Raw genomic sequence first — 288,358 nt, forward strand, 5'->3', positions numbered from 1 at the left:
CTCACACGCATGGTCCATGGACACGCACAGGAAATACTTACCCATCAGCAGAAGCGTAGGTTTGGTCATCTGGAATTTGGAACATTTCATGACAGGAACATGGGAGTTCTCTGCTTCAGCTCCCACTGTGCCAATAACCTGCCAGCCTTGTGCCATTTTCACCTGCACAGAACAGACCCTGGTCATCAGCTAGTGAGTACTATCAAATAGCATCAACCCCCTAACAGTTGACGTTTACAGGTAACTTCCAAAATAAAGGAAACACCAACATAGTGTCTCTATAGAGCGTTAGGCCACCACTAGCATCCAGAACAGTATCAATGGGCCTTGGCATAGAGTTTCAGACACTTGTAGAATCTATTGGAGGGATGCAACACCATTCAACCACGAGAAATTATAATTTGGTGTTTTATTGATGGAAAACACTTTCTTCGGCACCGCTCCAGAATCTCCCATAAATGTTCAATTGCGTTGAGTTCTGGTGACACACACCCTTTAAACCCCCTATGCTCCTTTGAGACCCCTCTTTCAAAGTCACAGATCTCTTCTTCTACCCACAGTAGCCTAAATAATGGGCAACTGGACAATTTTATACATGACCCTGTTAAATGTTTAACTTAGGATTCACATCTGCTTTCAATGTACAGTGCCTTCAGAAAGTATTCATACCCCTTGACTTATTCCACATTTTGTTGTGTACAGCCTGAATTCAAAATGGATTACATTTTAGTTTTTTCCTCACCCATCTACACACAATACCCCATAATGACAAAATGAAAACATGTTTTTGAAAATGTATTGAAAATGAAATACAGAGATATCATTTATGTAAGTATTCACACCCCTGAGCCAATACATGTTAGAATCACCTTTGGCAGCGCTTACAGCTGTGAGTCTTTCTGGGTAAGTCTCTAAGAGCTTTGGACACATGGATTGTAAAATATTTGTCCATGATTCTTTTAAAAATCAGCTCTGTCAAAGTGGTTGTTGATCATTACTACACCCATTTTCAAGGCTTGCCATAGATTTTTAAGCAGATTTAACTCAGGATCATTCATTGACTTCTTGGTAAGCAACTCCACTGTAGATTTGGTCTTGTGTATTAGGTTATTGTCTTTCTGAAAGGTGAATTCATCTCCCATTGTCAGGTGGAAAGCAGACTGAACCAGGTTTTCCTGTAGGATTTTGCCTGTGCTTAGCTCCATTCCATTTCTTTCTTCTCCTGAAAAACTCCCCAGTCCTTCAAAATTGCAAACAAACCCATACAATTATGCAGCCACCACTATGCTTGACAATATGGAGAGTGGTACTGAGTAATGAGTTATATTTGCCCCAAACAAAACACTTTGTACTCAGGACAAAAAGTTAATTGCTTTGCCACATTTTTAGCAGTATTACTTTAGTGCCTTGTTGCAAACAGGATGCATATTCTGTACAGGCTTCCTTCTTTCTTTTCACTCAGTCAATTAGGTTAGTATAATGGAGTAACTTGTGGAGTAAGTACAAAGTTTTCTATCACAGCCATTAAAACTGTTTTAAAGTCACCATTGTGAAATCTCTGAGCGGTTTCCTTCCTCTCCAGCAACTGAGTTAGGAAGGACACCTGTGTCTTTGTAGGTACTGGGTGTATCAATACACCATCCAAACTGCCCAACTCAGATACCTTCCATGCAACGTATGTGATTTGTTAAGCACATTCTTACTTCTGAACCAATTTAGACTTGCCAGAACAAAAGGGGTTTAAATAACATAATTCCACTTTGACATTATGGGGTATTGTGTGTAGGCCAGTGACAAAAAAATGCAACAAAAAAAGTCAAGGAGTATGAATACTTTCTGAAGTCACTGTACTTTCATCCCTCATTTACTCATTTATCCCTCATTTACTCAAGTGTTTCCTTTGTTTTGGCAGTTACCTGTAGGTCAAAACAGCTAACAGTAAAGACAAAGGTAAAAACACATTCAGAAAATACTCAAGCCAAATAGTGATATTCTGAAAGTATGCTGACCAGTGCATGGCCAGGCTAAAATGCATTAGGACAGGTACAGTACCTTCAGCATATCCGCGAGGCTGTCATAGCCATACACTCTCATGACCTCCATTACACCCGAGCTGGCCTTACTCACAACTGGTGTCAACGGACAGCTAGAAGCAAAGAGACACCACATATTACAGCCATAAACTCAATAAATTATTTCTTAGTCTTACAAAACAAAGTTAGATCTTGAATATTGGGTTTGGCTACCTGTTACGAAGACTGCTAGCAACTCCGTCCACCCCAAGAAAATATGCAGAACGCAGGATGGCACCAAGGTTCATTGGGTCCTGCACTCCATCTAGGACTAGCCAGATGGGGATGTGACTGCTGTCCCCAGGGGGCTTGGAGGTCTTGTCCTCTTTGAGGAAACCCAAACAACTGGCCTGTAGGCATAAGCCCTGGTGAACCCCTCCTGAGCACATCTTGTTCAAGTCCTTCTTACTAACCCTCTGGATCGGCACACCCTGTCTATGGGCCTCCTCACACACCTGTCGTACAGAGGCCCTACGAGAGGCCTCACCCTCCTTCACAAACAACCTGTGTGCATTCCTTCTGCCCTGGGTGAGAGCCAGGAGACAGGGAGACACACCAAACAATGTCTCATAATTCCTGTGTTCTTCTTTGGACAGTCTTTCTCTCGAGTCCTTCACTAGCCTCTCACACTCCTCTGGAAAGTCATCCAGGCTGAGCTTCCGGAGCTCAGATGACATTCTGCTGTCTGTATTTGCTTTCCTCTCCCGTTGGATTGGGGCACCTCTCTGGAACTCAGATGATACTCTGCTGTCTGCATTGGGCTTCCTCTCCCGGGATACTGAGGTCTCTTTCCTCCAGACATTTCTGGAGGCTGGAGTCTCTGGGTCATCCTTTATGTCTTCAGACTGACCTTCGGCTTTGTACTTTACTACTTCAGACACAGCAGGCATGTGTCGCATTCCAGAGCTGGTTATAGCACTGCGTCGCCACCTCTCTGCTGGTTTGGCTCTGCTGTCCTTAGGCCAGAGGAGAGCACTAGCGCAATGGTAGGACGCAAAGTGACAACCCACTCTCATGTCTGACTCTGATACCAAATTCAACAGTCTACTGTTGACGAACATCCTGGAACACTGACAAGCCAAATTCCAAGTCCCCATGTTCTTAAGATGAAAATACATAAATGTCTCTATAGTTACTGTGACTGGATGGTCAACTTTGAGGAAACTGGATTATGGCAATTAAATAAACGAGCGCCTACCAGCATCAGTCACGCAGATGTCCTTCGGCAAAGCATGGCAAGCTAGCTAACGTAGCTAACTTAGTCAACTTGTTAAAACGTATGCAGACTGGACACCACGTCGTAAAAACAAAACTTTAACATATAATATTGCCTGAATTAAAACTACATATTACGCTAATTCGTTTCAGTTTATGCTTTTCTAAAAATCCAGACCAATATCATTCAACATCTACTCCAGGTGCTACCCAGCGTGATTTCAAGACTCCGCCTCCTCCAGGAAGTAAACTATATATTTTCTTCATCCTTCAGAGGGTGAACATACCTAGTACCATAATCAACACTACCCTCTAACGTTCATTTATGATATTGCATGTCCACACGTTATGTCATGAAACAGACTTTAAAATTGTAGTTTTTTTTCTTCAGTTGTATTATTATACTTTGGGGTAAGTGTGCCTCACGGAATAATCTTATTTTACCTTTCCATCTAATGATTGAGAGTGAATATTATCTAACAAGATCACAGCTCACCCATTCACACAGACAAAGGCAGGCCCTAGCTGTTGCAGCAGGTGCAACCACATTGTTGAGTAGTTTTTAAGTTATGAGAGCCCCCCTGAGACTAAGCAAAAGTTCAGGGCCCAGTTTACCAAAAGCTTCTTAAGGCAAAATTCATAATTAGAACCTTCGTAGAAGCATCATTAAATCTCAGAGCTGTTTCACCAAACCATCGTTATTAACTTTGCACTTAAACGCTATTTTTTAAATTATTTTATTTAAAATTTTTAAATTTAACTAGGCAGGTCTGATGGCTGCCCCAAACCACTCATAGAACAGTTAAGTGCATCATTGCATGTTTTTTTTTTGCCGTCCCGTGTCACTTTATACACAGAAGATCTCCGCTAAGCATTGAATCACATGGTTTACCTGTCTCTCTGTGACCACTGATAACTTCAGAACAAAGTTGACTAGAAATAAAAAGTTGCCAATGTCTTCGCAAATGGAACAAACAAGTGATGTATAAAAATATGCTTCAAATGAAAACCGAGATGACTGCATTAAAATCCCCTAGAGTCGATTTCCTCGCCCCACCCTGGAAATCTAATTAGTAGAGTTTATGACCCCTCTACGGAAATATGAACAAAATGGTGCTCTCTGTTTTGCTCTATGACCTCCCACAAGCGTCTTGGGACTCGTCTGTAGTTGGTACAGCCAACCTCCAACTTCTGTCAGTAGCATCCAAACAGTTTGGGGTACACACTTTTCTGTGGAAAGGTGAAACTCTCACAAACATGTCGGTTGCTGTGCTCTAGTTCTCCCATAGGCCTAAAAATACTAAATTCTCTGGCAACAGCTCTGGTGGACATTCTTGCAGTCAGCATGCCAACTGCCTGCTCCCTCAAAACTTGAGACATCTGTGGCATTGTGTTGTGACACAAAACTCCACATTTTAGTGTGGCATTTTATTGTTCCCAGCACAAGGTGCACCTGTGTAATGATCATGTTTAATCAGCTTCTTGATACGCCACACCTGTCAGTTGAATGGATTATCTTGACAAAGGACAAATGCTCACTAACAGGGATGTAAACAAATGTGGCACTCCTGTATTTGGGGAGTTTCTCCCATTATTTTCTGCAGATCCTATCAAGCTCTGCCAGGTTGGATGGGGAGTGTCGCTGCACAGCTATTTTCAGGTCTTTCCAGAGATGTTCGATCAGGTTCAAGTCCGAGCTCTGGCTGGGCCACTTAAGGACATTCCGAGACTTGTCCTGAAGCCACTCCTGCGTTGTCTTGGCTGTGTGCTTAGGGTCGTTGTCATGTTGGAAGGTGAACCTTCGCCCCAGTCTGAGGTCCTGAGCGCTCTGGAGCAGGTTTTCATCAAGGATCTCTCTGTACTTTGCTCCGTTCATCTTTCCCTCGATCCTGATTAGTCTCCTAGTCCTTGCCGCTGAAAAACATCTGCCACCACCACCATGCTTCACCGTAGGGATGGTGCCTGGTTTCCTCCAGACATGAAGCTTGACATTCAGGCCAAAGAGTTCAATCTTGGTTTAATTAGACCTTTTACTGAGGAGTGGCTTCCGTCTGGCCATTCTACCATAAAGGTTTGATTGGCGGAGTGCTGCAGAGATGGTTGTCCTTCTGGAAGGTTCTCCCATCTCCACAGAGAAACTCTGGAGCTCTGTCAGAGTGACCATCGGGGTCTTGGTCACCTCCCTAACCAAGGCCCTTCTCCCCTGATTTCTCAGTTTGGCTGGGCGGCAAACTCTAGTAAGAGTCTTGGTGGTTCCAAACTTCTTCCATTTAAAACCTCTTAGGGCTAGGGGGCAGTGTTCGGAAGTTTGGATGAATGACTTGCCCAAAGTAAACTGCCTGTTACTCAGGCCCAGAAGAGAGGATATGCATATAATTGGTAGCATTGGATAGAAAACACTCTGAAGTTTCTACAACTGTTAAAATAATGTCTGTGAGTATAACAGAACTGATATGGCAGGTGAAAACCCGAGGAAAATCCATCCGGAAAATGTTTTTTTGAGATCACAGTCCATTTCAATGCTTGTCTATGGGATATACAAATAAATAGCTCCCAGATTAAAGTTCCTATAGCTTCCACTAGATGTCAACAGTCTTTAGCAAGGGTTTCAGGCTTGTTTTTTGAAAAATGGCAGAGTAGTTGTAGTTTTTCCAAGGTGTCTCTCATTAGAAATGTAGTCTTGTTGAGCGTGTGAATGACGTGCACGCTCTTCGTTATTTATCTTCCCTATTGAACATACTATTCTCTGTCTTAAATTTGATCATTCATTTAGATATTAGAGTACCTGAGGATTAATTAGAAACATCGTTTGACATGTTTGGATGAACTTTACTGGTAACTTTTTGGATTCGTTTGTATGCATGTTGAACAAGTGGATTACAGAATCAAGCACACCAACTAAACTGACATTTTTGGGATATAAAGAAGTCTTTATTGAACAAAACGACCATTTGTTGTGGAGCTGGAACCCTTGGGATTGCAAACAGAGGAAGATCTTCAAAGATAAGTGATTTATTTTATCGCTATTTGTTACTTTTGTGACGCTTGTGCTGGTTTGGAAAAGTATTTTTGTGTGGGCGCTGTTCTCAGATAATCACATGGTATGCTTTCGCAGTAAAGCCTTTTTGAAATCTGTTGGATTAACAAGAAGTTCAACTTTTAAATGATGTAAGACACTTGTATGTTCATGAATGTTTAATATTACAATGTTGTAATTTGAATATGGGGCGCTCCAGCTTCACCGGATGTTGTCAATTTTGATCCCTTTAGCGGGTTCTGTGTGCTAAGAGGTTGAATGATGGAGGCCACTGTGTTCTTGGGGACTTTAAATGCTGCAGAAATGTTTTGGTACCCTTCCCCAGATCTGTGCCCTTACACAATCCTGACTCGGAGCTCTACGGACAAGTTCTTATATAGACAGACCTTACGGATCTTATATAGACAGGTGTGTACCTTTCCAAATCATGTCCAATCAATTGATTTAACCACAGGTGGACTCCAATCAAGATGTAGAAACATCTCAAGGATGATAAATGGAAACAGGATGCACCTGAGCTCAATTGCGAGTCTCATAGCAAAGGGTCTGAATACTTATGTAAACGGTATGTTTTTTTTATTTGTAATAAATTTGCAAACATTTCTAAAAACCTGTTTTTGCTTTGCCATTATGGGGTACTGTGTGTAGATCGATGAGGAAGAAAAATATTGAATCCATTTTAGAATAAGGCTGTAAAGTAACAACATGTGGAAAAAGTCAAGAGGTCTGAATACTTTCCAAATGCACTGTATACAAGGTAATCTGTTCGAGTATGCAGTCTAATTACACTACATGCAAATGCCCATTACATTCACTAGTGTGCATTGTTGGAGAGAAGTGAACTACATGTAATTCAACTAGCTCTCTCTAATTCTCTCTCTCTCTCTCTCTCTCTCTCTCTCTCTCTCTCTCTCTCTCTCTCTCTCTCTCTCTCTCTCTCTCTCTCTCTCTCTCTCTCTCAATTCAATTCAATTCAATTCAAGGGGCTTTATTGGCATGGGAAACATGTGTTAACATTGCCAAAGCAAGTGAGGTAGATATTATACAAAAGTGAAATAAACAATACAAATTAACAGTAAACATTACACATACAGAAGTTTCAAAACAATAAAGACATTACAAATGTTATATTATATATATACAGTGTTGTAACAATGTACAAATGGTTAAAGCACACAAGTTAAAATAAATAAGCATAAATATGGGTTGTATTTACAATGGTGTTTGTTCTTCACTGGTTGCCCTTTTCTTGTGGCAACAGGTCACAAATCTTGCTGCTGTGATGGCACACTGTGGAATTTCTCCCAGTAGATATGGGAGTTTATCAAAATTGAATTTGTTTTCAAATTCTTTGTGGATCTGTGTAATCTGAGGGAAATATGTCTCTCTAATATGGTCATACATTGGGCAGGAGGTTAGGAAGTGCAGCTCAGTTTCCACCTCATTTTGTGGGCAGTGTGCACATAGCCTGTCTTCTCTTGAGAGCCATGTCTGCCTACGGCGGCCTTTCTCAATAGCAAGGCTATGCTCACTGAGTCTGTACATAGTCAAAGCTTTCCTTAAGTTTGGGTCAGTCACAGTGGTCAGGTATTCTGCCACTGTGTACTCTCTGTTTAGGGCCAAATAGCATTCTAGTTTGCTCTGTTTTTTTGTTAATTCTTTCCAATGTGTCAAGTAATTATCTTTTTGTTTTCTCATGATTTGGTTGGGTCTAATTGTGCTGTTGTCCTGGGGCTCTGTGGGGTGTGTTTGTGTTTGTGAACAGAGCCCTAGGACCAGCTTGCTTAGGGGACTCTTCTCCAGGTTCATCTCTCTGTAGGTGATGGCTTTGTTATGGAAGGTTTGGGAATCGCTTCCTTTTAGGTGGTTGTAGAATTTAACGGCTCTTTTCTGGATTTTGATAATTAGTGGGTATCGGCCTAATTCTGCTCTGCATGCATTATTTGGTGTTCTACGTTGTACACGGAGGATATTTTTGCAGAATTCTGCATGCAGAGTCTCAATTTGGTGTTTGTCCCATTTTGTGAAATCTTGGTTGGTGAGCGGACCCCAGACCTCACAACCATAAAGGGCAATGGGCTCTATGACTGATTCAAGTATTTTTAGCCAGATCCTAATTGGTATGTTGAAATTTATGTTCCTTTTGATGGCATAGAAGGCCCTTCTTGCCTTGTCTCTCAGATCGTTCACAGCTTTGTGGAAGTTACCTGTGGTGCTGATGTTTAGGCCGAGGTATGTATAGTTTTTTGTGTGCTCTAGGGCAACGGTGTCTAGATGGAATTTGTGGTCCTGGTGACTGGACCTTTTTTGGAACACCATTATTTTGGTCTTACTGAGATTTACTGTCAGGGCCCAGGTCTAACAGAATCTGTGCAGAAGATCTAGGTGCTGCTGTAGGCCCTCCTTGGTTGGTGACAGAAGCACCAGATCATCAGCAAACAGTAGACATTTGACTTCGGATTCTAGTAGGGTGAGACCGGGTGCTGCAGACTGTTCTAGTGCCCTCGCCAATTCGTTGATATATATGTTGAAGAGGGTGGGGCTTAAGCTGCATCCCTGTCTCACCCCACGACCCTGTGTGAAGAAATGTGTGTGTTTTTTGCCAATTTTAACCGCACACTTGTTGTTTGTGTACATTGATTTTATAATGTCGTATGTTTTACCCCCAACACCACTTTCCATCAATTTGTATAGCAGACCCTCATGCCAAATTGAGTCGAAGGCTTTTTTGAAATCAACAAAGCATGAGAAGACTTTGCCTTTGTTTTGGTTTGTTTGGTTGTCAATTAGGGTGTGTAGGGTGAATACATGGTCTGTTGTACGGTAATTTGGTAAAAAGCCAATTTGACATTTGCTCAGTACATTGTTTTCATTGAGGAAATGTACGAGTCTGCTGTTAATGATAATGCAGAGGATTTTCCCAAGGTTACTGTTGACGCATATTCCACGGTAGTTATTGGGGTCAAATTTGTCTCCACTTTTGTGGATTGGGGTGATCAGTCCTTGGTTCCAAATATTGGGGAAGATGCCAGAGCTAAGGACGATGTTAAAGAGTTTTAGTATAGCCAATTGGAATTTGTTGTCTGTATATTTGATCATTTCATTAAGGATACCATCAACACCACAGGCCTTTTTGGGTTGGAGGGTTTTTATTTTGTCCTGTAACTCATTCAAGGTAATTGGAGAATCCAGTGGGTTCTGGTAGTCTTTAATAGTTGATTCTAGGATTTGTATTTGATCATGTATATGTTTTTGCTCTTTATTCTTTGTTATAGAGCCAAAAAGATTGGAGAAGTGGTTTACCCATACATCTCCATTTTGGATAGATAATTCTTCGTGTTGTTGTTTGTTTAGTTTTTTCCAATTTTCCCAGAATTGGTTAGAGTCTATGGAGTCTTCAATTACATTGAGCTGATTTCTGACGTGCTGTTCCTTCTTTTTCCGTAGTGTATTTCTGTATTGTTTTAGTGATTCACCATAGTGAAGGCGTAGACTCAGGTTTTCCGGGTCTCTATGTTTTTGGTTGGACAGGTTTCTCAATTTATTTCTTAGATTTTTGCATTCTTTATCAAACCATTTGTCATTGTTGTTCATTTTCTTCGGTTTTCTATTTGAGATTTTTAGATTTGATAGGGAAGCTGAGAGGTCAAATATACTGTTAAGATTTTCTACTGCCAAGTTTACACCTTCACTATTGGAGTGGAACATTTTACCCAGGAAGTTGTCTAAAAGGGATTGAATTTGCTGTTGCCTAATTGTTTTTTGGTAGGTTTCCAAACTGCATTCCTTCCATCTATAGCATTTCTTAATGTTACTCAGTTCCTTTGGCTTTGATGCCTCATGATTGAGTATTGCTCTGTTCAAGTAGACTGTGATTTTGCTGTGGTCTGATAGGGGTGTCAGTGGGCTGACTGTGAACGCTCTGAGAGACTCTGGGTTGAGGTCAGTGATAAAGTAGTCTACAGTGCTACTGCCAAGAGATGAGCTATAGGTGTACCTACCATAGGAGTCCCCTCGAAGCCTACCATTGACTATGTACATACCCAGCGTGCGACAAAGCTGCAGGAGTTGTGACCCGTTTTTGTTGGTTATGTTGTCATAGTTGTGCCTAGGGGGGCATATGGGGGAGGGAATGCTGTCACCTGCAGGCAGGTGTTTGTCCCCCTGTGTGCTGAGGGTGTCAGGTTCTTGTCCAGTTCTGGCATTTAGGTCGCCACAGACTAATACATGTCCCTGGGCCTGGAAATGATTGATTTCCCCCTCCAGGATGGAGAAGCTGTCTTTATTAAAGTATGGGGATTCTAGTGGGGGGATATAGGTAGCACACAGGAGGACATTTTTCTCTGTTAAGATAATTTCCTTTTGAATTTCTAGCCAAATGTAAAATGTTCCTGTTTTGATTAATTTAATGGAGTGAGTTAGGTCTGCTCTATACCAAATTAGCATTCCCCCTGAGTCCCTTCCCTGTTTCACACCTGGTAGTTTGGTGGATGGGACTACCAGCTCTCTGTAACCTAGAGGGCAACCAGTGGGTCCGTCTCCGCTATACCATGTTTCTTGCAGGATGAGAATGTCTGCATTACCGATTTCTTTGGTGAAGTCCGGGTTCCTGCTCTTTAGGCCAAAGGCAGATGACCTCAGGCCTTGGATATTCCAGGATGATATAGTGAAGGCTTTTTGTTCCATAAAGTGTCCAATGTTGTTGGCCGTGTGGTTTGGCCTCAGGCCAGTAAGTGTGAGCAGAGCCTGCTGAGCATCTGGTACTTGGGCTAGTGTAAGAGTGGGGGTTGGGCCTGTTTGCCCGCTCACTACCTGGGCGTATGTGTGACTTCCATGTTGATGCCCTCTTTGCGGGGGTGGGGTGCATGGGGTGGGCAGGAGTGGCATAGGTCTGATCTGAGGGGGCCTAAATGGGGTGTGGGCATGGTTGATGTGGGGGGGTGTTGATTGGTTGGGGTGGGGGTGTGGATGTGTCTGGGGGTGCTGTGGTCTGGATGTAAGTCCTCTTGGCGTGGGTCCTCTATGTGTAGGTCCACGGGGGGGTCCTGCAGGTCTTGGAGGGTGTCTCGCTGGTCTGGGTGGGGTGTCTATTGATCTGTTGCTCCTGTGTGAAGTGTTGGGGCTGCGTTTGAGAGCGATGTCCTTTAGAGTCCGGGCAAAGGTGGGCACTGCTGCCTTATAGAGGTGGACCTGGTCATAGAGGCTGTTCAAGTCCAGGGTGGAGTGGTGGGCCAGGAAAACATTTGGTTTTGAGGCACAGTCACGGGAAATGCTTGCGTTTACCCGCTGTATTGTAGCAGGGTGGAAGTCTTTTCGTGGTAGCAGGGTGGAGATAACCACTTGTGCATTGTGGAAAGTAGAAGAAGCTTTTTCAATCACTCCCTTCAGTGCTGTGGCCACCCTTTCCTGCTGTGCTCTCAGGTCGTTTGTGCCTGTGTGTATTATTATGTGGCTAGGTGAGCCTAGTTTGTCCTCAGACAGAAGGTCTAGGGCGCACTGGGTGTTTGGACACCAGAGTTTAGACACACTGTGTTTGGGAAAAAGTTTTTTTTCTTCTATATATTTCCCATTTGAGTCCATAAGGAGAACAATCTGTGTCTTGTGTTTGTTCTCAGTGGGTGTGGGGGGGTTGTCAGGAGGGCTATCAGGGTGGCTGACAGGGGGGGGGTGCTCAGGGGGGGTGAGAGCTGCTGGGCTTGGGGTTTTTCTTTTGTCTGTTCTGCTGTGATGTTGACTCTATGGTCAGGGTCTGGTGTGGACTGTTCTGCTGTGGTGTCGAGACTTTTGTCCGGTGCTGAGGTGGGCTGTTCTGCTGGCGTCTCTGTGGGGATGGCCACCTCCCTAGTGGGTTGTTCTCTGTCACATGCCATCCCCCTCAACCTCTCCTCCAGCAGTCTGATCCTCTCCTCCATCCCCCTCTCCCTCTCCTCCAGCAGTCTGATCCTCTCCTCTAGTGCTTTGTTCTGCTCCTGCTTCTGCTCTTTCTCCTGTTGAAGTTGTCTCACCACTGTCCAGAGTGCAGATATGTCTCTCTCCACCTCCAGCTCTCCTGGTCTGGTTAAGGGGTTGTTGTGCTGGACTGTTGTCTGGGTCTGTGCTGACTGGAGTGTAATCACCTGCTGTTCCAGCTCCACCTGCCTTACCTCCAGCTGGGTGAATTTATCCTTCATTTCAATGAGGGAGAAGTGCTCTGTACTGGGAGGTTGACTGTCTGCTGAGGGTTGCTCGTCTGTGGGGTTATATGATGAAGAGGTCTGGTCTGACCCGCTTCGGGTGGGGGTATCTTTATCAAGGGAGAGCTTCTCCTGCTGGGCTAATTCTTTGATTAGGTGAAAGTCCAGCTGAAACTGTTTGGGGTTGCCCTGTACCAATACTGTTCCAGACTTATATAGATTTATGTTAGCTGACTCAGAGTCCTCGTTGTCAAGTATCCTGAGTTTCCACCCCTCGTTAACCCCCCCTCTCTTAACAGAGGGGTAGTGTGCTAATATAGCACTGTGCCATGCCAGGGGATGGTTTGTGTGGAAGATAAGGTTGCTGATGTTCCCATTTTTGTAATAGTCAGCAAAAAGTGTCTCTTGATTTTCCATAAGGAGCTTCATTTTGTGCTCTTTTCTTGCCTTATCATTCTTTACACTCACAGGGTACTGTATTTTAATTACCTCTGAACAGCAGGAGGGAGCTTCTAAGGCCTCTCCATTTGGTTGGGGTAGACTATTCGACTCTCCTGCCATTGTTGGGCTAATGGTCTTTGACACCTCTCACTTGACACGTCAGTGCTAGTTGAAGCTGTATCAAGTCAGTTACAGTTGAATACAGTTGAAGCTGTATCTCTCTCAGTTCCACAAAAAGTCCAAGTTTAACTAACTCTAAATCTATCTTTTTTAAAGAAAATGCTGAAAAATGCAGGAGCTCATCTGATCATCTGATCATGACCTCTCTCTCTCTCTCTCTCTCCTTGTTAGCTAGCTAGCTAGCTTCTTTCAGGAGAGTCTCTCTCTCTCTCTCTCTCTCTCTCTCTCTCTCTCTCTCTCTCTCTCTCTCTCTCTCTCTCTCTCTCTCTCTCTCTCTCTCTCTCTCTCTCTCTCTCTCTCTCTCTCTCTCTCTCTCTCAGTTTCAACTGTTCTGCCTCCGGCTATGGAACCCTGACCTGTTCACCGGACGTGTTACCTGTCCCAGACCTGTTGTTTTCAACTCTCTAGAGACACCAGGAGTGGTAGAGATGCTCTGAATGATCGGCTATTAAAAGCCAACTGACATTTCTCCTGAGGTGCTGACCTGACCCTCTACAAACACTGTGATTATTATTATTTGACTCTGCTGGTCATCTATGAACATCTTGGCCATGTTATGTTATAATCTCCACCCGGCACAGCCAGCAGAGGACTGGCCACCCCTCATAGCCTGGTTCCTCTCTAGGTTTCTTCCTAGGTTCTGGCCTTTCCAGGGAGTTTTTCCTAGCCACCGTGCTTCTACACCTGCATTGCTTGCTGTTTGGGGTTTTAGGCTGGGTTTCTGTACAGCACTTTGTGACATCAGCTGATGTAAGAAGGGCTTTATAAATACATTTGATTAAACTAGTAATTGAATTACATTTTGCAGTAACTTGTTTAACTAAATTCAAATATTAGTAGTGATTTCAGTTGTTAATTACTTTTTTGCCATGTAATGGCATAGATAGCTACTGGAACTAAACACTACTACTTTTGCTAAAATAAAATAGGTGAAATAGGCAGGAATGTCCTTTCTTTTCAGCATCAGATCTCCCTAATTCTCACTTTGTGTTCAGTAGGCTAAATCACACATTCTGTTAACATCTGACTACAGCGATCTGTTCTTGCAATTTGTAGTCTACGACATTTCAGATGTATTTCCACAAAGCATTGAAAAAAAATTCTAAGAAACTTTAGTTAAGTAAACTATATATTTCTTAAGGGTAGCTTTAGTGTAGCTTAACTTCTTCCAGTGTGAAATAATTGGTAGCTTGGTAAACTATATATTTTCAGAGTAGCTTCCAACACTGCTTGTGTGGTAGGTAACATGCTGGAATTAGTCACTGTGTTATATCAGATAGAGCCCTATTCTATTTGAATTTACAGTGATGACAATAAGGTAACGCCAATCAATCACGTGTATCATTTTTATTATAATATGCCAAACCATTTCTACTAGAGCTACATACATTTTTACCTGTCCTAGGTACACTTACTCATCATCGTCAATACAAGACACGCCACAACCATCAATGGTTAGGTATGAGCAGTTTCTTCTTGTCACATTAATCACATTAATCAATTGAGTCATACAAGGTGCATTTTCCCCAAGATCTGTAAACCACCAACTATTGTTCATTTCTTTCTCAGCACTGACTGAACAATACCAAAAGCCTCAAATCGTAATTGTATGAAATGGCACCATAATACAACAGAATTTTAAAAAGGCAATACATTTTGGTTTAGTTTTATTATACGCAACTTAATGTTTTTCCTTTCCTTTTATAATGTGTCTGGGGGGACAAAAATAGGGAAAATTAACAATTCAATGTTATGTATTACATTTTCTGTGAAGGGCAAACTGCTAAAATTAATTGTCCATAAGTGAGTGGTTGAATCTTGTACCATTGTGTAAAAGTGTCTTCTTCACCTTAAAACAGGCCACTCAGCCACCTTAAAACAGGCCACTTTCATTAACTTCCCATAACTTCTTAGCGACAGCGTAGTTTTTGCCTTTGGCAACCACGTCCTGCGGCGCACAGCAGAAGAAGTAACGTCCGCTCAGGGGCTCGATGCCATCCTGGAGGGCACAGTGGAGTGTAGTCTGGGCACCGGATTCTGGATCCAGGAACAACAGTCTGGCTATTGGCTTGATGATGAATTTCTGCCCCAAGCTGCAGTTTCGGGGTAGCTCCATTTTCACTACTCCTACATGGGCCAAACATAATAGAGATATGAGTTAATTGAAAGAACACAGTTGAACTGATAACTATCCAACACAGGATAATGCACACCCTTAGCCTGTAACCCATGACTTGTAGAGTGTATTTATTAACTTTAATTTAACCAGGGGAACCTATTGAGACCAGGGTCTCATTTCCAAAGGTGCCCTGAGAACAACAGTTCAAACAATGTGAGCAACAATTCAAGCACGATCACTACAAAATTACAGTTACAACATTTCAAATAAATTATGTTACATTCAAAAGGGCAGTATAAACTAATATGTACTATCAATAAAAAACAAGTGCAGTTTCCATTGGTTACATTTTTGATTAAATTCACCTCTTGGGACCAAATAATTAAGTCTTAGAGTGACCTATAGGCCATTCCAGGACTGAGGGGCATAGTAACTGAAAGCAGTCTTCCCTAACTCAAAGGAGACCTGTGGAACCTCTAATGGAAGTGAGAGTGAGTTTTCTAGTTACTAGATTTCTAATTTAGAGGTGAGGCAAGGTAGTACGGGAAGGACTCGTTGTTGTTCATTGTGACAGACATACCATTTAATCATTTTGAAGGAAATGACCAACCTGGGTGAACACCGTAGCAAGTGACATTGGTCCCCTTCAGCCTCTTGGCCAGCTTGTGGTTGAAGAGAACATTGCACAGTTTGCTTTAGCAGTAAGAGTGGAAGAACTGCCAGCTGTACCTCCCGGTGCCCAGGTGTTTATTAGTGACAAGGGCATCAAAGTCAATGTTTCCCCAGCAATATGCCATGGAGCCCAGTGTGAATACATGGCCCTCAGTCCCCTCCTTCAGGTGGTCCAGCAAAAGACAGGTCAGCAGGAAGTGGCCGAGGTGGTTGACCCCAAACTCAATAGCAAAGCAATCAGCAGTGCGCCCATCCGCCACCAGACCTGGAGAGTAATCAGAGATGGTGCAATACAGTCCAATAGCCCTTTTCCACTCATGTCTTCTTTTTATTACAATATGACCACTGTTAATGAGCAGACCCCGTCTAGCCTCTGTCTTCAGGAAGGTCTCAGTGAAAGAATGCACTGCCTGGACGCTCCCCAGGTCTAACTGCATTATAGCAAGTTCAGCTTTCTTTTGGATGTGGCATGTCAGGATTACTCTTGCAACCCTCCAGGCAAGCTCCATAGCAGTGGCTTTTCCAATGCCAGTGTTCACACCTATAGAGTGAACAAGACATGGACAGTTCCATAAGTGCAAAGCAAACCTGATTGAAACTTGATTCAAGCCCTGAGGTACAGTAGCATCGCCTACTAAAGGCTGCATGAGACAGCAACAAAGATGACACCACATTTGTACATTTAGCAGACACTCTTATCCAGAGGGACTTACAGGAGCAATTAGGGTTAAGTGCCTTGCTCAAGGGCACAATGATTTTTTACTTATAGTCCTCTCAGGGATTTGATTCAGCTGCCTTTTGGTTACTGGCACACCGCTCTGAACCGCTAGGCTACCTGGCGCAATTTAAAACAGTTCAAGGGTTATTTGATTAAAGGGGCATTCAGCAGTTGCTACATTCATTTTTGGACTTATAATTAATGATACACTACATGGACAAAAGTAGGAGGACACCTGCTCATCTCATTCCAAAATCATGGGCATTAATATGGAGTTGGTCCCCACATTGCTCCAATAACAGCCTCCACTCTTCAGGGAAGGTTTTCCACTAGATGTTGGAAAATTTCTGTGGGGACTTGCTTCCATTCTGCTACAAGAGCATTAGTGAGGTCAGGGATTAGGCCTATCCCACCAGGATTTACATGCTAAAATCACCACTGATGATAAGATATTGAGCTCTCACAATGACAATGTCATGGCAAGACTGACATTCGGATCAGTCTCTGAGAATATTGGCCTTCAAAGCAGTCAAACATTTTTAAGGACAAAATATTTTCTAACTTACCTGTTATTATTACAGACTTCCCTGCCATCGCTGGATTTGCTTTACATTTTGAGCTTTTGAAAATAGTTTCAACAAAGAGAATGTACAATGCAACTACACCAGCTGCAACTAATAAAGGTAGCATGATGGTTTTGCACGGTCGTGTGACACATCTCTATCTAACCTTGTAGAAGTGAATATAACGTGGTTAGTTGTAATGCATGTTTTTTGTTACCTGTGAGACCTAGGCTACCTATCCCACTGGTTCCACGCAGGTACAATATTCTGAACAAACCTGTCCGGATTTACTATTCAATTGCTTCGTAGTGTGCTTGACTCAAAGGAGGCCGCATCTACATTTGTGTGACTTCTGCTCAGAATACCATGGTCGCATTAAAAAGACAGGTCTAGACCACTGACGCTGTGTCAACACTTGACACTTACATGTGACTTCTGCTATCAAAATATGAAGGTAATAATGCATTTAGATTATAGTTTATTTAAATGCATGAATACACTGCACCAAAAGCTTTATTTTATGGCTGTTTTAAAACTAACATCCTGCAACTCTACGTATTAATGATTCATGTTCACTACTTGGTCAATTGATTTATTGATTAAATCTATGCAAATAAATTATATGAATTGATAGTTCACCCCTCTGTTTTCTTTTATTCTGTAATAGGGTGTATTGTAACCATGTGTTCAAGCTGATCAAATCAAAGTTTATTTAGCGCTGTCCTTTCAGAACCATGAAGGGCACTCCAATCATTTACAATAACACTACTCATCCTTTATTAGTATTACAAATAGAAGATGATCACTTCTCACAATGGTGCTCGTTTAGTAAAGTAAGATCAAAGCTGAATCAATGTCTTGCAAGATCACATAACAATGAATTCGCATTTTACATAACAAAACCAAATTAGTATAGCATAGTATGCATATAGGCTAATGTTACTGTTTCACCAAAAACACCTCCTCATTTCTAATGAGATTTTATGATGGTTAGTTGAAGCTAAATAGTCAAAAATAAATCTTATGCATCAAAACTCAACAGAGCCAGCAGGCAGAATATATGCTTTGATTTAAACAAAATACAAGAAAGGCTACTACTTTGTTAACATCCTCTGCACTAATTCGCTCATGAAACAGTAGTTCAAGAAGATCAAAATGTATAGGCTATTCCTATGAAACTGATTGAGATCAATCAAATGATTGGCATGCAGATGCAGTTTCACTGGTAAAACGTGAATAATTATCATTCAGATTGACAGTGATGACGGCCTATTTTGAAATTAGGCATGCCTAACTTGGTGTTTGAGGGAATTAAAAATATACAATTTCCTTGACATAATATGTGTGGGCATAGGCAGACGTTGCAATTGGAGGTTGCATTTTATGCATATTTTATAACAGGGCTCTCCAACCCTGTTCCTGGAGATCTACCATCCTGTAGAGCCCTGTAATGATAGGCTATTCAATAGGCTACATCTGTCAGTACAAACTTTGATCGAGGAAATCATGACTAGTAAAGGCCCAGTTCACTACTTTTGTGAAAAAAAAGTTTTTCCCAACTACAGATGGCTATATTGGTCCTCTAATACAGGATGAGTAAAGGCCCAGTGCACTACTTTTGTTATTATTATTTTTTTAATGTTTTTTTATTCAGAATATTTTTTTATTACGATTCTTCAGGGGGTGCTGAAGGTGCTGCAGCACCCCCTGAAAAATCGTAATAAAAAAATATTCGGAATAAAAAAACACTACTTCCCGCGGCTATGGTCTAGATGCACAAAAGTAGCATTGTGATCAGATTGTATTCTGATCTGGCTGACCACTTCAGGAGGTGGTCAAGGACCCATTGTGTACGGATTTCTCCTCAGTCTGGATGCAATCAGGCAACCAAAAGTGCATACAGTGGGCGATGTCATCAGCACATCAGCACTGTCTCCAGAAAACGTGTTTCAGGAGCGAGAGGCATCTTTTTTCATTAAAGTGTTTTCTGGCTTCATAAATGCTAGCCAGCATTACTAGGAAAACAATTTATTGTTTGGCAAGAGTTATGCTATCCTGTTTGCAATCCCTTCAGCTTTGCTAGCTAGCTGGCTTGTCAGAGGTTAGTTGGCTAGTTAGCTACAGTAGTTGGCTACTGCCATCAAGTTGTTGTGTTATTATCAGATTTAGCCTGTTCCATCATTTGCAGAATGCATACAGACATTTCAATATAGCGCGGGAAAAGGGAATCTAGACACAACATGGACACGGTAGACACATTTCAATGTAGGTGTAGACGCATGACGTGTTCGAAATTCCGTGATCAGAACTCAATGATCAAAATACAAAGCTGCATAAACTGTCAAGCGTAGACATGGCCTCAGATCTGGATGCACATCTTGCACATTAATGTCAGCGTTTAGACAGGCAACACAATTCTGATATTATTTCCACTAATTGGCAGTGGTGTAAAGTACCCTTGTGTGGTGTTCATGTTTTTGTTATTCACCCAATGTTCACAGGTCTGATGGACCCACAAAATTATTGTTTTTTTAATTAAAATAATACAGATATAACAATTTATGTTAAAACACTTAATAGTTAGATGTTGATATATCAATTACAAGCAATATAGACAGCATACATGGTTGATATTTGCCATTAAAATTTTTTCAAATAAAATTATAATCAAGACATGGGTGGAATAAATCATGTTTATCTTGAGCAAATATAAATGAAACAAGGTTTTCTCTCCACTATTGATGTTTATTGCTTTGGACTGAACACATTGGAAGGATTAATTTTACATACAGTATTTTATGAAAATGATAAATGAGCCCCAATGAACACAAATTAAGGCCGGTCTACACACCACATGAGGGACAGAGTTTTACTCTGTATGTGTTGCAAATGTATTTATTGCACTTGATGCATGTGTACTGTGTATTTTTGTCCTTCTTGGGTCCACACACATCGCAGCGCTTCTTCTTGTTGCTACCGGCTGCAATCTAGAATGATGAAATAATTTAGTTCAGGAATTTTACTAACATCTCACTCACTCACATATATAGCTAAAGCAGGCCAAGGTAGGAGAATCAGACACACACACATGCAACAACATCACTCACACTAACTTCTTGTATTTGAGTTGTTGGTTCTGTGGGTCGGGTGGAATCCTTCCTTCTGTCATAACTCTCCTGTGACGATCTGAAGGATCAGGTAAGAGTGGATCCGCTCTACAGCGTGCTCTCTCTCATAGAGGAGGAGAGCGGGAAGTCGGCTGTTTTATGGTCGGTCATAAAATACACTGCCCCTATGCTCTGTAGTGTTCGAGATTGGAAAGTAAACTGTGGAACACAGAGAGACCCTTGGGCATCAAAAGTTTGAATAATTAAACAATATTTATATTTTTGAGAATGAGGGAGTGGTCCATGGACACTTAAGGTACAGTCATGTGTTTCATTTGGTGATCACATGAGGGACAGGAAACCCACATTACTGTATCTCTGTTTGTGTACACTTTTCAATTATCAGATTTACATCTAGATATTGGATAAAATGAATGAGTAAATATGAAACTATTTGTGAGAAGATGTAATGTGATGTTGGCTTTCTGAACAAGATCCTTGTTAAGATTTAAAGTTTTAACTAGTCAGTGGCCACGCCCCCGTGAGGCCAGACATTACATCAGGCATCATGGAATCGCCCCTTTTTCCACAGAGTATAAAACCACTTCCCCCAAAATGTACATTAAGTCAGAGAACGCCGGGACGGAGTCCCCACGTTGGAATGGATACAATTCTATAGATCATTAGACTAGAAAACATGCAGCTGACGCTACATGTTGAAATGGTTGGCACTACAACTCTATCAAAGGACAAGACCATACAGCGTGGAGCATTGGCTACACAGCTGGAAATGGTTCAACTCTGAGACTTTCGATTCACTACAGAAGTAAGAAATCCTAGGCCGTCGAACTACCAGTCTGCAGCCGGAAATGTACAAAGCCTAGGGCAAGAATACAGACAACCGCCGAAACATCTATTCTATGCGACAACCATGGGTACACCTGACGTATCCATTATGAACACAACCAGAGACTTTCTGTCGATTGACTCTCCAGCAGATGGACCAGCAACCACAGAGAGAGACAACAAGACATGCACTCGTAAATATGTAAATAGCAATTTATTTTCAAATGAGCGGTCGTTCTTGTAAGGTATTAGTAACTTCTATGAGTGTAGTTATCAGCTATAAGTTTCCCGCTCTTGAGCGGTCCACACCACCTTTCCTTTGTCTACCAAGCCGTCATATCAGTTTTATCCGCTAGGGACTTTTTCTTTGTATCATGTAATACATGAAACTAATTGTGTGTGTTTTCATGTATTTCTGTGATTTGATTAGTTAGTTAGTAAATAAATATTTAAGCTAATTTGTATATCACTGATTCATAATTTATGCTAGGGTTCGTGCAGATATCCAAGGGTTTGCGACATTCAGATATGAGACTGATGAGGTAATAATACATTGACTAATCGATAAGTTATGAAAATATCTGAAATAGACACTCTATAAACAATTTTTTTTCATTGTGCCCCGGCTTCCTAGTTAATTAAAGTCACATGATTAGTTTAATCAAGTAATAATTACACCGAGAATTGATTTGATAATACAACAGTCTTCACATTAATGAATAGTCGCAGACACAACATTCCTCGCGATGGCTGCAGAAGCTGGGGTCCTTGGGATATGTTGCCTCCTCTGGATTTGAGGTCTAACCAATGCCTTGCCCAGCTCCTTGAGAAAGAGCCATCTCCTCTGTAGCTTCCCCCTGTTCCAATCTGGGTTCCACGCCATACAGATAACAAACGCGTTGTACACCGAGATGTCCAAGATGTTGAAGAGTATCACAAGTGGCCAGGGTAGGGTTCTTCTTTTGCAGCTGTAGCCAGTCACCAGCTTGTCTAAATTGTTCACTCCTCCTTTTGTGGCATTGTACTCCATTATGATTTCTGGTTTTTGATATTCCTGGCCACAGATTCTCACATCCCTATGCAGTGTACTCATGAGTACCACATTTTTGCCTTTCTTTGGCACGTAGAACCCTAGGGACGTGTCGGCCATGAACACAAACTTAGAGGAACTAATAGGCTTGTTCCGTGTATTCAACAGCTGAGTTGGGAGCTCTGGCTTGTTTTTTTGTATTGTTCCTACCATCGTCAGCTTCCTCTTGAGGAGCTCCTGTCCCAGCTTGTGCAAAGTAAAAAAGTTATTGCATTTGATGTAGTGGCCACAGAGTCCCTGTGTCATGTCCAGGACAACCCGCATTCCTTGGTACTTCTCAGGGTCTCCTCCATCTGGTTTCCCCGTATACACTTGCAAGTTCCATGCATATGTTGAAGCAGCATCACAGGCAGCCCAGATCTCGATTCCATATTTTGCGGGTTTAGACAGTATGTACTGCCTGAAGGGGCAGCAGCCCCTAAATGGCATAAGCTGCTCATCAACAGTAAAGTTGGGCCCAGGGTTGTAAAACAGGGGAAGGCGGTCCACCCACTTGTCCCACACTGACCTGATTGCAGCTAGCTTGTCTCTATGCCGCTGAGCTGGTCTGGTGCCTCGGTTATCAAAGCGGATAATCCTGGAAATAATGTGGAAGTTTTCCAGAGACATTGTTGCACGGAAAAGTTCTCTGCCAGTTTCTGCATCCCACAGGGATTCTGTGGATTCCCCATTGGATCTGAAAACACCAGCAAGGTGTAACCCCAAAGTATGCATGTAAATGAGTTTGGTCCATCTCCTTCCATCTCTCTCCAAAAAACACTGTCCCTCCAAATTAGTGCAGTCCAGAATGATTTTCTGGATGGTGTCTGGGATGAACAGTTCAAATGAAGACTTGAGTAACTGCCATCCGCGTCGGCCCTGGTTGTATCCTTATCACATTGGCAGCCATGCGGGGTGGCTCATTCCTTGGGCAAGAAGACCATTCAATTTCACAATTTTTTGACATCCATATTTCTCCTCCTGCAAGCTGCTGATGAGCTGGTTGCTGATGGCCTGGTCCTGGGGCTGGCTGAGGGTCAATCTCATCCTCTTCTTCCAACTCACTGTCAGACTCCAACTTGATCCTAATACTTGGAAAATTCTTCATCTTCCAAAGTAGAAGACATTCCTTCCACACCAGCTTCTCTCTCTTCAAAAATGATTTCTAAGGCCCTCTGAGCAGAGATTATTTTTGCCATACTGATTGTGGTAAGGATCCACACATGCAAAGCTGTTTATTTGTTGTGTCCCTCCCCCAATTTGCAGCTGGCAAGGGTAGAGTGTGGGAATATACAGAATTCTTTACAATGTATCGAAATAATGTATTGTAATACCATTGTGCAGGTTCCCGCAAGACATTTTGTAGTTTCACACACAACAAAGGGTAAAGAGTGCGAGAAAAGTGGGAGACAGACAGACAGTCAGGGAGACAGACAGGTTATTGGTGCTATGTTAAAACAGCAGGCCCAGGGAGGAGGAAGACAGAGTGAAGGCACACAGCAAACCATTTTGTTTCATTTGCCAGTGACTGGAACGAATTGCAAAAATCGCTGAAGTTGGAGACTTTTATTTCCCTCACCAACTTTAAACATCAACTATCTGAGCAGCTAACCGATCGCTGCAGCTGTACATAGTCCATCTGTAAATAGCCCACCCAATCTACGTACCTCATCCCCATACTGTTTTAATTTTATTTACTTTTCTGCTCTTTTGCACACCAGTATCTCTACTTGCACATCATCATCTGCTCATTTATCACTCCAGTGTTATCTGCTAAATTGTAATTATTCGCTCCTATGGGCTATTTATTGCCTACCTCCTCGTGCCTTTTGCACACACTGTATATAGACTTTCTTTTTTCTACTGTGTCATTGACTTGTTTATTGTTTTATTGGCTTGTTTATTGTTTACTCCATGTGTAACTCTGTTGTTGTCTGTGTCACACTGCTTTGCTTTATCTTGGCCAGGTCGCAGTTGCAAATGAGAACTTGTTCTCAGCTAGCCTACCTGGTTAAATAAAGGTGAAATAAAAAATAAAAAAAATAATTTGTACTTGTTTTCACCTACACACACACTTCCCCACACTTTTATTACCCTCGGGTCCAGTGGACCCAACTGTAACCCCACATATGTAATATAAATGTGTAGGGGGGTGTGTACACAGTGTGTACTCAATGAAAATTGGTTATTTTACATGTTCTTCACAGAAAATGAGGCAAGGCAAATGAGTCTCAGGTTGAAAAAATAATTCATTGTATTATTTTTCTTTTAGTAAACATTGAAAATGGGTCCCACAGACCCGAACACCACACAAGGGTTAGGCAGAATAACTTTAAAGTACTACTTAAGTAGTTTTTTGAGGTATTTTTACTATTTACATTTTTGACAACTTTTACTTCACTACATTCCTAAAGAATGTACTTTTTACCCCACACATTTTCCTTAACACCCAAAAGTACTCGTTACATTATTAATGCTTAGCAGGACTATGAAATTCAGACACTTATCAAGAGAACATCTCAGGTCAACTCTACACCCTCTGATCTGGCAAACTCACTAAGCATCTGCTTCGTTTGTAAATTATGTCTGAGTGTTGGAGTGTGCCTCTGGCTACCCGTAAATGAAAAATAAAAAATAAAATGGTGCCGGCTGGTTTGCTTAATATAAGGATTTAAAAAATAATAATTATACTTTGACTCTTGATACTTAAGTATATTTAAAACCAAATACTTAAAGACTTTAACTAAAGTAGTATTTTACTGGTTGACTTTCACTTGAGTCATTTTTTATAAAGGTATCTTTACTTTTACTCAAGTATGACAAATGAGTACTTTTTCCACCACTAAAATTAGTCTTTTGACCAATCACATCAGATATTTTCACATCAGATCTTTTCAGAGCTGATGTGATTGATCAAAAGGCAAATTAGTGAAAAATAATAATAATAATTGGTCTCCCTGTGTAAACGTAGCAATTCTGACCCAGGAGGTGGTCAGAGACGCATTGTGTGGATTTCTCTGGAGTCTACATGCATTAGCAAAAAATGATAAATTAAGTTGTCCTTGGTTTTGTAATCTAATCGAACTCAGATAGGTATTATGTATCTCACCTAGTGTTTAGATAATTAATGGTCATCCTAGAGTGTGCTGTGTGAAATCTTGTATAGCTTTTTCATCATACTCAGGCCTACACTTTAGGCTACTAGTGTACCTGCCAAAGCATCTCTAAACTGCTAATCTTCCCAAGGTAACTTTATTACTTTATTTTAGTAACAGTTGGCCTATGTCTGATTGCATGAAACAGTGTATAGCCTATAAGAAATGTTGTGTAGACAATACAATAAGAGGCAAAGATGGTATGGTGTGTATTTTAATTCCCTTTATTACCAGTGGCTCTGCCTATTGAACTTGACTGTGGTGGGACAGAGACACTTCCCCAGAGACATATCACCTAGGCCTAGGGTTTTTCTGGAATAGTTAAGTAGCAGTCTTGACACAAGGGGAGAGGATATGCCAAGCTTTTTAAAAAATTCAATATTCAATCAATCGATTCAATCTTTTCAGTATAACTTTGACTTTCACCCACTGCCACACTTAAGAGTAACGGAATGGAACAGATTTCCAGCATTCAATTGGACTTGAATACATCTCTGTAAAAAATTATCAGGAAAAGCAACACGTTTTCAGGATTGTCCCACCAGGGTTTTGGCCCTGATTAATACAGTGAAAAGCAGGGTCTCTGTGTTTGCATTAAGACATGCCACAAAGTGTCTCACTGACTTCCCACAATTTTTTGGCCACAGCTTCATCTTTGGCGTTGGCATTCACCTTCTGTACTGCACGCACAGCAGGAGAAGTAGCATCCACTTAGAGGCTCTATACCCTCGTGGAGGGCACAGTAGAGTGTAGTCTGGGCCCCAGATTCTGCGTCCATATAGATGAGCGAAAGGATAGGTGCCGACATCATACACCACAAGAAGCTTGAATAGCAGCCTATTTCTGTCTTGACTGCTCCTGTGACAGAAAATAAACAGAACTAGTAAGCATACTGTATATTTCTGCACAGTTACAGTACATACCATCCGGCCTTGCTTACATGCTATAAAGTGTTGAAGCACTGACCTGGACACAAGCTGTAGCAGGTGACATTTGTTCCCTCCAGTCTTTTGGCAAGCTCGTGTGTGAAGAGCATATTACACAGCTTGCCATGACTATACTTCTTAAACAAAGTCCAGTCAGATTCTCCAACAGCCAGGTCTTTGTGGGTACTCAGGCAGTTAAAATCGATTTTGCCATACTCATGAGCTTTGGAGGCGACAGTCACCACTCGACTCGGACCGCATTCCTTCAGACGGTCCAGCAGCAGCACAGTTAACAGGAAGTGGCCGAGGTGATTAACGCCAAAGCTCATTCCCACGCCATCCTTTGTCTTGCCACCATTCATAAGCCCTGCATAAAGAGGACCAATGTTTTCAAAAGAAATACACTTTCACTGCTTTGTTAATGCAGGTTTGCTGTATATTCTTTTATGTCCTACACCTGCATTACTTGCTGTTTGGGGTTTTAGGCTGGGTTTCTGTACAGCACTTTGATATATCAACTGATGTAAGAAGGGCTATATAAATAAATTTGATATTAAGAAACAGACTTCAGGAATGTCTCACACAAAAGATCGCACAGACTGTAGGCTTCCAAGGTCCAGCTCCATGAACACAACCTCATTGTTCCCAGTCTCCTGAGAAAGTAAGAATGACCAGTCAGATGCTCTGTGTCCCTCACTTTATAGAGACTAATAAACCAACCCGTCAACAAATTAATCAGCTAAAGTGACCAGAGCACAACTACCTGTAAAATGTGAATGAGGGACAGTGTGTGAGGAGGAGTAAACCTGACTGAGGGGAACTACAGTAATATCGTCCATGTATGATCCACTGGCACCCCCTCAGTCAAAGACATGTAACTACAGCAAGGTTCGACTGTTTACCAGACATCTGGAGTGAGACATGGATTCTGATACCTCTCTTACCTTCTTGATGTCACTGATGGCAGCTTCTGCCCTTTGCTTATCTCGGCAGGCCATTATAACCCTGGCACCTCTTCTGGACAGATCTATTGCTGTTGTTTTCCCAATGCCCGTGTTAGATCCTGGAGACACCATTGGGACACACCCACATAGACGTCTAGTTTATGTCCAACGCCAAATGTTTTAAATACAATTCTACAATTGAGCAAAGAAATGCGGAATCAGTCCCATATGAGCACCAATAATAACGGTACATAACATTAGATAACGGTCACTTACTGACTGTACAAGACGATGAATAATTGCCCACCATTAGTGTCACATTGTTTTACAATGCACGAACTCACCAGTGACGATTAGTTTCCCCATGCAACTTGGCATTGCTTTTGCATCTTGGTCGTTTGAGATACCAATTACGAAGTACATAAAGTGCGATGAGTCCAGCGCTAACAAGAAGCAGTGTGAACATCTTCGTACAGTACTTTTTCTCTGACTGGACATAAGTATGAACTACAGCGGCATGGGAATTGATGTAGCTGTTGCGCTAGGCAATGAACGCGCCCTTTGTCCTGGCACTCACTCTTTATACAAGTTATGCAACAAGTAGATTATGGTTCAAGAATTTGGCAAAAGGTCATTTTCGTGCCACCTAGTGGTTATAAACACTGTCTTCCTCGTACAATAACAAACATCCTAGTTGACCTCAAACCTACACTACATAGTTCAAAGCTACACCGGAACAAACATAGCTAAGCGCAACGTTAATACACTGTAACAAACATTGAGTTACAAGCTACTCACAGACCATGGTAAAACGTTAAACAATGCGGCCAAAAATGAGTGTATTTACTGGGGCATGTTTACTGCATGTATTGTAGCAAACAGAGACAGTGCAAAACGCCTTTCGGTTCTTGAACCCGTCTTGGCAAACGAGTTTACCTAAACAAAGGTCGCTACATTATCTCCTCAGTTTGGGAGTGTCCCCCCACTCTTAATTTTATGAAGTCCCTCACATGTACACAACTCTCCAATGGCCTAACAGGCGTCATCCCACTCCTGACACCATTGTAGCAAACGATGACATGGAATGTCCCTTTGTGGGTCTCCCAGGCAAGCTTGCTAACCACTGCTCCAATAAGGTTAACCCATTTAGGGGAGATTGGCACTAGCTTACCTAGGAAAGGATCGCTACAGTATGTACTATGTAGCCTACATCTACAATTGGTTGTTAGCAACAAATGAAATGACAGAAGCCAAAGTGCTCACGGATGCTTGTTCTTAAAAACCTTTAGGTATTTACATTATGACAGACAAGAAACAAAGTCAAAGTTGATTTGTATTTACAGAGTACATAAACATTTGATGAGTTATTTCTAAAAACAGACCATTTACTATGTTGACATAGTATTGAAAAAAACTGGACTAACACATTTGAAAACTACTGCACAAAATTCACATGAAGCACTGTACAGATTTAAGCCAAAATGGCCATAATTTGAGTTTGCATACAGAATCCTATGCTTCCCTTGTTCTGTTGAAAAAGAATTCTTGATCATGTACATTTGTGTGTGGATATTTAAACACACACACCCATGTATGTATAAGCATGGATGTGTACACATACGTTTGAATATATAGCTGCTACATGTAGTGCAATAGTAGCAAAACAAACATCTGAACTACATTTTCAAATACAGTACACAAACTAAAATGATAAAGAGCAAATAAAAGTAGCATTTGCAGAGAAAGAAGTATCATTACTGGCACAAAATACAACTAGTTGGGTACTTTACAAGTGACGTTGCTTGTTTTTTTGCATGTCTACGATAAACCATCCCTTTTTTCAATGCCAAAGTTCTCCATTTACAAAAAATATAAATTCTATGTGCAACTTGCCCACAAAATATGAGCCTTAAAAATACTTAATTTCATGCAAATGTATGAACATAAAATAAGAAAGCTTTCCCTTTTTTATACAGTATACAAGTACAGCTGCTGAGCCTGGTTCTGTTGACGTGGGAACATAGAGCTAGGGGACAGGGTTAGGTTGTGTCACTGGCACTTGGTGGAGCTGGGAGGTGTGCTTGTCAGAGGGTTCTGTTTCTTCCTGGCTCTGGGAGGTGGCAGTGGAGGTGGTGTTTGGGGAAGTCAGAGTTTCCTCTTTAGGCTGCTTGCAGGCAAACTCTGTAATACTGAAGACAAACTGCATGCAGCCCAGCTTGACGAAGCTGCCGTGGTGGAGCAGGGCAGTGCCCTCCCAGCCTGCCCCACTGCCCCCAATCAGACTGGAGCTGCTGGCCTTGCAGTCACAGCAGGATCTGGAAGAAGTCCCTTGACACTGGCTCATCACACCCTCCTCTAGCACCATGGGCTCCCCCGCACCTTCCACTTCCTGTTTCCTCCTCTTGCAGCGCTCTGTGGGTAAAAGACATTACAAACAATCAGACCGTGTTAAAGCAAGGTCCGTCTCTGTTAAAGCAGATCCGTCTCTGTTTTAACAACATTAGGAAACATGCCATCATGGTCATTACTAAAAGGTGAACTAATTCCTTCCTGTTTCTATAGGAAGCGATGACAGAGGAGCTCCACTCACTGATAATGTTCTGCACTTTGGAGACCAGGCTGCTGGAGGGGCTGGGGCCAGTCTTCTCAGAGAAGTCACAGGAGTACAGCACATTGTCCACCATGGTCCCGTGTTCACTGTAGTTGAGAAGCTCATACTGCTTGGTGTTCTGATCGAGGCAATAGAAATTACAAAATAAAATATTCAATTTACAGAGCAGCTAATAAAATAATCCCTCAAGCAAGAAAATAAAAATCTGAAACATATTTATACTTTATTTCTGTACAAGTCACAACTTATTGTAAAATTGTTTCCAATAGCAAGAACATGTTTGAATGTGAAATAAATGAGCCACCCACCTCATCATAGAAGATGCATGCATGTTTGCCTGACACATAATTACAATGACCATAGTTTGTAAGGCACACGTCCATGTCAGCACCTGCAAACAACAAGACACAGCCTCAAGTCAGCTAAATCTGCCAGGGATGGAAGACACCATTACATGAAAAGGAGTTCCTGCTATTGGGTCATGTTGGGTTATCTGGGACTGAGAGTGAATCTTACCAGTTCCTATGTACAGGCTTCTGTAGCACATACTACAAGCTCCTCCTTTCCCAGTCAAAGGATAAAACACAGCCCTGGCCTGGATATCCTTGTTTTGTGCTGAGAAAATAAATAACACATTAACTTCCTCAAAATTATGCTTTATACAGAACAATCAAAGTTAACAATATAGGACAAACTAATTCAAATGAGGGATGAAATTACAAACATGACGATGAAAGGGGGATAGAAGCAACGGACGTCAATAGAAATGGAAAGAATGATTGGCGTGAAGACGGCGAGGTAGGGTTAGTGAGGGAATGGCCAGTGAGTCAGAGTGAGGTAGCGATATAGGGAACACTGGGTGGTGGTGGTCTTGATAATGAACAAGGGTTTCTTACCTTCCGTAGGCTGGGGTTGTGGCACAGGAGGTAGGCTGATACAGCTGCTCTGTGGAGGGGAAGGAGCTTTAGGGCCAAACAACTGCTGGATCCTCTGCCAGGCCAGGAGTTCAATAAACTTCTCATCTAGACTACTCATCTGAATCTCTGGAAAATAATCAAAGTTAGAGATATAGTGAATTAAGTTAGTGTGGATCTAACTTTTCCTCACCAATTATTCACATGTGAAACCAATCAAAATGTCAATCTTATTACGTCAGGTGAGACTTACCACCGTGGCAGTCTGCCACAGCCTTCAGACAGCTGGACAGGTCTCCCATAGAGAAAGAGCTGGGGAGCAGAGAACCACTCCTGGGGGTCACAGCATCAAGACTGACTTTTCCACCTGCTGGTGGGGCAGTGGAGCCCAGCTTGGTCGTGCCCTTGATCTGGTATGGTGTTCCAGGTAGGGTGAGGGCACGGGTCGCTGCGGTGCTGCTGCTAGTGGTCCGAGCAGGGCCCTCAGTGCCTTGGGAGGGTCTGTGAGGTGGAGAGGGACCTCTGGGTTCTGGTTTGAAGGGACTGGTGCATGGGGATGCTGTCACTGCACAGGGTCTTAACAGGGTTTTCTCAGTCTTGACCACAGCTCTTCCAGTGTGGTTGGGTAACTCCGGGCCAGGGGCTGCTGGTGTCTGAGGAACAGGCCTATCAGGACCCGAGGGCTCTCTCAGTTTGTGGAGGTCGTCCTGTCTGCAGGCCTCTGAACTCCCATTGGTCCGAGCCAGCTGCTCCAGAGGACTGTTAACATTACTGGGCCCACAGTAATGACAAGGCTTCTCTGTACACATGCTACACTTGCCTTCTTTGAGTGCAGGCGCCCCCTGGGGGCAAAATGCTGCACTGTCAGCCTTAGGCTTGGAGGCTGGCGACTCTGTCCTGTTAGAAGTGCACACTGCACCGTCCTCCTCTGCTGTTCCACAAGGTTTGATGTCGGCCTTGTTCATTTGCTCAGAGTCCCACTCAGATGATGGCTTCTCCTTCTGCTTGGCCGATAGATGTCTCACTATGCTGCACTGGAGTGTGATGACGTCGCGTAGCCACTGGGAGACAATACAGGAAAACAAAACACATTAAATCAGTATTAAAGACATTGGATTTGTTTATTATCATGAGACATTGTATATCACTGCTGCGTAACACTCCAGTGTGTCCTACCTCCTGTTGCTCGTCCTCGCTCGTTAAGTGCTGAGAAGGTGTAAGATGCTGGTGGGAGGATTCTGGACAGCCGTTACAGATCAGCTCCCCGTTGCGGATCCCAGCAGGGGCCATCATGGCCGGGGGACACTTGTATTGGGACTTTATAGCATCAGGGACCTGTCAAGACACACACGATAGATTGAGTTACAGGATGTGACAATGGTGAACACAGAGGTGGTGTGTTATATTTCACAGTGACTAATAGGCTGACCTTGAGGGTTTTCTTCAGGTGTGTGTGGGCTCCTCGGCGAACGGGGGGGTTGAGACGATGCACCCGCTGCAGGAAATCCACCTTGATGGCGTGTTGGGACATCCTGTCTTGAAACTGGTCAAACAGCTGGCAGCGGCCGCTCAACGTCAGGCTCCTCTGCTTCAGCTGGGAGAGAGGGGCACAAAAACCAGGTCAATACCATTAAAACTTCATGTTTCAACACGTGGATGTGTGTGACTATGAGCTTACTTGCACAACCGCACTTAATAAAGGTGAAATAAAATACAAAAATGACTTACCACCATGTGCTCTATGTGATTGGGGCACATCCACTTTCCCACGGGCATGGCAGTAAGAGGGGGGTCCAGACAGTCCATGTGGAACAAAAGGGGGCAATAGTCACACTGGATTAATGGTGCCAACCTGCAGCTCCTACAACAGAAACAGAGGAGATTGACAAAAACATGATGTGTTAGATATACGACTGATGTCAAACAAGTAGACTGCAAAATATCCTCAAAATAGAGCTAGGGTTAGTTTGTCCTAATAGTTTAGTGAAAGAAGGGATCACTTGAGGACAAGAGATGAATGATTTTGAACACTGTCTGGAATCCTGGCAGTGTATCTGTGGTAGAGACCCCAAGCCAAGCCCCAAGGCTCATCATTCCAGAATATATAAAATGCTCAGTGAGATAGTTTGAATTCCCCCTTCTCTCTGGCCAGTCATGTGGTTCTGAATTCTGTGGTATTCCTGACATAGCCATGGCTCTGATGCCAGCCCATAGAGGCGCTCTAGAGGGTCAGAAATAACACATAGCAACATTGTGGTGCCTCCGAAAACATGTCAAGACAAACTCTACAACTCTTCTAACTTTTTTTTATTTTTTTATATAAATAAAAAAAATGGGGTAGCCGGTCAGTCAGGCAACTGTTGAAAACATCTCCCCCGGCCACCATGATCAAATAACTAACTAGCTTTAAGATTCTCAGCCGCACAACCCAATACAAGGAAAATATTAGAAAAGAGAAAAAAGAAACTAGGCAAATATTACTTTTTATCATGATTCTAGTAGACTGCTGTAAAAACAAAACAAACAAAACAAATAAGACAAAACACAAACTCTGTTTGGCATTCAGGAATGCCTTCAAACAAAAACGTCTGCTGAACAGATGTGTACTGCTATTGAATCCAAAACCCTGTTCCAATGGGGTGCCTGCCTCTCATTTAAGACCAAGCCATGCGTTCGGAACGATGATAGTCTGCATACTGTTATGTCTCCTTCTGTCGTTTCCTTTCCCTCTCCACTGTGAGACTGTACCATTTTCCTAGTAATTACAGCTCCTCTTTCCACAGGCAGTTGAGAGTCCTATAATGGTGCACTGTTTGCTCTTTTGAATGCTTTACTTAGCCCAGACAGAGAAGATGGCGCTGCATTCAATATAATCAATGGCATATTGTATATTTTCATAGTAAACAGCTGAAATCGTGTGTGATCTGCATATAATTGGACAAGATATCTTTCCAGATTCGTTCTCCAAGCTTAGTAAGAATGCAACATCTGGTGCCCAAAAAATCCCAGTTAGCCTACACAAAAATTAAGTTCAATAGAAGGCACTGATATTTTGTCATTAAAACACTGGCCTTGCTGTTGTCCATACCTTCCACAGAGATAGCAGACCTTCACTGGCAGTGGGACCAGCCCATTGTGGTCCAGCTCGTGCTGCGGTCGCTTCACATTCTTTCCTGTCATCTCATCTCTCCTCCTCTTTTTACTGGTTCCTGGAAGTGCAGTTGTGCAGGTGAGCTCATTGGGGAGCTGGAACTGTGTGGGGTTCCTCTCCATGGCAGCAGCTATCAGAAGGTCAAAGGGCCTCTTGAGGTGTGGGGTGGAGCTCTCGGGCTCCGAGCCCTGGGCGTCGTCCTCCACGTCTAGCATGTCGTCATCCATGTAATTCTGCTCCGATGGCGTGGGGGTGTCTGTGGAGGCAGTGGAGGTGGGGGTGTTGGGTCTGCTGCTGGGCCTCCTCTCCAGGAGACGGACCTGGGCAACTGCTGTAGCCCTCAGCCCTGTGGTGCCTCCTACTGCTGCCGTGGGGTCCAGCCTCAGGGTGCCTGAGGCAAGCTCTAACTCTGCTGCAGGGGAGGAAGACTGCTTAGACAGCTGGCGCTCCAGCAGACCATTAATCTGCTCCTTCTTCAGCTCCCGCTTCTATGACACAAGAAAAACATGTAAACAGTCTGAAAAGCACTGGTTATACTAGCCTCACCAACCTATCCAGATGAATGAAGCACTCAAGATAACACTTAACAAACAAAAAGGTTATTTCTCCCCATGTTTCATCCGAGACTTAACTCACCTTCCTGCGCACCATGCAGCGATGACACATCCAGTCTCCAGGGGGCAGCATCTCCTTACTCAGGGGTGGGTTGCTGCAGGTTCAACACAAGTTAAGCATTAGCAAAACAGCTGGCAAGGAAGTTCAATGCAAATCAGCAATTCATAACATCCAATGCCCTCACAATGTAGCCTAGTTTACAATTTCCAGAGGTATGGCATTTTCCAAGGCCATTTTTCTCAATTGAAATGACTGAAAATGCTAGAGACCTGTAGCCGATGAAAGCCAGGTGAGAGGGAATGAATTCAATAGGCTCTTTTTAGGCAGAGTTCCAAGGCCCCTGGGGACACAGTCTCGTGATTCAGTGGCAAAAGTATGTGCTGAATCTATTGAAAAGGCTGCTGGTCCAAAACTAACATGGATTCATTCAAGCTTTCCAAGAAAGACAAAGACTGCAGTGATGAGCACCACAAGAAAAAGGAGGACCACAAGATTAAATAAACAATCCACTTTCCTCAGCAAAAACCTTTCATGATCGATGAAACCGTTGTGGCAACAGCTGAACGGCACTGATAACACTTTCCTAGAAGAAGTCTTAACAATGAGCAAAAAAATACATAAAAATAACCCTGCAGAACTCATAGGCAAAAATTATATACTGTAGTGCAGGCTATGAGGATAAAGGCCTCTGCTCTGGTAGGTGCCTCATGCCACCAGCTCTGGTCTGCTTAGCTCCCAGCAGCACATGCCATGGTTAATGATTATTCATATCGTCAGTGAGGCTGCACTGCCAGGTTCCCAGAGCTCCTCACTGCTTCAGCAGAAATACTTGACTAAACCTCACCAACATCCGCAAGCTCATTACATACTGGAAATGGCTGTTAGGAGACGAGTAAGTGGCGTAGACAATGCATGCAAAAAAGATGTCATCCTTGACTGAAGAGAAGCAAGGCTAAATAACTAAGTGCAGAATTGAGTGCAGACATGTCTACAGAAAAATGGCCAACAACACAAGTCATAGTAGTTATGTACAAAAGCTAAAGAGTTTTAACATGTACAAAGCTACAGAGTTTTAACATGTACAAAGCTACGGAGTGTTAACATGTACAAAGCTACGGAGTGTTAACATGTACAAAGCTACGGAGTTTTAACATGTAGGTCTAAATAATAAGGTGGCAGAATATTTTTGAAAAACAGTCTACAGCGCCACAATTTGGCAAAGAATGTGCATTAGATTAGCCAACAAGAGCTACTAGGAGCTTGTCTGTCAGTAGTCAGCTACCCACAGAGTTGTTAGACAACCACACATGTAGCCAAGCTCCTCAACTACTTCAAGGATATGAGTGCAGACTAGTTTTTAATTTTTTATTTAACTGACTCATTACTTCAAAAAGTGTAAATTCTTGTACCTGTTGGTCCTCTGTTGTTGCATGCTTTTTTGTTTGCTGAAATCCATACTTCGTATTTGATTAACGTTTTATTCAAAACTATGGATTTCAACAAAGTTTCGCAAAAGAGGACGAACATAGGTACATGGTAAGGGTTTAAGAATGTAAATTTTTTAAGTATTGAAGGCTCATTTAAAAACACGATTGTCTGTGCTCAACTCCATGGAGTCGTTTGGGTACTTGGCAACCACAAAAAGTACCCAAACAACCACCTTCCTTGCAAGTTGGTAGCAACACCGGGAAGTCATTACTGTAAATTGAAAGATATAAGCATACCAGCACTGTAAATGAAAGGCGGCGGGACAATGATCACAACAGAGGAGGTCGCCTCCCTCTCTGCAACTGTCACAAGTGTCGTGATTCGTGGCTCTCCCTGCTCTCCGGGCATTTTTATCTGGTTTCCGACTTCTTTTTTCTCCATCTTCAGACTTGGGAGGCGCAAGCAATGCTTGTATTTGCTAAAATATCAGGGAAATAGTGCAGTGATAGATCTGGTTAGCTACCTACATTGTTGCACCGTATTTACTGTAGTGGCAAGTCTGCCATACAACAACAAACCACATTTAAATGAGCTACAATGTACCAATTTCAGTCAATGGTTTGAATTGATACGGTTTGGTAACATGACTTCTGGCAGAGGTTAGCTAGAAAGAGCAATGGCGTCCAGCAGTTAGCTAACGACGTTAGAGAGCTTAGCTAGCTAGTAGTAACGTTAGTTAGCTACAAACATTGCACTGCCACTTCGTCCTATATACCAGCTAGTGAGTTAGCTAAATACTACTAGATAAACAACAAACATGTTATAACCATTTGTCATCGTGATAGTAACAGTAAAGGCTTTACCTGCATAAGACCACCAGAGGTGTCAAGATCATAGACAATCGCTGGGGTCTCCATTTTATCCCACATTCAAACAGCCGAAGTGAGCAAACAATCAGAGCTCCGTTTATAACGAATCCTTCAAGCAGATTATTTCCTAAAACGACAACAGTCTTGGGGAAATAAACAATTTCCTATTAGTTAACTAGTTAATGGTTTTTGGAAAACATTATTTGTTGTTTCCGAGGTAGATTCAATACAATGCCTCCCTTTACAGTTCAAAGACGAAGAGTCGTTTCTTCATGAAATCCTTAGCTTGGTCAGCCTTGAATTGTTGATCTTCCACGTTGTCCCAACCGTGTAATGCAAAAAGACAAAGTACTCCTCTTGTTTCCAAATTGGATAAAAGATATTCGGCGTTTGGCCTTAGTCCTTACTGAGGCCTAGCTTTGTACTGTACATGGTGGTTGTGCTTGTCCCTACGCCTGTGGTTGAAGCTAACGTTAGCTATAATGCTGTTTACAGAGGCATATTTGATCCCTTCCATAATAAAATAATATAATCTTACACCTATAGCTCACATACCTGACATATAATTGCAAATAGATGAAGTATTATCCTTGTATATCGGGGGAAACAGCGCAGAAACTGTAGCTGGTATTGTTGTTATGAATAAATGCTAGCAAAGCATCAGCCCTGACAGTGCTAGCTTCATCCTCACCATGGAGTTGGCGCAAATTTGCGTAGAACGACGCTTTGAGCATGCGCTCTACCAATGCTTCCTCTCATCTTAGTAGAGGCAAAAATGGGCGTTTCGAATAAAGCTTGAGCTTTGGATACGATAGAAAATAACATTGTAATCCGTGGAAAATAGTTGTCATACATCGTATCAGGAATGTGGTTGTTCTGCTAGGGTGATCACCGATTGCAAGTTTGTTTATTGCTTTTACTAAACTGACAAGAAAACAAACTTCTCCTCGCTGCCTCGTTCCCTACATTTTCAATAGTACATCCTCCTACTTGTCCTCGACCACGAGTAGCCTAGGCCTAGTAGAAATTCCAGTCAATCGTCCTGACTATTCATAGGAATTATCAAGGAAAAGGAAAATCATAATTTAAAATGTGTAAATTGACCAATTACATTCATGGAAATGTATTTTAAATTTGTTAAAAATATATATAATTTCCAAAAATGCCCGAGGCCTCATTTATCAATCATGCATAGGGAAAAATCTGCGTAAACCATGCGTGGGATAATGTCCACGCAAAGTGAGATTTATCAAAATGAACGTTGACTTGAGAGTGTGTAAATTGACAGTGCCAAATTGTGGAATAAGGGAACTGCTTGTCAAACATAGACTACTGTACCTAATCCAATGGTTCCCAACCCGGGGTACTAGGACCTCTAGGGGTACTTGAGAAGAGGCATACAACTATAGGCATACTGGTAAAATGCACATGAGGGGTACTCCGGGCAGAGCAAAATTCAGTTGGTGGTACAGTAACCAAAAAAGGTTGGGAACCACTGGCCTAGTCCATGGGGAAAATATATGTTGAAAATTTATGAAATTGTGAGAGTAATAATCATTGTTCAATTTCATTGTGAATTCATGCAACATATCTTGACAGGCTAAAATGTGACCACAGAAATGCATTTGTTACGGTAATATTCCAAATAAAGTACAGTAATTTGTTAAATTAGAGGCACGTGTGAAAGTGAAACCATTCTTGAAATACTATAAAAGACTGAGATAATGAGAAATCAAATGAGAGATGGCTGATCTTGCTCTGTTGGAAGATTTGACACACGCTGCATTTAGCAGAGAACACGTTTTTAGAGACAGATGGGTCTTTTGAGCAGAATGTACAGATTGGCTCATCAGATATCGTTTCCCAAAACCAATCTTCTATGATTTTTGCAAGAATTTAAGACTTACTTTAGAAAGCCAAACATGTGCCAATAATGCCATTTCGGTGCACATCCAAGTGCTTCGGTTTTTGGCAAAGGGCAATTTTCAGGGGCAGCTTGTCGATCAGCATCTCACAGCCCTTGATGAGCCAATGTTTTGGATGCAATCATCAGCAAAACAAACATACCATTTCCATACACCATCGCACAACAGGTTGAAGTCAAGAGGGGTTTGTTTGTTATAAATACGAATGGAGCAATAGACGGCAACTACATCGCTATAAAAGCACTATCCCAAAACTAGTTAAACTATGTGAACAGAAAAGGCTTCCACTCAATGTGCAGGTGATAAGTTATGTGATGCGCAAAAGACCCTACTGAATGTGGTGGCAATGTGGAACGCATGACTCATTCAGCATTGTTGGCCTATAAGCCAGCAGGGAGCTATTGAGGATGAATGGCTTATTGGTATGTGTTGCCTACTCATATGAAGTATATTTGTCATTGCTAAAGCAACTTGAATTGTCATAATGGTATTTTCTTTGTAGCTATGTCTTTATTTTTATTGGTCAAGCCACAACTGAGTGAGCCAAATAAAACCATTTGTTTGTACTCAACCAACCTGATACTAGCATCTCTATTTCAGTCTCAGAAAAGTTTATTTTTCTTAGCTGTTTTTGGTTGCGCCTTTGTATTTCATGGTACAGGGTGGTATATTCCCTATACAGAATTCGCTCCGCCATTTCCTGGTTGCAAATATTCTAATAGTTTGCCTCATTTCAGTTTATGTGAATGGAAGGTCTATCCAGATGGGGGTGGGAAAGTCACTATCAGGCAGCTACCTGGTGGATAATGGTACACCACAGGGGAGTGTGATTAGTCCTCTGTTTTTCTGTATCATGATCAATGACGTTTACTCTCAGGTACAGCCGGATATTGGGAGGTTGTTATTTGCAGATGATGGGGCCTTATGGAAGAGGGGAAGAAATGTGCCATACATAATCAGAAAGATACAGGAAGCAATTGATGAGGTAGAGCGGTGGGCATTAATGTGGGGATTCAGGTTCCCTATAGAGAAAACTCAGACAGTGTTCTTTACCAGGAGGAACGTGGGAGATGAGGTATGCTTGAGGTTATATGGGAGAAACTTGGAGAGGGTGGGTGCCTTCAGGTTCCTTGGGGTATACTTTGACATTAGACTGACCTGGGCAGAACACATTGAGAAAGTGTAAAAAGGTGCTAAATGTGATGCGCTGTCTGACGGGGAAGGAGTGGGGGCTGGGCGTTCCTCATTGAGGACCATGTATGTTGCATTGATCCGATCTGTAATAGACTATGGCAGTATACTGTATGGTTCATCATCATTGGAAAGGCTAGATGTCATACAGGGACAAGGACTCAGAATATGTAGTGGGGCGTTTTGGACGTCTGCAGTGGCTGCACTACAGGTGGAGATAGGGGATATGCCATTGCAGATTAGAAGACAGCAGCTGGCAATTAATTATTGGGTCAACATACAGGGACATGGGGTGTCTCATCCTGCAAAAGGGATTTTACAGGCATGCTGGGAACATGAGCGAAGACAGAACACAAGCTTTGGGTGGGTGAGTAATACCCAGACAAAGGAGATGGGACTGTATGGAAGGGAGTTTAGTCCAACGGTAGCTATTCCTGTAAATCCACCATGGCTACTTCCGCCTCCAGTAGTTGATCTATAAGTGTTGGAGAGACTACAGAAATATAGGGAGGGTGATGATCCATCTGATTTCTTTAAGAGACGTCTGGATACTGTGTATCAGGATTTTGTGGCCATTTACACAGGATGTACTGGTTCAGCATTTGTAGTGCAGAAATGTGGGTTGTAAATCAGGAAACTTATTACAGATAATCTGGCTGTATATACGGTGGAGCTGATGGTCAAGCCAGCCAGAGTAGTTATTTGCTGTGATGCATGTGCAGTGTTAATGAGTCTCCAGTCCTTTAGGTCACGTAGCAGACAAGACCTGCTTTATGAGGTTCTACAAACCCATGGCAGGATTAGACAGATGGGTATACAGATAAGATTTACTTGGGTCCCAGCCCATGTGGGGTTGGAGGGGAATGAGGCAGTTGGGGATGTTGATGTTGTAGTTTCAATGAGTAAGACAAAGGCAAAAAGCCTGATATGGACAGTGATGGTGCAGAGATGGCAGGAGCAGTGGAATAGAGATACTAAGGGCGGGCATTTATTTCCAGTACAGAGGAAAGTCAGGGAGGGGAGGACGTCAGGAAGGGACAGAAGAGAGGAGGCTATTTTTAGAAGATTAAGGGTGGGACACAGCCGGTTGAATAAGTCCTTAAATGTGATAGGAAAGCATCCAACAGGAAAGTGTGATTATTGCCAGGAAACAGAGACCGTGGAGTATGTATTGCTACGGTGTGGGCAGTATCAGAGGGAAAGAGAGAGGCTGAGATCTAGTATGAGGGAGAAGGGGATACAGGAAATTAGTTTAAAGAGTATATTGAGTAGAACGTCATTAGATATAGTCTCAAATATTTTGTTATCTTTTTTAAGAGCAAAGGGGCTGGCAGGTAGGATTTCATTTCTCCCGGTTTCTGGCCCACACTCCAGTACAGTAGGTGGCGGTAATGGACCATAACGTTGGATGCCAACCGCCGAAGAAGAAGAAGTTTACGTGACAAAACTAGCAAGTATAGTGTAGAGCAGGGGTACTCAACTCTTACCCTATGACACAGGTGTCAAACTCATTCCACGGGGGGCCGAGTGTCTGCGGGTTTTCGCTCCTCCCTTGTACTTGATTGATGAATTAACATCACTAATTAGTTAGGAACTCCCCACACCTGGTTGTCTAGGGCTTTATTGAAAGGAAAAACCAAAAACCTGCAGACACTAGGCCCTCCGTGGAATGAGTTTGACACCCCTGCATGAGGTCCGGAGCCTGCTGGTTTTCTGTTCTACCTGATAATTAATTGCACACACCTGGTGTCCCAGGTCTAAATCCCTAATTACAGGCGATCAATGAAAAAATGCAGTGGAACTGGCTTTGGGGTCCAGCGTTGAGTTTGAGGGGTGTAGAGAATCATTGTAAACCGCTGGGAAATATATTTTCCATAACTCCCCCCCCCCAATTTTTTTTCAGCTGTTTGAAGCTGGTGTACAAAACCTAAAGTAAAAGACACAAAAATGAAACTTAAGAACGGGAAGCATAGAAATAGCACATAGAATAGATATACCGCTTCTTAGACTTGCTTTCAATGAGAATGACAGATATATAACACATTTATAAGATAATTTGGTAGGGTTACCCAAAAAGGTATATATTGCAGATTTAAAGGTACGATTTTGACCATATATGTGTAACAGTATAACTTTAAACCGTACCCTCGCCCCGACACGGGCGCGAACCAGGGACCCTCTGCACACATCAACAACTGACACCCACGAAGCGTCGTTACCCATCGCTCCACAAAAGCCGCGGCCCTTGCAGAGCAAGGGGCAACACTACTTGTAGGTTTCAGAGCAAGTGACGTAACTGATTGAAACGCTAGTAGCGCGTACCCGCTAACTAGCTAGCCATTTCACATCCGTTACATATGGTTAATTACGGGAGTTTTGAAACGCAAATAGCCAAGGCTGTGCATGAGCACTGAGGCTGCAAACAATTGGTATTCATCAATCAGTGGGGACTGGTGGGAGGAGCTATAGGAGAATGGGCTCATTGTAATGTCTAGAATGGAATTTGTTTGAGTGCATAAATATAATTGTAAAAACTGGAAACTATGATAACATTTAAAATGGAAACACCCTCAAAGGCAAACTTGTGGCACCCACAAGAATCTGCTTTATTTATTCCTGTTTAGAAATGGCTGTGTCAGAGTGAAAAACTGTGGATAACTTTGTTATGAAATTGATTTAATATTTCAGTTCATGGTGTCAATCACAGCTAATTCACAAGAAATGAAAGACAAACACATAGGTAAATAGATATCTTGCAAACTTTATTTAATGTTGCATTTAATTTAATCTTCTCTTTTCCGCCCCCAAAGAAAACACATGAAAAAATTGCTATAGTATACTATGGTGTAAATACTATAGTATTCACTGTAGTGTTTTTGCGGACTCAAATCTATAGTGAATACTGTAGTATTTACTGTAATATACTGTAGTATTTACAGTATACTGTAGTATTTATTATAGTGTAGTATTTATTATTGTGTATTTGTTTCATTATCTTTCACTTAGAAGCTGAAACTTTCTCCTTGAGTGAATCTGCTGGATAAATATTAAAATAGCAAATTTTCCACAACCTGTAGGTAGGTAGGTAGGTAGGTAGGACTGGGGTCTTAACAGATAGTTCAGATCCTCTGCTCTTTTCTATAATATGTAGGGAACACAATATATGGTCTATACTTGTTATGTACATTTCTCACTTATCAGTGGCACAAATTGGGATAGGGGGAGGCGAATGGGCAGGTAATATGGAAATTAAATACTGTAGTATTTACTATATTTAAATAAGTGTGGTGATTTTGCAGACTGTAGTGTTTTTGTGGACATTACTGTAGTATTTCCTAGAGTGATTTTTTTGCGAATAATGCTGTAGTATTTACGATATTCTACAGTATACTACAACATTCTATAGTAAGTACTACACGTGTTAGAGGGATACTACAGTGTGTAGTATAGAATTCTACAGTATACTCCAGTTTACTACAGAATTCTATAGTAAGTAATGTAGTATTCTATAGTAAACTGTAATATTTTTTTATGTGGAAATTTTATGATTTACAAATTTTAAGGTGCATTTCACATTTGTTTTGGATAATCAATGCACATTTCAGCAGGATATGACAGTTCTGTCAGATAAAGGTGGTCAATTTCTTGCAATCCTTTTTTACACAGAGTCTAACTCTCGGGGGAATTTTTCACAGTTAATGCAGTTCTTTTTATTCAGATTTTGAGTAATAAAATATACACCTGCCTTACAACTTACTCTGAATGTACTATTGCTGGGCAATCATCAGTTTGCACTATATATTCAAAGTTTATGACGAAAGACACATAATGATACCAAAGTGAGTCAATTTAACATTTATAGAGACAACAATTAAGATAAACAGTCAAAATAAAACCTGTTGTGACTTGCAAACTCAGATTGGACTGGATGGATTGTTTATTTTACAAAGAGAAGAAAAGTACACATAGTTTGAATATCTGACATGCTCTTTGACGTCAACAAATGTTGTGGATGCAGTTCAATACTTTAAGCAGTCAATTTCTTGTGTGGAGAGACAGAAACTAATGAGAGCATTAGACAAGGGGTGGTAGACAGTGGCCCATGAGCATTCTTATGTACATGACGTTTGTGTACTTTACAGAACAGCACTTTGTAGAAGATGGGATTTTAGATGGCCTCCTTTTCATTAAATTGATGCATACTCTCAAGAGAAAGCTGTTGGGATTTGACATTAGTTTAACCAAGGAGATAGTGTAGTATTTACCTACTCTATATCGGCCATGAAGGGGAGCTTAACACTGTGGTCTATACATTTCTCTGATGTATTTTATAGTTGTTTTAGCACAGGACATGTCTCTCAACAAAACTGTGAGTCAAACTTGAACAAAACACTAATTTGGTTCGTCAAGTCTCAGAAACCTCATATTAGACAGGCAGTTTATTTACAAAGTGATAAAAAAAACATAGCTATAGACATGGTTGGTGGAATTATAGTAGCAAAATTGAAAATAAAAATATTCACTTAAGGTAAATGTGAAATTTGGACAATGTTCAGTCAACTGTGGGTCATAATGTATTTTTCATGTATAGTGTATATTTCAAAATCTTTGCCAACTCATTATCGGTGCATTCATTCTTCAGATTTCTCATGTAAAACTTAAAAACCAATTAAACTTAATGTATCCCTATCCCCCCATAATGTAACCAGTCCTGGGCTTATGAAATATACAATGTACAAACTCTAAAGAAAGGCCATCTGTGTTGAAGCTCTACAAAAATAACACCATGTTGAACCACCACCTTTGCAGCTCTGGTAGAAGTCCTCTGGAAAGACGGATATTTACAAAAGCCCACAAAAAGGAGGGAATGAAGAGGAAGAAGAGTGAGGAATAGGAGCTGAAGTCATCGCAGAAAAGTTGAGAGGTCCCCAAAAGCAACGGTTGAATTCCTCTCGCTGTAAGGTCTCTAAATGGTTACCTCATAATCTCTTTTTTCCTGTAAAGACCAGACAAACACACTCATCAAAGGTTCTTACTGGCCAAACGGTTTACTCTGGGTCATAATACTTCAGTTCATCAGCCACTGCCACCCCATACTTTACTTTCATTATCAACTGTGAGATGTTATGTAAAGGTATTTTCATTCCCAATATGAAGTTAATAGTAACTATTTGAGAGAGAGAGAAAGAGAAAAAGAGAGAGTGATGAAGTTAGTGAGGGTCAAGGAGCTCAGTGTGAGGAACCCATTAACCCCACAAAGTGCTGACTGAAGTGTTGACACCAGTTTGGTACAGTGGTGCAGTGACAGGTGATACAGTGGGTGAGGTGGATATGAGGTGTGCTCTTTAAGATGGACAGTCGTCATCAGAAGAAGGCCTCACCTCATTGTTCTTTTGCAGGCAGCCAAGGAGGGACAGACAGACAGACAATTAATAATCACAGAACACCTGCCGGGCTGATGGGAGGAAGAGGTGAAAAACGAGGAGAATGAGGAGATTATGGCCCAGTCAAAACGGAGACCAGATTATGGAAGTAACGAATGAGAGAAGCACAGCATCCGCTCACGTCACACAGCCGTCTGAATACCTGCTTAACTAATAGGACATTCCTGCAACACAATATTTTGAATCAAGGGAGATGGTTTTTTAGAGCATGAGTGTTACATTTGTAATAGAGTTGATGAATAGTTTAACAAAACACATTGACATACGGTACCAGTCAAAAGTGTGGACACACCTACTCATTCAAGGGTTTTTCTTTATTTTTACTATTTTCTACATTATAGAATAACAGTGAAGACATCATAACTATGAAATAACACATGGAATCATATAGTAACCAAAAAAGTGTGAAACAAATCAAAATATATTTTATATTTGAGATTCTTCAAAGTAGCCACCCTTTGCCTTAATGACAGCTTTGCACACTCTTGGCATTCTCTTAACCAGCTTCATGAGGTAGTCACCTGGAATGCATTTCAATTAACAGGTGTGCCTTGTTAAAAGTCAATTAATGCGTTTGAGCCAGTCAGTTGTGTTGTGACAAGGTAGGGGTGGTATACAGAAGATAGCCCTATTTGGTAAAATACTAAGTTCATATTATTGCAAGAACAGCTCAAATAAGCAAAGAGAAACGACAGTCCATCATTACTTTACTTTAAGACATAAAGGTCATTCAATAGAACTTTGAAAGTTTCTTCAAATGCAGTTGCAAAAAAAATCAAGCACTATGATGAAACTGGTTCTCCTGAGGACCGCCACAGGAACGGTAGACCCAGAGTTACCTCTGCAGTCTCTTCTCAACATAAACTGTTCAGAAGAGACTACGTGAATCAGGACTTCATGGTTGAATTGCTGTAAAGAAACCGCTACTAAAGGACACCAAAAAGAAGAAGAGACTTGCTTGGGCCAAGAAATACAAGCAATGGACATTAGACACAATGAACATTGGCAATGGACATTAGCACACTTGATGATTGAGTCGGAGGTGTGCATGGCCACGCAGTCATGGGTGAACAGGGAGTACAGGAGGGGGCTGAGCACGCACCCTTGTGGGGCCCCAGTGTTGAGGATCAGTGAAGTGGAGGTGTTTCCTACCTTCACCACCTGGGGGCGGCCCATCAGGAACTCCAGGACCCAGTTGTACAGGGCGGGGTTCAGACCCAGGGTCCCGAGCTTGATGATGAGCTTGGAGGGTACTATGGTGTTGAAGGCAAGGCTGTAGTCAATGAACAGCATTCTTACATAGGTATTCTTGTCCAGATGGGATAGGGCAGTGCGATGGCGATTGCATCGGTCTGTGGATCTACTGGGGCGGTAAGCAAATTGAAGTGGGTCTAGGGTGACAGGTAAGGTAGAGGTGATATGATCCTTGAATAGTCTCTCAAAGCACTTCATGATGACAGAAGTGAGTGCTACGGAGCGATAGTCATTTAGTTGGAGACTTATATTTCCCTCACTAACTTTAAACATCAGCTAACCAATCGCTGCAGCTGTACATAGCCCATCTGTAAATAGCCCATACAATCTACCTACCTCATCCCCATATTGTTTTTATTTACTTTTATGCTCTTTTGCACACAGGTATTTCTACTTGCACATCATCTGTACATCTCACTCCAGTGTTAATTTGCTAAATTGTAATTACTTCGCTACTATGGCCTATTTATTGCCTTACCTCCTCATGCCATTTGCACACACTGTATATAGACTTTCTTTTTTTTCTATTGTGTTATTGACTGTACGCTTGTTTATTCCATGTGTAACTCTGTTTGTGTCACTTTGCTTTATCTTGGCCAGGTCGCAGTTGTAAATGAGAACTTGTTCTCAACTAGCCTACCTGGTTAAATAAAGGTGAAATACATGAAAAAAAAAATGTGTTCAGTTACCTTTGCTTTCTTGTACAGGAACAATAGTGGCCATCTTGAAGCATGTGGGGACAGTAGACTGGGATAGGGAGAGATTGAATATGTCCGTAAACACACCAGCCAGCTGGTCTGCACATGCTCAGAGGACGCGGCTAGGGATGCGGTCTGGGCCGGCAACCTTGCGAGGATTAATATGCTTAAATGTCTTACTCACATCGGCCACAGAGAAGGAGAGCCCACAGTCCTTGGTAGCGGGCCACGTCGGTGGCACTGTGTTATCCTCAGCACTTAACCAGCATGGCTACCACAGCATTCTGCAGCGATACACAATCCCATCTGCTTTGCGCTTAGTGGGACTATCATTTGTTTTTCCACAGTCCAATGACCCAACACACCTCCAGGTTGTGTAAGGGCTATTTGACCAAGAAGCAGAGTGATGGAGTGCTGCATCAGATGACTTGGACTCCACAATCACTTGACCTCAACCCAATTGGGATGAGTTGGACCGCAGAGTGAAGGAAATGCACCCAACAAGTGCTCAGCATATGTGGGAACTCCTTCAAGACTTTTGGAAAAGCATTCCAGGTGAAGCTGGTTGAGAGAATGTCAAGTGTGCAAGTCTTTCATCATGGCAAAGGGTGGCTACTTTGAAGAATCTCAAATAAAACATATCTTGATTTGTTTAACACTTTTTTTGGTTACATGATTCCATGTGTTATTTCATAGTTTTGATGTCTTCACTATTTTTCTACAATGTAGAAAATAGTAAAAAAATAAAGAAAAACCCTTGAATGAGTAGGTGTGTCCAAACTTTTGACTGGTACTGTACATGGTGGAATCATGTTTATCGTACATTGTGCCTTTGACATTTCACAACAAATCCAACACTCACATTAAATAAAACACATATTTGTACACTAAATGATGCAGATATGAAGGACTCATGGACAAAGGAATGTGTAAACCAAATACAATAATTGAGACTCAATGTCAAATCTAAGTGCTCTGATAATGTTCTAAAGTGCAGCACATAAAACTAATGTAAATAGTAAGTGTAAATATAAATACTCTATTGCACAGATTTTTTTGTTATAGCCCATGTGATTTAATAACCATAATTCATAAAAGGGTCCATATGTGTATACATTTCAAAAGCAATTCAAACTACACTGAACAAAAATATAAATGCAACATGTAAAGTGTTGGTCCCATGTTTCATGAGCTGAAATAAGATCCCAGAAATGTTCCATATGCACAAAAAGCAGATTTCTCTAAAATGTGCACAAAAAGCAGATTTCTCTAAAATGTGAACGGGTGAGGACAGATGGCGTTAAGTGGGCGAGTGGTTTTCTGATGTCAACTTTGTGAACAGAGTGCCCCATGGGGGCGGTGGGGTTATGGTATAGGCAGACATAAGCTACAGACAACGAGCACAATTGCATTTTATTGATGGCAATTTGAATGCACAGAGATACCGTGACTAGATCCTGAGGCCCATTGTCGTGCCATTCATCCACCGCCATCACCTCATGTTTTAGCATGAAAATGCATGGCCCCATGTCGCAAGGATCTGTACACAATTCCTGGAAGCTGAAAATCTCCCAGTTCTTCAATGGCCTGCATAACAGACATGTCACCCATTTAGCATGTTTGGGATGCTCTGGATCAACATGTACAACAGCATGTTTCAGTTCCCGGCAATATCCAGCAGCTTCGCACAGCCATTGAAAAGGGGTGGGACAACATTCCACAGGCCATAATCAACAGCCTGGTCAGCTCTATGAGAATGAGATGTGTCGCGCTGCATGAGGCAAATGGTGGTCACAGCAGATACTGACTGGTTTTCTGATCCACGCGTCTACTTTATTTTTAAAAGGTATCTGTGACCAACAGATGCATATCTCTATTCCCAGTCATGGGAAACCAATAATTTAGGGCTTAATGAATTTATTTAAATTGACTGATTTCCTTATATGAACTGTAACTAAGTAAAGTCTTTGAAATTGTTGCATGTTGCGTTTATATTTTTGTTCAGTGTAATTAATGGATGAGACTCAATGACTGCACAACTCAATCACATGTGAATGACATGATAATGACACAATGATGGATGAGCTTTAAAGTGTCTTTGAAGCTGACACTGATATTAAGTATTACAAAAATATATTTTTCACCTCCTTCATACAATACTACATTCATCATCTCTCCAGGAACGTAGTTGTCATGCTCAAATTTCTAATGTAAACACATCTGTGCACTACATGTCCCCTATCCACTGATGGAGTGCTTGTGCGGTCCTATTTATCTACTGAAAATAGATGTGATACTCATACAAAAACACATTGAGCTTTAAAGCTAAGTAGACTGTAGTGCTTTAAAAATGTAAAGCTAAGTAGACTGTAGAGCTTCCAAACTTCAAAGCTAAGTAATAGACCTCTAGAGCCAGAATTGGTTGGCAATAGTCCTTGTCTGCATTCATCACAAGACCACAAATTGAGAGGCTCAGCTCAGAGCTCTGGTAGCTGGGGTGGGAGATGGTGCCCTCTGCTGGTAAGATATGAGATGACAGTCAGGCAGATGGCAATGAGATGGATCAGGACTGGACAATGGTATTCTTGGAGTCCACGTCTCGGAGATTCATGTGCATGACATCCGTACTTACTCCTGTATCATAGATTGGGTTGTTGAAGGCTGACTCCTCTGTCATGTTGTCATACGGCGGCAGGGATGATGTTGGCATTCTGATGGTCTTCCCCTGAAGTCTAAGAGGGACAGAGACACACAAGCACACTTGAACAGAGTCTCAACTGCTCTGAAGCATATAACTGAATTAGCAATTGATGAGTGTTATGTAGTTACTTCCCAATCTCTCATTCTCATACTCACTTTGCAAAGTAGAGGTAAATCCCCAGGATGACTACCAATACAACCGCAGCAGGAATCAGAACGGCGATGGCAATGTTGGTTCCCTCCATACCGTACTCAGGACTAGCAACTGAAAATAAACATGAAACATGCATAACTAGAAATTACCTGAAACATGTACAGCATAAGTATACTATATATACAAAAGTATGTGGATACGGCTATTTCAGCCACACCCATTGCTGACAGGCATATAACATCGAGCACAGCAGTAGAATGGCCATACTGATGAGTTCAGCGACTTTCAACATGGCACCGTCATAGGATGCCTCCATTCCAACAAGTCAGTTTGTCAAATATCTGGCCTGCTAGAGCTGCCCTGGTCAACTGCAAGTGCTGTTCTTGTGAAGTGGAAATGTCTAGGAGCAACAACGGCTCAGCCGCAAAGTGGTAGGCCACACAAGCTCACAAAACGGGACTGCTGAGTGCTGAAGTACGTAGCGCATAAAAATCGCATGTCCTCGGTTGCAACACTCACTACCGAGTTCCAAACTGCCTCTAGAAGCAACGTCAGCACAAGAACTGTTCATTGGGAGCATCATAAAATGGGCTTCCATGGCTGAACAGCCGCACACAAGCCTAAGATCACCATGCGCAATGCCAAGCATCGTCTGGAGTGGTGTAAAGCTTGCCACCATTGGACTCTGGAGCAGTGGAAATGCGTTCTCTGGAGTGATGAGAAACACAGAGCCCTGACCTCAACCCCATCGATCACCTTCGGGATGAATTGGAATGCCGACTGCGAGCCAGGCCTAATCGCCTAACATCGGTGTCCGACCTCACTAATGCTCTTGTGGCTGAATGGAAGCAAGTCCCCGCAGTAATGTTCCAACCTCTAGTGAAAAGCCTTCCCAGAAGAGGGGAGGCTGTTATAGCGGCAAAGGGGGAGGGGGGGGGGCAACTCCATATGAATGCCAATGATTTTGGAATGAAAAGTTCGACGAGCAGGTGTCCACATACTTTTGTTAATGTAGTGCATATCTCCTCTATGGCATCATAATACTTCACACTGTGGTTACAACTAGCTGATATACTGTACTTACCATCCAACTTTCGCTCATTCAAATACTGCAAAGAGGATGCTGGATAAAAAGAAAAGCAATTTGAGTACCCAGATCATTTTACACATCATGGAACTGGGCATCATAAGTTATTAGAAGTTGATACATGTGTGCAGACAGTGTACCTCTACAGGCGGGTGGTATGCCGCTCCACTGTGACGGGTGTCCAGGGACACAGCGGATGGTGGGCTCCCCCTGCAGCTCATAGCCGGTACGGCAGGAGAAGCTCAGTGTCTCCCCTGCCTGGTAGAAGGCTTTCTCTAAACTCTGCAGGCTGGTGGAGGGGGCACCAGGGTTCCTGCAGGGCTCGTACTTCTCAGCTGCCAGGACACACACAGACAGACACACATCATGGCTGTCACTATCTATATTTCTTAGACAGCAGAGTACCCTTATTACATGTATAATTTCTAACATCAGTACAGTAAAGCCTGCCACCACTTACTTACACAAGGCAGCTACAGGTCTGCCAAATTAAAGGAAACACCTCAGTAAATGAGGGATATATAGTATGTTGAAAGCAGGTCAATCCACCCTTCCGCATCTGCAGTGGAAAGTGGCAGAGCTAGAGCGGTGTTTGTCACACCAGGAGACATCCTGAAAATCGGTCTTCTCACAAAAACATATGTTTTGCCTACTAACTAATATGACCACTCTATGGAAAGATGAGACTCTCATGAACACGATGATGTTCCCCGTTTTGCTCTACGACCCACCACACGTGTCACAGGACTTGTCTGAAGGTAACCCATACAAATCAATGTATATGGAGGTAGTTTTGTGAAAACTAATTTAAGGGGTTAAATATGTGTAAATTATATATATATATATATATATATTTCATGAGCTTTCTTATATCTCCTAGATATAGGACAAACACTTCAAAACCTTATTCCTTATGATTTATTTTTTGACTATCTTGTTTGCCATTTATAAATGGGTTATTCAATGTGTTTCTATGTGCTATATAGGAGTAAAGGCCAAATTCAATATGTTATCAAATATTTGTTCTGTATTTTTTTTGATACCTAAAGGAGTCCAAAATTCAAAATCAAATAGCTAAATGAACCATGGTATGACCATCTTAAAATAATTCCATATGTTAGTTTAACGGCTTAGACTTTTAGAGGTTTAGCAGTTAACATCCCATCATTCTTAGGGTCATGTATAAAAATGCCCAGTTAGCCATTATTTTGGCTACCATGGCTATAAGAAGAGATCTCAGTGACTATAAAAGTGGGGGTCTCAAAGGAGCATAGGGGGTTTAAAGGGTGTGTGTGTGTGAGAGTCACCAGAGCTCAACCCAGTTGAACACTTATGGGAGATTCTGGAGTGGCGCCTGAGACAGTGTTTTCCACCACCGTCAACAAAAAACACCAAATCATGGAATTTCCCACGGAAGAATGGTGTCACATCCCTCCAATAGAGTTCCAGACACTTGTAGAATCTATTCCAAAGGCACATTGAAGCAGGTCTCGAGGCTAGAGGTGGCCCAACGCCAACAGAGACTTTCAATCTCCATCATTTAAATGTTATGCTTGTTGTTTTTCTTTTTATGCGCTTTGAGCTTTTTTGAAATGCACTATACAAGTTCAAACATTTATTCATTATTATTATATTTGTAACCTAAGTATGCATAGTAGGTGTCACGCCCTGATCTGTTTCACCTGTCTTTGTGCTTGTCTCCACCCCCCTCCATGTGTCGCCCATCTTCCCCATTATCCCCTGTGTATTTATATCTGTGTTCTCTGTTTGTTTGTTGGCAATTTGTTTTTGTTCGTAGAACCTATCAGCGGTTTTCCCCTTGCTCCTGTCTTGTCTAAGTTCCTGTTTGTAGTTTTTCCCGGCTTTGACCCTTCTACCTGTCCTGACCCTGAGCCTGCCTGCCGTCCTGTACCTTTACCCCACTACTCTGGATTACCGACCTCTGCCTGACCTGACCCTGACCCTGAGCCTGCCATCCTGTACCTTTACCCCACTACTCTGGATTACCGACCTCTGCCTGACCTGACCCTGAGCCTGCCTGCCGTCCTGTACCTTTGCCCCACTACTCTGGATTACCGACCTCTGCCTGACCTGACTCTGAGCCTGCCTGCAGTCCTGTACCTTTACCCCTGTTGTTGTAATAAACATTGTTACTTTGACACAGTCTGCATCTGGGTCTTACATTAAACGTGATAGTAGGTTAGGTCTACTGTCTAGCCTAGGCTTACTATGTTATGCTTGTAAATTCTTTGAGACATTTATTTAAGAGGACCACAATGGCCATTTTCTAACTTTTTTTGTAATTCTTAATGATTTTAAATGCATAATCCACGTGTGCTTGTATTGTGTTGTAAATGATCAAATAAATCTAAATGCCCTATTAAGACACTTTATGTTGGTGTTTCCTTCATTTTGGCAGTTAGCTATACCTCGCTTTGTTTTGTGCTATGCAAAAGTAATGATGTTTGACACTGATAGATGCAGCTATGAAAAGGCGCTATCACCACAGAAATAGAATGAGTAGAACATGCTTGGAAGCTCTAACCCTGGCAGTTTGACTGGTAAACTCATGGGTAGACTCGCAATGGCTGCCTGGTATTGTGATGCGATCATTTCCATGGTAATGTGGAATGTTCTATCAACTGATGCTGGATTACCATGGTAATGCATAATGTTAATTCAAATTATGCTAACTGATGCCGCTCATGCAATGGAATCTATTTTTTGTAATGTCAGTTGAGTTGACTCAACAAATCACAGCACAAATTGAACAATACACTTACTGGCACAGAGTTCTCTGAGATATCTAAAGTAATACTGCAGACTTTTAGAAAAACAGTGCTGATTGTTAGAGAGGAGGACGACTATCCTGCTTGAATAAAATAAAAAACACTGTGTGTTTGTGTGTGCGTGCGTGCATGTGTGTGTATTTGACCAGATATAGTTTCCCGACTTACGGTTACACTTGGGCAGCCTCTCGCTCCACTTGGGGTTGGCTGAGTCTCTGTTGTAGCAGGTGAGCAGTGTGCTTCCAGACAGGGAGTAGCCCTTATTGCACACATACTGCACCGTCGATCCCACCATGAAGCGGGATCCCGTCACCATCCTCCGGCTGTGCTCCACATTCCCCGGGTCAGGACACGTCATCACTGATTACACAGACACAACCAGGCAGAAAACACAGGCAAATGGATAACCACTCCAATACATAACCACTACAGTACAATACATTCACAATCATCATTATCAGTTACACCACAGGTGATCAACAGTGGTTCCCTCAATAAAGCGCCAGTCTCATACAATAACCCAGTAGATGACACAGAGCCTTCTAATTAAATATCAGACATCTATCTTCTTGGTCATTAAAAATGAACATGGCTGGATATTGAAGCCTAAGGGACATCCCCGACATAAAAAATTATTACAGTTTACTATAGAATACTAGGGTACTTACTATAGAATTCTGTAGTAAACTGTAGTATACTATGTAATACCATACTTCACACTGTAGATCATGTGTAATAATTTTGTAGTATACTGTAGAATATTATAGTAAATCCCCCCAAAAACAAATACTGTAAATACTATAGAAATGTCTGCAAAATCACTACAGTCCACACAAACACTACACTTATTTAAATATAGTAAATACTGCAGTATTTCATTTCCATATACCCTGCCCATTCCCCTCATCCCTATTTTTTCCCACCTGAGTGAGAAAGCTATATGCCAAGTATAGACCATATATTGTGTTGCCTACAGGTTATTTCTACAGTAGGTTTCCTGAAGGAGAACATCCCACACTATGTCAAGGATAAAATAAAAACACTTTAGTAAATACTACAGTAATGTCACCAAAAACACTACAGTAAATACTACAGTATACAACAGTTCGCAAAAACTACAGTAGATACTACAGTATACTACAGTCAGCAAAACCACTACAGTAAATACTATGGTATATACACTACAAAAGTATGTGTGCATTTGCTTGTCAAATATTTCATTCCAAAATCATTGGCATAAATATGGAGTTGGTCCACCCTTTGCTACTATAACAGCCTCCACTCTTCTGGGAAGGCTTTCCACTAGATGTTGGAACATTGCTGGGTGGACTTGCTTCCATTCAGCCACAAGATCATTAGTGAGGTCGGGCACTGATGTTTCGGGCGATTAGGCCTGGCTTGCAGTCGGCGTTCCAATTCATCCCAAAGGTGCTCCATGGAGTTGTGCCTTCCCGGGCTTGAAAAAACATTTCTGTATGGACCTCGCTTTGTTCACGGGGCCATTGTCATGCCGAAACAGGAAAGGGCCTTCCCCAAACTGTTGCCACAAAGTTGTAAACACAGAATTGTCTAGAATGTCATTGTGTATGCTGTAGCGTTAAGTTTTCCCTTCACTGGAACTAAGGGGCTTAGCCCCGAACCAGAGCAGTATTCCTCCTCCACCAAACTTTACAGGCATCCGCTAAACCCAGATTTGTACATCGGACTGCCAGATGGTGAAGTGTGATTCATCACTCCAGAGAATGTGTTTCCACTGCTCCAGAGTCCAATGGCGGTGACCTTTACACCACTCCAGCCGACGCTTGGCAATGCGCATGGTGATCTGAGGCTTGTGTGCGGGTGCTCAGCCATGGAAACCCATTTCATGAAGCTCCCAACGAACAGTTCTTGTGCTGATGTTGCTTCTAGAGGCAGTTTGGAAGTGAGTGTTGCAACTGAGGACAATTTTTACGCACTACGCGCTTCAGCACTCTGCGGTCTCATTCTGTGAGCTTGTGTGGCCTACCACTTCACGGCTGAGCTGTTGTTGCTGTAAGATGTTTACACTTCACAAGAACAGCACTTACAGTTGACCGGGGTAGCTCTATTAGGGCAGAAATTAGACAAACTGACTTGTTGTAAAGGTGGCATCCAATGACGGTGTCATGTTGAAAAGCATTAAGCTCTTCAGTTTGGCCATTCTACTGCAAATGTTTGTCTATGGAGATTGCATGGCTGTGTACTTGATTTTACACACCTGTCTGCAACGCGTGTGGTTGAAATAGCCGAATCCACTCATTTGAAGGGGTGTCCACATACTTTTGTATATAGTGTACTACTCTTTTTCTTGCTACAGTATTTATACCATAGTAAACTGTAAATACTACTTAATACTACAGTAAATACTACAGTATTCACTCTGGATACATTCAATAGCGACATATAAAGTGTTGGTCCCATGTTTCATGAGCTGAAATAAAAGGTCCCAGACATTTTCCATATGCACAAAAAGCTTATTTCTCTACATTTTTGGGCACAAATTTGTTGACATCCCTGTTAGTGAGCATTTCTCCTTTCCCAAGATAATCAATCCACCTTACGACAGATGTGGCATATCAATAAGCTGATTAAATAGCATGACCATTACACAGGTGTGTTGGGGAAAATAAAAGGCCACTCTAAAATGTGCAGTTTTGTCACGCAACACAATGCTACATATGTCTCAAGTTTTGAGGGAGCGTGCAATTGGCATGCTAACTGCAGGAATGTCCACCAGAGCTGTTGCCAGATAATTGAATGTTAATTTCTCAACCATAAGCTGCTTCCAACTTCATTTTTTAGAATTTGGCAGTATGTCCAACCGGCCTCACAGGCAAACCCTGTGTAACCATGCCAGCCCAGGACGTCCACATCCGGCTTCTTGACCTGCAGGATCGTCTGAGACCAGCCACCCGGACAACTGATGAAACTCTGGGTTTGCACAACCGAGGAATTTCTGCACAAACTGTCAGAAACCATCTCAGAGAAGCTGATCTGCATGCTCGTCGTCCTCACCAGGGTCTTGACCTGACTGCAGTTCGGCCTCGTAACCGACTTAGGTTGGAAAATGCTCACCTTCGATGGCCACTGGCATCCGTGAATTGTGCTCTTCGCAGTTTCATCTGTACCGGGCAATGTTGTGAACAGAGTGGTGGTGGGGTTATTGTATGGGCAGGCATAAGCTACGGACAATGAACACAATTGCATTTTATCGATGTCAATTTGAATGCACAGAGATACCGCAACGAGATCCTGAGGCCCATTGTCGTGCCATTCATTTGCCGCCATCACCTCATGTTTCATCATGATAAAGCACAACCCCATGTTGCAAGGATTCCTGGAATTTGAAAATGTTCCAGTCCTTCCATGGCCTGCATACTCACCAGACATGTCAGCCATTGAGCATGTGTGGGATGCTTTGGATCGACATGCACGTTCCCACCAATATCCAACTTCACACAGCCATTGAAGAGGAGTGGGACAACATTCCACAGGCCACAATCAACAGCCTCATCAACTCTATGCAAAGGAGATGTGTCGCCTGCCTGAGGCAAATAGTGGTCACACCAGATACTGACTGGTTTTCTGAGCCACGCCCCTACCTTTTTTTAAGGTTATCTGTGACCAACAGATGCGTATGTATCTGTATTCCCAGTCATGTAAAACCCATAGATTAGGGCCTAATGCATTTATTTCAATTGACTTATTTCCTGGTATGAACTAAGTAAAATCTTTGAAATTGCGTTATATTTTTGTTCAGTGTAAAAGTTGCTTTTTTGTGCTCTCCTAGCTGTGCCATTGAGGAACTAGAGCAAGCACACTTATGGTTGTTTTGTTTGGAACCCAACCCTGCATCCCCGCCCTCACACAATTACTGTTGTTGTTGTCGACGCAATTCAAAAACATCCCAGTATAAATGGCAGTCCAGGTCAGGTGGGCATCATTTGAAAGCCTGTTCTAATGCCAACATGACTAGCTAAGTTATTAAATATGATATTCCAGTGTTAGGCCTTAACAATGCAATTGAGTGAAACAGATCATAATTTTGATGCGCGTAGAAAGGAATCATGAGTGCCTTCAGGTGTGTGTGCAACAGCTAATTGTCTTCACAATAGACAAACATAGGCTCATTCTGTTTAGAACAGCCAAGCATACGCCATTTGTCATCTTGTAACTGTATTTTTTATATTAATACTTTAAAAAAAAATGGTGATTTATAAGGGGGTGCAGCAGCAGCCTCAGCACCCCTACTTCCCGCGGCTATGTCAAGATGGTATTTATTATAATCCTCAATGTCTCGTCTTTCAAAATACATAGAATCCTCTTAATTTACAGCATTTCCCCCACTCAGACAATAAAACATTTGCAAAAGTTGCCCAATTAGCAGGAGGGATGAGGCAACTTCTTGTCGCTCGAGGTGCTCAAATTCAGTTCAGTCTGTCAGTCAAAATCCATACAGCGCTGTGAAGTGCAGAGCCAGAGAGCAGTTATGTCATGTATAGCAGTTACTGTGTTCCAATTTATTAGTGCTGAAATCTGCCATTTTCAACCCGTATACAGTTACGAGTGTAAAGGGCTACAGCTTTTTCATCAAACTTTCCTCTTTTCTTTTTATGTCAGATGGTCCAGCACCATCCTCAGACAATTGCTTTCATTTTTGGTATAATTCTAATTTCTGGAAAAGGCTTTAAATAAAGGTTTAAATCCAGGTCAAGTGACATGATCAAACAAAACACAGTGCCCTACCATAAGGCTTGTTGAGGTGTATGCAACATGTTCTCTCACCTGTAGGTGGCAGTTAAAACAGTTTGAGTTGTATGTTTCTCAGTAGACCCCTGAAGCAACAGATTTCAGACAGCAATTACGTTCACACTAGTGGTTTATGAATGCCATTAATTAAATAATGTTCTCACTTAAAACGTCTGGTTAAATTTGGCATGACTATTGCTTTGGTGTAGCAGTGGCTGTAAAACCAAGTGGTACTAAAAATGAGTATCCTGACATTGCATTTTCCTCTGGATTTGATAACACAGGTTATCATCTGTAGGAAGTGTTGATATCTAACCTGGAGATTATCCAGGCAATGAGGGAGCTATTTTATGCAAATATGGGTTTACATGTATTACTGCGTTTCTATACAATGACCGCAGGTAGGCTTCTTTAACACAGCAAACTGATACAACATGACAATGACATGTCAGCTGGTCCATGGACAAGTAACAAGTAACAGAGGGGTGAATGAGGGATTGAATGGGTGAAATAATTATACACATTAATTTCTGGAGTCTGAAGTATATTGAAGTCTGGCAACTTTATGGTTTTTAATTGTATTGTTTTTTAAATTTATCACTACAATTTAATTGCTTTGAATGTTAAAGTTATTTTCAAATGTTAATAGTATATTTTTTACGTACAGGTGTGCCTTGTTGAAATAAATAAATTTAGTTCCTACTGTACATACAGTACCAGTCAAAAGTTTGGACACACCTACTCATTCAAGGGTTTTTCTTTATTTTTACTATTTTCTACATTGTAGAATAATGCTGAAGACATTAACACTATTAAATAACACATATGGAATCATGTAGAAACCTAAAAGTGTTCAAAATATATTTTCTATTTGAGATTCTTCAAAGTAGCCACCCTTGATGACAGCTTTGCACACTCTTGGAATTCTCTCAACCACCGATGCGGCCAGCTACCAAGGACTGTTGGCTCTCCTTCTCCGTGGGCTACGTGAGTAAGACATTTAAGTATGTTAACCCTTCCAAGGCTGCCTGCCCAGACGGAATCCCTAGCCGCATCCTCAGAGCATGTTCAGACAAGCTGAACTAAACTGAACTAAATGACTGAGTAGCACTCACTTCTGTCATCATGAAGTGCTCTGAGAGACTAGTCAAGAATCATATCACCTCTACCTTACCTGACACCCTAGACCCGCTTCAATTTGCTTACCACCCCAAAAGATCCACATCGTACTGCACACTGCCCTTTCCCATCTGGACAAGAGGAATACCTATCTAAGAATGCTGTTCGTTGACTATAGCTCAGCATTCAACACCATATTACCCTTCAAGCTCATCATTAAGCTCTGGGCCCTGGGTCTGAACACCGCCCTGTGCAACTGGGTGCTGAAGTTCCTGACGGGCTGCCCCCAGGTGGTGAAGGTAGGAAACAACACCCTTCAACACAGGGTCCCCACAAGGGTGCGTGCTCAGCCCCCTCCTGTACTCCCTGTTCACCCATGTGTGCGTAGTCACACATGCCTACAACTCAATCATCAAGTTTGCAGACGACACAACGGTAATAATCCTGATTACCAGAGACAGCCTACATTGAGGAGGTGAGGGCCCTGGGAGTGTGGGGCCAGGAAAATAACCTCTACTCAACGTCAAAGGAGCTGATTGCTGAGCTGATTGTAGGATTAAATGTCAGGAATTGTGAAAAACTGAGTTTAAATGTATTTGGATAAGGTGTATGTAAACTTCCGACTTCAACTGTATGCACTTTTAAATGTAACCTCAACTGCAATCCAGGTCATTGGGTTGTGCTATGAGATGAAGCACAGTGATAACACATAAAGTTGTTGTATAAATATAAAATATCTGACATTCTATTTCAATTTGAACTCTGTTCTGCTTTTAAATGGTTGACAGCATAGTGATAACACATTGGGATGGGTGAATAAATGTTGACATTTCATTGATCAACGTCTCAACCAAATATTACTAAAATGTCCATGTTGAAATGAAATGGTGGGCCCAGTGGGTTGTTATTTCCTAGCTTACCTTTCTCACAGCTAGGCACGTCTCCGCTCCACGTCAGGTCCCACTGGCACATGAGGATCTCAGAGCCCTGCACCTCGTAACCTGGGTAACACTGGTAGGTGACCACTGTCCCGTGGATCAAGTCCGGGTGGGAGGTGCTCTTCCAGCCATTGGTGATCTCTGGCAGGTCAGAGCATGTGTCGTTCCTGGGGACCTCTGTGGGTAGCGAGCCAGGCGGGGGCAGGATGGAGGGAGTTGGAGGTAGGAGAGATATTGGAGGTAGGAGAGATATTAAGAGAAACAGAGATAGAATGAGCAGGGGATGTTGAGATGTTATCTTTGTCAAAAATGTCCCTCATCTGCACATGGGTTATCCATTAATCTGAAAAATAAATTAATTTTAAATTGAAATTGATTGCTCTAATGATATAGACTAATCAAATCTACAAATAGGTTGATTTACACACAGCAAGTAAAGCCCAAATGCTATGACTGTACTGATGTGTGTGGTTGATAAAACAGATAAATGAGAATTGAGTCCAGCAGCAGAGCAGTGACAGGCACAGGGACTCCGGTGGTGCGTTCTGCATGTGAATTTGGTTCTGGCGTGTGAAGAGCATGCCATCAATCTGCAGTGATTGCACACTGCACTGTGTGCCAGCCAGAGGGAGGGCAGTGGGTGGTTTGGCACTACCCATTCTGCCCTTCTCTTCTTTCACTATGGCACACAAGGCTGGGGGTGCAACACGCAGCAAATACAGCTGATGTAGACAAAGCGCGTCACATAATTGTGTTTTTGTGTTTGATGTCCCATAATCCTATGCACCGGTGGCCGTTCAGAGGGAGAAGACAGCAGATAAAGCCCTGCTTTTCATCTTGTATCCTGCCGTTCTCTCTTCGCGGTATTACTTTCTATTTAGTAATAATCTACCTCTCTAACTGGTTGCTAACAGCAGCCTCTTTTTGGAGTCTCTCTTTTCAGCCAAGGAAACTTTATTATCATTTTGTTGCCTGTGATAGTAAAAAAAAATAACTACAACACTGTATTCTGTGTACTGTATGGACAATTTTGCCATAGGAGAATAGAGGTTTTATTTTTTATCTTCCAATAATTCTTCCATTAATGTATTTCCCAGAAAACTGTGTGCAGGTACAACTAAACAGTATCTGAGTAATGTCTCACCAAAGAAGTGGACCACAAAGCCGTTGCCATAGCCATAGATGTTGGTAGCAGGGTCCGACTGGAACTGGATGGTGACATCAGCCATGGAAGTGTAGAGCTTGAAGCGAGACCTGGTGCCACTGTACTGACCCAAGATGTTAGCTGTTAGGTCATCACCGTCGTAAAAGGTCAACAGGTCATTCTTACCCACATTGAGCCTGCAAGGAGAGGGAGAAGCAGCAGTCAGTCAACACATCAGAAAAACTGAGGGTCTAATTTATATCTGCATATATAAGAAAAAAGAGTGACAGAGCAGAGGAATGCTTCATTTTCTCCAAAAAGTGACTCCTGAAAAATTATACCAATTCATTTTTCATGTTTCTATCAAAATACGACTGCAGAGAACTGTCAGGGAGGGTGAGAGGCGTCTTGCAGGGAAATGTCAAAGCTTTGTGGGAAATCTAAATTCTGTTTACATTGGATGGATCTGATGTGAAATAAACACTAAATAATTCAGCATTAATTTGCCTCTGTTTGACTCCTCTCCACAGAGCTCTCTCTCTTCCATGAATATGTACTGGAAGATGTATTTGCTGAAGTGAACGTATAATGAGAACTCACAATTCCTCATTGCCATTCACTCAGGGGGAACTGCATAGTTTACCCCATGGACAAATGAGATTGCTGAATAATGCCTATACTGGTTAACTGTTGAGTGGTATTGATAGATGGTAGGTAGAGGGAAAGAGCCTCAAACTGGAGAGGTCCTAGAAAGGGTCACATGGTTGAGAGAATAAGATACATGAGTAACCTATTAATCATACTAAGAAAAATAAAACTGCATCATAAGAAGAAAATAAAGTAAACAATGGAAGAAGACCAAATGCTGAAGGAGGATGGACTCCATCTGAGCAGGTCATTGTATAGATAAATACTGTCATTATATCAATGTCAGGAATAGGCCCTGTTTTCCATCATCATTGCTGCAACGTATCTCCATGATGACACACACATAAAACCTGTCACAGCTTGACTTGGGGGCTCAGCTGCCTCGGCCTAACTTCTGAATTCATTAACCTTTCCAGAGGACTTAGACTCATTGCCCTCTCTCTTTCTGGAGCAAGAGCAAAGCTTGACCTTTATTCAAAGAAGAAAGAGGAGAAAGAATGGAAAAATAAGCAGTGAAAAACTCTAGTCCCCCATAGATGATTTCAGCAGAGAAAGCTCCAGTGTTCAGTGTGCACCTTGGAGCAGGTGTCAGAATAGCTTTGCAGATGTCTGTGCGGCCCACGGAGGAGCCATGGTAATATTCACAGCCTATGTGTAGGAGATCACTTAAAGGACAAATCCACCCAAAACCACTCATTCCTATAATTTAAATAACACTAATATGTGAGAACATTATGTTTCATTTTGTCATTATAAGGTTGGTTGCAAAATTTGAATATCATTATGGAAATCTGTTGCAGTTCAAGTCGACTACAAAACCCACAATGCAATCTCTCTGTACAGATGCCATAGCTGTAATTTGATCATCCTGTTGGCGGAATTTTCCTGCCCTGAAAGTAATGCAAACTTGTATAGTATTCAAGATTTAAAAAGGCTTTTAAAGTTTGTAATTTCGACTTTACATTTTCAGACTTGCCCTAACAAAAAATGTATCTACCCCTGTAATTTTTTTTGTTTTGCTCTAGGATGCCAACAGGCATCACAAGACTCATCTGAAGGTCCCCAGGTACCAGTTTAAAAAATGAATGGAAGTGTACAGTATATGGAGACAGTTCAGTGCAAAAAATAAGGGGTTAAATTCATGTCAAAAAAACAAAAACAAACGATAATAATAATAATAAATGTTTCCTGATTATTCTTATATCTCTCAGATATAGGACAGACACTTCGGAACAAACTTCCCTTTAGATTTTTTGGGGGGACTGTCTGTTGCTCCCCCCGGGTTAGATAGGGCTTAGATTGTTTCGTACCAAAAATAAGAGGTTAAATACATGTGCTTAGACTCTTATGTGTTAAATGACACATTTCTTGAGCTAGGAATATGGAGAAAAAAAATATCATCAATGGCTCATTCGTGAGAAGACAACCTCCCACGTTACGACATCGGCCAGCTTCGCAATCTAAAGCTGTTTTCCTATTCACTTCCAGTGTAGTGAGAGTGGCTTTATCACAATGCTATGTCATACCGGCCAAAGTTCTGCCTGCTTGAACGACAATAGCTCAGATACACATGTGAACATGAAATGAACCCGGGAATCGATAGAACATCGCTCAGAGATGCACAAAAAACAATATAACATTCAAAATGGGGGAATCTTTCCTTTAAGAGCGATAAAGGAGGGTGGCTCCGTTCTCCAGACAGCCATGGGTAAGAGCAATCTTCTTGTACCTTTCAATCACCTGTCTCCTGCATCTGCTACAATACCTGGATGCAGAATCAATGTGTGTATGCACACGTACGTCTGTCTGTGAGTGTCTCTGTGTTGATGGATTGTGGCAGACCATTTCAATACATTCCTTATTAAACAGGGCGATGCCCACAGGGCATCTTAGCAAGGAGGTAGGCCACCGTGTGCCTACCCAGTCTGCCTGCGGACAGATTTGGGCTTAACTAACTCGCCTTCAACTCCAGAATACAAATCAGGGATGGCAAAGACGGAGATCCAAACAAGGTGAAGCCTGACAAAGTACTCCCTCTAGTCTGCAGGACAGGCACAAAATCAAATTAGATCTCCATTTTACCATTTAAACCCTGGGTCGAGGCACTCCAACAGCAAACGCCTGTAGGATGGATGAGAATGAGAGGTTATGGAATTGACAGGTTTGACATGGATCGGCTGCCTTATTAAGCCAGTGTTTAAGTCCACTGATCCAAATGATCATGGGCAAACAACACCATGCACCAGCATGAAGACCAATAACGTTACACATGCACCTTGAAATAGTACTTTATGGTGTTATTTGCCTATGTATGTAAAAGGCATTGGACCAGAAGCTGACAGACCCTTTACTGCCCTGTCAGATACACAAGCAAAGGTAGATTCATGAGGATGGACAGCGACAGAGTGATGGGATGCGATGCTATGTCAAAAACAACAAATGAGCCTTGGGCAAATGTGGAGTAAGCCTGTGGGAAGCTCTGTTGCCGCACCTCCCCAGAAATGTTGGAAATTCCCCCCCCCCCCCCCCCCCCCCTCTACACACACACACACACACACACACACACACACACACACACACACACACACACACACACACACACACACACACACACACACACACACACACACACACACACACACACACACACACTTTTGTTGCTTCCACACAAGTGTACAGGTACTTGAGATTGAGATTGCTCTCAGGGATCCAGCTGCTGTAAAAGCAGTTTTCCTCTGCAGAAATAGAAGCATGCAAAACAGCTGGTCAGAATGAAGAGCATTGTGTAGTATCTTCATTTCCCTGTCTCCATGAGAGGAAAAAGCTTGAGGCAGGCAGAAGCTGAGCAGAAAGTCATTACTAACACCTCAATCTCAGAGGTGTTGGACAGCTCAAATTTAACTTGGATTGGGCATTCTCTAGAAGTGTATCTGTGGACCCATGGAGCAGCTCTCTCAGTGGATGTGTCCAGTCATGAGAGACTGTGGAAGGCTGTGTGCTGCCCTGGTCCAGTGGCATGCTGGCTCTGGTGGGCTGGGCTGAGAGGGTGGGACACTTTCTAAGCAGAGAACCACCAAACACCCGTTCCATTGTTTGAATTCCTCTCCTAGATTTAATGTAAAAACAGTCATGGCTGACAGAGCCTCCCTGGCTGTTCCAGACACAGTGAACACCTCTTAGATGGTAAGTAAACACAGCTCTTCCCTCTCAACCCCGGCTTTATCTGGACTTTAGTTATTTTTAAACAATTAAATGGAATGAGGTTTTCCCGTTCGTTTAGCTTTCTCTTTTTAATTAGAAAGTTAAATATTGTTTTTTAAAGGCCAGGGCTTTGGTGCATGTGCCAGGGAGCGTATGAAAAATGACTTATTAATGACAATCCTGCCAAATCCCTGTGCCCCCGGGGGCATCACTCACACCATGCTGCCCTGCGTACAGGCACCCTGCCAGCTGGAGAGGAAGAGGAGAGGGAAGAGGGGAGGGGAGGAGACATTCCAAAGTACAGAGGACCACCATCAGTCTAGATCCATCTCTTTATGATGACTATAACCTATAGCACTGACAGTTGCAAAACAGATGCATGAGCCAGTTATCATAGTCAGGAATTCACATGCAATTCCCGGAGCCTCCACTAGAGGGTTTATTTAGACATAGTGACCAATACAGTGTAAAATATTTGGATGACATTTTACATTTTTAATGACTCATTCTCCTCAAAATAATTGTAAATAATTATAGTAGTATGGAAATATTCTAAGATCCCTTTGTAGGTTTAAAATTACTTATATGTTATTAAATATTCAATAAAATACCTTTTCCAGAATGCATCAAACACTATAGAATGGAAGGGATCAATCTAGTCTCCTGACAAAAAATAAATACAAAATACTGTGTGACATGTTTGAGTTTTAATCTGGATATGTGGAATCGTATCGGTATTCTTTGCAGTAATACGTGGCAAATGCTTTCATTTTTTCTTTCCTTTAATTCAAATCCAATTCAAATTCTGCTTTCCGTGGTGTGTATCCAATTCAAATTCTGCTTTCCGTGGTGTGTATCCAATTCAAATTCTGCTTTCCGTGGGGTGTTTCCAATTCAAATTCTGCTTTCATGGTTGAATTTAATTAAATTCTGAAATTCCCGAATTGACCCTGGTAGCTAGCTGCAGTATGTATGGAGGTTGTTATTGGTGAAACGACACTTACATCTTCACCTGGCCTCTACCGTAGACAAGCCATCCTGTACCCGGCGGTGTGAGTCACAGGCACGTGTGCATGACTGCCACCTGTGCTGCTGCCTGCCTGTCCATGCCCCAAGTGTGCTGTTTTAATGAGCAGTGAGCCAGCCCTCCTAGTTTGGCCTAAATTAATTAATCAGTCCTCATTATGCACACTGTTCCTCAGTAATTGCGAGCACAGACACAGTGATGAATGATAATAGAGGAGAGAAAGGATTCTCATTAACAGGGAAAAGTGTGTGCCCACCCTTATAATGAACCCGGTCCCACCCATCAGAAGTCTTTCCCTTCCTGCTACTCACACATACACAGGTAGCCGCACTCACTTACACCTCTCTCTCTCTCTCGCTCTTTCTCGCTCTGGGACAGTGAGCACACTGGGGACTCCCCACCCGAGACAAGACCAGCGGACTCACTTCAGATAAATGGCCAACAGTGTGACGGTGGGGTATTGCAGGGTCAAGGAAGAAGTGTGTTTCTGCCATGTATGCATGCCTGACCAGGTTGGAGCTTAGCTGGAGTTGGGTAGAGCAGGATCAATTTAATGGAAGCTTATGTGGCTAAGAATGATACCAAAATTCAAGGACCAGGGAACTTAGTCAGTCAGTGAACTCTCTAAAGATTTTCACAGCCTTATACAAACAAATTAGTGAATTTTCTTTAAGCTAAAATAAAATAAAAAATAAGATATTGTATTGTCACATATACCATATAGGTGCAGTGAAAAGGGTTGTTTTTACAGGGTCATCCATAAACAGTATCTTAGCTAGACTAATGTTTTCAGATGCAGCAGTTGCTATTGTACTGATTGAGATGCTCTCGAGCAACATGACCCCTAACCAAAGTGTCTGAAATGTTATTTAAACCCCAAGCCCATCAAATAAACCCCACTTGGCTTTATTTCCCCTCTTACTAGCTCTGACTTAGCTGATATCTACTTTATTGAGGAACAATGTACTGACTATGACTGTGATATGTGGTTGTCCCACTTATCTTAAGATGAATGCACTAACTGTAAGTGGCTCTGGATAAGAGCTCCTGCTAAATGACTAAAATGTAACATGTGTATGATTAGGGATGTGTGTGTCACTGGCACACCTTGTCGCTATCATTCCCTTCCATCTGTGGCTCTCATTTGATGTGCCTCACTTATAATAATCCATATGCCAGTGGACAAATCAGAGAGTTTGGGTCCTGTGAGGGGCTGTGAGGGGCTGTATGGGGGGTGGGGGTCTCCCCCATAGAATTAGGAATTCGAATACTAGAATGGACATGAACCTTCTTATGTTGAGATAAAGGTCAGCCATGTTGGTCAGGGAGTTGGTTAACCATGGTTTGCCAGTGCTGTGATAAGATATTGTGTAAAATAATTAATTTAATGAATGTATCTGCAGTGTATGTTTGTTAGGTAGCTAGCTAGACAGTTTTAGAGGAATGGTTCCATACATTTTTCAAATTAACTGCCAATATTCCAACATGTCCATTCAGACGATGCAGTCAATCCACAGCCATACACTGGCTGAAATCAGTAGATGATAGGACTTAGACAAGTTGTAAATGCAACAATTACTGATATTGTATCATATAACAGCACTCTCAGCTTTTTTTTTACATTTACAATCTCTTTACATATATTTTAGATGCTATTTATACAGAAAATGTGTATAAAACCCATATAAACTGTATTCATGATTATATGACAATATTTTAGGTTGACAATCATTTTATTACACCATTTCTGATATATCACATGCCTTTGTTTTATTCTCCTGTATAAGTAAAATAAGGATTATGCCTCTACTGCCATTTATTCCAATTAGATGGTTTGCATTTCTCCCTGACCAATATGGCTGCCATTTTTACCCCATTCTGGAACTTGGAGGGTTTATGGCATCTCCCCTCTAGTAATTTAATAGGATCTGTGCACATTTTTCTCTCTGCCCCATGGCAATATGTGTAGAAACACAAGAAAATTGCTTTAAAACAGAAAACTTTTTTCTAAGTCTCATGGAAAAATGTGTAGAATAGCATGAGATTAGCTATAAAACTGCAATTTTTTCTCTTTGCCCCATGTGTAGAATTGTAGGAAGTTAGCGGTTTCGGGTTGGGGGGGGGGGGGGGGGGGGGGCCTCTGCGGTGCACCACTGTGTGAGCTTCACTCTGCCCAGCAGGGAGAATGCTGGTTAAGACTGACCATGAGAGGAGGAGGCCAAGGTCCCTTCCATCTGTTTCTCCTCTCTATCAGTCTCTCTTTCTCTCTCTCTCTCTCTCTCTCTCTCTCTCTCTCTCTCTCTCTCTGTGTCTCTCTCTTTGTCTCCTTGATGTCCTGGCTGCTGAGCTGTGAGGAAACTTAAAGGACCAGTGCTCTTTTCACAAATTTTCAACAACTTTCAAGACAATTTTCACTCACTACATAAGATTATAAGCAATGTACATGCTGATGAAAAGTAGCAGATAATGAGGGTATGTTTGTCTGCCAGCCTACATGTTGTAGCATCTCAGACGTTATTACGTCAACAGTTTAATCAGCCAGCATTGGCAGTGACATCTATTTCCCTAATGAAATAACATAATGATGGAACAATGGATTGGCAGATGATAACAAATGAGCAGATATTAATCATGACAGCAAATGACTGTATGTCTACATGACTAATGTACTGACAGCAGGCAAGCAGACACTGCAGCAGCCCCTCAATCAATGGTAGTGAGAGGAAGCCCAGTGGCCGGCAGTGTAGGAAGATAGATTCTGCAAATTTTGTCACTGATGAAACATTTGATCTCAATACAGTTTTCTGTTTCCAAAAATAAAATATGTTATGGACAGAGTGGACTAAGTTTTGTTGACTTTACCCTTTGCCAAAGTTTTAAAAATTGCGTTGTTTAGGAGTGCAAAGGCGAATTGAGTAGGCGTTCCCTAATGGAAATATGTAGATGATGCTAGAATGGGCCAATAGGATCTGGCTAGCTGGTGCTTCGCTCTGCCCACTTCCTTGCTTGTTCTGCCCACTATGACTAATTTGGTCCTATTGTAAGCGACAGGCTCTGGTCTGTCTTGGTTAAGTTATAAAAATATTTGATGTATTCCTGCATGCTTAATGTTCCCACGTGATAGTGTATACTATGGTAGGAGATTGAATACTATAGTATTCTCTGTAGTGTTTTTAGAGGACTTTTGAGGACTGAAATCTACAAAACACTAGAGTGAATACTGTAGTATTTACTGTAGTATACTGTACAAATTACTGTAGTTTTTTGCAGACTGTAGAATATTGCAGTATTTACTGTAGTGTTTTTGCAGAATGTAGTATACTGTCATATTTACTGTAGTGTTTTTGCAGACTGTAGTATACTGTCATATTTACTGTAGTGTTTTTAGGGACATTAATGTGGTATTTACTAAAGTGTTTAATTATCTTTGACATAGAAGTGAGGGGGATTCTCCTTGAGGAAACCTAATGGAGAAATGCTAAAAGTGCACATTCCCCATAACCTGTAGACAGGTCTGGGTTAACTTCTACTCTCTTCAATAACCTGTAGGAAACACAATTTATCATCTATACTTTGCATGTAGGTTTCTCACTTATGGGTGGCACAAATTGTGATATGGGGGAGGGGAATGGGAAGGATAAATGCAAATGAGATAATCTTTTAATCTTGTTTTTGTGGACTGTAGTGTTTTTGCAGACATTTCTGTAGTATTCACTACAGTTTTTGTTGTTGATAATACTGTAGTATTTACTATAGTATTCTAGCATATGCAAAATACACATGATCGAGGGATGCTATAGTGTGTAGTATAGTATTCTACAGTATACTACAGTTTACTACAGAATTCTATAGTAAGTACTGTGGTATTCTATAGTAAACTGTAGCATTCTATAGTAAACTGTAGTATTTTTTAAAAATGTATTTTTTATTTAACCTTTATTTAAGTAGGCAAGCCAGTTAAGAACAAATTCTTATTTACAATGACGGCCTACCCCGGCCAAACCCTAATGACGCTGGGCCAATTGTGCGCAGCCCAATGGGACTCCCAGTCACGGTCGGTTGTGATAGAGCCTGGAATCGAACCAGGGTCTGTAGTGACGTCTCTATCACTGAGATGCAGTGCCTTAGACCTTTCAATGCTCCTGTGCTACTGCTTCAGGCAAAAACATGATTCACATATGATGAGAAGAAATATGTACCTTATACAATCTCATGGGAGTTAAGCTGCTATATTCTCTGTGGACAGCATGCAGCTAGTGTATGAAACCCATATGTACTTGTTTGACTGCCAAAGAGTAAACATTACATATGCATGTGCACACACGCACACATGCACACACACACACACAGTGTGAAACTTTGTGAAACTTTAAAGAGACTTCACTCAGGAAGATAAGGGAGGCAGGCAGGCTCTCTGATCATGTCCAACTAAACTCGCCCATTCTCTTGGCAGAGTGCTCTGAAGAGACAGCAGAGGATCAGCAGAGCACAAAAAAACTATTGGAGGGGCCGAGGCCTACTGAAAGTGCTGCAGGAGTGTTTGTGTGTGTTTAAGTGGTGAATTAACGTTGTTGAGAGAGCTGGATAAGTGGCTCGGAGTGGTCTCACTGCCAGAGCATATTCTGAAAGCCAACTCTGAGACACACACCAGGGAAAGGGAGAGCATGGAGGCTTACTGGCTAATCTGGTCAGAGAGTGTGCTGGAAGCTGTGCTGAATATTCAATGGACTGGATAAAAACATAGATTTAATTTCTGACTACAACATCAGTAGCACTGCTTTCCCTTTAGGATAGTTCTACATTCTGAGATTTTGCCTCCTGAACTTGCAGTATTCTTTTGCCTATGTTTGAGAGTGTGTATGTGCAAGGGTATGTGAGTGTTTGTGTATGTAGTGAAAATGTCTCTTACCCTATGCAGCATAACTTGAAATAGATCTATCTACTCTTTAAAATGTTAATGAAGAAGAAAAGCAGGCTATGACCTTAAATGATATGAGGTTGATTTGAACTGCAGTGTGACCTCTGCTGCTATTGAAGCGGAGAGCTGGCACTTACACTTGGATGTCTAGCATGATCCTCTTGTCCTCTTCCACGTGGATGCCCCAGATGCAGTCCTGGCCCTTGTCGTAGGCCTCGGGCCAGTTTGGAGAGAGAACCACCCCGGCTGAATCTGTGATCTCACCACTACACACAGCTGGGCCACACACATAAGCACAGTCAAGTCCAAATACTGAGAAACACATTAATACATGGCCAACACTCCCAAAAAGTAAACAAAGACAAACACCTACATACAAACGGACACAGTGTACGCCCAGTACTCACAGCATAGCCATCTTCAAATAGGAAAAACAAGTGATCAGTGATTGAAAATTAACTGTCAGTGCCAGCTGAGCTGATGATATTTTAATAATCTCTGGTTTTGATGTTGGTCTGGGGACTGTGGAACATCTTTTAAAAGCCATGTGAATTCACAGGGGTAAATAAAAGACGGTCATGAAAGAGTATCACTGCTGAACAGAATACCATTCATAATGACTTTCCATGCTCCTTGACAGAGCCTAAGAGAGTTGGTCTAAAACTGTTACAAACTGCTAACGCTGAAAAATACAGTTCTCTAGGCCTGAACAGCAGAAATGAAATCCTTTCATTTCTACCTTTGCCGAAGAGCTGTAAAATCACGGGTAGTGTGGTGTGGGACAGCGCGGGGGAAAAGTGGATAAAACAAGGGTTAGAGGTCAGTGTGTGTGTCTATGGGGGAGAGAGAGGTATCCCTAGGTCTTTATTGTGGCTGGGGTTCCTAGATCGTACTCCAGTTGCTGATAGAGAGAGAGAGAGAGAGAGAGAGAGAGAGAGAGAGAGAGAGAGAGAGAGAGAGAGAGAGAGAGAGAGAGAAAGAGAGAGAGAGAGAGAGAGAGAGAGAGAGAGAGAGAGAGAAAGAAAGAAAGAAAGAAAGAAAGAAAGAAAGAAAGAAAGAAAGAAAGAAAGAAAGAAAGAAAGAAAGAAAGAAAGAAAGAAAGAAAGAAAGAAAGAAAGAAAGAAAGAAAGAAAGAAAGAAAGAAAGAGAGAGAGAGAGAAAGATAAAGGACAAGGATGGTGAAAGAGAGAGATAAGCAGGGAGAGAATTAATAAAACTGGGCGTTGGCTTCTAAAGCTGTGCACTGGCTCCTAACTCAGGTCTTGGGAGACTGGGGTAGCTGGCTTTATTCTGGCTGGGGTTCCTAGATTGTACTCAATTTGCTGATAGAGAATTAGCCAAACTTGAGCTGATGAAATCCTGTGGACTGGGTTTGTAATGGAATGAGGACTCACCCCTGCAGGCTGGCTCTGTCTCGTTCCACTGGGGGTTTTCTGCATCCACACACTCGATGATGACTGAGCCCTGCTCCAGAGTGTAGCCCAGGTCACAGGCAAATTCCACCACCGCACCCACACCACAAGCCGTGTTACTGCTAGTGAAGTTGCCATATTTCACAAAGGGCCCATAGCATGTGCCCTTCGCAAAAGCTGCGGGATACAAATCCCACAGGTGGATTCTTTGTTATATTAAGTCAACATCAATCCTCAATTTGACCTTCCTTAGGAAAAGGTAAAGACGTATCAGTGTTGATTCTTTGAAGCATGTTTTCTAGTGCAATTCTATTAAGTTAATGTAATCAACACACACACATACGAGACACACTCACACACATCGCATCAGTACCTTCATATCTGATGGCTACTCCTGTGGAAGTGACAGTCCCGTCTGTGGTGAACTCTACAAAAAGGTGACGTCCTGTGCTCACCACGCCCTCATTGGGCAGGTACTCCACCTCATAGGAGTCATACACCAGAGGCGAGTCAATGTTGTTCCCATTCTTTATTAGGAGTCTAAAAAACAGTCAAAAACATTGCATAATAAAAAGGGTGAAGGGAAAATGGGACACATTGACTAGTCATCGAGGACTGAGAGAAACATCAAAAGGGAGTGGTGAGTGGTTCTGAAGTGGCGCTCAGTGTTTCATCATTGGCTGTAATAAACCTGTGATAACATTCTCATCAACTCAGCAGCCAGCGGCTTCATTAAATGTCCATTTGTTACATAGCCTTGAGACAGTAGTTATGGTACAAAAATGTAATTAAATCTCGGCTCCCCGCGTCTGACTCGCCTGTGTAGTCCCTCAATTAATTTGCATGAGGGAATACAGTTAATGATTTGAAATGACATAAAGCCGTATCAATTCCATCCAAGTCACTCACATATGGGATTTAGTCGCCTAGCCTAAGCAAACATGTCCTTGAGCAATATATGGAGTAAAGTTCCTATTTTGTTGCATTACAACCTGCAATTTAAATAGATTTTTATTTGGATTTCATGTAATGGACATACACAATATAGTCCAAATTGGTGAAGTAAAACGGAAAAAAATAACTTGTTTAAAAAAATAATAAAAAATTAAAAACGTAACAGTGGTGTGTGCATATGTATTCACCCCCTTTCATATGAAGCCCCTAAATAAGATCTGGTGCAACCAATTACCTTCAGAACTCACATAATTATTTAAGTAAAGTCCACCTGTGTGCAATCTAAGTGTCACATGATCTGTCACATGATCTCAGTATATATACACCTGCTCTGAAAGGCCCCAGAGTCTGCAACATCACTAAGCAAGGGGCACCACCAAGCAAGCGGCACCATGAAGACTAAGGAGCTCTCCAAACAGGTCAGGGACTAAGTTGTGGAGAAGTACAGATCAGGGTTGGGTTATAAAAAATATCAGAAACTTTGAACATCCCATTGACCACCATTAAATCCATTATTAAAAAATGGAAAGAATATGGCACCACAACAAACCTGCCAAGAGAGGGCCACCCACCAAAACTCACGGACCAGGCAAGGAGGGCATTAATCAGAGAGGCAACAAAGAGACCAAAGATAACCCTGAATGAGCTGCAAAGCTCCACAGCGGAGATTGGAGTATCTGTTCATAGGACCACTTTAAGATGTACACTCCACAGAGCTGGGCTTTACGGAAGAGTGGCCAGAAAAAAAGCCATTGTCTAAAGAAGAAAATAAGCAAAACATGTTTGGTGTTCGCCAAAAGGCATGTGGGAGACTCCCCAAACATATGGAAGAAGGTACTCTGGTCAGATGAGACTAAAATTTAGTTTTTTGGCCATCAAGGAAAACACTATGTCTGGCACAAACCCAACACCTCTCAACACCCCGAGAACACCATCCCCACAGTGAAGAATGGTGGTGGCAGCATCATGCCGTGGGGATGTTTTTCATCGGCAGGGAATTGAAGGAATAATGAATGGAGCTAAATACAGGGAAATTCTTGAGGGAAACCTGTTTCAGTCTCCCAGAGATTTGAGACTGGGACGGAGGTTCATCTTCCAGCAGGACAATGACCCTAAGCATACTGCTATTGCAACACTCGAGTGGTTTAAGGGTAAACATTTAAGTGTCTTGGAATGGCCTAGTTAAAGCCCAGACCTCAATCCAATTGAGAATCTGTGGTATGACTTAAAGTTTGCCGTACACCAGTGGAACCCATCCAACTTGAAGGAGCTGGAGCAGTTTTGCCTTGAAGAATGGGCAAAAATCCCAGTGGCTAGATGTGCCAAGCTTATAGAGACATACCCCAAGAGACTTGCAGCTGTAATTGCTGCAAAAGGTGGCTCTACACAGTATTGACATTGGGGGAGTGAATAGTTATGCACGCTAAAGTTTTGTCCTATTTCTTGTTTGTTTTACAATAAAAAAATATTTTGCATCTTCAAAGTGGAAGGCATGTTGTGTAAATAAAATGATACAAACCTCACAAAAATATTTTTTAATTCCAGGTTGTAAGGCAACAAAATAGGAAAAATGCCAAGTGGGGTGAATACTTTCGGAAGGCACTGCATCTAGTCCAACTGGCAACTAATTAGCAACAAATGAAAGCGTCCCACCATTGAGCACGCCCCCCCACACACACACACTTTTCCCCGATGCCTTGAGATGGATGAAATCATACCTTGAAGGCAGTTCTCAGCGTGTCAGAGTGAGCAATGAGCTGTCACCCATTCTCAGCTATGATGTGGGTGTGCCCCAAGGGAAATACTGGGGCCCCTCCTGTTCAGCCTGTACATGAATGATCTGCCTTCTGTTTGTACTGGGTCTGAAGTTCAAATGTATGCAGATGATATAGTGATATATGTGCATGCAAAGAGCAAACAACAAGCTGCACAAGAACTCACTACTGTAATGGTCCAGGTTACAAATTGGCTCAGGGACTCATGTTTGCATCTCAAAGTGAAAAAAACAGTCTGCATGTTCTTCACAAAGAGGGCAATTGATGCAACTGAGCCAGATGTCTATGTGTCAGGGGAGAAGATCCAGGTGGTATCCGATTTTAAGTACCTTGGCATCATATTTGATTCCAACCTCTCTTTTAAAAGCAGGTGAAAAAGGTAACTCTAATAACCAACTTCAACCTGTTGTCTGAAGCTTGTGGTGTGGAAACACTAGTTGCTTTTATATATTTTGTTTTGTTGCTTTTTATGTTATGTTGCTCTGTCTGCATGCTACGTGTTGCTTGTCCTATGTTGTTCTGCATGTGCTCACTGCTCATTGTTTTCCTGTATTGTTATTGTAATTGTTTTGAATAACCTGTCCAGGAACTGCAGTTGAAAATTAGCCGACTGGCTAAACTGGCACTTTTACTGAAACGTTGATTAATGTGCATTGTCCCTGTAAAAATACAAATAAATTCACACACACACACACACACACACACACACACACACACACACACACACACACACACACACACACACACACACACACACACACACACACACACACACACACACACACACACACACACACACACACACACTCGCAATCTGCTTCCATCCAGCTGTCTGTGTACTCTACCTGTCATCATCCTCAGCCAAAGCCACTTTCTCAAAGTGAACATGAAGCCGATGGCCTTCAGGAGCCTCCAGGACCCAATGGCAAGTCAAGTTGTTGCTGTAGTTGCCAGGGAAACCAGGAGAGATGATACGGCCCAACGTGGCATTTTTTATCATCCCACCACAGGAAGCTGCATTGAAAATGGATTGGATAAGAGCGAGAAGGAGATCGACAGAGATGGAGGGAAAGGGTAAAACTCAGAGAGAAAAAGATAGACATTAAACAGCTTAAATGTCCCTTAATTTCAAAAACAATATTTGTTTTCTGCTCTCTCTTTGCTGAGTAATATCATAGTACATGGGGTTTGGAGGAAGAACATTTCCATCCCTGTGCTGAAAGAGAGTGAGAATGTTTGGACCTGTGCAGTGGTCTGGCGAATAGGTCTCACCAGGGACTGACCATAGAGATAGTTAAAGGACCAACATTGTATCTGTCACATTATGGTGCTTGTGAGAGCATGGGCAACGCAACTGAGGCCATCTACATTTTGAAGTAGTCAATTTTCTTCTTCTACTATTTTGGTGCATACTGCCACCTGGAGTGTGTTGTTTGAACAGATATAAAGCCTAAGTTGCCGATCTACTGCCACCTGCAGGTATGGAATGTTTGCTCATGAATATAATTAATTGGCTGATCCCTCCTGATGACCTGGATGGAATTATGTGATCCTTCCTTTACCCATAGGAAGTCTCACCCAGTTGACTACTTCAAAATGGTGAAAGTCCTCAATGGTGCTGCCCATGCTAAAATGGGCTTTTGGCCACTGGAGTCCTCTATCTATCTCTATGGGACTGGCTGACTGACTGACTCTATCTGTGTGTGATCAACTAGTGAGGATAGCAGAGCAGCAGAACAGTATCAGTGCAGAACAGCTGTAGGGAGTGAGAGTGAGGCTGGCAGAAGAGACGGTGCTAATTGAGAGTAGGTGAAGGATAGTCATGCAGCCCACTACTAATTAGTGTAGTGTAGCTAGGTCCAAATGGGCTGGTTTAGCCCGGTCTCGTCTCCATAGCACTGCTCCCTCTCCCCATACTGGTAATCAGACACCAACAGACCAGGCCTCTCAGCACAACCAATCAACTTTGGGCCTGAATGAGGATGCTAGACTGACATGTTGTAAAAGTTCACCATAGGCCTAACCCACTGGGCAAAAACTGGTTGAATCAATGTCATTTCAACAAATAAAAATATATGTGATGACGCTGAATCAGAGTGGAAAACTGATTGCGAAAAGTAATCAATGTAAAGGAATTTAATCATCTTTCACCCAGCTTTTAACCTAAATCCAATGGCATGGTGAATTTTGGGGGGATTTCATGTTGAATTCATGTTAATTGACAACTTAACCAAATGTAAATCAAATCTAGATGTTGAACTGACGTCTGTGTCCAGTGGGAAGTAGCTTGTATCATTACTATAAAGGGAGGCATGGGCGTTACATGTTGAGGTAGGACGTCACGCTGAGTGCTATTATTTGCAAAGTGGATATAAATAGTTGCCTTAATTAGGCCCACTTACAAGATTTACAAATTATAAACAGGATGAAGAGCAACATAAGTCAGAACACTAACAACATAAACTATAGGCCTCAATCATTCCTGACAGCAATTTGGTCATAAAGCAGGAAGTATAGCCACACCCTTCCATGTCTGGCTACAACAGGACAATTTTGTTTTAGGTGGGATCCTTGGAATGTCTGGATTTTGCTCATGCGCCTGATATTGTCCAATCGCAATTCAGCATTCAGGGTTGGTTTAAACCAGAGCCATGTATTTAAAGAGTTGGGCCATTGAGGTTTCTGTACTATGATGCATTTACATGACCCTACACAAAGTGGTATTCAAAGTCGGGGTCACTGTGGGGTTGGCATATAAACCAAAACACAAAAACAAAATAATTTGGAACAAAAAATGTAGAGTACAGATTATTTTATAGAAAGGGAAAGGGGGATACCTAGTCAGTTGTCCAACTGAATGTATTCAACTGAAATGTGTCTTCCACATTTAACCCAACCCCTCTGAATCAGAGAGGTGGGGGTGGGGGGGGCTGTATGGTACAACACACAAAACGCTTTTGAGAAAGATTAGACATTTGAAAAGTACAATTTTATTGAGTAAATGTATTGAATTGAAGGTTATTTGTTGATGTGATTATTAAGAAAATGTGGTCCCTGCTTTTTGAATACCACTGCCCTACAACATTCTATGGCAATCATATTAGTGTAATACATGAATGACTAGAATGGGCATCATGATGCATTTACATGACACTTCAAAATTCTATGGCAGCCATGCTAGTATAACAGATGTCAGGCTGCTTTTAGCAAGTACCGCTTCCTCCTGATTCAGCTCACACCGAGGCTCAAACCAGGACTTCTGCTTTCCTAGCACACGTGACCGCCCTCCCAAAGCGTCTTATCAGTTGGCGCCACCAAAAAGTTAGCAATTAGGTGGCGCACGTTTCACACATCCCCATGTGCTACACTCACTCATAAAACTTATTCCACAGCGACCATAGTGTTGAGCTGAGCACAACTGTAGATCCGGGTCACGACACCAGTGAAACCGTGACTGTGCTGCTAACAGTATATCTTCCCTGTCCCTGTCCCCATCCCGGACTGGAACTAACAGTATATCTTCCCTGTCCCTGTCCCCATCCCGGACTGGAACTAACAGTATATCTTCCCTGTCCCTGTCCCCATCCCGGACTGGAACTAACAGTATATCTTCCCTGTCCCTGTCCCCATCCCGGACTGGAACTAACAGTATATCTTCCCTGTCCCTGTCCCCATCCCGGACTGGAACTAACAGTATATCTTCCCTGTCCCTGTCCCCATCCCGGACTGGAACTAACAGTATATCTTCCCTGTCCCTGTCCCCATCCCGGACTGGAACTAACAGTATATCTTCCCTGTCCCTGTCCCCATCCCGGACTGGAACTAACAGTATATCTTCCCTGTCCCTGTCCCCATCCCGGACTGGAACTAACAGTATATCTTCCCTGTCCCTGTCCCCATCCCGGACTGGAACTAACAGTATATCTCCCCTGTCCCTGTCCCCATCCCGGACTGGAACTAACAGTATATCTTCCCTGTCCCTGTCCCCATCCCGGACTGGAACTAACAGTATATCTTCCCTGTCCCTGTCCCCATCCCGGACTGGAACTAACAGTATATCTTCCCTGTCCCTGTCCCCATCCCGGACTGGAACTAACAGTATATCTTCCCTGTCCCTGTCCCCATCCCGGACTGGAACTAACAGTATATCTTCCCTGTCCCTGTCCCCATCCCGGACTGGAACTAACAGTATATCTTCCCTGTCCCTGTCCCCATCCCGGACTGGAACTAACAGTATATCTTCCCTGTCCCTGTCTCCATCCCGGACTGGAACTAACAGTATATCTTCACTGTCCCTGTCCCCATCCCGAACTGGAACTAACAGTATATCTTCCCTGTCCCTGTCCCCATCCCGGACTGGAACTAACAGTATATCTTCCCTTTCCCTGTCCCTGTCCCCATCCCGGACTGGAACTAACAGTATATCTCCCCTGTCCCTGTCCCCATCCTGGACTGGAACTAACAGTATATCTTCACTGTCCCTGTCCCCATCCCGGACTGGAACTAACAGTATATCTTCCCTGTCCCTGTCCCCATCCCGGACTGGAGCTAACAGTATATCTTCCCTGTCCCTGTCCCCATCCCGGACTGGAACTAACAGTATATCTTCCCTGTCCCTGTCCCCATCCCGGACTGGAACTAACAGTATATCTCCCCTGTCCCTGTCCCCATCCTGGACTGGAACTAACAGTATATCTTCACTGTCCCTGTCCCCATCCCGGACTGGAACTAACAGTATATCTTCCCTGTCCCTGTCCCCATCCCGGACTGGAGCTAACAGTATATCTTCCCTGTCCCTGTCCCCATCCCGGACTGGAACTAACAGTATATCTTCCCTGTCCCTGTCCCCATCCCGGACTGGAACTAACAGTATATCTTCACTGTCCCTGTCCCCATCCCGGACTGGAACTAACAGTATATCTTCACTGTCCCTGTCCCCATCCCGGACTGGAACTAACAGTATATCTTCACTGTCCCTGTCCCCATCCCGGACTGGAACTAACAGTATATCTTCCCTGTCCCTGTCCCCATCCCGGACTGGAACTAACAGTATATCTTCACTGTCCCTGTCCCCATCCCGGACTGGAACTAACAGTATATCTTCACTGTCCCTGTCCCCATCCCGGACTGGAACTAACAGTATATCTTCCCTGTCCCTGTCCCCATCCCGGACTGGAACTAACAGTATATCTTCCCTGTCCCTGTCCCCATCCCGGACTGGAACTAACAGTATATCTTCACTGTCCCTGTCCCCATCCCGGACTGGAACTAACAGTATATCTTCCCTGTCCCTGTCCCCATCCCGGACTGGAACTAACAGTATATCTTCCCTGTCCCTGTCCCCATCCCGGACTGGAACTAACAGTATATCTTCACTGTCCCTGTCCCCATCCCGGACTGGAACTAACAGTATATCTTCACTGTCCCTGTCCCCATCCCGGACTGGAACTACTGATCCTCTGCTTGCAGACACACGTGACCACCGTCCTTGACAACGTAACAACCATATGAGCTATCCAAAAATATCAACGTTTAAACCTAGCTGTGGAGTGAGCTTACGTTCTTAACTCCTTTATGTTAGCACCCCATTAACAGTACATGGGTAGTATTTAAATAATGCTATGTGACTGTATGTCTAGAATTAGACAAATACAAAAACATCTAAAAGTTAGCCAACCTCTCTAAATATATGGCTCTGATTAAAATATTGAACTTTCGAACACACCTATGTTTGACACACCTTGCGCCCCCTGGAAAAAATACCCCCTTGGTAGTATACAAGGGAAACAAGGTAAGCATTTACTTTGATTTTAGCTTAATCAAATCGATTTAATTGCTTACCATGATTCATTTTTGTAGTAACATTTAATGAACAAATCCATGAATGGAACAGAGTAATATGTAGTGTGGAGGGAATGAATCGGTGTGCGAGTGCGACCAAAACATTTTCTTTTCTTATGACATGACTTATGACAAAAATGTGTACCACAGGGCACAGGCCTGCTATTCATATATGAACATGTACTATTTCCCCATACTATGCAACTATTGTGGGAAACACTCTTTGTGAAGAAGAGTAGGCTAGACATGTTAGTCGCTGAAGTAACAAGGGCATGTTTGTTTACAACTGCTCTATTGCCCTTAACCCTGGATTTATATTAAACAGCCTGAATAGCAGGGGATGCGGGTTACAGAGAGAGAATTAAAGTCACACAGCAGTAAGCCAGACACCTGATAGGCCTACCAAATAGAGCACACAATAAACCCCAATTAACCTCTGGGCAGTGGGTGCCAAATAACATCCAGTCCATTTAAACTGAGTTTAATTACTTTAATCATTCAGCTGAAATGTTATTTTCCTCAGTTGTCAGTCTCTGTGGTGTTCTCTGAGGGGTTACTATAATTTCCCATTGGTTCTCAGTAAGCAGATGAATGGATCCTGGAAGTTGATGAGCTGAAGTCTGTGTGTGTGTCTGTGCATATGTGTCTGTGTGTATGTGTGTGTGTTTGGCAGGAAGGAAGCAGTGTTGTTGTCTCTTACCCAGGCATTTTGGCTCCTTGCCACTCCAGTAAGGTGTAGTGGCGTTGCGACAGGCGAGCATGGTGGGGCCTTGCAGCTGGTAGCCGGTCAGACACTGAAAGTAGGCCTCTCCCCCAGCATGGAGGTGAGTCACTGATACCTCCCCGTTGGCTGGCTCCTTAGGGAAGGCACAGCTCAGCAAGAAGGCTAGAGGGAGGGAGGGAGGGAGGGAGGGAGGGAGGGAGGGAGGGAGGGAGGGAGGGAGGGAGGGAGGGAGGGAGGGGATTTAATCAGTGATGAACGGTTTGATATTATTTCTCTTTGTGAATTTTTTTACCATGGTTGTTCGAAGTGGAATAAGTTGTTATCTCAGTGCTACCATTTCACTTGAATTATACATACAGTAAATCAATGGACAGTGTAGACACACACACCCACACACAGAGTACATGTTGTGTATGAAGAATGTACTGTAATTGGGTCGAGCAGGGCTGTTTTGATCAGTTTTCTACTTGGGTTATAAATATTCCACTCCAATTAATTGCAGTTTAAAAGTACATCTGCAAATAGATTGTGACATGTCTGCAATCGCTAATGAGTTTCAGTGTGCTGCAAAGTCTACACACACACACAGCTATGGCACGGAGATTTAGGTTTGGTGTACAGGGTAAAAGTAGAGTTGTAGATCAGTTCCATTTCAGAGCTGGTACTTTAATGTGATAGTGTGGAGAAGAATTGTCTCTGTACCAGTTGTCAAAGCGCTGTGAGTCCAGCGCAGCAAGATGAATGGGCTTCAACTTCCTTTGCGTCCCTGTCCCTGTCCTTAAACGGATGGTGCTACATGGGATGTATGGTAGCAATCATTAGTTGGCGTGGATGATGGATTGAGCTAACCATGTCCTTAATGAGCGCTATATAACAGGCCTTTCTGTCTGTCGGAGCGCAGGCCCTCTCTGCTCTGCTCTGCCTCACTGGCGCAGCATGCTCTCTCTCTGAAATTATGTTCTTGAGGTCCAGTGCAGATAACACCAAAACCTTGCATTTATTGAAAATACACCATGGAAGCAAAAATATAATTTTAACAACACTGGACCTAAATTAAAATAATGGTGACAGACAGAGGTGGTGTAAGATAAAGCATTAAAATACTTCACCCAAATCCAGACGGCTGATGTTCTGAAATAGCTGCAAAATCTGGGTCCCTACAAATCAGCTGGGCTAGACAATCTGGACCCTCTCTTCCTGAAATTATCCGCCAGCATTGTTGCAACCCCTATTACTAGTCTGTTCAACCTATCTTTCGTATCATCTGAGATTCCTAAAGATTGGAAAGCGGCCGCGGTCATCCTCCTCTTCAAAGGGAGAGACACTCTAGACCCAAACTGTTACAGACCTATATCCATCCTGCCCTGCCTATCTAAAGTCTTCGAAAGCCAAGTGAACAAACAGATCGCCACCATTTTGAATCCCACATACCTTCTCCGCTATTCAATCTGGTTTCCGAGCTGGTCATGGGTGCACCACAGCCACGCTCAAGGTACTAAACGATATCATAACCGCCATCGATAAAAGACAGTACTGTGCAGCCGTCTTCATCGACCTGGCCAAGGCTTTCGACTCTGTCAATCACCGTATTCTTATCGGCAGACTCAATAGCCTTGGTTTCTCAAATGACTGCCTTGCCTGGTTCACCAACTACTTCTCAGATAGAGTTCAGTGTGTCAAATCGGAGGGCCTGTTGTCCGGACCTCTGGCAGTCTCTATGGGGGTGCCACAGGGTTAAATTCTCAGGCAGAGTCTTTTCTCTGTATATATCAATGATGTCGCTCTTGCTGCGGGTGATTCTCTGATCCACCTCTATGCAGACGACACCATTCTGTATACATCTGGCCCTTCTTTGTACACTGTGTTAACAAACCTCCAAACGAGCTTCAACGCCATACAACACTCCTTCTGTGGCCTCCAACAGCTCTTAAATGCTAGTAAAACTAAATGCATGCTCTTCAACTGTTCGCTGCCCACGCCAGGCCGACTAGCATCACTACTCTGGACGGTTCTGACTTAGAATATGTGGACAACTATAAATACCTAGGTGTCTGGCTAGACTGCAAACTCTCCTTCCAGACTCACATTCAGCATCTCCAATCCAAAGTTAAATCTAGAATCGGCTTCCTATTTCGCAACAAATTCTCCTTCACTCATGCTGCCAAACATACCCTCGTAAAACTGACTATCCTACCGATCCTCGACTTCGGCGATGTCATTTACAAAATAGCTTCCAACACTCTACTCAGCAAATTGGATGCAGTCTATCACAGTGCCATCCGTTTTGTCATCAAAGCCCCATATACTACCCACCACTGCGACCTGTATGCTCTTGTTGGCTGGTCCTCGCTACACATTCGTCGCCAAACCCACTGGCTCCATGTCATCTACAAGTCTTTGCTAGGTAAAGCCCCGCCTTGTCTCAGCTCACTGATCACCATAGCAACACCCACCCGTAGCACGCGCTCCAGCAGGTATATCTCACTGGTCATCCCCAAAGCCAACACTTTCTTTGGCTGCCTTTCCTTGCAGTTCTCTGCTGCCTATGACTGGAACGAATTGCATAAATCACTGAAGTTGGAGACTTATATCTCTCTCACTAATCTTAAGCGTCAGCTGTCAGAGCAGCTTACCGATCGCTGCAGCTGTACACAGCCCATCTGTAAATAGCCCATCCAACCAACTACCTACCTCATCCCCATATTTGTTCTTGTTTTTCTGCTCTTTTGCACACCAGTATTTTTACTTGCACGTCCTCGTCTGCACATATATCACTCCAGTGTAAATTGTTAAATTGTAATTACTTCAACACTATTGGACTATTTATTGCCTTAACTCCTTAATTCATTTGCTCACTCTGTACATAGATTTTTATATTGTGTTATTGACTGAACGTTTGTTTATCCCATGTGTAACTCTGTGTTGTTGTTTTTTGTCGCACTGCTTTGCTTTATCCTCTTTGGGCTGCAGGGGCAGTATTGAGTAGCCTGGATAAAAGGTGCCCATTTCAAACGGCCTCGTACTCAATTCTTGCTCGTACAATATGCATATTATTATTACTATTGGATAGAAAACACTCTCTAGTTTCTAAAACCGTTTGAATTATATCTGTGAGTAAAACAGAACTCATTTTGCAGCAAACTTCCTGACAGGAAGTGGAAAATCTGAAATCGATGCTCTGTTCTAGGGCCTGCCTATAAATGTGCTTGATATTTATTAGTATACATGCACTTCATACGCCTTCCACTAGATGTCAACAGGCAGTGAGAGAAGAAATGGAGTGTATAACATCATCTGAGGTCGAATAAAAGCTCTTGGCATGACGTGACCCCAATTTCCTGTTTTCTGGAACGCGCGAGAAGTGACCTGGTATTGCCTTCTGTAAAGCTGTCGTTATAGACGACTAATATCTCCGGCTTTGATTTTATTTGATACATGTGACAATATCATCGTAAAGTATGTTTTTTCAATATAGTTTTATTAGATTATTGAAATTTTTTCGGGACGTTAGGCGTGTTGCTTTGTCTGCGTATGTTCAGGAAGGAGAGCTTCGCGCCACTTTGCTAGCTTTCCGTGCTAATTGACTGGAGAAGAGGACATTCTAAATCCAAACAACGATTGTTCTGGACAAAGGACCCCTTGTACAACATTCTGATGGAAGATCATCAAAAGTAGGACCCATTTTATGATGCTATTTCATATATCTGTCGAACATGTGAACTAGTAGTTTGCGCCCAGATTTTGGGCACGCTCTCGCCATAACGTAAACTGCATGTCGTAATGAAGTTATTTTTAGAATTCTAACACGGCGATTGCATTAAGAACTAGTGTATCTATCATTTCCTATACAACATGCATTTTTTAGTAATGTTTATGAATAGTTATTTGGTCAGAATATGTGAGTGTCAGAAAAATATCCGGACGTTGTGGGAAAAAGATGCTACGTTAGCACAATGTATAACCACTGATTTCAGCTCTAAATATGCACATTTTCGAACAAAACATAAGTGTATGTATAACCTGATGTTATAGGACTGTCATCTGATGAAGCTTATCAAGGTTAGTCAAAAATTATATATCTTTTGCTGGTTTGTTACGATCGCTAACTTTTGCTGCTGGTAAATGGCTTGTGTTTCTGGCTATTGTGGTAAGCTAATATAATGCTATATTGTGTTTTCGCTGTAAAACACTTAAGAAATCAGAAATATTGGCTGGAATCACAAGATGCCTGTCTTTCATTTGCTGTACACCATGTATTTTTCAGAAATGTTTTATGATGAGTATTTAGGTATTTGACGTTGGTGTCTGTAATTACTCTGGCTGCTTCGGTGCTATTTCTGACGGTAGCTGTGATGGTAGCTGCAATGTAAAACTGATTTATAGCTCAAATATGCAAATTTTTCGAACAAAACATAGATTTATTGAATTACATGTTATAAGACTGTCATCTGATGAAGTTGTTTCTTGGTTAGTTTGGTTGGTTCTTGGTTAGTTAGGTTGGTTTTGTGCATGCTACCTGTGCTGTGAAAAATGTCTGTCCTTTTTTGTATATGGTGGTGAGCTAACATAAATATACGTGGTGTTTTCGCTGTAAAACATTTTAAAAATCGGACATGTTGGCTGGATTCACAAGATGTTTATATTTCATATGCTGTATTGGACTTGTTAATGTGTGAAAGTTAAATATTTCTAAAAAATATATTTTGAATTTCGCGCCCTGCACTTGAAGTGGCTGTTGTCATATTGTGCCCGGCTTCGGGCTTGCAGCCCAAAGAAGTTATCTTGGCCAGGTCGCAGTTGTAAATGAGAACTTGTTCTCAACTGGCCTACCTGGTTAAATAAAGGTGAAAAAATATATAAAAAATAAATAAAAACATATAGTAACAATGCCTGTCTCTTGCCTAACTCATAGAGATCTACTGTACAGATGTAGGGTCTTAATTTGATCACCCTGTTGCAGGGGAACTTTACTGCAATGCATGAAATGTAAAACTTGTAATGTATTTGAGATTTAAAAAGGATTCTGAAGTTTTTCCATATGAAAAATGCATCACCCCCTACAAAAATGTACATGAATTATAATCCACATAATAATTCATATTTCCTGTTGCTGCATGATTATTTTCCTGCTGTAGCAAACTGGCTCAAATTAAGATCCTACATCTGTAGGTGTGATGATACCAAGAATGTGTTTTATCTGATTGTTTCATCTGATTGCTGTTTCTAAATAACAACATTTGTGAATATTTTGAGGATAACAAAGCTGTTAAATAGCCTGTGTCTACAGAGTCTTAAGCACTAGTAGGCTAAGTGTGACAGCCAGCTTCGAAAACAGAGAGCAAAGACAAGGACCCTGTGGAGGATCCCAACTGTTTAGTATGTCTGACTCAATCCTTTACTCATTAATATGATTTGGAGGAACAGTCGGAGTGGAAATAAGCTGTTAGGTTGTGTCAACACGCAGGTGGAAATATTTCAAACAAAGCTCTCAGCTCAGCTCACACTCCTGCTCTCCTGCTGTAGACCAGTCACTACCTCCTCCTCCTTCTGCTCCCCCAGACATGGGAATAAAAGGCACAGTGTAGAATGCTGAACCTGAGACAACCACTTTGGGGGTTGAGTGTGCAGAGACTGAGCACGGGAGCATTACGCTGTCGCAACATAAAACGTTTAAGCATTCCAGAACCCATTCAAATGGTATAATCATTGCTCTTTATTTCCCTTTCTTCTCATGGCTGCATATGAAAATCGACATTAAAGCTAACAGTTTTACAGCCCTCTGCCGCCCGACACGAGGCATTAAGGAAAAGTACACTTTGGAAGGCAATTTAATTTCAACCCCTCTCCCTGCCTGCCAGAAGACATTTGGATATTAGTGCTGAAAGTAGACGATGCTCTCCCCCAGCAATCAAACTCAATAAGACTGACAGAGGCAGGGATTTTAGTGTCTGTCTATTTACTAAGGATTCACTTTAGCTCTCTTCATGTTGTGTACTATACATCATTGTACTTTTTGACACCATTGTGCAGTGTGGCATACTTTGCAGGAAGTCGTTTAGTGTATTTGATGTACCACATGTGGTTTAAAGTCGGTGTTAAAGTGTGCAGCAACTATGATTTATCCCAGGATGCCCTCATAAACCTGTACACAACTCTGTACATAACTCTCCCGGCTGTAATAGTATGTTAAATCATTATCTTACCTGGCTGCCTCAGCACATCAACAACTGCTCAAGGGGGGCAATAGTAAACAATAACATGTGTCACTCAAGACGATCATTTATTGTTTACATTAATGCTACAGGAACAGCACAGAACTGATAAAGAGAAAATGATTTGCTTGCGACACTGCATTCAAGAGCTTATACTCTAGATATATCTCATAGCCTAACAAGACTCTCTGTAAGCGTAGAGAAACAATGGTTTTATAAAGGCTTGTCTCTCGGAATGCGGTTCAGACTTATTAACACCATATTGAAGGCCCAACAAACCAAGTTTTGTCCTCCAGCTGTTGAACCATTATTAATCAAATACCAATGAAATTTCAACACATACAACTTAAATTACAAACCACCTCCTTAAGAAATGCCTTAAGGTTCGGTGTGCTAGCATAGGTTATAATAAAAATAGCACACTGATTTCTCCCACACTAACATTTCCACCATGATGAAGCAGCCAGCCAGCCAGCCAGTCTTCTCTCTCTGGAGTAAATCAATGAGATGCAGAGTTAGAGTCCAGCTGCCCTAGGTCATCCATTGAATTCTTACTTTATCACTGGCTCCACTGAGCCCAGTTATTGCCATTATCATACCACCATTTCATATTTGTTGAGCCTGTACAGTGGGGATGCTGCAGGCAGAGACAATCCCCTAAGAATTAAATTAGATGCAGCCTCCATTCCATTGTACTTCATCGTAGAGGGCCATAAAGCCTGATTGTTTTGCTATTACAAGTAATGGCACCACAGTAAACACAGAGGCAGATTAGCTGATGGTGGGGCCTCAGGCAACAGATGCTGAGGTAATGTCCTTGGTTATTCTGCCCCATAAGAGAGAGAAGATAGGGGGGAAAGAGGAGGGAAACAACTGGAAATGTGGTCCTGATCTCTGCCATCAGTGACAGCTGTAATGGGAGTTTGAATGACATCCTATCTCATCAATGACCATTGCCACTTTATCAGTCAAGGATCAATAGGTATTAACGCACAGAGCCAAAGCGGAAAAAGGATTATCACTAGTGGCAGTGGTGGCTAGGTTTGACCACCACTTTGGCATTAGGGCAGGCCATACTAATCACATGCCTTTGGACTGACATATCACTGAGTAAAATAATGTATTGCTAATAAACTTAGTATTGACTTAACCTCTAACCTATTATGGTAGGCTCAATTTGCAATTTATCATGTATTAAGAATTGTATGACAGTAAATCAATGATATTGATGATGAGGGTTACAACTCATAACTGATTCATGGCAACTAAATCAGCAGTAATGACAGGGTGGAGGGCAGCAGGGCAGCATGGCAGCCTATGGCATCAGTTGTAATTTAATTTGGTGCTCTGGAGAGACTCACTCTACTCATCAGTCTAGAGTAGACTAACCCTCATTGATGGGACCGTGCCGGCTGCAGTCTAAAGTTACTTCTCCTTAATAGCATTTATTGAGCAGTTGACCGTTGGAATTAAATGTTTAACCCAACCACATAAATATCAATACATCACAGCAGAACTGTGGTGGGGCTCTCTCAGATTGAACCTCTCTTCCCAGGGACAAGACTATTGATCTTTGTTTAAGGGTAATGTTTCATCGGAGAACTCGTACAGAGCAAGACTCACATGTACTTAAAATCAGAGTAATTCACCAGACCTTTCACTTAGCCTTCAAGGGCTGTTTCCACTCTGATGCTGATGATGCTGAACCACAATATCCACTGGGCATGGAATCAAACTGTATCGGAATCGATCACAGAGTGTTACCTATGAGACTGTGGTTTAACACACATTTGTAAAGTGTGTAGGCAGTATGTGTATATGTGAGGGCCTTAATGCTCTCAGTTGACATTTGAGTGGATGGCTTTTCTTTGCAATGTGAAATATTCCACGCATACTGACTTGGTGGAGGTGATAACTTGTTTTGGCTGGGGTATCCCTCTGCTCTGCAGCCCTCTCCAACCCTCTCCTAACCAAGTCTATGGAGTCTCAATTTTACATGACCAGATGAAAAATGCATCTCTCCCCTTTGGCCTGAGTATCTGTTATGAAATGCAGAGAGAATTTGTTTAGTGCTCTGCCCATCAGAACACATTGAGGATAATTACATGCAGAGTATATTGGCAGGGTGGGAATATTAGATTGGTAATAAAATTATACTTGCCCCCCTGTAGTAATGACCAACTCTGACCAGAGCAGCAGCCTTGCACCGGTGATGGCTGGCGTCTAGCTACCATTTTCCATTTTGGGGCATCAATGTTTGGCCAGTGTTTGTCACACTGGGAGTCCTCCCTTCCCAGCTGCAGCCCCCAGGGAACCGTGTAGTAGTGGGAAATCAAATGGCTGATTAAGGAGTTAGAGGAGGAAATGTTTCTGCCCTCCTCTCCCTCCCCTCTGGTGTCACACCAACAGATGTCTCCATTACAGCAGATGAGACACACTGAGAGACACATGGCAGAAACCTCTATGAATAAGCTGCTGTTGTCCTCATCAGACAGTCAACGATACAGTTCTCATCCCCCATGCTGAAAGGTGGTAGGATACAGTTGAGTGAATTTGTGTATATGATTACTGTAAGTGAGAGTAGTTTCTACATGTGCCAAGATTAAATGTCTCTGTCCCTCTCTGCCCCCTCTCCATCTCTTTTGTAACAAGCAGACATGTTATTGTCATTCCACTAGGGACCTGTTTTTAAAGTATTAGGTGAGTATGTTTATTCTGTGTTACCATTTAATTAGCTAGTAAATAAATTATTAAACCAATTGGTGTTGTACTGAATCATAAGTAAGGCTCGGGTTTTTGCAGATGCAAGGAGGTTACGAATGTGTCACGATCGTCGTAACTTTGAAGAGGACCAAGGCGCAGCGTGTTAGAACGACATCTTCTTTTTATTATGAAGACGAACAAAAAACAAACAGACGACCGTGAAGCTATTCAAACAAATAGTGCTGACACTAAACACTACACATAGACATAGACAATTACCCACAAAAGCCTACTGCCTATGGCTGCCTTAAATATGGCTCCCAATCAGAGACAATGAATGACAGCTGTCTCTGATTGAGAACCATTCAGGCAACCATAGACTTACCTAGACACCTACACTCAACACAAACCCATACACTCTATCAAAACCCCCTATACCATACAACCACCCCAGACGAGACAACTATACACAAACATCCCCCCTGTCACACCCTGACCTAACCAAAATATTACAGAAAACAAAGATAACTAAGACCAGGGCGTGACAGAATATTCAGAATGATGATATGATATCAGGTTATGATTAATAAATTGACTGTTTATAGAGTTTATTACAGTACCGAACACCTGACCGTATGCAGATGTATTCTAATTCTATTTCAAAGATGTATAGACTTTTTCTCAATCCAATCCAAGAACCAAGTTTCGACCTGTCTACACAGTCATTAAATGTCGACCTCAGTATGAGGGATCAGGGAAGTCATAAAGGAATTGCAAGAGGGCTTAGTTTAAGTTTGCTTTCACCAATATTTCAGCCTGAGTGTCCCCTCTTTCCTGTATGTATTGCACACACACACACAACATTCTCAACCCTCAGGAGAGTTGAAGAAGACTAGATGCAGGCTGTGACACAGACACATCATCACTCCCCAGTGGTAACTGTGCTGCTACTATTACTACTGCAGCATTCATCAGTGTCATCTCAGCCACAGCCAGGGCCTTCTGCAGATATTAATTACCTAGAGATGAGATCTATCTCGCTACAGATCTGTCTCCTTCTCAACGCTTGTCCCATCACATTTTTAACACCCCATTACAATGGACAAGGTGATTGCGCACACCATGAAGATTAACACAAATCTAAATCCTGATAGCCTTTGAAATTTGCTGTCATGCTTGTGGAGTAATGGTTATAAATAGATTAAAGAGTAGCATTCTAATTGCTCCAAATGTCCTTCATGGACAGAATTTGTGGATGTGCATAAAATGAGACCATTAATATAAGGATGATGATATCAAGTGTGACAGAGAGAGAAGCTCTGCAGGTACATATTGAAATTTGTTTAATGTAGACAGCAAAATATTTTCTGAAAAGTACCTTTTTTCTTGAGAGTGATGATTTCAAATAGAAATTTCAAATAGTGTGAAAAGCATTTATCATTCAAATTCAGAGCTGCTGTTCCACAACATTAGCTCTGTAGAACTAATGAAATCCCATATGTTATGATGACTTTATAGGCTCCCATTGTTGCTTTGCCAAGAATAAAAAATGACATGAGCGCAGTGTGAAAGTGTGTCATACTGCCATAGTGTTTGATATCAATTAGAGAGAATTTAATACCCTGGCATCAAAACTTGACATAACACCTACATCACTGAATGATTTAAACATGTGGTTGCCTGCACCCCAACAGATGCACCCCAATGACTCGAGTCTGAAAAGCCCTGCTTTGAGGATTTAGTGAGGGAGTTCTTTACTCAGTGCATGAGGGCAAAGCCCAGATTGTTGGGCTCACAGTTGTCTGAGTATGAGGGGAAATGATGATGTGCTGCTGAAGCCAGAGAGAGCTGTCACGAACCGGCTCAAAGCCCGTAACAAAAGGGAGACAACGTGGAAAAAAGGAATAACAAAATATATTTATTAAATAACGAAACTAGGTAGCACCATGAAACATAACCGAATCTATCAAAATGTCTGCCTGGAGAGAGTTCCCCTCATGAATGGAGAAGTGGTGTATTTATCCTGGGAGAGTGGGCCCAGGTGTTCCCCATGTAGCTGACGACCCTCCCAACTCCGCCCACCGGCATCCTAATAAGGAAACAAGAGCAAAGAGAGAGAGAAAACGGTAGACAGAGTGGGAGGGTCGTCACATTCCCCCCCATAAAACCGGGGACCAACAAGGACCCCGGAACAACATACCGGCCTCTGCGTCCCAAACTGACACAGCACTTGTGTCCCAAATTGATGAGGGGTTACGTGCTCCCACTTCCAAATTTGCCCCAGCCAACCTCCTCTCCAGACCTCAGCAACCTTAGTGCATAGGAAGCAATTTTTAAGAGGAAAGAAGACTCCCCAGACCAGGACGGAATAGACAGGAAAGACAGAACTGAAAGACAGAACTTGACCATACAAACATTCAGGAACAGGGCGCACGAGAGAGCGCATCAGCAATCACGTTATCCGTTCCACGAATGTGCTGCACATCGAGATGGAATGATTGTAAAAATAAACACCATCTCATTATCCTCTGATTAGGACACATCATGGACCTCAAAAAAGTGAGAGGATTATGGTCAGTGTAGACCGTAATAGGTACTACCCCCGACCCGACATAGACCTCAAAGTGTTGCAGCGCCCAGATGAGTGCTAACGCTTCTTTTTCAATGACCGAGTAGTTTAACTGATAATGGTTAAACTTTTTCGAAAAAAAACTGACAGGTCTCTCAACCCCAGACACATCTGCCTGCAGCAAAACTGCCCCTGCCCCCACATGACTAGCATCCACCTGCAAGGTAAATGGCAATTCCACGCGAGGAGCAGCCAGCACCGGAGTTGAGGTAAGCAACCTCTTTGCATCTTCAAAAGCGTGTTGACAACGAGAAGACCAAATGTACACAGCCTTTGCTTTCAGCATATCTGTCAATGGAGCGACCACAGTAGAGAAGTTATTACAAAAACCACGGTAATAACCAATCATGCCCAAGAAACGCATCAGTTCCTTTTTAGTAGTTGGTGGAGGAAACGCATCAATAGCTACCACTTTAGCTCAAACAGGACGCACTTCCCCCTGCCCAACCACCTTTCCAAGGTATGTAACAGTCGCCTGAGCAAACTCACATTTAGCCAGATTGATCGTGAGGTGACCCTCAGCCAGGCGTTCGAATAATGCTTGAATACGGAACAGATGTTCCTCCCATGTATCTGCATATATCACTACATCGTCCAGATAAACAGCACACCCTGTCAAACCGGCGATAACCCTGTTCATAAGTCGCTGAAAAGTGGCAGGTGCATTACGCAGTCCGAAACTCATAACCAAATACGAGTACAGACCAGAGGGTGTAATAAAGGCAGAGATTTCACGTGCCCTACTCGTCAGTGGCACCTGCCAATAGCCCTTTAACAGGTCAAATTTACTCACAAATCTAGCTGCCCCGACTTGATCAACGCAGTCCTCCATCCGAGGAAGAGGAAATGAATCTGGCTTAGTGACACTTGACCTTACGGTAGTCTGTACAAAATCTGTTTGTTCCATCTGGTTTTCTGACCAAGATACAGGGAGAAGCCCAACTGGAGAAAGAAGGCTCTGCTATCTTACTCTCCAGCATGTATTTGACCTCAGCATCCAGACAATGCAGTTTCTCTAAAGAAACTCTATAGAACCGCTGACGAATGGGGTCAGCATCTCCAACGTCAATATCATGTTCTATCAAGTTTGTACGTGTAGGTGTATCTGAAAACAAACCTGGAAATCTCCGAATCAGACCAACCATCTCTTCCCGCCTATCAACGGGTAGATGAGTGAGAATGCTGCCCAACCTATCCAGTGTCTCTGAATTTTTCAATCTACCCTGCAGTATGCAATCGTCGGGACCAGGAACATCTTCCTCCTCATTCGTAGACCTATCCTGAGAAGAATCCAAGGGAATAACGGTTTCAGCCAAAAGAACAGGTTTACCGTCTTCTATAGATTCCCATTGTTCAGTCTCTGAGGAACGTGCATAATAGGGTTTTAACAAATTTACATGGCACAGCTGGTGTGCTTTCCTCCGTTCTGGAGTGGCAACTAGATAATTTTGCTCAGTGTACTTGCGCACCACTGTATATGGACCTTGAAACTTGGCTTCAAAAGGAGAACCAACAATTGGCAGCAGAGCAAGAACCTGGTCCCCTGGACTAAAGTGACGTGGCTCAGTTCGGCGATCAAATATGTTTTTCATCCTCTCCTGTGAAGATGATAGCTTCTCTTTAGCCATTTCGCCAGCGGCATACAAGCGGCGCCGGAAATCACACACATACGATAACAAAGACTGAGGAGGCTCGGGAGACTTCCAGTCATCCTGAAGAACAGATAGAAGTCCACGCACCCTATGTCCAAACACAAGGTCATTTGGACTAAAACCGGTGCTCTCCTGTGAAACCTCCCTAGCGGCTAACAATAACCAAGGCAACCCCTCCTCCCAATCCTTATCCATCTCAGTACAATAACTTCTCAACAAAGACTTAAGTGTTTGATGGAAACGTTCTAGTGCTCCTTGACTTTGCGCGTGATAGGCGCTAGCCAGATTGTGCTTAATATGGAGCTGTTGGAGAACCTGACCAAACAGATTAGAGGTGAAATTAGACCCTTGATCACTCTGAATGACCTTAGTTTCTGTCACTGTTTGGAATACCTGAGTCAAAGCTTTTAACACAGACTTAGTCGTGATAGACCGGAGAGGATAGGCTGCTGGAAACCTTGTGGTCTGACACATCACAGTGAACAGGTAACTACTACCCTTTTTAGAACGAGGCAAAGGACCCACACAGTCAATAATCAGATACTCAAAAGGTTGGCTGAGTACAGGAATAGGAAACAGTGGTACCGGCTTAATAGCTTGATTAGGTTTCCCAGTTAATTGACAGATGTGGCAAGTTTTGATGAAATCAGAAACATCCCTCTTTAATCTAGGCCAAAAGAAATGTCTTAATATGCGATGGTATGTTTTCCCTACACCCATATGTCCAGCAACATCATTGTGAGAAGTTGTCAACACCAACTCACGAAGTTTTACTGGTACCACAACCTGACTAATCGCCTCCCCTAGAAAACAACTACCATGAGACACCCACTTTCTCATCAGGACATCATCCTGGAGAAAATAACCATGGGCGACATCTCCCAACTGTTCCACAGGCACAATTTGGTCACGCAACTCTTCTAATGTGGAGTCAGTCCGTTGCGCATTGATTAGATCTGAGCGGTTAACAGATAACGGAATAACAGGGAAAGCAGTGGCATACTTCTCATTAGTCGGCACAGTGACCAGTTCGCCACGGCTCATAGAACGCGTCACTGCACACGCAGTGAACAACTCTGGGAAGCTCTGTACACTCTCATCAGGAGTCTCAACAACTGACGGCTTTGTGGAAACCACTAGAGATGGAAATGCGACAGGCCATACCCGCTCACCTGCCAAGTTATTCCCAAGAATAACGTCGATACCCTCAATAGGCAACGAAGGACGCACCCCCACAACAACCTCACCTTTCACCAGTCCACAATCTAACATCAGTTTATGCAATGGAACTGAAAGAGTATTCAAACCTATTCCCCTAATTAGAACACTATTCCCTGAATCAGTCTCAGCTGAAAAGGGTAACACAGACTCCAACACAAACGATTCGGAGGCACCTGTGTCTCTCAAGATCTTCACTGGCACTAATTCCTTACTTCCTAACATAGACACAAAACCTTCCGTGATGAAAGGTAAATAGTCTGGATCAATATGTACTTTCACATGCTCCTGGACCTGAGGCAATGAGTCATGAATGAACTGATGTAGAACAGGCGCAGCTAACGCGGTAGGCTTAGGTTTAGCGTAAGCACCCTTTGCTCTGAGAAGTGGACATTCGTTTTTCCAATGACCTGAACCTTGACAGTAGTGACACTCTTGCCCAAAGTCAGCTTTACCACGGGAGTCAGGCTCAACCCGAGTTGAGTTGAACTCTGCCCGTGAACCAAAATATCTTGGTGAGCGAAGCCCAAATCTATCCGAACGCCCCCACTCATTCCGAATACGGGGCTCTGCAAAGACTCTTTTGTGAGTCAACACATACTCATCCGCCAAAACCGCAGCTTCAGCGACATTCTTCACTTTTCGTTCGTTAATATATGTGGCAATATGAGCAGGGATTGTGTCCTTAAATTGCTCTAACATAATCAGATCACACAGCCCTTGGAGAGTCACAACTTCAGAGGCGGAACACCAGCGATTAAACTGTAAAGATAATTGTCGCGCAAACTCAACATGAGTCTGTTTATCATCCTTTTTTAAAGTTCTAAATCGTTGGCGGTAAGCCTCAGGGACCAATTCATAAATTTGTAACACAGCCGTTTTAACCTTATCATAGTTGGCACTGTCGTGTACACTAAGAGCTGAATATGCTTCCTGCGCTTTACCAGTCAGCACACACTGCAACATTAAGGTGCGGTCAGAATCAGGCCAACTCCTAGCGTCAGCAACACGCTCAAACAATGAAAAGAATGTCTCAGGGTCCTTTTCATTAAACTGAGGCAATAACCTTAAGTTCCCAACAATATCAAATGTGTCCGGGGCACGACCAATAGAGGAACGACCCCTAGGTAAATCTGGGTCACCTTCCCAGAACAAACTCTCCCCTGAAATCTTTCCTTCCCTAACCAACTCTATCTGTTCTTGTTGCAACTTGATTTTAGCATGCTCCATATCTAATTCCTTTTCATACTTTACACGATCATACTCTAGCTTCTCACGATCATGCTGCCGATCATACTCTAGCTTCTCACGATCATGCTGCCGATCATACTCTAGCTTCTCACGATCATGCTGCTGCTGTAACAGAAGCAGTTCTTTCTGCTGTTCAAAAAGAAGACTACTAGGACTAACCGATGGAATGGCCATTGTAACATTACGGGGAGATGACTCCTCAGCAGAAGCTGGCCCAGTGGTAACTTCAAGAATACCACTCTCCATCAGATTGGCCTTCAATATCAACCTAATAGAATTCTTTAGACGTTTATCACTAATTTCAATCTTGTAGTATTCAGCGACTTTCAACAGCTGTTCTTTAGTACCTAATTCTAATAGTTCCTCTGATGGAAAGCGAATGAACTCATCTACAAAAGATGCCATAGTTACAACAAAAATTCTCACTCTTCCCCTCTGCTGAGCACACCAGACCACAACTCAAGAAATGACAATCACCCTGAGCACCACAGAAGAGAGATGAGATACGGAGCTTCCCCAAACCTACATTAACTCAACCCTAGTCTTCGTGCGGATTTGCGGTGGGTATTTACGCACTGTAGCCCGCTGGCATGGAAATAAACCCCCCAGCACGCTGGTAGATTCCACCAAGCCACGGATGTGCCCCCGAGACAACTGCTCAGTCCACAGACACCACACAAAAATAACAAACATTAACCATGCCCAACATATTTCAAAAATGAAACAGGTCGCTAAGCCTATCAGGGGTAAAAGGCTATAGCTCCGGGTAGCAAGTTCCACTACCCTACCCAAATCTCCCACTGAGGTACACAGCCGATTACTCACCTCAGACCGATATCCCAACAGAAAGTAGAACAAGAGTTTCCAGGCTGGGCAGGGCCTGGAAACTAACCATTATACTCTCTCCAACGCAACACACAAACCAAACAACAAAGGCCACCAATACTGGGCCTATCAAACTCAAACAAAATACGCAAACCAAACACGTACCTCCACGTTCTCCCAAACCAATACGTTCAAACATCCCGGACGAGCCCCCACTTGTCACGAACCGGCTCAAAGCCCGTAACAAAAGGGAGACAACGTGGAGAAAAGGAATAACAAAATATATTTATTAAATAACGAAACTAGGTAGCACCATGAAACATAACCGAATCTATCAAAATGTCTGCCTGGAGAGAGTTCCCCTCATGAATGGAGAAGTGGTGTATTTATCCTGGGAGAGTGGGCCCAGGTGTTCCCCATGTAGCTGACGACCCTCCCAACTCCGCCCACCGGCATCCTAATAAGGAAACAAGAGCAAAGAGAGAGAGAAAACGGTAGACAGAGTGGGAGGGTCGTCACAGAGCTGATCAACAGGACACCCTGCATTGTCTGCCCTCATGCAGGGGGATTAACTAATGTTATGGGTGAGCGCAAAGTCATTCACTGAGCAAGGATTTTGTTTATTGTTGGGTGGTGCTTTACAAAATCAGTCTGTTTCACCCTCAGCAGGATAATAGGAAAGAAGATGACTTGTACTTAGAGCAAGGTTTATTATTCAAATGTGATGTACTGTTTACTATTCAGTGAGTAGGTGTTAATACAATGCTGTTGTTAGTACAGACCTGTGATATTTCTCTAATATCCAGTAGGTGATGTTTTTTTTGTTACATGATGGATCGCCACTCAGTAGCATGTATTGTACTCTAATTGCTTATGAGGTGGTCTCACTCGTCTCTGACCCAAAGAAAATGTTCTGTTTCTCCAATCCTTTACTTTTGGATCTCCATTCACCTCTCTCTCTCGTGGTCTGTTTGCCTCGAGTCTCCCGGCCACGGCTGCTATTCTCCTATTACTTTGTGAATTATTGAGAGGCTTGAATCTTTAAAGTTCACCCTCTTCCTCAATAAGCAGCATTCTGTGCTGCCAGTCCACTGGAGATCACATGGTCTGTATAGGCACTAACAGTGAAGTCTGAATCTGTGTGGGAGAGTTGTAAAGAATAGAGTTCCACATCACCCACTGCTTGATTATTGGTTACTATTCTAAAGAGGGCTTTCTTCGCACAGGGTTCTTTATAATCAATGGTACAATGGGAATTCAGCGCATTAAAGGCTGTACTTTACAACCTATTTATATATCCAACAATATATTTCCACCTTACGGGGACGGGGGGTCAAATCACACATGGTAAGCAGCAACATTACGGCATTTCCCTTTCCATTGTTGTTTGGGATACACAAAGAGCATGGCTCATTGTGAGTGGTGATGTACAGGACACATTTCACAGGTGGGCTATAACTGATCAATTAGAGGCCTGGTAAAAGCTCTCATCACTCCCCTACTGTGGTCCCTGTCTACCCCCCTCTCACTGCTCTAACACAGTGTAATGTGTGGGTTATTACCCTGCAGTGCCAGCACTCATATCGGCCAAACAAAGACACACAGGACCACTTAGAAACACTGATGAACTATTTCCTAAATGGTAGTTCAGTGGTCACCAACCGGTCGATAGCGATGAACTGGTTGACCTCCAAGGCATTCGTAGTCGATCACCAAACATTTCTGTAAAATACAACAAAAATAAAGCCTTTCTTCCCTGTTAGTGGTATGTACACTTGATTCAGCAGCCCTAGCACCGGAAGGCAAAGTGTTCCCATTTTCAACCATTTCATGTGTCTGAAGGTAGAACTCTGAATATCCGGCAGGCCAAGAGAGCAAATCAAGTGCACCTATAGACTTGCCGTTGGCCAATCAGAATGCTCAGATCATCGTGTCTGCACAGTTTCCTCAAGCCATAGGTTTTAAAAAGAAGCCCTGAGTGCAAAGCAAAGTTGATACTGTGAGATTCAAAACTTTTAAAACCATGACTAGAGAGAGACTCAATGAATACAGCTGAGCTCATGTGTTAATGTGTTACGTTTTTATTCAGCACTGTCAACACTTTGTTACATATTTTTACAAGTCATAAAATGCGCGTTCTCCCTACTTCCACTCACACTACAACCAGCACTGCAGCAGCAATGAATGAGTATAGCAAAGTGTTACGATAGGCTTGTGCTGTTATTATTAGCTGCTTGTGTTTTTTTTATATTCAAGGAATATTTCACTTTCTCTGGTCATAAGAGTAACAACATGAATTGGTGCATGAGACAGAAATAATGCAGTGTGACTTGAGTTTTGTCATCAGCTGGAAGACTGTGTCCCCTTTTCTCGGCGGAGGGAGGGAGAGCGGGGGGACTGTGAGACGTGTGAGAGGCAGCCTCACTTCTGCTCCCTCCCTCTCAGACTGACTATCAGATGCAGGCCATCAGTCCAGTAACATTTAAAAAAACGAATTATTATGCTCACTCAGCTGTGCCTCACAAGTAATAAAACAAATTATATATTACCAGTGTGATCATATACCTAAAATTATTTTGAAATATACAGGGTTGGGTAGGTTACTTTCTAAATGTAATCCATTACATTTAGAAAGTTACTAGTTGCATGTCCAAAATTGTAATCTGTAACGTACATTTTGGATTACCCAAACTCGTAATCTGATTACATTCAATTACTTTTAGATTACTTTCCCCTTAAGAGGCATTAGAAGAATACAAACATGTATGTTACCAATTGAACAACATCTATTGCAGGATAAATCAATGTTAAAGTTTATGTAGCTGGCCATATATGGATGTTAAATGTTACTTTATGGGTTGGTTATGTAGGCTTCTTCTAAACCATTGCTTTAATAATAATATGATTAAATTATATCTTTACATTAAAAACAAAAGTCTATCAGAATTCCAGTCATTCCAATAAATGTTATACCCCTTGATCTTCAAGAATAGGACTTGGAAATATGGAAGTGTAGATTAGCCAATTTGTTTGGATGCAAGGACTGACTCATCCATGATATCCAATTAATTGTTTTAACCATGTTATGAGGCTACACAGTGTTTGTTTACATTTACAATGGATACAAACATTGGAAAAAAAGTAGTTTATATTTTGGGTTCATGAGGCATTTATAAGTTATTTTCTTCAAGAATCAATGGATATATATATAATTTATAAATCCAAAAATGGGTGTAGCAACTACAGACTGGCCCTTTAAGTCTATCAAAAGTGTGCGAGTTTGAACATGTGTCCATTAGGCCTATGGATTTATTTATATTATCAGTATGAATTAGATTGAGCAATTAAAACCCCACATTTATTCCATAGGATAGGATCCGCACTATACAGCTGTTGCAAGAGGGCATTTTTCACTGGCTGTCCACTGGTTTCAAAAACAATGATTGATAACCAGCTTAAACTTCTTCAATTCAACCATTATTGGGTTCAAATACACATTTAGATTTGTGAACAGCCATCCACAACAACCACAATCCGTAAGGCACAAATAGCTAAATGAGAGAGCAGCAGTGTGATTCACATCAATGAGCTATGTAGATATCAATAATAAGCCATATCTGTATCGCCGTAGACTACACCACTGCTGTCATCCTTACCTCCAAGCGTTTATTGAAGTTGCATAATCTTTGAATGCTTACACCAGTCGCACCATTGGAAGACATAGCTGGGACTGTAGCCTACAAAAGCCTATTCCTGCTCTTTTCCGGCGATTGATCAAACACATTTGGTGTGTCATCATAGTGGTCTCTGACTTGTGGTCATCACTCGCTCAGGTGGAACAAATTTAAACTTGAATGTCATTGAGAAACAGTGAAGTGTCAAAGATCTTTTTCCTCAAACATCCTTTCTGAATTTAAAAGTAATCCTCGAAGTAATCATCTAGTTTTTCAAAAGTATCTGTAATCGGATTACATTATTTTAGCTGGTAACGTAATGGATTACAGTTACCAGTTTTTTGTAATCCCTTATATATTACATGTAATCCGTTACTCCCCAACCCAGGAAATGTAATAAAAAATGGTCTGAGAAGAACAACATTGGCTGTGAAATTCAAGCATAGCCAATATGCAGTGATAATGTCTTGGGTCTATAGCCTACTGGACAAACCTCATTGGTACAGAATTGGTTTTAATAGGTTCATGTTGCATAGGCTTTTGAAGTCATGTTTAAGAAAACATTTGAGCAGCAATTTTTGGCTTGCTTTAAAACTCAGAAAGTGCTCTTGACTCAGAAAAGGTTGGTGACCACTGCGGTAATTGAACTGTCTGGATTTGATTGGAATAACTGGTCCTTGGGCTCAGGCAAATAACATCTAGTTAGCTGTTATGTCATATACAGTATGATATACAGTATGAATGATACTCCTGTCTTGATTTGAAAATGGCAGATTCTCTGTCAGGAGTCGTGTCTGTTTACAGTGCTAATGTCACACCCTGATCTGGTTCACCTGTCCTTGTGATTGTCTCCACCCCTTCCAGGTGTCACTTATTATCCCCGGTGTATATATCCCTGTGTTTCCTGTCTCTCTGTGCCAGTTTCTCTTGTTTGCCAAGTCAACCAGTGTTTTTCATTGCTCCTATTTTTCCCCAGTCTCTGTTTGTTTCTAGTCCTCCTGATTTTGACCCTTGCCTGTTCTGACTCTGTACCCGCCTGCCTGACCACTCTGCCTGTTCTGACTACCAGCTTGCCTAACCCCTTGTACTGTTTTTGGACTCGGATCTGGTTTCTGACCCCTGCCTGGCCTGACCTCGAGACTGTCTATCGTCTGGTACTGTTTGGACTCTGACCTGGTTTATGAACTCTCGCCTGTCCCCGACCTGCCTTTGCCTACTCCCTTTGTTATAATACATATCGGAGCTCTACCATCTGCCTCCTGTGTCTGCATTTGGTTCTCGCCTTGTGCCCTTATAACTAAAGTCTTTGAGGTGTGAATTGGGTTGCCAATTTGTTTTAAGGGTTTCATTCCTATTGTAAAGGATATGTACTATAACAGATCATTGCTGTTTACTGTATAAAGAAATCCTCAAGAGGCTATTGATGCACCCGTGCGTCAATCTAAGTAACATAATAAAAAAATCATCATCAAAATCCGTCAGTTTAAGCTAGAAAAATATATTCACCACATACAGTATGCCTACGTTGGCCTTCCGCTTCTGCTGTGGAAGGTGGAGCTACAGCAATGTTTGTCAGACCAATATTCTCATAAAAACGTCTGTAACATCCGAATGGTTTGGCCTACAAACCACTCTATGGAAAGGGAGGACTATCACAGACACAATGTTCTCCGTTTTGCTCTACAACCCCCACAAGTGTCCCAGGACTCGTCTGAAGGTAACCCATACAAACCAAGTGGTTAAATAAAAAAATAAAAAAATATATATAATATTTCCTGAGCTTTCTTATATATCTTTGATATAAGACAAACACTTCAAATGTTTATTCCTTATGATCCATTTTTTGGCTGTTTCTTGTTGTTGTTGCCATTTATGAATGACTTTTTTAAGAGAGAAAGTGAGAGAGACAGAGAGGGAGTTTGAGGGGCAAGGGGTGGCATTATATTCACCAGGCACATCAGAGGCATGTTAAAACGCATTATTATTCTACAAGCCTGTCATAGTTTATTAGCTTACAGAGACAAAAGATTTTGGCTTAATGTTGTGTTGTTTTTTCCCCCTTCTCCTAGTGATGTCACATTAAAGGCTACGGTGTGATGAGGAACAATGGTCCCGACAGCCCTCTGCTATCTGACAGCTCTGTAAATGTCTATTAGCACAATACTTATGCCATGTAATTATACCCCTGAAATGACAGCCCTTGTCATTTTTCAGGCTAACATGAGCAAACTGTGTTTGCTAGTGATGAGAGCTATCAGCATAAAGAACTAGGCGGCTTAACCAAACGCTCTGTACCTCGAACTTTACTACACATTACTGTAGGCTCGGCCCTAATATATGTCCTCTCTGTCACCTGGAGTTGCATGGCAAATTGTCCAGGAACAAAGGACAATGCCAAAGGACTAGTCAGTCCTTCCCCCTCCGAGGGGCCAAAATGTATCTCCCTGTTACAGTATCCAGAGCAATGAATATTGAATATGATTGAATAATACTATAGGATCCATGTTTTGTATCTATCTGAAACTTGTTCACGGAGGATAACTCTGATGCTCTCTATATGGATGTTTTATCTCTGTGGTATTTGTACAGGGTGAACTCTGAATTACTCCATTATGCAAAGGCTTTTTATTGTCCTCTCAGGAATTCTGTCTTATTTAAATATCTACTGCAGCCCTCATCCTCCACGTACAACACCCGTTCTGCCAGTTACATTCTGTTGGTCCCCAAAGCACACACATCCCTGGGTCGCTCCTCTTTTCAGTTCGCTGCAGCTAGCGACTGGAACGAGCTGCAACAAACATTCAAACTGGACAGTTTCATCTCAATCTCTTATTTCAAAGACATAATCATGGACAGTCTTACTGACAGTTGTGGCTGCTTTTCATGATGTATTGTTGTCTCTACCTTCTTGCCCTTTGTGCTGTTGTCTGTGCCCAATAATGTTTGTACCATGTTTTGCGCTGCTACCATGTTGTGTTGCTACCATGCTGTGTTGTCATGTGTTGCAGCCTTGCTATGTTGTTGTCTTAGGTCTCTCTTTATGTAGTGTTGTGTTGTCTCTTGTCGTGATGTGTGTTTTGTCCTATATTTATAAATATATATATATATTATTATTATATATTTTTTTTTCTTTCATCCCAGCCCCCGTCCCGGCAGGAGGCCTTTTGCCTTTTGGTAGGCCGTCATTGTAAATAAGAATTTGTTCTTAACTGACTTGCCTAGTTAAATTAAGGTTAAATAAAATACAATTATTTACATTGGTCTCATCCCCCACACAAGCCTTTAAATGCTGTGACACCCTGTTGAGATGGGGCCTTGGGTGGTCAAGTTACACTGTAAAATTGGTATCGTTTGATTGGTCAAAGGTGGTTGGTCTTGGGTTGATGTCAGATGTTATAAATGGATTGAAATGCCTTTGTTCTCTCTCTTATCCTGTATCCAGTCCATGGAGGAAGGTTGTATGATCAATTCTCATTTCTTAGGCTTCTAGGCCTCTGGCTTAGTAAGCATCTGTTTGTTCATGCTTTGTATTGTAAGTTAACCTTAGGATCTACTGTATATGCTTGAAAGTATGCCTTGCAATGCTTGTTAATGCTCGTAACTTAAGCTTTATGCCTTGTATGTGAATCCATTCATTGTACAATGTTAATTAAACATCTGCCTTTGATATAGATAATTCTCAGACCAATTCTTGCTTGCCAACGTCAATTCATTGCCTAATATTTGTATATTTTAATTATATTTATGGTGTCAGAAACATTTTAATAGACTAATTTCTTAATCTCATTACAAATCAAATGTGATGTATATATAATATACTGTATATTCACATATCAAATATTACTGCCCACTACATTACCACATTATTTTAGATACAATTTTATTGTGCATTGGGTGTATAGCAGGTGTGAAAATGGAGGTATTGATAGGGAGGAGACCTGTGTGAGAGCGTTGAGTCATAGTGTGTGTGGTCGTGTGGTTCTGTGTTGTGACCTTACCTTGATAACGCAGCAGCAACAGGGAGCCAGAGCGAGGCTGCTGGTCACTGCGGTAAAGGATGGAGATTTGATTGCTCCAGCTGCGCACCACCAGACCCCTCATCAGGACGGTCTCATTGGCCAGGATGGACAGCTCTCGTCCCCCCATGTCTTCTACCGTCACCACCTCCCCCTCTGACAGGCTCACGTTCAGCACCTGCAAACACACACAAACACACCACCAGTCAGTCAGATGTTGCATTTGGTCACAATTAGTGATGTTTCCAAACGGCCGATGATGTTGGGAAAAGTGTCTGTTTCGTTGCTTCAGAAGCTACAGCTGTCGACAGTCCACGAGACAAACGAGTTAATGCTCATTACCACACAGCAGAATGGGATGCTGCATGACAGGTTCATGTCCAGCTTGAGATGTAGTGGAGGTTTAATACAATATATCATCAGAAATACTGTCACCTACAGTACCGGACAAAAGTTTGGACACACCTACTCATTCGAGGGTTTTCTACATTGTAGAATAATAGTGAAGACATCAAAACTATGAAATTACACATATGGAATCATGTAGTAACCAAAAAAAGTCTCAAACAAATCAAAATATATTTTATATTCTTCAAAGTAGCCACCCTTTGCCATAATGAAAGATTTGCACACTCTTGGCATTCTCTCAACCAGCTTTTCTCAACCATGCTTTTCCAACAGTCTTGAAGGAGTCCCCACATATCATGCTGAGCACTTGTTGGCTGCTTTTCCTTCACTCTGCTGTCCAACTCACCTCAACCACCTCAATTGGGTTGAGGTCAGGTGATTGTGGAGGCCAGATCATCTGATGCAGCACTCCATCACTCTCCTTGGTCAAATAGTCCTTACACAGCCTGGAGGTGTGTTTTGGTCATTGTCCTGTTGAAAACAAATGATAGTCCGACTAAGCACAAACCAGATGGGATGGCATATCGCTGCAGAATGCTGTGGTAGCCACGCTGGTTAAGTGTGTCTTGAATTCTAAATAAATTACAGACAGTGTTACCAGCAAAGCACCCCCACACCATCACACCTCCTCCATGCTTCACGGTGGGAACCACACATGCGGAGATCATCCGTTCGCCTACTCTGCGTCTCACACACGGCGGTTGGAACCAAAAATCTCACATTTGGACTCATCAGACCAAAGGAAAGATTTCTACCAGTCTAATGTCCATTGCTCGTGTTTCTTGGCCCAAGCAAGTCTCTTCCTATTATTGTTGTCCTTTAGTAGTGGTTTCTTTGCAGCAATTCGACCATGAAGGCCTGATTCACGCAGTCTCCTCTGAACAGTTGATGCTGAGATGTGTCTGTTACTTGAACTCTGTGAAGCATTTATTTGGGCTGCAATTTTTGAGGTTGGTAACTCTAATGAACTTATCCTGTGCAGCAGAGGTAACTCTGGGTCTTCCTTTCCTGTGGCAGTTCTCATGAGTGCCAGTTTCATCACAGCGCTTGATGGTTTTTGCGACTGCAAAAAAGTAGAGATTTTCCGGATTGATTGACCTTCATGTCTTAAAGTATTGATGGACTGTCATTTCTCTTTGCTTATTTGAGCTGTTCCTGCCATAATATGGACTTGGTCTTTTACCAAATAGGGCTAGCCTGTGTATACCACCACTAGCTTGTCACAACACAACTGATTGGCTCAAACGCATTAAGGAAATATATTCCACAAATTAACTTTTAACAAGGCACACCTGTTACTACATGATTCCATATGTGTTATTTCATAGTTTTGATGTAGAAAATAGTAAAAATAAAAATAAAGAAAAACCCTAGAATGAGTAGGTGTCCAAACTTTTGACTGGTACTGTATATTCTCACTGTATATTCTCACCATAATGCTGCGTTAGGACTGAGGGTCTGGCCAATTTGCCACATCATGATCCCCTCTCACTTTGTATGACACAGCAGGCAAATGTGCCCCAGACAACATATCACGACCCTGACAGGCCATTTGTGTGGTCACGGCTCACATCAGAAGGGATTTTAATACAATTGACACCCCCATAATTCCTGTCTCATTTCCAACCAGAGCCAGTCTCTTAATGTTTACCTTAAAAAAATGGGCCACTCGAGATATGCCGCCTCCTGTTCAATTTCCATTAATAAACTGGCAGCAGGATGTATTTTTATCAGGCCAATTTTTTTCTCCTGGACAGAGAATGTGATTTGGAAAGACAGCAGAGTTTGCCTGGATCACATGGTTCATTACGCAGTATGGCTAGTAAAGGTTTACCCCCTTCAGTATTCAGGCCCTGTAACTGTAGTTAAAATCAGTGTGTTTCTTTTCTCCTGTTTTCTGTCAGCCTCTGTGACAGCTGTGTTTTATCTCTTGAACAGGCTGAAACAGCAGCTGCAGCTGAATGTACTGAAAGCCACTCCAGAGGATGCTCTATAGTTTTACCGGTTGAATAAAGTAGCAGTGGCATAATCCACATTTGGGGGAACATCTGCAGTTCCCATAAATGTGATGTGTTATCTAGAGTGTAGCGGTGGGTAACAGATATGAAAAACAACCAGGGATCTGATAATCATCTTGGATAAATGCACCACACTACATTAGATCTACAGGCCATGTATCTTGCGTAAGAACCAGTGGTGTAAAGCACTTAAGTAAAAATACTTTAAAGTACTACTTATTTGGGGTATCTGCACTTTACTTTACTATTCATATTTTGACAACTTTTGCTTTTACTTGACTATATTCCTCAAGACAATAATGTACTTTTAACTCCATACATTTTCCCTGACACCCAAAATCACCTGTTACATTTTGCATGGCTAGCAGGACAGGAAAATGGTCCAAGTCACGCATTTATCAAAAGAACATCCCTGGCCATCCCTCACTAAACACAAATGCTTTGTTTGTAAATCATGTCTGAATGTTGAATTGTTCCCCTACTATCCGTACATTTAAAAAAATTATAGAAAATGGTGCCGTTTGGTTTTTGTTAATATAGGGAATTTGAAATTATTTATACTTTTACTTCAGTATATTTTAGCAATTACATTTACTTTTGATACTCAAGTATATTTCCAACCAAATACTTTTAGACTTTAACTCAAGTAGAATTTTACTGGGTGACTTTTACTTGAGTCATTTTATATTAAGGTATCTTGACTTTTACTCAAGTATGACTATTGGGTACTTTTTCAACCACTAGTAAGAACACAGACAGGATGATCTCCAGACCAGGCCTGGCGTGTGATGTTGTAGTGGGAGCTTGCTGTGGCCTTATGATAGGCTGCTCTCCCAGGGGGAATGAGAGTGTCACTTAGGCAGACTGAGAGAGCCCAGAGTGTGATGCAGAGGAGCACCAGGCAAGACACTGGCACCAGAATGAATTTGGTCACACTGACTACCAGTCACTCGGTTGAGGGGGTGCCAACAATGGGTGTGAGGGGCTCACTCCTGCTCTCAAAGACATAGCTTAAATGTGACTGTTAGTCTGTCTCCCTCAGTGTCACGCCCTGACCGTAGAGAGCGTTTTATGTCTCTATTTTGGTTTGGTCAGGATGTGATTTGGGTGGGCAGTCTATGTTCTATGTTCTATGATTTTCTATTTCTATGTGTTTGGCCGGGTGTGGTTCTCAATCAGAGGCAGCTGTCTATCGTTGTCTCTGATTGAGAACCATACTTAGATAGCCTTTTCCCACCTGTGTTTTGTGGGTAAATATTTTCCATGTGTGTTTGTGTGCACCTCGATTTGCGTGACGTTCTTTGCTGTTTACCTGTTTGTTTTTTGGTTGTTTCGGTTTCACTTTCATTAAAAGATGTGGAACTACATGCACGCTGCGCCTTGGTCGATTTATGACAGGGAGTTTGAGGATAGCGAGCGTGACACTCAGATATCATCCAAGACTGAGGTCAAACTCCCTTTATTCTTACCATAATGCTACACAAAAATAAAGCTTTCCCAGGACATCAGCATTTGTATAAGCCTCATCTAGTTGAAGCCCACAATCTAATACTGCGTACAGTTGAAGTCGGAAGTTTACATACACTTAGGTTGGAGTCATTAAAACTCGTTTTTCAACCACTCCACAAATTTCTTGTTAACAAACTATAGTTTTGGCAAGTCGGACACAAGTAATTTTTCCAACAAATGTTTACAGACAGATTATTTCACTTATAATTCACTGTATCACAATTCCAGTGGGTCAGAAGTTTACATACACTAAGTTGACTGTGCCTTTAAACAGCTTGAAAATTCCAGAAAATTATGTCATGGCTTTAGAAGCTTCTGATAGGCTAATTGACATCATTTGAGTCAATTGGAGGTGTACCTGTGGATGTATTTCAAGGCCTACCTTCAACCTCAGTGCCTCTTTGCTTGACATCATGGGAAAATCAAAAGAAATCAGCCAAGACCTCAGAAAAATAATTGTAGACCTCCAAGTCTGGTTCATCCTTGGGAGCAATTTCCAAATGCCTGAAGGTACCCCGTTCATCTGTACAAACAATAGTACGCAAGTATAAACACCATGGGACCACGCAGCCATCATACAGCTCAGGAAGGAGATGCATTCTGTCTCCTAGAGATGAACGTACTTTGGTGCGAAAAGTGCAAATCAATCCCAGAACAACAGCAAAGGACTTGTGAAGATGCTGGAGGAAACAGGTACAAAAGTATCTATATCCTATGTCGACATAAACTGAAAGGCCGCTCAGCAAGGAAGAAGCCACTGCTCCAAAACCGCCATAAAAAAGCCAGACTACGGTTTGCAACTGCACATGGGGACAAAGATCATACTGTCCACAAAGATTTTGTCCATAATGACCATCGTTATGTTTGGAGGAAAAAGGGGGAAGCTTGCAAGCCGAAGAACACCATTCCAACCGTGAAGCACAAGGGTGGCAGCATCATGTTGTGGGGGTGCTTTGCTGCAGGAGGGACTGGTGCACTTCACAAAATAGATGGCATCATGAGGTAGGAAAATTATGTGGATATATTGAAGCAACATCTCAAGACATCAGTCAGGAAGTTAAAGCTTGGTCACAAATGGGTCTTCCAAATGTACAATGACCCCAAGTATACTTCCAAAGTGTTGGCAAAATGGCTTAAGGACAACAAAGTCAAGGTATTGGAGTGGCCATCACAAAGCCCTGACCTCAATCCTATAGAACATTTGTGGGCAGAACTGAAAAAGCATGTGCGAGCAAGGAGGCCTACAAACCTGACTCAGTTACACCAGCTCTGTCAGGAGGAATGGGCCAAAATTCACCCAACTTATTGTGGGAAGCTTGTGGAAGGCTACCTGAAATGTTTGACCCAAGTTAAACAATTTAAAGGCAATGCTACCAAATACTAATTGAGTGTATGTAAACTTCTGACCCACTGGGAATGTGATGAAAGAAATAAAAGCTGAAATAAATCATTCTCTCTACTATTATTCTGACATTTCACATTCTTAAAATAAAGTGGTGATCCTAAAGGCCCTAAGACAGGGAATTTTTACTAGGATTAAATGTCAGGAATTTAAATGTATTTAAATGTATTAGGCTAAGGTGTATGTAAACTTCCGACTTCAACTGTACGTATACTGACTATTTACGTAACCAAATGAATTTACATTGTGTTGACAATCACGCCTCTGGTATATATCCTTATGATTAACAATAACACCAGACTTGATTAAGCCGTCACTATTCTATCCATTTACCCCCCAGAACAGTTACAATGTGAAAAAGAAATGCCATGTGATCTTCAAGTGTTTATTTCCATTTTCTCTCAAGGGCAATGGCAAGGACAAAGCCTTGGGCCCTGTTCTTTCTCTCTGGGTTTCTATTGAAGGCTGTATGCTCTGCAGAAGATTGAGACAGGAGGCTTGAATTGACATTTATGTATTGCTTGATTGACTTGTTGTGTGAAGTGTTGTTATTTGGTCTGTATTTGTCGGTGCAGAAGGTGCATCTTTCTGAAAGGTTTCATTGTTTTCCAGGGGACAAAGGGACTGTTTTCCATCTATCTGGCAAGCAAGGCGGAATACAAAGTATTTAAGTCTCTCTCTTATATATTTGTTAAATCGATGAAAGATGGTTTACATTCCACCATGCCTCTGCCATGCAAGGTTCATACATATTTCAGTCAGCGTTCGCTCCACAAACATCAGACCGCCACTCAAGCTAAATGGCTTGCATTCTAGAATATTATTCGACAGGACCCAGTGAGACGACAAGATTACTTCACTGTTGGAACCTCTAAAGCTCCATCAATGACAGCTAAGGCATGATGCCTGTCACGATCGTCGTAAGAAGCGGACCAAAGCGCAGCGTGGTTTGAATACATTCTTCTAATTTTAATGAAGAACACTTAAACAAAAAAAACAACAAAACGAATAAGATGAACGTGACCTCTATAATAAACACTGTGCTAACATGCAACCTAACATAGACAATAACCCACAATACAAAACAGGCTACCTAAATATGGTTCCCAATCAGAGACAACGCAAAATACCTGTCTCTGATTGAGAACAAAAGACAAAACAAAGGAACTAAGGTCAGAACGTGACAGTTTCCCCCCCCCCCAAGGTGCGGACTCCGGCCGCAAAACCTGAACCTATAGGGGAGGGTCTGGGTGGGCATCTGTCCGCGGTGGCGGCTCTGGCGCTGGACGTGGCCCCCACTCCACCATAGTCAATACCCGCTTCCGTGGCCTCCTAGGAACGGCGACCCTCCTAAATGGCGCCTCTGGACTGAGGGACAGCTCCGGACTGAGGGGCAACTCCGGACTGAGGGGCAGCTCCGGACCGAGGGGCAGCTCCGGACCGAGGAGTAGCTCGGGACCGAGGGGTAGCTCAGGACTGAAAAGCAGCTCATGACTGAAGGGCAGCTCATGACTGAAGGGCAGCTCATGACTGAAGGGCAGCTCATGACTGAAGGGCAGCTCCGGACTGAAGGGCAGCTCCGGACTGAAGGGCAGCTCCGGACTGAAGGGCAGCTCCGGACTGAGGTACAGCTCCGGACTGAGGGACAGCTCCGGACTGGCGGGCGGCTCTGGCAGCTCCTGACTGGCGGGCGGCTCTGGCGGCTCCTGACTGGCGGACGGCTCTGGCGGCTCCTGACTGGTGGACGGCTCTGGCGGCTCCTGACTGGCGGACGGCTCTGGCGGCTCCTGACTGACAGGCGGCTCTGGCGGCTCCTGACAGACGGGCGGCTCTGGCGGCTCCTGACTGGCGGACGGCTCTGGCGGCTCCTGACTGACGGGCGGCTCTGGCGGCTCCTGACAGACGGGCGGCTCTGACGGCTCAGGACAGACGGGCGGCTCTGACGGCTCAGGACAGACGGGCGGCTCTGACGGCTCAGGACAGACGGGCAGCTCAGGCGGCGCTGGACAGACGGGCAGCTCAGGCGGCGCTGGACAGACGGGCAGCTCAGGCGGCGCAGGACAGACGGAAGACTCTGGCCTGCTGAGGCGCACAGTAGGCCTGGTGCGTGGTGCCGGAACTGGTGGTACCGGGCTGGGAACATGCACCACTGGGCGAGTGCGGGGAGCAGGAACAGGGCGTACAGGGCTCTGGAGACGCACAGGAGGCTTGGTGCGTGGTGCCGGAACTGGTGGTACCAGACTGGGGACACGCACCACTGGGCGAGTGCGGGGAGCAGGAACAGGGCATACTGGACCCTGGAGGCGCACAGGAGGCCTGGTGCATGGTGCCGGAACTGGTGGTACCGGGCTGGAGACATGCACCTCAGGGCTAGTGCGGGGAGAAGGAACAGGATGTACTGGGCTGTGGAGGCGCACTGGAGGTCTGGTGCGTGGTGTTGGCACTGGTGGTACTGGATAGACCGGACCATGAAGACGCACTGGAGGTCTCGAGCTAATGGCCTGCACAACCCGTCCTGGCTGGATGGTAACTCTAGCTCGGCACGTGTGGGGCGCAGGCACAGGACGCACTGGGCTGTGCAGACATACGGGAGACACAGTGCGCAACTCCGGCGCAGGATATCCTGGCCCGAGGAGACCCACTGGCTGTCTGGAGAGCAGGGCTGGCACCATCTTCCCTGGCTGGATCCTCACCCTAGCTCGGCAGATGCGGGGAGCTGGGATGTAACGCACCGGGCTAAGCACGCGTACTGGCGACACCGTGCATTCTACCTTTTAACTCGGTGCCTGACCAGTACGACGCTCTCTCTCTCCATAGTAAGCACGGGGAGTTGGCGCAGGTCTCCTACCTGGCTTCGCCACACTCCCCGTGTGCCCCCCCCCAAGAAATTTTGGGGCTGCCTCTCGGGCTTCCTTCCACGTCGCCGGTATCCCTCCTCACACTGCTCCAGAGAATCCCAGGCGGGCTCCGGCACTCTCCCTGGGTCGACCGCCCACCTGTCTATCTCCTCCCAAGTTGTATAGTCCAGACTGTCCTCCCAAATTCATTTCTCCTGTTGCTGCCCGTTACCACGCTGCTTGGTTCTTTTTTGGTGGGTTGTTCTGTCACGATCGTCGTAAGAAGCGGACCAAAGCGCAGCATGGTTTGAATACATTCTTCTAATTTTAATGAAGAACACTTAATTAAACCAAAAAAACAACAAAAAGAATAAGACGAACGTGACCGCTATAATAAACACTGTGCTAACATGCAACCTAACATAGACAATAACCCACAATACAAAACAGGCTACCTAAATATGGTTCCCAATCAGAGACAACGCAAAACACCTGTCTCTGATTGAGAACCATATCTCTGATTGAGCCAAACACATAGAAATAGACAACATAGAAATACAAACATAGACTGCCCACCCCAACTCACGCCCTGACCATACAAAACAAAAGACAAAACAAAGGAACTAAGGTCAGAACGTGACAATGCCGGTATCACGGTGGAATAAAATGGGAATGTTTTTAGAAGTAATTGACCAAACCCTAAAGTGGTCTGTACAGATACAGACACGTTTATTAATGTTACAGTTGTGCAATGTCCAGTGTCTTACTTCACAATTCATAAATATAATATTTACTACAAAATAAACTAAGTAAATGTTTACACTCTTGAGGTCTGTGAGTGTGGACATGTGTAATGCGACGGAGAACCGGAGACTCCAGGAAAAATCTTGCATTTAAAGATGAGGGCATAAAACATAAGATTTGGGCAACATCCTGCCCTATCAAATAAGCTGCACCATAGGAACCTGAAATAATATCAGGAAAGTCAAATTTAATAATCCCTTTCATCTGCAAGCCAAAGTAAGCCGTTTGTTTTCAGGCAAAGTTTTCTGAGACAGGACACACATGGAAAGTGGTGGTTTAGAATTTTTTTTATAATGAAAAATATTTTGAATATTCTAGAATTGTGTTGATAATCCTCATCTCTTACTTGTTTATTGTGGTTTGATGATGTTCCTGCTATAGCTGTAATTTTGTTTCATTTCCACAAGGATATGGATCTACTATGCACCTTGAGAGACAAAGTGAGGGGAACAAAAAAATGACATTAAATTTGAAGCGCTCTATTTTTCAAAGTGTCCGCCGTCAATTTACAAGGAGCCAGGTCTTCAAACAGGGAGGAAAAGAGTGCTATGGAAGTGTGACAGTTGTGTGCAATTTGTGATGAAATACTGGACAACGTCAATGCTCTGAGGGATAGGTTATGTGATCATGTGTACATACAGTACATATGAAAGGAGCATCCTGAACACATACAGTAATATATACAGTATATAGTAACAGAGGCTGGGATGTATGAGCGTTCACTAGTGATGGCTCTGAGGCTGTTCACATGGAAACAGGGGAGAGACTAGAGCATAGTATCCTGACCTGTGTTATCACTCTGTATACATAAACATGGCATCGTCCTGAGGGACAGGCGAGCAGCCAGCAGGAATTTGCACTGGAAGATAGTATGGGTCTTTGGGGGCCCTGTCATCCATCATCCATCCTGTGACCTGTCACTACAGTTAGGAACTGCTGTCCGGCCTCAATTATGAACCATTGTCCATGTCTGGAGACATCAGACCATGTTATCTCTAGCAGCACTACAGCCAGGGGACCACAGGGAGCAGTTCTGAGATTATACACATACAGTACACTGCTACTACAGGAACATAATGAGACTAGTCATGGCTTATACCCCTGAAGCTTTCAACAAAATGTATCCCATTGGGACAAGAGCCCAGGGTAGCTGGGTTCAAGTAAAGAACAACAGAGGCAGGCTTTTGGGTTTCTGTAGTTTTACACCAAGATGTGTTGTTCTATTTCCATTTTCAGGGTCCTGTGAGAATGGGAGTTGTTGTTTTCTTTGTGTGTACTTAGTGATGGCAGCCCATGCATCTGTGATGGGCAGACAGGAGCTTGCAGGAAAATAAAACGTCAATATAATTCTTCGGAAATGCTAAAATGAGGCATCTGGCCTATTATTGAGAGGAAATAACTATAACTGGAGTCAAATTAGACTTCATTGGAAATAAGTGATGAGTGGGTGGTGGTGTGGAAATTGGCTTGGATGGTTTCCAGATGTGTGTGCGTGCGTGCGTGCGTGCGTGCGTGCGTGCGTGCGTGCGTGCGTGCGTGCGTGCGTGCGTGCGTGCGTGCGTGCGTGAGTGAGTGAGAGAGAGAGAGAAGGGGTAGAGGGGAGGGATGGAGAGAGGGAAAAAAATTGAGGCAGATAGAGGAAAGATAAATAAATAAATAGGGAGGGTGACAGAGAGAGTCTGAAAAAAGGAAAGAAGGATATAGCATAGAATAGTACAATGGAATAAGTGTGGTTACAGAATTCTTGAGCCTCCATTGTTTTGAAACCAAGGTAGGCTTTTCAATAATGTCTACACTCCAGTCCACTCACCCCTAACAATCTACCAGGTGAAGTAGAGAGATCTCCCCTCAAAATACATTCGAAAATCTTGTAAATCTACATACCCACCAATATGTTTCACCAGTGAATTATAAAACAATCTCCATGCTTCCCTGACAGAGGACACACTGATTCTAGAAGCAACCACTTTTTCACGGCACTAAATGGAACACTAGCCTACATAGACATCACAATATTTGAATGACAATTTTGTCATTTTAGCAGACACTCTTATCCAGAGCAACTTACAGTAGTGAGTGCATTCATTTTTTTACTGGTCCCCAGTGGGAATCAAACCCAGAACCCTGCTGTTGGAAGCACCATGCTCTATAAACAGAGCCACACAGGGCCACATGTGTGGGAATGAGTTGGGAACCTATAAACATGACTAGGTCTATGCAGGCTAGTCTCCAAACCAAACAAGAATTCATGGTAACATGTCCATCCTGTTCATCTAGTAAACACAAATGTGTATTATGTTGCAAAACAAAAATGCAGGTAAAATAATTTTTAAAAATGAAGAATGCAATTTAAAGCAGTAACATGCTGAGCATATAATGCAATGTCCTGTCATCTGGGTATGTGCTCTTTCAGTTCCATTTCTTTTCAGTATTCCATTAAAATACTTCTAGAGCCCACATCACATGTATGAGTGAATATGGCTGTGTGGAGGGTCATCTCTCATTGTCTCCTCAATCAAAATATTTTAATGAACAGACCGTGCGGCAAGGATAAAGTAACCCTTAACAGACATTGGACGAATCATAGATTACAAAAACAGCAAAGGCAGGAGATAATGTCTGTTTGAAAAATACAATGTGGATGCAGACAACCAGTTGTGTCCCCATGTGTGTGTTTATTCTTCATGGACGTGAAGTATGTACAGTATGTTGTTATAGAAGAGTAAGTTCAAAGAAAAGAAAACCAGCATACTGTTCTTGCTCAAATCACTTATTTTGTTAAAGCTTATGTATCTGCCTCTTGGCCTTTGTCGAAGCTTCTAGACGTAATATTAGAGTGAAGAAATGTGTTTTCTGACTTTACAGTTTGCACGTATAGCAAGCATGCTCGTATTGCTATGGTGTTATGGGTGGATCTCCGGATACTGGAGGTGTATTTGCATCAGTAAATATCAAATCAAATTTATGAGTCACATACACATATTTAGCAGATGTTATTGTGGATGTAGCGAAATGCTTATGTTCCTAGCTCCAACAGTGCAGTAATATCCTGCAATTCACAACAATACACACACATCTAAAGTAAAATAATGGAGTTAAGAAATATATAAATATTAGTACAAGCAATGTCGTAGTGGCATTGACTAAAATACAGTAGAATAGAATAGAGTATATACATATGAAATGAGTAAAGCTGTAACGGAATTCCTCCTCCTCTTCATACGAAGAGGAGGAGTAGTGATTCGACCAAAATGCAGCGTGGTTATGTGACATAATGATTTATTAAACAAGACGAAGACGAAACGAAATACACTTGATAAACTACAAAACAAATAAACGATGTAGACAGACCTGGACACGAACTTACATATAACGTGAAGAACGCATGAACAGGAAACAGACTACATACAAAACGAACGAACGAACGATACCGAAACAGTCCCGTGTGGCGTAACATACAGACACTGACACAGGAGACAGCCACCCACACCAAACAATGTGACACCACCTACCTTAATATGATTCTCAATCAGAGGAGATGAAAACCACCTGCCTCTAATTGAGAACCATATCAGGTACCCATTAAACCAACATAGAAACACAAAACATAGACTGCCCACCCAAACTCACGTCCTGACCAACTAACACATACAAAACTAACAAAAAACAGGTCAGGAACGTGACAAAAGCAGTATGTAAACATTATAAAAGTGACTAGTGTTCCATTATTAAAGTGACCAGTGATTCCATGTCTATGTATATGGGGCAGCAGCTTCTAAGGTGCAGGGTTGAGTAACCGGGTGGTAGCCTGCTAGTGGTGGCTATTTAACAGTCGGATGGCCTTGAGATATAAGCTATTTTTCCAGTCTCTTGGTCCCAGCTTTGATGCACCTGTACTGACCTCGCCTTCTGGATGGTAACGGGGTGAACAGGCAGTGGCTCGGGTGGTTTATGTCCTTGATGTATAGTATCAATGTGTCCATAGTCTGTGTTCATCACAGTTCTGTATATTACAGTTACCAGGACCAGCCCTATAAAAGTCCAATGTGTGACAGAATGGAAAGAGAGTTTGTTATCACAACGTGCAGACAGATAGGGAGTTGACATGCTGTTGTAACTACGACCAGGAGAACACACTGATCTGCGGTCAGTTCGGCTATCTGACCGCTGCTTCAATAAAGCAGATAAAAGTGTTTTCTTTGATGTATGGATAACAGACTACACATATCAAATAGAAAGAGGTGTTTACATAGCTCTTATCAGTCTACATTTAAATGTCAAGAATATTTCGTTAGAAATGCAATGCGATGCTTTTGACAGGAAAGGCTTAAAGATAGGAGAGCACCATTTGCCGTATGTCTGTAGATAACTCAGCCCAAAATGTGACCGCAAAACATACAAATCAAGGTATAAAAATGACAGCGCTATCATTCATGGTGTATAAATAATTTTACAACCAAGTGAATGCATTATGGCTAAGATAACATTCACAGGAGGCTCTGTCCCTGCTAATTTTACTGTGGAAAACATCTGGTAGTGTGCTGCTATGAACATACAAAATGTATCTGAGGAGCCATTGGCTTGTGCAGGATGGGTTTCTATGTAATCTAAATGGATGAGGCCTGACATCCACATGAATTGCAGGTCTTCAGCTGCAGAAAAAAACTCATTATATTCACCAACAATAGGTTTGTTATCAAAATGCTAAAACTACTTGGTTTCTGCAGATACTGTGTTTCTGCCTGAAGATGACTGCTATATAGTCATAATTTAGTGCATTCTGACAGTCTGGGCTGGGTGGTCTGCTCATTGCAAGGTTTCTAAATGGCAGATTTATATAGTGACTCGGCCCGGTGCCACTCAATCTCTATTATTGTGAGTATCTCAGACAATGCCAAAAAATAGAGGCATAAGTACGAGTGGAGGCTATATTGACACTACCACCCATACAGACAATACAATCAGACTATTATCATTGTCTGCTTTCTTATCTAAGTTGAACATTCACCTCTTTCTTATCAACACTATTTTACCTGCAGTCATAAAAACAGGTCTCAAACATCGGCTGGATGATCAGCAAAACACTGGAAGGCAGATAATTAGACTGTAAAGACCAGAGCCAGTGTTGTGTCTATTAAACACTAGTCTGCATTGCAGTCAATAGCAGAAACCCTGGATGATAGCAAACTTGCCCATTGTTATTGAGTTTACAGGTGGGACATGGAATTGGTGAAGTTCGAAATGGACTAAGTAATGAACCCCAGGATTGGTGAGCTGTTGACAGGGCACTCATTAATGAATTAACTGAATTTACAGTTGATGTCATCCCCAACATTAAGCATCCTCTTAAGGCTATGTTGTCTCCCTGAGGCAGACTTTTTCAGCAGGAATGACTGAGGTTAAAGAAACAACCTCTGCATATCTTAAACACTCTTATGAAATATGGTTATGAGACATATTAGATTTCTGCTATATTAGCAATTGACTTCTGCTTCCTGAGGTGCCGCTCAGGCCCGGACATTTCCGTTTTAATATTTGTGGCGGGGTGCAGTTTTGCATAGATTTGAATACATGCATTGGTGATTTCTCTGCTTATTTCCCTACATGTGCATCTCCTCGCCCCTCTTCATCATGCCTCATGATGTCCTTGCAGAGCTGACAGAGATGGAGAGGACAGAGTATTCTCACAGACACTTTTTCTTTTTTATGACAGCTAGCTAGGTTAGAGGTGAAATTAGTGTCACCAGAAAGCATTCCTCTGGGGAGGGGACAACCTGATGAAAACTCATTTCAGCCCAGGCCTGACACCTTAAAAAGCTCATTAGGACCAGACAACCCTCCTTTATGTCCTGCCACCCTGCCCCCCAGGCTCAAGGCACGGGATGAAAGGTTCTCCTCAACTCATCTCAAGTTCATTAAAGCAACTACGGCTTTCGGGGGCTCCATTAAAGAAGTTGGCCTCGTTCCACGTTTCACAGTCAGTGTAGCCTGCTCTACTGTTCGCTGGGTTGGGGGTGGGGTACTAGGGCTGGAGGAGAGCAACTATCCCCATCGTGGTGAAACGTGTCCATACATTATTCACTACCTCCTTCACTGGTCAGTGCGGCCAACCAAAGAAAGTCCGTAGGCTGTAACTGTGGCTATAGGACTTTGATTTTGTTTACTAAAGAGGTATCGATGTATAATTGCAAACGCAGGAGTTCCTGGATTGTTTGTTTGATAAAAGGCTTAACCCTTTGATACGTACGATCACATATTTGTGATCATTGTTGAGTTGTCCCAGCAGCGTACCATCGCAAGTTTGTGATTGGAACAGTAGCAAAGGTAAGTATGATGCAACATATATGTCTAAACAGCCTTGTCTGAAAACCATCTAAACAATGTTTTGTACTAATGGGAAATAAAGGTCTTCACAACTTTATTCCTCAATTTCACCTTTCATTGAAAAAGATAAATGTGAAAGTCATCATCCAAACATCACACGGAAGACATCCACAGCCAAACTCATTCAATAAACCAGTCTAAATAACAGGCTGCGCTGGCAAAAAACAGAGCATAAGTTAGCGACCTAAACGCTAGACTTGTTTACAATGTACCACATCTCTGGTGAACACAAGGGAGAAATGTAATATTGTTTAGAAAAGAGATGCGTGTCAGCTAAGCTAACAGCAGCTAAATTCTTTATGACGGCAGCCATGTTTGTTTATGTTTGATAAGCGAAAACTCCTTAACCCAAGAATGGCATTCACTATAAGACGCAAATAAACAAAGTCAAAGATGGCTGCACCCATTGTATGAAAAATATGAACTTCGTTTGGCCACTTTTCAGCATATTACAAATCTTCTATGTATTTGTTACAGTGTATACAAGAACCGGAGCACATGACTTCATTGACCGCTTTTGCCAAATCACAAAGCAAATACAATGTTATCACCTCACAGATCATCACCCCAAATACAAGCCTACTGCCTAGCCTAACCGTAGCGCAAAAGCTAAACAGGGATGAAACCATTTTAGAGGGGTTAATTTCATTTGTGGGGGGTTTTAAAGTCCATGGGGGGATATAAATGGCGGAAGGTGTCGTGGGGGGATATGATGCAGGAAATATTACTATGATATATATTTATCAATAAATGGTGGGCAAACACAGGACAAGTTTATATGCTAAATAAATATAAAACCCCTGGTTTTCTGCTATTGGTCTGAGCTGTCAACCCTGAGGTAGCATAGTTACAATTTGATGCACGTTCAAAACAACTAGGAACTCGGAAATCTTAGACTGGCAAAAATCTTTTTGAATGGTCATCCAACTCGGAATTCAAACTCGGGAACTCAGGCTTTTTTATAGAGCTCCGACATTCCGACCTGAATATCACTGACGTCATGATTTGACCTTGTATTTTTCAGAGTTCCCAGTTGTCTTAAAAGCACCATAAGTCACTCGAGTGAACTATTCTTTCACCTCATTTTTTATAACATCTTTGGTCTGACAGACACTTACATGTATGATGTCAACAAACATGGCACCACTCATAGCTGGCAAATAGCTTAGAATTAGCTAACCATAATCAGTACAACATTCAAAAAAGTATTTTACACACGTGTCAATTACAATCTATGCAAGAATCGGAACGCATGATTTGTCACCAAACATGTGAATAAAACAGTAAATACATTATGCTCCATGTACGCTACAGTAGAAACAACAACACGATATACAGAAAATAAGACACTTACTTTGATAGGAAGGCACACATGTACAAAGTTATTATTTGTAAGGAAAACAACAATGAGGGCAATTGGTGCACCAGCCAGAAATGTGCCAGGGGGAAAAAGTTTGTGGGAGTCCTGTTCTGACTAGAGATGTGCAATGTCTTCATACTTGATCGGAGGAAACACTTGGGAAGTGCTTGGGCTATCATTGAGAGAGAAGTTTGTCCAGCTCAGTAAATCCTCAAACATAAATTGTCCGCAACAGTGAAAAGGCTACTTCTTATGTGAATTAATGAGGAAAAGGAACACACCTCAATTCAAACTGTTGTTAGAAATTCAAACTTGTTAGAAAATAATTTGAAATTGACAAATTGAAACATAGCCTATAGATAATTAGCAGGCAGCGTGCCTTGGTTTGAGGGCAGCGCAGGTTAATTGTCCTGTTGCGTAACAATCACATTTTGGAGCAGTGAGTGCATTCTGACATCACGCACATAAAAAAACACACGCTGGGGCGAGCGTTAGAGATATTTGGAACTCATGCGTGAAAAGGATAAACCTCATGATAACTGCAGAACATAGTATTTACCAAGAGAGTTTTCTTCTATATTTTTTTAACTGTCTATTTAACACCACAAATTGATGCTGGCACTAAGACCACGCTCAACAAGATGTATGGAGTCATAAGCCAACAAAAAAATGCACAGCCAGAGGCAGCGCTTCTCGTGGCCGGTGATTTTAAGGGAAACTGAAAGCTCTTTTACCTCATTTTTGCCAGCACCTCACCTGTGCAACTAGAGGCGACAAAACTCTTGATGACCTTTGCTCCACACACAGAAATGCACACAAGGCCCTCCCTTGGCAAATTTGACCATAACGCTACCTTCCTGATTCCTGCTTACAAGAAAAAACTCCAACAGGAAGTACCAGTGACGTGCTCAATTTGGAAGTGCTCAGATGAAACGGATGCTAATCTACAGGACTGTTTCGCTAGCACAGACTGGAATATGTTCCGGGATTCTCATAGGACGTGGCAGTGCTTGCAAACTATCATGGATTACAAAGGGAAACCCAGCCATGAGCTGCCCAGTGATGCAAGCCTACCAGATGAGCAAGCAACACTGCACGAGAGCACCAGCTGTTCTGGAACACTGTGATCTCACTCTCTGTAGCTGATGTGAGTAAGAGCTTTAAACAGGTTAACATTCACAAGGACGCGGGGCCAGAATGGAACAGCTTTCAAGTGCTGATCAGCTTTCAAGGGACTTCACTGACATTTTCTCCCTGACCCTGTCTGTAATACCTACATGTTTTAAGCAGACCACAATAGTCCCTGTGCCCAAGAACGCCAAGATAAACTCTATAAATGACTTTCGCCCATAGCACTCACATTTGTAGCCGTGAAATGCTTTGAAAGGCTGATCATGGCTCACATCAACACCGTCATCCCAGACACCCTGGACCCACGCCAATTCAAATACCGCCACAACAGATGATGCAATCTCTATTGCACTACACATTGCACTACACACACTCTCCCACCTGGAAAAGAGGAGCACCTATGTGAGAATGTTGTTCATTGACTATAGCTCAGCGTTCAACAACATAGTGCCCTCCAAGCTGATCACTAAGCTTAGGATCCTAGGACTGAACAAGTCACTTTGCAACTGGATCCTGGACTTCCTCACGGGCATCCCCCCAGGTGGTGAGGGCAGGCAACAACACATCCACCATGCTGACACTCAACACGGGGGCCCCTCAGGGGTGCGTGCTTTGTCCATTCCTGTTCTTCTACGGCTGTGTGGCCGCACACAACTCCAATACCATCATAAGTTTGCTGACAAGGTAGCCTATAGCAAGGAGGTCAGAGACCTGGCAGTGTGGTGCCAGGATGACAACCTTTCTCTCAATGTCAGCAAGACATGATCAGCATGATCATGGACTACAGGAAAAGGAGGGCCAACCACACCCCCATCCACAACGACAATCGACGGGGCTGTAGTGGAGAGTGTTGAGAGCTTCAAGTTCCTCTGTGTCCACATCACTAAGGAATGAACATGGTCCACACACACCAACACAGTCGTGAAGAAAGCACAACAACACCTCTTCCCCCTCAGCAGGCTGAAAAGATTGGAATGTGCCCTCAGATCTTCAAAAAGTTGTACAGCTGCACCATTGAGAGCATCTTGACTGGCAACTGCTTGGCACCTGACAGCAAGGCGCTACAAAGGGTAGTGCGTACGGCCCAGTACATAAACTGGGACCGAGCTCTATACAGGCGGTGTCAGAATTGTCAAAGACTCCAGCCACCCAAGTCATAGAGTGCTACCGCACGGCAAGCAGTACCGCTGCACCAATTTTGGAACCAACAGGACCATGAACAGCTTCTACCCCCAAGCCATAAGACCGATAAATAGTTAACCAAATAGCTTCCAGAACTATCGGCATAGACTCCCCTTTGCACTAACTCTTTTGACTATTCACATATGCTGCTGCTACTGTTTATTATCAATCCTGTTGCCTAGTTACTGTATCCTTACCTCTACGTACAGTGCCTTCGGCAAGTATTCAGACCCTTTGACTTTTTCCACATTTTGTTACATTACAGCCTTGTTCTAAAATGTATTAAATATTAATTTTTTTGTCAGAAATCTACACACAATATCAAAGTAAAAACTGTTTTTAAAAAATCATTCATTTATAAAAAACACTTATTTACATAAGTATTCAGACCCTTTGCTATGAGACTCGAAATTGAGCTCAGGTGCATCCTGTTTCCATTGATCATCATTGAGATGTTTATACTGGATTGGAGTCCACCTGTGTTAAATTCAATTGATTGGAGATGATTTGGAAAAGCACATGCCTGTCTATATAAGGTCTCAGGATTGGATTGTGTCAAGGCACAGATCTAGGGAAGGGTACCAAAATATGTCTGCAGCATTGAAGGTCCCCAAGAACACAAGGACCTAAAACACACCTCCAGGCTGTGTAAGGGCTATTTGTCCTAGAAGGAGAGTGATGGAGTGCTACATCAGATGACCTGGCTCCCACAATCACCCGACCTCAACCCAATTGAGATGGTTTGGGATGAGTTAGACCGCAGAGTGAAGGAAAAGCAGCCAACAAGTGCTCAGCATAATATGTAGATACTCCTTCAAGACTGTTGGAAAAGCATTCCTCATGAAGCTGGTCGAGAGAATGCCAAGTGTGCAAAGCTGTCATCAAGGCAAAGGGTGGCTACTTTGAAGAATCAAAAATATATTATGATTTGTCTAATAGTTTTTTGGTAACTACATGATTCCATGTGTTATTTCATAGTTTTGATGTATTCACTATTATTCTGCAATGTAGAAAATATAAAAATAAAGAGAAACACATGAAAGAGCTGGTGTGTCCAAAGTTTTGACTGGTACTGTACCCCTGCACATCGACTTGGTACTGGTACACGGTGTATATAGCCAAGCTATCGTTACACATTGTGTATTTATTCTATTTATTACCTTTCTACAATTTGTTTTCTCTCTGCATTGTTGGGAAGGGCCCATAAGAAAACATTTCACTGTTGTTTACAAAGCATGTGACAAATAAAATGTATTTGATTTGATTTGATTTGAATGTCCCTTCAGCTGGAGTCTTGGTGTAATGTATTGCCTGTCTCCACCATTGATTTGTTAGCTGAATAGGGAGGCGTACATCACTGACAAACACATAGAAATGTCCCTCTTCATCTTGCCATAGTTTGTCAGGATCAATGCTAAATGCATTTAGCTTCCTTTGTCAGAAACAGTGGAATTAAAATGAAAGTGCTGGAATCGATAGAGCAATTCTCTCTGCATGGAAAGAAGCTGCGTGTCAGCTGTTGGCGATGTTTATTAACATGACTATTGATCGGAGTCAGAGGATCAGGGTCCCAGAGGCACCATCAAATAGCAATTGTTAACCCTTGAGTCAGTGCGAGTTGTAAACACTTCTCTATGTCGCATCCAACCAATAGATCAACCGATTGTTGGCAGCCATCACATTTTCCAACAAAATAAAGAGAGAAGACTTGACAGTTTAGTCTTAGAAAATATAGATAGCATTGTTTTAATATTCTATATATGCTTAATTAAGCTCCACCAAAGGAAACATTCTGAAGTCAGTATCAGTATGTTATTCAAATAAACAATAAATAAACATATATCCACACTTGATATAAAATAATGCCATTCAGACAACTATTCAGCTTTGAATAGCTCAACCCAATTGTCTCACAGTTGTATCTAGGACCTTCATTTTAATTGGTCCCTGTTTCCCAATAATATATCCCTGCGTGTTCGTCAAATCAGACCAGGAAATTGATTGAAGAGAGCGGGAGAAATAAAGAGAGGAGAAAAATAGGGGAGAGAAAGAGGGGGAATAGAGAGAGGGAGAAAGTGAGAAATATAGAAATAGACAGAAGAAGTAGGAGAGTGAAGAGGAGTGTGAGAAGGAGAAAGAGAGCGGGAGCGAGGGAGGGGTGGAAAGATAGCTGTGCGGTGCTGGAGAGTGGGACTAATCGCAGTGTGATAGCGAGATGATATCAGTGTACCTTGACCTCAGAAGCAGCCGGTGTGACAAATCCCTCTCTACTTTCTGCTTTGAATGATGCTGCCTCCAACCTCATGGAAAATGGAATCCTCTCCAAACCATGCATTGTGGCTCCAGTAGAAATTTACCACATCCAGTTTCCCTGCTGAAAAGCTTCAAGGATTCTCTGCTTCATTCCCCTCGAAAACCTTTATGCTATCTCTCTCTTTCTCTCCTTCACTCTAATCCTCTCTCCGTTCCGTCCATTCGGTCTCTGTATAATCAGAACGGGGGACAGGAGGTGGCCCGTCTGAAGAGAGATTAGAGAGTCTATAGGAGTGTGTAGCAGGAAGGTCCAGATGGTAACCCCTAGAGAAGGGGCCAGGTAGATGAATGGGCATGGAAACAGAATGTATCAGAGAGAGCCAGGTGGCCTGGAGAGAGCTGATAGGCAACAGACAGGCATTATTTGATCGGAAACACTCCTTAACGGACTTGAAATAGTTCAGATGCTCTGGCCAATTCCGGAAACGCTGCACCTGTCCCCTTTATTATGAGGTGACTTGGAGAGGTGGAGAGGATCGAGATTTGGAAGTAATGAGTTTCAGTTTTCCAGACTCAACCTATCTGCAGTTTTATATTTGGATAATGCTGCATCCAACACGGTAACAACATGTACTCAGTTATTGAGAGCTGGCTACTAAAAACTAATCTGTATGGTGAACGGTAGCTCATCTCATAGACAGATTTACAAGAACTCATAATGTATTCACTGTTGTTAGCTGCAGCAGTGAGGTTGAGCGACCAAGATAATTGCAGTCAATTTCCCTGATATGTTTTCCTCCTCGCTTGCCCTCCTTTGCAAGACTGCGAGAGCGTTGAGAGGAGAATTGACCCAACATAGAAAATGTCTCATCTTGATTATGTGTTGCCTCCCTCCCCCAGACATGTTGGTGTGTTGGTATATCAGAGGTGCTACTCAGGGGGCTGAGAGGTCTAAGTGTGCGAGCTCTGTATGTGTTTAGAAACTCTAACAGCTGTGTCGATCGTTAGGGCTTCAGTGTAATTAAAGCTGGGCAACATAAAGAATCGTAATGATAAAAAACTTAACCAGTGCATCTCTCCTCCGTGGCCTTTGACCTTGCCTCTTCTCTCCATCCCCCCTCCATCCAGACCCCTGAAGAGGAGAAAACTTCACAAGGTTTTTCTCCAATTACACTTCAACAGGAGGCTCCCTCCCTCCTGCAACTCCAATAGTAAGTACTGTGGAGCGGCCTGCCTGTGTCCCTACTGTTTCACACAGAGGAGGCGTTCCCTCTGGTTTTACTGTCTATTAGAGGAGAAGAGAGGACGCAGAGAGAGATACAGAAATCAGCCTCTAGACGAGTTATTCATGAAACTTTATAGCTGTGTTAAATACTGAATAAATAGCAGCTCTTATGTCTGTCTAGTGTCTAACACCCTGAATAGAGTGCAACAATCCAATCTTTAACCTCTAACACTACAGTGAAAATGGTTAACTTTGTGAAAGCAAGGCCCTTGAACTCTCGTGTATTTTCTGCACTATGCAATGATATGGGCAGCGACCATGTAACGCTTTTACAACATACAGAAGTGCGCTGGTTATCAAGGGGCAAAGTATTGACAAGTTTTTTTAATTGAGAGACGAGCTTAAAGTTCTCTTTACTGACCATCATTTTCATTTGTCTGACCGCTTGCATGATGACGAGTTTCTCACACGACTGGCCTATCTGGGGGATGTTTTTTCCGCCTGAATGATCTGAATCTAGGATTACAGGGACTCTACGCAACTATATTCAATGTGCAGGACAAAATTGACGCTATGATTAAGAAGTTGGAGCTTTTCTCTGTCTGTATTAAGAAGGACAAGACACAGGTCTTTCCATTATTGTATGATTTTTTGTCTGCAAATGAACTCAAGCTTATGGACAATGTAAAATAGCAAAGCACCTGAGTGAGTTGGGTGTGCAATTACGCAGGTACTACCCCGAAACGGATGACACAAACAACTGCATTCGTTATCCCTTTCATGCCCTGCCTCCAATCCACTTACCGATATCTGAACAAGAAAGCCTCATCGAAATTGCAACAAAAGGTTCTGTGAAAATTGAATTCAATCACTGCCAGAATTCTGGATTGGGCTGCGCTCAGAGTATCCTGCCTTGTTAAATCACACTGTTAAGACACTGATGCCCTTTGCAACCACGTACCTATGTGAAGTCGGCCCTCACTAACATGCAAACTAAATACATGCACTGTCACGCCCGTCGGAAGAAGTGGACCAAGGTGCAGCGTGGTCAGCGTACATTTTCCTTTATTTTTAAATGTCGCCAACAAGAAACAACAAACACGAATGTGAAGCTCCGTAAGGCTATACATGCTTTAACGAAGACAACTACCCACAACTAAGGTGGAAAAACAGGCTGCCTAAGTATGATTCCCAATCAGAGACAACGATAGACAGCTGTCCCTAATTGAGAACCATACCTGGCCAAAACATAGAAACAGAAAACATAGAAATAAAGAAACTAGAATGCCCACCATAGTCACGCCCTGGCCATAGGGAGGCTTTTATTCTCTATTTTGGTTAGGCCAGGGTGTGACTATGGTGGGCATTCTAGTTTTTTTCTTCTATGTTTTCTGTTTCTATGTTTTGGCCGGGTATGGTTCTCAATCAGGGACAGCTGTCTATCGTTGTCTCTGATTGGGAATCATAAAGAAACTAGAATGCCCACCATAGTCACACCCTGGCCTAACCAAAATAGAGAATAAAAGCCTCTCTATGGCCAGGGCGTGACATGCACAGACTGTGTGTGGAAAATGATTTAAGACTGAGACTCTCTCCAATACAACCCAACATTGCAGAGTTATGTGCATCCTTTCAAGCACACCCTTCTTAATAACCTGTGGTGAGTTATTCACAATCTTTGATGAACAAATAAGGTTTTATATTATTATTTTATTATTATTTGTGCCCTGGTCCTATAAGAGCTCTTTGTCACTTCCCAAGAGCCGGGTTGTGACAAAAACACACTCATTCTTATGTTTAATAAATGTATTGTATGGTGTGTGTGGCAGGCTTACAATGATGGCAAAAAACAACATTTGAGAGAGCGCTGACCCTGGTACGCAGCTGGAGGTTGAATGTTTGAAGGGGTACGGGACTATAAAAAGTTTGGGAACCACTGGTCTATGGGATACATCGTATGGATTTATGTCTCACAGTGATCCAGTTCTGTTATCTTGGCTTCTATCGGAGGTGATGAATATGCGCTGCAACATTCGTGCTTGAGTAATTTTATGATCAGCACGATTCAATTAAATTACAACAGTGGCACAATGTCGTATTGGATTACTGATTACAAATTAGACAAGGGTGGTTTAATTTGATAACCACTGTTGTTGTTACCACTGTCGTTCTAATCTAATTGTATACTACTTGGTTATCACGAAACTCAATCTCTATAATCAAATAGAAAACTTGTAGATAACATGAGGGGAATGGGGATGTCTCTGCCCCAGTGGATGCAATGTTTAACTCTGAACTCCAGGAGGAAACACTGAGACACACAAAGCTGATCAGAAAGGCAGTATCACGTCTACTCCCCCTCTCCAGCACTCGATGTCACCGGTCTACTAACCACCGATCCTGGCAACCCATCTTTACACACACCTGCGTCTCGTCATCAGATCACTCCTGGACTCCCAACATCGTGGGGGTCAGCTCCAGTACCTGGTGGTCTGGGAGGGGTACGGTCCAGAGGAGGACTTGGACTTCATTAATCCCTGATTACTTGCCCTCTTTTGTTATCAGTTATCAAGTAGTATTGATTATGTTTCCTTGTCAGACGTTTCTCTTGTTTTGTATCGTTCTGTGTTCATTATTATTAAACTCACTAACTGCACCTGCTTCCTGACAATCTGCGTCGCAATCAATTTACGCAAGCTTCAGCAACAATGTATTTAATCTTTCCTTTATCTCCAACCATGATGAAAAGGAGATTAGTGTCTGAAGAGACTACATAAATGACTCACAAATCTACTTAAAATGAGGGGGCAGAGCAAACGCTGATTTAAATAATGAGTTTTTCTTGTGTTATTAATTGATGTCATCTGAATACATTTGGTTCTGTTTTATGGGTGTAAATGAAGTGATTTGCGGTTTATGGTATGCCTTTTAAAGAAGCTAGGACTTATAGGCCTATGTAACAGGTTCACAGTCCCATACTGTTGTCTGTGTATGCAGAGAGAATGATATACTGTATGGCCCGTGTGAACTCATGTCTTTTTAAGGGTCTAGCATGTAAAGGTTATATTATCACCATCAGCCTCAGAAACACATCTAAACTGTATACACCTTTATAACCCACCCAATCTACCTACCTCATCACCATACTGTTTTTATTTACTTTCTGCTCTTTTGAACACCAGTATCTCTACTTGCACATCATCTGCTCATTTATCACTCGTGTTAATCTGCTAAATTGTAATTACTTCGCTACCATGGACAATTTATTGCCTACCTCCTCACGCCATTTGCACACACTCTATATAGACTTTCTTTTTTTCTATTGTGTTATTGAATGTACACTTGTTTTTTCCATGTGTAACTCTGTGTTAGTGTCACACTGCTTTGCTTTATCTTGGCCAGGTCGCAGTTGTAAATGAGAACTTGTCCTCAACTAGCTTACCTGGCTAAATAAAGGTGAAATAAACATAAATAAATAAAAGAAACTTGCATAGCTATAAATACTGTAGGCACACCTGCCGCAAGAGCAAAGATTCATACCTCGGCTATACTCAGGAACATCAACCAAACATTTAGCAGAATGACTATCTAATTCACCATCAGTTATGATAACATTAATATATTAGCCATTTCTGAGACTCACTTAGATAATTCATTTGATGATACAGCAGTAGCAATACAAGGATATAACATCTATAGAAGAGACAGAAATGCTTATGGGGGAGGTGTTGCTGTATATATTCAGAGCCATATTCCTGTAATGCTTAGAGAAGATCTCATGTCAAGTGTTATTGAAGTGTTGTGGTTGCAGGTTCACTTGGCACAGCTAAAGCATTTTCTTTTGGGGTGTTGGTATAGGCCACCAAGTGCTAACAGTCAGTGTCTAAATAACGTGTGTGAAATGCTTGAAAGTGTATGTGATGTAAACAGAGAGGTCTACTTTCTTGGGGACCTGAATATTGACTGGTTTTCATCAAGCTGTCCACTCAAGAGGAAGCTTCTTACTAGTGCCTGTAATCTGGTTCAGGTTATTATTCAACCTATGTCACGCCCTGACCTTAGAGATCCTTTTATGTCTATATTTTGGTTTGGTCAGGGCGTGAGTTGGGGTGGGCATTCTATGTTTTGTGTTTCTATGATTTTCTATTTCTATGTTTTGGCCAGGTATGGTTCTCAATCAGGGACAGCTGTCTATCGTTGTCTCTGATTGGGAACCATACTTAGGTACCCTTTTTTCCCACCTGTCTTTGTGGGAAGTTGACTTTGTTTAGGGCACATAGCCTTTGAGCTTCATGGTTTGTTTTTGTATGTTTATTGTTTTGTTCGGCGTCATTTTGATTTAATAAATAAAATGTACGCTCACCACGCTGCACCTTGGTCCTCTTCTTTTCACGGCCGTGACAACCTACCAGAGTGTTTACAAACACTACAGGAACAAGATCATCCACATGTATCGATCACATTTTTACTAATACTGCAGAACTTTGTTCTAAAGCTGTATCCGTACCCAGGGGATGCAATGATCACAATATAGTGGCTATATCCAGGAAAGCCAAAATTCCAATAGCTGGGCCGAAAGTAATGTATAAGAGATCATAAAAAATATTTTGCTGTGACTCTAATGTGGATGATGTTAAATATATTTGTTGGTCTGATGTGATTAATGATATTTATGGCCTGTAGGCCTCATTGACCTGAGCTCATACAACTCGTTTTTGAGTTTAAAAAAACCTAATGTATGGATTATTTGGACTATAACAAATACTCAGATGAAACATATTGTGCTATTTTTCAGACTACTTTGTGTCAAAGTTTAACAAGGACTCTCTCCTCCTCACCAGTGTCATGATCAAAGATATGATCAAGAGCCTCACACAGTATATCGTTTGGTCTTGTGCTGCCGCAGAATGACTTGTGAGAAAGCCTCAAAAAAGCTTTATATACCAGAGCTGCGAGAAAAGTTCTATATATTATTGAAACAATGTTGCGATTGTTTGTGAGAATGCCAACGAGTGTGGTTCCCGTGGAGAAAGATTCTATTGGGGAAAGATTCCCGTGGGGGTTGCCATGGAAGCCAAGAACGGGAGTGAGGTGTGTGTGCTCAAACACACATGCATGTGGGGGTTGTGGAGAGGAAGTGTGTCCATCTGATGAATGGGCATGTAATTGTAGTCTCACTAATTACACTAATTGTAGTCTCACCCATTCGTTTCTAATGACCGGTCATTTTTGACTTGGAACGCCACAGGTGTACAAAAGTTAAATAAAACGCCCAAAATGTTATGAAAATCATCCAAATGTATTTTGTGTGTTCAGATGCCCTGTGTGGACAAAGTCATGGAACCTTATGACAATCAGATTAAATTAACTACATTTTTCAGAGAGAAAACTTGTAAATCGGTCCAATTCGACCGGAACACAGCAGGAGGGTTAAGAAACTGACTGTTAGAACTGTTAAGGCTCTATGGATTGATGAGTAATTGAAAAACTGCATGGTTGAAAGAGGCTAATAAGTCTGGCTGCACATCTGGCTGGCTGCAAATTGAGAAATGATGTGACTAAACTCAACAAAAAGAAGAAACCATGTTATGAAGCCAAGATCAATGATATAAAGAATGATGTCAAAAAACTTTGGAGTACTTTAAATTAAATTATGGGCAGAAGGATGTTGCCAAAGTTAGTGTGGGAGAAGTTGGAAAATTATTGTTATCGATCAATAATGACAAACCTCCTGGCATTGACAATTTAGATGGAAAGCTACTGAGGATGGTAGCTGACTCTATAGCCACTCCTATCTGTCATATTTTTAATCTGAGCCTAGAGGAAAGTCTTTGTCCTCAGGCCTGGAGGGAAGCCAAAGTAATTATGCTACACAAGAGTGGTAAAGTGGCCTTTACTGGTTCTAACAGCAGACCTATAAGCTTGCTGCCAGCTCTTAGCAAACTGTTGGACCAAATACAATGCTATTTCTCTGTAAACAAATTAACAACTTTCAGCATGCTTATAGAGAAGGGCAATCAACATGTACTGCACTGACACAAATGACTGATGATTGGTGGAAAGAAATTGATAATAATAAGATTGTGGGAGCGGTACTGTTAGATTTCAGTGCAACCTTTGATATTATTGACCATAACCTGTTGTTGAGAAAACTTATGTGTTATGACTTTTCAACCTCAGCTCTGAATCCACAATATGGCAATCTATCTAGTAGAACTCAAAGGGTTTTCTTTAATGGAAGCTTCTCTAATGTCAAACACGTAAAGTGTGGAGTACCACAGGGCAGCACTCTTGGCCCTCTACTCTTTTCTATTTTTACCAATGACCTGCCACTGGCATTTATCAAAGCATGTGTGTCCATGTATGCTGATGATTCAACCATATACTCATCAGTAACAACAGCTAATGAAGTCACTGAAAACCTTAACAAAGAGTTGCAGTCTGTTTTGTAATCGGTGGCCAGTAATAAACTGGTCCTGAACATCTCTAAAACTAAGAGCATTGTATTTGGTACAAATCATTCCTTAAGAAGTTCTAGACCTCAGCTGAATCTGGTAACAAATTCAAGAAAGCGTACAGTATTATATAGAGTCCTTATTGCATGGAACTTCTTTCCATCTCATATTGCTCAAATAAACAGCAAAAAAAGAAAACCTGGTTAAAAAAAACAGATAAAGCAACACCTCATGGCACAACTCTCCCCTATTTGACCTAGATAGTTTGTATGTATGCATTGATATGTAGGCTACGTGTGCCTCTCTTAAAAATGTATGTAGTTCTGTCCTTGAGCTGTTCTTGTCTGTTGTTGTTCTGTATTGTGTCATGTTTCATGTTCTGTGTGGAGCCCAGGACGAGTAGCTGCTGCTTTTGCAACAGCTAATAGGGATCAGCTAATGGGGATCCTAATAAAATACCAAATACCAAATTTTGATCTCTCTGCCATGCCAGTCCATACCAACAGCTCTAGGGCGAGATATCTATTTTCTAAAGTTTAAACAGTGCTGTTTAGTGCAATTGGACCACTGGGAATTCAAAAGAGCTCAATGGTAATTTGCAAGGACGGGTTAGGGAATATCAAAGCTCATTACTAGTGGAATTCCATTAAGCTGACAGTACACAGATTGATAACCTGCTGGAGAGTCTGTGTGGAGAAGATGGCTAGCTCTTCTGAGAACCATTCGTATAACAACCAGGCAGTATAACAATTAAGGAAATGGTTGAAAAAGCTCTGTAATCTATAGGATCATCACCGGGGGGAAATAAGTAGCCATTGTAACGCAAGTATCTGAATGAACTGGACTGTAACAGTTGGAGATAGTGGAGACTGACTGGGGAAATGTGAGTCACTGAGATTATGATCCTGTGGCACTCTGTGGTGCAGATAGCGTCTCGGCCCACATTTATGGGAAACAGCCACAAGAGCATTACACAGTGAGCCTCAATGATGAGTGACTATCAGCAGGAAGCCTGCATAATGCACACGCCGTCCCTCCTGTCAGGCCTGTCAGCCGCCTGCTCACCACTGCAACTCACTGGGATATGCGAGGGAAGAGGAGGAGGTGGAAGAGGGAGAACATGGGGGGGGGGGGGATTAAAACCACTGCCCATAAAATGATTACCCAAAAGTCCTGTTTCTTAACCCATGTATTTCCTCCTACTTTCCATACTGTATGTCATTCAACATATGACTGTCTGACTGTGACCAGTAACATTGTCAGTCATTGTCTCTTCAAGCTTCATATAGCTGTGGAACGGGGGGACATGTCCAAGGGCTGAGAGGAGAGTCAAAGAGATTTTAATCACAGTATGAGAGAATAGGATACCCTAAAGAAATCTAATTGGTAAAAGCGTCACGTCTCGCGCGTCACTAGTTTGTCCTTCATAGTCTTGTCAGTGTTTCCCATCCAATCAAGTCTGAGGTTGTTATCAGTGTGTGTAGCGGGTGCCTGGAGACCGGCCGGCTGTCTGACTAGATCATGGCCGCTACTGACTTTCACGCTCCCTCCATCCCGCCGTCTAATATACTCTGATTGCCACTGATAAATGAAATCAGCTCACAGGTCTGGCCCTCAAGTTCACAGTCAGATTATACATGAGCTTTTGGGAACTAAACTAATCAAAGTAAAGTGAATTGATGACATCTCTTCTCACAAACATCTCGCAAACATCTCCAACATCATGAAACATTTAAGAAGCCAGGCCTGGTATTTCTAGCGGATTTTGAAAAGGCCTTTGATAAAGCAAGACTGGATTTGATTTCAATTTCGGTGATTCTCTTATAAAATGGGTAAATGTAATGTATAGCAACCCCAGGTGTAAAATAGTAAATAGCGGCTACTTTTCAGATAGTTTAGAATTGTCAAGAGGAGTTAAATAAGGGTGTCCGCTTTCACCATATCTATTTGTTACGGCTATCGAAATGCTAGCTATTAAAATCAGATCAAATAACAACATTAGAGGATTAGAAATCCAAGGGTGTCCATGTATGCAAAGGTGTCCATGTATGCCGATGACTCAAGTTTTATACAAGTCCGCAAGCTAGATCCCTGCAATGTCTCATTGAAGATCTAAATAACTTTTCTGGACTCTCTGGACTAAAATCTAATTATGATCAGTGTACAATATTACGTATTGGATCTTTAAAAAATACAACTTTAACTTTACCCTGCAGTTTACCTATAAAATGGTCTGACAGTGAAGATGACATACTTAGTATTCATATAAATGAGCTTTCCACAATGAATTTCAATAGAAAACTTGTAAAATTAGACAAGATCCTGCAACCATGGCGAGGTAAATACCTGTCTATATATGGAAAAATTGCCCTGATTAACTCCTTAGTCATATCTCAGTTTACTCACTTACTTATGGCGCTGCCTACTCCTGATGATTCTTTATCAAATCATATGAGATAAAAAATATTTAGCTCTATCTGGGACGCTAAACTAGACAAGATAAATCTTGCCTATCTATATAATGAATATGAATTGGGTGGGTTGAGATTATTAAATATAAAAGAACTAAACCTCTCTCTAAAAGATTCACTTATTCAAAAGTTTTACTTGAACCCTAAATGGTTCTCAAGTAGACTACTAAGAAAAGCTCATCCATTGTTTAAAAACTGCCTTTTTGCCTTTGTGCAGATTGCCTTGTCTCATTTTCGATTATTTGAAAATTATACGTTTTTCAAAGTATCTCTCTTTTTTAAACAGGCATTGCAGAGCTGCCTACAATTTAAATTTCATCCCCCTGAAAAGATAGAACAAATATTACAACAAATGTTATGGCTGAACCCAAATGTGCCGGTTAATAAAATACCTGTATTTATGGGAAAGATGTTTGAAAAAGTTATTTTGTTTTAAAATTATATTGTAAATTTGAATGGTAGAGTTATGTCTTTCATGGAGTTATCAGAATTATACGGGAAGGTCTGGTCAATCCAAGATTACAACCAATTGATTACAGCATTACCCCAAAAATGGAGGCAGGTGGCAGCGGGAGGAGGTAGGGAACAGGTCTGTCTGCCTAATATAAATGATCAAAACTGGCAGAGGAATAAAAATAGCATAAATATGAAAGTATACCAGTTTCATTTGAGGACCAGGATGTTGACAGCTGTGCCATACAGATTGCAAAATAGTTGGGAAGAGATTTTTGATGTACCGATTCCGTGCTACGTGCTATAGTATTAGTTGATACATAAAATGAAGCAAGATTCAAGACTTCGTGTTTTTCAGCAAAACTTATTATACAGAATTCTTTCCACCAATAAAATGCAGAATATTTGGGATACATCATACATACAATCATCGAAGCTCTGCAGATTTTTTTGTGAGGATACAGAATCAATAGACCATTTATTTTGGTATTGTCCTCAGGTAGCCTGTTTATGGTCTCAGGTTCAGGAATGCCTGGAAATGTATAACATTTATCTAAAATTTACACTAGAAATAGTACTGTTAGGAGATCTGAAGAGACCGTGTCAGTCAATTGCTAATACTCTTAGTAAAAGTATTTATCTTCAACTCGCAATCTGTGGATTCGATTAGATAGATTGAAATTGTACTTTAAACATCACAGCATAGTTGAAAGATATGTGGTGCGTAGAAATCCGAAGAGGGTGGCCAGCAGAGATAGGTGGGATGGGCTGAGGGAAGCTGAGGGATTGGGATGTGAAATTGGAGACAAGTGAGAGTGGAGTTGTTGGGCGGGGGACAGAATGACGGTCAAAGTTAAAGTTAAAAAAATTAAACATGGCAAAAGTAAGTTTGAATGACACTGAGGGGCAATGTTTTTACAGCTAATGCTGGTTTGCCTGAGGCTGATGCCGTGCAGGTGTTTGTACACATGCATATACACAAACTTTAATTCAAATGCACACGTGCACATAAACGGACACACACACATGTAAATAGTGCAATACATGCACTCAAACATATTCAATTGGCCTTGCTTTTTCATGTCCTTGATGTAATTCGTTTTTTCATTTTTGTTTTCTGTTTTCCTTTGTCTTTGTCTTTTGTTCATTTTGTTGGTTGTTGGTGCATTGGGGGGGGGGGGTCTTGGAGGTGGGGAATGGAATATTTTTTGTATTTTTATTTGTAAAAAATCTGTGGGTGGGGGGGACTGTAGGGGTGGGTCTTGGATGGTTGAGGGGCAGCTCTTGGGGAACTGTGGGGTGGATCTTGGAGGGCTGGTGGCCTGGCGGTTGGGAGCTTGGGCCGGTGGCTGATGGATCGCTGATTCGGGTCCACGTTTTTGACCTTGTGGGAGATCTGTAGACGTGCCCTTGAGCACGGCGTTGACCCTGGTTGCTTCTGTGTGTCGCTCTTGATAATGAGTCTGTAGGATGACTAATGTGATGTAGTTGTTGAGCGGCTTCACTGCAAGTATATTGTATGTTTTAAATATTCAATAAAATAAAAAAAGTCGCAACAGCTATTTACTCAAACAGTGGTAGGGTGTCCTAGCCAAGTCTTTCCTGAGCTTGGTGTTGGTTGGAGATTAAGCTGAAAGCCATAGATGATGCAAAAATTGTCTCTGTACTGTCTGATTGTTGATGATTGTAAGCAAGGGGAGCTCTGAGTATATAAGGATAACATGCTGAGATCACATAACATTGAAAGATATTAATTATCCTTGGATTTTATAAAAGACAAATAGGGCATGAGACTTATGAGGAAGCTCATGAGGCTCTACTGAACAACATTTCCCATTTGACAAATGGTAGGGTATTATCCTTGAGCTATTCTGTAAAACAATCATCCTATTGGCAGTTCCCATCCAACTCTAATGATCTAGTGTTAGTGAATGATCTAGTGTTAGTGAATGGTGCGCGCTTTGATTTTCATACAGTACACCATGATAATGAATGTGTGTGTGTACTGTACATGTGTGTGTTTTACTGATTCATACAACAGGGAGGATAGTAATTACATCCCTCTTTGAGTAGAATCTGCACAGAGTGAGGAAGAAATACGCACATGTGAGGCCCCTCATAACAGAACACTTAATAGAGCAGAGTACTGTGTGAGAGAGAGTGAAAACAAACACATAATATCTGTGATTCTGAAGAAGTGATCCACAAGAGATGCTTCAACCCTGTGTTGCCCCTGGTGGCAGAACCACTATACAATACACATACTGTAGAGAGATACTACTGCATATTTTCTCCTTTTTATACATTTATTCACTGAATAAATAAGTAGTAAGAAGGAATTACAGTGATCTGATCTTGGAGATAAACAGACACTGAATCCTTACATAATTTCACACCTGTTTCTGTTCATGCATGTCCTTGTCAACAGAATCCAGGCAAGGCACCTTATCCACTAGAGCTGCCATTAACATTATGGACAACATGTCACTCTGCAGGGCACTCTCAGGTTTACATTTCCATTTCATTACAGCCTGAGAGCCTGTGCATATTGATCCTGTAACATTCTCCAGACAGTACAGCATTCCTTGAGTGGCAGATGATTTGGTGCGGTGACATACAGTGCATTGGGAAAGTATTCAGACCCCTTCACTTTTTCCACATTTTGTTATGCTACAGCTTTATTCTAAAATGTATTTAATGGTTTTCTCCCCCTCTATGTACACACAATACTCCATAATGACAAAGTAATAACAGGTTTTTATAACTGTTTGCACATTTATAAAAATAAAAAACTGAAATATCATATTTATATAAGTATATAAGAAGTCTATAAGAACCTTTACTCAGTACTTTGTTGAAGCAACTTTGGCAACTATTACAGCCTCAAGTCTTCTTGGGTATGACGCAGTGGTGTAAAGCACTTAAGTAAAAATACTTTAAAGTACTACTTAAGTATTTTTGGGGGTATCTGTATTTTAATTTACTATTTATATTTTTGACAACTTTTACTTTTACTTCACTACATTCCCAAAGAAAATTATGTACTTTTTACTCCATACATTTTCCCTGACACCCAAAAGCACTTGTTTAATTTTGAATGCTTAGCAGGTCAGAAAATTGTCAAATTCGCACACTTATCAAGAGAACATCCCTGGTCATCCCTACTGCCACTGATCTCGCGGACTCACTAAACACAAATGCTTTGTTTGTAAATGATGTCTGAGTGTTGGAGTGGGACACTGGCTATCCGTAAATAAATAATCAAGAACATTTTGCCGTCTGGTTCGCTTAATATAAGGAATTCAATTATTTGTACTTTTACTTTTATACTTAACCTCTACGGGATCGGTGCCCCCCTTGGAACTGTTGAGCTAACATAGCCTAATGCGATTAGCATGAGGTTGTAAGTAACAAGAACATTTCCCAGGACATAGACATATCTGATATGTGCAGAAAGCTTAAATTCTTGTTACTCTAACGGCACTGTCCAATTTACAGTAGCTATTACAGTGAAAGAATACCATGCTATTGTTTGAGGAGAGTGCACAATTATGAACTTGAAAATGTATTAATAAACCAATTAGGCACATTTGGGCAGTCTTGATACAACATTTTGAACAGATATGCAATGGTTCATTGGATCAGTCTTAAACTTTGCACATACACTGCTGCCGTCTAGTGGCCAAAGTCTAAATTGCGCCTGGGCTGGAATAAAACATTACGGCCTTTCTCTTGCATTTCAAAGAAGGTGGTACCCCCCAAAAAATATGCAGGTTTTTTCCTTTGTATTATCTTTTACCAGATCTAATGTGTTAATTTATCCTACATTAATTTCACATTTCCACACACTTCAAAGTGTTTCCTTTCAAATGATACCAAGAATATGAATATCCTTGCTTCAGGTCCTTAGCTACAAGCACTTAGATTTGGGTATGTCATTTTAGGCGAAAATTGAAAAAAATGTCAGATCCTCATTAAGTATATTTTAGCAACTACATTTACTTTTGATACTTAAGAATATTTAAAACAAAATACTTTTAGAATTTTATTGAAATAGTATTTTACTTGGTGACTTTTACTTGGGTCATTTTCTATTAAGATATATTTACTTTTACTCAAGTATGAGAATTGGGTACTTTTTCCACTACTGGTATGCCGCTACAAGCTTGGCACACCTGTATTTGGGGAGTTTCTCACATTCTTCTCTGCAGATCCTCTCAAGCTCTGTCAGGTTGGATGGGGAGTGTCGCTGCACAGCTATTTTCAGGTCTCTCCAGAGATATTCGATTGGGTTCAAGGCCAGGTTCTGTCTGGGCCACTCAAGGACATTCAGAGACTTGTCCCGAAGTCACTTCTGCTTTGTCTTGGCTGTGTGCTTAGAGTCGTTGTCACCACAGTCCGAGGTCCTGAGCGCTCTGGAGCAGGTTTTCATCAAGGATCTTTCTGTATTTTGCTCCATTCATCTTTCCCTCAGCCCTGACTAGTCTCCTAGTCTCTGCCACTGAAAAACATCCCCACAGCATGATGCTGCCACCTCCATGCTTTACCGTAGGGATGGTGCCAGGTTTCCTCTAGATGTGACGCTTGGCATTCAGGCCAAAGAGTTCAATCTTGGTTTCATGAGACCAGAGAATCTTGTTTCTCACGGTCTGAGAGTCCTTTCGGTGCCTTTTGGCAAACTCCAAGCGGGCTGTCATGTGCCTTTTACTGTAGATTGGGTTCTGTCTGGCCACTCTGCCATAAAGGCCAGCTCTAGGGAAAGTCTTAGCGGAGATCTTTGTGGGCTATACTCGGCCTTGTCTCAGGATGGTAAGTTGGTGGTTGAAGATATCCCTCTAGTGGTGTGGGGGCTGTGCTTTGGCAAAGTGGGTGGGGTTATATCCTGCCTGTTTGGCCCTGTCCGGGGGTATCATCGGATGGGGCCACAGTGTCTCCTGACCCCTCCTGTCTCAGCCTCCAGTATTTATGCTGCAGTAGTTTATGTGTCGGGGGGCTAGGGTCAGTCTGTTATATCTGTAGTACTTCTCCTGTCTTATCCGGTGCACTGTGTGAATTTAAGTATGCTCTCTCTAATTCTCTCTTTCTCTCTCTCTTTCTTTCTCTCTCTCGGAGGACCTGAGCCATAGGACCATGCCTCAGGACTACCTGGCATGATGACACCTTGCTGTCCCCAGTCCACCTGGCCATGCTGCGGCTCCAGTTTCAATTGTTCTGCCTGCGGCTATGGAACCCTGACCTGTTCACCGGACGTGCTACATGTCCCAGACCTGCTGTTTTCAATTCTCTAGAGACAGCAGGAGCGGTAAAGATACTCTTAATGATCGGCTATGAAAAGCCAACTGACATTTACTCCTGAGGTGCTGACTTGTTGCACCCTCGACAACTACTGTGATTATTATTATTTGACCATGCTGGTCATTTATGAACATTTGAACATCTTAGCCATGTTCTGCTATAATCTCCACCCGGCACAGCCAGAAGAGGACTGGCCACCCCTCATAGCCTGGTTCCTCTCTAGGTTTCTTCCTAGGTTTTGGCCTTTCTAGGGAGTTTTTCCTAGCCACCGTGCTTCTACACCTGCATTGCTTGCTGTTTGGGGTTTTAGGCTGGGTTTCTGTACAGCACTTTGAGATATCAGCTGATGTAAGAAGGGCTATATAAATACATTTGATTTGATTTGATTTGGTTCCAAACTTCTTCCATTTAAGAACGATGGAGGCCACTGTGTTCTTCAGGACCTTCAACGCTACAAAAATGGTTTGTTACCGTCCACAGATCTGTGCCTCGAAACAATCCTGTCTCGGAGCTCTACGGACATTTCCTTTGACCTAATGGCTTGGTTTTTTCTCTGACATGCACTGACAACTGTAGGACCTTATATAGACAAGTGTGTGCCTTTCCAAATCATGTCCAATCAATTAAATTTACCACAGGTGGACTCCAATCAAGTTGTAGAAGCATCTGAAGGATGATCAATTTCAAGTCTTATAGCAAAGGGTCTGAATACTTATGTAAATAGGGTAATTTCTGTTGTTTATTTTTTATAAATTAGCAACATTTTCTAAAAACTTTTCGCCTTGTCATTATGGGGTATTAGATAGATAGATAGTAGATTGATGAGGAAAAGTTTTATTTAATCCATTTCAGAATAAGGCTGTAACATAACAAAATGTGGAAAAAGTCAAGGAGTCTGAATACTTTCTGAATGCACTGTATACCCTGGCTTCAATCATTCTCTGCTGTCACCCGAGAGGGAGGTGGGAGACTGTCTGTTAGTGCTGAGCGATTCGTGCTGTTTGAGGTAGGTTCAGTTTCGGTTAGATTATTAAAAATGTAATCACAGTTTTTTTTAGATGTTTTTTTTAAACACTAAATGGATGATGAAATAATGACATTAAAATTAATTTAGAGCTTCCTTCAGCCATCACCTGCCTTTTCCCTGACACTGACAATGGGTTGAATGCTGCATCAAAATAAAATAAAACAATTAAAGGTGCAATATGCCGAAATCACTGCATCATTTCCTGGTAGCTAAAATTCTAATGGTTCGCCTAATTTCAGTTTATGTGACAAAAAATGCTAATATAATGTAGAGAATCATTGCAATCTAAACCGCTGTGAAATATATTTTTAATTACCAAAAAAATATTGTATTTCCAGCAATTTGAAGCTGGTGTACGAAACAAAAAGTAAAGATGCAAAAACTAAACTTAAGAACAGGAAGCATAGAAATGGCACACATAGAACAGATCTACAGATTCTTAGACTGCTTTCAATGAGAATGACAGATCTACTGTATAACTCGCAATTCTATGTGAATTTGTTTGGTTCAACTAAAAAGTTACAAATTACAGCTTTAATAAGAGCCCCATGATGGTTGTGAATACCCATTACTGCTTTTCACTTATTAACCATAATTCATTCACATGACTTATTTTATTTTAATAAAATCACTTTTATTATGTATATTACTTTGTTTTTATTGACAGCTTTATTATTTTTAATTCCTTGAAGTCATCTCTGCTCAGGCAGTAGCAGCCAGCCAGCCAGACAACCATCGAACGTTATCTCTGTGCTCCCCATTGAACGAGTCATCCTATTTAGCTTGGCTAGTAGTAGAATTTGTAATAGTTCCTCAAAGTAGATAAGGCATACTTTCAAGACTGTTTATTACCAGCTACTTCAACTATCAATCAGGTAGAGCTACATCATGAACTGTCTCTATCCTTCTCGTCGTTGTGTTGTGTTGTCAATCCTCCCATGTGGTCTCATATGGTCTGTGTGTTTATCCGCCTCTGGTCCATGGCCGGAAAGAACAGGTACAATGGATTATGGTCATTGTTGTTAATTACCATGATTCTGCATTGAATTAGGTTGAATATTTGCCTAATGAAAACTACACCTTCCAATCAGCCCAGTGTCCCACATACCGTAGCTCTTGACTTCATTTATCTAGTGAATGATTACATTTTTTTCCCTAGCGGCTCCTGAGTGGCGCAGTGGTCAAAGGCACTGCTGTTTCAGTGCAAGAGGTGCAACTGTAATCCATGGTTCAAATCCAGGCTGCATCATATCTGGCTGTGATTGGGAGGGTGGTGCAAAATTGGCTTGGGTAGGCTGTTGTTGTAAATAAGAATTTGTTCTTAACTGACTTGCCTAGTTTAATACTGTATATATATTATTTTTTATTAAATACAGAAACGGCTCATTGAGGGCACAAAAAAATACAAACTAAATGGAATTCAAGTAATTGAACCGAAGTTGTCAATTTCTTGTTTAAAAAACATTATTTTCATTAGTCACTCAGCACTACCGTCAATTGAGTTGTTCTATCTCTCTAACCGAACACTAGGCCTAGTATGTGACAGTACAGCTCTTTATCACATTTGTCCCAGGGCCACCGACCATTCATCCACTGCTCTGAGTCTTTGAGTCCCTGCCCACTGGGAACAAACTGGTTAAGTCAACATTGTTTCAATGTAATTTGGCAACATATTGTGATGTTGAATCTACAGCAAAAATACATTGCATTAGAAAAAAGTGATCACTGTTGTTTGAGGGTAAAATTTCATCCACAGGGTTGTTATCATGGTAACCAATCTTCAGCATATCCAAACCTTTCAAAAATATGTTGAATCAGTACCTTTGAAACAACGTGAGATCTTCAAACTAAAAGCCACTATAATAAAAAAAACAATAGGCTGGGCAGCACCTCCTACTGGAGAGTTGATCTATCTACAGCTATCCCTTCAGTCTCCCATTCAGGGTTTTAACCAAGCCCTGCTTGGCTCTGATATTTGCCACTGACTATAACCAATGATTGTTGAGAAATCACCACTTAAGAGATTCACTGTTGCTATCAAAGTCATTCCAAAGGGTAGGTTCAACAGAGCAAATGAAATGTAACCATGCTTTATCAATCATATATCATCAATGATGCAATTTAATAAATGTTGGATTCACATCTAAATCTCAACCAAACATCTATAGAATAGGATTCAATCAAATCAAACTGTGCTTAAAGTGCATTTAAAGTTTGATCTGATTCCGTCCTATACTTTCATTTAGATTTTTAGTTGAAATGGAAACGTGACTCCAACATATCAATTATTAATTTGTAGACAAACTGGAATTAAAGCCAGACACAGTGGCACAGAGGGAGCTATCCAAGCAGCAAAAAAAAACTCTCTTTCAAATATTGATATTTGGTTGCTTTGACAACCAAACACAATTCAATATCACTTTTGCAATACGGTAAATAGCCTATTAATGTTGTCGACAAGTTGAATTCAGGTCTCCATCTCAACCAAAAATATAAACGTAGGAAATAAAATAATAAGATTAAACCAGTGGCTCAGATCTAACTATCCAAGCAGTAAATACATATGCTTTAAATGATCATATTTGGTTGTGTTGTCAACCAAACACAATAAAATGTTAAGACCATTTTACAAACTAATGTAACAGTATTTATTGAACCTTAAACTGAGTAACACATCCATGGCCACTTTGAGGTTACTGTAACAATAAATGTCTTCTTATGGAATTGCAGGTCGGTGGAAATCTTCACAATTGTTATAATAATCTGCACATAATCTCAAACGGCATTGATCAACTGCACCATGTACTTTAATGTAATCTCAACTGCAATCCAGATCATTTGGTTGTGCTATTAGATGAAGCACAGCAATAACACATTGTTGGTGTATAAATAAACAAAACATCTGACATTGATTATCCATTGGAATTTGGTTGTGCTTTTAGATGGTTGAAAGCATAGTGATAACACATTGGGAATTTAACAAACTTTTTGAGTGGGTGAAAATAGGTTGGAATCTCATTGATCAACGTATCTACCAAATATTACCCAATTCTCAGTGGGTGATTCAATCGGTGCGTTTGTTCCAGTTGCATCTCACATGGTCATAGTCCTCCCATCGGGCAGTATGCCTCAGTGATCTGTGTTGATAAAGAGCTCTCCGGCATGCTCTCCAGCACTAGCCTTTCATTCTGTATACTCCACTACACACAGTCGCAGACTTACCATTACACAGAAGAGGCAAACGCCTCAGGCCTCACATCATCAAGGGGCCTCGTGAGATGGGCATTAAAAAAATACACTGCTCAAAAAAATAAAGGGAACACTTAAACAACACAATGTAACTCCAAGTCAATCACACTTCTGTGAAATCAAACTGTCCACTTAGGAAGCAACACTGATTGACAATAAATTTCACATGCTGTTGTGCAAATGGAATAGACAAAAGGTGGAAATTATAGGCAATTAGTAAGACACCCCCAAAAAAGGAATGGTTCTGCAGGTGGTGACCACAGACCACTTCTCAGTTCCTATGCTTCCTGGCTGATGTTTTGGTCACTTTTGAATGCATGGAGGGCAGAGTCTGACATTATCAACGGCGACCTTGGTCCAATTACGGTTAAGTGCCATGCTCAAGGGCACATCGACTGAAGATAGCAGGAGAAAAACAGACAAACAAACAAACACCCTCCATCTAAACTTATCTTAGCCCTCCAGCGCAGGGCTGACAAAGCTCACACATTTTAAAGTCTGAATATTCTATCCTAGTAAATTAGGTGTTGGAGTTTAGTAAATTAGGTGTTAGTTTGGAGTATTAGAAATGCCAGGGAAGGGGTAATGTGGGGATATTTTAGCAGGAAGGGCAAAAGAATAAGCAAGTAAAATAATCCATTACCATTTGTGTCTGTGGTAAGCCTAAAACTAATCATGACCCATTTTCTTAGGCTGATGATTTACATAAGCCCCAAAAAGTTGAGTCAGAAAAACAAATAATGGAATAGCTGGTTTACCTAGACGTAAACAGTAGAATGCAACATCAGATATTCTAAATTTCCAACTATACATCCTGAAGCCCATTCTGACTTCCAATTACTTATACAACTGTGAGCAAGTCTTGGCACCGCCCACCTTTGACTATCATTAAAGGTCCAATGCAGCTGTTTTTATCTCAATATAAAATCATTTCTGGGTAACAATTAAGTACCTTGCTGTGATTGTTTCAATTAAAATGGTCAAAAAGAAACAAAAGTACCTTCTTAGCTAACAGCACTTTCTCAAGCAAGAATTTTGCTAGGACTGTCTGGGACTGGTTTGAGTGAGGAAGGGAAAACAGAAAATTAGCTGTTATTGGCAGAAAGGTTTGGAACTCTTTCTTATTGGTCAATTAACTAATTTACTGCATGATGTCACCATGGAAGCCCAAAACTCCACCCCACCAAAACAGGCTGAAGTTTTTCTTTTCAAACAGCTCTGAGAGGAAAAGGTCCATTCTTTTCCACTGTCTCAGCGCCGAGGGGTTGCGCATCTTCCAAACACTCTGGGAAGCGCACACATGATAAAGCTGTTGACATTTCTGATGGACATTTCACTACGAAACAGTGTGCTTCTGAAGAGACTGCATTTTCAGCAGCAAGCTTGTTACGTGGGTGAGTCAGTAATTCAGTGCGTCTCTGATCTTAAAGTGCTAGCGCAGTCCTGTCTTTAGTTTGGATATCAAAAGCCTTGTTCACATTGGCAATTTGAAATGACTCAAATTGTTTTTTTTGTTATTAAATATTCAATTAGAATCTGTTCTTTTTTCTGCAGTCTGAACAGCACATTGAATCGGATATTTCAAGTCACATTTCAAACCACATTGGTAGGTGGTTTGAAGTCGGATACAAATCTAATTCCTGGCCATGCGACTTACTTGCTCTCAAGTGGTTTTTAGACTTATTTGGCATATCTTGTTGCTTGCTAGCTACTCTGTTGACAGTTTAACAATACCATGTGGTAGTCAGCTACCTTGTTAATTGTTTACAAACAAATTTGTGAATATGCTAGAAAGCTAAACAGCTACCTACTGTTGACTGCTGTGGCTAGCCAAAAATTACTAATTTTAAAAGTTGAAAGGCTGATCTTATCCTTTGAGGCTTTAGAATTGTTCTTACACTATGATTTTGAAGATTAAAAGCAACTGGAAAACCTTCCTGGCATGCATTGCTGTCACCTTAGCTTGCTACATAAGTTCTGCATGTAGGAAACACGAGCACTACCAGCAATCAGCCTACACCACTGTGCACACACCCGCAGTTAGTATGTCAACTAGTGTAGGTATGTCAGCGAATGACTTCTATCTGAACACACACAAATCCAGTTTCGTCACTTGTAACTTGCTGTTTGGACAGTCACTATTCAAAACTGACTTGAAAAACAAAACTGATTTGGTCATTAAGGCCTGCAGTGTGAACCTGACAAGAGATGAAATTATCAGGGCCCAGATAATTGAAAGAATCGCAAGCTCACTTGTTTGGGAGAGGCTTCTCCTTGAAGATGATTATCTGACTTTAGCAAAACCTGTAGTCAAAGCTTCCCAAGTGAAATCAGCAGCTCACTATGCAACTAAGATCTCTGAGGCACAGACACATGATTTCAGTGCTGTTTAAGCTGTGCAGGAGTCTCAGTTTTCAGACTGTAGTTGTCACTCAGATAGTGACATGAGTGACTCAGTGCAGTTAATGAGACCCTAGACACGACAACGGTGTGCCAACTGTGGTTCCAATAGACACAATGGGCTCCGTAGTGGTGCAGCGGTCTAAGGCACTGCATCTCAGTATAAGAGGCATCACTACAGTCCCTGGTTCAAATCCAGGCTGTATCACATCGGGCTGTGATTGGGAGTCCTATGGGCGGCGCACAATTGGCCCGGGTTTGGCCGGGGTAGGCCGTCATTGTAAATAAGAATTTGTTCTTATCTGACTTGCCTAGTTAAATTTAAAAAAATGTGCGTACCCCTTACTGCCCCGCTCATCTGTAGACAATGTCCAGAAACCAAACCATTTTGCAAAGTGGCCTAATTTCTGGGAACGACAGGTTACGACACCCGACTGTGCACATGCTGTACACTCTCTCAAATAACTGCTGATCAACACCATCATGCTGTAAACGCTAGACCCACTCCAATTTGCATACCGCCCCACAGATGACTTAATCTCAATCGCACTCCACACTGATCTTTCTGACCTGTACAAAAGGAACACCTATGTGAGAATGCTGTTCATTGACTACAGCTCAGTGTTCAACACCATAGTGCCCACAAAACCCCTCACTAAGCTAAGGACCCTGGGACTAAACACCTCCCTCTGCAACTGGATCCTGGACTTCCTGATGGGCCGCCCCAGGTGGTAAGGGTAGGCAACAACACATCTGCCACGCTGATCCTCAACGCTGGGGCCCCTCAGGGGTGCGTGCTTAGTCCCCTCCTGTACTCCCTGTTCCCTGTCTAGTGGTTAGGATTCTTCACGCTCATCGCCGCGGCCTGGGTTCGATTCCCAGTCAGGGAACTACTCTTTGGGCTCCCGAGTGGCGCAGCGGTCAAAGGCACTCCATCTAAGTGCAAGAGGCATCACTATAGTCCCTTGTACAGGGATCACATCTGACCATCATTGGGAGTCCCATAGGGCGGTACACAATTGGCCAAGCGTCGTCCGGTAGGGGCGGTACACAATTGGCCCAGCGTCGTCCGGTAGGCCGTCATCGTAAATAATAATAAACTGACTGGCCTAGTTAAATAACTGACTTGCCAAGTATGACTCCAACAGCATCATTAAGTCCTGGTCAGTCCCTGGATGGGAGACCAGATGCTGCTGGAAGTGGTGTTGGAGCGCCAGTAGGAGGCACTCTTTCCTCTGGTCTAAAAAATATCCCAATGCACCAGGGCAGTGATTGGGGACACTGCCCTGTGTAGGGTGCCGTCTTTCGGGTGGGACGTTAAACGGGTGTCCTGACTCTCGGAGGTCATTAAAGATCCCATGGCACTTATCGTAAGAGTAGGGGTGTTAACCCCGGTGTCCTGGCTAAATTCCCAAGCTGTCCCTCATACCATCATGGTCACCTAATCATCCCCAGCTTACGATTGGCTCATTCATCCCCCTCCTCTCCCCTGTAACTATTCCCCAGGTCGTTGCTGTAAATGAGAATGTGTTCTCAGTCAATTTACCTGGTAAAATAAATAAAAATGTTTGCAACGAGTGGTAGGCCTGATTACCAACAACGATGAGACAGCCTATAGGGAGGAGGTCAGAGATCTGGCAGTGTGGTGTCAGGACAACAACCTCTCCCTCAATGTGAGCAAGACAAAGGAGCTGATCGTGAACTATAGGAAAAGGAGGGCCAAACAGGCCCCCCATTAACATCGACGGGGCTGAAGTGGAGCGGGTTGAGAGTTTCAAGTTCCTTGGTGTCCACATCACCAACAAACTATCATGATCCAAACACACCAAGACAGTTGTGAAGAGGGCACGACAACACCTTTTCCCCCTCAGTACACTGAAAAGATTTGGCATGGGTCCCCAGATCCTCAAAAAGTTCTACAGCTGCACCATCAAGAGCATCCTGACCGGTTGCATCACCGCCTGGTATGGCAATTGCTCGGGCATCTGACCATAAGGCGCTACAGAGGGTAGTGCATACAACCCAGTACATCCCTGGGGCCAAGTTTCCTGACATCCAGGACCTATATACTAGGCGGTGCCAGTGGAAGGCCCCAAAAATGGTTAAAGACTCCAGCAACCCAAGTCAGACTGTTCTCTCTGCTATCGCACGGCAAGTGGTACCGGAGCGCTAAGTCTAGGACCAAAAGGCTCCTTCACAGCTTCTACCCCAAGCCATTAGACTGCTGAACAATAATCAAATGGCCACCTGGACTATTTATATTGACACCCCCCCCCCCCCCCCCCCCCCCCCCTTTATTTTTGTTTTACAATGCTGCTCCTCGCTGTTTATTATCTATGCACAGTCACTTTACACATTACCTTGACTTACCTGTACCCCCACACATTGACTGTACCGGTACCCCCTGTATATAGCCTCGTTATTGTTATGTCATTTTCTTGTTACTTTTTATTAAATATTTATTAAATATTTTCTTAACACTATTTCTTGAGCTGCATTGTTGGTTAAAGGCTTGTAAGTAAGCATTTCACAGTAAGGTCTACACCTGTTGAGAGCTCACTTAGTTCAGGTTTTCTCCTTCACCGAATACTTGTCGCATACTCTGCTGCACTACAGAGCTGCTCACCACTCCCCCAACGGAGTCTCTCCTGCCAAGCTGAGGCTAGGACGTGAACGTAAGCTGTCCTTACACAGGCTTCATCCCTCTGTTGGCAACCCGATAGCCTCGAAAGTCAGCACTGATTGTTTCGTGTAGTTATCTGAAGTCATAGTTGATTTGGTTGATCTATTTCCATTGTATGTGAGATGCTAACACTTAGCTCTAAGCAGGGCTCACTTCCTGAATCCTAGCTCGTGTTTGGGCATACACAGGCTAATTGGTTTCCCGCACACTAAGTATACGTTACACAGAAGTTTAGATCCCTAAAGCACTGATCAGATATGATGTCCCAATCCCTTTCCTCAAGATGGAGGATGTCCAATGCACTTAATTCCCGGCAACTAGCTGGAGACTCTCTAATAATAGCTTTGCATTTACAAGGCACTGTGAAATCATTTTGTAAGAAGATAAAAGTCAAAGAGATGTCATCTGTGTGATTGTGAGCATGACACTGGGCCTGGTGAGAGGAGGAGACCTCCTGGGCTCCACATGATAGATCCTTTCTGATCTCTTTCACAAGGAACACTGATGATGAAAAGAGCTGTAGAGGCTGGATTGGTGACTCAATTTTCCAAATGTACATAATTGCATGAGAAACCTTTTCAAGTGGAGATGAGGGGTGTTTTTGAGGGAGAGGACACCCACTCCAGTCTGTGTACCTTTGCAAAAAATAATAAAAAGGTGTGTGTGTGTATATATATATATATATATATACATTTGAAGTCGGAAGTTTACATACACTTAGGTTGGAGTCATTAAAACTAGTTTTTCAACCACTCCACAAATATCTTGTTAACAAACTATAGTTTTGGCAAGTCGGTTAAGACATCTCCTTTGTGCATGACAAGTAATTTTTCCAACAATTGTTTAGACAGATATTTCACTATCACAATTCCAGTGGGTCAGAAGTTTACATACACTAAGTTGACTGCCTTTAAACAGCTTGGAAAATTCCAGAATATGATGTCATGGCTTTAGAAGCTTCTGATAGGCTAATTAACATAATTTCAGTCAATTGGAGGTGTACCTGTGGATGTATTTCAAGGCCTACCTTCAAACTCAGTGGCTCTTTGCTTGACATCATGTCAAAATAAATCAGCCAAGATCTCAGGAAAATAATTGTAGACCTCCACAAGTCTGGTTCATCCTTGGGAGCAATTTCCAAATGCCTGAAGGTACCACGTTCATCTGTACAAACAATAGTACGCAAGTATAAACACCATGGGACCACGCAGCCGCCATACCGCTCAGGAAGGAGATGCGTTCTGTCTCCTAGAAATGAATGTACTTTGATGCGAAAAGTGCAAATCAATCCCAGAACAACAGCAAAGGACCTTGTGAAGATGCTGGAGGAAACGGGTACAAAAGTATCCATATCCACAGTAAAACGAGTCCTATATCAACAACCTGAAAGGCCGCTCAGCAAGGAGGAAGCCACTGCTCCAAAACCGCCATAAAAAAGCCAGACTATGGTTTGCAACTGCACATGGGGACAAAGATCATACTTTTTGGAAAAGTCCTCTGGTCTGATGAAACAAAAATAGAACTGTTTGGCCATAATGACCATCGTTATATTTGGAGGAAAAGGGGGGAGGCTTGCAAGCCGAAGAACACCATCCCAACCGTGAAGCACAGGGGTGGCAGTATCATGTTGTGGGGGTGCTTTGCTGCAGGAGGGACTGGTGCACTTCACAAAGTGTATGTAAACCTCCGACTTCAACTGTGTGTATGAGCTGTGAAGAGGAGATTGTCGACTTCTTGTTTCATCTTCACTCCCCATTCTCTCTCCATTTAATACTAAGCACATGCATGTAAGTGGTTTAGAATAAACGCAAGACTGACAGTAGGAGAGTTGTGATAAAGGATCTCCAGAATAAAGATGGAGGTACAGAGGCAGCACGTGGTGTACAAGGAAGGACTGCATTTCCCTTTATGATTGGTGAGCCATAAGGGCTGTTGTCCCTGAAAGGAAAGAGCCTGCAACCCATCACAATGCATCTGACCATTGTATAAAGGCATATACATAGATGCAATGTAGTGAAATTGGATTTACTCACCAGATCATCTCACTGTGTTCAGGCAACATGCCATGAGCCTTTAACAGTGACCTTTCTAAATGTGGCTGGATTTAATGTGGCTGGATTTAATGTAGGTTATCACTTCATCTCGGAGTCTGCATAGCTGATAGGGTATTGTGACATGAGTGAATTGTGCATAAACTGTAGACATTGAGTGAAAAATGGACCTATCAGTCCTGGTATTCAAAGGGCTCTGAAGGTTAAAAAAAAGTTACTTTTCAATTAGTTTTCACCAAGAGAAACAAGCAGGGTGACTTTCAATCCACATAATTCAAAGGTAGAAAAAGACCAACAGCATGTGGCCCTGGAGACAAGTAGTGGTTAAGCCGTGATCTGAAGGACAAAAATCTAACGTACAGTAGCAATTTTAAGTCCTAATGGACAGCATCCTAGCATACTTCTAGCTAAGTAATTGGTGGTTTGTGACGGGCAATTTTCAGCTGAAGGGGAAAAACATCATTACTCTGTCCATTGCAGGAGACCATTTATTAGGAATGCCACAGACTTTCATTCACCTACAGGGGCAGTGCCACTTTCTCTTTAGAAAAAGCATGTTCTGAAATACTTTGCTAATTGAAAGATTGTTTTTATTGTGTGTGTAATCAAGAGGGGATGATTGCTTTGTGAACAATTTAGACTAAATGTATTTAATGTCAACTCTTTTTTTCTGATTTAGGACTGGATTCAATCCGTATCGTGGAAATATCAGGAATATCTACATTAAAATGCAAAGGAAATTCAGCCGACACATGCAGAGTTTACCATGAATGCAGTCTCCGTGAACGCCGGAACATTGACTTTTAAATGTCAATCTACCTACAGTGGTGGAAAAAGTACCCAATTGTCATACTTGAGTAAAAGTAAAGATACCTTAATAGAAAATGAATCAAGTAAGTCACCCAGCAAAATCCTACTTTAGTAAAAGTCTAAAAGAATTTGGTTTTAAATATACTTGAGCATCAAAAGTAAGAGTAGAAATAATTTCACATTCTTTATATTAAACAAACCAGACTGCACAATTTTCTTGTTTTTTTAAATTTACGGATAGCCAGGGGCAAACTCCAACACTCAGACTTCATTTACAAATGAAGCATTTTGTGATTAGTGAGTCCGCCAGACCAGAGGCAGTAGGGATGACCAGGGATGTTCTCGTGAGAAGTGCTTGAATTGGACTGTTTTCCTGTCATGCTAAGCATTTGAAATGTAACAAGTACTTTTGGATGTCAGGGAGTAAAAAGTACATTATTTTCCTTAGGAATGTAGTTACGTAAAAGTTGTCAAAAATATAAATAGTAAAGTACATATACCCCAAAAAAGTACTTACTTTAATTAAGAAAAAATACTTTAAAGTACTTTACACCACTAGCTATAACATGAATATTCCGCGATACATCTGCGATATGGATTGAATCGAGCCTGAAATCATAGAAAATACACTACTACAGTCATGGCTACTGAACCAGGTACAAGGAACACCACCAGAGACTAAACAATTACTGGAAACTGCAACAGTATGCAACTATAGCTAAAGCAGTTTACTATGAATTAAAATTGGTCCATTTCCATGAGACAAAGTGATATGAATGATATAAAATGCACAGTTTGTATTGCATCATGCAATGTATGATGAATATATTGTGAAATACATGTAACTGCCAAAATAAAGGAAACACCAACATAACACCGCCAGAACAGCTTCAATGCATCTTGGCATAGATTCTACAAGTGTCTGGAACTCTATTGAAGTGATGCGACATCATTCTTCAAAAATAAATTCCATAATTTGGTGTTTTGTTGATGGTGATGGAAAACACTGTCTCAGGCACCACTCCAGAATCTCCCAGAAGTGTTTAAACTGCTAAAATGGGACAAGGACTGTCCATGGTAAGGCGTTGCTATGCTTTCTTGACATCTGCCAACCAGACAGGTCCTACAGGCCTAGGTTTGTCGCACTTGGACTTCTGTCCAGTTGGTGGTCATGTGCGGCAAAGAGGGACATACTGTAGGTCAATTGTAGTTGTTCCAGAACAGAGTAGCACGTATTGCACTTAGATGTATGTCAGTAACATGCATGTCAATCTCTCCTGGCTCAAAGTTGAGGAGAGATTGACTGCATCATTATTGGTCTTTGTGCGAGGTGTTGATGTGTTGAAGGTACTGAACTGTCTGTTCAAGCAGTTGACACACAAGACATGCAATCAGAGGTCTCTTCACAGTCCCCAGGTCCAGAACAGAAGTTGGGAAACGCACAGTATTAAATAGAGACATGGCTGCAAGGAACTCTCTGCCACCCCAGGTATCTCATGCTAGCAATAAAACCAGATTCTAAAATCCAGATAAAAGAACACCTTATGGCACAATGGGGACTGTGAAGAGAAACAGCCATTATATTTTACAATCAATCAATGAAGCTACTTCAATACAGAAATTACCATATGGATATTACAGTGGATGCAATACAGTAGAAGTATATATTTGTTTCTTAAATAATGTCCGGCAAAAGAAATGAATCTAAATGCATTTCGACCCATTCTAATGTAGGCTCCACATACATAAATATAAGTAACTTGTGATTATTTTTGGTGGGGGAAATAGATGCACCACCCCTTCCCTGGAGAAAGTAATGAATGATGCCTGCTTCCATAGATAAACACTGATTGGATGCAGACAAAGACCAGTGAAAGAGATGCATACAAAGTAAGGGCCCTCTGAATGCCTGCTAGCAAATGGAACTCTGGGTTTATCTTTTAACTATGCTTTTGTTAAAAAAAAATTGGCCATTGTGTCTAAATAGATGAATTATGAAATGACATCTGACTAAACATTTCGCTATGCAGTGGTGTCCCTGGTTCCGTCTCTGTATTGATTGTGGTGGGACTGTTGATGTGACAGCACAGGGATGACAAGTTCCACATGAATGGATAGAACGACAACAAGCAAACAAGAGCCCTGCTGAATTTTTTTGTTCCCTTACCATTCCAAGAGAACATTTTCAGGATCGACTATGATTGTTTTATTTTGAAGCTGCTCGGTCACAAGAAAAACACTTACTAAACATGAAGCGCAGTTTATTTTTTAAATTCTATTTTCCTTTGAAGTCATCTGAAGCTCCAGGCTTTGTAATGGCAGAAATTCATAAATGTTGGTATTTGCTTCATGAGCAAGCTGATGTGTTCTGTTAGTTTGAGATTCCAACAGATACATTTGGGCATCTGAAAATAGCATAAAGGTGCAACGCACTTCATCAGAGCCGCTGGCTCTAGCGACAGCCATGATTACTCCGTAGATAATTAGGTTAAATTAAGGTAGGGAAGAAAAAGTGAGAGAGAGGACTGTGGGGCTGAAACAATGTGTCCAGCAACACTAACTCAAGGCCTACTGGCAAACCAGCACATAACAGCCCTCCTATCATTGCCATTAACATTTACACTAAGCAAGCTTTCATTAAAACCTTGAGAAGTGTGAACCCCATAAAAGGGACAACATAGACAGTATCCTGTCTTCACTGACCTGTACTTCAATCCCGTATCCCAGGTAGACGGTCAGCACGTAGGTGCAGTCCGCTCCAGGGTCAGGCGACGAAGCTGAGGAATGCAGCTGTGGAATCTCAATGTGACCCTCTGGGTCAGTGAAATTCACAGTGCAGGGACCTGGCACAGAAGAGAGAGAAATACAAGTGATCCCTCTTCCCAGACGACTGATCCCTTTCTGACAGCCCATCTGTTTCAGTGGCCCTCTAACCCCCTCATTAACTCCCCAAGTTTTCTGCCTCACAGCCAGGGCCCGGCTATCACACGGCCCCTCAGCCATCTAGACCCACTGGACAGGACAGCCAGGCAGCACAGATCAGGTGGAGCCAGCCTTGGCATATTGGTTTGATGCATGATCAGCTTTGTGATCCTGGGTGCCGGATGAATGGGAGAAGTCACCATGGAAGGATGAGCAACACTGACTAGTCCTTTCAGATGCTGTTCCTGCCTCGCTGTACAAAACTCTGACTAAAGTCTGAGTAAACACTGTTAGAGAGAGGCAGTTAGGTTGATAGGTTAAGTGATTTGATGATTCCTGTATCAATGCTGCTTCTCCTAAGCCATCGTCATTACAGAAAAGCTGCATTTGCCAATTAGATGTAACTGGATTTACATACTTCTAGTTTCACTCTATATTCGTATGAGACCAATAGAAATAGAAGGTACCTGGTGTCTGCATGGTGGTAATGGTGGTGGTTGTGATGATGGTTGTGGTGGTGGTTCCCTCATCCACCTCTCCTGTGGATGCTGCGGTCAGTTTGGTGAGCTGGATGCCAGGGCCTGTCCTGTTCTTTACCCCTGGTTCCTCTGACTCCCCTTTCTCCACCCTCACTGAGGTGGTCAGCACAGGGGGTGCCATGGGGGTCTCCATGACAACTGCCCTCTGACTATGGAGGCTTCCATTCGGGGAGGGGGGGACATTGGGTCTGCGGCCACTGACTGTAGGGGCAGTGTTTGCCACTACAGGGGTGGTCAGGGAGTCTGTGGTCACTGTCACCTTCTCTGCCTCCCTGGCCTTGTCCTCGGCTGGCTTGTCCTTCTGAGCCATGCTCACCAGTAGCCCCGGAGTTGTAGGAGCAGAGCTGGTGAGGGGGGCTGTGGCAGCCACCGTGGCAGTAGTGGCTATGTCAGAGAAGGCAGGGGTGTCCTCATGTTGCACGAGGCGAGTCGAAGCGTCTCCCGCCCCAAGAGTGGAAACAGAGCCAGGCATTGTAGGATGTCCTGCCACATCTCCATGGTCTGTGAAGAACTGCTGGTCCCGCTGGAAGTTTTTAGTGAGCAGCTGTTCATGGAGGGCGAATCCTCTGAAGACGGGCCGGTGGTTGGGGACGTTCATGGTGGATGCTGTGGTGAAATGGTTGATCTCACTCGCTGTGTCCTGTGTGGGGGAGTGTGTGTAGGCTCCGCTGTCTGACTCCACTCTCCTCCGGACCACAGCATTGACATTTTCTAGAGAAGACAATGGACAGAAACACACAGACAACATAGAGATATTAGAGCATACCAGAAGACAACAAATACCAGAGAACATTATTCCTAAATACAACATTGCATAGAAAATAGATTTTTTTTACTGCAAAAATCTAAATTGGATACATGATATATGGCTCTGCTGTAATTGCAAAATCTGTTCTTTAGTCTAGGGCTAGGGACTGTCACTTACCAGGATCTAAGGAGCATTATGAATGGATAGGTTAAGTGCTGTGGCTAGTGAGCAAAGTGGAACAATAAAAACCCAGAATAATTAACTACCACTGTAGACATATTGTCATGAGGCCCTTTAGGAAAAACCCCTCATGATAACCCTTTGATGATTCATTTGAATACCTTTATTCCTCCTTCCTCCAATTATCCAAAGTAAAGATTTTGCTCTGAATTTCTCGTGATGATTACCAAATATAATAATGGCTGAGCCGTAGAGAGTAATTATTCCCACCTGCAGCAGTTGAAATGTAATCAGGAAGCCCCGGGGTATGGGTGCTAAATTCAAGAAGGGGAGGGCTGATGATGAAAGCTCCAAATTGCTCTCATACAGTATTTCTATAAGAAGCCAAAACCAGTGTTCAGTGTACTTGCTCTCAAGAATTATAGAGGAAAATTATCGGTGCTTTTGAAAGTGGCTTTATTTTGCCAGAATGACAACTTTAGTGTCAAAAGACACCAGAGGATGTCTCTCAGGGTGAATTATGAGCAACAACATGATTGTCTTTCATCTCTTCTACATTTATCTCCATTAGTATATGGGATGCCTTTAAATAGTTATGTGACAGATTAATAATGACAGTCCTCACTGTGAAGCCTGCAGCATGTCAGCATGAGTGTTCATTATCGAAGACAAGCGCTGCAATCACAGCCAAAAAGAGTCAAGAAAATTGAAATATTCATCTGACTTCTGGGATAAAATATTAAAAGACACAAGTTTTCTAAATGACAGACTCCAGCTGAAGGATAGGATGACTTTCAGGATGTAGATTACCCCTAGTGTGCACACACACACAGACACACTGCTTGATCCACACTCCTTAAAGTGATGCTCCAGTAGTTTTAAAGTAGTATTATTTCAGACAGTAGTTTTGAAACTAGTGATCATGAGCCAAAACAGGCCACCAAATTCTTTTTTTTTGGTGCAATTTGTATGATATGTTACAAATTCCAATTCATACAATACATTACGAATTTGTAAGTTCTTAAACAATATATATTTTTACCTTTATTTAACTAGGCAAGTCAGTTAAGAACAAATTCTTATTTACAATGACGGCCTAGGAACAGAGGGTTAACTGCCTTGTTCAGGGGCAGAACAACAGATTTTGACCTTGTCAGCTCAGGGATTAGATCCAGAAATCTTTTGGTTACTGGCCCAACACTTTAACCACTAGGCTACCTGCAGCCCGTTCTTAAAATCCCGGACTGCATATTTAACCACATGACAGAAAAATAAGTAAAACATGAAAACATACAAGCCTTGTAGTGGTAAACCACTTTGGATATTTATAAATTTGTGTTTTATAGGTACTGTTATTTTCTACAAAAACAGACACAGCTGCCAAAACAACAGGCAGTATACAGGGATTGCTATGGTACAGCAGTGATAATGATGGGTTCTCTTGTTCTTTATCAGAGTAGGACCTCTGTGAATTGAAAATTTAAGGACTTCCTAAAGCTCTCTGATGTTAAACTGCATTATTTGTCCTGGGATTTATTTACAATAATTGTCCTTGACAGTTTCATCACTTATGGTCGTGCTGTGGGGACAAATAGAGATGCAACTATTCAGTAGACTGAATGTAGGCTACAGTTTAAGTGAGTAAGGTTGTTATTATGAAAAAATTGCTAATTACACTCTGTCTAAATGTATCACAAGATGAATGGTGGTTCACCGTTTATAAATAGTAGACTACTAGGCTACATATGTAAGTCTGACATTTATGTCAAACCTCTCAATAAGCACGGTTATAGGCACACAATAAAGCAATTATTGTGGATAGTCAGATTAATATAATAGTTCGTTTAAAATGTTTACATGCTTTGCAAGACGATCGATTTCCCTAATAATCCTGTTTACATGGTCACATCTGAAATCAGGCTACTGATGGTGACTTTGATAAAAGCAGAAAATAGCCAATCCAAATAAGCATTCTACCACAGTGACCATGCTATTTTTGCGAAGACTATTTGATTCGGAGTTCGGACATAAAAAGTTTGCATGTGAAAACTATTTATAAGATGCATACTTTCAGTGTTTCCAAACTCACTTCACTCGTGCATAATAGAGAGAGGCTTGTGCTACCTGGTTCTGGCACATGCCCAGAACAAATACACCACTGGATCACCGATTCAGCTGTTTACATGTCCTAATAATTCTACAGATTGCTCAGAAATCCAGGTGTTTTAATTGGCATATGCTTACTTCGATTACGACCTTACGCCGCTTAAGATAAGCAGAGTACGGTGTTTACATGACTAATGCCATACTCGGTCATAATCAGTTTAATATCGAATTATTTGTGTGCATGTAAACATACTCGGTCACTTTCCTCTCGGAAAATAAAAGAGAAACTCTTCACAGCTCTCACCATTAGATGCGTTTGGAAATAAAATAGTTTGAGGCAAAGCCATGTAAGCGAACACTTACTGAGCCCTCCAGGACTTGATTAGCAATGGTGAATAATCTCACCATAACTAAGGAGAATCCTATTTCTGTCGATAATAGTGATCACAATGTCAGAGTGCAATTACATTTCTAAACAGACCCAAGCTTCCCTTCAGAGACCTAACTGCCTAATAGAATTTGCCTCTTGACACTGATGCTACTACACACTCTTACTACACACTCTTTGCCGCAAAGTACTATGGATCATACTAACGCTCCCTGAGGCTGGATGGTAGTTTTAGGTTTTACAGTGAAGAGTCAATGAGGATGTTTGCACACCTTTTTGTGAGCAGGGCTGTCTGAGTCTGAAGCCTTTCACATGGAGATGTTGAATTACAGTTCTAGATCTTGGCACGATTTCTCACTCCAATCTTTTAGAAATGTATTTGCTTTGAAATTTCTGATGGAAAAAGATAGAGACCCAGGGGATCCAATCATCCTGGTACTGATGAGAAACATAATCTGTAACACCTTCTTTTATTCAGATGGAGTTACCAGCACTGAGACTGACACCAGATGAGGAAGGAAGGAACCAAAAACATGTTTACTCCATGTCAGTAGCACTAGGATAAACCCTTTACACATCCAGTGGGGTGCAATCTTGAAAGTGAGACTTTTACATACCAGCAAAACAGATAAAAACAACACCTCTCACACAATAGTTAAGCCATAAGAAACACAAAGCTCTTCTTGACCCTCTAGATTGCCAATTGAACACAACTGTAACTTATCACTCAGAGAAAACTGCACCCAAGTTGAACTGTTGGCTGTGCTTTAGTTTGTTGCCTCCGCTTGCATTAATTATTGACAGAAATAGATAAGACGCACCATTCATTCATATTGTATGCATTATCCAGTAGTCACAGCAACTGCTGTGTATTTTGGACTACAGCAGACTAAAAAGACATCAAACAAAGTCATTTGCCCTTCATGACTTTGTGATATAGCTCTCCTTGACCTTTGACAAGCATTTCGCTACACCCGCAATAACATCTGCTAAATATGTGTATGTGACCAATAAAATTTATTTAGATTTTATTTAATGTGAGTAAAAAAAATTAACAGGTTAACACTCGCAAGGCCGCTGTGCCAGATGGAATACCAGGGCGTGTTCTCAAAGCATACGCAGACCAACTGGCAAGTGTCTTCACGGACATTTTCAATCTCCCTTTGTCCCAGTCTGAAACATGCAGGTATTACAGACTTGGTCAGGGAGAGGTAGAAAATGTCAGTGAAAGCACCCGCCAGTTGGTCAGCGCATGCTTTGAGTACGCATCCTGGTAATTGGTCTGGCTGTGTGGCCTTGTGAATGATAACCTGTTTAAATGTCCAACTCACATCTGCTATGGAGAGTGAGATCATCCAGAACTGCTGGTGCTCTCATTCATTGTTCATTGTTGCTTGCCTCAAAGCTAGGTATGTAGCTTGTCTTTTAGGCTCGGGTCACTGGGTATGTTGCTTGTCTGGTAGGCTCGGGTCACTGGGCAGCTCACTGGGTTTCCATTTGTAATCTGTGATAGTTTGCAAGCCCTGCCACATCTGACAGGCGTCAGAGCTGGCGTAGTAGAATTCGATCTTAGTCCTATATTGACGCCTTGCCTGTTTGATGGCTCGTCAGAGGTCGTAGCGGAATGTCTTCTAAGTGTCCGGGTCAGTGTTCCACTCCTTGAAAGAAGCAGCTCTTGCCTTTAGTTCAGTTTGAATTTTGCCTGTAATCCATAGCTTTTGGTTGGGATATGTAGATACGGTTACAGTGGGGGGGACGTAGTCGATGCACTTATTAATGAAGCCGGTGACGGATGTGGTAAACTCCTCAATGTTATCAGATGAATACCGGAACATATTCCAGTCTGTGCTAGTGAAGCAGTCCTTTAGTTAATCATCTGTTTCATTGGACAACTTCCGTATTGAGTGCGTCACTGGTACTTCCTGTTTGAGTTTTTGCTTGTAAGCAGGAATCAGGAGGATATAATTATTGTCAGGTGCAGCAAAGAATGACCTAGCAAAGCTGCAGCTTGCTCAAAACCAAGCAGCACGCATTGCCCTTAACTGCACACACAGAACTAACATCAACAACATGCATGATGTCTTTCATGGTTGAGGAGAAATTGACTACTTCTCTTTTAGTATTTTTAAGAAACATTTGTGTGTCAAATGTTTAACCACTTGTATAATCTACTGGCATATACTTCAAAACAGACATGCATGTACATACCCCACCAGACACACCGCTATGGGTTTCTTCATGTTACCCAAACCAAAAACAGATTGATTGCGTCACTCAGATATGTATAGAGCCATAATCATCGTGGAATGCTCTGCCACCAGAGGTTACTTACAATATATATTTTTAAAATCTGTTTTTTATCACAGCGCTCTTCTCCTCTTTCTAAAGATCTGATTTAACTGTACTGTATATATGAATAATGTGTAAATAGTATTTTTGTTGTCTCTTGGTGTCTTTCCAATATACACTGAGTATACAAAACATTAAGAACACCTGCTCTTTCCATGCAAATTAACTGAATCCCCCAAAAACATTTCCACTGCATTTCAACCCTGCCACAAAAGGACCAGCTGACATCATGTCAGTGATTCTCTCCTTAACACAGGTGTGAGTGTTGATGAGGACAAGGCTGGAGATCACTCTGTCATGCTGATTGAGTTTGAATAACAGACTGGAAGCTTCAAAAGGAGGATGGTGCTTGGAATCATTGTTCTTCCTCTGTCAACCATGGTTACCTGCAAGGAAACACGTGCAGTCATCATTGCTTTGCACAAAAAGTGCTTCACAAGCAAGGATATTGTTGCCAGTAAGATTACACCTAAATCAACTATTTATCAGATCATCAAGAACTTCAAGGAGAGCGGATCAATTGTGAACGCTTCAGGGCGCCCAAGAAAGTCCAGCAAGCGCCAGGACCATCTCATAAAGTTGATTCAGCTGCGGGATCGGGGCACCACCAGTACAGAGCTTGCTCAGGAATGGTAGCAGGCATCTGCACACACAGTGAGGCGAAGACTTTTGGAGGATGGCCTGGTGTCAAGAAGGGCAGCAAAGAAGCCACTTCTCTCCAGGAAAAACATCAGGGACAGACTGATATTCTGCAAAAGGTACAGGGATTGGACTGCTGAGGGCAAAATTATTTTCTCTGATGAATCCCCTTTCCGATTGTTTGGGGTATCCGGAAAAAAGCTTGTCCGGAGAAGACAAGGTGAGCGCTACCATCAGTCCTGTGTCATGCCAACAGTAAAGCATCCCGAGACCATTCATGTGTGGGGTTGCTTCTCAGCCAAGGGAGTGGGCTCACTCACAATTTTGCAAAAGAACACAGCCATGAATAAATAATGGTACCAACACATCCTCCGAGAGCAACTTCTCCCAACCATCCAGGAACAGTTTGGTGACGAAGAATGCCTTTTCCAGCATGATGGAGCCCCTTGCCATAATGCAAAAGTGATAACTAAGTGGCTTGGGGAACAAAACATCGATATTTTTGGGTCCATGGCCAGGAAACTCCCCAGACCTTAATCCCATTGAGAACTTGTGGTCAATCCTCAAGAGGCGGGTGGACAAACAAAAACCCACGAATTCTGACAAACTCCAAGCATTATGCAAGAATCAGCTGCCATCAGTCAGGATGTGGCCCAGAAGTTAATTGACAGCATGCCAGGGCGGATTGCAGAGGTCTTGAAAAAGAAGGGTCAACACTGCAAATATTGACTCTTTGCATCAACTTCATGTAATTGTCAATAAAAGCCTTTGACACTTATGAAATACTTGTAATTATACTTCAGTATTCCATAGTAACATCTGACAAAAATATCTAAAGACACTGAGGCAGCAAACTTGTGAAAATTTATATTGGTGTCATTTTCAAAACTTTTGGCCACGACTGTAGATTAAGCCTCGAGACAATTGAGAGATGGATTGTGTATGTGCCTTTCATTCAGAGGGTGAATGGGCAAGACAAAAGATGTAAGTGCATTTGAACGGAGTATGGTATTAGGTGCCTTGCGCACCGGTTTGTGTCAAAAACTGCAACGCTGCTGGGTTTTTCCACGCTCAACCGTTTCCCATGTGTATTAGGAATGGTCCACCACCCAAAGGACATCCAGCCAACTTGATAACTGTGGGAAGCATTGGCATCAACATGGGCTAGCATCCCTGTGGACGCTTTCAACACCTTTCAACACAGAGTGCATGCCCCGATAAATTGAGGCTGTTTGGAGGGCTAAGTAGACATCATGCAAGACTACAAATCCCTGCACTTAGCTAACATTAGATAGTTAATCCAGAAATTCTTACCTTTAACTCAATTCGGCAGTCTCGTCCAGATCACCATGGTATTTGTAGTTCTTTATGATAGCCACATTAGCAGCTAATTAGCGTTACATTTTTATGTGGGAAAATACAGGCGAAATATATATATAAGTCACTTAGTCCTAGAGAGATTTACACGGTTATTAAAACGTCATGCCAGGGTAAGCCTACACGAAACATTTTAAGTGTTTCTAGAATGAGAAAAAAGAAGAAACCCGCACACTGCTGTTGATAGTATCACTGCTCTTTAATAAGCTTTACGTATCAGCCTCACTGCCTTTGTCTAGAAAAAATGAATGGTGGAAAAATCATTGGATCCATTTCCTCGATATGTTTTCCGACTCATACTGTGGTATTCTATTAGGAAGGTGTTCCTAATGTTTTGTATACTCAGTCTATAACTCTTATTTTTATGTAATATCTTATATGGTTCTGTACTTTGTCATGTATTTGCACATTTTATGTGGACCCCAGGAAGAGTAGCTGCTGCAAGTGGAATTGCTAATAGGGATCCTAATAAAAAATGTAATTCTTGTCCACTGTGGGAATTGAACCCACGACCCTGACATTTTAAACTTCATGCTCTACCAACTGAGCCACACCCAATCAAGACCTGTAACTCAGAGCATGAGCCAGCAAATGGTGAAAATGAATCATTTTACCTAGGCAATTTCAACTCACTGAACAAAGCCACTGATAAAATTGCTCTAATGACAGGATCATTGCCTTCAAAGAATTCAAAAAGTGAATTCCATGGAACATATTGAACTGGATAATTTAGCAATCTCCCAATGCTGAATGCTGGCCTGAATTGCTGGTGTATCCATGTGCAAACACACAAGGATCCAGAGAGTGTTTTGACACCTTAATTAGCTTGTGCTCTGTGGGTGACAGTTTGTTTTAACGAGGCGGGAGAGCTGTGAGCACACTTCACATGGGGAGAGATGAAAGAATGGAGTTGACACAGACAGCAAATGAGTTAGATATCCCAGAGCCAGGGCTGCTTTGAAGCCATGGCACCCCACAAGGCAGCAATGTAAGCCACAGAGCTGCATATACTGAAAGAAAGGCAAATCTCTAGTGGAGCGTATTTCAGCCATGCAACCTGGGACCTCGAAAGCATGAATCTGTGATGCAATGATAAATATAATATTGTACACTGTGCAAGTGAAGTACAGCAGATACACCAGCTTCTAACTTGTTTTGAAGATTGGATTTCTTTACAAATGTTTGACAATACTACATTTGACATAGCTGGTCAAATTGAGTAACTTTGTTAAGTCTATAAACAAGTTTTTGATGGGCTCAAAGAAATGAGCTGGACTATAACGCTTGCCTAAAATACAGTATGTCCAAATGGAGTCAAGCATCACTGGAACGATGTAGTGGCAGTGTAGAGTAAACAACCACCAATTCTCTTTTCATCTGTCTGTTTGCTAACTCTCTCTCTGCCCCAAAACATATAGAGTTACAGATGCATTATTAATGCTCCATTAAATTGTTATGCTTGTGTATTCCACAAAAACAATTTTGACAGTATTGATCATGAGGTTCCCAGCTAGCACATTTGGCTTCTAGAAAGTTATTGTAACTTAAGTTTTTGGTTTCCTATTGATTCTGGGAACGAAGCCATACATTTCCAGACCGTTAAAACTGAACATTTTCTAAATGATCTGAAAACAGAAGTGAACATTTTGCCTGTTCTGGGAATGTACATTTTTAGGTTGCAGGGAGGTTCTGAGAACGTTTTTCTATGGTTCGCTGAAAGTTCTCCTGGGAGGTTTTATTAATGTTCTGAGATCAGAAATGATATGTTATTTAAAGGTAATTAAATAACTTTCTGACAACACTGCTAGCCTAGGTTAACTGTTCTGAACTTCAAGCACATTAAATCATGCGAACACATTCCTTTTTTATTATGGCATGACAACAGTGAGATTCAAACGCTGACAGACATTTGTGGCCCGCTGGAGGTCATTTTGCAGGGCTCTGGCAGTGCACCTCCTTGCACAAAGGCGGAGGTAGCGGTCCTGCTGCTGGGTTGTTGCCCCCCTACGGCCTCCTCCACGTCTCCTGATGTACTGGCCTGTCTCCTGCTAGCGCCTCCATGCTCTGGACACTACGCTGACAGACACAGCAAACCTTTTTGCCACAGCTCGCATTGATGTGCCATCCTGGATGAACTGCACTACCTGAGCCACTTGTGTGGGTTGTAGACTCCGTCTCATGCTACCACTAGAGTGAGAGCACCGCCAGCATTCAAAAGTGACCAAAACATCAGCCAGGAAGCATAGGAACTGAGAAGTGGTCTGTGGTCACCACCTGCAGAATCACTCCATTTTTGGGGGTGTCTTGCTAATTGCCTATAATTTCCACCTTTTGTCTATTCCATTTGCACAACAGCATGTGAAATTTATTGTCAATCCGTGTTGCTTCCTAAGTGGACAGTTTGATTTCACAGAAGTGTGATTGACTTGGAGTTACATTGTGTTGTTTAAGTGTTCCCTTTATTTTTTTGAGCAGTGTATATAACGTTAATATAACCGTTACTGAGAATGTCGTTATAGTTAAACTGATCTGTTGGTTAGTTATTTGTGCTTTAAGTCTTGCTGGTTTAGGAGATGGAGAAGAAGCTCATTGGTTGTTAATTGAAAATACAACTTTTGAATGTGAGGAAGTGCATTGTTCATATACTAGTTAGGATGAATGCAACTCAAAGAGTTGCTCAGTTGGTAGAGCATGGCATTTGCAATGCCATGGATGTGGGTTTGATTCCCACTGGGGACCAGTACAAAAATGTATGCACTCACTACTGTAAATTGCTCTGGATGAGAGTCTGTTAAATGACTAAAATGTTATATTTTTTTGGAGGTACTTGTTCTAATCAAATTGATACATGATTACCTGAAAACATTTTGTCAATCTGACATAATAATTTCTAATTATTATTTCTCAATTCAATAGTCTTTCAATAGCACAATTCAATTAAGTAGATCCAAATACATGTTTTGTGTACTTAATTCTTTCTGCCCCGAGGCCAGATGTTCACCCTTGAAATCTAATTTTCTTTCATTTGATCCTGAAATGACTCCCATACCAGGAAACACATTCATACATTGCAAATGAGAAATTGAATCAAAATTAGCTCTGCAAATCAGATTGGTCTCAGCATTTGCAGCAGCACTGCCTCCCCCATCATTCCCAGACAGTAGGCATATATGTCATTGTAGCATTTGCTGAAGCAAAGAGGCAGAGTGCTTTTACCACTGCCATGGTGTGTGCAGTAATAAAAGTTTGATTGCACCATTCAAGAGGCAGAGTAAACAATTTCTTTACAAAGCCTCTATCCGGCTGACAGAGAGCTGACACATAGCGTTACATTTTACCGACAGACTCAACAGTCATTAATCTTCCTGGGTGACAGAAGAAATTCAAAGGCCTTTTGATGTTCCGAGATGGAAGGGGAACATTTCCTTGTAGCCTTATTATGTCACAACAGGAGCAGCCCAAGCTGCTCTTAAAAGCAAACTAAACACATTTGACATCTCACACAAACTAGAGAGGATAAAAGATGTAAAGGAAGATCTCCATAAAGTATCACTGAATACATCAGCGTCCCTCCCTCCTACAACCCAAGTCACATAGTTAGCATAGGTAGTATCTATGGGAAAGGATGAAGCTAAATGAATATTTCTGAAATGATTGCAAGCTGAAACTGAAAACTATGTGAGAGGCATTCGTTATTTTGTTTTTCCATAATCATCTCTCTTTCTGAATTGGAGTGTCATGTAGCTAATGATCAGAGCATTGCAGTAAAAGACTGCACCTTTTCAAATCTCTTCAAATATTTATCTTGCTCTCTTTCTCCTGATCTCTCTCTCTCTTTCTCTCTACCCGGTCTTCCCCACACATCTCTCCCTCTCTATTTCTCACTCTCTGTGTGAACAGAAGGTACATGGAGAGAGGCCAATCACCGTGCAGCCCCTACCCTTCAGTGTTTATATTGAGTGAGAGCGCTGAGGGGAGAGCGCTGAGGGGAGAGTAGGAGTTGAGCCACAGGTTAAACTAATAGGGTTTCTCATGCTCGGATCAATGATCAGGGAAACATTACCCAGTGAGGACAGGCTGGAGACCTCACCATGGTGATTATAGACAAGTGATAGGTGCTTTGCTAACTGATGCTATTCACAAGTGTTAAGATCCTAACAGGATGTTTAAAACAGTTGTTTCATGCCATACATAGCTTACAATGTTCTCAATCCACTATCAACCCAGTATCAGAGCAGAGATACATTGCAAAATGAGCAGCTGTAAAATGACGCACAATACTAAGTAACCTCTCAGTGACTTCTATCTTTGCATATGGTGCGTGTGAGTAGTGATCCATGGTGGTGGTTTTAGTTAAGGAGAGTATGGCTCATTACGTCCATCTTCTATACCCTGTTTAGCATTGTCCTCCAGGTCCAGACTTAGTGATTTGAAGGCCCCAGTGAGAAGCCAGTTTTATGGGTTTTATAGAAAAGACTTGTAATTTAACTGTGAAAAGGTATTACCTTTTAATGTTCAATGAACATGTGGAATGAACACAACCATCTAATATTCCAAAATCTGCATCTTTTCCTACCAGTGGTTTGTTTCCACCAAACGGACTTGTTGCAGATAAAAATCAGTGTGTGATGACAAAATGTGCACACAAAATGTGCTTTTTCACTTATGTTTTCATGTACCGAATAAAAATCTAAAGTTCAATGTGTTACCATTGCATGTTCTACTCTACTGGTAGTTTTGTCAACAATAACTATTCCTTACTCTGGTCTTGGCACGTGTGCGCTAGCCAACAGCTCTCAGGTAGCCTACAGTGCAGGTAGGGTAGTCTACATGATGAGGGTTTATTATGGATAAGCGAGAATATTTGTATTTTTCAAACAGCAGTTAAGCATCGATCATCATGTCACCAGAATAAGACCCTTGATATTTATTGGAAAGGAGCATCAAACTCATCACAGTGCATTTTCACCACCCTGTGAAGTTCATCATAACTTATTGCATCTGTAGCCTAATAAACTGCATGCTTTCTCAAGTCGTAGTGGGAGGACCACACACCATATCCTCGCGTGACTCCAAGTTCACTTCGACATGTTAGTATTATATAAATATTTGCGCATAAATGTGTTTCCACTGCCATTTCTCTCATAATACATTTTACTGACACAAAAATATCCCACAATGTCAAACAAACAAATGATCTATAGGCATTTATAAACTTCCAAGATCCAAGATCTCGCGATACATGACCCCATCCATCCTCCCCTTAATACGGTGCAGTCATCCTGCCCCCTTTGCAGAGAAGCATCCCCAAAGAATGATGTTTCCACCTCCATGCTTCACGGTTGGGATGGTGTTCTTGGGGTTGTACTCATCCTTCTTCTTCCTCCAAACACAGCGAGTGGAGTTTAGACCAAAAAGCTCTATTTTTGTCTCATCAGACCACATGACCTTCTCCCATTCCTCCTCTGGATCATCCAGATGGTCATTGGCAAACTTCAGACGGGCCTGGACATGCGCTGGCTTGAGCAGGGGGACCTTGCGTGCGCTGCAGGATTTTAATCCATGACGGCGTAGTGTGTTACTAATGGTTTTCTTTGAGACTGTGGTCCCAGCTCTCTTCAGGTCATTTACCAGGTCCTGCCGTGTAGTTCTGGGCTGATCCCTCACCTTCCTCATGATCATTGATGCCCCACGAGGTGAGCTCTTGCATGGAGCCCCAGACCGAGGGTGATTGACCGTCATCTTGAACTTCTTCTATTTTCTAATAATTGCGCCAACAGTTGTTGCCTTCTCACCAAGCTGCTTGCCTATTGTCCTGTAGCCCATCCCAGCCTTGTGCAGGTCTACAATTTTTTCCCTGATGTCCTTACACAGTTCTCTGGTCTTGGCCATTGTGGAGAGGTTGGAGTCTGTTTTATTGAGTGTGTGGACAGGTGTCTTTTATACAGGTAACGAGTTCAAACAGGTGCAGTTAATACAGGTAATGAGTGGAGAACAGGAGGGCTTCTTAAAGAAAAACTAACAGGTCTGTGAGAGCCGGAATTCTTACTGGTTGGTAGGTGATCAAATACTTATGTCATGCAATAAAATGCAAATGAATTACTTAAAAATCATACAATGTGATTTTCTGGATTTTTGTTTTTAGATTCCGTCTCTCACAGTTGAAGTGTCCCTATGATAAAAAAATTACAGACCTCTACATGCTTTGTAAGTAGGAAAACCTGCAAAATCGGCAGTGTATCAAATACTTGTTCTCCCCACTGTATGTGGCAGGGTCTACAGATAATCACGGATTACAAAGGCAAAACAAGCACCGTTGCGGACATCAACATCATGCTCCCAGACAAATTAAACAACTTCTTTGAGCGCTTTGAGGACAATACAGTGCCACTGACACGGCCTGCTACCAAAGACATTGAGCTCTCCTTCACCGTGGCCGACGTGAGTAAAACATTTAAACGTGTTAACCCTCGCAAGGCTGCCGGCCCTGATGGCATCTCTAGCCGCGTACTCAGAGCATGCGCAGATCAGCAGGCTGGTGTGTTTACGGACATATTCAATCAATCCCTGTCCCAACATAATTGCAAAAGGGTTTTATAATGATCAATTAGCCTTTTAAAATTATAAACTTGGATTAGCTAAAACAACATGCCATTGGAACACAGGAGTGATGGTTGCTGATAATGGGCCTCTGTACGCCTATGATATTCCATAAAAAATCTGCCGTTTACAGCTACGATAGTCATTTACAACATTAAAAATGTCTACACTGTATTTTTGATCAATTTGATGTTATTTTAATGGACAAAAAATTTGCTTTTCTTTCAAAAACAAGGACATTTCTAAGTGACCACACATTTTTGAACGGTAGTGTATATACTGTATAGTATATACTTTACTATCTCTTCTTTTCTATATGTTGCATCTTAGCCGCTCTGTCACTGCTCATCCATATATTTTATGCTTATATATTCTCATCCCATTCCTTTACTAAATTGTGTGTATTAGGTTTTGTTGTGGAATTTGTTAGATATTACCTGTTAGATACTGCTGCACTTTCGGATCTAGAAGCATAACCATTTTGCTACATTCGCAATAACATCTGCTAACCATGTGTATGTGACCAATAAAATCTGATTTGATTTGATTTCTAGCATCGAAACAATGCACTGTGCACCTGCCAACTTTTCTTCAATTCGCAAGTGGCTGAAACTATCTCACCGGAGAAAGCATCCAAGTGAACGTAAAAGCGCCCAACTGTCTTAGTATATGTAGCCTATGTACCTGATGCTGTCTGACCAAAAATAATATGACATGCCATCCTCTTTTTGACCAGACAGCATCAGATACATGGGCTACACATTAAGTGCCTTCAGAATGTACTCACATCCCTTGATTTCCACATTTTGTTGTGTTACAGCCTGAAAATGAAATGTATTACATTGAGATTGTATGTCACTGGTCTACACACAATACACAATAATGTCAAAGTGGAATTAAGTTTTTGTAATTTATTCAAACCCTTTGTTATGCCAAGCTTAAATAAGTTCAGGACTACACATTTGCTAAACAAGTCAAATAATAAGTTGCATGAACTCACTCTGTGTGCAATAATAGTGTTTAACATGATTTTTGAATGACTACCTCATCTCTGTACACATACAGTGCCTTCAGAAAATATTCACACACCTTGACTTTTTCCAAATTTTGTTGTGTTACAAAACGGGATTAAAATGTATTTAATTCTCTTTTTTTGTCAATGATCTACACAAAATACTTAAAGTGGAAGAAAACTTCTAACATTTGTCAAACATTTATGAAAAATACACAAATGTATCTTGATTAGATAAGTATTCAACCTCCTGAGTCAATACATGTTATAATTACCTTTGGCAGTGATTACAGCTGTGAGTCTTGCTGGGTAAGTCTCTAAGAATATTCCACACCTAGACTGTGCGATATTTGCCCATTATTCTTTTCAAAATCATTCAAGCTCTGTCACATTAGTTGTTGATAATTGGTAGACAACAATTTTCAGGTCTTGCCACAGATTGCCAGCAGATTTAAGTCAAAACTGTAACTCAGACACTCAGGAACATTCACTGTCTCCTTGGTAAGCAACTCCAGTGTAGATTTGGCCTCGTGTTTTAGCTTATTGTCCTGCTGACAGGTGAATGTATCACCCAGTGTGTCACCTGTGCTCCCTCTCCGGCCTCTAGGTCACCAGGCTGCTCGTTAGGGCGCACACATCTCACCAGCGATACGCGCATAATGACACTCACCTGGACTCCATCACCTCCTTGATTACCTGCCCTTTATACACTGCTCAAAAAAATAAAGGGAACACTAAAATAACACATCCTAGATCTGAATGAATGAAATATTCTTATTAAATACTTTTTTCTTTACATAGTTGAATGTGCTGACAACAAAATCACACAAAAATGATCAATGTAAATCAAATTTATCAACCCAGGGAGGTCTGGATTTGGAGTCACACTCAAAATTGAAGTGGAAAACCACACTACAGGCTGATCCAACTTTGATGTAATGTCCTTAAAACAAGTCAAAATGAGGCTCAGTAGTGTGTGTGGCCTCCACGTGCCTGTATGACCTCCCTACAACGCCTGGGCATGCTCCTGATGAGGTGGCGGATGGTCTCCTGAGGGATCTCCTCCCAGACCTGGACTAAAGCATCCGCCAACTCCTGGACAGTCTGTGGTGCAACGTGGCGTTGGTGGATGGAGCGAGACATGATGTCCCAGATGTGCTCAATTGGATTCAGGTCTGGGGAACGGGCGGGCCAGTCCATAGCATCAATGCCTTCCTCTTGCAGGAACTGCTGACATACTCCAGCCACATGAGGTCTAGCATTGTCTTGCATTAGGAAGAACCCAGGGCCAACCGCACCAGCATATGGTCTCACAAGGGGTCTGAGGATCTCATCTCGGTACCTAATGGCAGTCAGGCTACCTCTGGCGAGCACATGGAGGGCTGTGCGGCCCCCCAAAGAAATGCCACCCCACACCATGACTGACCCACCGCCAAACCGGTCATGCTGGAGGATGGTGCAGGCAGCAGAACGTTCTCCACGGCGTCTCCAGACTCTGTCACGTCTGTCACATGTGCGTGTGAACCTGCTTTCATCTGTGAAGAGCACAGGGCGCCAGTGGCGAATTTGCCAATCTTGGTGTTCTCTGGCAAATGCCAAATGTCCTGCACGGTGTTGGGCTGTAAGCACAACCCCCACCTGCTGGACGTCGGGCCCTCATACCACCCTCATGGAGTCTGTTTCTGACTGTTTGAGCAGACATGCACATTTGTGGCCTGCTGGAGGTCATTTTGCAGGGCTCTGGCAGTGCTCCTCCTTGCACAAAGGAGGAGGTAGCGGTCCTGCTGCTGGGTTGTTGCCCTCCTACGGCCTCTCCTAATGTACTGGCCTGTCTCCTGGTAGCGCCTCCATGCTCTGGACACTACGCTGACAGACACAGCAAACCTTCTTGCCACAGCTCGCATTGATGTGCCATCCTGGATGAGCTGCACTACCTGAGCCACTTGTGTGGGTTGTAGACTCCGTCTCATGCTACCACTAGAGTGAAAGCACCGCCAGCATTCAAAAGTGACCAAAACATCAGCCAGGAAGCATAGGAACTGAGAAGTGGTCTGTGGTCACCACCTGCAGAACCTCTCCTTTATTGGGGGTGTCTTGCTAATTGCCTATAATTTCCACCTGTTGTCTATTCCATTTGCACAACAGCATGTGAAATTTATTGTCAATCAGTGTTGCTTCCTAAGTGGACAGTTTGATTTCACAGAAGTGTGATTGACTTGGAGTTACATTGTGTTGTTTAAGTGTTCCCTTTATTTTTTTGAGCAGTGTATGTCACTCCCTTTGGTTTCTTCCCCAGTTGTCATTGTAGCAGTTACATGTCGGTGCTCTGTTTGTGTTTCTTGTTATGTTCATTTATTTATTAAATGTATTCACGCTTTGAACTTGCTTCCCGAATCTCAGCGTACATCGTTACAGTGTCAGGTGGAAGGACGACTGAACCAGATTTTCCTTTAGGATTTTTCCTGTTCTTAGCTCCAATCCAATCATTTTTTATCTCTACAGTCCTTAACGATTACAAGCATTACATGATGCAGCCACCAGTATGCATGAAAATATGGAGAGTGGTACTCAGTAATGTGTTGTATTGGATTTGCCCCAAAAACATACAATAGGTGTAGAGGTTACAATGAAATGCTTACTCACAAGCCCTTAACCAACAATGCAGTTTTAAGAAAAATACATGTTAAGTAAATAACAAATAATGAAAGAGCAGCAGTAAAACAAGAGGAGCGAGGCTATATACAGGGGGTACCGGTACAGTGTCAACGTGCGGGGGCACAGGTTAGTCGAGGTAATTGAGGTAATATGTACATGTACAGTTGAAGTTGGATGTTTACTTAGGTTGGAGTCATTAAAACTCATTTTTCAACCACTCCACAAATTTCTTGTTAAGCTATAGTTTTGGCAAGTCGGTTAGGACATCTACTTTGTACATGACACACGTCATTTTTCCAACAATTGTTTACAGACAGATTATTTCACTTATAATTCACTGTATCACAATTCCAGTGGGTCAGAAGTTTACATACACTAAGTTAACTGTGCCTTTAAACAGCTTGGAAAATTCCAGAAAATGATGTCATGGCTTTAGAAGCTTCTGATAGGCTAATTGACATAATTTGAGTCAATTGGAGGTGTACCTGTGGTTGTATTTCAAGGCCTACCTTCAAACTCAGTGCCTCTTTGATTGACATCATGGGAAAATCAAAAGAAATCAGCCAAGACCTCAGACAAAAAATTGCAGACCTCCCAAGTCTGGTTCATCCTTGGGAGCAATTTCCAAATGCCTGAAGGTACCACGTTCATCTGTACAAACAATGTCATGCAAGTATAAACACCATGGGACCACGCAGCCGTCATACCGCTCAGGAAGGAGACTCGTTCTGTCTCCTAGAGATGAACGTACTTTGGTGCGAAAAGTGCAAATAAATCCCAGAACAACAGCAAAGGACCTTGTGAAGATGCTGGAGGAAACAGGTGCAAAAGTATATAGAATGTCCTCTCACTGTCAATTGCGTTTATTTTCAGAAAACTTAACATGTGTAAATATTTGTATGAACATCACAATATTCAACAACTGAGACATAAACTGAACACAGACATGTGACTAACAGAAATGGAAAAATGTGTCCCTGAACAAAGGGGGGGTCAAAATCAAAAGTAACAATCAGTACCTGGTGTGGCCAACAGCTGCATTAAGTACTGCAGTGCATCTCCTCCTCATTGACTGCACAATATTTGCCAGTTCTTGCTGTGAGATGTTACCCCACTCTTCCACCAAGGCACCTGCAAGTTCCCGGACATTTCTGGGGGGAATGGCCCTAGCCCTCACCCTCCGATCCAACAGGTCCCAGACGTGCTCAATGGGATTGAGATCCGGGCTCTTCTCTGGCCATAGCAGAACACTGACATTCCTGTCTTGCAGGAAATCACGCACAGAACGAGCAGTATGGCTGGTGGCATTGTCATGCTGGGGGGTCATGTCAGGATGAGCCTGCAGGAATAGTACCACATGAGGGAGAAGGATGTCTTCCCTGTAACGCACAGCGTTGAGATGCCTGCAATGACAACAAACTCAGTCCGATGATGCTGTGACACACCGCCCCAGACCATGACGGACCCTCCACCTCCAAATCGATCCCGCTCCAGAGTATAGTCCTCGGTCTAACACTCATTCCTTCGACGATAAACGCGAATCCGACCATCGGTGAGATAAAACCACGACTCGTCATTGAAGAGCACTTTTTGCCAGTCCTGTCTAGTCCAGCGACGGTGGGTGTGTGCCTATAGGCGATGTTGTTGCCGGTGATGTCTGGTGAGGACCTGCCTTACAACAGGCCTACAAGCCCTCAGTCCAGCCTCTCTCAGCCTATTGCGGACAGTCTGAGCACTGATGGAGGGATTGTGCATTCCTGGTGTAACTCGGGCAGTTGTTGTTGTTATCCTGTACCTGTCCTGCAGGTGTGATGTTCGGATGTACCGATCCTGTGCAGGTGTTGTTACACGTGCTTTGCCACTGCGAGGATGATCAGCTGTCCGTCCCGTCTCCCTGTAGCGCTGTCTTAGGCGTCTCACAGTACAGGCAAAGCAATTTATTGTCTTGGCCACATCTGCAGTCCTCATGCCTCCTTGCAGCATACCTAAGGCACATTCACGCAGATGAGCAGGGACCATGGGCATCTTTCGTTCCACAGGTGCATGTTCATTAATTGTTTATGGTTCAATGAACAAGCATGGGAAACAGTGTTTACAATGAAGATCTGTGAAGTTATTTGGATTTTTACGAATTATCTTTGAAAGACAGGGTCCTGAAAAAGAGATGTTTCTTTTTTTTCTGAGTTTATATCCACAGTAAAACGAGTCCTATATCGACATAACCTGAAAGGCCACTCAGCAAGGAAGAAGCCACTGCTCCAAAACCGCCATAAAAAAAAGCCAGACTACGGTTTGCAACTGCACATGGGGACAAAGATCATACTTTTTGGAGAAATGTCCTCTGGTCTGATGGGACAGGTAAAAAAATTGAAAGTACAAAATTAGAACTGTTTGGCCATAATGACCATCCTTATGTTTGGAGGGAAAAGGGGGAGGCTTGCAAGCCGAAGAACACCATCCCAACCGTGAAGCACGGGGGTGGCAGCATCATGTTGTGGAGGAGCTTTGCTGCAGGAGGGATTGGTGCACTTAACAAAATAGATGGCGTCATGAGAAAGGAAAATTATGTGGATATATTGAAGCAACATCTCAAGACATCAGTCAAGAAGTTAAAGCTTGGTCGCAAATGGGTCTTCCAAAAGGACAATGACCCCAAGCATACTTCCAAAGTTGTGGCAAAATGGCTTAAGGACAACAAAGTCAAGGTATTGGAGTGGCCATCACAAAGCCCTGACCTCAATCCTATAGACAATTAGTGGGCAGAACTGAAAAATTGTGTGCGAGCAAGGAGGCCTACAAACTGACTCATTTACACCAGCTCTGTCAGGAGGAATGGGCCAAAATTCACCCAACTTATTGTGGGAAGCTTGTGGAAGGCTACCCAAAACGTTTGACCCAAGTTAAACAATTTAAAGGCATCGCTACCAAATACTAATTGAGTGTATGTAAACTTCTGACCCACTGGGAATGTGATGAAAGAAATAAAAGCTGAAAGAAATAATTCTCTCTACTGTTTGACATTTCACATTCTTAAAATAAAGTGGTGATCGTAACTGACCTAAGACAGGGAGTTTTTACTAGGATTAAATGTCAGGAATTGTGAAAAACTGAGTTTAAATGTATTTGGCTAAGGTGTACAGTATGTAAACTTCCAACTTCAACTGTAGGTAGAGTTAAAGTGACTACGCATAGATCATAAGCAGAGAGTAGCAGCAGCAAAAAAGAGGGGGGTGCAACGCAAATAGTCTGGGTAGCCATTTGATTAGCTGTTCAGGAGTCTTATGGCTTGGGGGTAGAAGCTGTTAAGTAGCCTTTTGGACGTAGACTTACCTCTCCAGTACCACTTGCCGGGCGGTAGCAGAGAGAACAGTCTATGACTAGGGGGGCTGGAGTCTTTGATAATTTTTAGGGCCTTCCTCTGACACCACCTGGTATAGAGGTCCTGGATGGCAGGAAGCTTAGCCCCAGTACTTGGCCGTACGTACTCCCCTTGTAGTGCCTTGCGGTCAGAGGCCGAGCAGTTGCAATACCCGTCAGTGATGCAACCAGTCAGGATGCTCTCGATGGTGCAGCTGTAGAACTATTGAGAATCTGAGGACCTATGCCAAATCTTTTCAGTCTCCTGAGAGGGAATAGACTTTGTCGTGCCCTCTTCACAACTGTCTTGGTGAGTTTAGACCATGGTAGTTTGTTGGTGATGTGGACACCAAGGAATTTGAAGCTCTCAACCTGCTCCACTACAGCCCTGTCGATGAGAATGGGGACGTGCTCTGTCCTCCTTGTCCTGTAGTCCACAATCATCTCCTTTGTCTTGATCACGTTGAGGGAGAGGTTGTTTTCCTGGCACCACACGGCGAGGTCTCTGACTTCCTCCCTATAGGCTGTCTCATCGTTGTTGGTGATCAGGCACTGTTGTGTCTTCGGGAAGCTTAATGATGGTGTTGGAGTTGTGCATGGCCATGCAGTCATGAGTGAACAGGGAGTACAGGAGGGGACTGAGCACTCACCCCTGAGGGGCCCCCATGTTGAGGATCAGCGTGGCAGATGTGTTGTTATCTACCCTTACCATCCGAGGGCGGCCCATCAGGAAGTCCAGGATCCAGTTGCAGAGGGAGGTGTTTAGTCCCAGGGTCCTTAGCTTAGTGAAGTGCTTTGAGGGCACTATGGTGTTGAAAGCTTAGCTGTAATCAATGAATAGCATTCTCACGTAGGTGTTCCTTTTGTCCAGGTGGGCAAGGGCAGTGTGTGGTGCAATATAGATTGCATCATATGTGGATCTGTTGGGGCGGTATGAAAATTAGAGTGGATCTTGGGTTTCTGGGATAATGGTGTTGATGTGAGCCATGACCAGCCTTTCAAAGCGCTTCTGGCTACAGATGTGAGTGCTCCGGGTCGGTAGTCATTTGGGCAGGTTACCTTAGTGTTCTTGGACACAGGGAATATGGTGGTCTTCTTGAAACATGTTGGTATTACAGACTCAGTCAGGGACAGGTTGAAAATGTCAGTGAAGACACTTGCCAGTTGGTCAGCCCATGCCCGGAGTACACGTCCTGGTAATCCGTCTGAATGTTGACCTGTTTAAAGGTCTTACTCACATCGGCTACGGAGAGCGTGATCACACAGTCATACGGAGCAGCTGATGCTCTCATGCATGTTTCAGTGTTGCTTGCCTCGAAGCGAGCATAGAAGTAATTTTGCTCATCTGGTGGCTTGTGTTAATGGGAAGCTTATGTCTGTGCTTCCCTTTGTAGTCTGTAATCGTTTGCAAGATAACACTTTATATTCAGGACAAAAAGTGTGTGTTGGCGGTCAGAGGGGGGATTCTCCGGTCTTCTGGTGTCGTGTGTGAACTTAAGTATTCTCCCTCTAATTCCATGCCTCAGAACTACCTGGCCTGATGACTCCTGGCTGTCCCCAGTCCAGCTGTTCATGCTGCTGATAAGGTTTCTGCTCTTTTTCCTGCAGCTATGGGAACCCTAACTTGTTCCTGGTGAATTTCAAACACAGATTCAACCACAAAGACCAGGGAGGTTTTCCAATGCCTCGAAAAGAAGGGCACGTATTAGTAGATGGATTTAAATGAAAATAAGCAGACATGTATATCCCTTTGAGCATGATGACGTTATTAATTACGCTTTGTATGGTGTATCAATACACCCAGTCACTACAAAGATACAGGCGTCCTTCCTAACTCAGTTTACGTATCCCAAGGAAACAGCCCAGGGATTTCACCATGAGGTCAATGGGGACTTTAAAACAATTCATGGCTTTGATGAGAGAACATTGAGGATGGATCAACAACATTGTAGTTACTCCACAATACTAACCTAAATGACAAGGCCAAATATACACTGGAGTTGCTTACCAAGACAACATTGAATGTTCCTGAGTGACCTAGTTACAGTTTTGATGTAAATCGTCTTGAAAATAGTTGTCCAGCAAAGATCAACCACCAACTTGACAGAGCTTGAAGAATTTAAAAAATAATAATGTGCAAATATTGTACAATCCAGGTGTGCAAAGCTCTTAGAGACTTACCCAGAAAGACTCACAGCTGTAATCGCTATAAAGGTGATTCTAACATGTACTGACTCAGGGGTGTCAATACGTATGTAAATGAGATATTTCTGTATTTCATTTTCAATACATTTGCAAAGAAATTCTAAAGACATGTTTTCACTGTCATAATGGGGTATTGTGTGTAAATGGATGAGGAAATAAATATATTTAATCCATTTAGAATTCAGGCTGTATCACAACAAAGTGGTATGAATACTTTCTGAGGGCACTGCGCATATACTCTGCCTCTGCCTCAATGACGATGCCAGTATTATCAGCAGCACCTGTCTTTTTATTAAAGATATGCGCTAACTTTTATCTGCCGTGCTCTGAAAGCGTCTCATTGCTGCAGCTTAATTTCAATGAAGGTCACATTTGCAATCATATCGAGTGAAATCATGCCCAGGAATAGTCTTTATTATGAACCAGTCCGTGGGTCAGTAATTACTCTTGTTTCTACCATGATGAGAAAAACGCAGATTATATTAATACTGATAAGTTATATGTACATATATGTGTATGAAAATAAATTAGAGGTGTGTTTATTAAAAAACAAACAAATTATGTTGCCCAGCTCATGAGGCCCCTTGATGATGTGAGGCCTGAGGCAATTGCCTCTCCTGCCTAATGGTAAGTCCGCCACTGGTGATATCCGAGGTCACATCCTCTCATTGGGCTCCCGAGTGGTGCAGCGGTCTAAGGCACTGCATCTCAGTGCTAGAGGCGTCACTACAGACACTCTGGTTCGTATCCAGACTGTATCACAACCGGTCGTGATTGGGAGTCTCATAGGTCGGTGCACAATTGGCCCAGCGTCGTCCGGGTTTGGCCGGGGTAGGCCGTCATTGTAAATAAGAATTTGTTCTTAACTGACTTGCCTAGTTAAATAAAGGTTAAATATATATATATATATTTTAATCTGCATAATGATGACCAATGAAAAGGGTTGATACTGTATATGCTGAAGCTCCTGCTCAGAGGAGATAAGACACTTTCCCATTTTGAAGCACCTTCCATCCTTCAGCCTAGTTGTTGGTTAAGCAGGTGGAGTGACATTACAGAAACATACATACTCATATGGTACAGTGAACCTAAACTGTGAAGTTGCTTTGTTGTTGTTTTTCCACATATCTACGAATTCCGTAGAACAAACTGCAAAGACAAATAATGGTCTGGAAAACCTATTAAAAGTTCAGGGAATATTACTTTTGAGAGATACAGTATTCAAGGTCTTTGAGTGGTTGAAGGACTCTACTAATCAGGCTTAAATGAAATATGCTGACTAGTCTACATGTCCCTGAGAGAGATAGGAGACAGGAGTGGGAGGCTAACGGAGTGTGATGCTTCACTGTCAGATAGATGTGATCCTGACAGACATGTCTGTTCTGGCTCAATGCATGGGATTGTGATGAGGGAATGACTGGCTTTACCCATAGACACAGAGAACAGCCAAGACCTACAAGACAATAAGTGATGAGACTGGAGAGGGTGTGAAAAGAGAAGGGATTTCTTTAAATACAGGACTCTGTACAGACAGTGAAGTCTGAAGTCTGTTTCTCCAGCATATAGCCAGGCTGGACATTATGTGGAAGCTAAACTGTAGCTAAGTAAACAAACCCAAATATATCCTGCTCCATAGACTACTCTCTATACTTCCATAAAAATAAGTCAATTTTCAATTTTGGTGAAGTAACCCCATAACAAAGGAGAGAGAGGGAGCACAGCAAAACACTGCAGGTACAGCGCATTCGGAAAGTATTCAGAATCCATGACTTTTTCCACATTTTGTTATGTTACAGCCTTATTCTAAAATAAGAGACTCGAAATTGAGCTCAAATGCATCCTGTTTCTATTGATCATCCTTGAGATGTTTCTACAACTTGATTGGAGTCCACCTGTGGTAAATGCAATTGACTGGACATGATTTGGAAAGGCATACACCTGTCTATATAAGGTCCCACAGTTGACAGTGCATGTCAGAGAAAAAAACTAAGCCATGAGATCGAAGGAATTTTCTGTAGAGCTCCGAGACAGGATTGTGTTGAGGCACAGATCTGGGGAAGGGAACACAGTGGAAGAAGTGGAAGAAGTTTGGAACCACCAAGACTCTTCCTAGAGATGGCCGCCCGGCCAAACTTAGCAATCGGGGGCGAAGGGCCTTGGTCAGAGAGGTTGGACAAGAACCTGATGGTTACTCTGACAGAGCTCAAGAGTCCTCTGTGGAGATGGGAGATCATTCCAGAAGGACAACCATCTCTGCAGCACTCCACTAATCAGGCCTTTATGTTAGAGTGGCCAGACAGAAGCCACTCCTCAGTAAAAGGCACATGACAGCCCGCTTGGAGTTTGCCAAAATGCCTCTAAAAGACTCTCAGACCATGAGAAACAAGATTCTCTGGTCTGATGAAACCAAGATTGAACTCTTTGGCCTGAATGCCAAGCGTCACGTCTGGAGGAAACCTGGCACCATCCCTACGGTGAAGCATGGTGGTGGCAGCATCATGCTGTGAGGATGTTTTTCAGTGGCAGCGACTGGGAGACTAGTCAGGATTGAGGGAAAGAGGAATGGAGTAAAGTACAGAGAGATCCTGCTCCAGAGCGTCCAGGACCTCAGACTGGGGCGAAGTTTCACCTTCCAACAGGACAACGACCCTAAGCACACAGCCAAAACAAAGCAGGATTGGCATTGAGCAAGTCTCTGAATGTCCTTGAGCAGCCCAGCCAGAGCTCTAACTTAAACCCGATCGAACATCTCTGGAGAGACCTGAAAACAGGTGTGCAGCGACGCTCCCCATCAAACCTGACAGAGCTTGAGAGGATCTGCAGAGAAGAATGGGAGAAACTCCCCAAATACAGGTATGCCAAGCTACACAAGAAGACTCGAGGCTGTAATCGCTGGCAAAGGTGCTTCAACAAAGTACTAAGTAAAGGGTCTGAAAAGTTATGTAATTGTGATATTTCCATTTTTTTATTTTGACAAATTAGCCAACCTTTCTAAAAACCTGTCATTATGGGGTATTGTGTGTAGATTGATGAGGATTTTTTTTAAATACATTTTAGAATAAGGCTGTAACGTAACAAAACGTGGATATGGTCAAGGGGTCTGAATACTTTCCGAAAGCACTGTATACCATTTACCAAATTACATCTTTAAGAAAATTATATAAAGCGGAGAAACAAAGTGCATTTAATGGAGTAGCCTTGATTGTGAAATGGGTTTCAATAAGCTACCCAAAAAGCAAATTGTGATGGTGGCCTCTGTTTCTGCTCAGAATGAATGTGTTTCAGCTAAACAGCTTATCGGAGTTCCTCCTCTCTATCACCAAGTAATAGAGTGGGAACATGCTACACTAGGAAGTGTAGATTGCCTGACAGAGAGAGACAAGCGATGAAGGAAATGTCATGCCTCGGAGACCTCATTTAAAATATCTAAGATTGCTGTTCCACAGCAATAGCCTGGATCTATTTGTTAGGATGCGGCAGATAGTCAACCCAATGACAACAGACTTGAAATCCTGACCTGAATAAGATGGCAGAATAGCAGAGCAATTAAGGATTGTATTTGTTCCTCTTAAAAAGCTCTAATCCAGGCATGCTTTTGTTTTATTGGATTCCTCTTGGCTGTGCCAGAACACTGCTCTGCTTAGAGACATTCTGGCATTGACTGCATTTAACTGGCAGAGAGAAAATCACTGACTGTTTCACCATGGACTGGCTACAGGATTAGGGTGCTCTACACACCACATAGCCAGGGCAGGATAGAATGAGCTACACACCACATAGCCAGGGCAGGATAGAATGAGCTACACACCACATAGCCAGGGCAGAATAGAATGAGGCAAAGAAAAATACAATGTCTCACTAGGAAGAGAAATTGTTGAAGAGAGATGGTTAAGGTGGGAGCAAACAATTGATTGAGCCAATCAGAGAAATTGTAGAGCAGTTCTGCAGCATGATACCTGAATTTATGTCTCACTCAATCTGCCACTACTGAGGGCATCTCTTAACTATTCCTTTTCATTCCTTAGCCAAAGTAAATGGTACAGTATTTTATATGATATGCTGATTGGAAGAAACCTCTGCTTAGCACTGTGATCCTGTACAGCAGGGTTTCCCAATTGGTGGCCCACGGGCCAAATCTGCCCCACCAGAAATATTATTTTGCCCCCAAAAGCCTCCCAAATGAATTAGATGCAAAAAGTCCCAAATGCAATGTCCCAAGAAGGAAGTTACCCTACCTAAATAATGCAAAAGTTACATTTAAACTTCATTCATGAAGTCAACTAATAAAGCAGGCAGCGGACCATTTTGTGGTGCTCAAATGTAAAACTGCATCCGCAGCGCAATCAATAGGAGGTAAACAGCGCCTGGTGCTGAAAATATAGCTAGCTTGTTATGCAAGTGGCACACAGCAACAGATGGAGAAAAACTACACCAGTCGATAATCTTCATTTTAATTTGACTTAACAAACAACAAGAGAGCTTAATTGGAGTCTATTTCTTCCGAGCCTAGGCCTATATAAAATAACTTAGCCTACCTCAGCCAGTTATCTTTCACAATAAAAAAATACTGTTATATATCCTAATAGAAGTGATATTATTTGTATTAGTCCTACTTACAATTGCACCTGGCCAAAAATGTAGCATCCTACATGAAACCACATTTTTTTTAAAGCCAATGTCTGTGTCTGAATGTCTGTATCGGGTGCCTCGGGATAGCCTGCTCTTGTAACGACAGAACAAACAGAAAATACTGTCAGCATGAGAACTAAATAGCCCTGGATAAGCACTCATAACAATGTTGGTATTTATAATAATAAATACAGTCATATACAGTGCATTCGGAAAGTATTCAGACCCCTTGACTTTTTCCACATTTTGTTACATTACAGCCTTATTCTAAAATGTATCAAATCGTTGTTTTTCCCTCATCAATCTACTCACAACACCCCATAATGACAAAGCAAAAACAGTTTTTTAGAAATGTTAGCAAATTTGTTTGAAATGTTTACAATTTACATAAGTAATCAGACCCTTTACTCAGTACTTTGTTCAAGCACCTTTGGCAGCGATTTCAGCCTCGAGTCTTCTTGGGTATGACACTAAAAGTTTGGCCCACCTGTATTTGGGGAGTTTATCCTATTTCTCTCTGCAGATCCTCTGTCAGGTTGGATGGGAAGCGTTGCAGCACAGCTATTTTCAGGTCTCTCCAGAGATGTTCGTTCGGGTTCAAGTCCAGGCTCTGGTTGGGCCACACAAGGACATTCAGAGACTTGTCCCGAACCCACTCCTGCGTTGTTTTGCATGTGTGCTTAGGGTCATTGTCTTGTTGCAAGGTGAAAAATCCCCACAGCATGATGCTGCCAGCACCACGCTTCACCGTAGGGATGGTGCCAGGTTTCCTCAAGACGTGACGCTTGGCATTCAGGCCAAAGAGTTCAATCTTAGTTTCATTAGACCCAAGAAACTTGTTTCTCATGATCTGAGACTCTTTAGGTGCCTTTTGGCAAACTCCAAGTGAGCTGTCACGTGTCTTTTACTGAGGAGTGGCTTCTGTCTGGCCACTCTTCTATAAAGGCCTGATTGGTGGAGTGCTTTAGAGATGGTTGTCCTTCTGGAAGGTTCTCCCATCTCCACAGAGGAACTCTGGAGCTCTGTCAGAGTGACCATAGGGTTCTTGGTCACCTCCCTGACCAAGGCCATTCTCCCCCGATTTCTCAGTTTGGCCAGGCGGCCAGCTCTAGGAAGAGTCTTGGTGGTTCCAAACTTCTTCCATTTAAGAACGATGGATGCCACTGTGTTCTTGTGGAACTTCAATGCTGCAGAGATTTTTTGGTACCCTTCCCCAGATCTGTGCCTCGACACAATCCTGTCTCGGGGCTCTACAGAAAATTCCTTCGACCTCATGGCTTAGTTTTTGCTCTGACATGCACTGTCAACTGTGGGACCTTATATAGACAGGTGTGTGCCTTTCCAAATCATGTCCAATCAATTGAATTTACCACAGGTAGACTCCAATCAAGTTGTAGAAACATCTCAAGGATGATCAATGGACACAGGATGCACCTGAGCTCAATTTTGAGTCTCATAGCAAAGGGTCTGAATACTTATGTAAATAATGTACTTCTGTTTTTTCATATAGATTTGCAAAAATGTCAAAGCCTGTTTTCGCTTTGTCATTATGGGGTATTGTGTGTAGATTGCTGGGGATTTTTTTTTTTTTAATCCATTTTAGAATAAGGCTGTAACATAACACCATGTGGAAAAAGTCAAGGGGTCTGAATACGTTCCGAAGGCACTGTAGGCTACTAAATTACTTACTTAATGGGCAAAGTTGCATTTCCCCTGGGACACAAGCTTATGGATGTCGGGTGAGATGGATTTGATTGATGCACAGGCAGTCTTCGATTGCCTTATGTGAATGCCAGTTCCTGTCGTGAGTCTTGATTGCGTTCATTGAGGAAAAGGAGAGCTTGCAGGTGTAAGTTGATCCAAACATTGCTAGCACATACACTATAAAAAAGCATGTGGACACCCCTTCAAATTAGTGGATTCGGCAATTTCAGCCACACCCGTTGCCAGTCGTGGAAAAAGTACCCAATTGTCATACTTGAGTGAAAGTAAAGATACATTAATAGAAAATGACTCAAGTAAAAGTGCAAGTCACCCAGCAAAATACTACTTGAGTAAACGTCTAAAAGTGTTTGGTTTTAAATATACTTTAATATCAAAAGTAAATGTAATTGCTAAAATATACTAAATGTAATTGTTCAAATCATTCAAATAAAGATTATAAAGCAAGCCAGGCAGCACCATTTTCTTGTTTTGTTATTTACGGATAGCCAGGGGCATGCTCCAACACTCAGACATAATTTACAAACAAAGCATGTATTTAATGAGTCCTCCAGATCAGAGGCAGTAGGGATGACCAGCAATGTTCTCTTAATAAGTGTGTGAATTAGACAATTTTTCTGTCCTGCTAAGCATTCAAAATGTAACGAGTACTTTTGGGTGTCAGGGAAAATGTATGGAGTAAAAAGTACTTCCTTTTCTTTACGCACGTCGTTGTGAAGCAGGAGATTATTGTGGGTGGCCAGCTCTGATTCTGTCACAAGACGGTGTTGGGTGCTTGATGTCCCCCTGACAAAGTTGTTCACCATTTGGTCTCACACACAGCACACTCTGATGGATGAGACAATGCAAGCCATTCATTTGGGGAGAGATTCTGCCCACCATAGCAGGAGCCCCATCGGTGACCACAAAGTTTACTTTTTCGAATGACAGGCCATGCTCCATAAACAATTCTTCCAGGTTCGTGAATATGATATCACTGGTGGTGTGTCCTTTGAGGGGAATCAGTGCCAGTAGCTCTTCTTTAAATTAATTCCCATCAAAATAACGGACATATACACACACCTGTGCTACATCGGTGTTGTAGTTAACACTTTTTTCTGCGTAGGTTCTCTGTCTGGGGGGGAAGGCCACTTTGAAAGTATCATGCTTGGATTCATAATGATGTCTGAGATTGAATTCCTTGCAAACAGCGACATTTTCATTGCAAATAAGACACACTGGCTTCACATTCGAGAAATATGGTAAGATGAACACATATCTCTCTGTCCACTCTTCCCTGAAACTTTGATTTTCCTTATCCACCTTTCTTTTGATACTTTTTTTTTACATTTTGTCTTGCTATCAAGATAATTGTTCTGAACGAATGTTGACGTTAAGTAGTGTAGCAGACAGTAAGCTACACAGTAAGCTACAGTAAGCTACAACAACCTCTCCCTCAATGTGAGCAAGACAAAGGAGCTGATCGTGGACTACAGGAAAAGGTGGGCCGAACACGCCCTCATTAACATCGACGGGGCTGTAGTGGAGCGGGTCGAGAGTTTCAAGTTCCTTGGTGTCCACATCGCCAACGAACTATCATGGTCCAAACATACCAAGACAGTTGTGAAGAGGGCACGACAAAACCTTTTCCCCCTCAGGAGACTGAAAAGATTTGGCATGGGTCCCCAGATCCTCAAAGGTTTCTACAGCTGCACCATCGAGAGCATCCTGACCGGTTGCATCACCGCCTGGTATGGCAACTGCTCAGCATCTGATCGTAAGAGGCTACAGAGGGTAGTGCGAACGGCCCAGTACATCACTGGGGCCAAGCTTCCTGCCATCTAGGACCTATATACTAGGTGGTGTCAGAGGAAAGCCCAGAAAATTGTCAGAAACTCCAGTCACCCAAGTTATAGACTGTTTTCTCTGCTACCACATGGCAAGCTGTCACGTTCCTGACCGGTTTTCTGTTATTTTGTATGTGTTTGACGGTCAGGGCGTGAGTTTGGGTGGGTAGTCTATGTTATGTGTTTCTATGTTGGTAAAGGGTGACCTGATATGGTTCTCAATTAGAGGCAGGTGGTTTTCATTTCCTCTGATTGAGAGCCATATTAAGGTAGGTGTTTTCACATTGATTGAGGTGGGTGGTTGTCTCCTGTGTCTGTGTTTGTCGCGCCACACGGGACTGTTTCGGTTTGTTTTGTTTGTTCGGTAGTTCGTTTTGTGTAGTCTGTTTTCCCTGTTCGTACGTTCTTCGTTACATGTAAGTTCTTACGTTCAGGTCAGTCTACATTCGTTTTGTTATTTTGTTTAGTATCAAGTATAGTTCGTTTGGTGTCTTGTTTAATAAATATAATGTCAAACTACCACGCTGCATATTGGTCATCTGATCCGTCTCGCCTCTCCTCGTCCGAGGAGGAGGAAGAGCTAGAGAATCGTTACAGAACCACCCACCAACCAAAGACCAAGCGGCGTGGGAGAGCGCTACAGCGAAACCAGGACTCGTGGACATGGGAGGAGATATTGAATGGAGAAGGACCCTGGGCTAAGGCAGGAGAGAATCGCCACTCTCGGGAAGAGAGGGAGGCAGCGAAAACCCAGGAGCGGTGGTTTGAGGAGGCAGCAAGGAGACGTGGCTGGAAGCCTGTGAGTAAACCCCAAAAATTTGTTGGGGGGGGGGCTAGAAGGGAGAGTGGCGAAGTCAGGTAGGAGACCTGCGCCCACTCCCTGTACTTACCGTGGAGAGCGAGATTACGGGCAGACACCATGTTACGCAGTAGAGCGCATGGTGTCTCCTGTACGTGTGCACAGCCCGGTGCGGTACATACCAGCTCCTCGTATCGGCCGGGCCAGATTGAGTATTGAGCCGGATGTCATGAAGCCGGCCCTACATATCTGGCTTACATTGCACCAGCCTTACGCATGGTGTTCCCGGTTCGCCTACATAGCCCAGTGCGGGTTATTCCACCTCCCCGCACTGGTCGGGCAACGGGGAGCATTCAACCAGGTAAGGTTGGGCAGGCTCAATGCTCAAGGGAGCCAGTACGCCTGTATGGTCCGGTATTTCCGGCACCACCTCCCCGCCCCAGCCCAGTACCACCAGTGCCTACTCCACGCACCAGGCTTCCAGTGCGTTTCCAGAGCCCTGTTCCTCCTCCACGCACTAGCCCTATGGTGTGTGTCTCCAGCCCAGTGCCTCCAGTCCCGGCGCCACGCACCAAGCCTCCTGTGCGTCTCCAGAGCCCTGTGCGCACTGTTCCTTCTCCCCGCACTCGCCCTGAGGTGCGTGCCCTCAGCCCAGTACCTCCAGTTCCGGTACCACGCACCAGGCCTATAGTGCGCATCGAGAGTCCAGTGTGCCCTGTTGTTGTTCCCCGCACTAGCCTGAAGGTGTGTGTCCTTAGCCCGGTACCTCCAGTTCCGGCACCACGCACCAGGCTTTCAGGGCGTCTCCAGAGCCCTGTACGCACTGTTCCTTCTCCCCGTACTCGCCCTGATGTGCGTGCCCTCAGCCCGGTACCACCAGTGCCGGTACCACGCACCAGGCCTATAGTACGCCTTGAGAGTCCAGTGTGCCCTGTTGTTGTTCCCCGCACTAGCCTGAAGGTGCGTGTCCTTAGCCCGGTACCTCCAGTTCCGGCACCACGCACCAGGCCTACAGTGCGCCTCATCCGGCCAGAGCCATCCGTCTGCCCAGTGCCATCTGAGCCATCCGTCTCCCCAGTGCCATCTGAGCCATCCGTCTCCCCAGCGCCGTCTGAGCCATCCGTCTCCCCAGCGCCGTCTGAGCCATCCGTCTGCCCAGTGCCGTCTGAGCCATCCGTCTGTCCCGAGCCATTAGAGCCGCCCGTCTGTCCCGAGCCGTCAGAGCCGTTAGTCAGTCAGGAGCCGCTAGAGCCATTCGTCAGTCAGGATCTGCCAGAGCCGCCAACCAGACAGGATCTGCCAGAGCCGCCAACCAGACAGGATCTGCCAGAGCCGCCAACCAGACAGGATCTGCCAGAGCCGCCAACCAGACAGGATCTGCCAGAGCCGCCAACCAGACAGGATCTGCCAGAGCCGCCAACCAGACAGGATCTGCCAGAGCCGCCAGCGAGCCATGAGCGTCCAGAGCCGTCAGCCAGCCATGAGCGTCCAGAGCCGTCAGCGAGCCATGAGCGTCCAGAGCCGTCAGCCAGCCATGAGCGTCCAGAGCCGTCAGCCAGCCATGAGCGTCCAGAGCCGTCAGCCAGCCATGAGCGTCCAGAGCCGTCAGCGAGCCATGAGCGTCCAGAGCCGTCAGCGAGCCATGAGCGTCCAGAGCCGTCAGCGAGCCATGAGCGTCCAGAGCCGTCAGCGAGCCATGAGCGTCCAGAGCCGTCAGCTAGCCATGAGCGTCCAGAGCCGTCAGCTAGCCATGAGCATCCAGAGCCGTCAGCCAGTCATGAGCTGCCCCTCAGCCCAGAGCTGCCATTTATCCAGAACTGCCCCTCAGTCCAGAGCTGTCTCTCTGTCCGGAGCTGCCCTTCAGTCCGGAGTTGCCCCTCTATCCTGAGCTACCTCTCTATCCTGACCTACCTCTCTGTCCTGAGCTATCTCTCTGTCCTGAGCTACCTTATCCCGGTGCTGCCCCTTGTCCCGGTGCTGCCCCTTATCTTAAGGTTACCATTTCAATTAAGTGGGTGTAATATGAGGGTGGTCATTCTAAGGGGGAGACGTAAGCTGGGATTGACTATGGTGGGGTGGGGACCTCGCCCAGAGCCTGAGCCACCACCGTGGTCAGACGCCCACCCAGACCCTCCCCTAGACTTTTGGTGGTGCGTTCTGAGTACGCACCTTGAGGGGGGGGTTATGTCACGTTCCTGACCGGTTTTCTGTTATTTTGTATGTGTTTGACGGTCAGGGCGTGAGTTTGGGTGGGTAGTCTATGTTATGTGTTTCTATGTTGGTAAAGGGTGACCTGATATGGTTCTCAATTAGAGGCAGGTGGTTTTCATTTCCTCTGATTGAGAGCCATATTAAGGTAGGTGTTTTCACATTGATTGTTGTGGGTGGTTGTCTCCTGTGTCTGTGTTTGTCGCGCCACACGGGACTGTTTCGGTTTGTTTGTTTGTTCGGTCGTTCGTTTTGTGTAGTCTGTTTTCTCTGTTCGTACGTTCTTCGTTACATGTAAGTTCTTACGTTCAGGTCAGTCTACATTCGTTTTGTTATTTTGTTTAGTATCAAGTATAGTTCGTTTTTTGTCTTGTTTAATAAATATAATGTCAAACTACCACGCTGCATATTGGTCATCTGATCCGTCTCGCCTCTCCTCGTCCGAGGAGGAGGAAGAGTTAGAGAATCGTTACACAAGCGGTACCGGAGCGCCAAGTCTAGGACCAAAAGGCTCCTCAACAGCTTCTATCCCCAAGCCATTAGACTGCTGAACAATTCATAAAAATCGCCACTGGACAATTTACATTGACCCCCCCCCACCCTTGTACACTGATGCTACTCACTGACTCGGTGCACACTGACTCGGTACAGGTGCCCCCTGTATATAGCCTCATTATTGTTATTCTTATTGTGTTACTTTTTATTTTAGCCTACTTAGTAAATATTATTTTCTTTTTGAAGCGCACTGTTGGTTAAGGGCTTGTAAGTAAGCATTTCACGGTGAAGTCTACACTTGTATTTGTATTCGGCGCATGTGGCAAATACAGTTTGATTTGATTATACCTGTTTTCCCCCACCAATCAACGCACAGAGAAATATATATAAATAATAATTGAATAGAGAAATTGGGGATTTTATGAATGTAATCAGATCAAAATGATTATGCTATTGTGACTGAATTTATTATGTATAATCAGATGTGTTAAAAATGTTGTTCAATTTGTAGTGTAGGCCTATTAATTGTGCTAATATTATATGCTAATTATGTTCTGGCCCGCCGGCTATTAGCCCAGAAAAAGTCCAAACCTAGTTGACGAACCCTGCTTTAGAGTACATTCTGTGTACCAGTATTTCTGTTTACATCAAGACCATGGGTGAAAAATCACAGGGAATTCCTCCCCACTACAGCTGTATATCAATGGAGTCATCAGTAAGTGAGTGAGAGAGTGAGAGAGAGAGAGATAATTAATCAGACAGGACAGGCTCCAGAGAAGCTGCTGATGGACACCAATCCTCTAATATCCAGGCCTTAATTTCCTTACTATTCTAGAGAGGCACTAGACAAGAAAATCAATAGCGGCTTTCCTCTTGTCTGAGGTTACAACGCTGCCATCACAAGACGGCTTTACACGACAGACTCTTCTCATCCCCGCCTTAGGAGGTCTTACAGATGGATTAAATGCATAGTAAAGTCATGTAAATGACTGGGCTGGCCAGACTGTTGTAATTAGGGACCTGGACCATTATGAGTCAGAATGATCAATGGTCGGTCTGAGGTGATGCCTGCCTACTGTTGGTGAGGATATGGTGCAGGTGGGAAGGGGTGTTAGAAAGAATGAAAGACAGAAAAAGAAAGGATGGAGAAGATAAATAATTACATAAGCATGGTACTGCAAGTGTAAAAAATGATTTGGCAAGTTGGTTTGTATAAAATAATACAGTGTAGAAAGCAAAAAAATTAAAAGCACATAGAAATTACTGAAAGGCTGAAAGAAAAGTGGACAATCCCCTTCAAAAGCATCAAAAGATTACCGCTTGCTCTCCTCTCCGGAAGGCAGCAGCCTTTGAGTGGAAAGGATAACAGTTTATTGAGTTGAAGTTGGAATACCTGCCCTCATTCAGATACTCTCCATCTGCCCTTTTGCTTCATTAAGTGGAACCATAACTTTATATTTTAATTTATTATGGACCTCTCTGTGTCCCAGCTCATTGAGCGGTCGTCCTTCAGACAGGCTTTGAACAAACTGTGGCTTAATGGCTCCAATAAGCTCATCAGACACAACCTTTAGCTGGAGCGGAACCAAAGCAGAGGCACGGAGCACCACTATTAGCATGATAGCTACACGCTAGAGTAATGCAGCTACTGTGCTGCGATGGGGATGGACTAACCCTAAATAAACAGTTAAACCCCTAGTAATCATAAAATATGACTGATGGAGCTCTGTTGACAACGTAATGAGTCATTGGAAAAATATAGTGTTTCCAACAACAATGCAAAGCATACAAATTTAGGATATTTGTTCTTGGAAGTTTGCTGTCAGAAAACAGAAAGGGAGTATCAGTGCTCCAACGTACTTTATTTTTTTATACAGCTACAATAATACCGCTTTGCTTTGCTACCTTAATTATTTGTCTGCCTTACCAAAGAATGTGAATGTCCCATTTCCTACTGTACACACATGGGCAGGATATCTCAAATTAAACCATTTGCTGTAATAACAATTTATAAAATCATGTTTTCTTTTATTTGAACATTGTGGTGCTGCCTTCAAAATGCTTGAGTAAATGTAATTTTCACACTTAATTTCCTTCCATTAGGGTACTTTATCTATTAATTTCCTTCTCATTCAACACAATTCTCATTCTCAGTCAATTAAAGAGCTTTAGGTGAGAAAGCTTAGCACTTTCAAATCTGTTGTGAAATATAGTGCAGTATACTTAATGGATTTTTTGTTGTTGTTATTGATCAATAAAGACAACCCTCCTGGCATTGACAACTTAGATGGAAATCTACTGAGGATGGTACCTGACTCTATAGCCACTCCTATCTGTAATATCTTTAATCTGAGCCTAGAGGAAAGTGTTTGTCCTCAGGCCTGGAGGGAAGCCAAATGCATTCCGCTACTCAAGAATGGTAAAGCAGCCTTTACTGGTTCTTTCAGCCAACCTATCAGCTTGCTGCCAGCTCTCAGCAAACTGTTGGAAAAAATTGTGTGACTAAATACAATGCAATTTCTCTGTAAACAAATTAACAACCAACTTTCAGCATGCTTATAGAAAAGGGCACTCAGCATGTACTGAACTGACACAAATGACTGATGATTGGTTGAACACATTTATAATAAGAAGATTGTGGGAGCTGTACTGTTAGATTACAGTTCAGCCTTTATCATTGACCATAACTTGTTGTTCAAAAAACATACATTGTAGAATAATAGTGAAGACATCAAAACTACGAAATAATACATATTGTAACGCTTGTCGTGGTTGGAAGAAGAGGAGGACCAATGCGCAGTGTGGTAAGTGTCCATATTGTTTTAATACGAAATAATGAACACTGAACAAAAACAAGAAAACGACAAACGAACACTCCTGTACGGTGAAACAAAAACACAGAACAGAAAATATAATCACCCACAAAACACAATGAAAAACAGGCTACCTAAATATGGCTCCCAATCAGAGACAACGACTGACACCTGCCTCTGATTGAGAACCATACTAGGCCAAATACATAGAAAAGGACAATAGAACAAACCATAGAAAAAACAACATAGAATGCCCACCCCAACTCACGCCCTGACCAAACTAAAATAAAGACATAACAAAGGAACTAAGGTCAGAACGTGACACATATGGAATCATGTAGTAACCAAAGCCTGTGTCCATGTATGCGTAACCTATACGCATCATCAACCACAGATAGCGAAGTCACTGCAACCCTAAACAAAGTGTTGCAGTCAGTTTTAGAATGGGTGGCCAGTAATAAACTGGTTCTGAACATCTATAAATCTAAGAGCATTGTATTTGGTACAAATACATCTCCAAGATCTAGACCTCAGCTGAATCTGCTAATGAATGGTGTGACTGTTGAGCAAGTTGAGGAGACTAAATTACTTGGTGTTACCTTAGATTATAAACTACCATGGTCAAAACATATAGATTCAATGGTTGTAAAGATGGGGAGAGGTCTGTCTGTGATAAAGAGATGCCTTTTTTTGACACCACACTCCACAAAGCAAGTCCTGAAGGCTCTAGTTTTATCTTACTTTCATTATTGTCCAGTCATATGGTCAAGTGCTGCAGAGAAGAACCTAGTTAAGCTGCAGCTGACCCAGAACAAAGCAGCAAGTTTTACTTTCATTGTAATTTCTATTTTATTAAACATTTATTTTACTAGGCAAGTCAGTTAAGAACAAATTCTTATTTTACAATGACAGCCTACCCCGGCCAAACCCTCCCCTAACCCAGACGACGCTGAGCCAATCGTGCGTCGCCCTATGAGACTCCCAATCACAACCGGTTGTGATACAGCCCGGGATCAAACCAGGGTCTGTAGTGACACCTCTAGCACTGAGATGCAGTGCCTTAGACCGCTGCGCCGCTCAGGAGCCCTAAATCAGAGGACTAATATCAACAATACTATGCATGCCCGTCTCTCTTGGCTCAGAGTTGAGGAAAGACTGACTGCATCGCTTCTTGTTTTTATAAGAAACCTTAATGCGTTGGAAATTCCGAATTGTTTGCATAGTCAACTTACACACAGCACTGACACACACACTTACCCCACCAGACATTCCACCAGGGGTCTTTTCACAGTTCCCAGGTTCAGAACAAATTCAAGGAAACATACAGTATTATACAATGCCAAGATTGCATGGAACTCCCTTCCATCTCATATAGCTCAAACCTGGTTTCAAAAAACAAATAAAGCACAATGCCTCTTCCCCATGTGACCTACTTTTTGCGTGTATGTACTGACATGACATAGGCACACACACACACACACTACATGTTAATGTTTTAAATGTACAGTGTGTCAATTGTAATGTATTTTGTCTGTAATGTATTTTTTGTAATGTGTCGGACCCCAGTAAGATTAGCTGTCACCATTAGCATCGGCTAATGGGGATCCTAATAACATCTAAATCTACTGTCACACTATGTGAATTCGTGGTATATCTTGTTCAGAGCAAAATTGGTGACCTAAAAACAAGCAGTATATTTGTGGTTTTGAATACCATTTAAATTCCAGTCAATTTAGAAAGTAAAAAAACAAATTCCAATTTCAATTCCAAATCCACATTTTCATAATTGAAAAATATTGGAAATAATTGGAATTTCACTGTACTTCTTGAATTGACTGGAATTTAAATGGAATTGACCCCAACCCCTCTTCTTCTCTTTGATGAAAGCATGTACGTTCTAATGCCACATACACACACACACACACACACACACACACACACACACACACACACACACACACACACACACACACACACACACACACACACACACACACACAGAGCAAGGGAAGGGGAGAACAAAAGATGTAGAGACCTCTCTTTAGCGCCCAACTACTGTCTCCTCCATCTCCTCCCTCTCTCCCTCTCCTCTACCGATCTCAGTGGCTATGACCATGAAATCAGGACGGATGGAAGGCAACGGCAAGATCCAAGTCCTGCTACGAATAAATCTACTCCTCATCAACCCAACTGACCAAAGCTACCGTGGTCCTCATGGTGTTTGAAACACTCCAAGATGAAAGTTAGTGTAGCTGTGGCTGACTGCAGGTTCCATTGGTTTTATATGTTTAGAGACTACTAGTTCAATGTTCCCATTCCCAGGGGGGTGATGACAGGCATCAATCTGGCTGTGTAATCAGCCCAACGCCTAAGGAAGTGGAGGGCAACCAGGGGGGAGCCAACAAAGTGATGAGGAATAAAGTGCTGTCATTAGCTTCAATGGCTGCCTCTCCCTCCCGCCTCACTGAGGGAAGAGTTATCAGGATCAAATGTATGCTCTCTCATCCACCAAAACGAGGGCAATATGAACGCTACAAGCACTCTCTCTCTGTACTCTTTAAGTGTGTCGTAAGTGTGGCTTATGAACCAGATGGGGAGAGGGGAGAGAGGGAGAGAGGGAGAGAGAGAGAGCTTGGGTTGGACGCTAATCTCACCAAACATGAACTGTAAATTTGCCATAATCCTATTCTTTGAAAGAAGTGACACTAAGGAGGTGACAATCATTAGTCTGTCATGCTCACTCTGGAATAGTTTATTTCCGTCCCACTGAACGTGAGCCACACTCTGTAGTATTCAAGGTAAATGGGAAAAAACTACAGACTACAGAGTCCAATCTCTCGCATTGTGTGTGTGTGTGCCCTAGCCTTTTGAGCAAAACATTTTAGTGGCCTCCCTCTTGACGGTGGAGAGAAACATTTTAGTTTTAAAGTTAATTTCCTGCAGGTAGCCTAGTGGTTAAGAGCTTTGGGCCAGTAACCGAAAGATCGCAGGTTTGAATCCCTGAGCTTACTACATGAAAAAGCTGTTAATGTGCTCTTGAGCAAGGCACTTAAACCTAATTGTTCCTGTAATTCACTCTGGATAAGAGCTAAATGGAAATTCTACACATTTTGTCATGGGGCGGAGAGAAAATGTTGCAATTTTATAAGACATTTCATGCAATTGTACTAATTTTGCCATGGCGCAGAGATTATTTTGTTGTTGCAGTTTTACAGCAAATTTCCTGCAATTCTACACATTTTGTAATGACTTATGCCATATTAATGTGATATCTGAGTGAGAAGGACTAACAAAATCAATGGGGACGCCTAGAGGTCAGGGACCCTGGGCACGTGCCCGGTCGGTATTAGACCATGATTACTACGAGTTTAGATAGCTGGCTAGACTAACTACCAATCTAAACATTGTTAGCTGACATGGCTAATTTATTGACTGTCAGTGAATCATATAAGAAGAAAAAAAACTGCTGATGCACAACCACATTTTGAGACCCTGGCTGAGTTCCTACAATTTTTTATAATAATTAGCGGCCGGGGGCCCTAAGCGACCGCTTATGTTGCTTATGCCTGGAACCGGTCCTGTGTGTGTCAGAAACAGAGTCAGGCTGGGCTAGGTCACACTGGCTGTGGGATAAATGGCCTTGGCTGGAGAGCAGCTCTGTGTAGAAGGCCCCCAGAAGGCCTACTAGAGCAGATCAGATATGCTACATATGTCGCGCTCCCCACACATCTCTCATCAGCATTCTGACACCAGGCCCTGAATCACACCATTCAACTATCTTCCTTTACCACCCTACCTCACCATATCTCTCCCTTCCCTTCCCTCTCTGTCTCCTGGTCTGCTTATCTCACTATCTCCCAGATGGATCAGATGTAGCCAGGGTAGAGCCAGCTGCCCAGTAGAGGCCTGTACTTCTACGGGCGGACGGACAAAGACACAGGAGAGGACAGGGACTGGCTCATTAAACTCACTGTGACCAGGCATGTCTAGCTGGGCTGTTCACTCATACACAGCCAGACAAGGCCTATACCAGGCCATTCATGCCCAGTTTTCTCACACTGAGAGAGTGGTCCAACCCCTCCAGCCCGACCCGCCCATTCCAGCCAGCCTGCTACCTGCAGGACAGGACATATACCAGTCTTCATGGGGATCCAACAGAGTTGGCAGGCAGACAGCAACAGACGGACAGCATGAGGCCTCCCAGTTAGCAGTTAACATGGCCAGTCCACAACCAATATCTCACCTTGTCTACCATCCTCATCACTCCAAAGTATTGAAGAGGAATTCACCACTTCACACTTGTTTCTGTGGTGCATCATGAATTTATATTTCACCACAGTGGGGATTAGATTTGGGGACAGAGGAAATTTTGATGGAAAAATGTATTTTGAGACCATTTCCCCGGTCTGCTGGTCTGAAGTCACATCCAAGTCCACCGGCGGGGGGAGAGAGAGCAGAGTCGTGTCATCATGCTGAGGCATTTTAATAAGCTGGGTGCATGTAACGCTGAAATTGCTTTTATGTGGTTTGGCAGGAGGATGTCAGTGAGCAACGCCAGGCGAGGGCCAGTGAGTACACAAGTCTGAAAACATAAATTACGTAAACAAAAACACTATGTGCCCATTGGGAGCCGGGGGAAACACAATATTAGAGCTGACACTGATGGATGAGGTTGCTAGCTGTACAGGTCTATATAGTACCCTTTACAGCTGAGCACCACCATTACCACCGGGAAGGACAATTCCATAGGGATTGCTCTGTGGCAAGTGTCTGGCCTATCACAAGACATTCCATGTATGTACGGTTAATGTACATAGTGTTTAGTGAGAGCTTAGGTCAATTAGGGGATGACCAAAGCTTGATACCATGGTGCTCTAAATTATCCAAGGGGATCATATACTGCCAGAGAAGAAGTTGACCTCAATGAAAAGGGAAACAACGACTGACCACAATCCCCAAATAAATGGTATTGTAGCTAGCACACAACAAGAAAGGGTATGTGTCTATGTGTAATGTTTGTGTGTGCATGGATGCGTGTGTGTGCATGGATGCATGTGTGTGCGCTCGTGTGTGTATGTATGTGTGCGTGTGCGTGTGTGTGTGTGCGTACGTGCATGCGTGCGTACAGTATAGAATGACTCCCTTGGTTGGCGACAACGCTACAGTGAGCATCCAGAGATTGAGTCTTGGGCACAAATTGGGTCCTGACAGAGTCCAGTCTCATTTAATGAAGAAATATGGAAGCTTCTGGGAAGAGAGAGTGGCTGGCAGCTTTATGGGAGATCAAAAGCCCATCCCTCCCTCACTCTGTCTCCTGTCCACAGCCAATAGATTGCCTGCTGCTGCTACTCACTATAGCTCAAATAAATGGTTGCTCTGCCCGCTGCAAATTCATATCATTCCAATATTTACTTGTCAGGCAGGATCTTGTTATGAGTCTGGAATGGTTCCTCTGTGTATCCAACTATATTTCCACTGTCATTGCAGAGTTTAGTAGTGGTTGTGGCCCTGACAGAAATGTAGTTCATTGCCAATTCAGTATTGTTTTAAAGGCAAGCATCCGATTTATCAGATAATAACCAGCATGGAACTCTCCTCTCAAATAGCTTTGCGATTAAAAAATATAGTTGCCTGTCAGAACAAACTGTCACATTCACCCAGAGATAGCAGATATCAATCTCTCAAAGTGAAAGCAGTGAGGAAATTAAGACAGAAGAGAACACTGAAATGAAACTACCACATATCCACTAGATAAATTAATGGTGTCTTCTGAAGATGGCAGTACATTTCATAATTCAGAGTGAGAGTGGCTTATTAAATTATGTTGGGATTGCTGTGTCTATAGCAGAACAGCTTACATGCCCTTACAAACAGATGTCTTCAGTAAATTTGAAAATCCACCTAAATAAGATTTGAGTGCTTTACCCTCGGTCTCTCCATGCGGAGAGAGCTCTGCTCTCAAACTCTCTATGTGCATGTCTACCCAGTACCCAGTACCCTGTAGTGTGGTATGACAAGTAAGACCTACAAAGAACTGTAAGCTGCATGATTATTTCATCATGTTGCAAACTCAACACACACATATAGAATGCATGTAGAACCCCGGTTACCCATCGCAAAACCATCCTCTGATTTTGTTTCATTGGTGGGATGTGCACTATTGATGTTGTAGTTCACCATTGATCTATAGTGCCTCTTAGAAATTCTGTGAACATTGTTGATACTGTATCTTTGCATTGTGTTTCTACTAGCTGCAAGCAGTAGAGAGCTGCCTGATGGTATAAGAGGTAGTTAATATGAACTTACATAGTGCTGTGTATTACATTTACTGCAAGCTAGAGAAAATCACCAAACCAATTCATTTGAAGCACCTGTAGATGACAAGAACAGAGTCTGGATAATGAACAGACTCTCAGCAAGCAAGTGTTCTGTACCCTAAACAAGCATTGGCTGTGAAGATCCATTTAGACAATTACCCAGACTCCTACCATTGCACTTAACCACCTGTTGGCATCACAGAGATAGAAAATAACGTTGCAATGTATTGCTGTATTGGCTTCTGTGTAATGAATGTTAGCTTTTAGGATTTTTCGCTATAGGGCTGCAACAAAATTGGATTTCAAGCCTGGCTAGCTTGGGAAGATCTACAGAAGCACAAGTGGAGCAAGAGGGAGAGAGTCAGAGGGAAAATAAAGTGAAGATTCAAGTGGTTCAGCATGGAAGGTCTTGAAACAAGAGAAGTAAGGTTTAAGTGGAATGCTATTCATTCCGCTGATATCGCTTACATACAGTAGTTAATGGCAACCGTCACAAATAAGACGTTATATGCAGAGGCACAGATATAGAATCCAATAGAATGTCTGAGGCAAGCATCAGCAGTGTGCTGTTGCAGACTATCACACAGAGGGTTTGCCACTCGTGTGGGCGGCATTAAACAAACACACAATTAATCCAATCCTGTTAATCAAATGTCCCTGCAGACAGCAATGTATATGGTAATAAAGCAAACAGAAAGCTTAGTTAAACAGAATAAAAAGTTTAATGATTGTTGCAATAATTGTAGATATTAATGTTTGGTTACGATTCAATCATGGTATGAATACCAAGTTGATAACCTCGGATATCTGCAGAATAAGAACACTTTATCCTGCTTTTGAATGCATGCCAATCATTAATAGCAGCAATTCCCGATGCACAGTATAGCTACAGCTGTCATCGTGATTGAAAGGTAAAATGGGGATAGGCATTTGTATTTGTATTTAATATGGATCCCTATTAGCTGCTGCCAAATCGTCCTGGGGTCCGGCAAAATTAAGGCAGTTATACAATTTTAAAAACATTACAATACATTAATTACAGAATTCACAACACACTAATTGTGTGCCCTCATGCCCATACTCCACTACCACATACAGTATCTACAAAGCAAAATCCATATGTACGTGTGTGTATAGTGTGTATGCATGTGTCTGTGCCTATGTTTGTGTTACTTCACAGTCCCCGCTGTTCCATAAGGTGTCTTTTTACCTGCTTTTTTTTATCTGATTCTACTGCTTGCATCAGTTACCTGCTGTGGAATAGAGTTCCATGTAATCCTGGCTCTATGTAAACTCAGCAAAAAAAGAAACGTCCTCTCACTGTCAACAGTTATTTTCTGTAAACTTAACATGTGTAAATATTTGTATGAACATAACAAGATTCAACAACTGAGACATAAACTGAACAAGTTCCACAGACATGTGACTAACAGAAATGGAATAATGTGTCCCTGAACAAAGGGGGGTCAAAATCAAAAGTAACAGTCAGTATCTGGTGTGGACACCAGCTGCATTAAGTACTGCAGTGCATCTCTTCCTCATGGACTGGACCAGATTTGCCAGTTCTTGCTGTGAGATGTTACCCCACTCTTCCACCAAGGCACCTGTAAGTTCCCGGACATTTCTGGGGGGAATGGCCCTAGCCCTCACCCTCCGATCCAACAGGTCCCAGACGTAGGGCTTGGGATTGAGATCCAGTCTCTTCGCTGGCCATGGCAGAACACTGACATTCCTGTCTTGCAGGAAATCACGCACGGAACGAGCTGGTGGCATTGTCATGCCATGATGAGCCTGCAGGAAGGCTACCACATGAGGGAGGAGGATGTCTTCCCTGTAACGCACAGTGTTGAGATTGCCTGCAATGACAACAAGCGCAGTTCGATGATGCTGTGACACACCGCCCCAGACCATGACGGACTCTCCACCTCCAAATCGATCCCGCTCAAGAGTACAGGCCTCGGTGTAACGCTCATTCCTTCGACGATAAACGCGAATCCGACCATCACCCCTGATGAGACAAAACCACGACTCGTCAGTGAAGAGCACTTTTTGCCAGTCCTGTCTGGTCCAGTGACGGTGGGTTTGTGCCCATAGGCGATGTTGTTGCCGGTGATGTCTGGTGAGGACCTGCCTTACAACAGGCCTACAAGCCCTCAGTCCAGCCTCTCTCAGCCTATTGTGGACAGTCTGGGCACTGATGGAGGGATTCTGCGTTCCTGGTGTAACTCGGGCAGTTGTTGTTGCCATCCTGTACCTGTCCCACAGGTGTGATATTCGGATGTACCGATCCCGTGCAGGTGTTGTTATATGTGGTCTGCCACTGCGAGGACGATCAGCTGTCCGTCCTGTCTCCCTGTAGCGCTATCATAGGCGTCTCACAGTACGGACATTGCAATTTATTGCCCTGGCCACATCTGCAGTCCACATGCCTCCTTGCAGCATGCCTAAGGCACGTTAACGCAGATGAGCAGGGACCCTGGGCATCTTTCTTTTGGTGTTTTTCAGAGTCAGTAGAAAGGCCTCTTTAGTGTCCTACGTTTTCATAATTGTGACCTTAATTGCCTACCGTCTGTAAGCTGTTAGTGTCTTAACGACCGTTCCCATGGTGCATGTTCATTAATTGTTTACGGTTCATTGAACAAGCATGGTTACAGTGTTTAAACCCTTTACAATAAAGATCTGAGAAGTTATTTGGATTTTTGCGAATTATCTTTGAAAGACAGGGTCCTGAAAAAGAGACGTTTCTTTTTTTAGTGAGTTTAGTACTTTGCGCCTCCCATAGTCTGTTCTGGCTTTGGGGACTGTGAAGAGACCTCTGGTGGCGTGTCTTGTGGGGTATGTATGGGTCTCCAAGCTGTGTGCTAGTATTTTATACAGACAGCTCGGTACCTTCAGCTTATCAACACTTCTTACAAAAACAAGTAATGAGGAAGTCAATCTCTCTTCCACTTTGAGCCATGAGAGATTGAAATGCATGTCATTAATGCTACCTCTCTGTGTACTTTTAACGGCCAGCCGATGCCGCAATTTTCCTAAGTCCCTCTTTGTGGCACCTGACCACACGACTGAACAGTAGTTTTGGTGCGACAAAACCAGGGCCTGTAGGACCTGCCTTGTTGATAGTGTTGTTAAGAAGGCTGAGTAGCACTTTATTATGGACAGACTTCTCCCCATCTTAGCTACTGTTGTATTAATATGTTTTTACCATTACAGTTTACAATCGAGGATTACTCCAAGTAGGTAAATCACCTCAAAATGCTCAATTTCCACATTGTTCATTATGAGATGTAGTTGAGGTTTAGGGTTTAGTGAATGATTTGTCCCAAATACAATGCTTTTAGTTTAGGAAATATTTAGGACTAACTTATTCCTTGCTACCCATTCCGAAACGAACTGCAGCTCTTTGTTAAGTGTTGCAGTTATTTCAGTCGCTGTAGTAGCTGACGTGCATAGTGTTGAGTCATCCGCATACATAGACACACTGGCCTTACTCAAAGCCAGTGGCATGTTGTTAGTAAAGATTGAAAAAAGTAAGGGGCCTAAACAGCTACCCTGGGGAATTCCTGCTTCTACCTGGATTATGTTTGAGAGGCTTCCATTAAAGAACACCCTCTGTGTTCTGTTAGACAAGTAACTCTTTATTATCATTATAGTAGGGGGTGTAAAACCATAACACATACGTTTTTCCAGCAGCAGACTGTGATCGATAATGTCAAAAGCTGCACTGAAGTCTAACAAGACAGCCCTCACAATCATTTTACCATCAATTTCTCTCACTCAATCATCAGTCATATGTGTAAGTGCCGTGTTTGTTGAGTGTCCTTCCCTATATAAGTGCTGAAAGTCTGTTGTCAATTTGTTTACTTTGAAATAGCATTGTATCTGGTTAAACACATTTTTTCCCAGAAGTTTACTAAAGGTTGGTAACAGGCTGGTAACAGAGGGCTTTACTATTCTTGGGTAGCGGAATGACATTAGCTTCCCTCCAGGCCTGAGGGCACACACTTTCCAGTACGCTTAAATTGAAGATGTGGCAAATAGGAGTGGCAATATCGTCCGCTATTTTCCTCAGTAATTTTCCATCCCGATTGTTAGACCCCGGTGGCTTGTCATTGTTAATAGACAACAATAATTTTCCACACTGACTTTCTGGAATTTAAAAATACAATTCTTGTCTTTCATAATTTGGTCAGATATACTTGGATGTGTAGTGTCAGCGTTTGCTGCTGGCATGTCATCCCTAAGTGTGTTGATCTTGCCAATGAAAAAGTCATTAAAGTACTTAGCAATGTCTGTATGTTTTGTGATAAATGAGCCATCTGATTCAATGAATGATGGAGCCGAGTTGGCTTTTTTCACCAAAATTTCATTTGAGGTGCAACAAAGCTTTTTACTGTCATTCTTTATATAATTTATCTTTGTTTCATAGTATAGTTTATTTAAAAATTTATTTAGCTTAGTCACATGATTTCTTAATTTACAGTACGTATGCCAATCAGTTGGGCTGCCAGACTTATTTTCCATAACTTTTGCCTCATCCCTCAACCATACAATTTTTCAATTCCTCATCAATCCAAGGGGATTTAACAATTTTTTACAATAATTTTCTTAATGGGTACGTACTTATTAGTAACTGGAATAAGCAAGTTCATAAATGTGTCAAGTGCAGCATCCGGTTGCTCCTCATTACACACCACAGACCAGCAAATATAATTTACATCATCAACATATGAATCACTACAAAACGTATTTTATGACCTTTTATACACTATACTAGGCCCAGCCTTTGGAACTTTGGTTTTCCGAAATATGGCTATTATATTGTGATCATTACATCGTACGGATTTGGATACTGCTTCAAAGCAAATTTCTGCAGCATTAGTAAAGATGTGATCAATACATGTTGATGATTTCATTCCTGTGCTGTTTGTAAATACCCTGGAAGGTTGACTGACAACCTGAAACAGGTTGCAGGCACTGGTTACAGTTAGACATTTTTTATTGAGTAGGCAGCTTGATGAGAGCCAGTCAATATTTAAGTCACCAAGAAAATATACTTCTCTGTTGATATCACATACATTATCAAGCATTTCACACATATTATCTAGATACTGATTGTTAGCACTTGGTGGTCTATAGCAGCTTTTCACAAGAATGGCCTTTAGGTGAGACAGATGAACCTGTTGCTATATTACTTCAACAGTATATAACATTAGATCTTGTGAGTTTCAGAGATCAGAATCAAATCAAATTTTATATGTCACATGCCCCGAATACAACAGGTGTAGTACTTACAATGAAAAGCTTGCATACAAGTTCTTAACCAACAATGCAGTTAAGAAAATACCTAAAAAAAGTAACAAATAAAAGTAACAAAGAATTAAAGAGCAGCAGTAAAATAACAATAGCGAGGCTATATACAAGGGGTTTCGGTACAGAGTCAACGTGCGGGGGCACATTGAATGTCATCTGTTACAAGCAGGTCATTGACTTCATGGGCCTTGTTTCTCAGGCAGCATATGTTAATCTATTTTTAGCACTTTTCTGGGTTGCTTGATTGTTTTTAATGCTTTACTGGAAAGCTTTATGAGACGTAGACTTTTCTAGTGCAGGGTGAGCTGCACAAAGTGGTCTTCCTACTAGGGCACACCGCCTCAGTGCTAACAGTGTAACTCTGGTTCATAGGCTCATGATTACTGCATCCAATAGCTGTAGGATTAACACAGGTATTCAGGGCAATTAGGGGGATATAGATTAAGTTCCTTACATTGTGTCTGCTAACGTCCCTAGGATAATGTACATTTGATGCAGCATTATGACGACTCATTGTCACAATGGTAGGGATTAGCTGAGCTAGTCTTGGGTCATTGAAAAGTCATTGTTTCAACACAGCCTTGAAATGAGTCCAGGAGCCAAGATGATTTGGATGGACTCCGTCATTCCAGTAGAGTATCTTCTGTTTCCAGAAGGTGTCAAAGTTATTTATAAAAGTGACTACAGCAGAGCTACAATAATATTTTAGCCAGATGTGTAAGGCCAGTAGCCTGCTGAATCTTTCACACCCGCGGCCCAACAATGGTACTGGACCTGAAATGATTAGCTGTTTTTTGGAGTCTTTAAATGTTAAAATCAGTTCTGGACTACGAAAGTGTCAGCTCCCGGCATCTGTGGTAGAACAGTCGGAAGCAGTCTTGTTATGTCCTGTAAGTCGCTCTGGATAAGAGCGTCTGCTAAATGACTTAAATGTAAATGTAAATGTACTCCTGCTCCTGGGTAGTACAGGGTTTTTGCCTTGGGAACCGAGATGTTTCTCACCATAAAGCTGCCTATAATGACAGCTGGCGATGTTAAATGGGCCGGTCTCTCAGGCAGCCTCACGGTCTGATGAGGATGGGAGCTCCGAGGATCTGAACCCGAGGTAGAAGCCACCGGAGAGGGAGACAGAACAGAGGACAAAGACGCAGGTACCTCCGGATCCGATCTTGAATGGGAAGCCCCGAAGGAAGAAGGCGCTGGAACCTCTGGACTTCCACGGCGAGTGACATATCTCCATGGCTGGTTGGTTGGGTCGAGAACAGCTCCGTTCTCCAGCGAAGGGGGAGACCCCTTCGGGGATGGAACCCTGCTAAGCACCAGCCAGTCAGCTGTGGAGAGCCGACACGACGACCAGAGTGGCGTCCGGCTACTGGGGTGGAAGAAAAAGAAAAAGAAGGCGGCGTGGATTCCCCAGTAGCTTGTGTAGGTTTTCTACTTGCTTGCTAAGAGTAGCCAATTCACCCCTGTAGTCCTCTGTAAGCCAGCAGTTGCTACATTGAAAGTCAGCGCGGCCCATATTGTCCTGGAACAAAGCAAAGTAAACACAGCTCCTGCTGCGCTGGAAACGTTCAATAGCGACTTCCATTTGAGACCGCAGAGCCAGCTAGGCTAGCTGTTCTTCCGTGTCTCTCCCCCTCTGTGGAATCTGGAGGGATCCCGGGACAGTCAGCAGCGCTCACAGCAACTAAGCCCAACAGAGTCGCAGGATCCAAAATAAAATGATATAAAAACATTGTCAGCTTTACAAAAACAATAAACCCGAGGTCTCTCGTTCAGCTTTCGGCGTTCAACAACAAACAAAGATGAGTCTCTCCAACAGATACTGTATACAGTATGTCTATTCTCATGGAAAGAGCTCCTCAATCATGGCAGGCTGCCCACTGATTTCACTGAGCTGTCTTCCCGAGGCTGTTGAACTTCCTGTTGTCTGAGCCTCCTGCCTAGGTTGAATATAGAGAGATTAAGATAATGTAATATATCCATGCTGCAGTGTTTGAAAATAAACAAATTCATTGGACCAGTGCTGTTGATAACTTCTAGCACCGTTGCTAAATTGTAATGCTGGTCCCATTTTTGCAAAGAGATATGGCATATTAGAATCCCGTTGTTTTAACCTTTGTGATCTTAAAACCTAGTCTCCTGCTACCCGAGGCTTAGTCTGTCTCTAGGCAGGGTATAGAACTGTCCTGGGGAGACAGACAGACACAACCAGACACAACAGAAAATCCATAGGTGACACATTGTCACGACTTCCACCAAAGGTGGTTCCTCTCCTTGTTCGGGCGGTGCTCGGCAGTCGGCGTCTCCGGCCTACTAACCATCACCGATCCATTTTTCCTTTTCCGTTTGTTTTGTCTTTGGTTCATTCACACCTGGTTTTCATTTGCTTTAATTTCTGTGTGTATATTTACCGCTTAGGTTTGTGCGGGATTATTTTCATATTGCTCGTTGAGTTTTTTTCCCCTCAGTTTATTCACGTGTACCGTGTGTTAAGTATAGTAAGGAACACATGTGTGTTCCCATGTCTTGGGCGTTTATGGACATTGTACCTGTACCGTTTTGGGACTTGCCTATTAAAGACTCTACATTGACATCTCTGCTCTCCTGCGCTTGACTCCTTAACTACCTTCAGTACAATTACGCAACACACGTATCCACAGCAAGATAAAGACGGCCAAGGGGATTGAATACTGCATTCCTAGACTGAAAAGTTATCTCAGAATGCCAAACAATAATGTAAGTACAACTTAGTATGCAACAAGTTTTAAGTGCAAGAAAACTGCTTCTAACTTCGCAAAACTATCCATTTCACTCTGGCCTAGATTGAAATCTGTCTTAAAATTGCGTGCAGAACCTCAGCGGGACTTATGGATTTTCCCTGCAATTTTCCAAACAAATACCATTTCAAGGCCAATCTATCCTTGTTGTAAAGCACTGAGGCAATCCTACCATTGACATTTTGTGTGGGTCTTTTTCAGCAAATTTGCTGGAAGTAATCTGAAAGGAAAGACACAATGATTGATTGAATACAATGTCAGCGATAAATGGGTCTTTATCTCTGTAGAATCAGAGACATTTTCAACCCCTCTGCGTTTAGAGAGCATAGAGCTTTTACACTGTACAAAACAGATTCCACACACACAGTGGAGGCTCATCAGAGGAGGAAGGGGAGGACCATCAAACATTTAAAAAGTTATCTTTTTTAGATAAAACTATACTAAATATAATCATATGTCACCAACTAATTGATTAAAACACACTATTTTGCAAAAAAGGTATACAGTAGCCTCAACAGCACTCTGTAGGGTAGTACTGCTTACTGACTGTAAACTGTAACGTTACTTCATGATTGTTACTTTAGCTAATATGGTGACAACGATGTAGGCTGTGTGTAGTGGTTATGATAGGGTTTGGCTTGGAAAGGTTTTTTCGCCTGGTCACATACAGCTGATGTGTTGTGCATTGAAGTCCACAAGTGAAGAGAAGAGCTGAGAGGAGGAGAGCATAGCTGCTATGAAAGTGAACTGTGTTTACGTGTGATCAGGGGTGTATTCATTTCACTGATTCTGTTGAAAAACATTTCTTAAACGGAAGCAAAAGGAACAAAACGGGGATAAACATACCTGAATTTGTCCAATACAAACTTTCATTTGCAACTGTTGGACAAATGATTACACCCTATAACAGATAGATGCAGGCAAGAGTGTACAAGGTTGTATTGAATGTCACTGTCTGTCCATGTGTCACTGTCTGTCACCTCAAATTTGTCTCTCAACCTGTGTGCCCCTACATTGTAAACTTTCATTCATAGGCTAGGTTGTAGCAACCTCATGATGGGTAAAGGGAAAATGTGAGTATCATGTAGCAGCCTAAACTGTTTCATAGAACTAGGTGAATGGAATATGAATAAGAGTCCTCCAATATGCTGTAATAAACAGCAAAAAAAGAAATGTCCTCTTACATGTGTAAATATTTGTATGAACATAACAAGATTCAACAACAGACATAAACTGAACAGGTTCCACAGACATGTGACTAACAGCCACCAGCTGCATTAAGTACTGCAGTGCATCTCCTCCTCATGGACTGCACAAGATTTGCCAGTTCTTGCTGTGAGATGTTACCCTACTCTTCCACCAAGGCACCTGTAAGTTCCCGGACATTTCTGGGGGAATGGCCCTAGCCCTCACCCTCCGATCCAACAAGTCCCAGATGTGTTCAATGGGATTGAGATCCGGGCTCTTCGCTGGCCATGGCAGAACACTGACATTCCTGTCTTGCAAGAATTCAAGCACAGAACGAGCAGTATGGCTGGTGGCCTTGTCATGTTGGAGGGTCATGTCAGGATGACCCTAGCAGGAAGGGTACCACATGAGGGAGGAGGATGTCTTCCCTGTAACACACAGCGTTGAGATTGCCTGCAAATGACAACAAGCTCAGTCCGATGATGCTGTGACACACCGCCCCAGACCATGACGGACCCCCCACCTCCGAATCAATCCCGCTCCAGAGTACAGGCCTCAATGTAATGCTCATTCCTTCGACGATTAACCTAAATCCGACCATCACCCCTGGTGAGACAAACTGCGACTCATCAGTGACTCGTTTTTGCCAGTCCTGTCTGGTCCAGCGACGGCGGGTTTGTGCCCATAGGCGATGTTGTTGCCGGTGATGTCTGGTGAGGACCTGCCTTACAACAGGCCTACAAGCCCTCAGTCCAGCCTCTCTCAGCTGATTGCGGACAGTCTTAGCACTAATGGAGGGATTGTGCGTTCCTGGTGTAACTCAGGCAGTTGTTGTTGCCATCCTGTACCTGTCCCGCAGGTGTGATGTTCGGATGTACCGATCCCGTGCAGGTGTTGTTACACGTGGTCTGCCACTGCGAGGACGATCAGCTGTCCGTCCTGTCTTCCTGTAGCGCTGTCTTAGGCGTCTCACAGTACGGACATTGCAATTTATTGCCCTGGCCACATCTGCAGTCCTCATGCCTCCTTGCAGTTCACGCAGATGAGCAAGGACCCTTGGCATCTTTCTTTTGGTGTTTTTCAGAGTCAGTAGAAAGGCCTCTTTAGTGTCCTAAGTTTTCATAACTGTGACCTTAATTGCCTACCGTCTGTAAGCTGTTAGTGTCTTAACGACCGTTCCACAGGTGCATGTTCATTAATTGTTTAATGGTTCATTGAACAAGCATGGTAACAGTGTTTAAACCCTTTACAATGAAGATCTGTGAAGTTATTTGAATTTTTACAAATTATCTTTGAAAGACAAGGTCCCGAAAAAATGACGTTTCTTTTTTTGAAATATTCCTTGCTCGTCTTCAACGGCACAGACCACCACTGACCCACACACACACACACACACACACACAAATGACATTTAACACCTGCCAAAGTTTAGGCGGCATTCATCCAAGTTTGACCACTAGAGCACCTGGGGTCTGAACCTGGATTGGTTATGTTATAATCAATATGTACGAAGGCCTCTGGTGGCCATAATGTAGAGGTGACTAGAAGGACATGTCCCTGTGGACCAGCCCACCCCAGACTGACTGAGACAGGAAAATACCCACAAAAGTTTTACACACACAGAAAAAACTGAAAATCAACAAAGCGAGGCAGCAGGCGAGCGCCAGGCAGGGAAGCGAGGAGGCTGGCTGGTTGTGTCCAGTGGTTTGATCTCAGCACACAGCCGGGATCAGAGATCACTTCCTGAAAAATAATAAAGATGATCTGCAGCCCTTTTTCCTGCTTCACGATAGAAATGCCATGACATCCAGAGGAACGTTATTGCAAGGTCAGGTACTACACACAAAACACACAGAGCTCTGTGAAAAGGGTAAGCCGCTCTCTTTTTATTTACCAACTCTCAGAACTCCACCGTTCTGTTCGCGTTCTGTTCACTCCTGCCGAACTGGACTGAGACTATGGGGAGTTCTTCAAGCCCCTTTAAACTCAGCAGGTATACTCATGAAAGACCAGCTCCATCTGACCCACCCTCACCCCATATCATTACGTAATAAACATACAGAGGAAATTACATTCAACACCTGAACCTGTTTGTTTGTGTTTGTCATCCTAACTGAGACCACACAGACACGCTCCAGTCACAACAGCCGTCTCCCTGTGATGTCTCCCCGCTGGGATCTGACATCACCGCAGAATAAACAAACAATGTTACACAATCAGTTACAGCACTCTGATTAGCTTTGATGTATAATTACTGTGCTTCAGATGCTATACCACGCCACAGCATTCAGGAGAGGAGTTCACACTAAATTTCCCCCCAACAGCCAGTCATTTTGTAATGAGACTCGCCAGGTGCAGTTTATTTCAATACACCTGCATTCCTCCATACCGTGTATGCTGTTCAACTTTACATTGTGTGGCCCAGCAAAGACCTATTGTACCTTAGGCAATCATAATGAACACCTTGTCAATGAACACAGTGTAAGTAAGAGCATAGTACTGCACCTTGTGCTTTGTATATGTGTTGAGCTAGAACATGTACTGTTTGACATTCCAATACCAACCAAGGATCTCACTACATCCCACATGTGCACACACAGTCAAAAAGTAAGTATTATGTGCCATTCAAAGTCCCACTAAACACACTGATATGATTGCCCTATTGTGCTCTGCTGTCAGCACTGATCGTCTGTGCTTACAGAGGTGAATTCAGCTGATCAAACTAGATGGGGCTTTCTTTAGAGATCACATGTTAGATAACAAACAAAACAAACTGTGTACATAATGCAGAGCTCTCTCTGAGAGCCACAAACATAGAAAACACTTTCATCAGCTACACCCTCTAGCCGGTTTCACAAACAAAGAAGTCCAAAAAACCAAAAACTTCTCTGCCTTCTGTTTTCCAAAGTGATTTGGACTGACAACGGCACCATCAAAGGCAGAAGCCAGCTGCATAATTCATGTAAGGACAAAAGGCTGGGAGGAAGTGACAACTTGTCAAAGGGATATAAAGCTCTGTAATGAACGAGAGAGAAGAGAAAGGAAAATGACAGACAGTATGCAAACAAAGGTTGGTAAACATTGCTCCCTCCGCACTGCAGGAGGTGCTGTTTTATCTCTTTACCTTCTGAGTTTTACCTCTATTTCTCTGAGGCATTTGATTCAAATGTTACCTCAAAACTTCATGTGAATGGCCCTTGTAGGCCTTGTAGGTCAAAGTCCTTAGATGGCGATATCTACTAAGTTAATACCTAGAATTGTTTTAAGATGGCCATTAAACAGACCATTTAGGACACCTGTAGGTATAAAAAAAATATATACGTTTTCTTTTTCTTTGATGAAACATTGAATTTGGCCTTACTGCTATTAGCCCATAGAAATGCATTGAATAACAAATTCCTACATGGCAACCCAGATTTTTTTTTAAATTGCAACAGGAAGTATGTTTTATAAAGTACACTATGTTTCCTATATCTGAGAGCTATAAGAAAGCTCAGGGGGAATAAAATCACCGGGTGACCTTCTAACGAGTCCTGCGAAGCTTTAAAACAGATGACACATCTGAGTTTGTGAGAGTCTGTTTTTTATAGTGGGGTTATAATAGTTTCTAACTCAAACCGGTCGGAATTAACAGACGTTTTCGTGAGAAGACCTGTGACAAGTTGGCACGCCGACGGGTTGACTTCAAAACGAGTCCTGTGAAGCTTCTGGGCATCAGAGCAAAACGGACGACAAGTTCGTGACTGGGAGAGTCTGAGCTTTTCATAGTGGGGTCATAGTAGCTTATAGCCTCAAACCAGTTGGATTTTACAAATGTTAACGTGAGAAGACCTGTTTCCGGGATGTCTCCTGGACTCACAAATACCATTGTAACTCTGCCGCCTTCCACTGTAGAGCCAAATGGCCGACACCAGCGGATGCAGTGGATTGAGATGGAGCCTATGGAAAAGAACGGAAGTCTCTAGCTTTTGAATTTAGATTTAGACTCCAGGGCGTTGTCCATTGGAGGAGATAGCACTTTGAATGGCAGGGTTGACAGCTCAAGGTGAGGCAGTGATTTGAAAGTTCAAGAGGAGTCATTTGTAAGGGCTCTGAAGAGATACTATTTCAGAATTACTAAGATTCCTGTTAAACCTAAAGCCCAGTGCCACGGTGACTCAGTTTAGCCTCCATCACTATAGACTCTGTCCAAGTGTGACCAAACACCTCAACCACAGTCAGTGGAGGAGGAGGGGTGATGAAGGGGCGACAGGACAGGAGTGAGGGGATTTGGAGCATGACCAAGGGAGAGACCAGGGGGGCAAGGTCTGCTATGCACAAACATTTTTTATGGCATTTTGGCTTATCGCAGATGTCATGTTACATTAGAATCGTGTTACATTACCCGGCTTCACAGTCTACGGCTATGGCTGACGTTGCCGGTGGGAGGAAAAGGGTGAGACATACGAGGGCGCTGCACTTCTCAGAGGTCTAAGAAGACTTACTCTCCTCATTTCATTACAGACTTAAATTAAATGTAAGAATCCTTTTACATGGTTTTGCCCTGAGAATTGAGATTGAGTACTTTCTCCTAATTTTCTGCCAATAAAGAGGAACCCAATAAACACAACATACACAAAGAGGAAACATCTAAATCAGCTCACCTGTGTAGTTGCATCATTCAGTGGTAAATGGAGGGAGACGAACAGCAGCAGCATATGAAAGAGAGAGAAAGAGAGAGGGAGTGGGGAGATATTTCTCATTATAACATTTTCCCATCTCAGATATATATTACAAATTAGACTGCATACATATCTACTGTAGATGAAATTGCACTTCTTTATTCATCAGTAAATGCCATTTGCAGGTGTAAAATGTCCATACACAGTGTCTTCGGCAAGTATGCAGACCCCTTGACTTTTCCACATTTTGTTAGGTTACAGCCTTATTCTAAAATTGATTAAATTGTTTTTCCCCATCATCAATCTTCAGACAATGCCCCATAATGACAAAGCAAAAACAGGTTTCAGAGATGTTTGCTAATTTATTTCAAAAAAATTATAAAACGGAAATATAACATTTAGATAAGTATTCAGACGCTTTACTCAGAACTTTGTTGTAGCACATTTGGCAGCAAATGCAGCCTTGAGACTTCTTGGGTATGACACGACAAGCTTGGCACACCTGTATTTGGGGAGTTTATCCCATTTTTCTCTGCAAATTCTCTCAAGCTCTGTCAGGTTGGATGGGGAAAGTTGCTGCACAGCTATTTTCAGGACTCTCCAAAGATATTCGATCGGGTTCAAGTCTGGGCTCTGGCTGGATCACTCAAGGACATTCAGAGACTTGTCTCGAAGCCACCCCTGCGTTGTCTTGGCTGTGTGATTAAGGTCGTTGTTCTGTTGGAAGGTGAACCTTCGCCCCAGTCTAAGGTCCTGAGCGCTCTTAAGCAGGTTTTCATCAAGGATCTCTCTGTACTTTGCTCTGTTCATCTTTGCCTTGATCCTGACTAGTCTCCCAGTCCCTGCCACTGAAAAACACTCTGACAGCATGATGATGCCACCATCATGCTTCACCATAGGGATGGTGCTAGGATTCCTCCAGATATGGCACTTGGCATTCAGGCCAAAGAGTTCATTCCTTTTCTCATCAGACCAGAGAATCTTGTTTCTCATGGTCTGAGAGTCTTTAGGTGCATTCTGTCAAACTCCAAGCGGGCTGTCATGTGCCTTTTACTGAGGAGTGGCTTTCTTCTGGCCACTCTACCATAAAGGCCTTATTGGTGAGGTGCTGCAGAGATGGTTGTCTTTCTGGAAGATTCCATCGGGTTCTTGGTCACCTCCCTGACCAAGGCCCTTCTTCTCCAATTGCTCAGTTTGGCCGGGCGGCCAGCTCAGGGAAGAGTCTTGGTGGTTCCAAACTTCTTCCATTTAAGAGTGATGGAGGCCACTGTGTTCTTGGGGACCTTCAATACTGCAGATGTTTTTTGGTACCCTTCCACAGATGTGTGGCTCGACATAATCCTGTCTCAGAGTTCTACAGACAATTCCTTCGACCTCATGGCTTGGTTTTTGCTCTGACATGCACTGTCAACTGTGGGACCTTATATAGACAGGCGTGTGCCATTAAAAATCATGTCCAATCAATTGAATATACCACAGGTAGACTCCAATCACGTTGTAGAAACATCTCAAGGATGATCAATGGAAACACCATCCACCTGAGCTTAATTTCAAGTCTCATAGCAAGGGGTCTAAATACTTATGTAAATATGTTATATAATATATATATATATATACATTTGCTTTGTCATAATTGGGCGTGGTGTGTGCAGATTGCTGAGGATTTTTTAAATTTACATTTTAGAATAAGGCTGTATTAGTAAAATGCAGAAAAAGTAAAGGGACGGGAATACTGTACACTGCTATCTCTCATGTGTGTACAGTTGAAGTCGGAAGTTTACATACACTTAGGTTGGAGTCATTAGAAATCGTTTTTCAACCACCCCACAAATTTCTTGATAACAAACTATAGTTTTGGAAAGTCGGTTAGGACATCTACTTTGTGGATGACACAAGTAATTCCTCCAACAATTGTTTACAGACAGATTATTTCACTTATAATTCACTGTATCACAATTCCAGTGGGTCAGAAGTTTACATACACTAAGTTGACTGTGCCTTTTAACAGCTTGGAAAATTCCAGAAAATTATGTCATGGCTTTAGAAGCTTCTGATAGGCTAAGTGACATCATTGAGTCAATTGGAGGTGAACCTGTGGATGTATTTCAAGGCCTACCTTCAAACTCAGTGGCTATTTGCTTGACATCATGGGAAAATCAAAAGAAATCAGCCAAGACCCCAGAAAAAAAATTGTAGACCTCCACAAGTCTGGTTCATGGGAGCAATTTCCAAATGCCTGAAGGTACCACGTTCATCTGTACAAACAATGTCATGCAAGTATAAACACCATGGGACCACGCAACCGTCATAACCTGAAAAGCCGCTCAGCAAGGAAGAAGCCACTGCTCCAAAACCGACATAAAAAAGCCAGACTACGGATTGCAACTGCACATGGGGACAAAGATCGTACTTTTTGAAGAAATGTCCTCTGGTCTGATGAAACAAAAATAGAACTGTTTGGCCATAATGACCATCCTTATGTTTGGAGGAAAAAGGAGGAGGCTTGCAAGCCGAAGAACACCATCCCAAACGTGGTACAAAAGTACAGGGGCGGCAGCATCATGTTGTAGGGGTATTTTGCTGCAGGAGGGACTGGTGCACTTCACAAAATAGATGGCATCATGAGAAAGAAAAATTATGTGGATTTATTGAAGCAACATCTAAAGACATCAGTCAGGAAGTTAAAGCTTGGTCACAAATGGGTCTTCCAAATGGACAATGAGCCCAAGCATACTTCCAAAGTTGTGGCAAAATGGCTTAAGGACAACAAAGTCAAGGTATTGGAGTGGCCGTCACAAAGCCCTGACCTCAACCCAATGGAAAATTAGTGGGCAGAACTGAAAAACTGTGTGCGAGCAAGGAGGCCTACAAACCTGACTCAGTTACACCAGCTTTGTCAGGAGGAATGGGCCAAAATGCATCCAATTTATTGTGGGAAGGCTACCCGAAGCGTTTGACCCAAGTTAAACAATTTAAAGGCAATGCTACCAAATACTAATTGAGTGTATGTAAACTTCGGACCCACTGGGAATGTGATGAAAGAAATAAAAGCTGAAATAAATCATTCTCTCTATTATTCTGATATTTAACATTCTTAAAATAAAGTGGTGATCCTAACTGACCTAAGACAAGGAATTTTTACTATGATTAAATGTCAGGAATTGGGAAAAACTGAGTTTAAATGTGCTTGGCTAAGGTGTATGTAAATTTCCGACTTCAACTGTATTAGCTGATAGCCTCAGTAGGTTACACCATTGGGAAAATATGATAGAGGGAGGAGAAAAACTGTGTGAAATAGAGTGGCGCAGCGGTCTAAGGCACTGCATCTCAGTGCAAGAGGTGTCACTACAGTCCCTGGTTCGAATCTAGGCTGTATTACTGAGTGGGAGTCCCATAGGGTGGCGCACAATTGGCCCAAAGTCATCCAGGTTTGGCTGGGGTAGGCTGTCATTGTAAATAAGAATTTGTTCTTAACTGACTTGCCTAGTTAAATAAAGGTAAGAAATAAAGTACTAAAATAATAATTAAACACAAAGAGCACAAAATGGCGAGCAACAGATTGACAGGCGACAGAGGTGAGATCCAGGAGGAAAATGCAGAGGCATGTGTTGTTAAATGTCAGGCGTGTTCTTCACAATCCCCTGGATACTATGATTTGTTTTATATGTAAATCTAGAGGCCTCCAGAGTGGTGCTGTGGTCTAAGGCACTGCATCACAGTGCTAGCTGTGCCACTAGAGATTCTAGGTTCGAATCCAGGCTCTGTCGCAGCTGGCTGAGACTGGGAGACTCATGGGGCAGTGCACAATTGGCCCAGCGGCAGGGATGTCCTTGTCCCATCGCGCACTAGTGACTCCTGTGGCGGGCTGGGTGCAGTGCACGCTGACACGGTCGCCAGGTGTACGGTGTTTCCTCTGACACATTGGTGCGGTTGGCTTCCGGGTTAAGTGGGCATTGTGTCAAGAAGGCTTGGTTGTGTTTCGGATGACGCACGGCTCTCGACCTTTGCCTCTCCCGAGTCTGTACGGGATTTGCAGTAATGAGATAAGACTGTAACTACCAATTTGATAACATAAAATTGGGGAGAAAAAGGGGTAAAAAAATAAACAATAATAATATGTAAATATATTTTAACTCAATATCATGTGTGTGTATAGCATTGAGATATATACACATGTGTATAGTCTCTCTCTAACCTTATGACAGGTGTTATGATGTTAGCCTGAGTGAGGGTTAAAGGTCCAAACTGGCCTGTTCTATCTGTTTAAAAGGAAGCCGATGAGGAGTCACTACCCCGGGGCGGTCACTGCATCTCCCAGACAGACAGACAGACAGACAGACAGAGCCAGAGAGCACCAGCCTACATCCTCTGTTCTGTTAGATCCTGTTACCTGTCTGCCTCCCACTATAGGGAAGTAAGTAAGCACAACATGTCCTCTGTGTGTGAGTTCTGCCTGGGAGCAGAGCCTGCTGCAAGGTCACTCATCCGCTGGAGGGGGGACGGTCACATAACCCCTCTCTCTGCAGTCTGCTAGTGAGGTTATGTTTATTCTGATCTTAACCACACCTGAGAGATCTGTTGTTTTTCATCAGGCCTGTCAGACCAATCGTCTCATATCTACCTCCAGCAGAACAATTACACCCAAATGGGAGCAGAGATTTAGAGGGGACTTGGATAGGCGCGGAAAGCATCACAATCTGCCACACACAATCTAGTGCTCTGTATCTTAGAAATGGAACACATTCTCAGTCACCCCAAAAATATTATATCAAACAAACATAATCAATTGTGAAGAAATCAAAACTTTGGCAATTGCATTGTATGCTTTCCAGACTGAATAACCTTTTGTCAATTGCTAAGGCAAAGAGGGAATCTTATGGAATATGACCATAATCGTGATCATGAACCGGATATCGACGTCCATGAGGAGGATAGGATGCTTGCTGTCCTCCCATATCCAAAACATTTGTCTGTGGATAAGGGAGGTGTTGCACAAGGCTGTGTGTGAAGATAATCAGCTAGTTCTGAGAGTTCCTCATTAATCTCCTAAACAGAAACTTAGTGGGAGACCCAATGCAGTGAAACACTAGCTTTGTATAGGAATCACTGCTGAGGATCCTCTACTCAACATACTGTATTACGATCCAGTACTCAAATGTAATTGGCAGCAGGGTGTGGGTTTTTGTTTTCCCCCATAGAAAAAGAATTAGCATAGAGTATTAACTGTATAATCATAATTGGATATGTGGACTTATATGAGACGTAGCTAATGCTGACAAAAAAAAAATATTGTCTCAGCTTTGATAAGCCTGGTGTGTTTTTAATGGTTATTTCTGATGCTGCAGAGCACAGCGCTCTGATGTCCTGTTCTACATGCAGTGCCATGGGCCACAGAAACAGCCCTGACCTATCGATTGGTCTGTAAAAGTGTCTTCTTATCAGCGGAGAATTGATCTCTTGTTGTATACAGTACAGTGCATGAGCTACCTTTAAAGATAAAACAATCCATCTGGTTGGAGAGAGAGAGTTTAGGGAGTGCTCATGTTTTTAGTTGGGAGATAAGAGATTAAGTGATGACCCTGAGACATTAAGGAGATTGGCAGACACGTTTTATTGCTCAGAAAAGGTCAATGTGTCCATAAAACCAATTCTGATGTCCCTTGGCAAGGACTGTTGATTAGAACTCTGCGTTTGGATCATAACTTGTCCAACCACTCAGCAATAACACAGAACATCCTGTCCTATACCTTCACAGTACCTCTTCTCATCAGCTGATCTCCTGATATGGAAAAATCTAAGACATTTAAGGGATTACTGTAAATAAAAATTGTGGAGTTCAGTAAGACAAAATAACAATAAAGCAAGCTGGAAGGCTGCTGTGGACAAGCTGGACAAAGGTTTTCTCTAGAGCAGGGCTCCCCAACTGGCAGTCCGTGGGCCTGATTTTATTTGGCCTCTCAAATTTTCTGAGCAAAAATAAATAATAAATGTTTTATTTGGACATAAGACCGTACAAAACACCAGAAAATCTGTTCCAAAGTATTCCCACACATAATAGAGAGATATACACCGTATATAGACTCGCTACTGTTATTTTATTGTTGCTCCTTAATTATTAGTTATTTTTCTATTTTTGTTATTTGTATATTTTATTTATTTTTATTTCAGTTTATTTAACGAAATACTTTAACACTTTTTCTTAAAACTGCATTGTTGGCTTGTAAGTAAGCATTTCGCTGTAAGGTCTCCACCTGTTGTATTTGGCGCATGTGACAAATACAATTTGATTTGATTTGTGTACAAAATATTAGGAACAGCTTCCTAATATTGCACCCCCTTTACCCTCAAAACAGCATCAATTTGTTGTGGCATGGACTCTACAAGGTGTTGAAAGCGTTCCACAGGGATGCTGGACCATGTTGAATCCAATGCTTCCCACAGTTGTGTCAAATTGGATTGATATCCTTTGGGTGATGGACCATTCATAATACACACGGAAAACTGTTGAGTGTGAAAAAACCCAGCAGGGTTGCAGTATTTGACACACTCAAACCGGTGCGCCTGGCACCTACTACCATGCACCTGTTCAAAGGCACTTCAATCTTTTGTCTTGCTCATTCACCCTCTGACTCATCAGACCGAAGGACAGATTTCCACCGGTCTAATGTCCATTGCTTGTGTTTCTTGGCCCAAGCAAGTCTATTCGTATTATTGATGTCCTTTAGTAGTGGTTTCTTTACAGCAATTTGACCATGAAGGCCTGATTCACGTAGTCTCCTCAGAACAGTTGATGTTGAGATGTGTCTGTTACTTGAACTCTGTGAAGCATTTATTTGGGCTGCAATCTGAGGTGCAGTTAACTCTAATGAACTCGTCCTCTGCAGCAGAGGTAACTCTGGGTCTTTCTTTTCTGTGGCGGTCCTCATGAGAGCCAGTTTCATCATAGCGCTTGATGGTTTTTGCGACTGCACTTGAAGAGACTTTCACAAGGTCTTGAAATGTTTTGGATTGACTGACATTCATGTCTTAAAGTAATGATGGACTGTCGCTTCTCTTTGCTTATTTGAGCTGTTCTTGCCGTAATATAGACTTAGTATTTTACCAAATAGAGCTATCTTCTGTATACCACCCCTACCTTGTCACAACACAACTCATTGGCTCAAACACAGTAAGAAGGAAAGAAATTCCACAAATTAACTTAAACACTTTTTTGGTTACTACATTATTCCATATGTGTTATTTCATAGTTTTGATGTCTTCACTATTATTATGCAATGTAGAAAATAGTAAAAATAAACAAAAACCCTTGAATGAGTAGGTGTCTCCAAACTTTTGACTGGTACTGTATATATACATCCCTTTGAGCATGGTGAAGTTATTAATTACACTTGGGTTGGTATATCAATACACCCAGTCACTACAAAGATTCAGTCGTCCTTCCTAACTCAGTTGCCGGAGACGAAGGAAACCGCTCAGGGATTTCACCATAAGGCCAATGGTGACTTTTAAACAGTTACAGAGTTTAATGGCTGTGATAGGAGAAAACGGAGGATGGATCAACAACATTGTAGTACATCCACAATACTAACTTAAATGACAGAGTGAAAAGAATGAAGCACGTACAGAATAAAGTAAAGTTGCAAAAAATTGCAAAAAATGTGGCAAAGAAATTAACTGAATACAAAGCGTTATGTTTGGGGCAAATCCAACACAACACATCACTGAGTACCACTCAGTGAGTACCACTATGAGTACCACTATATTGGTGGTGGCTGCATCATGTTTTGGGTATACTTGTCATCCGCAAGGACTACAGAGTTTTTTATGATAAAAATAAACAGAAAAGAGTTAAGCACAGGCAAAATCCCAGAGGCTAGCCTGGCTCAGTCTGCTTTCCAACAGACACTGGGGGACAAATTCACCTTCAGCTGGACAATAATCCACACTACATTGCCAAATATACACTGGAGTTGCTTACCAAGACGACTTTGAATGTTCCTGAGTGGCCTTACAGTTACAGTTTTGACTTAAATTGGTTTTAAAATCTATTACAATACTTGAAAATGGCTGTCTAGCAATGATTAGCAAACAACTTGACACAGCTTGAAGAATTTTTAAAAGAATAATGTGCAAATATTGTACAATCCCAGAAAGACTCACAGTTATAGTCACTGCCAAACGTGATTTTAACGTGTTGGCTCAGGGGGTTGAATACTTGCATAATCAAGATATATTAGTGTTTTAATTTTCATAATTGTTTTACAAATGTTTCAGTTTTTCTTCCACTTTGACATTTTAGAGTATTTCATGTAGATCGTTGACAATTTTATTTTATTAAATACATTTTAATCCCACAACACAATAAAATGTATAAAAAGTAAAGGGGTGTGAATACTTTCTGAAGGCACCATAGTTCGTTAACACCATCTTCTCTAATTTGCTCACAAAAAAAGTAACCCATCAAATGATTTGCATGCAGATGCAGTTTGGACGTTTCACCGGTAAAATGTGAAGAATGCTGCCAACATTTTTGTATTCGTGTAGGCTACACTGTCCTGCGAATGTCCCGCAAAATGATCCTGTTGTCCCGCATTTAGGTATTTTAAATGTCGTCACCCTGCTCCAGTGTGGAGTATGTGTGATTCACAGGTAGGCTATGCTTGTTTCTCATGGAGGATCTGAACTTGATCTGTCATTGTTAAGTCTTCATAGGCAGCCAGCGATATGAAAGAGCTTGAGTCAGTGGAGAAAACAGAAGGTAAATATAATCACTCAAACAACAACTTTAACATCACTAATAACCTTTTGACGTACGAGCTACCAGGGATGGCTAACTCTGGAAATCCCCTGGGTCTCCACAGAGTTATGGTAAATCAGCTTTTAGTTTCTTTGCACCCCATGTATGGAACAATCTTCAGAGTTCCCTACAACTGGATGTACTGGTGGCTCTCGGGCAGTTCAACATGCTAATTGAGGACCTCTTTGCTGAGAAATGTGCTTGTTTTTCTTAAGTGTGTTGTAATTTTGTATATTTGTATTCCATTGTATTTTGCAAATTGTGTGTATGCAGAACTCCCTTGCAAAAGAGACAGTCTCAATGGGACTCCCTCTTAAAGTAAAGGTCAAATACAAATAAATAAACTACGCATACACACATACACTCAGCTAAAATCTATGGGTGAAATAGGAAGAGAAAGTACATCTGGGATGGAGAGGGTGATTTCACAACCGAACCTAAAAGATGAGTTCAAAGTGGTGAAGGTCAGGTGCGGTTTACAATATGATTCTGCAAAATATCAACTTCTTCAAATTAAGATGTTTGGTGGTGTCACTCTGAGCTGGCAGTAAATGTAACAGCAGAGATGATGTAATGGAAGGAGCTGTTCATGGAGCTGTTCATAGCTCACATGTATGCCTCCATTACTCCCGATTGTCACGTTCTGACCTTTATTTCCTTCTTTAGTATGGTCAGGGCGTGAGTTGGGGTGGGCAGTCTATGTTTGTTTATCTATGTTTTTCTATGTCTGTGTTTGGCCTGATATGGTTCTCAATCAGAGGCAGGTGTTAGTCATTGTCTCTGATTGGGAACCATATTTAGGTAGCCTGTTTTGTGTTGGGTTTTGTGGGTGGTTGTCTTCAGTCTTCGTGTGTCTGCACCAGATAGAACTGTTTCGGTTTCGTTTATGTTCACCTTTATTATTTTGTATTTCTTAGTGTTCAGTCTATGTTTGATAATAAACGTGATGGACACTTACCACGCTGCGCATTGGTCCTCTGATCCTTCTAATTTCTCCTCCTCAGACGAGGAGGAAGACGAATGCCGTTACACTGATAGGTGAGGAGCAGGCCAGGTGCATGGGGTAATTTGGGGGTGGGCCCTTCCAACAAGCAGATTTAGGCTGTGATCTCTGGCATATATCTAATGACAGTCTCAGCCTTTCAAGGCACAAGAAAAGGGAAGCAGTGACATCATAAACTGCAGTCGGACATTAGGAATCCAGTATAACAACTGGTACTAGTACAGGGCTATTTAAGTGATAATGCCCGAGAAGCCGGTGTTTGTTGGATATATTGGCACGGGTGTTGTTAAGCCTGAAACGAAGTCGAGGGCCGGCAAACCGTGCCAATATATCCAACAAACCCCGGCTTCTGGCAAACCGTGCCAATATATCCAACAAACATCGGCTTCGAGGGCATTATCACTTTTATTCAATAGGTTACCAACATATTCAAATAATGATCGACATATTTTCATTAACTTTATTTTGATTAATTTATTCGTACTATTTCATCCTTTCACAATATATAGTCCGGACAAATCTAGGGTTGCTAGAGACGCAACCCAGTCGTTCGTTCTTTTTGTTCTGTATCTATGGATGCGACCCAGTCGTTCAGTCTTTTTGTTCTGTATCTATAGACGTGACCCAGTCGTTTGCTCTAAATGTTCCATTGCCATACTGACTGGCAACGTTCTTATCCCTTGCTTGCTAGCTACGTAGCCAACTACGGCTAATTTACAGTCATGTCAAAATGTGCAGCCTGAATAACAACAAAGTAGCTTCATTGGCATTTGTTTAAGCTGTTTTCTAGTTAAGATTTATTTGGATACATCCATAACAATGAGCTTATGATGCGCGACTTTGCCTTCTTAGCTGTTTGATGTTGCCCAGAAATACATGATTCGAGGTGGTAAATGTAGTGTCCTTCATAAGGCACCAGCTGCAACCCATGGGTGGGCCATTTAGAAACCGGTTGATCCCCCTACGGAGTGCCAGATAGCTACTTATGCTGTACTGCTCCCCCTTCCCATTTCCTACATTTCCATAAAACTGTCGGAGAAGGATGTTAAACTCTTCCTTAGTGACAGTTTTGAAGTCAACAACTTTTTTCTTCTCTGCTAGCCAGCCAATATTGAAACAATATTGAAAAGGTCGGTGAGACAAACAGCAAGGTTTATACAAATCTCTGCTGTTGAAGCCCAATTGCTAGTCTAAAAGAAATGGGAGATAATGTCTAGATGCTTTTTATAGTGGAGATCAAGTTTATACATTTCCTGACAGGGTTGATGAGACAGTGGATTGCGCAGTGAGATGGAACAGAGTAGATAGGCATTTCAACGTCAGATTTAGCCGGTGGTAACTTGTGAAATAGACACCTGCTGGAATGCGGTTTTTCACCAATCAGCATTCAGGATTTGACCCACCCGTTGTATAAATGAGTAGAATGTATTGTTCTAACTCTAACTTAGTTGTATTTGTTTGTATATCGTTGTATTTTAAATGTGTGTGACTGTTCTTGTCTATCAGTGTATCAGTGTTTTGTTACTTGTCGTGTGTTATGTTTTTGTGTGGACCCCAGGAAGAAAAGCTGCTGCTTCGGCAAAAGCTAATAGGGATCCGAATAAACCAATAAAGCATTAAACTCTAAGGTGCAGAATGTAGACAGACAGTTACATCAGTGTTCTATAAAGAATGAGAATGATTCAATACAAACAGAAAATAGACCTGGCTTTAGAGAAACATTCTCAGATTTCCCATTAGAAAGGCTGTTTGATCATTAATTCATTCACAACTGTGTACCAAAGATTAAATGTATTATTGTCTTGACAAAAACTGTCAGTAATTGCGGTACTGAATGTGAATCAGTCTGACTCCTTTCATGCCTAATTACCACAAAAGCGGTAAGTCTTTTCACTCAAAAAGCTATCAGCTAAAACTGCCATCTATTACTGGCTTTGAGTAATTAATTAGAAACATTGTTATGTTTGAATAACTTAACTTTTTAACAAAGCAGCAACTTCAATGTCACTAAAAAAATATGACTTTGTATTAAAAGTCAATTACAGTTTAAAACTCAGTGACTACTAGAGTAAGAAATCACTCCTACCAAAAAGACAGCACGTCAATTCTACAGTCAGTTTTCACTTTTCAGAGATGTTAGATCGGGTTCAAGTCTGTGCTCTGGCTGGGCCACTGAAAGGACATTCAGAGACTTGTACCGAAGCCACGCTTGTGTTGTCTTGGTCGTGTGATTAGGATCGTTGTCCCGTTGGAAGGTGAACCTTCGCCCCAGTCTGAGGTCCTGAGCGCTCTGGAGGAGGTTTTCATCAAGGATCTCTCTGTGCTTTGCTCCATTCATCTTTCCCTCGAACCTGACTAGTCTCCCAGTCCCTGGCGCTGAAAAACATCCACACAGCATGATGCTGCCACCAACATGCTTTACAAAAGTATTCAGAACCTTTGCTATGAGACTCAAAATTGAGATCAGGTGTATCCTGTTTCCATTGATCATACTTGAGATGTTTCTACAACTTGATTGGAGTCCACCTGTGGTAAATTCAATTGATTGGACATGATTTGGAAAGGCACACACCTGTCTATACAAGGTCCCACAATTGACAGTGCATGTCAGATCATAAACCAAGCCACGAGGTCAAAGGAATTAGAGCTGTAGAGCTCCGACACAGGATGGTGTCGAGGCACAGATCTGGGAAAGGGTACAAAAAAACATCTGCAGCATTGAAGGTCCCCAACACAGTGGCCTTCATCATTCTTAAATGGAAGAAGTATGGAATCACCAAGACTCTTCCTAGAGCTATTTTCCCGGCCAAACTGAACAATTGGGGGAGACGGGCCTTGGTCAGAGAGGTGACCAAGAACCCAATGGTTACACTGATAGAGCTCCAGAGTTCCTCTATGGAGATGGGAGAACCTTCCAGAAGGACAACCATCTTTGCAGCACTCTACTAATCAGGCCTTTATGTTAGAGTGGCCAGACGGAATCCACTCCTCAGTAAAAGGCACATGACAGCCCGCTTGGAGTTTGCCAAAAGGCACCTAAAGACTCTCAGACCATGAGAAACAAGATTCTCTAGTCTGATGAAACCAAGATTGAACACTTTGGCTTGAAAGCCAAGCATCACGTCTGGAGGAAACCTAGCACAATCCCTACTGTAAACAAGGTATTTCTGTTTTTATTATAAAAACCTGTTTTCGCTTTGTCATTATGGGGTATTGTGTAGATTGATGAGGACATTTTTTTATTTAATCCATTTTAGAATAAGGCTGTAACGTAACAAATGTGGAAAAAGTCAAGGGGTCTGAATTATTTCCGAAGGCTCTGTGTATAATACACACCCCCGAGTGCCCCTCTTTATTTAATTTGCAAGCTATAAAAGTCCTTCAGCCTTCTTTTAGCAAATAACCACAATGTAGACTTGGCCTAATTTATGTGCTCAATGCTCAAGACAATGCTCAATGACTGGAATGCCCTTCCCCCCTCTGAGGGGCCAAATTGTATCTCTCTCTCTCTCTCTCTCTCTACAGTATTGAGAGGACTGACTATTGAATATGTGATAGAATAATCCTACAGTATCCACATTTGGTATCTATCCAACACTTGTCCTCTGAATAGAACTCTGAAGCTATCTATATGGATGCATGATGTCTGTGGTTACTTGAAGTTGTTAAGAGTGAACTCTGACGAAGCTGTACACAAATATTCTACCCCCTCAGATCATCACACATAGATGTGACCCCCTTCCTAGAGGATGTTGACTAGTTTGATCTGATTGGATATCTTCATTTTACTACCTTTGGTTATGTCTGTGGATTGGTCAACAATTGATTTTGAATATTAACAAGTCAGATCTGGTATAAATAGAAGTATGTTGTTCTCTCTTTTATCCTGTCCATTGGAATATCGTATGATCAATTCTAATTCCCTTTGTTCATGCTTCATCTTGAAAGTTAACCTTAGGATCTATAAGGCCTAGAATTATGTTTTGATAATGTCAGTATTGCCTTCTAACTTAAGCGTTATGCCTTGTATTTGAATCCATTCATATTACAAAGTTATTAAATAATACTTGCTTTGATATTCGCTTCTCATGAGCATTTCTTGATCTTAGTCAGCTAAACATAATATTTGATTGCACATAGTTTTACTATAGGTCTTGTCTATTAATTGCATTGTCTTATCATGGGTCGCATGGGAGGTATATATAATATGCATACACATAAAATATTACCCCACTACAGTAAATGGTGAACCTAACGTGATGTATCTTATGCATCATTTGGGCTAAGCTGGAGTTTATTCTATTAGATTCCCCCGATATACAGTTGAAGTCAGAAGTTTACATACACCTTAGCCAAATACATTTAAACTCAGTTTCTCACAATTCCTGACATTTAATCCTAGTAAAGATTCCCTGTCTTAGGTCAGTTAGGATCACCGCTTTGTTTTAAGAATGTGAAATATCAGAATAATAGTAGAGAGAATGGTTTATTTCAGCTTTTATTTCTTTCATCACATTCCCAGTGGGTCAGAAGTTCACATACACTCAATTAGTATTTGGTAGCATTGCCTTTAAATTGTTTCAACTTGGGTCAAACGTTTTGGGTAGCCTTCCACAAGCTTTCCACAATAAGTTGGGTGAATTTTGGTCCAATCCTCCTGACAGAGCTGGTGTAACTGAGTCAGGTTTGTAGGCCTCCTTGCTCGCACATGCTTTTTCAGTTCTGCCCACTAATTTTCTATGGGATTGAGGTCAGGGCTTTGTGATGGCCACTCCAATACCTTGACTTTGTTGTCCTTAAGCCATTTTGCCACAACTTTGGAAGTATGCTTGGGGTCGTTGTCCATTTGGAAGACCCATTTGCGACCAAGCTTTAACTTCCTGACTGATGTCTTGAGATGTTGGTTCAATAAATCCACATAATTTTTCTTCCTCATGATGCCATCTATTTTGTGAAGTGCACCAGTCCCTCCTGCAGCAAAGCACCCCCCACAACATTGTACTGCCACCCCCGTGCTTCACGGTTGGGATGGTGTTCTTCGGCTTGCAAGCCTCCCCCTTTTTCCTCCAAACATAAGGATGGTCATTATGGCCAAACAGTTCTATTTTTGTTTCATCAGACCAGAGGACATTTCTCCAAAAAGTATGATCTTTGTCCCTATGTGCAGTTGCAAACCTGGCTTTTTTATGTCTGTAAACAATTGTTGGAGGAATTACTTGTGTCACGCACAAAGTAGATGTCCTAACCGACTTGCCAAAACTATAGTTTGTTATCAAGAAATGTGTGGGGTGGTTGAAAAACGAGTTTAATGACTCCAACCTAAGTGTATGTAAACTTCCGACTTCAACTGTATAATGAACACACAGCCTACACAATGGATAAGTGTAACGGCAGATTTCCTCCTCTTCGTCTGAAGAGGAGGTGTAGCAGGGATCGGACCAAGACGCAGCGTAGTAAGTGTCCATGGTTTTAATATAATAAACTGAACAAGACACAATACAAAATAACAAAAGTAAATCTAACCAAAACAGTCCCGTGTGTCACAAACACTGACACAAGAAACAATCACCCACAAACCAACAGTGAAAAACAGGATACCTAAATATGGTTCCCAATCAGAGACAACGCAAAACACCTGCCTCTGATTGAGAACCATATCAGGCCAATATGACAAACCTAAACATAGAAACACAGAACATAGACTATACCCACCCAGCTCACGTCCTGACCAACTAAATAAAGACGAAACAAAGGACAATAAGGTCAGGAACGTGACAATAAGGTACAGGCTACAAACTTTTTTTCAGTGAAGGGAATCTCATATTCATGATTTGGCTCAAAAACTGATCAAGGATAAGAATGATCTTCATATTAAAGTGATTACATGTTTTATTACTGGCAAACAATTGTGTGCATAAAAAGGAGTTGGGAAAAAAAACATTTCTAGAGATTAGTATTAATTTATTGTGCAAACACCAAAACGGGGAATTGAAGGGAAATATACGCATTTTGGAACTCATTTATTGGGAAAAGAAACATGAGCAAAATGTTGAAAGTGTTGCCTCCTTAGAGCGAGAGGTGACGCTTTGGAAGCAGCAATGTCAAGTGCTAGAAAAGAGTGTCAAGACTGGAGCACCAGGCCCACAGCTCTGCTTTTAGGCCGACCATTCAGGCACTGGTGATGTTTCAGAAACCGAAAGTGGTGTTGGCTTTTCAGGCAACTGTGGAGAGTGCAGCCTCCCTCCAGGACACACGTTCCGCATCAAAACTCCCAGCCGCTGTTTCACTCATAGACTAGTGAGTCCATTTAGGGCAATAGCAGTAAAGTTAATGGCAAAATGTAGATTTCTGCCTTAATAGAAATACCCAAAAGTATCTGCTATTCATGTGTAATTACATGATTCTGACATGAAAAAACTTGATATATTTGGAACGAAGACATTTGGGAGATTGCGAGGAAATGATCAGAAGATAGATAAGAGTTACATAGTTCAGAATATACAGAATACACACAAGATCAAGCACACACATAATAGCCATTTTTTTTATTTTGAAAGTCATCGTTCATTGACAAGCTATAAGTGAATTTTTGATGACTAGAGCTGGAAACACATCAGATTGCTTCCAGAACATGTGAACAGTATCAGAAAAATTTGTGAGATTGATAGACCTAACAACTAGAAATGGTCCGATGTTTTAATGCTGTAAGTGGTGTCAGCTGTGGTCAAGGGACGTTTCCAAGTCTCTGAGCCAGGTAGCAATAGTTCACATTATACATTATTGCTATTAAACTTCTTCAGGATTGGTGGGTCCCTTGCGGGACGGTTGAGCTAACGTAGGCTAATGCGATTAGCATGAGGTTGTAAGTAACAAGTACGTTTCCCAGGACATAGACATTAAATTCTTGTTAATCTAACTGCACTGTCCAATGTACAGTAGCTATTACAGTGAAATAATACCATGCTATTGTTTGAGGAGAGTGCACAGTTTTGAACATAAAGTTATTAATAAACACATTAGGCACATTTGGGCAGTCTTGATACAACATTTTGAACAGAAATGCAATGGTTCATTGGATCAGACTAAAACATTGCACACACAATGCTGCCATCTAGTGGCCAATATCTAAATTGCACCTGGGCTGGAATAATATATTATGGCCTTTCTCTTGCATTTCAAAGATGATGGCACAAAAAAAATACAAAACTGTTGTTTTTTTCTTTGTATTATCTTTTACCAGATCTAATGTGTTATATTATCTGAAATATGCCACTAATATTGAATCTAGGAAGGATATCCTAACCAGGCATGTTCCGTTTTATCTAACTATGTTATCATTAAACAGCACACTCAGTGTACTCACTGCAAACGAATGCAACGCTGTGAAAAATTGTTGGGATAAGGGGAGGGGGCGTGACCCCAAGTATTTCAGACAAGGTGTAGACTCTTACACTCCCAGTCAATGTACTACCGTCACAGGAGGGGTCATCTAGCGTCTTAAATTAGACAGAGCAAATGTTTCAGACTTGAATAGGACTTGTCTGTCACTGGTGGCGGCCACATCCGTGCCTCTCTCCAGCAACCAGACAGGCCAAGCTACAGTAATCAGATCATTGTTATATTTGTTGAACTTTAATTTGTGATGAGTTCCTTGTTTTTTAACATGAATAGCAAGTTTTAACTGGACAGACCGTAGTGTTTTTTGGAAACATAGGTGTTTATTATGCTGCGGTTATCTTGGTTGCGCATAGGACAGGTTTCAACTAGCAAATACATTCTTAATGCATGGTTTGAGCGGGTAATTATAGTGCCACTTAGCCTTCAAAACCTGTAATTCTAACATAGCCGGGTAGGGTGGGACATTGTAGTCTCAAACATACATGTATGTTTAGAACATTTAACTCTTTTAATCTTGTGTTGTAATCAGTGTTAGATTTCTGAATGTGATTTTGTTTAATATTTTGTGTTCCTATGCGTATTGTGCATGTGGCCAAATCTATCTGATATGTGAAGTGTGTGAGTTATGAGTTTTGTCCCACACCTCTGCGAGCCAGTGACTGGCCAGGTGGCTGTTTATTTATAGGCTACACAGGGTGGTCTGATGTAATTGATAGGAGTTGCCTACAGTATGTTTAAATTTGTTTACTTATTTTATAATGATGATTGACTCTTTTCCCTTGCACGGCAAGGATTACTTTGATTTCAGATTTAAACTTTTTCTGACTCAACCTATTGCTGTTATGTATTTTTCAAGCATTTTAGCTAATCACTGACACTATGGAAAGCTGAGTCATTGGATGCATTTCTTTGACTCGATGTCCCTTTTATGTGCACGATAAAAGGGAATCACATCGGCCTGGTGGTTTTTCATACCAAACTCAGCTCTCAATATGAAACAGTGGATTTGAATGCGTTTTTAATGGGAGATTGTGATAATCCCCCTTTTGAGCTGACTTTGACAGAAGTCCTTGACCATAGCAACTCCTTCACATGGTCCCATATATAGGCCTACGTTTGTCTACGTAATATATTCCATGTCTGTTATATGTTACATTTCTTACTTGTTGAATGTTTCTGTCAAGTCTTGAGAATAGCCAGAATTTTTTATCAATAATTATACTGAGATGCTTACTAACACACAGCTAACATGTCTTGTTTTAGGGTATGACGAAACAATTCCAACCCTTGTGCGGTGGCAGCATTAAATTGAACTGTTCTCCCTTTGTTGTCACACACAATGCTTGACAAAATGGCTTACAGTGCATTCAGAAATAATTCATACACCTTGACTTATTCCACATTCTGTTGTGTTACAGCCTGCATTCACAATTGATTTTTTTTTTTTTATCTCACCCATCTACACACAATAACCCATAATGGCAAAGTGAAAACATGTTTTTTAGAAATGTTTGCAAATTTGTTTATTGAAAATGAAGTACAGAAATATCTCATTTACATACATGTTAGAATCCCATTTGGCAGCGATTACAGCTGTGACTCTTTCTGGGTAAGTCTCTAACAGCTTTTCACACCTGCATTGTACAATATTTGCAAGTTATTATTTTTTTAATTACTCAAGCTCTGTCAAGTTGGTTGGTGATCATTGCTAGACGGCCATTTTCAAGTCTTGCCATAGATAATGAAGCCGATTTAAGTCAAAACTGTAACTAAGCCACTCAGGAACATTCAATGTTGTCTTGGTAAGCAACTCCAGTGTATATTTGGCCTTGTGTTTTGGGTTATTGTCCTGCTGAAAGGTGAATTTGTCTCCCAGTGTCTGTTGGAAAGCAGACTGAACCAGGTTGTCCTCTAGGATTTTCGTTTATTTTATCCCAAAAAACTCACTAGTCCTTGCCAATGACAAGCATACCTAAAACATAATGCAACCACCACCATGCTTGAAAATATGAAGAGTGGTACTGAGTGATGTGTTGGATTTGCCCAGAACATAATAATTTTATTCAGAATAAAGTTAATTTCTTTGCCACATTTTTTGCAGTTCTACTTTAGTGCCTTATTGCAAACAGGATGCATGTTTTGGAATATTTGTATTCTGTAAAGGCTTACTTCTTTTCACTCTGTTATTTAGGTTAGTATTGTGGAGTAACTACAATGTTGTTGATCCATCCTCAGTTTTCTCCTATCACAGCCATTAAACTCTGTAACTGTTTTAAAGTCACCATTGGTATCATAGCTAAATCCCGAAGCAGTTTCCTTTCTCTCTGCCAACTGAGTTAGTAAGGACAACTGTATCTTTGTAGTGACTGTGTGTATCGATACACCATCAAACGTGTAAAGAATAACTTCACCATGCTCCAAGGGATATTCAGCATCTACCAATAGGTGCCCTTCTTTGCGAGACATTGGAAACCCTCCCTGATCTTTGTGGTTGAACCTATATTTGAGACTCACTGCTCGACCCAGGGACCTTACAATTATCTGTATGTGTGGGGTACAGAGATGAGGTATTCATTAAAAAAATCATGTTAAACACTATTATCCATGCAACTTATAATATGACTTAAGCACATTTGTACTCCTGAACTTATTTAGATGTGCCATAACAAAGGGGTTGAATACTTATTGGCTCAAGACACTTCAGCTTTTCATTTTTTATTAATTTGTAAAAATGTCAAAAACATAATTCCACTTTGACCTTATAGGGTATTGTGTGTAGGCCAGTGACATAAAATCTCTACATTCAGGTGCTGAGACAAGAAAATGTGTAAAAGGTAAAAGGGTGTAAATACTTTCTGAAGGCACTGTACTGTATGTGGATGTGCATATGACGCCTATGGATATCTTCCTGTTGACCACACCCACCTTGATGTGTGTGTTCAACAGGAGGGGGCGTTGTATATCCTTCACTAAGTGGCCTTAGACCTTAAACCCCTCGCACCTTGGGTTTACAAACTGCTGAATTATTCCTATTTGATTTAAACAAGCTGTGTGTGATCTTTGGATTTCACTCAAGTTTTATTTAGAATTTTGCTATCATCCTCATCTGATAGAAGTTAACTTGCTAAAGATAGCATTCGTTTTTTATAAATATTTGAATGTGATTTTGTAAGGTTTGAAATTAAATCAAATCAAATGTTATTTGTCACATGCGCAGAATACAACAGGTGTAGACCTTATAGTGAAATGCTTACTTACAAGCCCTTAACCAACAATGTTTTAAGAAGTTTTAAGAAAAAATAAGTGTTAAGTAAAAAATAGAAAATAAAAGTAAGAAATAATTAAACAGCAGCAGCAATATAACAATAGCGAGGCTATATACAGGGGGTACCGGTACAGAGTCAATGTGCGGGGGCACCAGTTAGTCGATGTAATTGAGGTAATATATACATGTAGGTAGAGTTAAAGTGACCATGCATAGATAATAAACAGAGAGTAGCAGCAGCGTAAAAGATGGGTTTGGGTAGCCCTTTGATTAGCTGTTCAGGAGTCTTATGGCTTGGGGGTAGAAGCTGTTAAGAAGCGTTTTGGACCTAGACTTGGCGCTCCGGTACCGCTTACCGCGTGGTTGCAGAGAGATAAGTCTATGACTAGGGTGGCTGGAGTCTTTCACAATTATGTTACATAAGACAGCTCTGTCTCCAGAGACAGAGCAGCAGTGACTTAGTCAGATACCATATAGCCTTTTCCTGCAGTCAGATGACCTAGTGGCCTCATGGGTGGAATGTTATTTATATTTTTCATATTTAATAAAAATTATAATAATTAACACCAAAAATCTGTTGTTTCTGTGTTAAACAGTTTTGTTATATTTCAGGCTTCTGTGATGTATATAAAGAGTAATATTGGGATACAAATTCTAAATCTAATACATTTCAACTCTATATCTGACATGGTACAGGTTTCTTCTTTTTTTTAAACCCATAACGATGTGCGTGAGGTGTATTATTTTGTTTCAAAGCAGATTTGCTTAAGAATACAAAGAAACATTCTGTCCACTGCAGTAAAAGGTTAATCCATGTTTAAAGATTGGGTCTAAACACATTTCAACACATTTACTTTGCATACCCTCTTCTGGTTTACAAGTTGCAATTCCTCTTATGACCTGTCGGCGGAGAACATGGAGATCATTTAGCAACCAAATACATTTGTTTTTCAAATTCAAAAATGGATTGATAGTAATTCTCACTACTCATAGACACACGTGTTAGTACCTTTCATGTTGTTATCCAACTGTTTTACAGAACATTTTATTGCTTTGTGCTTTTAACATGATGTGTTATTATTATGTTCTGTTTCTATCGATCTAAACTGACAAATTGATCTTGAGATGATTTGTAATGTTTTTTATATTTTCAAGGCAAATTCCTCCTGAGGGGGAGGCTATTTCATTTTGAACTTTCTCTCTTTCTCAGAGAAAAGTACAACTTAACACTTATGATAGTGTAACTTTAATGATGCATTTAATGGCCTTTCATTCCATGTTATATTCATCTGATTCATACTAGATCAACTTTGAGGATACCATCGACTAGACCAACCAATCTGACCAACATACACAGCCAAACAGTGACTGGTAACTCTTGACTGTAATAATGTTTCATCAAATGTTGAGAACTGATTGAACTGATGTAATCTCTCTGCCCTTATTAACAAAGCATGACGTTTTATTGAGCTTGTTTGAAGGAATGTGTACCTAGGGACATTTGCATGTCTACAGCGCATTGTCGACGATCCACCGGAAGACACTCCTGATGTCATGGGCTCAAGGACAAGATGTTGGGTTCCATAAACTGTATGGAAGACTCAAGAATTAACTCTCATGTGGTGCGGGTCAGTTTTTCCTGTATTGGACACATGTACAGCTTCTGTCCAGGGGGATTTGTATGCTCAGCCCTAATTGCCCAAGACAATGACCAGTATGCCCTTCCCCCCTCTGAGGTGCCAAAATGTATCTCTCCCTCTACAGTATCCAGAGGACTGACTATTGAATGTGTGATAGAATAATCCTACAGCAGTCATGTTTGCTATCTCTCTGAAACTTGTTCTCTGAATAGAACTCTGAAGCTATCTATATGGATGTATGATCTCATTGGTTACTTGAAGTTGTTCAGAGTAAACTCTGACGACACTGTCTGCAAGTGTCCTACCCAGCCCACCCACTCAGGTCATCACACATAGATTTGACCCCCTTCCTAGAGGACGTTGGTTGGTTTGATCTGATTGGATATCTTAGTTTTACTACCTTTGATTTGGCCTGTTGATTGGACAACAATTGATTTTGAATATAAACAAGTCAGATCTGGTATAAATGGAATAACGGTCTGTTGTTCTCTCTTATCCTGTATCCTGTCCATTGGAGGAAAGTTGTATAAAACATTTTAATTTCCTAGGCTTCTGGGCCTCTGGCCTATTAGGCATCTCTTTGTTCATGCTTTGTCTTGAAACCTTAGGATCGATATGCCTAGAATTATGTTTCGTCAATGTCAGTATTTCCTTTTAACTTAAGTTTTATGCCTTGTATTTCAATCCATTCAAATTAAATAATACTTGCTTTGATATTTTCGCTTCTCATGACCATTCCTTGATCTTAGTCAGCTAAACACATAATACTTGATTGCGCATGTTTTTACTATAATGTTAAATGGAGTCAGATATATACACTGCTCAAAAAAATAAAGGGAACACTTAAACAACACAATGTAACTCCAAGTCAATCACACTTCTGTGAAATCAAACTGTCCACTTAGGAAGCAACACTGATTGACAATAAATTTCACATGCTGTTGTGCAAATGGAATAGACAAAAGGTGGAAATTATAGGCAATTAGCAAGACACCCCCAAAAAAGGAGTGATTCTGCAGGTGGTGACCACAGACCACTTCTCAGTTCCTATGCTTCCTGGCTGATGTTTTGGTCACTTTTGAATGCTGGCGGTGCTCTCACTCTAGTGGTAGCATGAGACGGAGTCTACAACCCACACAAGTGGCTCAGGTAGTGCAGTTCATCCAGGATGGCACATCAATGCGAGCTGTGGCAAAACGGTTTGCTGTGTCTGTCAGCGTAGTGTCCAGAGCATGGAGGCGCTACCAGGAGACAGGCCAGTACATCAGGAGACGTGGAGGAGGCCGTAGGAGGGCAACAACCCAGCAGCAGGACCGCTACCTCCGCCTTTGTGCAAGGAGGTGCACTGCCAGAGCCCTGCAAAATGACCTCCAGCAGGCCACAAATGTGCATGTGTCTGCTCAAACGGTCAGAAACAGACTCCATGAGGGTGGTATGAGGGCCCGACGTCCACAGGTGGGGGTTGTGCTTACAGCCCAACACCGTGCAGGACGTTTGGCATTTGCCAGAGAACACCAAGATTGGCAAATTCGCCACTGGCGCCCTGTGCTCTTCACAGATGAAAGCAGGTTCACACTGAGCACATGAGCACATGTGACAGACGTGACAGAGTCTGGAGACGCCGTGGAGAACATTCTGCTGCCTGCAACATCCTCCAGCATGACCGGTTTGGCGATGGGTCAGTCATGGTGTGGGGTGGCATTTCTTTGTGGGGCCGCACAGCCCTCCATGTGCTCGCCAGAGGTAGCCTGACTGCCATTAGGTACCGAGATGAGATCCTCAGACCCCTTGTGAGACCATATGCTGACACATGCACATTTGTGGCCTGCTGGAAGTCATTTTGCAGGGCTCTGGCAGTGCTCCTCCTTGCACAAAGGCGGAGGTAGCGGTCCTGCTGCTGGGTTGTTGCCCTCCTACGGCCTCCTCCACGTCTCCTGATGTACTGGCCTGTCTCCTGGTAGCGCCTCCATGCTCTGGACACTACGCTGACAGACACAGCAAACCTTCTTGCCACAGCTCGCATTGATGTGCCATCCTGGATGAGCTGCACTACCTGAGCCACTTGTGTGGGTTGTAGACTCCGCCTCATGCTACCACTAGAGTGAAAGCACCGCCAGCATTCAAAAGTGACCAAAACATCAGCCAGAAGGCATAGGAACTGAGAAGTGGTCTGTGGTCACCACCTGCAGAACCACTCCTTTATTGGGGGTGTCTTGCTAATTGCCTATAATTTCCACCTTTTGTCTATTCCATTTGCACAACAGCATGTGAAATTTATTGTCAATCAGTGTTGCTTCCTAAGTGGACAGTTTGATTTCACAGAAGTGTGATTGACTTGGAGTTACATTGTGTTGTTTAAGTGTTCCCTTTATTTTTTTGAGCAGTGTATTTTTAATAGACTTTGTCCATTAATTGCATAGTCTTATCATGTGTCACATGTGAGGTATATAATAAACAAGCTCTCACAGTCTTATGTCAGAATTAGACGTTTATCCATGTTTCTCAAACGTCAAATTGTGAAGTTGTTCCAAACGTCAAATTTCGAAATGTTTAAGGTTAAGTTTAGGCATTAACTCAGAATTATTAAGGTTAGGCTTAAGTTTAGGCATTCATTCCATAATTTTAAGTTTATACATTAACTCCGAATGGATAAGGTAAGGGTTAAGGTTTGGGATAGGCTTAAAACAAAAATCTCACTGGATTCGCATGTGCGACCTTAGTGCCCCTAGTGGCTGGTTTCCACGTAATCTCCCAACGTCCTCAGACATGGATGGATGTCGAGTACTGACTTGTCACGAGTGACCTGGCTGTATATAATATGCATACATATCAAATATTATCCCACTACACAATGTTCACCACATCTCAGGGTTAGGCAACATCATGAGGTTTCAGACTTCACCATTCACCTTCAAAACAGCACTAAAAGTCAAACCCCCATAGTGAAAATGCTCTCTTATTCTTTAGCCAATGAAATCACACTACAACAGGAACATAGAACTTATTCAGATCTTTGATAAATATTTTACAGTAAAGTTTTAACATAAGATGGTATTCCTTCAGAAAGTCAGAACATAACATCTTAAAATAATCCACTTTAAATCAACGTTTTTGAGAAAATGTTCAGTCAAAGAATTTCGATTTCTGGAGCTTAATTCATAGTTCAAGGTAACAACACTCATTGCCATTCTCCCTATACCAGTGATAAGATACAGTTTCATGGACAAGATATGTTTTTATTTTTAGAACAGTCCCCTTCAGATAACACACAGTCCTCCATTCCATATCAGATCAGAAAATTGTTGTAAGTAGTTTAAAACTACAATCAGAGCGAGCGAGAAAGAGAGGGGGGGAGAGAGAGGAGGGGGGGGCGGGGGGGGGGGGGGGGGGGGGGGCGAGATAGGGGGGGTGCAGGGAAAAGAGGAGAATGCCTGCTTGCGGAGCTCCAGAACAGTTTTAATTACTGAGGCTCCACTTCTCCCAAACTAATCCCTTCCACTGTTGAATTTACAGGCATTACTGATACTGACAAAACGATCACTCAGGGAGAGATAAAACAATAAAACAGGAGCAAGATGAAAATGGATATTAAATAACACCCACTCTGGTTTCAAAACGGGTAAAGTACTTCTACTAATGGCTTGTGTCAGTATGGCTGTTAGTTAAACAAGTAATATACTACATCATGTCAGGTAACTGACATGGATCTTGTGACATGGACATGCCACACGTAAATTTAATGTAGACTTAGGTCTACAGACAGAAACCCAGTAATAACCTGAATTACTGCATGAGTAGAGCAAAAGATTGTAGCAGCAGTATTTTGAAAAATGTGTGTGCCGTTTGCCTCATAAATCCTTAATCTTCACTCTCATACGATACATATACATTTTTCCCAAATTTGACAAGCTCACATGTTGGATATCACATTGAGCCTTGTCTGAATATCTGAATACCTCCTGTGTAAGACACCTCTTTGCCTCAACTCTCCAGTGACATACCTCAACTAACCTGTTCCCCCGCACATTGACTCAGTACTGGTACCCCCCTGTATATAGCCTCGTTATTGTTATTAAATTGTGTTACTTTTAATTTTATTTTTTACTTTAGATTATTTAGTAAATCTTTTCTTAACTCTATTTCTTGAACTGCATTGTTGGTTAAGGGCTCGTAAGTAAGCATTTCACGGTAAGGTCTACACCCGTCGTATACGGCGCATGTGACAAATAAAATTTGCTTTGACTTGATTTTTGATACCCAGCAGTAACTTAAGAGCTCCTTGTGTTTTAAAAAAAGTGCTTCAAGGCACAATCTCACAGCCTTTCTCCTCTGCTCTGTGTATTTGTGAAACTCGTCTGAAATAACAGGGGTTTTGGCCTCTCCAATTCACTGTCATGCTCAACTTGTATAAATATTCAGATGGAAAGGTACAGAGGCTAATAGAGTCTTATGGGCAATTTTAGGAGAGCAGAGATGATGATGAATTGCAGGCCAGCAGTGATTTTTAAACCCTGCAGTGAGGAAGAGAAAAGCAACCACCTACCCCCTCTTCCTCCTATCCTCCCTTCCGACTTCCCCTCCTCTTCCCTCCTCTCATCCTCTCCTATCCATTCTGACATTTCTATTAAAGAGGAGCAGCTACTCCGGTAAGACAGGCTGCTGCCGCCAGGTCCTAACCGCTCTTACCTGCTCCAATTTACTCCTGACATTTCAATAGCCCACTCACCTTTTATAATTAATCCAATCAAAATGGGGGGTATCAGTATGGGGGTTCATTGTAGATTTGGAGAGCAGAGTTCTGTTTTTATTGTTTATGATTAATTATTCATGCATTTTCTTCTAATTTTCCTGTCCTATGTAATGGAAGTTTAGTTAATTGATCCTGATGTTCCTGACTGAGCAGGGATTTTCTGAGAGATCTGAGCCAGGAGAGAGAAAGCTCCTAATGAACACAAAACTCAGACATTTCTGTCTGACGGAGCTTTGTGCAGTGCCGCCTATATGTCTGCATTGTGTCACACTCCACCAGACTAGGGAAGTAGAGAAGATCATAGCCATGTATTTCGAAATATATGGCTCTGGAGAAGATGATTAAAGGCACTAATTGAATTGCAGCGTTGGTACGCACATGTGCGTCCCCCCACAAACAAGACCAATCACCTCATCGGGTGCTGTGTTTAATTTCACAGCCTGCGGTTGATGTTGGAGAGGGAATAGATTAAAACCCAACGCTATGTGTGGTCAATCTGTTGCAGTGGTTTCCTTTCCACTTTCCACCTTTTACACAAATAGAATTTCCGCTATTATAGACAACCCCCCCCCCCCCCGCCCGGGCCCATAATAGTATAAAACAACAACAGCTAAAACGCCTTGTAAACTGAGCGTAGTGATGCAAATCCAAATAAACTTATTTCAAGGTATCACTCAGTCCAACTCACTAGGTCATCTACCTAGAAAGGCTACATCTAATGTTGAACATCACACAAAATCAGGATAGAAAGGGAGAGAAACAGAGACTAAATAGATGGAGAGAAAGTGGGAGGGAGGGAAGTTTGGCATCCATGATAGTTTCCTCCCCAGTATATTTACCTAATATCTCAAGTGTCTCAGCAGCATGTTAGTATTGCATTGATTCACAGCTCCTCTTCTACAGTATGGAGGGCTCCTAATCAGTTTGGAGGGCAAGGACACTGCTGCACTCACAGACAGACACCCAGACGGACTCAGAAAGTCAATGTTGACCTTGAGTCTGCTTTTCCTCTGAGCCAGTCCATCTACAGCCATAGAATGGATAACTCTCTTCACACTCATGACATGTAATAGCAACTCAGTCAGGGGACGTTTTTAAAAGGTGATTTGGCAGGTGTTCGGTGCCCACTCTCTCAGGTCAATGCAGGGACTGTCTGGGAGCCTCATACTGAGTCTTACCCGCCTCTCCTTCCATAACCCTGCCATGCTAATTGGTATCGCCTGGTGGGGGCCCAGCTGCTATTTATAGTGATGTGCAATACAGACAGAAAGTCTACTCTTGTGCGTAGATTTGAAAAATGAATTTGGCATAACTTTTTATATGTGCTGTCCTGAGGCGATGTGTGGATTTCCTTGCCCCAGCCCAGCGTATAAACCTTAGAGCCTCTCAGAGACCATGTGTGTGCCGGATGCAACATATTCAGCCATCACCACAAATCACATACAACATAGAGAGCCGAGAGGAAAGAAATTTAGATGAGTTGTTGTTGTGGGGCGGTTTGAGATGCAGAAACACAGCTGCCTATATTGGGCTGTTGTGAGAGGGGTTGAGCACAATCCCATAAAGAATGAGATTTAATGTGGGAAAATATGTTCAGTAAAACAATTTATATTGTGTGTGAACGCCTGGCTTCGCTCCTCCAACTTAGATGTAATAAGCTGCAACTATAGTACGTAAGTGGCCAAGTCAGCGGTGTAATGTAGACAGCCTCATCTGTCCAGAGCAGTCGCCTATGGCATTTTCCACCTGCCAACCTGTTTTCTCCCATCTCCAAACCTGACTGCCCCCTGGGAGCGTGGTCAACACTCTCCATTCAGCTGAATCCGATTGAATTAAGCGCCACACAAGTGGATTCTCAGCGCTCGCCCTTGTAGACACTTAAATGCATTATTGACATAGTTTGAGCCCCGGTCGTTCGGACACTTGTCTGACACAGGATTTGACCAGGATAAGATGCTGCAGCCTGATAACTCACACCGACGACAGGATAAACACACTCATTCAACTACAACAAACAGGGCTGATTGTAAACCAGGATGACAGTATACCCAGTAAAGTCAGTGAGGGCTCTCGAAGGCTATGTGAGAGGTCTCCTGTTTCTGCTTCACATTCAGGGAGGTGTTAACAGTTAGCCATAGGTCATACATTCCTGTCTCCTTGGAGTTGAATGTATCTTCTTCTCCACCACAATATAATCAAGTGTCTCTGTTGGATCACAGTCCACATAAGTGTAACACAACACTTTGGAATGAAAACAGATGGTCAGGTCAGCCTATAGTGTGCAGTGCTCAGCACATAGAAGTCTGTAGCACCAGGGGAATAAACTGACTACTTCTCGCAGATGGAATCAAGCCCATGGGTTACCTGGAGGACTGATCTGCCCTCTCTGTCACATGCTAATTGCTTTTTGTTGTTCACAGTCTGATCTGCTGTCTGGACCATTAACCATCTAGCCAAGATCCTCAGGTCTCTCTGACCTAGCAAAGAAAAGCATGGGTGAACTAGCAGGGATGTATCCCCACCCAGGGGATGGTCGGTCCCATTGATTTCCCATAGCCCAGCATGAGGCTTGCTTTAAGGGTTCTCATTACACCACAAGCACACATAGAGCTGTTTGCTGCTGCCACAGGCTGTCTCCAGAACAGCCCCCCAAGGCAGGGTGCCTTGAATGGCCTTGTCGAACATACAGATGGTTCATTCAAGGGGAACTGGTCCCTCTGGGAGGAGGGCTGGGCTGGGAACCAGATGTTGACAGCCACAGTGTCTGGTGTGACGGGAGGAGCCGCAGAGAGATCAGTGGCAGCTTAGGGCAGATAGATAGATAGATAGATACTGTGATGGCGGTCTGCTATCGGGGAGGCAGTAGGAACATGATCGATAAAGCGAGAGAAAACCCAACAGCATCATCAACCAAGTGTCTGCTGTGCAATCTGTCTCATGTGAGGGACACGATGATGGCTTAATTGGCAACAACAATGTTTACTGCGCATAAAATGGGGGGAAAATTACAATTGCCACATGCATACTCTGGCCTCTAACTAAACCGCAGGACACTACAGCCAAGGTAATGAAGACAATGTGAAAAACAGAAGACATGGTACAGGGATGTTAGAAGAGCCTGTCACAGTAGATGACAGGGCAGGAGGGTCCTGGTGAGTGGGTAGAAGGGGTAAGTACTGTCAATGAGGGTGTGAGTGTCACCATCCCCTGGCGCCTGACCAGGTTTTGCCCTCCTGTCTTACCAGCCACCCCCTCCTGTCCCCCTGTCCCCTTGTCATGTTGGCAAGGCCCAAGCTAATCAGAGGGAGAGGCGAGGGGGCATGGGGCATGCAGCGGGATCTGAATAAAACATTGGGGGAGATTTAATCAAGGGAGGGCATCTGGAGCCGTCTCTGTCTGACGGCCCTGGTGGAGCTGATGGACTGACACTTTAGTCATTCACCACGTGTCCTCATTCTAATGACATCTCCACAAGGAGGCGGAGGGCACCCTCTTTTTGCATAATCAAAGTGTTTTTATTCATAACATCTATTAATTAGTTTGGAATTGTCAGTGCCATGTGCTAGGCATAATTTAAATGGGCTGAAGAGAATTTGCCCTTTCCCTGTCGAGCCAATGTTTCCTTGGCAAGCTTTCAGTAGACAGAGAAAAATTGAGAGAGAAAGCGAGGAAAAGAAAGAGAGTGTGTGTGATTGTGTCTGTCTGTCCGTTTGTGTGTGTGTGTGTGTGTGTGTGTGTGTGTGTGTGTGTGTGTGTGTGTGTGTGTGTGTGTGTGTGTGTGTGTGTGTGTGTGTGTGTGTGTGTGTGTGTGTGTGTGTGTGTGTGTGTGTGTGTGTGTGTGTGTGTGTGTGCGTGTGCACAGAACTATGTACATGTATTTTTGAGGGAAGCAATAGAACAGTACGTTTTTATTTCTGAGGACAGAAACATCAACAGCAGTTTAAACTTAGATGACAGCCTTCTGTGATGGCAAATGAGTTTAGTTGTTTATTGCATTATAAGCTCTATAAAGGAGCTCAGAGTGATATTGAGAAGTTAAGAGTATCATACATCAACCATTTCTATTAGTGGATCTTTACTGATCTAAGTCAAGTTAAAACTCCATGGCACTGTCTTTGGACAGGACATTGCACACTAACTAGTGACATGGATATCTGTATGTACAGTTGAAGTCGGAAGTTTACATACACCTTAGCCAAATACATTTAAACTCAGTTTTTCACAATTCCTGACATTTAATCCTAGTAAAGATTCCCTGTTTTAGGTCAGTTAGGATCACCACTTTATTTTAAGAATCTGAAATGTCAGAATAATAGTAGAGAGAATTATGTATTTCAGCTTTTATTTCTTTATTCACATTCCCAGTGGGTCAGAAGTTCACATACACTCAATTAGTATTTGGTAGCATTGCCTTTAAATTCTTTAACTTGGGTGAAATGTTTCAGGTAGCCTTCCACAAGCTTCCCACAATAAGTTGGGTGAATTTTGGCCCATTCCTCCTGACAGAGCTGGTGTAACTGAGTCAGTTTGGTAGGCCTCCTTACACGCTTTTTCAGTTCTGCCCACTAATTTTCCATAGGATTGAGGTCAGGGCTTCGTGATGTCCACTCCAATACCTTGACTGTGTTGTCCTTAAGCCATTTTGCAACAACTTTGAAAGTATGCTTGGGGTCATTCTTCATTTGGAAGACACATTTGTGACCAAGCTTTAACTTCCTGACTGATGTCTTGAGATGTTGCTTCAATATATCCACATAATTTTCCTACCTCATGATGCCATCTATTTTGTGAAGTGCACCAGTCCCTCCTGCAGCAAAGCCGCCCCACAACATGATGCTTCCACTCCCGTGCTTCACGGTTGGGATGGTTTACTTCGGCTTGCAAGCCTCCCCCTTTTTCCTCCAAACATGACGATGGTCATTATGGCCAAACAGTTCTATTTTTGTTTCATCAGACCAGAGGACATTTCTCCAAAAAGTATGAACTTGTCCCCATATGCAGTTGCAAACCGTAGTCTGGCTTTTTATGGCGGTTTTGGACCAGTGGCTTCTTCCTTGCTGAGCGGCCTTTCAGGTTATGTCGATATAGGACTCGTTTTACTGTGGATATAGATACTTTTATACCTGTTTCCTCCAACATCTTCACAAGGTCCTTTGCTGTTGTTCTGGGATTGATTTGCACTTTTCGCACCAAAGTACGTTCATCTCTAGGAGACTCCTTCCTGAGCGGTATGACGGCTGCATGTTCCCATGGTGTTTATACTTGCGTACTATTCTTTGTACAGATGAACACGGTACCTTCAGGAGTTTGGAAATTGCTCCCAAGGATGAACCAGACTTGTGGAGGTCTACCATTTTTTTCTGAGGTCTTGGCTGATTTCTTACATTTTCCCATGATGTCAAGCAAAGAGGCACTGAGTTTGAAGGTAGGCCTTGAAATACATCCACAGGTACACCTCCAATTCACTCAAATGATGTCAATTAGCCTATCAGAAGCTTCTAAAGCTATGACATCATTTGCTGGAATTTTTCAAGCTGTTTAAAGGCACAGTCAACTTAGTGTATGTAAACTTCTGACCCACTGGAATTGTGATACAGTGAATTATAAGTGAAATAATCTGTAAATGTCACGCCCTGACCGTAGAGATCCTTTTATTCTCTGTTTGTTTGGTCAGGGTGTGACTCGGGTGGGAAAATTCTATGTTCTATATTTCTTTGTTTTTGGCCGAGTGTGGTTCCCAATCAGAGGCAGCTGTCTATCGTTGTCTCTGATTCGGAATCATACTTAGGCAGCCTGTTTATCCACCTTAGTTGTGGGATGGTGTCTTCGTTAATGCATGTATAGTCTTACGGAGCTTCACGTTCGGTTGTTTATTGTTTTGTTGGCGACATTTAAAAAAATTGAAAAATTGAAAAATGTACGCACACCACACTGCACCTTGGTCCGGTCATTTTCAAGACGACGCTCGTGACAGTAAACAATCTTTGGAAAAATGACTTGTGTCATGCTCAAAGTAGATGTCCTAACCGAATAGCCAAAACTATAGTTTGTTAACAAGAAATTTGTGGAGTGGTTGGAAAACAAGATTTAATGACTCCAACCTAAGTGTATGTAAACTTCGGACTTCAACTGTATACCCTGCAGAGGAATACTGGACTGGAGAGATTTTACTTTCATCATGCTGTACTTCAAGACAGCTGAGTACATTTTAATGATTGTTCAATCTCCATGGCAACAGTATTAAAGTCCAGTTTTGCTGCAAACAGCATGGTTCTCCTCAGCTAATTGAATATCTCTGTGCTCCATCATAATCCTTCATAAACCTTTGTGTTTCTCCTATTACAAATGAAGTAGACAAGTTGACCCGAGTGTCTCAAGTCATTTTCTACTTCAACTTAAAGTGGAACTGACAGCATTTTAGCAACATGAAATCTTAATTTGAAGAATATGACGCTTTTTCTGAGAAGCGAGCACATCATATAAGGTGTCGTGACTTGACTTTTAACATTAATCTGAAGACTGTTATTTATCTAATCAACTAACTGTGTTTAATTGTTTCCCAATTAAATTCATCATGTAAAAATGAACTCATTAGGATCTGGGGCACCACATCATTCTGAACAGTTGTAACCTCCTTGCATCTGCAAAAACCCAAGCCTTACTTATGATTCAGTACTGTACAATTGGTTTAATTATTTATTCACCAGCTAACTAAATGTTAACACAGGATAAACATGCACACTTAACACATTAAAAACAGGTCCCTAGCGGACTGTCAACAATATGGCTGCTTGTTACAAAATACATGGAGAGGGCAAGAGAGAGAGAGAGAGACAGAGACACTTAACGTTGGTACATTTTAGAAACTACTCTCACTTATAGTACTCTTATACTTTGCACAAGAACCGCCACCTGCTTGGAGTAAGAAATCATGAATGTATTTACGTGAAAATGCCTTGGTTCACCATGTATTTCTCTGAACCGGGCCGCCTTGGAAAGGGGGTTGGGCCTTTTCGCAGCACGCTTGTAAGGCTCTGATTGTCCAAAAGGGTTTCCCACCCGTCTTCTACTGCTGTTCTCCTCTGCCGTCGTCCGGTGTCCGAAGATAGGCTAGCGAGCTGTGTCCGGTTCCAAATGGGTTGATGAGAGTAGCGTACTACGATGGTTTGAAAAGAGTAGTAGAACGGTTCCACTTAAATTCGCTTTTCTAGATACTTTACAGCCATACCAGTGATTGTCTTGGAGGTGACTTTATCGTCTCTACCTTGTGTTGAGATTCAGAGTTCAAACCACTTTAAACGTGAGCTGCAGCTCTACGTCTCTCTGGTCTGATATGTTAATTCTTAACCCATCATTTGATACAGTTTGTTCAAAAGGGACGGTTCTGTCAGGCTGACACATTCTCTGACCTCACTCAAGGGCACAACTTGTCACTTGTACAAAGTTAGGTTAAACTATTATCTCTTATGGGTCCTAAAATCATGTCCCTCTCTAAACAAAAACACTTTCAGAATTTTTCATATTTCATGCAAAATGCATCGGATGGACACTAAACACATATCGTCAGTATACTTTCCAAGTTAAAGTATTTCCTTTATAACATTTTTAATGACATCACAAAATAACAACTAAAACAACATTAGTGTTCTTTGGATCGCCTCTGATCATAACCCATGTTCTATGATAGAAATATTGTTCCAGTATTCACTTTAGAATGTGTTGGAGTTTCGGCGAGAAAAGTATTCTTAAAAACAAAGGCACATTCCTCTGGTGAACATTGGAGAGGGAGATGCTGAATATTCTGTCCGTGATTTACAACAGGGTGTGAGGTCTGGTCACTCTGTGGGTGAGAGGGGGTCTGGTTGAAGTTAGTTATTGCAAAGCTGAGCTGACCTATTTGGATCCTCACAGGACAGTCATGACAATGGTAATTTTTACATTTTCATACTTTGCTAGAATGTTTGGGACTGACGTAGGCGTTTCTGAAAATTCCACGTTCTGGAACGTTCAATTGAACGGAAATGGTGCTGGGGTTTTTTGTTGGGTTCTTTCACCTTTATTTAACCAGGTAAGCTAGTTGAGAACAAGTTCTCATTTACAACTGCGACCTGGCCAAGATAAAGCAAAGCAGTGCGACACAAACAACAACACAGAGTTACACATGGAATAAACAAGCGTACTGTCAATAACACAATAGAAAAAATAAAGTCTACATACAGTGTGAGCAAATGGCGTGAGGAGGTAGGCAATAAATAGGCCATAGTAGCGAAGTAATTACAATTTAGCAGATTAACACTGGAGTGATAAATGAGCAGATGATGTGCAAGTAGAGATACTGGTGTGCAAAAGAGCAGAAAAGTAAATAAAAACAATATGGGGATGAGGTAGGTTGATTGGGTGGGCTATTTACAGATGGACTATGTACAGCTGCAGCGATCGATTAGCAGCTCAGTTAGCTGATTAAAGTTAGTGAGGGAAATATACATCTCCAGCTTCAGCGATTTTTGCAATTCGTTCCAGTCACTGGCAGCAGAGAACTGGAAGGAAAGGCGGCCAAAGTAGGTGTTGGCTTTGGGGATGACCAGTGAGATATACCTGCTGGAGCGTGCTACAGGTGGGTGTTGTTATCGTGAGCTGAGATAAGGCAGAGCTTTACCTAGCATAGACTTATAGATGACCTGGAGCCAGTGGGTCTGGCAACGAATATGTAGCGAGGGCCAGCCAGAGCATACAGGTCGCCGTGGTGGTTGGTATAAGGGGCTTTGGTAACAAAACGGATGGCACTGTGATAGACTGCATCTAGTTTGCGAGTAGAGTATTGGAAGCCATTGGAAGCCACATCGCCGAAGTCGAGGATCGGTAGAATAGTCAGTTTTACTAGGGTAAGTTTGGCGACGTGAGTGAAGGAGGCTTCGTTGCGAAATAGAAAGCGGATTCTAGATTTGATTTTGGATTGGATGTGAGTCTGGAAGGAGTAATGTGAGTCTGGAAGGAGAGTTTACAGTCTAGCCAGACACCTAAGTATTTGTAGTTGTCCACATATTCTAGGTCAGAACCGTCCAGTGAAGTGATGCTAGTCGGGCTGGCGGGTGCTGGCAGCGAACGGTTGAAAAGCATGCATTTGGTTTTACTAGCGTTTTAAGAGCTGTTGGAGGCCACGGAAGGAGTGTTTTATGGCATTGAAGCTCGTTGGAGGTTAGTTAATAACACAGTGTTCAAAGAAGGACCAGATGTATACAGAATGGTGTCGTCTGCTTAGAGGTGGATCAGGGAATCGCCCGCAGCAAGAGCGACATCATTGATATATACAGAGAAAAGAGTCGGCCCGAAAATTGAACCATGTGGTACCCCCATAGAGACTGCCAGAGGTCCGGACAACAGGCCCTCCGATTTGACACACTGAACTCTGTCTGCAAAGTAGTTGGTGAACCAGGCGAGGCAGTCATTTGAGAAACCAAGACTATTGAGTCTGCCGATAAGAATACGGTGATTGACAGAGTCTAAAGCCTTGGCCAGGTCGATGAAGACGGCTGCACAGTACTGTTTTTTATCGATGGCGGTTATGATATCGTTTAGTACCTTGAGCGTGGCTGAGGTGCTCCCGTGACCAGCTCGGAAACCGGATTACACAGCGGAGAAGGTACGGTGGGATTCAAAATGGTCAGTGATCTGTTTATTAACCTGGCTTTCGAAGATTTTAGAGAGGCAGGGCAGGATGAATATAGGTCTATAACAGTTTGGGAAGAGGGGGATGACAGCGGCAGCTTTCCAATCTTTAGGAATCTCGGACGATACGAGAGGTTGAACAGGCTGGTAATAGGGGTTGCAACAATGGCGGCGGATAGTTTTAGAAAGAGAGGGTCCAGATTGTCTAGCCCAGCTGATTTGTACAGGTCCAGGTTTTGCAGCTCTTTCAGAACATCTGCTATCTGGATTTGGGTGAAGGAGAAGCTGAGGAGGCTCGGACAAGTAGCTGCAAGGGGGCGGAGCTGTTGGCCGGGGTTGGGGTAGCCAGGAGGAAAGCATGGCCAGCCGTAGAGAAATGCTTCTTGAAATTTTCGATTATCATGGATTTATCGGTAGTGACCGTGTTACCTAGCCTCGGAGCAGTGGGCAGCTGGGAGGAGGTGCTCTTGTTCTCCATGGACTTTACAGTGTCCCAAAACTTTTTGGAGTTAGAGCTACAGGATGCAAATTTCTAGCTAGCCTTTGATTTCCTGACTGAATGCGTGTATTGGTTCCTGACATCCCTGAACAGTTGCATATCGCTGGGGCTATTTGATGCTATTGCAGTCCGCCAGAGGATGTTTTTGTGCTGGTCAAGGGCAGTCAGGTCTGGAGTGAACCAAGGGCTATATCTGTTCTTAGTTCTACATTTTTTGAAAGGGGCATACTTATTTAAGATGGTGAGAGAATTACTTTTAAAGAACGAACAGGCATCCTCGACTGACGGGATGAGGTCAATATCCTTCCAGGATACCCGGGCCAGGTCGATTAGAAAGGCCTGCTCGCAGAAGTGTTTTATGGAGCGTTTGACAGTGATGAGGGGTGGTCGTTTAACTGCGGACCAATAGCGGATGCAGGCAATGAGGCAGTGATCACTGAGATCCTGATTGAAAACAGCAGGGGTGTATTTGGAGGGCAAGTTGGTCAGGATTATATCTATGAGGGTGCCCATATTTACGGATTTAGGGTTGTACCTGGTGGGTTCCTTGATGATTTGGGTGAGATTGAGGGCAACTAGCTTAGATTGTAGGACTGCCGGGGTGTTAAGCATATCCCAGTTTAGGTCACCTAACAGAACGAACTCTGAAGATAGATGAAGGGCAATCAATTCACATTTGGTGTCCAGGGCACAGCTGGGAGCTGAGGGGGATCTATAACAGGCGGCAACAGCGAGAGACTTATTTCTGGAGAGATTCATTTTTAAAATTAGAAGATGAACTGTTTGGGCATAGACGTGGAGAGTATGACACAACTTTGCAGGCTATCTCTACAGTCGACTGCAACTCCTCCCCCTTTGGCCGTTCTATCTTGATGGAAAATGTTGTAGTTGGGTATGGAAATCTCTGAATTTTTTTGTGGTCTTCCTAAGCCAGGATTCAGACACGGCAAGGACATCAGGGTTGGCATCAGAGTGTGCTAAAGCAGTGAGTAAAACAAACTTAGCTTCTTATGGGCAGGTGGGATGGTAGCGACGTAGGGGGTGGCTTATGGTAGAGAAATTAACATTAAATTATCTGGCAACAGCTCTGTTGGACATTCCAGCAGTATGAATGCCAATTGCATGCATTGTGTGACAAAACTGCATATTTTAGAGTGGCCTTCTATTTTCCCCAGCAGAAGGTGCACCTGTGTAATGATCATGCTGTTTAATCTGCTTCTGTATATGCCACAGCTGTCAGGTGGATGGATTATCTTGGCAAAGGAGAAATGCTCACTAACAAGGATGTAAACTAATTTGTGCACAAAATTTGAGAGGAATAAGCTTTTGTGCATATGGAAAATTTCTGGGATCTTTTATTTCAGCTCATGAAACATGGGACCAACATGTTGCGTTTATATTTTTGTTCAGTGTACATTTGATTGACAAGTAATAGATATGCTAACTGTTGAGCACAGCTCAGCACAGCTAGCTAGCAAAGTGATTCACATTTCTTGCTAGCTAACCAAAAGACACCTGCATCTTTAGCTGTAGCCACTGAAACATTATATGGGCTGGCCACTCTACTCCCACTCACCCGCTCTGGCACTCAACATCACCGGTCAACTAACTACCGCTCCCATCATTACGCACACCTGGCAACCATCATTATGCACAACTGCGCCCCATTATTAGACACATCTAGACTTCATCACGACCCTGATTACTCCCCCTTTATTTAGCACTCAGTTATCATCAGTCCTTAGGTATTATTGGTTTTCTCTCACGTTCAGTACACTTCCCATGTTTGTTCTTTTGTATCTGTTCCGTATTAAATTCACCTTCTGCACCTGCTTTCTGACCCCCGGCGTATAGGTTACACAATCACCCACACATCCAATGACATGAGATCCTCCCAGCAGCTAGCTAGCTAGTGGACATTAGGCTCAGATTATTTTTGCTTGCTAAATAAATATCTACATAAATACAGTGCTTTAGGAATGTACTCACACCCTTGTCTTTTTCCACACTTTGTTACGTTAGAGCCTTATTCTAAAATGTATTAAATAAAATTCACTGGTCAGCAATCTACACAATACCCTACAATGACAAAGGGAAAACAGGTTTTAGACATTCAAATTTAAAAACAGAAATACCTTATTTTCATAAGTATTCAGACCCTTTGCTATGACACACAAAATTTAGGTCAGGTGCATCCTGTTTCCAATGATCATCCTTGATGTTTCTACAATTTGATTTGAGTCCCCCTGTGGTAAATTCAATTGATTAGACATGATTTGTTAAGGCACACACCTCTCTAAATAAGGTCCAACAGTTGACAGTGCATGCCAGAGCAAAAACTAAGCCACGAGGTCGAAGGAATTGTCCATAGAGCTCCGAGACAGGATTGTGTCGAGACACAGATCTGGGGAAGGGTACCAAAAAATGTCTGCAGTATTTAAGGTCCCCGAGAACACAGTGGCATCCATCATTCTTAAATGGAAGAAGTTTGGAAACACCAAGACTCTTCCTAAAGCTGGCCGCCCAGCCAAACTGAGCTGAAGGGGTCTGAATACTTTCTCAAAGCAAGCCTATTAGCTACATTATTACTGACTTTCCCTTGCTTGTTTGAATGTATTGACAATCCCATTTTTAGTAACATCTGTCCGTTTTTGTCCAAAATATTGAGTCATTGAAACTGAAACAGTGCATCCTGAAGGGCTGGAGGCAGCAAACAATGTGTCAGGAAAGCTGTGATTTACAACCTGATAACAGTATTTGTTGGATTACCAAGAAATGTATTGGTGAATTAGCTATTACTCATGCATTGAACAGCATCCATCTATTCTGCCAACAATGCCTTACTCTTCGCCATGGAGCATAAACTGGTAATTTGATATTTTTGACTGATATTATGATGGTCTGTTTGTTTCATATCTGCAAAGTAGTTAAAATGCTGTTAGTTCCACTTTAACAATGAGTACATTTAAGTAATTTATTTTCCATACTCAGACATTGGCTAGTATGTTGCAACTGAAACCCAATAGAAGTAAGCATGATAAAAAATGTGGGTCTGTTACAGGAATAACATGGACTTGTTATACACATGTCAGGAGACAATCAGTGGTAATATTTTAGTCATGGGGAGGACGGGAACAGGGGGCACGTTTGTCTGCTAATGCTCATGTCACACTCTTAATGTGGAATCAGCCAGACAAGCAGCACAGTACACCGCTTAAAAACCCACAATGGCCTGACTCATACACTGCAAAACACAATTAATTTAGATATCCTTTATCATCCGACATGTTTGGAATTAAGCACTGAAGTGAGCCCCGAAATAATTATTAATCTCTCGTAAATATTGCACACAAGGATGAGCACCTGCAAAGACCAGCAACATACTGTATGACTGAAGGTATACATAATATAACTCGGAATGACAATTTTGCTATAATGACAAGTATACAATATAAAGCAGTTTCCCAAACTAGGGATCGCCTGACATGAAAATGGGGTCGCAGGAGAATTTCCAAATTCCTGAAGATTTTTTAAAATATTATAATATTGTCTTTATCTCAAAATCATTGTAATGTGGTTAACCTTCAAATGAAAATGATTCAAACCTAAAAGATAAAATTCAATCAGAGATTATGGGAAAAGGCCGCACTTGACCCACGGTGAATGGCTAGGACCACTATGCTATGAAACCACACACTATTACAGAGTCGTTGATATTACCGGCTGCAATTGATATGGTGAAACAATGTGTGGGGAGGCAGAGGCGCAGAAATCAACACTTTTATCAGATAACACTGTTATTAAACAAATACATGATGCTATTGCAGACTTGGTTTCATTCTGTGAAATGAAAGGAAAATGTGTCTCCTTTCCTATGTAACAGACATATTTGGGAAACTGAAAGAACTGAACGCAAGCATGCAGGGGAAATACAAAAACATTCTACCTGGACAAAAGGAACACCTATGTGAGAATGCTGTTCATTGACTACAGCTCAGCATTCAAAACCATCACTAAGTTAAGGTCCCTGGGACTAAACACCTCCCTCTGCAACTAGATCCTGCATTTCCTGACGGGCCGCCCCAAGGTGGTAAGGGTAGGCAACATCACATCTGCTACGCTGATATTCAACACAGGGGCACCTCAGGGGTGCGTGCTTAGTCCCCTCCTGTACTCCCTGTTCACCCATGACTGTGTGGCCAAGCACGACTCCAACACCATCATTAAGTTTGCTGACGAAAAACAACGTGGTAGGCCTGATCACCAACAACGATGAGACGGCCTATAGGGAGGAGGTCAGAGACCTTGCAGTGTGGTGCCAGGACAACAACCTCTCCTTCAACGTGAACAAGACAAAGGTGATGATCGTTGACTACAAGAAAAGGAGGGCCGAACACGCCCCCATTCACATCGACTGGGCTGTAGTGGAGTGGGTCGAGAGTTTCAAGTTCCTTGGTGTCCACATCACCAACAAACTATCATGGTCCATACACGCCAAGAAAGTCGTGAAGAGGGCACAATGCCTTTTCCTCTCAGGAGACTGAAAAGATTAGGCATGGATCCCCAGATCCTCAAAAAGTTCTACAGCTACACCATCCTGACCAGTTGCATCACCGCCTGGCATCCGACCGAAAGGCGTTACAGAGGGTAGTGCGTGCAGCCCAGTACATCACTGGGGCCAAGCTTCCTGTCATCCAGGACGTATATACTAGGCGGTGTCAGATGAAGGCCCAAAACATTGTCAAAGACTCCAGTCACCCAAGTCATAGTTTGTTCTCTCTGCTACCGCACGGCAAGCGGTACCGGAGCACCAAGTCTAGGTCCAAAATTCTCCTTAACAGCTTCTACCCCCTATAACACTGCTGGAAAATTAATCAAATAGCCACCCGGACTATTTACATTGACCCCCCCCACCCCTTTGTTTTTACACTGCTCCTACTCGCTGTTTATCATCTATGCATAGTCACTTTATCTCTGCCTACATGTACAAATTACCTTGACTAACCTGTACCCCTCACATTGACTCTGATCTGGTTCACCTGTCCTTGTGATTGTCTCCACCCCCTCCAGGTGTCGCTTATTATCCCCGGTGTATGTATCCCTGTGTTTCCTGTCTCTCTGTGCCAGTCTTGTTTGCCAAGTCAACCAGCGGTTCTCTTGCGCCTATTTTTTTCCCCAGTCTCTTTTAGTTCTAGTCCTCCTGGTTTTGACCCTTGCCTGTCCTGACTCTGAACCTGCCTGCCTGACAACTCTACCTGTTCTGTCTTCAAGCCTGCCTATCCCCTTGTACTGTTTGGACTCTGATCTGGTTACTGAACACCTGCCTTGCCTGACCTGGAGACTGCCCTTCATCTGGTACTGTTTTGGACTCTGATCTGGTTACTGAACACCAGCCTTGCCTGACCTGGAGACTGCCCTTCATCTGGTACTGTTTGGACTCGGTGTATGAACTCTCGCCTGTCCCCGACCTACCTTTTTGCCTACCCCTTGTATGAATAAATATCAGAGCTCAACCATCTTCTTCCTGTGTCTGCATTTGGGTCTCACCTTGTGTCCTTATATATTTTGAGAAGCTCCGACGCAACATGCATCAAGCAATCCCATCTCATTAGTGGTGGTGAGAAGATACATTCAGTCAGACTAATTTGCAATTGACTGTCATAGCCCCACATTTAAAAAGTCAACATTGGCTGTTAATTACATGGTTCGCGTCGTGAGAATTTTCAGATATCAAAATGGGGTAGTGGGCCAAACCCCTAGTATAAGCACTACTATTGGAATGTTTCTGACTGCCATAGATAGCTGACTCGTATACTATTAATGAGGCTGTGCACTAGAAAAGCTAAATAAATGTCTGTCTTATTCTAAACAGTAATTGCCAACATCAGAGAGCCCTCTCCTAGTCTTTGTGGTCAGTGTGCCCATTAGGGCCAGCAACAGCCAGTGAGGCTGTATGATATCCGAAGCCTGTCGTCTAACAGTGGGGGGTCTGAGGAGGAGGAAGGAGGGCCCTCTGATGGAGGTCACTCTCCATGCTCCCCTTCAGCCTGACCACCTGCCACCCCACTCACTGGCTCTCCTCCGAGAAATAAATGCACACGCCATACACGCACGCAGGCACGCACACCCAAAAACACGCCACCTCTTCTTTCTCTTCCTCTATCTATGGTTACCTCCATCCCTCGGGCTCCAACTGGAGCATCTCAGAGAGAGCTGTGCTTTGATCTTAGTGCCCCATGAGTCTTAGCTGGGAGATCAAGGGGCCAGTTTGTCTTGAATCTCGCCAAGCCCAGAGACGGCCACAGAGGAAGAGCTAGCATAGTGAAGTGCCTTTTTACATCCATTTTCGTGGACGGTGAACAGGCTGATAGTGTGTGTATTAACTCTTCTCTCTTCTACCTCTCTTGGTCTGTCACAAAACAGAGCAGATATTGTGGTGTTCTGATCAGCTCAGAAACAATGACAAATAATTGTTCATAGTTGTGCAGTTAATCAATGAACTGAGAGATTTTTGTTTATGTTGGAAATTTAGAAATGTTGAGTTATTTGTACTGTCATCCAACATGAGACATTTCTGAGACTCATGAAATTGACTGAGACTGCTCTGCTGCTAATGGTGCTGTTTGTATTCCCCATGTGTCTTGTTAACTTTCTAAAGTTTCTCTGCCAGTTTATTTATACCTCCCCTCTGGGTCCTGCTTTGGTGAGAATTCTCCCTTGAATTACCATGGAAACAATTTTAAGTTTCGTCCCGGTGGATCCATTCAATTTATGCGATGAATAATGAATATGAGGATTTGAGACGTCACTATGTCACCGTCTGTGTCTGACTAGGTCAACAAGGAAGAAACAAACTTGGTTTAAACAAATGAATACCAGGAAGGAGGCATGTGTATTCTCATGACAATTGAAACATTGAAAATATAAAAGACACAAATGAATCAGGAACAATAAACTTCAAGGTGAAGGTGGCTGTATTGTGATAAACTGGAACTGTCTTGAATTAGGAATACAGAAGACAGGACAAAAAAGAAATACGTAGAGAAAGAAATGACGTTGATAAATGAGAAATAAAGACTATCGAGTCTGTGGAATCCCTACAAGGAAGAAAGGTCTGCTGATGTACTACAGTGGCTACATAAACTGAGAACACAGTCAAAGCTGTTCTAACTGTATGTGGTTGAGTGAGTAAGTTAGCTATCTGTTGTCCTCCTGTATAGAACAGAGGAGAATAGATTAATCAGCACACTCATGTGTTAACCTAATAAGATAATATCCATGAAATTCAACTATTACTATATTTGGCCTTCAATGCTGTCCTTGGTAACAAAGAACAAAGATTCACTGTGGAGGGAAAACATTTGTGACTACTTTATAGATACTCTGTAAACTTCTCAAGGACAACTCCTTGATGGAACATCTGTAAAAAAGGTTTACAATTTCAGCATTGTCTGTGTAATTCTCTCAATTCAAAGATACTGTCTAAATACACTCTCTGTATATTCCAGACCAACCTTCCATTCAGGATATTGTAAACAGCACATAGTCTCTAAATACAATTTCATTTGGCTGCTCTCTCCCTTCCAGTCCAAATAGATAGTATTCTCTTATCTTCTCCTTCCTTCCCGCAGGACACAGACAAAAAGCTGCTAAACCTCCAGCAAACGCAATTTGTAATACAAGTCATTTCCTGTGTGTCCCTGCAGCCAAACTGGCACATCTGTTGTGCCCATTGGCTGTGTCTCCTCTCCACAGTTCCCCTATGCGTATGCCAATGCAATCAACCAGGGCTGACCAAGGGCGAGCACTGGCGTGGGGCAGATGCATCCCTGGAACAAGGCCCATGACCAGATTACAGCAAATGGACTTATGATACTATTAACAGTCAATTTACTGCTGATCAGGGAGGCCAAACATAAAGCACATTGCCTTGAGCAAGACTGTACCTCTGGATGAGTCTCTCATTGTGGATGATATTTTATTTGTTTTTGGCACTCAAGGCTGTAATGAACTGAAAGGCCTATGACCGGATCACTGTAAATGGACTTACAAAACTATTAAAGGGGCAATCTACTTTTCAATTAACTATATACAGCCATTGATTATTGAAAGATATACTGTAACTTGAAAATGCTGCATGAGCTTATTTTAACGGTCTAACCCCATCAGAACCCAAAATAGAAATGCTTTTTACTCCATTGTTTGTAAACAATTGCATTGTAAACAAACAATGTACAGATTCAAAACATGGCTCAAACATCCTTATGTAATTTGTGGTCTACATTATTGGGCGAATTCTAATCCATCTGATTATTCTACATCAGAAATAACCTGAATGACCTGAAAAATGGCCTTGTACTTTCACCCTCGTATTAAAACATGAATATGCCATTGATATGTGACATAACATAGAGAACGTCATTGACATAATCTAGCCGTCTGGGATGCCCTACTGTATATTTATAGAACCAGACCTTCTGTATTTCTTATTCAGGGGGGTAGCAGGTAGCCTAGTGGTTAGAGCATAGGGTCAATAACCGAAAGGTTGCTGGATTGAAATCCCGAGCTGACACGGTAAAAATCTGTCGGCAGAGCCTCACCTGGCTAAAGCACCACACTTTTAGGTTTAAAAAAATTATATATACAGTATATATATGTACATACACATACAGTTGAAGTCGGAAGTTAACATACACCTTAGCCAAATATATTTAAACTCAGTTTTTCACAATTCCTGACATTTAATCCTAGTAAAAATTCCCTGTTTTAGGTCAGTTAGAATCACCACTTTATTTTAAGAATGTGAAATGTCAGAATAATAGTAGAGAGAATTATTTATTTCAGCTTTCACATTCCCAGTGGGTCAGAAGTTTACATACACTCAATTAGTATTTGGTAGCATTGCCTTTAAATTGTTTCAACTTGGGTCAAACATTTCAGGTAGCCGAAAAGTACCCTCACAACATGATGCTGCCACGCCCGTGCTTCAAGGTTAGGATGGTGTTCTTCAGCTTGCAAGCCTCCCCCTTTTTCCTCCAAACATAAGGATGGTCATTATGGCCAAACAGTTCTATTTTTGTTTCATCAGACCAGAGGACATTTCTCCAAAAAATATGAACTTTGTCCCCATGTGCAGTTGCAAACCGTAGTCTGGCTTTTTTATGGCGGTTTTAGAGCAGTGGCTTCTTCCTTGCTGAGTGGCCTTTCCGGTTATGTCGATATAGGACTCGTTTTACTGTGGATATAGATACTTTTGTACCTGTTTCCTCCAGCATCTTCAAGGTCCTTTGCTGTTGTTCTGGGATTGATTTGCACTTTTCGCATCAAAGTACGTTAATCTCTAGGAGACAGAACGCATCTCCTTCCTGAGCGGTATGGCGGCTGCGTGTTCCCATGGTGTTTATACTTGCGTACTATTGTTTGTACAGATGAATGTGGTACCTTCAGGCGTTTGGAAATTGCCCCCAAGGATGAACCAGACTTGTGGAGGTCTCAATTTTTTTAATGAGGTTTATTTTGATTTTCCCATGATGTCAAGCACAGAGGCACTGAGTTTGAAGGTAGGCCTTGAAATACATCCACAGGTACACCTCCAATTGACTCAAATTATGTCACTTAGCCTATCAGAAGCTTCTAAAGCCATGACATCATTTTCTGGAATTTTCCAAGCTGTTTAAAGGCACAATCAACTTAGTGTATGTTAACTTCTGACCCACTGGAATTGTGATACAATGAATTATAAGTGAAATAATCTGTCTGTAAACAATTGTTGGAAAAATTACTTGTGTCATGCACAATGTAGATGTCCTAACTGACTTGCCAAAACTATAGTTCGATAACAAGAAATTTGTGGAATGGTTGAAAAACGGGTTTTAATGACTCCAACCTAAGTGTATGTAAACTTCCGACTTCAACTGTATATACAGTTATAGAGTTATATTAGAAGTGCCCATCCAAGAAGGCTGAAAGTCATTGGCCACAGATAAAATGACATCAAATCACGTTATATCTACAGCAGCTTTGATTGGACTGACGGACATTTTACTTCCAAAATCTTAGCTAGCAGTCATCATCAGTTGTCATCAAGTCGACAATCTACTGGCAAATCCTATTCTACTGGCTAACTGCAAGCGTTGCAAAGAATCTACTAACGTTAGCCTGCTATTCAATGGAGTGCCTGTGTTTTTTAATCCAGAAAATGCCAGACTTTGATGACAAAGTTTGATGACAAAATTTTCCAATAATGGACTGCTGCGCCACCTTCACATCACAAGGAGAGTCCAAAAATGTATTGTATGCTGCTGCATAAGTGATGTAGTATGCAAGAGAGAAATGTATACTGTAGCTAAGAAAGTAATACTAAGTGTAGTGTTGTGTAGCTGTTAGTATCCCATGTGCCTCACCCTAATAATTTGCTCTATTTTCACCAACGTGGTATTGTAAACACATCGTTCGTGGCCCGGAGTGTGCTGGTTTGGCTACTTTATTTTGTGCAGCTTTGACAGTGCTACTGATAGTAGTTGTGGTGCTTGGCTTGCACGTACAAATTCAGAACACACAACATTCTAGAATATAATTGGTTTTAGACGTGTCAAATTAAAAGCTTATTTAACACATCAAATAGTGTTATGACGTGTCTTTTTTGACATGCAAAGACCCAAACGGTGTTCAATGTGCCTCACCCTAATAATTTGATCTATTTTCACCTCTTCATTTCGCCTACTGTTCTAACTTGGTGGTGCACAAATAGCCTATAATCTGTTTTAGAGAAATGTAATCATTGAATATTGTAAAAGCTTTCATTGTCTGTTTATATGCCCCATTTATTTATCCTACGGTTCGGATGTGTACAGGGAGTACACTGTAAGAACGGACCATGTTCTGAATTCTGTCACTGTACATTTCAAAGGTGCTGAACATATAGCTATATTGACTACGTCCGTCATTGCTCATTAATGTCTTAAGAATTACGGATTGCCTCTTATCCGCGTGTCGTCACCTTATGCCATCGTTTGTACATCTCAATTGTCAGTAGAAACCACATTTGTTTAAGCAAGTCTGCCATATCAGCTATGTTTTTATGTGTAGTGGCTTTGCTGGCATGCATGAGACTTTTTTGTTGTTGTTTGCCCCAACAAGATTTACAAGCTAAAATCGCCACTGTGAGGGATTAGTCCTTCTTCCTGCCTTGACAGACAGACAGACAGACAGGGGTTCCAGGAAAAGGTGACACTTACTCATCTATTCTTCAACTTAATCTGGGTCTCACATAACCATTCACTCTCACTATCTCCATACACCACTATTGTTTTCACACGAGGTAAAACTAAGGTCATGCAGTTCAGAAGCAGAAAATCTTGCAGAAGTAATATACCATTGAAATTGAAGTAGAAACTAAGCAAATTAAGTAGCTGGTGACTTCCACATTTTGGGAAGTAGCAACATAGTCATTTTAGACAGTATTTCTAATCTACCCCTGCTGCTGTTGTACTTTACAACAGAGTATATTACAGAGGGATGCTAGAAATGGTTATGAACAGAGAGAGAGGGTGCCTGACCAGAACAAGAGGCCGGAAGAACGACTTGACTGTTCTCTAAAGGGGATAAAGTGAGCCCAAAATACAGTGGGGGGCTAATCCACTCTCCTTGGCAGTTGGGAGTCTGTAAAAGTCACAAGCTGGTTGATCCTAAAAAGTCTGGTGTGCCTCATCGCCTGCCCAATCCTCTGTCCCAAAACACAGGCTGCATTATCCATAAACTCCGTGACGGAGAACAGACAAACGCAAAGGACAAAACACTGAACAGTTGAATGGTGATATTTATAGCCCAGACATTGGGAAATAAAATGGAGATGGCTAACGCATTACACTGTAGCCTTAATCTTATGGCTAGGGGAATATGAAATTATAAGAAAGACCAAACCCAGGGACAGATGGTTCGGTCAAGGAGGGATGGCCTCTTACCAACTAATACAGCAAGCTTCCTTAATATTGCCAGCAGCATACCACCCTGCATCCCACTGCTGGTTTGCTTCTGAAGCTAAGTAGGGTTGGTCCTGGTCAGTCCCTGGATGGGAGACCAGATGCTGCTGGAAGTGGTTTTGGAGGGCCAGTAGGAGGCACCCTTTCCTTGGGTCTAAAAAAATATTGCCCTGTGTAGGCTACTGTCTTTCAGATGGGATGTTAAATGGGTGTCCTGACTCTCTGTAGTCACTAAAGATCCCATGGCATTTATTGTAAGAGTAGGGGTGGTAACCCTGGTGGCTTGGCTAAATTCCCAGTCTGACCATCATGGTCACCTAATTATCCCAGCTTACAGTTGGCTCATTCCTCTCCTCTGTAACTTTTCCCCAGCTTGTTGCTGTAAATGAGAATGTGTTCTCAGTCAACTTAGCTGGTAAAATAAGTGATAAATAAAGAATTGTACAGTAGGCCTACCTTTGTCTTGGCCATTACAGAAAGCAAAACAGGGTACTTTGTTTGTCTGGCGGTCTGTTTAATGCACTTGTTTGTTATGGGATGGACACATTTACCTGAAAATGGGCAATTCTGTTTTAAATGCCATGAAAACAATTATTTCTTACAGCTTAACCTGATCCAACAGAAAGCAAACTAAATGCTTTTAAGAGCCTTTGAGAAATTTAAATATAAGCTTTACTGAAGCTCTTGGGAACCAAGAACACTTGAGGGTAATATCCTATGAAAATGGTGGTGGGGGGGGGGGGGGGGGGGGGATTCAGAAAGCCTGCAGATCCACAAAGGCAGAGAGGAGTGAGTGGTGTGCTGCTGTCCTCATCATGCTGACAGTCCACAGAGGGGTGACTGAGCCTCCTCTTTCTACATTACCTTTCACCACTTCCTCAACTCCACATCCAGACACAAAGCAGCATCCCTGCAGCCCCTCAGCAGAAACAGCTCTGTCAAACTCAGTTAGCCTACCGCCTCAGAGGAGGGCTGCTTCTGCCTGCCTCTCCCTCCCTCCCGCAGCAACCAAGGAGCTTTTCACATCAAGCCATGCCAGTTCAGACGCCCCGGCCGTCAATCCACACAGCAACAAAGGTAAACAGCCTGCCGTCTCACAAACAGAGGCCTTCGTCAGTTTGATTACACTGTGAGTGTCTGGGGGTTGAGGAGGGCCGGGGGGAGGCAGGGAAGGCGACCCAGCCACAGGACTGGGAGAGCTTCATTAACAGAAGGTAATTGCACTGGAGCCATGTGGCAGGCAGGAAGAAACACTTTGTGTTGAGATCTTCAGGCATCTTAAAACCCTTGAGGGTTGTTGTTTACTCTCAAAATGAAGGTGACTATAAAGGAGTTGTATTTGGCCGATAGCAGTAAACAAAAAGTAAACGCGTCATCCCCAAGCTGGAGAGGTCAAAGGGAGCATCAGGCTCTGTGCTGAGTGCAGACACCGTTGTGCATGACGAGCCGTGAAATGACCCAGAGCAGGGGCAGTAAGCTGGATGACAGGCGTGACCATGGAGAGATCCACTTCAGACAACATGTTCACAACCTCCAGCTCCCTAAGGGAAGATGAGTCCGCAAGGTATGACCTGTACCACACAATCTCTCTTTCGCTCTCTCCCTTTCTCCTCTCTCACTCACTCTCTCCTCTCACTCTCCCTCTTGCTTCACTCTCTCTCTTTCTTCCTCCAATTCACTCTCTTTCTCTGTCAAATTGTTTAGAAACTGCCACCTCAGACACACCGAAGTGTGATTCCTACCATGAAAATACAAGGCACACCTCCACTACTGTAATCTTATTACAGAGGTTATACTCCAGTTGGTGTTTCTATGTTTCTGCTGCTTCTATGGTGTGTGTGTTTGGAGTGCTGTGCGAAATCCGGTGCTTTTATGGTAAATAAATAGCACAACAAAAAAAATGATATCACTAGACAGAATCCCCCTTTCCTGGCCCTGTCTTTTGGAGGAATGATAAGAGACCGGCCTTGTTTATTTGAGTCTCTGCACCTGGACCATTATCTCTTGGCCTCTCCACACACCACACACTGACAGACAACTGTGATAGCAGCCCTTTGTTCTGATGAAAGGAGAGGGAGGAGGAAAGGGACGTTTTACGGGGAAATACAGCAAATTGTGCAAATTCAGGAAGCATATGAGAAAAAATGGATTGCGACATCAAGGACGTCTGCTCAAAGGATGCCTTCAGATGATCTTGGGCACGGTATTCGTTCCTATGTCCCTCAGCCAGTCTGATATAAACATCTGGGCTCCCCATATTAGCAGTTGTTTCAAAGAACTGTCTGCGAACAGGCACAGGAGATGTGTCTATGATGCTACTGATGTAAGTGGTGAAAGGCACAACAGGGCAAAGACGGTACCATCTGCTAGACAAGCACATTTTTCATTTGTCTTCTTTGTCTGAGTGCTTGTTAAAACAACCAAGAGCAATTATTGTACATACTGCGTTTTTGGGCTGACATGATATGCATTTTGGGGCACCGGCATAGTCCATTAAAATGCTGTCTAAAATCCCTACTTTCCCCACCATTGACATAAAATGACTCACAATGTGACATTATGATGGGTTTGAATTGAGACATGTCTCAATGGTAGGCAATTTTTTGTATTTACCTGACTCCCAATTGTAACGGCAAATCAGAGAAATAAAGCTTGTTAATTTCTCAAACAGGCAGACAAGAAAATAAGCATCATGCTATTTACCCCATACAGCCAGAGTGTGTTGTGTGTGAACCATGGGCTGCCCACTCACCAGCCCTGGCTAGGATCATCTCCTCTTTCTCTGTTTGCCTCCATAATCCAGATTTAATCCTGAGATGTACACACAGCTAAGGCTCATGGGCAGAACAGAGACTCCTGTATGGCTCAGTTTGTCCTGAATTGCAGTGGTTCTGCATGGTGCAATTGGTAGAGCATGGTGCTTGTAACCAATGTTCCCTCTAAACTGCACACGTGTGCGCTTGCACAGTTCTTCCAGGACTGCCTCACAGAAATATTCGCCCCACAGAAATATCAGCCCTCAGAGAGAACCATGAGATTGAACTTCACTCAACTTTCTAGAGCAGTGGTCACCAACCGGTCAATCGCCAAACATTTCGGTAAAAAAACAAATGATAAAGCCTTGTGTTCCTTTTTTTGTTGTCTCGGGCTGTTTGCGGTAGGTGCACCCGATTTAGGCAAAATTTTGCAATTTTCAACCATTTCATGTGTCTGAAGGTACAAACACTGCCTTCCCGCTGGGCCCAGATGTTTAAGTTCTTACACTGTCAACACTTTGTATTCAACACATTTATAAGCCATAAAATGGGTGTTCTTCCTATTTCCACTCAGCGCCACAACAAGCAGTGCAGCAGTAATGAACGAGTAGGAAAGTCTATCGATAGGCTTGCGTTGTTGTTGTTATTATTAGCGGCTTGGCTCTTTTTTAATAGAGAAGAAGATTTTACTTTCTCTGTTCATAGGAGTAACAATATGAATTTGTGCATGATGCAGAAATAATGCAGTGCAACTCGAGTTTTGCCATCAGCTGGAAGACAGTGTCCCTTTTTGGTCAGTGTCAGTGGAGGAAAGGGAGAGCGGAGGGATATTGAGAAGCGGACCCAGTAAAAAATGTTTTTAAAGCAAATTCTTTAAATGTTTTCTCACTCAGCTGTGCTTCACAAATAATACAACAATGGATCTAATACCGGTGTCATCATATGGCCTACCTCAAATTTTGAAATATATTTTTTAAGTGGCCTGAGCAATTCAAGAAAAGACTAAATGTGGTGATAATGTAATGTGTAGCGTACTGCACAAACCTCATTGATACGGTACTGTTTTTCATTGGTTAATGTTGCATAGGTTTACGTTTTTTAAGTCATGTTAATAAAAATATGAGTGGTAGATCTCAGCATTCATTTTGACTCAAGGTGATCTTGACTCAAAGGTTGGTGACCACTGGTCTAGAGTTCTCCCTGTTAACACTATCAACATTTCCCTTTACTGTGGTCAAATCAATGCAATATATGCCACTTTCAATGCTACGTACCAAAACAAAACGATCTATGCAAGAGATTTTGTACGCAGAACACATTGGAGTAGGATTCTATTGCATTGACACGCACTACTCAGCCTGTACTCTACACAGACCGGTGTGGCAGTAGGCCTATATGCAAATAGACGATTGCCATATATGGATCTGTGCCATTTACTTTTAACTGGACTGTGTTTACAGCATGAGCGGTCGGGAGTAGCTGCGCTTGTTTTGAGATCAAAACAAGAACTGTGTCGTGTCTTTGGCTATGCCAGATTAACCTCTTGAGCCTATTGAGTGCTATTTCGATCTTGGAAAAATTGGTCTCCAAATTAAACTGCCTCGTACTCAATTCTTGCTCGTACAATATGCATATTATTCTTACTATTGGATAGAAAACACTCTCTAGTTTCTAAAACCGTTCGAATTATGTCTGTGGGTGAAACAGAACTCTTTCTACAGCGAAATCCATGACAGGAACTGCGAAGGTCTGAAAACTAGGCTCTGCTCTCAGATCAGTTTAAAGCTCTGTATGTATCCTATGGGTCGACATGAACTGCACCCGCCTTCCCCTGGATGTCAGTAACCAATGAGAAGTGGAATGGACTTTCTACGTAGCTCTCAGAGTTTATAAAAGGCCAAGGAACGAGGGGACCTCTCTTTTCAACGCTCGCCATTACGCAAAGCAAGACCTCAGGATGGCATTTTGAAACGCTCAGTTATCGACCTTAGATATATCCGTCTGTAATTTAATTCGATATAGGTGTTAGAAACATCATAACGAAGTTATTTTAAACCGAGTTATATCAGTTTATGCGAGTATATTGCTATTTTCGGAATTTCCTTAGTATTGAGTTTGAGGATTTGGGAATGCTGTGGCCACATAGCTACTAGTTAGCTGCTACTTCCGAAGTTGAACACGACGTTTTACAACCAAGCAACAATTCTTTTGGACAAAGGACCACTTGGCCAAGATTCTGATGGAAGCTCGTCCAAAAGTAAGAGCTATTTATGATGTTATTCCGTATTTATGTGGAAAAATGTAAACGGATTTGTCCGCCATTATTGCGGCACTAGTCTGGCTGTAACGCACACTGTATGTCTAGTAACGTTAATTTTAAAAATCTAACTCAGCGGTTGCATTAATAACTAATGCATCTTTCATTTCATGTCCAACCTGTATTTTTTAGTCAAGTTTACGATTATTTATACATTAGATTAGGTGCCTTTCCAAGATGGCGCCGGCCAGAATGCATGCCCTGTTGCCACTGATCACATTGTATAACCACGAATTGTGCTGCTAAATATGCACATTTTCGAAAAAAAACTGTATGGATTGTGTAATATGATGTTACAGGACTGTCATCTGAAGAATTCTGAGAAGGTTAGTGAAATATTAATTTATTTTGGTGGTGAATACGTTATCGCTGTGTTTGGCTGGAATCAATGCTGTTGTCTGGTTTGCTATTGTGGTAAGCTAATATAACGATATATTGTGTTTTCGCTGTAAAACACTTAGAACATCTGAAATATTGTCTGGATTCACAAGATCTGTGTCTTTCAATTGCTGTAGGCTGTGTATTTTTAAGAAATGTTTTATGATGAGTAATTAGCTAATACACGTTTCTCTCTGTAGTTATTCTAGTCGAGTTGTGATGGTGGGTGCAATTGTAAACTATGATTTATACCTGAAATATGCAAATTTTTCTAACAAAACCTATGCTATACAATAAATATGTTATCAGATTGTCATCTGATGAAGTTTTTTCTTGGTTAGTGGCTATCAATATCTTTATTTGGTCGAATTGGTGATAGCTACTGGTGGAGAGAAAAAATGGTGGACTAAGAAAAATGGTGTCTTTTGCTAACGTGGTTAGCTAATAGATTTACATATTGTGTCTTCCCTGTAAAACATTTTAAAAATCAGAAATGATTGCTGGATTCACAAGAAGTGTATCTTTAATCTGGTGTCTTGGACTTGTGATTTAATGATATTTAGATGCTAGTATTTACTTGTGACGCTATGCTAGCTATGCTAGTCAGCTTTTTTACTGGTGGGGGTGGTGGGGGGTGCTCCCGGACCCGGGTTTCTGAGGAAGTAGAGGTTAATTGCTATGACATGCTATTCTATAAAATAATTTCTCCGTAATTAATATTACCTGATTGAACTAATCATGTAAATGTAATTAACTAGAGAGGGACACCACGAAAGAATATTTATAGAGCTGTTATCTTCCGAATAAACTCTTAAAGATTTAGTAATATTTTACATCCATAGCAGTCACATTAATCGTAATTTTATTCAGTCTCATCTGAAAGTGGTAAATCCTTGGTTATCTGCAAGAATCCTGGCTAACAAGTTGAATCAGCAATACAAAATTGGGTTTAATTATTTATTTACTAAATACCTAACTAATTACACAGAATCACACATACACAATTAAATCATAACTTGATTACAAATTGCCGTCATACAGAAAAACGTCCCTAGCGGGCGGAATAGATATGACAGCTTGTTACACAAAGGGAAGGGGCTGAGTTTTAGTGAAAGCGCGGGAGACTGGGACAGAGGCGAAGCTGTACTATCGTAAATACAGTATCTTATGCATTCTAAATTACCGCCCATTTAGAAAAGGAAAATGCAATAAATATTTACTCTGAGCTGCGCTTCAGTAGGTTGGTGGTAGATGGAAGACCGTCTTGCCAAACCGAGTCCTCTGTCCTTTGAAGAATGTCTCTGGTGGTCACTGGATACGTTGGAGTAGCGTCGATGTGTAGTAGACGGGATACTCTGACTGTCCTTCCTAACCTGCGTTTGTAGCAGCTGTTGCTAACTCAACGGCTAGGAGGTATCACTTCTGTAGTGAATACGAGTTCAAAGTTCATACCATTTGCAACCAAAGTTCATGCTGATGTTGGCTTAGTTCTGTAGTTATTATCTGAACCATTCTGACATCGGATCGTCATCCGGATGTACCCGGAACAGGAAGTTATATTTTTGTCAATGGCTTTTATAGTGGAGGGAGAGGGGAAAAGTTTGTCTGAAAAGTTTGTAACCCATGTCTCTTCACAGGGGCGGGCCACTGGTTGAGCAGAGGCCAAACTTATGAAAACCCAAATCTCTCATTTGGAAGCTAAAATTACATTTCATCTCTTCACAAATAATTTCATATTCAAACATTTGAATTAAACAACAATTCCATGTGAATCCGATACCTCTGACGTTTAGACTTTCCACAGTAGAGTTTATGTCATTCTATCATTGATGAGAATGTGTCAGAGGGCAACCGAACTGACATAATATACCTTAAGTACCACCGCATATGTTCAGTTGGTCGGATTACCAGAATATAGTTCATTTCCCCCCAACTTCTGATGTTCCCAGAATCTCTATGTTAACCAATGGGTTTTCTTATGTCACATCAGTTATAGTAGGGAGAGGGAAAAAGGGGGAAAGAGGTATTTATGACTCTCATAAACCTACCCCCAGGCCAACGTCAGGACAACTGCTTGTAGCCACATGTGCACATTTTGTTCATATCCTGTGCTAGTTAGTGAGTTATTAGCCCAGTTATAGATCATTTGTAGTCAGCAATAGTGGAGTGATGGCTTCCTACAAGAGCACAAGACACATTGTGTACATTTCTAGTACATTTCTAGAAATCTTTGAAAAGCGGCAGTGTTGTATTTTGAGGCAGGCTTGAATTAGATAAATAGCCAATAGGAAGAGGGTAGCATAATTTGTCTGATTCTCTGTAATAATGGTATGGGAATAATAAAGCATTTTATTTTGTAAAGTGGTTTCTTGCATCAAACAACACAACAACATTTTCAGTCACCTTCTTGTCTGAAGGACAAGTGGATAAACAGGTTAATGTCAAGCCCTGCATGTAGGCCTACATTGAAGACCACATATTGGCTGCTACTGTAGGCTGAATGATAGAACAGCTATTTCCTTGTTAAAATGTTATGGGATGCATTTTCTGCATTGTTTTTGATGGTTGGCCACTCTGATAGGCCTACATTATGATCGAATAGCCACAGTAGCCTACTTGTCCACAGTAAACACAAGCTGGAAGTTACACAGAATTTTCACAAAGTTGAAGTTTGCGCTCAGCAGACCTGAAATTTGCTCAGTGGCAAAAAATTGTTTTTGAAAGAACATTGCTTGTAATGTCAGAATTGTGGGTTTGATTCCCAGGGCCCACACGTAAAATGTATAACCTCATGTATGACCTCATGACTGTAAGTCGCTTTGTATAAAAGCATCTGTTAAATGGTATATATTATTATTATAGACTCCTTAGACACACTCACCTTGTAACTCTCAATACTCCCCAGTCCCCACTATCCTCCTTTCTCAGCACAATGTTGTCTTATACTCATCTTGGGAAGAGAACAGCTCAGTGTTGCAATCTGTGTTCCCTTCACATTACTATAATAGACCTTTCATCATGATAAATAAACTGACACAAAAAGTGACAGTGATTTTAATGAAGTGCCCATTGTTGTGGTTCCTCGTAGGGTGAGCCTCTATCCTCTTCCTCACTAATCACCACTCCCAAACACAGACTAAGGGCTCTATTCAATCTGTAACGATGAAGATTCGCTTTAAAGCACGATAGGCAATTAAAGGCCGCGGAGACTGCATTCACGATAAACGCTGCGTATGTCGGCTCAATCAGAAATTACCTTTACATTTGAACGTGAATCTAACTAACAAACTTTTCAGCGTTGGTATAGAATAACTATCTTAAAAGTAATGACTTGGGACGTCGGTTATAAGATGAAAGCTTCTTTTGGTAATAATACTTGTTCACGTTGCATTTTATCACTTAATAACAAATAATAAACAAAGTTGCTAGCGAAAACCAGGCTAATCATTTAACACGTGTTCATAACTGGAGCATTCTCATTCTCTCTTTCCACTTCCTGTTGCAAAGCATTCTGGGGCTTTCAGTCAATATCGTAATCCAATACTAACCAATGCAACAGAAATGTACATAATACTCTTAATCTTCATCACATGAATTCTAATACAATTACTCTTGTACATGTAAATCACTGTAAATAATGTTTAGATATATCTCAATTAATTAACTCTGTAACCCATTAAAGTTACAACAGTTGGGTTGGACCAGTAGATTGCAGTATTCTGTTTTTCTGTGCCCTGCCAGTCTGACTGCTAAGTGTTACTGTAACAGGACTGTAGTCGAATGGAAGAGACTATAAAACTGTCCCACCCTGATCTGTTTAACCTGTCTGTGATTGTTTCTACCCCCATCCAGGTGTCACCCATCTTCCCCATTATCCCCTGTGTATTTATACCTGTGTTTTCTGTCTGTCTGTGCCAGTTCGTCTTGTTCGTCAAGTCAACCAGTGTTTTGTGTTTCAGCTCCTGTTTTTTCCGGTCTCTCTTCTCTCGCCCTCCTGGTTTTGACCTTAGCCTGTCCTGACTCCGAGCCCACCTGCCTGAACACTCTGCCTGCCCCTTACCTTGAGCCTGCCTGCCGACCTGTACCTTTGCCCCCCCCCCCCCTGGATTATTGACCTCTGCTTACCTTGAGCCTGCCTGCCGACCTGTACCTTTACCCCCCCCCCCCCTGGATTATTGACCTCTGCTTACCCTGAGCCTGCCTGCTGTCCGGTACCTTTCCCCCCCCCCCCCCCCGGATTATTGACCTCTGCTTACCCTGAGCCTGCCTGCTGTCCGGTACCGTTGCCCCACCTCTGGTTACTGATCCCTCCCTGCCTTGACCTATCTATTGCCTGCCCCTGTGGGATTATTAAACTATTCAACGTGGTCTGCATCTGGGTCTTACCTTCATATCTGATAAAAACAGGGTTAGCCAGATGCTACCAAGGTACATCTGGACCATGTCCCAGTGAGCTCAACCATCCAGACCCCACATCTGACTGACCATGACAGGGTCTACCCCTCAGCTCCTCTGATGACCATCCCCTATTTGATTTTGTACTGACACCTTGACCTGCACACAACTTAGGGATGGGTTGACAGAAAATAACAAGCTCACTGACACTTGTTTTTCCCTTTTCACAACAAGACAAACACAAGCTGAATATGCAATCACAGAGCAAAAAAACAAAGTGGGTGTATTTCATCTCGGAAATAGTCAAATAAATAAATAACATGCAAAATGCTCAATCAAGAAAACATTTTGCTTCCACATTTCTCTCCAGACTAAAAGCTGTAATACAAGCTGTCTGGCGTGTGTCTCTCCAGAGGCGGTGGGGCGAGGCCATCTGTGTGATGATTGTCCCTGTTCTCTCTGTGTCTCTCCTAGATGACTCACGGGAGTCATCTGCCATTCAAATGACAGGTCCGAACAGAAGAATAGCTCGTCGGCCAGGAGCCGTTGGTCTGTTCCATTGTGCTGGGGCAGAGGACAGGGGCCTTGTTTGATGTGACAAGATTAGATTTCTGCGACAACACGCTGCAGTCATAGGCCTGGCTACATGGAGAATCAGTCAGAAAACACCCGGGGGCACACACTCACTGCGCTATATGGCTGAAGACCTCCAGCATTCAAACATGCATGCATACACACACACTGACCTACACATACTTTTCATCATCTGCAAAAGGCATATGTGTAAACATACAGTATTGCTCTGTATATTGCAATATTTTCTAAACAGTGAATGAAATATGACAGATACAAAATGAAGATGCAAGAGTACAAGATTACCCAAATGGTCAGGCTTGTTGGATACAGTGATGTTCTAGTCTTTACTTTAGGAAATCACACTTCACTTCAAATCAATTGCAGACTAAATTGTATTCAATGAATTATTGACAAGGTCTACAGCTAATAATAACTGCTCAAACAAGCACATTAAAACCAATGATCTATGAAGATTTATGATTACAAAATGTGAAGGTGTAGCCTGAGTGGTTGTCTGTAGTGGCCTGCTTCACACACACCAAACAGATAACCTAACTCCTATGTTATGTGGGTGTGGAGGCGGAGATAGGGAAAATAACACACTCACATATCATTGAATACCCAAAGCACAGTGGCTCAAGGACGAGTGAAAGGCAATAAAACAAACTAATCTCTCCAAGCCGTTTTCCTTCCCTCTATTTTCTTCCCGTGAATCATTTAGCTTGAGAAAATAAAAACACAAACTTGGAGAGCCATCCACTCAAAGCCACGTCGAAGTGAAGTAGGCCGATCAAATTCACCTACAAACGAGAGCAGATAAATAAATAATAAATGCACATGGCCGGAGAGAAGAATACTATTCCGCATACGCTATAATCACATCAGGAAGGCAGCTCTTCCTCTGTTTTCCAAAGCATTGGCAATGGAGAGAGAGGGAGGTTCAGCACATAGACATTTAGAGCTGTTTATCTCATTGTTCGTCAGAGCAGTGGCACAGGGAGCTGCTGGCGCTGGCTGAGCAGGATAGCTATACTACACCAGGCTCTCATCTCACCACATAGATACAATCCTATCAACTGCAGTGGCCGCTCTACAAAAATCTAGGCTGTGGATGTCCTGGGAGTGTGTAGTTTTGTTTTAGTGTGAATGCTATGAAGTGTATGAAAAGTCCAAAGAGACTATCCATTGAAATGCCTACCAATCCTTTATGATTGGTGTGTTATTTACAAGTAGAACAACATTTAGCCAAAGCCACCATATGAGAGAACCCACTGGACACAGATTTCATTGAAATGACGTGGAAACAACGTTGATTCAACCAGTGTGTTCCGAGTGGGAAAACCTTGTATTAGTTAACCAAATGAAAGGCATAACAATTAGTCAAACCAGTGATGAAAACATGCATATGAAAATGAATGAAAGCTATGATATAATAACTAAATCAACAGAATACATCTCTGTTATGTTTTTATTTGATCAACAACAGTGATGGACACAGGGGTCCTCAGCTGGGCTTCGGACTCATTACAACCTAAAATAGTCCAGGCATTGTTTTGGATGCAGCAGTACCAGACAGACAGACAGCTTTGGGCCAAACAGACCAATCAATATAATGGCCTAACAGCCTAACAGAGATCAAGGTCCACTGCTAACTAATCAATTTCTAGAGAGGTGCGTCCTTATTACGGGCCACTCACTGAACCGTCTGCACAGTCTGCACTGACAGAACAGAACAGAACAGGCATGGTGGATGGTGCGCTCTGCATGAGGCAGAGGGTCTTCCTCCTTCCTGAACTGTTATCTAATGACTGACTGGAAAAGACAAGACAACTAGGCTGCCCCACGGTTACCCTGAGCGACAATGTTCAATATTTCTGACATGGCAGCAGATGTGAGAACTTCTCAATTATACATGCATCTGGGATCATGGTTAAATACCTCTAAACACAGGAATGACAGGCTCACAACCACAACCACATCACAGCTCTGTTGGTAAGGAGAAAGCTAGGAGGTAAATAGCAGGAGCGGCGTGGCACTGTCCCGTAATGAAAAAGACCAGCAAACCTACAGTGGGGGCAACAACACATTTAAGAGATGTGTGGCTAGAAGAAGTGTGACGTAGGAAATAAACAAAAACATTTTATTTTCTTAAAATGATTGGATGGATAAACATCCACAGGACTGCCTGCTACTCAGGTAAGAAAACGATTCAACGGTCAGTTAGAGATAACACCCGGAATTGTGTTGTACTTCCACAGCAATATCTATAAAACCACATCACCAAAAGCAAATATTCTGCTTTCTCTGATTGCAATTGTTGTCTGAATGTGTACCTGTGCAAGTGTGTGTGCATGTGTATGTATGTGTGTTTATGTGAAATTGGGTGTTTCTAAATTAGCAGAACTGCCTCCTAAACACACAACATAGATTATCCTCAAATGTAATCAGTTTTGTGAGGGGGGAGTGATTGAAGTGAGAATTTTAGTAGTCGATAAAAAACTAATCTGCCATCTGAATCAGCCACAAAGTATAGTAGCATTAGCTAGTTGTCTGAAAAAGCAGTTGTATAAGTCAGACACATTACCAATCCTAATGTTTGTGTTTGGCGTTTGCCAATTTTCAATTACTTGTAAAGCTGCTATCCCCTTCCTTGATCTATCCACAACATCATTATCTTACTCTGCTACTTAGAATATGTTTACCCTTCCTGATGAATTCAATTACATCTTTTCAGAGGAAGTTACTGTGGGGGTGGCCCTGCCTGGCTGAGGTCAACGCTGGCTGTGAATACTAAAGCTACTCCTCCAAACACATTACACAGGCTATTACCTGTTGCCTTCCACATGGCTCTACCCGACCCAGCTGGGGCCTCTGTGCCGACCCAGATTAAGTGCTTTCTAGATGGGATCTGGCGTTCAGAACAGGGGAAAGAGCTGCAGCTGTCCCTGTGCTTAATCGTTTCAGAGAACCAGCTCCTCTGCACACGCCACTCCTGATTAGAGAGGTGTGTACGCAGCCTGGCAGAGCGTGAACACTGGGGAGGCTCACCACACTGACTGTTTTTTAGTGGGAGAGTGGTAGTAGGATCGATAAGGCAACAGGCCTAAGGGACAACAGCTGGAAACTCAGCCCATTCTGCTCTGCGTTGACAAAGTAGCAGCAGGCATCTGAGGGAGGTCAGATGTCAAATGGAGGTGGACATGAGAGGCAGAGAGGGAGGGAGAATCCACTTAATCTTTTTCAATCCCTGACCCTCTCTTAACTGCTTCTTTCCCCAGTCCTCTCTGTTGAGAGTGATATATCATAAAAGGATTGGCTGTGCGTGATGGCATCTGCTCCTGAAGAGATTTTTTAGTTCCTCCACTGCACGCACGCCACTTGTGAAAAGGGCTGCGGTCGGTGTGAACCCTTCTAAATGTGTTTCATCCCACTGGAGATAACTAGGAGAGCGATGAGAGGAACCATCACAATCTGAAAATGGATTATAAGTCCTCCTGAAGAACCTGCTCATCAAATCCATATCTATCACCAGAGAGCCATACCCAGGGCCACTTAGAGTGAAGGAATGGTAAACATCCATAAAAGGTTCCATTGTCACGTGTGCTCCTTCTCCGGCCTCTAGGTCACCAGGCTGCTCATTATGGCACACACCTGTCACCATCGTTACGCACACCTGCGCGTCAGACTCACCTGGACTCCATCACCTCCTTGATTACCTGCCCTATATATGTCACTCCCTTTGGTTCCTTCCCCAGGTGTCATTGTTTCGGGTTCCTGTGTCATGTCTGTGCGTTGTTCATTTTTCTTATTTTGTATTATGTTGTGTTTATTTATTAAAACACTCACTCCTTGAACTTGTTTCCCGACTCTCAGTGCACATCGTTACATCCATGCTCCTCTCTAGGCTAAGGTTTTGACTACAAAGCCACCCCTTATTTAGCTGTACAAGAGAAACTGAATTCATTTTACATTGAAAAAATACAGCAACAAAATGTCCAAGTGACAGAATCATTGCAGTGTAAAAAAAAGATTCAGTAAACAAGATATTTACAGAATAGTTTCCACAGAAACATAAACCTCTGAATCCACATTTAAAAAGATGATGACTCACATTAGAGTGCACATGACATACATTGAGAGCAGAAAGCATTTGCACATGGCGAGCTGAAAATGCCAGCATTTAGCCAGGCTGTATGCTCCACCTGGGAGGCCCAGAGAGGCAGGGAACGGCTCTGTCAGGTGCCAAGCCCGGAAAACGGGGCATTCTGGCATAATGACTCTCATTTACAATTGACAAGCTGAAGGAAAGCGAAACTAATTATGACAGCGTGCAGATGCTGAATAGCCCTTGATGAAGTTAATCACCAGTAATTCAAAAAACAGGTGTTGAACATTTTCTATCCCCTCCTATGAAATTACAGGATGATCAGAATTCAAGAGTGTGCAGTTTAATTGAATGGGACGTCCGCTGCATCCTCTTCCTCCCCCTCCCTAAAAAACACTGTGAGGAAACGATTACTGTGGATCACCATGAATGACAAGCTTTCTCTCCTCGCTTTGAGATGAGGTGCGGGTGTCAACCGTTTATCTAAAATGCTCTATCCGTGATTATATTCATGGTGTCTTTATGTCTTCTTGAGGCTATAGAGTGCACGACTGCATGCTGTCATTTTAAAGTACATCAACCTAAATTAGCTTGGAATTCTATTAGGATGAGAAATTGACAATATTTCACTTTCTCAGTTGCTTTCTACATTTGGTTTTGTTTGTTGTCTACAGTACATCTATCTGAAAGTGGAACTAGCTGCCCCCACCCAGTCTCAATATCAAGCTCCCACAAAACTGGGGGTGGATATCTGTGTCCCCAAAGGCCAAAAATGAAAGATGGACTTTCAGTGAAAACCTCTGTCATACAATCTAAATGGATTTGAACTCTTTAGAGTAATAAGTACCCGTTTCCAGGCGTATTGCAGCCGCTGAGCCCACATCCAGCACGTGGGTAATACTCCTCCATTCTTCCACAACGAGGCTTCCATAGCTCATTATTCTAATCACAGGCTTTCATCTTTAGTACAACATTCAAACCAACAGTGGCGTGTCAAGGACAGCTCCATCAACCAGGAGGGGCTCGTAATTCATTTAATGAGCTGCAGGATACATAATACAACCCCAAACCCAATCTTCTAGATCCCATACCACACATGTTACAGTAAAACACTCAGATAATGTGGAACACTGTTACAAAGATAATGTATCTGAATTACTGTGAAAATGTTGGAAACACAAATGTGTGTGCATGCGCGCGCCTGTGTATTATAAAGAGCATGAATGGCATTCATGTTCGCCTCTCTTTAAAGACAAAGAAGAAAGGTGAAAGGTCAGTCCATACAATAGCTTAAGATAGATGCTGATCACTGAGCAGTAATCACACCATTGTAATTCAAGGTGTTAGGCAATTTGTCTCTAACCAAATCTTTGAATCCAGGCTGACTTCAACCATACAAAGTAATGCACAAGGCTTGGTTTTCTGCTTCTTGAAAGTCAGAAGCATTAAAAGCACTACTCAAGTTTACACATAAAAAACACAACATGCGCATGTATTCTGCTTATTGTTATCATTGAATAGCTGCAGCCCTGAATGCACTAATGGAAACTGCCAAAGGTTACTTTGCTTTAAAAATACTGTGTGCATTTTGTTCCCTCTCCCTGTAGTGTCAAGTAGTGAGCAAGTGATGCTGCTGTGTTTATGGGTCGTTCCATTTGGCACCCCTTTTGATTCGAACGAAACCTTCCCTACATGTTTGCACATTGTAGAAACGACAAGATGGTAACTTTTTGGGCCTGTAAGCCTAAACATTCAGGAGATATAGGTGCTCAAATTTGACCCATTTAGCATACCCCTCCCTACCATGAGACACCATGTCTTCATTACTGAAAAGATACATAGTTGAGTTTGATATCATTTGAACGCTTACAAACAGGGCTGTCAAAATGTTTTTAAAAAGCTGTACTTTTTTTTTTTTTACCTTTATTAATGACAATCATCTAAAAATGCATAAACTCCAATTTCGGTTATGTTAATGTTAAGATCATTACACTGTGTAAATGGGTAGAGAGGCGCTTCCCGCAGTACCAATCAACTATGTCAAACAGTTCGGTCAGTAATCTTCAGCGATTCTTAGATAAGCATGCCCCATTCAAAAAATGCAGAACTAAGAACAGATATAGCCCTTGGTTCACTCCAGACCTGACTGCCCTCGACCAGCACAAAAACATCCTGTGGCAGACTGCAATAGCATCGAATAGTCCCCGCGATATGCAACTGTTCAGGGAAGTCAGGAACCAATACACGCAGTCAGTCAGGAAAGCAAAGGCTAGCTTTTTCAAGCAGAAATTTGCATCCTGTAGCTCTAACTCCAAAAAGTTCTGGGACACTGTAAAGTCCATGGAGAACAAGAGCACCTCCTCCCAGCTGCCCACTGCACTGAGGCTAGGTAACACGGTTACCACCGATAAATCCATGATAATCGAAAACTTCAACAAGCATTTCTCAACGGCTGGCCATGCCTTCCACCTGGCTACTCCAACCTCGGCCAACAGCCCCCCCCCCCCCCGCAGCTACTCGCCCAAGCGTCCTCAGCTTCTCCTTTACCCAAATCCAGATAGCAGATGTTCTGAAAGAGCTGCAAAACCTGGACCCATACAAATCAGCTGGGCTTGACAATCTAGACCCTCTATTTCTGAAACTATCCGCCGCCATTGTCGCAACCCCTATTACCAGCCTGTTCAACCTCTCTTTCATATCATAAGGATTGGAAAGCTGCCGCGGTCATCCCCCTCTTCAAAGGGGGAGACACCCTGGACCCAAACTGTTACAGACCTATATCCATCCTGCCCTGCCTATCTAAGGTCTTCGAAAGTTAATAAGTTAATAAACAGATCACTGACCATCTCGAATCCCACCGTACCTACTCCGCTGTGCAATCCGGTTTCCGAGCCGGTCACGGGTGCACCTCAGCCACGCTCAAGGTACTAAATGATATCATAACCGCCATCGATAAAAAACAGTACTGTGCAGCCGTCTTCATCGACCTGGCCAAGGCTTTCGACTCTGTCAATCACCATATTCTTATCGGCAGACTCAGTAGCCTCGGTTTTTCTGATGACTGCCTTGCCTGGTTCACCAACTACTTTGCAGACAGAGTTCAGTGTGTCAAATCGGAGGGCATGTTGTCCGGTCCTCTGGCAGTCTCTATGGGGGTACCACAGGGTTCGATTCTCAGGCCGACTCTTTTCTCTGTATATATCAATGATGTTGCTCTTGCTGCGGGCGATTCCCTGATCCACCTCTACGCAGACGACACCATTCTGTATACTTCTGGCCCTTCCTTGGACACTGTGCTATCTAACCTCCAAACGAGGTTCAATGCCATACAACACTCCTTCCGTGGCCTCCAACTGCTCTTAAACGCTAGTAAAACCAAATGCATGCTTTTCAACCGTTCGCTGCCTGCACCCGCCCGCCCGACTAGCATCACCACCCTGGACGGTTCCGACCTAGAATATGTGGACATCTATAAATACCTAGGTGTCTGGCTAGACTGTAAACTCTCCTTCCAGACTCATATTAAACATCTCCAATCCAAAATCAAATCAAGAATTGGCTTTCTATTTCGCAACAAAGCCTCCTTCACTCACGCCGTCAAACTTACCCTAGTAAAACTGACTATCCTACCGATCCTCGACTTCGGCGATGTCATCTACAAAATAGCTTCCAATACTCTACTCAGCAAACTAGATGCAGTTTATCATAGTGCCATCCGTTTTGTTACTAAAACACCTTATACCACCCACCACTGCGACCTGTATGCTCTAGTCGGCTGGCCCTCGCTACATATTCGTCGCCAGACCCACTGGCTCCAGGTCATCTATAAGTCCATGCTAGGTAAAGCTCCGCCTTATCACAGTTCACTGGTCACGATAACAACACCCACCCGTAGCACGCGCTCCAGCAGGTATATCTCACTGATCATCCCAAAAGCCAACACCTCATTTGGCCGCCTTTCCTTCCAGTTCTCTGCTGCCTGTGACGGGAACGAATTGCAAAAATCGCTGAAGTTGGAGACTTTTATTTCCCTCACCAACTTTAAACATCTGCTATCTGAGCAGCTAACCGATCGCTGCAGCTGTACATAGTCCATCTGTAAACAGCCCACCCAATTTACCTACCTCATCCCCTTACTGTTTTTATTTATTTACTTTTCTGCTCTTTTGCTCACCAGTATCTCTACTTGCACATTGATCATCTGATGATTTATCACTCCAGTGTTAATCTGCTAAATTGTAATTATTCGCTCCTATGGCCTATTTATTGCCTACCTCCTCATGCCTTTTGCACACAATGTATATAGGCTAATTTTTTTCCTACTGTGTTATTGACTTGTTTATTGTTTACTCCATGTGTAACTCTGTGTTGATGCCTGTTCACACTGCTATGCTTTATCTTGGCCAGGTCACAGTTGTAAATGAGAACTTGTTCTCAACTAGCCTACCTGGTTAAATAAAAGTGGGGAAAAAAGAAAAAAAAATCCTGAGGATTAGTCTCTCGTTACTGTCTGCCACATGGACCCTCTCACACACAAACAATAAAGGTCTGCTCACCCCCGTGTTGCGTAAATTTTAGTTTTAGGCGACTCCTAATTGTTTGCTATGTTATTTGATCGAATTTGACTTTTCATTGATGTTTTCTTAATCAGAATGGCAGTATTATATTTCCATTAATATTATATTCCATTCCATTACAGTTGCATTGAAAACCCTCTGATTCCGATTGCCAAAAACCAAAACAAACTTGTTGTGATAGTAAGTAGGTTAAGTACTTTACTCCTAAAATGTGTTTTACGAGACCCTTTTCCATTTTATTTGAATCAAGCAAGACGATGATTAACTATGTTAACAGAGTGTATTTTATGTTTGGTATTATATGTCTATGTAATTATCTTTAATAGTTTATATTACATTTTTAAAGGGCTTGCTTAACTTTTGGTCGAAGAGTTTATTATGACTAGCTCTAGCTTGATTCAATTGATACAATGATGCAAACATATTCGAGTCTGAAATAACAAAACATTACGTAATGCCTTGAAACTATGTAAGTAACCTAAGATATGTTAGGATGCGACTTTTTCTTTCTGCTTCCCTCAAGTGCTTTGGGCTTTTTGGTATTTTTATTTATTGTAGACAGACAACGGTGCATGTGAGGATATCGGGGCAGAATAGAGGGAGTGATACCCTTAATGGACTTATGCATATAAATATATAACTACTGAAAGCACAAACACACTTGTAGATCTGGTTTCAGGAGCTGTGTGGCATGGTACAGTACGCGGAGCCGTACGGGCTGAGATCACAAATAGACTACTATGACTGACATTAAAAACTCCACGTAGGACTGAATATATTTCTTACCTTGTCCATGTGTGTTTGTCACCGCAGCAGCGAGAACCAACACCGTAACGATGACGTGTAATTGGTAGTCTCTTCTCATACACATGTCTACTGAAGTCGAAGTCCCTCTCTGATCACAGAATACGTCCTTGCATTAAATACTTTCCGGAGCAAAATAAGCAAACGAATAATAAAACGTCCGTGAGGTCTGTGAAACACAGAGAAAGCCGTGCTGCGTTTGCACTTATTTAGCAAGTCGAGCAATGAGCAGATCTGACAAGAATCAACTGAAACGCAGAGCCCGTTTAATTGTAACGCTCAGTAAGCGGATTGCTGTCTCTCTGTGCTGTCAGCACCTTCAGGACAACTAGCACGACGCGGAAGCTTCAGCACCATGGACAGCTCCTAGCGTCAGCAAACGGTACAACTTCCGCTCCATGGAAAAGTTACCACTCCGTATTTGGACAGTGCATTTGTGATGAGCAACAAATCACATGCATTTTTCTGGTTAGATATTTCAAAATGTTAAATAATTATAGGATATATGCATGCATGTTATTGCTATAATTTTGAGAACGCGAAGATCAGCCTATAATCAAAACTAAAAAGTGAGCAATAGCTACATGTGTTATAATTTCAATCATAGTAAGGGTGAAGTGTTTTATATAACACATATAATAACTCATATTTTGCTCTGTAATATTTGACTTGTCTGTCATCATCCATTCACTGAATACTTAAAAGGGCAACAAATAATAAAGAGCAACGTTCATACAGTGGATTCGGGAAAGCATTCCTACCACTTGACTTTTTCCACATTTTGTTACATTACAGCCTTTCCCTCATCAATCTACACACAATACCCCATAATGACGAAGTGAAAACAGGTTTTTAGATTTTTTTGCAAATGTATACAAATATATATTAGAAAAATATCACATGACATAAGTATTCAGACCCTTTACTCAGTACTTTGTTGAAGCACCATTGGCAGCGATTTCAGCCTTGAGACTTCTTGGGTATGACACACCTGTATTTGGGGATTTTCTTCCATTCTTCTCTGCAGATCCTCTCAAGCTCTGTCAGGTTGGATGGGGAGTGTCGCTGCACAGCTATTTTCAGGTCTTTTCAAAGATGTTCGATCGGATTCAAGTCCGGGCTCTGGCTGGGCCACACAAGGACATTCAGAGACTTGTCCCAAAGCCACTCATGCGTTGTCTTGGCTGTGTGTTTAGGGTCGTTGTCGTGTTGGAAGGTGAACCTTCGCCCCAGTCTGAAGTCCTGGGCGCTCTGGAGAAGGTTTTCATCAAAGATCTCTATGTACTTTGCTTCGTTCATCTTTCCCTCAATCCTGACTACTCTCCCAGTCACTGCCGCTGAAAAACATCCCCACAGCAGGATGCTGCCACCACCATGCTTCACTGCAGGGATGGTGCCAGGTTTCCTCCAGACGTGACGCTTGGCATCTGGCCAAGAGTTCAACCTTGGTTTCCATCTGGCACTCTGCCGTAAAGGCCTGATTGGTGGATTGCTGCACAGA

General features: G+C 42.4%; 3 protein-coding genes and 2 pseudogenes across 4 annotated transcripts in view; all 5 read right to left on the reverse strand.

Moving 5' to 3' along the window:
* mrm1 (mitochondrial rRNA methyltransferase 1 homolog (S. cerevisiae)) overlaps nucleotides 1–3,514 on the reverse strand; it is a 4,903-nt gene extending 1,389 nt beyond the window's left edge. The window contains exons 1-3 of the mRNA XM_038988870.1: nucleotides 2,247–3,514; nucleotides 2,053–2,146; nucleotides 42–162 (exon numbers count right to left, since the gene is read on the reverse strand). Coding sequence (XP_038844798.1) covers nucleotides 42–162; nucleotides 2,053–2,146; nucleotides 2,247–3,190 — 1,159 coding nt within the window. The 5' untranslated portion in view covers nucleotides 3,191–3,514. The remainder of the gene's footprint in view (nucleotides 1–41; nucleotides 163–2,052; nucleotides 2,147–2,246) is intronic.
* An 11,074-nt stretch (nucleotides 3,515–14,588) lies between these two features.
* Nucleotides 14,589–17,317, reverse strand: LOC120044264 (annotated as a pseudogene).
* Nucleotides 17,318–25,568: 8,251 nt separating this feature from the next.
* LOC120044265 lies at nucleotides 25,569–27,712 on the reverse strand (annotated as a pseudogene).
* A 781-nt stretch (nucleotides 27,713–28,493) lies between these two features.
* On the reverse strand, nucleotides 28,494–37,528 carry LOC120045068 (PHD finger protein 12-like). 2 transcript variants are annotated; one of them, XM_038989915.1, is made up of 14 exons: nucleotides 37,381–37,528; nucleotides 36,820–36,968; nucleotides 36,253–36,434; nucleotides 34,550–34,622; nucleotides 33,851–34,401; nucleotides 32,491–32,623; nucleotides 32,192–32,356; nucleotides 31,939–32,097; nucleotides 31,016–31,823; nucleotides 30,745–30,891; nucleotides 30,365–30,463; nucleotides 30,157–30,239; nucleotides 29,828–29,966; nucleotides 28,494–29,649 (listed from the first exon to the last, which is right to left on the reverse strand). In XM_038989915.1, the coding sequence occupies exons 2-14, from the start codon at nucleotides 36,883–36,885 to the stop codon at nucleotides 29,264–29,266; spliced, it is 2,991 nt and encodes a 996-aa protein (XP_038845843.1). In that variant the 5' UTR covers nucleotides 36,886–36,968; nucleotides 37,381–37,528; the 3' UTR covers nucleotides 28,494–29,263. The 2 variants fall into 2 exon arrangements, with proteins under 2 accessions (XP_038845843.1, XP_038845844.1); XM_038989916.1 differs by lacking the exon at nucleotides 36,253–36,434 and having other exon boundaries at nucleotides 36,820–37,528.
* A 7,379-nt stretch (nucleotides 37,529–44,907) lies between these two features.
* LOC120043587 (seizure protein 6-like) lies at nucleotides 44,908–210,561 on the reverse strand. The gene is made up of 16 exons (XM_038988153.1): nucleotides 210,387–210,561; nucleotides 159,512–160,294; nucleotides 158,826–158,965; nucleotides 106,698–106,893; nucleotides 82,512–82,697; nucleotides 76,816–76,984; nucleotides 73,615–73,781; nucleotides 73,224–73,418; nucleotides 71,967–72,105; nucleotides 62,036–62,232; nucleotides 60,874–61,068; nucleotides 54,236–54,427; nucleotides 51,419–51,613; nucleotides 50,194–50,302; nucleotides 49,970–50,069; nucleotides 44,908–44,937 (listed from the first exon to the last, which is right to left on the reverse strand). Exons 1-16 carry the CDS (start codon nucleotides 210,559–210,561, stop codon nucleotides 44,908–44,910), a joined length of 3,168 nt encoding a protein of 1,055 aa, XP_038844081.1.
* Between the last annotated feature and the right edge of the window lie 77,797 nt (nucleotides 210,562–288,358).

Source organism: Salvelinus namaycush, chromosome 3, assembly GCF_016432855.1.
Source record: "Salvelinus namaycush isolate Seneca chromosome 3, SaNama_1.0, whole genome shotgun sequence".
Classification (NCBI taxonomy): Eukaryota; Metazoa; Chordata; class Actinopteri; order Salmoniformes; family Salmonidae; genus Salvelinus; species Salvelinus namaycush.

Bases quoted from the DNA above. Each gene is read 5' to 3' on its own strand.
- LOC120045068 (XM_038989915.1), bottom strand. From the start codon at position 36,885: ATGTGGGATAAAATGGAGACCCCAGCGATTGTCTATGATCTTGACACC. The intron at 32,357-32,490 runs GTAAGTCATTTT...CCTCTCTCCCAG, and splicing joins ATCACATAGAGCACATGGTG to CTGAAGCAGAGGAGCCTGAC. The intron at 31,824-31,938 runs GTAGGACACACT...ATTGTCTCCCAG, and splicing joins GCGAGGACGAGCAACAGGAG to TGGCTACGCGACGTCATCAC.
- LOC120043587 (XM_038988153.1), bottom strand. From the start codon at position 210,561: ATGGAGATATGTCACTCGCCGTGGAAGTCCAGAGGTTCCAGCGCCTTC. The intron at 76,985-82,511 runs GTAAGAGACAAC...TTTTCAATGCAG, and splicing joins CAAGGAGCCAAAATGCCTGG to CTTCCTGTGGTGGGATGATA. The intron at 61,069-62,035 runs GTGAGACATTAC...CGCTACCCACAG, and splicing joins CTTTGTGGTCCACTTCTTTG to AGGTCCCCAGGAACGACACA.